The 243,793-nt window shown below is 44.1% G+C and overlaps 2 protein-coding genes across 3 annotated transcripts; one reads left to right on the top strand and one right to left on the bottom strand.

The window, feature by feature from the left end:
- The first annotated feature begins 4,663 nt into the window (after positions 1-4,663).
- C11H4orf19 (chromosome 11 C4orf19 homolog) lies at positions 4,664-87,643 on the top strand. 2 transcript variants are annotated; one of them, XM_044224765.1, is made up of 4 exons: positions 4,664-4,708; positions 68,647-68,696; positions 84,175-84,228; positions 85,245-87,643. In XM_044224765.1, the coding sequence occupies exons 3-4, from the start codon at positions 84,197-84,199 to the stop codon at positions 86,158-86,160; spliced, it is 948 nt and encodes a 315-aa protein (XP_044080700.1). In that variant the 5' UTR covers positions 4,664-4,708; positions 68,647-68,696; positions 84,175-84,196; the 3' UTR covers positions 86,161-87,643. The 2 variants fall into 2 exon arrangements, with proteins under 2 accessions (XP_044080700.1, XP_044080699.1); XM_044224764.1 differs by lacking the exon at positions 4,664-4,708 and adding an exon at positions 60,341-60,406.
- Positions 87,644-99,649: 12,006 nt separating this feature from the next.
- RELL1 (RELT like 1) lies at positions 99,650-159,299 on the bottom strand. The gene is made up of 7 exons (XM_044224763.1): positions 159,101-159,299; positions 127,953-128,177; positions 126,014-126,085; positions 119,330-119,387; positions 116,606-116,842; positions 113,866-114,004; positions 99,650-101,714 (listed from the first exon to the last, which is right to left on the bottom strand). The coding sequence occupies exons 1-6, from the start codon at positions 159,186-159,188 to the stop codon at positions 113,869-113,871; spliced, it is 816 nt and encodes a 271-aa protein (XP_044080698.1). The 5' UTR covers positions 159,189-159,299; the 3' UTR covers positions 99,650-101,714; positions 113,866-113,868.
- Between the last annotated feature and the right edge of the window lie 84,494 nt (positions 159,300-243,793).

Raw genomic sequence — 243,793 nt, 5'->3', positions numbered from 1 at the left:
CAACTCAGGGCTCCATATGAACCCAATTTAACTTTAAAAATACTTTGGCTTCATTTATGTGGTAAAAGAAATAAAATCAGGGATGACTTTGCCCTCAGAGAACGTATGGTGTGTGTGCATGGGCACCCAAGCTGTTTAAACAATGAGATTCAGAGTCAAGAGAAATAAGCCAGCTGGATCATCAGAAAAGAGTAGTAGTAAGGGACAAGATAATGAGCTTAGGGGAGCCAAGGGAAAGACTAATTTGAAAAGAATCGTTATCTATTTATTAGTGTCTCAAAGGATCTTCTATCACTTATGTAAGACAGGTATTAATCTCATTATACAGAGAAATTCCCCGCCCGAGGCCCCACAGTGAAGAGCTGATGAAGACAGCATTCAAATCCATGTCCTCGTGTCTCCAGAAGCAGCCCTCCACCATTTTTTCCTTAGAAAGCCAAGACCTTTGTACTCAAAAGTGGTGTCCATGGACCGGCAACATGGCGGTCCACCTGGGAGCTGGTTAGAAATGCAGTCTAAAAAAAAAGGAAAGGAAGTGAGATGTTTCTGGATTGCCAAGGTCTGAACTGCATTTCCACACTTGAAGGCTGGGATGTTACTTCTGCCTTCTTTAGCCCTGAAAAGGAAGATCCTTTCTGATGGAATGGTAGTTTTGATTTTCTGTTTGCTTTCAGGCAGCTTCTCCCACTCCTTTGAGTCGTAGCAGTTTTTCAGTTTGGCTCAGAAGTTTGGCTAAGAAGTTCAAACAAAGTTCCAAATCTCTATCCCTTGTCCTTCCCTGTATATAGTGAAAGAATTGTTTTTGGCAGGCAGTGAGTTACAATGGAACAGCTCTCCCTATAGTTCTTCAGTTTATTAGATCTTCCCCGTGACATCTGTAGAGATAGGATTATTGTGCCCCTTTCATAAGTTAAGGACAGTGAGAGGTCGGGATGTCACTCAGCTAAGACTTGAACTCCGGTCTACTGTCTCCAAGCCGACTCTTCTGACTAACCCACAAAGCACTCTGCAGGTTTTCTGTTTGGTTTTTGGAGGAAATTATCAAACTGATCAATTTTTGCTCTGGGGTTCCCTTCCTTCCTTCCTCATAGATACTGTGCCAAACTTAGAGGCTCGAAAGTTTAAATTGGGGATTTTAAAGTAATTATTTCATGGAAACTTAAAAATGCCTCATAAAAACATTTTCGCTCTCATCTCTTTTCCTTATCGAGTTGAATCCCTGTGTTGATTCCAGTGGCAACAAATCACACTTTATACTTCAAAGGATGTAATTTTGCAACCTTTTCCTTTGATTTTTTCAGTGATAAAAAGATCTTTCTTTTCTCCAAGTAAAATTTTAAGCCTATTTTCTTAAGCAACTAAGCTAAGGCTCCGAAAATGTTTGTAGATTACAGAATCATTACCTGGAAAGGAGCTTCAGTGATCCAGACACCTGGTGGCTCAGTGGGTTAAGCCACTGCCTTCGGCTCAGGTCATGATCTCAGAGTCCTGGGATCGAGGCCCACATCGGGCTCTCTGCTCAGCAGGGAGCCTGCTTCCTCCTCTCTCTCTGCCTGCCTCTCTGCCTGCTTGTGATCTCGCTTTGTCAAATAAATAAGTAAAATCTTTAAAAAAAAAAAAAAAGACTACCAAAGCCTGGGGAGAGAAAGTTGTTCTTTCTAGGATACCCAGCAAGTCAGAGGCAAAACAAAGGCAGGACCCCTAGGCTCCACTCCCTCCCCCCACTCCCCAAGCCCTGTACTCTTTGACTGAAAGACTTCAAAGCAATTCTTTCCCGTTGTGTTTCCCAGCCTCTGCTGGGCACCCTGGGGAAGCTGGGAGAGCTCGAGTTTTAAGGTCAGGGTCACTATGACCCACCTGGGTTTGAATCCTGGTTTGCTGCCTGTCTAGCATGTCCCCAGATACATTTACTGCTGCCGTCATCTCTAAAAAGAATCATAAAACAGAGTTAATTGGCTAGACAGTCAAGATTTAGTTTACAAAGTCCAATTTATCTGCATTCTCTTTTGAACTTGACGGGACAGGCTTTATGATCCTCACCGGGATTTGGTTTTGGTGAGGGAGGCCAAATGTCCTGGAAATGGACACAGTAACAGTTTCAGTGCAGCAGTGCAACCCAGGCAGGGGTCCAGCCTCAGAAGACCACTGAGGGAGGCCTGACCCTCCCGCCCCAGGTTAGTTCAGCCTCCATTACTGATGGGCGGCCTTCTCTTGTCAAAGCTAAAGGCCAGCATTTCCTGTGCTGAAGTGCAGGGCTGAGATGTGGTTCCAGGGAGGTGAGCCTGAAAACAAAGGGAAGGGTAGAGCGGTCACAGCCCTCTGGTGTGGAGCAAGCTAGAGGGTTGTCTTCCAATAATACCCTGCCTGAATTCAAAGATTTAATGGAGCAAAAGGAATGTGACTTCCATGTAATCCAAAAAAAAAAAAAAAAAAAGCTGAGGTATCTTTAGAGAAAGTAAAATTACTGAAATTGCACCCTTGATGGGCAGTTACCCTGTAAGAGTTCATTAGACGAATAAAAAGCAGAACAAGCAAACAAGCAGGGGGGGAAAAAAAAAACCACTGAAGAATTTGCCACCCTAGCACTTTGTGGGGCCCCTAATGGCAGGTGTGACTGGGTGAGGCACACGTCCGCGCATGCCTTAAGTCAGAAGCCATCAGAATCATCCGCTCAAACACAGATGACAGCGTCCTATGCATGTTTGGTCCCATTAAATGTCTTTACTCACTTCTGTTTGTAAGTGCTGACCGTCTAATTCATGTGAGCCTTTTAAAAAGACGCTGGGAGCAAGGTTGTATTTTCTTCTATCACTAAACCATTTGGCCCGCTGCCCTTCCTGAGTGATCCTGGAGGAGTGAAGGCTGGGACCCACGCTCCCAGAAAGCCCCAAATGACGGCTGGACCGTCATCAGCCTTGAATCCCAGTTCTGCCATTTGATGTGGGACCCCAGAAATTTCACTTAATCTCCGGGCTTTTAGTGTCCTTATCCGTAAAACTGGGAAGCTACCTGAGTGTTTCTCCTCGCATGCGTCCGCCCTTTGTAGACGTGTAATAATAACTCCGAGTCTTAGCCTGTGGCCTCCAGTTTTCTCAGATGTAAAATGTGAGGTTTGAACCAGAGTAGCATCATGGGGTATGGAAGGGAAGGAAAGGACGGGGCTGGGGGAGGCCATCAGGTGACCCTCACCACCCCCCCCACACACACAGCTGACTCCAGCTTTACCATCGATAAAAACCACATGGAGTGTGCAACCACCCTGGAAAACAGCATGGAGGTTCCTCAAAATGTTGAAAATAGAACTGCTCTATGACCCAACAATTGCACTACTGGGTATTTACCCTAAAGATACAAACGTAGTGATCTGAAGGGGCACATGCACCCAAATGTTTATAGCAGCAATGTCTGCAATAGCCAAACCATGGAAAGAACCTAGATGTCCATCAACAGATGAATGGATGAAGAAGATGTGGTATATATACACAATGGAATACTATGCAGCTATCAAAAGAAACGAAATTTTGCCATTTGCGATGATGTGGATGGAACTAGAGCATATCATGCTTAGTGAAATAAGTCAAGCGGAGAAAGACAAGTATCATATGATCTCCCTGATATGAGGAAGTGGAGATACAACATGGGGGGTTAAGGAGGTAGGAGAAGAATAAATGAAACAAGTTAGGATTGGGAGGGAGACAAACCATCTTAATCTCACAAAACAAACTGAGGGTTGCTGGGGGGAGGGGGGCTGGGGGGAGGGGGGTCGGGAGAGGGGGGTGGGGTTATGGACATTGGGGAGGGTATGTGCTTTGGTGAGTGTTGTGAAGTGTGTAAACCTGGCGATTCACAGAACTGTACCCCTGGGGATAAAAATATATGTTTATAAAAAAAATTAAAAATTTAAAAAAAAAACACACACGGAGTGACAGCAGACTTCACATTTTAGATACACAGGATTTGCCCTGGATTTCTAACCAGATATATAACTTTCCTTATTATAAAGTGACCAGTGAAATGTCTGTCTAGGTTCTGTTTTAAATGCTCGGTCTACCTCAAGCATAGAAAGAAACCGGGAGGGCGGGGGCGGGGGGGGTTGGAGTCACAATTCCATGTTTATATTAGTGGGAAATAGGGAGGCTGCCAAGGACTTCATTAGAGGAGACAAGTGTGGAGTTTTTTGAAAAACCAGAACTTCGTTACATGCTGAAATGATCATTCTGTAAGTGCCAAGACTAAAGGAAACTATAAAATCGGGAGAGGAGGCATGAAGAGGATGACTTTTTTTTCCTGGTCCTTGTTTCCGTGAAGGATTTTCAGAATAACCAACTCAGCATTTATAGTATTTAAAAGAGACAGCCTTTGGCTCACCTTTGATATTTTATAAATTCTGCATCCTTTACTTTGTGAGTTTGATTGGATTAGTTTAAGAACTTTATTGTAAAGTGTTTTCACTATAGTGGGCATATTCTAGTTAGTGAACTTAGTGCCAATAAAAAGCTTTTCTCCCCCCTCTACTAATGCTGTGTGGACTAAGATCTAAAGGTTCTATTGAGCAAATGTCTGCGGAGGCCAGGCCAGCTGGCAGGGATACAAAGGTGAACAGAACAGACCCGGACACAGTCTCATAGTTATCAGCGTGATCACCACAGACGTGTCCCTCTACCTTTCTGTGTGGACGGCGGGGAGCGAGGTCCCGGGCGCTGCCAGGGTATGGAATGGGAGCTGGGGCCTGGGCTGAGAGGGAGGAAGGGCTTCCCTGAGGAACCATGTCCCCGTGAGACGAAAGGGTGGGATCGCAGGAGGCCTGGGAGTCCCCCGCGGCAGGGGAGGGAACAGCGCAGTCACACGGCCAGAGGGGACAGTGTTCGTAGAAGTGTTCTGAGCAGGAGGAGTACCAGGAGAGGTAGGCAGGAGGCGGAGGGCCTTGTTGGCCACGAGCTATATGTAATCTGACCTCTACCAATGTAATCCTTCCTATTCACTTAGGGGTTTTTGGTGGATGTCGAAACCTCCACTATCTAGAGTTGAGCGAGGGTAAAGGTCGTCTTCCTACCACCTCCCACGTGGCCCACAAGCAAATCTCCAGCCTAGGGTATAGATTAAAAACACACTCATGCATCCCAGAGCCTATGCCAATGGATCGCAAAGCAAATTATAGACCGGACAGGCATTATAAGTCAGTGGCCTTAAGAACAGTGAGAAGCTATTGAAGGCTTTTAATGTATAAGTCATAAGATTTGCTTCTCTGGAGACAGAGCTGGGGAGAGAGAAGACCCGCAAAGGGGCTGTGCTTGGAGGACCTGTTGTTGGACCTCCAGTTGAATAAAGTGGAGGTCTTTGGATGGAGAGAAGGACACAGCTGGCTTCTTGAGACATTGAGTGACAGCACCGGGACCTGGTGACAGACGGGAATGGGAAGAGGCAGGCAATGTCAAGACTGAATTTTAGGACATGGGTATACAAGAAATTTTATAGTGTTAGAATCAGTGTTTATAATCAAAAAGAAAAAAAAAAGAACAATTTCTATGTTTCAATAGGTGTCGGCTAAAGAAAGTACAGCTCACAGACGCAGTGCAACACCCTGTACTAATAAACATAATGAGATGTATGTGATGACATGGTGGAATGATGCCCAGGATATAATTTTAAATTCATAAGAATTTGTTGAAGAAACATATACTTGGTGTTCCATTTTAATACAGATAGTAATGATTATAATTAGCACTTAGCAAGAGTAATGATTGTAAGTAGCACTTATAATTAAAATATCTGGAAGAAAAAAATTCCAAACAGTTAACAGTATTTATCTGTGAAGCAAAGATTACTAGGGATATTGGCAGTCTACATCTGACATTTCTGTACTCTGGGTTTTTTGCAACAGAGAAATCAGACCTTGTAGAAAATGAACAAACTACCCTAGTTCTATTATGAAAACTCTTGCTCATTCTACCCCAGAGTGATTACTCCCTCTTCTGAACACACAGGCCACATTCATTCCAGAGTGTGAGTCCCAAAAAGGGCCTTAGCCATCCTTTGATTCACTATCTCCATTTCATCTCCGGGGCTGCTGAAGCCCAAAAAGGTTAATGGCTCGGCCAAAGTCACATGACCCTGAATTAATAACAGAGCCAAGACTGGAATCCAGGAATATGCTTACTCTCACTCTAAAACTCTTCTTACTACAACAAGCTAAGTCTTCTCTAGCACACACTGTATCTATGAATAACTTGGCTTTTATTGGACTGTCCAGTAAATAAATCTTTGTCTGTCACTGAATGATGTGCTCAGACTCTGTCCGTGTCTGGCATTGTGCTCTCGGTACTCTGTAAAACTCTCATTAAAGCAACGGGTAGGGGCGCCTGGGTGGTTCACTGGGTTAAAGCCTCTGCCTTCAGCTAGGGTCATGATCCCAGGGTCCTGGGATAGAGCCCCACATTGGGCTCTCAGCTCAGCAGGGAGCCTGCTTCCCCCGCCCCTCTCTCTGCCTGCCTCTCTGCCTACTTGAGATCTGTCTGTCAAATAAAATAAATAAATAAATAGATAAATAAATAAATAAATAAATAAAGCGACGAGTAGACTGTAGACTTCAGATCCAAGAGGCAGGACTAAAATTTGAGGAGGACAAATACACCCACAATCCCCCTACCTACACTCCCTCCCTCATTCTCTCTCTCAGGCACACACAGAGTAGAGACAAGTTGGTGCACTGAGCCACATGGCCTCCTTCGTTATACTGGGAAAATAGACTTTGGATTTGGGGAGGTTCAGCAAGTACCCTTCTCCCCTGGCACAAGACCCCCATATTTTGGACCTTCCAAAGGCAAAGGCATCCCTATTCAAGGATTCCTTTAATTAGTTGACCATTTCAGTGACTTCCCATAGCTGTCTTCTGAGCTCTCCCTCCCCTGGAAAGTGGGTTTTAGGGACTCTGACCTTAGAGAAACTCAGCTGATCCTGGCCTGACTGTGGGTTCAGAGCAGTGGTTCAGATTGTCCACTGTGCGTGGTAGTGGCCCAGTGAACTAGATGATTCTGGATCAGGATTCATTGACTGAAGCGGGGGATAGGGAACAACATTGTCCTTAGACCAGAAGTTAGCTAGGGACAACTGGGGAGCTGCATTAAGCAGCCAGTGGAGGACTGTGTTTGGCTTTTCCACCTTTGGTGTCTGATTCTTTGCTCCTTCTCCCCTGAAGCGAATCAGAATTCTTTTGTCTATAATGAACTACACCCCACATCTGGTGTTCATCACCTAAATGGGCCACTGTCTCTCGGAAACTATGCTGCTCCCATTTAAAAAATTTGGTAAGCTTGTTTCCAGTGTTTTATTAATTTATTTCAACTCAGCATTTTCCATATCTTAAACATTTCCACTTTTTAATTACCATCTGTTTGATTATTTTTTAGACTCTATGCACTCGCCCCACCATCCCCCGACACGCTATGCGTGCACACACACACACACACACCTATATAAAACTTAGTTTTAAGTTCTTCCACATCAGTTGTTTTTCCTCCTGTTGCAAATCCAGAAAAGGATGCTGTATCTTTAAGTTTGGAGATATTTTATAATTGTCTTTGAAGTTTCAGTTTTCATTTGTTTGCTTTGGGTGGGACGTGGAAAAATATTTGCGTACTGTATGGTACTAGCCTTCAGAATGCACATGTTCATGAATTTCCTTCTCTGAGAAAGGTGGCAGAGAACCCATTGGTGTTGCTTTCCCTTTTTAAGTGTTTGCAAGTCTATGAATTTCTGTACTAAAAATTGGTAAGTTCATTAAGTATCAAGGTTGGGCCTAAGAAGAGGTTTCTAAGACATTTCTAAAGTGTGAAACTTCAGAAATGAAACATTGGGTTTTCTAGAAAGTTCTATATTATCCCCAAAGCTACCTTAGTTATATGATCAGTATTTTCACTATAGTTATTAATAAGAAGGCAATGATGAACTCTAATAATTTATTCAGAATAACATTTTTAGAAATTTTTGTTTATTTTTAAATAAGTTTTTTTTTAATGTTTAGGTAAGATCTTTAAATCATTTTGAGTTTGTTTTCTTAAAACAAGTTTGTTTGTTTTCTTAAGGGAATTAAAATTCCAATAGTGCAAAAATTCTTAGTGACTCATCAAATATGCATCAAGCATTTCCCAGATGCCAGACCAACAGAGAAAGTGGAGGTCAGCCTGCCTGGGAACCCCACCACTGTGCATTTTTCACAGATATTAACTTAAACAGGCAAAGTTCTTGAATCCCATGCTCCCATACCATACACTTGGAACATAAATCCGTTCATAATTTTTTTTTTTTTTTTAAATAGGCTCCATGCCCAGCACAGAGCCCAGTGCAGGGCTTGAACTCATGACTCTGAGATCAAGACCTGAGCTGAGTTCCAGCATTGGATGCTTAACCTCCTAAGCCACCAAGGCGTCCCTCATTTGGCATATTTATTGAGCACTAACTGCATGCTAGGCATTGAGCTATGTGCTGACCAGGATACAGAAGAGAACAAATAGAGTCCCTATCCTCAGGTGGCTTGTAATATCTACTGAGAAAGAAGAACATGACACAGTCACAGAAATAAAACTAGAATTTCAGCCTGTGGTGCAACAAAGGAAGGATAAAAGGGGTGTCTAAGAGTCTTTGTGGGATCTGATTTAGACAGGCGGGGAGAGAGGTCAGGGAAGGCTTTTCAGCGAAAGTGACAGGCTGAAACAGGAAGAAAGAGGACAGCTTAGCCAGGGAGAGAGCTGGAGAAGAAGATTGGTTATATATATATATATATATATATATATTTTTAAAGCAGGGAGCATGATTCTGGAAGCCAAGAAACCCAGTTTCTAGTTTAAGAGATGCTAACAACTATCCTTGAGCACATCTTAATGTCTGGTTGCATTTTCCTGAACCCAGAGACTAACATTGAACAGAAACCTCTAGGATTTCTCCTTCGATCTCTGATGAGTATGGACTGCTCCCTTACCCGAAGCTCTGTTGGCTCCAGTTGGGCCATTCCTGGAGCCGTCCCCATCCCGGCCCAGAATCCGTCTGTCCCCAGAAACTGTGCGTGGCGCGCCTGGCTGCCTGGCTGACCACGGGGCCAGGCCCAGGCTCCCTGCCCCGCCCCCACCACACCCTATCTACGTTGCTATCAATTCTTTCCTCATTCCCTCCACGCTCAGAGGATCAAGTGTTCCTTTTCCTGTTCAAGGTCAACCTGTTCACAGGGACTCCTTCGCTTTTAGCCTCGGTCCTCTGGGGCATTGCTTCACCAAGTAGTCATGCTGTTTCTGTCCCAAATCTGATTCAGGTTCTTAGCATACCCTTCTTTCCTCCAAAAAAGGAGTCCATGCGCTCCTCAGTGAGCACACTGAAACCTTTTTTTTTTTTTTTTTTAATTAAAATAAAACGCAGAATAAACATCTCTTCCTTGGAGCCTCATTATCTCCCTTTTGGCCACTTGCACCACCGCTGCACAGATATGATGAACTAAATAAAACCCAAAGTATTTAAAATTTTAGAGAAGTTTGTGAAAGAGCCTTTATTCACTATTTTGAATATGTACCGTATTCACAGTGTGTAGGGTAATTTGTTATTGAACATGTTAAAAGTCTTATGATTCCACTTTAAAAATGTGTCATTAGCTGATTGATTTAGACTTGGGTTCCTCCTCTAAGCTGAAACTTTTCAGATAGTTCCCCCCCCCAGATTAAGTAACTAATTTTAAAAGATTTTATTTATTTATCTGACAGAGATCGCAAGTAGGCAGAGAGGCAGGCAGAGAGAGAGTGGGGGAAGCAGGCTCCCTGCAGAGCAAAGAGTCCAACACGGGGCTTGATCCCAGGACCCTGGGATCATGACCTGAGCCGCTCAGGTGGCTTTAACCCACTGAGCCACCCAGGCGCCCCTAAGATTAATTTTTATTTAGAGAGAATGTGAGCAGGGGGAGAGGTAGAGGGAGAAGGAGAGAATCTCGAGCAGACTCCCCACTGTGTGCGGAGACCGGAGTGGGGCTCAGTCTCATGACCCCAAGATCATGACCCCGCCAAAATCGAGAGTTGGGCACTTAACCGACTAAGCCACCCAGGTGCTTCAGTTTTGCTTTGTTTTATACTGGATCGAAATGTTAATGACAGCTAAAGATTCACCTTATTTATGAGTTTATTAATTTTATAAAATGACTGAAGTATTACAGAAGAGTTTGTTTATTGGTCACTGAGATACTTTTTAATTTTTTATTTTTTTTAAAAAAGATTTTATTTATTTTTTTGACAGATAGAGATCACAAGTAGGCAGAGAGGTAAGCAGAGAGAGAGGCGGAAACAGGCTGCCTGCTGAGCAGAGAGCCCTATGTGGGGTTTGATCCCAGGACCTTGGGATCATGACCAAGTCGAAGGCAGAGGCTTTAACCCACTGAGCCTCCCAGGCACCCCTGAGACACTTTTTTTAAAAAATCAAATATATTACATTTTTAAATAAAATGTTTAACTGTCCTTTCCTTTAATTAACCAAGTTAGAAAACCACTCTCAGAAGGATTGGCAGAGTTTAGAGAATCGCCCGTAGGCTATAAGATTTGCAGTTACCTCTACTCAAGAGAAAGCTACATTTTTAATGTTATTTTAATAAATACCAAGCAAAAAACCCCCAGATAGCCACCCCTCATGTTATCTGGGGCCCTGGGAGATAGCCCCGCATTTCGCTGGCCACTTCCTTATTCCCCAGTATGGGTGTGCCCCTTGGCTCCTCCCTCACTCCCAGTGCTTTGTGGGGGGAGGGTTGGAGGCATGGGGAGAAGTGAGGGGGGTGAGTTCATCTCAGGGTGGGCTCATCTCAGGGTGTGTCCCACCACTCATGGCTCGGATGCTGCGACCTCAGTGCCCTATCTCCGGCCCCACACTCTGCACACAGCTACAGATCCCTTGAGGACAACTGCCTGCTAGATCCCCAGACCCCTTTAAACTTAACCCATCTGAAACTGCAATCACCAATGCGCCCTCGCCAACCCCACTGATGTGCTCTCCCTCCCATTACCCTCAGTGGATGACGTCACCTAGTTTTCCTTCCCAGTGAGCTCAGGGACTCTGGGTCAGGGCACACTACCTGACAAGAGCAGGCATTCAGACAGAAAGGCCAGATAAGATACAGGTGACACGATACATGTCTTACAATGAATGGGAAGGGCGAGGCCCCATATCGTGCTGATAGTAGTTCAGATCTCCTGGTCAGGCCTGTGGGAATAGCTAACATTTACAGAGCACCGCCTACATGCCAGGCACCCCAAAATGCTGTGTATATGTCATCTAACTTAAAGGGATGGCTCAGAGAGGTTAAGCAAGTTGTTCAAGGTGACAGAGTTGGGACTAGGTCAAATTCTATGAGCCTGACCCGCAGAGCCCAGCCTCTTGGCCCACAGACTCCTTCCTCTGTGTCAGGTCCTTCCCCTCCCAGCAGGTGCTTCCACACCAGGTCAGATGGCCCTGACACACCAGTATACCGTGCCTTTACTGGTATGCCTGTGAAGGCCATATGATGCTTAGAAATTCAGACATGCACTTACAATCATCTAGCCAAAACGTTCTTTCATTTCCCTATAAAAAACTCACTTTACCATTTTAGATCAAAATGCCAAAGCTTAATGATTTCAAAGATCAATACAGTCACTTCCTGAAGATACAGCAAATACAGAGATACAGCAAATACAGAAGATACAGGACATGTTCTCCCTGCTTTCCTGTTCAACCTTCTGTGCATTTAGGAAAAATCCTGCTTGATCTTTCCATCCACTGCCTGACCAAGAAAGATGCGTTTCCCTCAGTGTGGACACCAAACGTTGGATTTAGAGGAAATGCAGCTGCAAGAGCACGTTTTAAGAAATAAAAATTGAGGAATCATCCTTCCAATACTTCCGCCTTCCTTCCTTTCTGCAGCCGTAGAAACAAGGCTCTTTTTTCCTCCCCGCTGAGCGCTTCAGCCCTAGCACAAACTTCCTAAGGGGGGTAAAACTGGAACTGCTGTCTCCACCCCACCCCCTCACCCCTTGGGAGAGTAAAGCCTCCAAATTCAGGCTGCCAAGATTGAGACAGTGAGGATCCTTTGTTCAAAGTACACATATCCCCAAAATTATGAGCATTGGAGTCTGCAGTGCTCATTCCTGAATTCACTCGGTCCCCCCCCCCTGCCAAACTAGCCTGCTCCTCTTGTTAAGATTCTTGACGTTGGGGAACTTTCATCTAGTTCTCTTCAGGAAACTGTGTATGAAAATATGCCACCTTTAGCAGTGTTTACAAAGTCGTTACTTAGAAGACCAGTTCCCTTCTATTTGAGTCACATAGGCAAACTTGAAAACTGAAAGAAGTGTAGATAAAGATAGAATCACATGCACAGTGCCACAGAATAGGTTTCTAGAGAAGGGATTTTAGTGAGCAGGAACTCTCCTCCAATAATGTTAAACTAGAGCCTGAGGAACTTTGATTTCTAGAAGTGCTCCTGATGGTGGCCAAAACTCAAAATAATTTTAATTGTAGCAAAATAACTTCTCCTCAACTATGGAAAGTAAAAGAAAGGAACTGTTTTATGTGAGGTGGAAAAGAACCACAACCCCAAAATAAGGTAGCCTGCTGCGTGCAGATAATCAGTAATTCAGGAAGAACTGGCCTCATTCTCTCAAGTGCACAGACTAAAAGGTGAACCCCTTTAGCACCTATTTTGATGCTAGTTAGGACCATAACCCTAGGACGATTAATGTCCTCATTCTCCAGACAGGGTGATGAAGACACTAGGTTATCCAGACTGATGTGAGACTCCTTAATCCCAGGTCTTCTTTAAATATCTCTGAGGCAGAAATCTGTTCCTTAATCTCTCAATAGATAACATGTTGCCCATTTCTAGAATCCAAAAGCCATGACCCTTCAGCATCTTACTCTTCATTACTAGATGCTGGAAATTCGTGAAGTTCACTTCATTATCCCATTCAATCTTCATATGTTGATCTACACACCAAGTAGCCATCACGGCAGGATAACAGGGTGTGAAAAGCAGAAGCTTTTAGACACACCCAGGGTCAAGTCCCAGCTTTTGAACTTCTCAGCACCCCGGAGCTTCCTTCTCTTTGTAAAATAGGGGGAAATAATTGGGCCAACACTTATGGTATTACTGTTGGCCTAGAAGCTGGGAATCAAATCAGAGCATACACGTGAAGAAATTGTGTTTGTTAATTTGTATGACATCTTTTATTTTTTTTTAAATATTTTATTTATTTATTTGGCTGAGAGAGATCACAAGTAGGCAGAGAGGCAGGCAGGGGGAGGGGGGAAGCAGGGTCCCTGTTGAGCAGAGAGCCGGATTCGGGGCTTGATCCCAGGACCCTGAGATCATGACCTGAGTCGAAGACAGAGGCCCATCCCACTGAGTCACCCAGGTGCCCAATATGTATGACTTCTGTAATCAGAAAACAATCTTAAAAACATATGTTAATAATAATGAAGTGTACCACTTTATAGTAGCCACTCGTGAGAATGGCTGCCATCAAAAAGATGTGCATGACAAGTGTTTGCAAAGAGGTAGAGAAATTGGAACCTTCCTACACTGCTGAAGGAAGTGAAATTATGTATACACTTTGGAAAACATTTTGCCAGTTCCTTAAAAGGTTAAATATCGGGGTGCCTTGATGTCAGTTGAGCATCTGACTCTTGGTTTTGGCCCAGGTCATGATCTCAGGGTCGTGAGTTTGAGTCCCACTGGATTCTCTCTCTCTCCTTCTCCTTCTGCCCCTGTCCACCAGGTTGTTTGTGTACACACTCTCTAAAAAAAAAATTTTTTTTTTTACGATTTCATCCATTTATCTGACAGAGATCACAAGTAGGCAGAGAGGCAGGCAGAGAGAGAGGAGGAAGCAGGCTCCCTGCTGAGCAGAGAGCCCGATGCGGGGCTCCATCCCAGACCCTGGGATCATGACCTGAGCCGAAGGCAGAGGCTTTAACCCACTGAGCCACCCAGGCGCCCCTAAAAAAAATTTTTTTAATAAAAAAATAAATAGGGTGCCTGGGTGGCTCAATTGGTTAAGCCTCTGCCTTCTGCTCAGGTCATGATCCCAGGGTGCTGGGATTGAGCCCCACACCAGGTTCCCTACTCAGCGGGGAGCCTGCTTCTCCTTCTCCCTCTACCTGCTGTTTCCCCTGCTTGTGTGCTCTCTCTCTGTGTCAAATTAATAAATAAAATATTTAGTGAATAAATAAATAAGTACATTTTCAAAAAAAAAGTTAGACATGGAATTAAATGTATTACTCAAACATCCCATTCCTAAACATATGCCCAAGAAAAATGAAAACATGTGTCCACACAAAAACTTGAACATGAATGCTCATAGCAGCATTATTCATAATATCCCAAAAGTAGAAACTGCCCAAATGTCCGTTGACTGACGCATGGACAAATAAAACGAGATACAGCCGTCCAGCAGAACATAGGAATGAAGAACTGATAGGTACTACAGGTGGATGAGTCTGGAAAATACCATGCGGAAGTGAAAGAAGCCAGACAGAAAGGCCACATTGTACAACTCCATCTGTGTGAAAGGTCCGGAATAAACAAACACAGAGACCGAAAGTGGACTGGTGATTGCCTACGGCTGTGGAAAATGGGGTATTGGCAGCTCATGCCTAAAGGGGAAGAATTTCTTTGGGGGCTGATGACAATGTTCTGAAATTGATGGTGGCCTTGGTCACACAAATCTATGAGTACACGAAGCACGGTGAAGTGTACACATTTAAGTAGGTGAAGGGTAAGGTATGTGAATTACGTCTCAGACTGTTAAAATGTAATACGGTGACAGACTTGTAAGTAATTTCAGTAACCTTGGAGGCTTCGAAGTTCTTGGAGTGGTGGTCAGTAGGCATCTGTTAATTACCTCGTCAGAGATGGGTCCGCCAGTCCGTGGGTTTTGACTTGCCGGTAGCTTTTGAGAATCTTCTTTGCTTGCAGCAGCATTCTAAACATGAGAAGCTTCAACCCTGGTCTTTGGTTTTTTTGGGTTTTTTTTTTTTAATTTTTGTTTGTTTTTAAAGATTTATTGAGAAAGAGAAAGTGGGGGAGAGAGAAAATCTCAAGCAGACTCCATGCTAAGCATGGAGCACAACGCAGAGCTCAGTCTTACGACCTAGAGATCATGACCTGAGCCAAAACCAAGAGTCAGACATTCAAACGACTGAGCCATCCAGCTGCCCCTCTGGTCTCTGTTTAATAAATAGTTTTATTGTTTAATCTTCTGATTGTAAAATCAATACATACAATTTGGGGGGAAAACTCAGAAAATAATGGGTTGTAAGCATAAGTTAAAGAAAACAAGTAACCTTGTGACTCTGAGAGTACTATTCCTTCCTGGTTCCTTTCCAGGTTGGAAAATCTGATCTTGAACTTAGGTTTTCGAGATGCACGTTCTCACTCCATGTCCATATGCAAACTGCATTTTGACAGAACCTTCTTGAAAATGATCACTTGAACCTGAAGACCTCTTCCTTCTGAAGGTGAATTTCCAGTCCTGTACATTACACAGTGCCCTGATGCAGTAATTTAAAAACACTGTAGTAATTTAAAAATTATAGTATCTCTAGTAATTTAAAAACACTTTTAAATCTGTAGTAATTTAAAAACACTTTTCTGACTTTGCACAGCCATTAGAGAGCTCCCCTATTTCACACTTTACACAATATTTTTCTTCCTGTCTTATTAACCTGTGTACCAGGTTGTGATCTCCTTCAAGATTTACCGGTTCTGATTTCTCGAAGCCCTAGAAGCAGACCTCTAGAAATAATGGGCTCTAAGGAAATGCTGCCCAGATCTCCAGGCCTCTGAGACACTGAGAGTCACACTGTCCACAAAACGGGCTCTTAGTGTAGGGCTGACCTAATGCGACAGGTGAATATAGTAGCCCATTCTTTGTGAGGGCGCGGGGGGGGGGGAGCATTATTTGGCTTAAGTCCACCAAACTAAGGTTAGCCCTATAAGGAAACAATATAACTTTCCCAAGCTTTGAATTGTCATTTCAGTCAACACCTAAAATAATTGTAAATATTGTTCAGATAAGGAATCGGTCCTCTTATACTTCTGTTTGTTCACACAAGAAATACTTATTTGTAATTTGCCTTATAAAATACTATCCCGAGTTGGTCCTTTAGTACCAGGAAATAAACTGATGGTAAGGTGTGCTACTTTCTGTAGGGAACCCATTTCCACGAAGAAACATAACTGGAAACAACCTTCTCGTAACTCCGCCAGCACTTTCTGCATCTCGCTCCGTCAAGGCTCGGCCATTATTTTCATTGCTGATTATTCTTTCATGTGAGAGTGGTTTATTTTCTCATATGGTGGTAAATTTTTACTTAAAGTATGTCCCATAAATGTCTTTTTATCTCCCACAGCATGTTAATGGGAGGTCAAGCCCTAAATATTTCTTGATGAATTATTTGCCAGGAGGCATGGCTTGCGTTCCCGCAGTGTGGGCGCTGGTGAGCAAATTTCTTGGTCCTTCCTGTCTTTCTAAAGGAGCAATCAAAATCACCCTGTCTATGGGAAAGCAGGAAAGAGCAGCTTTTTTGAAGCAAAGTTAAAACATTAGGCAGGTTGCTTAATAGGGAGGTAACTGTTCATTATCCCAGTCTTTTTTTTTTTTTTTCAAAGATTTTACTTATTTATTTGACAGACAGAGATCACAAGTAGGCAGAGAGGCAGGCAGAGAGAGAGGAGGAGGCAGGCTCCCTGCTGGGCAGAGAGCCCGATTTGGGGCTCGATCCCAGGATCCTGGGATCACGACCCGAGCCAAAGGTACAGGCTTAACCCACTGAGCCACCCAGGCACCCCTCATTGTCCCCGTCTTTCACAGTTTCTACAGATAGAAACACTTCATACATTTAAAAACAAAAAGCTACCACCCAGGGACGCGGTCTTCACCTTTGGGGCGCCTGGGTGGTTCAGTGGGTTAAGCCTCTGCCTTCGGCTCAAGTCATGATCTCAGGGTCCTGGGATCGAGCCCCACATCTGGCTCTCTCCTTAGGGGGAGCCTGCTTGCCACCCCCCTCTCTCTACCTGCCTCTCTGCCTATTTGTGATCTCTCTCTCTGTCAAATAAATAAATAAAAATCTCTAAAAATTTGTTTTAAAAATAAATAAATAAATAATAAAAACAAAAAGCCACACTCCCATGAGCATCTGCCCATTTTCCATATTGTGAGGCTTCCCTGTTGGCTATGCCTGTGGGATGTGAGAAGCTTCATCATTGAGGTCTGGTAAACCGAAAAACCTTTTGGCCTGTTTTCTTTTCCACCAGGAGTAGTTATAACTTGCTCCTCCTGTTGGACTCTGGGTCCCACTTCGAAGGCTGGTTAGGCTGAGGTGTGCGTCTGGTCCCTCTCTGGCACCAGCATCACTGGGATGGATAGTTCTGTTCATAGCTGATCTACATCAGTTGGGAAGTGTCTGTGTAAGACCTTGCCCATTTTTTTTAAATTGAGTTCTTCATCTTATTGAATGCAGGAGTTCTGGATACAAATGTTTGGTTTAATTAGATGATATGTGCATGTTCTAAATACAGATCTTCTGTTATTAAAAAAAAAAAAAAGTTACACACCCATATGTATCTCCAGAACTTATTCAATATCCTATTCTCTGTATATTCAACTTCTCAAATGGGGCATTTATTTCAAAGAATGCTAAATTTCAGCAAATAAATGCATATTTCTTTTTTCTTTTTTTAAGATTCTGTTAGAGAGAGAGAGCATATTCATAAGCAAGGTAGAGGGGAAGAAAGAGAGGGGGAGAGAGACTGTCAAGCTGACTCCACGCCCAGCTGGGGCCCGTCTGTCGTGGGGGCCTGATCCCACAACCCTGAGATCATGACCTGAGCCAGAATCAAGAGTTGGACCCTTAACCAACTGAGCCACCCAGGGACCCCAACTGCATGTTTCTAAGGACCCCAAACTTTTCTCTCTAACCCTGCTCACTTTTTTCTTCATAAAAGTTCTTCATGTTGTGTCTCAGATGTTTTCTTCCCAGACCTTCAATAATTTAACTAGCTGTTTCACATAAGATGTTCTACAAACTCAGAGTCTATAGTCTAGAGGAGGGAGATTGAGCTATTAACCAGATAATCAGTAAATGTAAACTTTCAGTAGTAGTAAGTGCAGTGTGAATCAGTAGTGGAGGGATTTGACCCAATAAGGAAGGGACGTGAAAAAAGCTTCTTGAGGAAGGTAAAGGGTATTAACCAGGAAGAAAGTACTGCAGGAGCAAAAGCCCTTTGGTGGGCAGGAACAAAATGATAATGTGGGTCTAAAATAAGACCTGTGACGATGGGACCCAGGGCAGGAGATGGTTCAAGATAAGCTTGAAAATAGGTGTAGGAATTTTGTCTTCTTGTCTTAGGATCAGTGGGAAGCCACCAAAATGACTTTAAAACCATCAGGGTCAGGGAGCTGGCATGACCCAACCTGTGATTGGCAAAGACTGTCCTGGTGGAATTTCTGCAGGGCAGGTTGGAGAGTACCCTCCGGTGAGGGCACACCCGTCAGGAAGGTTTTGCAGCGCACTAAGCAAGAAATGTGGGAAGTTTGGCCTGGGTCTCAGTGGCAGAAAGACGTGAATGAATTCAAGAAGTATTTCAAAGATAGTCATCAGGAATTGGTGTTGGAGTAGAAGTGTGAGAGAAAGACAGGTGTCAGAGATGACACACAAATGGTAAGAACCATGCTCCCGTGTGAATCAGCCCATTAAAGTCTCTGAGAAGTCCTGTAGCAAACCAAGCTGGCTAACTAAGCCAGCAGGTCCCCAATTCATCTGGGCCTGGCATCTCCCACTCTTTTTCTGCTGACAGTTACTGAACTTCCTGGGAACTCTGAGTTAGCCTCTGTGGGTTTTTTACTTTGAACAGTTCCAAGTATTTTTTGCATTGTTTTTGTTTTGTTTTGTTGTTGCTGTTTTGTTTTTTGAAACCCCTGCATTAGACAGCTTGGGCTGCCCTAACAAAACACCACACACCAGGTAGCTTCAGCAACAGAGGTTGATTTTCCCACAGTTCTGGAGGCCGGAAATCTGAGAGGAAGGTGATGGCAGCTCTGCTTCTCGCGAGGCCTCTCTTCTGGGCTTGCGGTCGGGTATGCTCGTGACCTCTGCACGTGCTCGTCCCTTCCACCTGCTGCGTGCCCTCATCTCTTCTAATAACGACACCAGTCAGACTAGACTGGGGACCACCCAAAGCAGCTCATTTTGCCCTATGACCTCTTTTTTTTTTTTAAGATTTTATTTATTTATTTGAGAGAGAAAGTGAGAGAGCATGAGAGTGGAGGTCAGAGGGAGAAGCAGACTCCCCATGGAGCTGGGAGCCTGACTTGGAATTTGATCCCAGGACTCCGGGATCATGACCTGAGCCGAAGTCAGTCGCTTAACCAACTGAGCCACCCAAGCGCCCCTGCCCTATTACCTCTTTAATGGGGAGCCACCTGAGCCCTGACCAGCCCCAGAGGCATAGCGTTCTCTCCTAAAGGTTGCACCACCCTTGGGACTCCAGAGCCCAAACCATATCCAGAGTCCTATGGTCCTGTGTCCCGAAGAGTCCTGCAAGGTTTCCATCATCTGCAGTCTCCCAGTACTCACACTGGCAGGATTGTTGTTACTCTGGCCTGGTAGTAATTCTGTTTAAAAAAAAAAAAAAAAAAGGTAAGAAAAAGGCAATATTCAGTACTCTGCTGATTGGCCCCGTTCCCGGATCCCGAAGACATAGATACTAGTGGAGGTTTCTGGATTTTTCTTCTAACTGGGTGAGACCAGCATTTCACCTCGAGGGCACAGAGTACCCAAGAGAGGTGAACAGCCATCTGCTGGGCCGCACTGTGCCTGCAACCCGGAGTGCAGCGTCTGTGAGGGCAGGCCTCCTGTTCGGTGGGTGCGGGGTGGGGACAAGAGGTTTGTGAGATGCCCCCTCTCTGCCCAGAAAGCAGGTCATTCAGCTTTTCTGTTTCCTCGGAGAGAATGGCTGAGATGACAATGCCAATAGATGATTCTATCTTTTAAAAAACAAAAAACAGCCAGGACACTCTGTCCCGATAAAAATAAGGCAGCCCCCTCTTTCCTCCCATCACACTGGTATGGCACAGTCGTATTGGATCAGCCACTCAGAAGATCCAGCCAAGAGGTGAATATTTTATTATCTTGTATACTATGTTATATTCCATATTCTCCACCAAAGTCATTCGGCTTTTCTATGTACCTAGTTTCATCATCTTTTAAATGTCATCACATCATCTTTATTGGAATTAAGTCCCAGATGAATCACAAACCAATGAAAACTGCCTGCTTATTTGCTGACTATAGACAATTTGTGTTAGGGAATGGGCCAGAATTCCTTTTCCCGCTCAGTCCTCTGAAGTCTCAGAGTCTGTCTGCTGCTTTCTGGAACCTGATATTACTGACTTTTTGTCTAAAATGTATCCCTCGTGTTATTCCAACAAGACAGGCAGAAGGCACTTGGCTTACACGTCAGTCAAGAATAGAGTACTTGACAAGAATAGATGGTTTGGCCTGGCTTTACAAAAAACCACCATTCTCTCCTTGATGACGGCACTAGAGGATCTTTGGGGGGAAAAATGAGGGGCGTCTGGGTGGCTCAGTCAGTTAAGTGTCTTCCTTTGGCGCAGGTCATGATCCCAGAGGACTCAAATTGAGACCCACATTGTGTTCCCTGCTAAGCGGAGAGTCTGCTTCTCCCTTTCTCTCTCCCTTTGCTTCTCCCCCTGCTCGTGCTCCCTCTCTCTGATAAATAAATAAAATCTTTAAAAAAAAAAAAGAACAGATTTCCCTGAAGTTGTTTGCTATGGGGCTGCTCTAGCTAGTCAGTTCTGGTACATTCCCCTTATACGTAGCCAGTACTAATGGGCACCGCTTCACGGATCAGGTCTGACTATGGCCTATAGCCATAGCTCAGAATAAAATTCACAGAGAGACTGATGTGTCTTTCTTCAAGACTGGCTTCCTGCTTTGTTCCTAGTAGCTATTTACCTAATTCATAGATTCTTGCTAGTCCTATCCCAACTGTGCCAGCGCTACTAAAATCTCCCTAGTTCCAATCCCGCTGCGATCACATTAGTGCCTTGGCATTTTGTCCGTCTCCGTTGAAGTTCAAAGGCTCTGACTCCTGGTTTGAAGTGGAGATACTGTATCCCTGCTCTCTTCTCCCATGTGTGCATGCATGGCTCTGCAGGTGCCGGCAGTTGTGGGTCGGGGCAGCCTGGTAGTTACATTGTTTATTTACTAGTTTCACACAAACCAAAGCCATCCCAGGCAGCCTGTAGGGAAAGAGATTCCAAAAAGCTTCAGGGAAACCACTTATTTATTGACGCTCAGAGACAATGAATCGCTTAGACCCAACGAGGAAAAAGCCAGCCTTTCAAACACCCGACCTTTGTCAAAGGTTTATTGAGAAGGGAAAGCCACAGAAGGGCTGGAGGTGCCAAATCCAGGCAGCCTTTGTTCCCCACCGCTCTGCCAGGTGACAGGATCCTGCGGCACTGGAAACATTGGAAACGAGCTTCAGAGAAAAGAGAAAAGGAATCAGGTTTATTTCTTTGTAGAAATTGGATTCAAGTTCCTGGGGTTTTTTTATGACTTACGGAGTGTATCTTCTTTCTAAAATATATTTTCCTTCTCCCACTTCAGCTCACTGCACCCAGACACACACACGCACACACACATGCAGTGCCATAGCTTCACAACACATTTGAATAATACATTCTCCTAAAAATACCTACCATCACAGATGTTCTCTTCCTGTTGGACATCTGCTTCTTGTAGTCCGTGGCTGTCTGGAACTTCTGAGATGTGACTCAGCCCAGAGCTTTTTGTTAGATGATCAAAAAAGCCACTAATTTCTCTGTGTGACAAGAACATGTAAAGTAATTAGCGCAGTGCCTGGGACGAGCTCCTGTGATCAAGAAATCCTGGCTGTGGTGGACACGCTGGTTGTCCCTGGATGGAGCAGATGCGTGTGGCATTTTAGGACCCATTTGTTAACATAGGACAAGAACCCGATGAAATGCTTTGCTGGTGCTGAAGTAGCCTTCTTTGCTCAAGGATGAACGAAGTACTTCAAAACGCAAAAAGAGATTCACCTCCACACGTTCTGGTTTTTCCATACGAAATGTTTTCAAGCTGCAGGGAAGTTGGAAGAATGGCACATGAACCACACTCACCATCTAGAATCTGCAGTTAACATTTTACATCTTAATCACCTATCCAACCAGCGCGCTATCCATCAACCCATTTTTTTAACTGCATTGTTTGAACTTTTTCAGAGTAGTATAGACATCAGTTCATTTCAAACATTTCAGCATGTATCTCATTAACCATGAGTTCAGTTTTTCTTTATGGTTCTCCTCCCCACCCCCCTTCCCGACCTCTTCCTCTAGTATCATTTGCATACAGCGAAATACACAAGTCTGAGTGTGACATTTGTGAGTTTGGGCAGCTGCATGCAACCGTGTACCACAGATCCCCATCAGGAGATACGGAGAACGTTAATGTCGCCCCAGGAATCAATCAATCAATCCTTGCCCCCTCAATCAATCCTTGCCCCCACCTGCATCAAGTCAGATACTATTCTGATATTTTTTTTTTTTATCGCCAGAGATTAGTTTTTTCAGAACTGCGCATAAATGAATCCTACAATCCATACGTCCTCTTTTGTGTAAGGCTGCTTTTACTCAGCATGTTTTCGAGTTTCATTCATGGCGTTGCATATTCTTTTTTATTGCTCAGTAGTACTTCATTTATAGTATTTCAGTGTGTTATACTGTTGATGGACATTGGAATCATTTCCAGGCTGGGGCTGTTATGAATGAAGCAGTTGTCAACACTCTGGGACAGTCTTTACATGGATATATATGTTTTCCTTTCTCTTGGGTAAATACCTAGGAGTCAAATTGCTGAATCATAAGGTTGCTCCATAGCCTTCATATCCATGCCTCCTGGGCTCAGATTTTCTCAGAATAGCAACTACCAATACATTCAAGTCCAGAATATTCTTTTCCACATACAGAGCAGAACAAGGGGCAACAACAGTTGTTTTTAGACTCAAAGTATTCGCATTATCCTTTTGCTTGAAGACGGTATCTATCCCAACCATTGTGTTAAGACATGTTGGTAGAGGGGACACTGGTGGGAGAAACAGTTCTTTGGATCGTAGGTAAATCTCATTTTTAAGTAGCCTCTACTGCACAAATAATGTTGATGGTAGACTCTCCATCATTCGGATATTATTCATCATGTATGTCAAGCAGAGAAAAGCAAACTGAGAACCTCAGGGAATTCTGCTGGTCCCGCAGCATTGCCCAACGACATGTTTCTTTAGTCAGATCTCTCTGTCATCTTCTGTTGCATCCATTTTAAATCTCCCTGATCAGATCTCAGAGCTGGTCACCTTCCCTCCTTCCCTCTTAGCACTACTTCATGTTATCGGAGCTTAGCCACGGTCCCTTTTGCCCCCACCCCCAAGTGACAACACCTCTGATTGTCATGTAGTCAGAATGGATGCTGCTAGCATATAGAGGGATAGGGCTGTTGAACATTCTACAATGCAAAAGACTGTTCCCTGCCCGGAAGAATTAGCCATCCTAAAAAGTCAATAGTGCTGAAGTTTAGAAACCCTGCTTTGCAGGGAAAATAGAAGACATTAAAACAGGCTTCTTAACATGTTTTCTGCCATGGGCTGTTTTAGCAGTCTGTTGAAGCCTATGGACCCCTTCTCAGAATAATTTTTGTAAGTGCATAAAATAAAATACAGAAGATTGCGACAGAAATAGAGTTACCGAGTTTAAAAACTTGTCATATACTAATATGTGCTTCTTTATAAAGGCATTAAAGAACAAGATGTAGCAATAAGTCTAATAACTACGATAGTTATGAGGATAAACAGTATTTTGAAATCTACAGCAGCTTTGAATGTAATATGCAAACATCTGTGATTTCTATTAGAGACAAAGTCACGGGAACTACTGATGATGCTGTAGTTTGATGACTACCTTCAGAACTGAAGAAAAGGCCAAATTTCAGTTAGTGGTTAGTGAAGAGGAGATGTGACTTTTTCTCATTTAAGTTCACAGATGCCCTGAATTCTATCCATGAACCCCCTGGGGCACTGCATGCCCCAGCTTAAAAACACCTGCATTTGAGGAGATGACCATCACCAAAGAAATGAATTTATTGCATCTACACCCCTGATTTTCCTTCCCTCTTCAAACAAGAATAGATATCCCTTGCTGCCAGAGTTGACTTGCAGAAAACAGAAATTCCATTAGCGGTTTCAAGTGAAATGAACTCAATACAGGGAACGGGATGCTTACTACAATATCCTTGGAAGGGCTGGACCAGCAAGCCCAGGAACACTAACAACGCCACCGCAGAACCATCTCTTCCAGGACTCCGCTTCCTTTTACACAGTCAAAAAGGAGGGGGATGGGGAAGGAACGGTGGAACGCTTGGCCCCAGGAACACTACCTTAGTGGGTATTAGCCACTGAGCTGTCCCACCATCCCTGACAGATCCACCTCGCCAAAAACAAAACAAAACAAAACAAAAAACAATGCCTGACATTCTGCCTTCTGAGAGCAGCAAAGCACTTGCACGCTGGAACAGGACTGAAGAAGAGCCCAGCGTGTCCACGGAGGACATGCCGGCAGAAAAAGCAGAAGTGGCCTTGGTGTAACCTCCGCCTCACTTCCTTCCACTTTCCCATCTGGTGGAGGATTGTCTGAGTTTAAGTCTGTATGGTCCCTTCCTGCGAGAGAGTCTGGGAGATGTTCCTTCTCTCCGTCTAACCTCCGCAGAACTGGAAGGCACAGAAGATGAAGACACTGAGCAACTAAAGGTCCCTCTTCTTCTGCCCCCATCCCCCACCTATGCTCCTTAATACTTTGCTCTTCCCTCCCGTCTGCTGATGGACCTTCATTATGCTCTGTCTTCAGCTCCTTTCTTTCAACAGACTCCTACCAGTATGTCCAAATAACTTGGAAGCTCTCCCAGCGTAAGCAGTCCTCCCCTTAAACCTACTTCCTTCTTCCTGTGTCTCACCTTCCACGCATGGCCCACTTCCTTCTGAGGGTTGTGTTGTTTTTTTTCTTTTTTTCTTTTTTAATATATTTTTAAAGATTTTATTTATTTAAGAGAGAGAGGGCGAGAGCATGAGCAGGTTGGGGGAGGGGCAGAGGGAGAGGGAGAAGCAGACTCCCCTTAAGCAGGAAGGATGCAAGGCTCCATCCCAGGACTTGGGGATCAGGACCCAAACCAGAGACAGATGCCCAATGGACTGAGCCACCCAGGCTCCCCGGAGGGTTGTTTTGCTTAGTGTTTCCTCTTCCTCCCTTCTTACTACTGGTGAATGGACAACCATCTACCTTCCAGATGCACTACTGCAAAAAAAACTGCCTTCTCCAAGTTACCACTTACATTCACAGGTACACTTTGCTTTACTGGCCTTCTCTTTACTGTGTTTTTAGCAACTGAAGGTTTGTGGCAACCCTGTGTCAAGCGAGTCTATTGGGCACCATTTTTCTGACAGCATTTTCTTACTCCGTGTCTCCGTGTCATATTTTGGCAATTCTCACAATTTTTCAAACTTTTTATTATCATTGTATTTATTATGGTACTCTATGATCAGTGATTATTACTTGCTGAAAGCTCAAGTAATGGTTAGTATTGTTTTTCTTTCTTTCTTTCTTTCTTTTTTAAGATTTATTTATTTATTTGACAGAGAGAGAGATCACAGGTAGGCAGAAAAGCAGGCAGAGAGAGAGAGGGGGAAGCAGGCTCCCCGCTGAGCAGAGACCCCCCCCCCCGATGTGGGCCTCGATCCCAGGACCCTGAGATCATGACCTGAGCTGAAAGCAGAGGCTCAACCCACTGAGCCACCCAGGTGCCCTCTATTTATTTATTTATTTATTTTTAAGAGAGTGAGTACTCATACATGAGAATGAGCAGCAGGTAGGGACAGAGAAAGAATCAGGCAGGCTCCAAGCCCAGCACAGAGCCCAATGCGGGGCTCCATCCCACAACCTCATGATCATGACCTGAGCCAAAATCAAGAGTTGGATGCTAAACTGACTGAGCGACCCAGGTGCCCCAGTGGTTAGCATTTTTTAGCAATAAAGCATTCCTTAGTCAAAGTATTTTTTTTTTAGACATAATGCTATTGCACACTTAATAGGCTACATATAGAGTAAGCATAACTTTTATATGCACTGGGAAACCAGAAATTCATTTGACTTGCTTTATTGCAAAATTCACTTTACTGAGGTATTCTGGAAGCAAACCTGCAGTATGTCTGAGATTTGGCTATACAGCCCTTTCCTTACTTGACCCTTGAATATCATTTAACAACACTGGCAAATCCTTACTCCCTAAGACACTTTACCTTCTCCATTTCTACACTTAATTCTCATTAATTATTTTTAAACCAATGATCTCATATATTTATTATTGAGCCAACTTACTAATACAGAGGCATAGAAACAAAGAGAAAAAAAGCCATTTTCCCAGTTAAGACTTATCCAACTGCCCAGATAGAGGTAATGTTTTCAGCTTGATATGGGAAGATAGATGCTGGTGACCTTGATACAGCATAAATACTATGCAGTTCCTATAAACCCAGTTGGGTTCTTCTCAACATCTCCTCTTGGAGTCATACTAGATTTTCTTAGCAGGTTTCATCTGAACACATTGCAGAATGGGATTGTTCTGTTTTTGTTTCTGGGTCAGAAACCTCTAGATCCTGAAAGCCTTATGAGAAGACATGGCAAGGAATGGAGTCAGCCCTCTTTTTTCGCCCCCTACTCTTCTGACTGCAGTTGTGAATCTTTTTGTGATTCTTTTGGGTTTTTGCTTAGTTTTTAGGTTGGTTGGTTGATTGGTTGGTTGGTTTTTACATTAAGCAGTGTTCTTCAGGAATCAGTTTTTTCTTTACATACTTATTGCCTCTATTTTCTTGTTCAGTCTCATGGCCCTATTTATTAGCTATGTTGTTGATAACTATAAATCTTAATATCAAGTCCACAGCTCTTTCCTAAACTTTTGGCCAATGTATGCAACTGCCAACTGAACACCTACCTTTGAATGTTTATCAGTCACTTTAGATAAGGAATGTAACAAAGTGAAATCTTCTACTCACCCCCAAGCCTGCATCTCCTTATTCCTATCACCCAGAGATAGAGTGACCACAATTCTTGTTTATGTAAGATGCTTCCCATTGACACTTGTCCTTTCCTGATTAATGTAAGTGCTGCCTTTATCCTCAAAAGTCACCCAGTTAATGCTGCACTTGAAAGCTCTCATTAGAACTTCATTTGGGCACCAATTTATGCAAATAACTTTTTTTAAAGATTTTATTTATTTGTCAGAGACAGAAAGAGAGTACAAGTAGGCAGAGTGGCAGGCAGTGGGGGAGGGAGAAGCAGGCTCAACACTGAACAGAAAGCCCGACATGGGGCTCAATCTCAGGACTCCAGGATTATGACATGACCCAAAGGCAGACGCTTAATAACTGAGCCACCCAGGCACCCCGCAAATAACTCCTTTTAAAGAGGAAGATAAAAAGAGAATATTTTCTCCCTTGAGGATTTTTAAAACACATCTTACACTTTGCAACATGCTGGAAAAAATTAAAAACAAAGCAAAAATTAAAAGCAGTCTGAAGTTGAAAATACAGGAAACAAATAGGAGGCATTAAGAAAATGGTGAAATAAGATAACAAAAGAGAGAGTCAGCATATACCATAAATGTAAATGGCCTAATCTTCTTTATTAAAAGGCAGAGACTTTTAGGTTAAGTCAGAAAGGAGTAATGTCAGTTGCTGTTCACCCAGAATGTGACGAAGAAAATCAGTAATGAAAGGAAAGGCAAGATAAGGCAAATTAATGCAAAAAAAAAGAAATTAGGGACTGCATGTTAATATCAGAAGACATGCATTCAAGGAGAAAAAATATATAAAATAAGTATTCTTCCAATTTTTAATCAAGGGTATAATGTCAAACAAAAAATAAAATTATGATTTTGTATATGTCAAATAATCCTTTCAAATACAAGCAAAAAAAAGTAATAAATAAGAAATTGAAAAAGGACATGTGGAGGGAGAACTTAACACAGCTCTCCCAGTATTCCAAGATATTGCCTGAATCTGTGTGACAGACAGGTATTTTAAAAATAATGCTTATTAATTCTTTCCAAAATGTGTTTTAGAAGAATATTCTCATCCAGCATCATTTGATACATGCTCTCTTTATGTAGAGACTGCCAATAAGGATATTTCATGGTTAAAAAGAAAGTTTGCACAAAAATTATGAGTTCATCCTATCTACCCCATGGGACTTTTGTTTTCATTTGGGTATATTCTTCTTCATTATTTACATATGTGTTTATATTCACATTTATGACTTGTGAAAATGAAATTGAAATTACATTGTGTGTGTATATATGTATGTGTACATATATATATATATCTATAGATAGATAGATATATCTGGTTTTTTCACCTAGTACTACTTTTCTTTTTTCCAATTTATGAATATACCATTATTTATTTAAAGATACTTCTGTTTTTGAGCACCAAAATTGTTCAAAATGTCCTATAGTATTAAAAATAAAAACTAAGTGGAACACCTTTTTCAGAGACCTTTGTTCAGAAACTCTTTGAGTCTCTGATTATGTTTTTTGGTTAGACTCTAATAATTGGAGTTTTGAAGCAGAAGTTATTGATGTTTTAAAGGTTCTTTAACACTGGCTGTTATATATTTCAAAAAAGCAAAAATGTCAATTTATTAGGCAAAAGAGTTATTTACATTCATTTATTTACATCCATTTATATCTGTATTTGAATAATTTTTTATATTATTGACTATTCTGTTAGTCTTTTATTAATTATGTCCTTTGTTATTTTTTATTGGTATCTTTAATAAATATCCAATTAAATATCCTTTTACAGTTAATGATAGTAATCCTTTATCATCTGTGTCAAAATATTGTTTCCTTTGGTCTCGCATTTTTGCTAGCGGTGTCTTTTAAGGCAGATAATGTTTACTTCTTATGTAATCCATTAATCTCTTACTTTGTGTTTTTTTCCAGACCTTTAGTAACTGAAAAGGTCCTCTGTGTTCCTAAATTAGATAAATAATCACTTGTATTTTCCTCTCCTTAATTTTTGTCCTCATATAATGTAATTCAGGATCTAACTTCTTCCTAATAGCCTATTGTCCCAGTACCTTTTATAAAGCAATAATAAAAGTTCACAGGATTTTATATGTAGAGAAGCCTAAAGATTCCACCAAACAGACAAACAAAAAAAAACCTGTTATAACAGATAAATTAATTCACTAAAGTTATAGGATATAAAATCAATGTATAAAAATCAGTCGTCTTTCTATATGCTAATAACAAACTATCCAAAAAGGTAATTAAGAAAACAATTCCACTTATAGCAGCAACAAAATAATAAAATACTGATGAATAAACTTAACCAAGGAAGTGAAAGACTTGTACACTGAAAACTACAAAATATTGATGAAAGAAATTAAAGAAGATATAAGTAAATGGAAAGTTATACCATGTTCATAGGTCAGAATAATTACTATTGTTGAAATGTTCTTAATTCCAAGAGTGATTACAGATTCAATGCAGTCCCTCTCAAAATCCCAGTAGCATTTATTTTTTTTTTTACAGAATGAAAGAAAAACAATTCTACAATTTATATGGAACCACAAAAGTTCCAGAAGTGATCAAGAGTGATCTTGAAAAAGGGAAACAGTGCTATAGGCATCACAATTCCTAAAATCAAAATATATCGCAGACACCTGGGTGGCTCAGTCAGTTAAGTGTCTGCTTTTGGCTCAGGTCATGATCCCAGAGTGCTGGTAATCGGGGAGTCTGTTTCTCCCTTTCCCTCTGCTCCTCCCCACCTGCTTGTGCTTGCTCTCTCTCTCTCTCCCTCTCACTTTCACGCTCTCAAATAAAGAAAATCTTGTGTATATATATAAGATTTTATATCACAAAGCTATAGTAATTAAGCCAGTGTGGTACTAGCATAAAAATAGACATACAGTACAATGGAACAGAAAATCCCATAAATAAACTCATGCATATAGGGTATCTTAGTCCATTAGGGCTACTATAACAGAGTACCATAGACTGGGTGGTTTATAAAGAATAGAAATCTTTTTTCCCATGGTTCTGGAGGCCAGAAATTCCAAGATGAAGGCATCAGGAGTTCAGTGTCTAGCGAAGGCTGCTTCCTGATTTATAAATCTTTTCTGGGTATGAGTTCACATGGTGTGAGCGGCAAGGGAGCTTTCTGGAATCTACTTTATAAAGGTACTAATCCCATTCGTTAGGGCTCTTCACTCATGATGTAATCACCTCCCAAAGGTCCCAGTTCCAGATACCATCATCACATTGGGGATTAAATTTCAACATGTGAATTTTAGGGGGACACAGACATTCAGTCCATAGCATGTGGTCAACTTATCTTTGACAAGGGTGCTAAGAATACACAGTGGTGGGGTGCCTGGGTGGCTCAGTCAGTCAAGTGTCTGCCATTGGCATAAGTCATGATCCCAGGGTCCTGAGATGGAGCCCTGCATTGGGCCCCCTGCTCACTGGGAACCTGCTTCTCCCTCTCCCTCTGCCACTCCCCCTGCTTGTGCTCTCTCTCTAATAAATAAATAAAATCTTAAAAAAAAAATGCACAATGGTGAAGGGATAGTCTCTCCAGCAAATGGTGTTGGCAAAACTGGATATCCATATAGAAAAGAATGAAACTGGACCCTTATCTTATACCATACACAAAAGTTAACTCCAGTTGAAATACAGATACAAACATAAGACCTGAAACTGAAGAAGTCCAAGAAGAAAACACTGGTCTTAGCAATAATTTTTGGATATGACACCAAAAACCCAAGCAACAAAAGCAAAAATAGACAGATGGGACTACAGCAAACAAAAAAGGAAACAATCAACTGAGTGGAAAGTCAACATACAGACTGGAAAAAAAAATATTTGCAAACCATATATCTGATCAGGAGTTAATATCCAAAATGTATAAGGAATTCCTAGAACTCACAGCAAATTAATTAATTGATTGATTGATTGATTGATTTGATTTTTAAAAATGGCAGAGGACTGGGGCACCTGGGTGGCTCAGCCATTAAGCGTCTACCTTCAGCTCAGGTCATGATCCCAGGGTTCTGGGCTCGAGCCCCACATCAGGAAGCCTGCTTCTCCCTCTCTCCCATCCCCCTGGTGTGTCCCCTCTCTTGTCTCTATCAAATAAATAAAAATCTTTTATAAATAAATAAAGGCAAAGGACTTGAATGGCCATTTCTTCAGAAAATATATACAAATGGCCACAGGTATATGGAAAGATGTTTAACATTACTGTTCATCAGGGAAATGCAAATCAAAACCACAATAAGATGTCCTTTCACACTGATTAGATTGTTTTGAAAAAAGCAAAATATAACTAGTGTTCGTGAGGTTATAGAGAAACTGGCATCGTGTCCACTTGGTGGGAATGTAAAATGGAGAAATCACTATGGAAAACGGTACGGAGATTCCTCAAAAGCTTAAAAATAAAACTGCTGTATGATCCAGCAATTCCACTTCTGGGTAAACAACCCAACAGAATTGAAATCAGGGTCTCAGAGAGGTATCTGCACCCCATGTTCTTTGTAGTATTTTTCACAGTAACCAAGCTGTGGAAATAACCTAAATGTTCTTTGATGAATGAATGGATTAAAAAAAAAAAAAAAAACCCTAGATGTACATACAATTGAATCCTATTCTGCCTCAGAAGGAAGTCCTGCCATATTAAGAAGGAGCCTGGAGAACATTATGCTAAGTGAAATAAGCCAGTCACAGGATAAATATGGTGTGATTGCCCTGACACATGGTATCTAATTCATAGACTCAGAGTCCAACTCATAGAAACAAAGTGGAATGGTGGCTGTGAAGGGCTGGGGGTAGAGGAAATTCAGGAGTTGTTGTTCAATTGGTATAAACTTTTAGTTTTACAAGATAAATAAATTTTAGAGATCTGCTATTGTTAACAATTCTATGCTATTCTCTTAAAAATGTGCTAGGAGGGTAGATCTCATATTAAGTGTTCTTGCCATAGTAAGCAAATAAATAAAATTCATGGATTCGAAATTCTGTATTTTTTATACACTAAATTCTTATATATTCCATGATCTCATTTTGGGGGAGGGGAGAAATGTTTGGTTCATATTATTTTTATGTCTGATTTTTGCTATAGCTCTTTGGGAGTTTTGAGGCAAAAATAGCTCACCATTTAAGAGTATCACTTCCCTAGGATAACAGTCTTCTTCATTAGTTTTCTTAATGTACATCATATTCACCATGCAACGATATGGTAATGTTCCATTTAATATAGTGGTTTAGCTTATACAAGTTTCAGTGTAAACAAAATGAATGAGAAAAATAGGCTGCAATCTCTGATGAAAGAATTGTGAGTAACCGTGAGGGACGGTTATGTAATTTTTTACTATGAGAGGCACACCAAGGTATTTTTCCATGTTTAATTCAACAAATTGGTTGGACATCTTTTTTGTGTGTGAAATATTATTGAAGACCGGGAATAATAAAAAAGAATGAAAGGGTGTCCCTAACGCAGAGATTGGCACTAGCACAAGTTTGTCCATGAATCCAGAGTGCCACGTACATCTGGGAACAAAAGGAAAGCTTTATCGTCAGACCCCAAAGGTTAGTGCAAATGAGTAAACTGAGATTTTACCAAACAGGATTATTATAGTCAGTGAACAATATGTTCCTTGACTTTTTGAGATTGACTTTACCAAGTTTGTCGTGGGATATTCTCTCCTCTCGGGTCCTCTTTTATTCTAAAGACCAGGTTACGTATCTTAAAAAAAGAGGGAGAGCGGATGCCATGAATCCAAGGCGCTTGTGAATCCATTATGTTGTCTCAGTCTCTTTTAAGAGAAAGTATATTGGGGTGCCTGGGTGGCTCAGTGGGTTAAAGCCTCTGCCTTTGGCTCAGGTCATGATGGGATGGAGCTCTGCATCGGGCTTTCTGCTCAGCAGGGAGCCTGCTTCCCGCCCCCCACCCTGCTCTGCCTGCCACTCTGCCTACTTGTGATCTCTGTCTCTCTCTCTCTCTCTGTCAAATAAATAAAATATTTTAAAAAGAGAGGAAGTATATTGAGGCACTGTTTAAACGCTCTGCATGCAGGTGTTAACATAAAATTATCCTAACAACCATATGGAATAGTATTACTATTCGCAATTTATGGATGAAGGACCCAAGGCATAGAGAGATTCGCTGATGAATCTGCCAAGGCTAGGAAGTAATAGAAGCTTCGAACCGGGCAGTCTTCATTTTTCCCTTTAAGTCAGAGCTCTCTACTCACCCTCCCCATACTAATGTTGGTATTGTTTCGAGTCCTAGCCGTGATCTTCCTTGGCATGTGCTAGAGAGAACATGAGTGACTTGGCTATGCTACCAAGATCAGCATGGATTTTAGTACAAATCTCTTCCTGAATTTGTAGGGCTTTCCTCTCTTGTTCCCCCACCAAGTTCTCGAGCTGAGTTTAACCCACAAGGATGGATAAATATTAACTTTCAGGTCAGCACCAGCATGCGTCACAGGCCAGAGTCTAAGTGTCAGGGATCTTTAGTCTCTTTCTGTGTCTCCTGTGCAGAGAGAGAAATGCAGCCTCACATGTTTCTTGACAAACGGGTAGATGGTTGTGCCACTTTATTCTCCATTTGGTACGATCAGATCATATCTATGTAGATATATGGATAATGCATACTAATTTTTTTAAAGATTTTTATTTGTTTGACAGAGATCACAAGTAGGCAGAAAGGCAGGCAGAGAGGAGGAAGCAGGCTCCCTGCTGAGCAGAGAGCCCCATGCGGGACTCGATCCCAGGACCCTGGGATCATGACCTGAGCTGAAGGCAGAGCCACCCAGCTGCCCCAGTGCATACTAATTTTTAATGATCAGAATAATCAGAGGAATTCCACTGTTGGTCATCAGGTCTCTGTGTGTTTGTTTTCACAAGTACAGAAACATGTTCAAAGAAAAAAGGCACACGTAGAGGTGAAGGGATCTCAGAAATTTCGTAAAGCAAGCTTTTCAGTTGATAAAAAAAAGGAAAATGAACTGCCAAAATATTATTTACCAAAATCATGTAGCTGTTATTTTTGAAAAATCACTCACGTGTTCACTCTCTATATACTTTAAATTATTTTTTTTCATTTTTCATCAAAGCTATACAGTAGGGTACAGTAAGAGGACCTGCTAGTTCTATAGGTTTATCGAGAAAAAGAACAGGTCTCAGTTCTCCTGTTCCTCAGTTCCTCTTCCCCAAAGAAACCACTTTCAACTCTTTGCCTGGTATTATGTCCACATACCTTAATGGCAAGCAAGTTTTACTACCTCCTGATTTTTTTTAGTCTGGGGCACTGTACTTGACATTCCCTTATGGAAGATGACGTCTTAGCTCTTTATTCTTACTATCCACACCATGAACAATCAGTTTCCAGCCTCACAATATAGTTATATATTGGTTTTGATTAGAAAAATATTCAAGGTTTTGGGTGCCTGGGTGGCTCAGTCAGTTGAGTGTCGGACTCCTAGTTTCAGCTGGGGTCTTGATCTCAGGGTCGTGAATTCAAGCCCTGCACTGGACTCCATGCTGGGCATGGAGTCTGATTTTAAAAAGGGAGAGAGGAAGGAAGGGAGGAGGGAGGGAGGAAGGAAAGAAGAAAGATGGAGAGAGAAAGAAAGAAACAAAAGAAAAATATTCAAGGTTTACATTGACGATGCAGATGATCTTTGAACAACACGAGTTTGAATTATGCATGTCTACTTGTATGCAAGGTTTTTTTGACAGATACAGTACACTACTGTAAATGTATTTTCTCTTCCCATTCATTTTCTTAGTAACATTTTCTTTTCTCTAGCCTGCTTTATTGTAAGAATATAGTGTACAATGTATGTGTTAAAAAACTAAGTTTTAATCAGTAAGACTTTCAGTCAACAGTAGGCTATTAGTAATTAAATTTTGGGCGAGTCAGAAGTTATACATGGATTTTTCGACTGCACAGGGGGCCAATGCCCCTAATCACCGTATTGTTCAAAGGTCAGCTGTATATGCCATTCAGAAATGGGGCATATGCTAAACTCTATTTTTTTTCTCCCACTACTTACCCCAAGAGTTAATAATGTTCTTTTTACTTGTTTATTTTTGTATGTTTGTTTCTCTTGAGTGTATGTTTTTTATATACTTAACTATCCATCCAATACTAAAATATTAACTGGTTGTCCAAATAGTCTCTCAGGATGTTCCATGGTTCTATCAGTTTTATATCAGGTGTTGTATCAATTCAACTAGGTTTTCATTTATGTGTTTAGGTTTTTAATTTCTGAGAGGTTCTTTTGTTTTGTTTTCTGAATGCCCCTTTTTTATAGCATCATTTTCTTGCTTCATGGTACAATGTGTTTTCTTATATCTATAAGGTTTTTTCCCAGGATTGATTTCTTTATTTGAGAGAGAGCGAGGTGCAAGCGGGGGAAAGGGTAGAGAGGGAGAGAGAGAATCCTAAGCAGAATCCCGGCTGAGCACGGAGCCTGACACAGGACTCCATCCCAGGACCTGAGATCATGACCTGAGCTGCAATCAGGAGTTGGGGACATCCAACTGGCTGGGCCCCCCAGGGGCCCCTGCATAAGGTTTTTAATAATAATTTTTGAAATTTTCTTTTTCCTCCATAGTTCCTGATCCCTCTAGCTTGTTTCTGGTTTCCCCCAGCTGTTTGATAATCATTGGTGTCCTGCTCACATGTAAGAGCAGAAAACTAAAAATTGAAGTTCTGAACATGAAGGGGACGAGGCGGAGGAGGGAGGGTTCACTGATGGTGGCTGCTAACAATCTGGCTGAGCCAGTTGTTGGGAAACTTCTAGTATCAGCATCTTTAGGGCTTTCCTCATGGATCCATTATATCCTCTAAGAAAAGTCCTCCAAGCTCTTGCCTGGAGGGTAAGAGTCTGTCTGCCAGTGTTTGGGAGATGAGGGTGGAAAATAGACTAGAAGAATCCAGCTGTACCTGGTATCCCACCCTTAGTATTACCAGGAACATCCCCCAATTCAGAGACCTTCTGGTTTTGCCCCCACCACACGACGAGCTTCCAGGCTCCTGTGACACAGAGTAGGTGTTGTCAACAGGGGACAGCTGGGGAAGGAAGGGATATCAAGTGCTTCTTAAACATAGTTCAGCCACGACTAGTGTGCTGGCCTCGGCCTCCCTCTGCCTGAGGCACCTGCTGCCACCAAGCACTGAGCCTTTTGAAGACCATGCAGTATAAACTGGGAGGGCACAGCTGGCCCGCTTCCAGTTTCTGGTCCAGCTTTCTCAGGTCCACTGAGTGACTGGTCACTATCCCCCTGCTCTCCGGCTTGCAAACTGCTGTTCCTCTCACCTCTCCAGGTTGTATTAGTAAAAAGAGATACCTGTATGTAAGCATACATATATAATTATTTTAGGGTTTTGTTTTTTTTTTTTTTTTAGAGATTTTATTCGTTTATTTGACACAGAGAGCAAAAGAGTGCAAGCAGGAGGAAGGGCAGAGGGAGAGGGAGAAGCAGGCTCCCCTGCTGAGCCGGGAGCCTGACTCTGGACTCAGTCCCAGGACCCTGGGGTCACGACCTGAGCTAAAGGCAGACGGTTAACCAACAGAGTCACCCAGGTGCCCTCAAATTATTTTAGTTTTAATAAGATTCAGGAGTAGACCCAAATTGTCCTTACTTGATGTTCTACCAATACATATTTAACTAAAGATCGTAGGAGTGCCTGGGTAGCTGAGTCAGTTGAGCTTCTGACTCTTGATTTCGGCTCAGACCATGATCTCGGGGTGGTGAGATCAAGCCCCACGTCTGGCTCCACACTTGGCACGGAGTCTGCTCAGGATTCTCTCTCCCTCTCCATCCCTTTCTCTCTCAAATAAATAAATCTTTAAAATAAACACACAAATAAATAAAATAAAATAAATACACCAATAAATACAGTATTTACCAACGTATTAACCACACAGAGGTCCAAGAACATGTAATTATCTGCTCTAATTAGTGATGAATTACAGGACTCCAGATTAAAAAAAAAATTTTAATTGTTTATCAGGAAAATAAAAACTAATTTACCTGTGACCATAAATTTTTCTTCTCTCTCACTTCTTAACATATGAGTTGAACAATCGTTCTAGGCTTTATCAACAAATCCTTTCTTGTGTGTCTGTTTGGCCCATGGCACTGTAGCAGGTTCTATGGAGCCCAAAAGCCTCTCTCTTTCCCCTGCCACCCTCCTGAGAGAGATGGATCGTGACTCGGGCGATTACGGTGTGAGACTGTGTTTCATTTATAAAATGGCTTGGGAATTTTTACAGGTGAGAGGAGCTATTTCTATACCTCCAGATAGTGTCAAGGAAGTGAATACTGGCATCTCTTAGCTGCCAGAGTCCCTTTATAATTTTTCCTGTTCCCTCAGTGGGGTACAACCAGCATTTTGAACAAGGGAATTCGCCGTTGTGATGGACAAGCCCATCCCCTCACACATTTCCAGATGTCCTTTCCCTGTTCCCAGTGTCCCCTGTGGATCCAGAAAATCACCGGTTTCTGATACAGTTCTTTGAAAGGAATCTCGAGTTTTACAGCCAAGATCACAAGGACCTGAGAGGTTAAGTAAGCACCTCGTGTTCAGCACAAGGCAGCCCCTGACGTGAAAAGTCTGACTCCAAAGCTGGCTCCACCTGTCTGACCCGTTGCTGGGGAAGTTCACGGAGGTTGTATTAGTCAGCTTGGCCTCCAGAACAAAATATCAGAGACTGGGTGGCTTAAACAGTAGAAATTTGGGGATGCCTGGGTGGCTCAGTTGGTTGAGCGTCTGCCTTTGGCTCGGGTCATGATTCCGGGTTCCTGAGGTCGAGTCCCATGTCAGGCTCCCTGCTCAGTGGGGAGTCTGCTTCTCCCTCTGCCTGCCGCTCCCCCTGCTTGTGTACTCTCTCTCTGTGACAAATACATAAATAATTTTTTTTTTTAAATAGAAATTTGTGTTCTCACAGTTTTGGAGCCTAGAAAGTCCAAGGAAATGGGTCCTGGTGAGGTTCAGTTTCCAGTGAAAGCCTTATTCCTCCTGGCTTGTAGATAGCCATACTGTTTCTCTGTCCTCCTGTGGCCGTAATGCTTGTGCACTGAGAAGAGAGCAAGGGTTCTGTGGTGTCTCTTCTCGTCAGGGCACTAATCCTGTCAGACGGGAACCCTACCACTGAGACATCTTTTAACCTTAATTTCTTCTTTAGAAGCTCCTTCTCCAAGTAGAGCCAGACTTGGGCGGGGAACAGTTAGGGCTTCAACATGTGAATTAAGAGGGGACACAAACATTAAGTCCCTAACAGAATTCCAGGACTGAGAACACATAAGACCAGTGGCTGGAGTCCAGTCCTGTCATTTGTATTTATCCTTTAATTATTCGTTCAAAGAAAGTTTTTGAGTATAGACTCTGGGCCCTCGTGATAAGATCTCTGATTACATGAGCACATGGTACTGCAGAAATCAGAGGAAGAATGATCCAAATCCTTGTTCCTCTTGAGTGAGTCTGTGGGCTAGTAGTATTGGTATCACTTGAGAGCTTGTTGAAAAGAGAATTTGAGGGGCACCTGGGTGGCTCAGCAAGTTAAGCCTCTGCCTTCAGCTCAGGTCATGATCTCAGGGTCCTGGGATTGAGCCCCACATCGGGCTCTCTGCTCGGCAGGGAGCCTGCTTTCTCCTCTCTTTCTGCCTCTTTCTCTGCCTACTTGTTATCTCTCTCTCTGTCAAATAAATCAATAACATCTTTTAAAAAAAAAGAGAGAGAGAGAGAGAGAATGAATTTGGGGCCAACCCTAAACCTTTAGAATCAGAACTTGCATATTAACAAGGTGCCTGAGAGAGAGATTCTTGAACACATTCCAGTTTGGGAAGCAGTGATCTGAATCAGTGTTTTCCAGCATTTGGATCGTGTAGTCTATCAGTAAAAAGTTTGGCACATGTGTACATTTGTATAATACACATAAACTGCTAATATTTTTTAAATAATATTACACACTGATTAGACATTTTTAAAAGATGTGATAAATAATAGGAGTTGTGTTTTTCTCCCAACCCCCAGTGTTTTACCATAGTACCTTCCAGAGGTAGGAGTCCCCTGTCTGGACACCCACAGGCCTGAATCATACCAGGAGCTCACGTGGGACAATCCCGTGTGAGTCCCACTGGACAGACACACATTAAGACTGGCATGACACAATGTAGCAGAATGAACAATTCACAAGGTGTCGTAGATTTAAAATCCTTTCCTCACATTCTTAGCAAATATTGGTTGACAAATATAACAGATCATTATATTTTGGCTTTCTAGAAATTAATATCCGATTTTAAGGAACCGTGATAGCCATTGTTCGTTGCAGGAAATGGGTACTTATTTGCCTACAAATTGATAAGTTGGCAAAGACTTTTAATAGGCTAATGTAAAAAAAAATGTCCAGAGCTTCCAGTTCTAAGGATTCTAATCTATTAAAAATTATAAAGTGCTTATGTCTATGTTCTGATATGGAAAATATTCATGATATAATTTTTGGTAGATAAAAAGACTAGAGGTGACTATAGTCCACGATGATTGTCTTTGAATGGTATGTATTACACTTTTGCTTCCTCTGGATTTTCTAATTCTTTTGCGGTGACTGTGTCTTATTTGTGTAATAAAACAATTGCTATCAATGACTTCACCAGCACACTTTTACCCTTGAGTGCCTAGCAGGCGCAAAGAACAGTCCATTCTTTGCAGAGTTCTTAGAGTTTACCAGTCTCCACATAAGACTGTCTTAGTCTTTGGGGGCTGCTGTAAGAGAACACTATACACTGGGTAGCTCATAAAGAACACACATTATTTCTCAGAGTTCTAGAGGTTGAGAAGTCTAAGATCCGGGAGATTTGGTGTCTGGTGCAGGTCTGCTCCCTGGTTCACGGACAACCATCTTTTCCCTGTGACCCCACCTGGCAGAAGGGGGAAGGGAGCCTTCCAGGACCTGCCTAACAAAGGTGCTAATCCTATTCATGAGGTCCCTGAGGTCCCATCTCCAAATACCATCACACTGGGGTTTAGGTTTCAACATACGAATTTATAGGGGTGGGGAGGGAGGGCACAAACCTTCCAAAACATTCTGCATATAGTAGAGACCAAAAAGAGGGTTCTGTGCTCTCTGTTTCCCTCTACCAGTAAACGGAAATCCCATACCCGTGTATTATATGCATGTACAGGTCCCATTCCCATCTTAGTTGGGGCTGCTACAACGAATTACCACAGACCGGGTGGCTTAAACAACAAGCATTTCTTTTTCATTGCTCTAGAGGATGAAAGTGCAAGGTAGGATCCCAGCTTGGTCAGATTCCTGGGGAGGGTCCTCTCCTGGGTTCTGTGCTCACATGGCCTTTCTTTGCTTCCTGCCCTAGAAAGGACAGGAGAGTGATCTCGGCCTCTTCCTTTCATGAGGGCACTAATCCTTTCCTGCAGCTTCTTGCTCAGGGCTTGACCTAGACCTAGACCTAGACCTAATCACCTCCAAAGGACCCACCTCCAGATACCAAGGCAGCCAGGGTCAGGGCTTCAACTTGTGAACCTGGGACACAAACATTTCGCCTGCAGCACTTCCCTCACAACTCAGTTAGCATTTACATTTCAGAAAGAGAAAGCAGCAAAAAGAGTAACCTGTGAAGCAACAAGTAGTTCCTTCTTTAAAACACTTCGCCTGCACTGGATTCTCTCCATCAGGAGGCCTTTGGAGATCAGGAAGCGCATTCTTAATGTTTTGGTTATCAATTGCTGCTAGTAAGTTCTCCCCAAAGTAGTGGTTTCAAGGACAGCCACACAGTCTGTGACCATCTCTGTGGGTGAGGAGTTGGGAGTGGCTCCCGGGGGGCCTTACTGGCTCAGGAGAGCCGCCACCTTGCAGCGGACCCTCAGCTGTGGCTTCAGTCACTGAGGCATGACTGGGCTCAGAGCACACACTCACTGCCAAGGTGGCTCAAGTTGGTGCATCTCCAAAGGGCCTCCCACCACTGGTGTCCTCACAGTGGAGCAGCTGGCTTCCCTCAGAGTGAGCAACCCAAGAGAGCAACCCGAGAGAGCATCCCAGAAGCCATCCTGCCCTTCCTAACCTAGCCTTGACTTTACCCACCCTCTGCCATTGCTGCCATATTCCTTGAGTCACACAGACCAGCCCTGGCTCAGTGTAGGGAGGGGACCACGTTGGGGAAGGGGATGCTGATTATGGACAGGGAGGCAAGGACTGCTGGGGGCCAGCAGGGAGGCTGGCTGCCACACCTGAGAACGTCCTGCTGTAGATTCTCACCTTTGACTGCTTAGCAAAGAGAGGGCTTTTTCAGGAAATGAAGGTTAACTAAGTACCCTCTTCCTAAGTGTATGAAGGCAGGTGACTGAGGTCATGTTGAGAGAGAGGCCAAAGCAGCAGTCGCTCTTGGAACGTCCAAGAAGTATGAAGGAACAGAATTTGGTTCCAGAAGGGTAAAGAGGGATGCTCAGTACTAGAAAAGAGAAGGTAGAGAGCCCAGAGAACTCCAGCCTCTCTGAGGATTCAAAAGCATCCAGATTTAAGATGGGGTAATTGTCAGTGCCAAGTCCACAATTCCAAATTTGTTCTGTCCAAAGACACTAAAATTGGACAGTACAAAGAGGTTATTCATGTCAGTTCTGCAAACATTTGTGTACTTCTTCTACGACAGGAAAATGGGCAGTAATGGGACAGCAATGGGACAGTAACACAGAGGAGGGAAACTAACAATGCGTAGCTAACTGGGGTATATACACAGTTATTTTTAATTTCTATGGCGGTAAGTATTGTCATTCTCGTTTAACGGAAGTAAAACAGAACCCAGAGGACCTATGGTCAGCCACATAACCAGTGAGCAGGAGCCAAAATTGCACTTCACTTTAAAATTGTTCTTCCAGCATCTAAAAATCAAGCTAAATTAGATGAAAGATAGGTTACAGCAGCCACAGGAAAGCTGAAGGTGGGTGAGAATTAGCCACTTTTCAACATCATCCCTGCTGAGATGGACTAAAAACAAGTCTCAGACCAAATTCCCCACACAGGTATTTTTGAACCACATTTACTAGCAAGTGGGCACAAAACAGTAGATGAGTCCATTTTGGAGACTTGGAATCCCAGTCCTCTAACTTGTAGGTTCTCCCCCCACCACCCTACAGGAAAAAAATCCTTGCATCAGACCCGACAGTATTCTGTTACCCTTGGAGTCAACATCAGGCACCAGAAATCAGTAATCCAGTGGTGGCTCCAGGACCTGGAATCTGGCTTCGGGCAACACGCCCAAGGGTGTTACAGACTGCCAGCTTCACTAGACTCCTACTCTCTGTTCCAACACACGCGGCCTGGAAAGGCCTCGGGCAAACCTTAAACCCCACAGGCAGTGTCTCTCACATTTAATTTCCTGATAAATAAGCCGTGAATTTCACCAATGAAAACTCACCCACTCAAGCCATTCACTAATTCATACCTTAATCAGTAGATAGCTCGCATGGCCTGTGGGATGGTCTTCCTGATTAGATACGACTTGATCACCCTTGGAGTGTAAAATTTTTACTACCCCTAGGGTTTAATAAACTGAGCATTTATATCGTACTGTTGGTAGGTAAGCTATAGACATCAAAGCAAAAGAGACCTGTAAATTCTTAGCCAGAGAGTAGCTGCAGACAGAGCTGAGTTGAGGACTGAGCCCTACTATCCCATGGGTATCTGGGACCATATTGGCTGTACAGTTGCCCTCACACAGCCTCATATGTTGAGTTTGGCCTTTTATTTCACATTATGAAATTCTTGGGAAAAGTGGGTCATACATAGGCTTTTTTATTTTTCCACAAAGGCTATCAACGGTGCTAGATATATATAGGTACATGTCCGTGTAGAATAAATATTTTTAATGGCTAAAATCGACAGCAATATCTTATAAAATATTCGGGCCTGAGGATTCTGTATTTGCCTTGAAATTCTAAAGTGCCCCAATGGACTAAAAAACCTAATGACATTTAAAATACTGCCTGGCTCACTTGAACTCATTCTGTGTAATTTAGGATTGCAATGAGTAATAGAAATGTTTGTACATTTTGTATGGTTTTCATTCGAGGTCAGTTCGCAGCCTGGGTTCCAAGCTATATTAAGCTTCATCAGGCGATAAGCATAACATATGAATTGTAATATCTAAATATAAATGATACTATTTGGTTTCACTTCAGAATTTTTTTGACTGAGTTTGTCCTTCTCCACCACACTGAATCAGGTCGATCATTGACCCTGGGGAGACTGAAGTTAGGACTCGGTTTGCCTTTATTCCAGGTACTGCTTGAATGCTAAGTTAAAAGGCACTGTAATATTTGACCCCAAAGAGCGTTGTTGACTGAAGGGATTTCTTGTTTTCACTCCTGTCCCCAGCAAGGGGCGGCATCCACATCCTTCTATTTATTTTATTTTTTTTTTTTTTCCCAATTTATTTATTTTCAGAAAAACAGTATTCATTATTTTTTCACCACACCCAGTGCTCCATGCAAGCTGTGCCCTCTATAATACCCACCACCTGGTACCCCAACCTCCCACCCCCCCGCCACTTCAAACCCCTCAGACTGTTTTTCAGAGTCCATAGTCTCTCATGGTTCACCTCCCCTTCCAATTTACCCAAATTCCCTACTACTCTCTAACGCCCCTTGTCCTCCATGCTATTGGTTATGCTCCACAAATGAGTGAAACCATATGATAATTGACTCTCTCTGCTTGACTGATTTCACTCAGCATAATCTCTTCCAGTCCCGTCCATGTTGCTACAAAAGTTGGATATTCGTCCTTTCTGATGGAGGCATAATACTCCATAGTGTATATGGACCACATCTTCCTTATCCATTCATCCGTTGAAGGGCATCTTGGTTCTTTCCATAGTTTGGCGACTGTGGCCATTGCTGCTATAAACATTGGGGTACAGATGGCCCTTCTTTTCACGACATCTGTATCTTTGGGGTAAATACCCAGGAGTGCAATTGCAGGGTCGTAGGGAAGCTCTATTTTTAATTTCTTGAGGAATCTCCACACTGTTCTCCAAAGAGGCTGCACCAACTTGCATTCCCACCAACAGTGTAAGAGGGTTCCCCTTTCTCCACATCCTCTCCAACACATGTTGTTTCCTGTTTTGTTAATTTTGGCCATTCTAACTGGTGTAAGGTGATATCTCAATGTGGTTTTAATTTGAATCTCCCTGAGGGCTAATGATGATGAGCATTTTTTCATGTGTCTGATAGCCATTTGTATTTCTTGATTGGAGAAGTGTCTGTTCATATCTTCTGCCCATTTTTTGATGTGTTTGTCTGTTTCGTGTGGGTTGAGTTTGAGGAGTTCATTATAGATCCTGGATATCAACCTTTTGTCTGTACTGTCATTTGCAAATATCTTCTCCCATTCCGTGGGTTGCCTCTTTGTTTTTTTGACTGTTTCCTTTGCTGTGCAGAAGCTTTTGATTTTGATGAAGTCCCAGAAGTCTATTTTCGCTTTTGTTTCCTTTGCCTTTGGAGACGTATCTTGAAAGAAGTTGCTGTGGCTGATATCGAAGAGATTACTGCCTATGTTCTCCTCTAAGATTCTGATAGATTCCTGTCTCACGTTGAGGTCTTTTATCCATTTTGAGTTGATCTTTGTGTACGGTGTAAGAGAATGGTCGAGTTTCATTCTTCTACATATAGCTGTCCAGTTTTCCCAGCACCATTTATTGAAGAGACTGTCTTTTTTCCACTGTATATTTTTTCCTGTTTTGTCGAAGATTAATTGACCATAGAGTTGAGGGTCCATATCAGGGCTCTCTACTCTGTTCCACTGGTCTATGTGTCTGTTTTTATGCCAGTACCATGCTGTCTTGGTGATCACAGCTTTGTAATAAAGCTTGAAATCAGGTAAGGTGATGCCGCCAGCTTTATTTTTGTTTTTCAACGTTTCCTTAGCGATTCGGGGTCTCTTCTGATTCCATACAAATTTTTGGATTATTTGCTCCAGCTCTTTGAAGAATGCCAGTGGAATTTTGATCGGAATGGCATTAAAAGTATAGATTGCTCTAGGCAGTATAGACATTTTAACGATGTTTATTCTTCCGATCCAAGAGCATGGAATGGTCTTCCATCTTTTTGTGTCTTCTTCAATTTCTTTCATGAGTGTTCTATAGTTCCTCAAGTATAGATCCTTTACCTCTTTAGTTAGGTTTATTCCCAGGTATCTTATGGTTCTTGGTGCTATAGTAAATGGAATCGATTCTCTAATTTCCCTTTCTGTATTTTCATTGTTAGTGTATAAGAAAGCCACTGATTTCTGCACATTGACTTTGTATCCTGCCACGCTGCTGAATTGCTGTATGAGTTCTAGTAGTTTGGGGGTGGAGTCTTTTGGGTTTTCCATATAAAGAATCATGTCATCTGCGAAGAGAGAGAGTTTGACTTCTTCATTACCAATTTGGATACCTTTTATTTCTCTCTGTTGTCTGATTGCTGTTGCTAGGACTTCTAATACTATGTTGAACAAGAGTGGTGAAAGTGGGCATCCTTGTCTTGTTCCTGATCTCAACGGGAAGGCTGCAAGCTTTTTCCCATTGAGGATGATATTTGCTGTGGGTCTTTCATAGATAGATTTGATGAGGTTCAGGAATGTTCCCTCTATCCCTATACTTTGAAGCGTTTTAATCAGGAACGGATGTTGGATTTTGTCAAATGCTTTTTCTGCATCAATTGAGAGGACCATGTGGTTCTTCTCTCTTCTCCTATTAATTTGTTGTATCACATTGATTGATTTACGAATGTTGAACCATCCTTGTAGCCCAGGGATGAATCCCACCTGATCATGGTGGATAATCTTTTTAATGTGTTGTTGGATCCTGTTGGCTAGGATCTTGTTGAGAATCTTAGCATCCATATTCATCAGTGATATTGGTCTGAAATTCTCCTTTTTGGTATGGTCCTTGCCTGGTTTGGGGATCAGGGTAATGCTGGCTTCATAGAAAGAGTCTGGAAGTTTTCCTTCTGCTTCAATTTTTTGAAACAGCTTCAGGAGAATAGGTGTTATTTCTTCTTGGAAGGTTTGGTAGAATTCCCCAGGGAATCCGTCAGGTCCTGGGCTCTTGTTTTTTGGGAGATTTTTGATCACTGCTTCAATCTCGTTATTAGATATCGGTCTATTCAGGTTGTTGATTTCTTCCTGGTTCAATTTTGGTAGTTTATATTTTTCCAGGAATGCATCCATTTCATCAAGGTTGCTAAGCTTATTGGCATATAACTGTTCATAGTAACTTCTGATGATTGTTTCTACTTCCTTGGTGTTAGTTGTGATCTCTCCCCTTTCATTCATAATTTTATGAATTTGGGATTTCTCTCTTTTCTTTTGGATTAGTGTAGCCAGTGGCTTATCGATCTTATTGATTCTTTCAAAAAACCAGCTTCTAGTTTCATTGATACGTTCTACTGTATCTCTGGTTTCTCCCTCATTGATCTCAGCTCTAATCTTGATGATTTCCCTTCTTATGTGTGGAGTTGGTTTGATTTGTTGTTGATCCTCCAGTTCTTTAAGGTGTAGAGACAGCTGGTGTGTTCTGGATTTTTCAATTTTTTTGAGCAAGGCTTGGATGGCTATATATTTTCCCCTTAGGACCGCCTTTGCTGTATCCCATAGGTTTTGGACCGAAGTGTCTTCATTCTCATTGGTTTCCATGAATTGTTTCAGTTCTTCTTTGATCTCCTGGTTGATCCAAGCATTCTTAAGCAAGGTGGTCTTTAGCTTCCAGGTGTTTGAGTTCCTTCGGAACTTTTCCTTGTGATTGAGCTCCAGTTTCAAAGCATTGTGATCTGAGAATATGCAGGGAATAATCTCAGTCTTTTGGTATCGGCTGAGTCCTGATTTGTGACCCAGTATGTGGTCTATTCTGGAGAAGGTTCCGTGTGCACTTGAGAAGAATGAGTATTCTGCTGTTTTAGGGTGGAATGTTCTGTATATATCTATGAGGTCCATCTGGTCCAATGTGTCGTTCAATGCTCTTGTTTCTTTATTGATTTTCTGCTTCGATGATCTGTCTAATTCTGAAAGAGGCGTGTTAAGATCACCTACGATTAGTGTATTCATATCAATATGACTCTTTATCTTGATTAACAGTTTTCTTAAGTAATTGGCTGCTCCCATATTGGGAGCATAGATATTTACAATTGTTAGATCATCTTGGTGGATAGTCCCTTTAAGGATTATGTAGTGTCCTTCTGTATCTCTGACTACAGTCTTTAGTTTGAAGTCTAATTTATCTGATATGAGAATCGCTACCCCAGCCTTCTTTTGAGTCCCATTGGCATGAAAGATGCTTCTCCACCCCTTCACTTTCAGTCTGCGTGTATCTTTAGGTTCAAAATGGGTCTCTTGTAGACAGCATATGGATGGGTCCTGTCGTTTTATCCAATCTGCAACCCTGTGCCGTTTTATGGGTGCATTTAGGCCATTCACATTGAGAGTGATTATTGATAGATACGTTTTTATTGACATCGAGTTACCTTTGAAGTCTTTCTTTCTGTAGACTGTCTCTATATTTCTGTTCAATGCTATTCTTGGGATTTTTCCTCTTTTATAGAACCCCCCTTAATATTTCCTGCAGTATCGGCTTGGTGGTTGCATAGTCTTTTAAGTCTTGCCGGTCTTGGAAACTCTTTATCTCTCCATCCATTTTGAATGTCAGTCTTGCTGGATAAAGTATTCTTGGCTGCATGTTCTTCTCATTTAGTGCCCTGAATATATCTTGCCAGCCTCTTCTGGCTTGCCAGGTCTCTGTGGACAGGTCTGACGTTATTCTGATGGGCTTCCCTCTGTAAGTAAGGAGCCTCTTTGCCCTGGCAGCTTTCAAGAGATTATACCTACAATTATAATTTCTCAATTTGACTATCAGGTGTCGTGATGTTTTTTTGGAGTGTATAATCTTGGGTGGAGACCGTTCAGCCTCTAGTACATGAACGCTGGTTTCATTCGCGAGATTTGGAAAGTTTTCATGAAGGACTTGTTCCACGACATCTTCTAGACTTCTTTCTTTCTCCTCCCCTTCAGGAATTCCAATAATTCTGACGTTGGAACGCTTCATGGCATCACTTATTTCCCTAATTCTGCTTTCGTGGGATCTAAGCTGTTTGTTCCAGGCTTCCTCCTGATCCTTTCTCTCTATCTGTTTGTCTTCCAGATCACTAATTCTATCTTCTATCTCAGTTACCCTAGCTTTGAGAGAGTTTAGATTGGATTGGAACTCATTGAGAGCATTGTGGACCTCCTCCCTGGTAGCTTTAAGCTCCGCCCTAACATTGTGAACATCCTGTCTGGTCGCTTTCAGTTCGGCTCTAATCAATTCTGTTTGGTCATCCATGGCTTTCTCCAACCTAGCTATTGCCTGGATAATTGTTAGCCTGAATTCTCTTTCCGACATATTGTCTATGTTGATAGCCGTTAGCTCTGTTGCGGAAGGTCCATCCTCTGTATTTTTCTTCTGTTGGGCATTCCTCCTCCTAGTCATTTTGGTGGGAGAAGACTGAACAGATGTAGCTGGATGTATCAACTCTGGTGCAGTCAAGGTGCACCCTGGAACACTTCCTGATCTCCGTCTCAGAAGCCTCAGTCTGGGTGCAGAAGCTGAATAAATTCCCCCTTGGATGCTGGCAGTGCAGGTTCCAAGTTAAAGACCCTGGGGGCGCAGGATCTTTTGCTCGTCCCCAAAGCCAAGGCAGTGGCGGCTGTCTGGGAGCTCCTGACCGCCAGAGAGGTTCCAAGCAGCGATCGCACACTGAGATTTTGCCGCTGGCCGGGGCTGGGAGTGCCCGGCTTGCGCGCACCTCTTTTCAGAGGCGGCTGTGGGTCGGGCGCGCGTCTGGGGCACTGAGAACGGGGCGCTGGTCCGTAAGCAGCAGGCTGGGCTTTTGCGCGCCTCTGTCCGGGGAAGAGTTTCGCGGGCGCGAGGCTTAGACTTTGAAACAATGGCCCGGGTCTAGAAGCGCCCCAGGGCCTTAGAAACCCAGGAGAGCTGGAGCGACGTGCACGCGCATCTCAAGCTTTGTGGTAGGGCTAGCGCGCGTTCTGCAGACCGGCTCCCATCCCCTCACAGGAGCCGGAACCCTGCGCTCTGGGGCACGCTGGCGGCTTAGGGACCAGGAGCCGGTTTCTCCGCCGCACTCTCTCTGCCTCCGCGCCGGGGAGGCCGTCTGGGACCGGGGACTCAAGCCCCTGTCCCTAGCCGCCCCGATTCCCACAGTTTGCCCCCGCGATCCTTTGCTCTTTTGGAGTGCTTTCAACCAGTCTCCGAGTTAATGCTGGTCCCCAGACGCAGGGCACTCTCGCTCGTATCGGGGTATTACTTTCCCACCGGTCGCCTCTGGTGGCTCCCTCCCCCTTTTGTTTATCTTCCGATCTCAGTCCGCTGTTCCCATTCCGCTTTACCTGCTCACTGGCGTCTTCTGCCCCTGTAGAGATCCAGACGTGTATAATTCTGATCTCAGGCTGATTTCATGGGTGATCAGAGTTCTTTGGTAGGTAATCAGCTCACTTTGGGGTACCAGCTGAAAAGACGCCTCTTCCTAGTACCCCGCCATCTTGTCCCCCCACATCCTTCTATTTAATATGTAATCACCACACCTGGCCTCAGTTAGTGCTGAGTGTTTGGTTTTGTTACACAATAGCCCTGAGCCCAGCAGCCAACCTGAAGTCACACCCTGGCCGAGAGGGCTCAGGACTGGATTTTCTGTTTGGTTTTTAACCATTGCACAAGTGTGACAAGTCCTAAGGGCCTGATGGGATTTTAGCCTTGCCATTAAACTTGTGGGGTGCCTCTGCGCAAAGAAAGGAGAAGAATCAGCAGGACAGCCCTCTATAGGTCTGATGAGGTCAGAAGTCCCACGAGGTAAGAAAATGCTTCAGGGAAAAAAAAAAAAAAACCGTGTCTTGCAAGTGCTTAGAGAGGGGAAGAAGCCCATATTGCTTCACTGAAGCGTTCTCCTACGCAGGAAAGCAGCCCATTACTTTGGGGAAGGAAGAATTTGAAATTGAATTAGAAATACTGATCCCATAAATGTACTTTGCATTCCTTCCAAAGTCACATAAAACCATACAGCAGTACGTATTCAAATTTAAAAATACCGTAGTTGAAGGAACTGTTCTCATGAACAGTTTTAGCCCGAGTGTACATTACGTAAACTCCATCAGGAGAGAAAACTTCCTACTTGGTTCCAGTTGAAGTTTGCACATAGAAATACACACACGTATACATACTCATTTTAGTGTTATTAATTTCAAAAATTCAGTGTAGGTAATCTGGTTCAGTGCTCATGGCTTGAGATTCTAATACTAACATATTTGATTTATCATATTGTGAAAAATTTTTTCCATTTAGAATGTTTTCTCTGCAGGAACCTAGCTTGAGTTTTTAACGAAATAGGACGATTTAACAGCTCAAGTGGAAATCTGAGTTTGAGTAAAGTAACCTAACAATATGTTACCTGAAGTCCTTATACCTTAAAATGTTTCTAGGCTAAATTCTCTGATTTCCCCAGAAACCCATTATCAAACTGTCTTCAGTAACATGCCACATAAATATATTTATTATAAATCTAGAAACTTGGGGCACCTCGGTGGCTCAGTGGGTTAAGCCTCTGCCTTCAGCTCAGGTCATGATCTCAGAGTCCTGGGATTGAGCCCGGCATCGGCATCGGGCTCTCTGCTCAGCAGGGATCCTGCTCCCCCCACACACCCCCCGCCTCTGCCTGCCTCTCTGCCTACTTGTGATCTCTGCCAAATAAATAAATAAATAAAATATTTTTAAAAAGTAAATAAATAAATCTAGAAACTTTAGAGTAATCTTTTTAATTTAATTCTTTTTTAATATTTCTAGCTTTGAGACTCGTATGTGTCACTTCCTATGTATTTCCTTCCCAACCATATGATCATATATTACTAATACCATAAATATCGTATACCGAAGGCAATGCTGACTCCAGGTGACTCTCTGATACCTGCAGCGCTCAAAACATTTCATTTTTGCTGACGTCACCTGTGACTTGTCAATTAGTCCTACGTGTCCCTGAAATCCAGAATAAAGAATCGGGTTTATAACTGTACATAAGTAACAGGACAAGTGAGATTTTAGAATCTCTGACTTCCTTGAGATTTGATCTGGTTAATAACTATCACAAGTGGGACTGTTCTTTTTATTCTTGGAAGACAATACTGTCTTCAAGAGGAAAAAAAAAAAAAAAAATGGAGCCAATTCAACCTGCTTACCCAACCATGTAGAAGACAGGAGGAAGCTGACCTCTTCATAGGTGTTTTGTCTGTGCCCTGCCCCCCAAAGCCTGCCTCCTCCCCGCCATTGACCTTAAGTTGATTTTGAAAGGAGGGAAGAGAACAGTGTGCTATATCCAACAGCTGCCATAGGCGTTTCCCACCCACGGTGCCCAGATGTGCTACAAGCACTTCATGCACTAAATCCTTTAGTTCATTGAATACAACCAACCTGTAAAGTAGGTATTATCACACCCAAATCCATATATTTAAAAAGTAATGTAAGCCTTTTTATATACTGTATTGTTTCCCTTTGCTTTTTGAAGGTCTGCTTCAAGGGGAGAAATAAAGAGGTAAAGAAAGGAACTAAAGAGGCGGGATTCTCGGAAGTCACCATATATGTTCTAGGGCACCATATTTTTCAAAGTTATCAAAAACTCTTTAAAAGAGTTTATCTTTTATCTAAACAGGAGGGTCCCAAACAGCTGCTACCTGTGTTGATGTCACAGGAGAAAAATGAGTCTTCCTAACTTCTATACTCAAATAAAATGTGGAACTTTGCTGAGTTTGTAGGTATTACATGGTAATAACACAAAAAAATACTGAAGACATTTTTCATCCAGTATTCAAAAACTATGTGATTCAGAAAAGAATTTGCTCGTGCCATTGACAAACAAGTGGCATTCCCACACATGTGTTCCTTGTTTCATTTTTGTCTAAGTTGTCAATTTAAATAATTCAATCAACTAACATTCATATTAGAGCTATACTTGTCAGTCATAACCATAAGTTAAATACTGATAGAAGAGTCTGGCAGGGGGCACCTGGGTGGCTCAGTCATTAATAAGCATCTGCCTTCAGCTCAGGTCATGATCCCAGGGTCCTGGGATGGAGTTCCGCATAGGGCTCCCTGCTCAGCAGGGAGGCTGCTTCTCCCTCTCCCTCTGCCCCTGCTCTCTCTCTCTCTCTCTTTCTTTCTCATGCACTCTAATTAGTAAATAAAATCTTAAAAAAGAAAAAATCTGTCAAAGCTCCGTTAAAGCATTCTGTGATAGCCAATGGCCTACATAGAATTTATAACAGGAAGTATTGTTTTATTATTATTTACAAACTGTGTTGCACACATCCTTTTTTTTTTTTTTTTTAATGATAAACACGTTTTCCTATAGAACCAGTTGTTAAATACTTGCCTGTGGGGCATCACTGGTCTGCAAACTTGGCACCTGTCAGAACCGCAGAGCAAAATTCAGGCCTTCCCCCGGAACACTGACACCCTTTTGGGCATAACTGAAATAGTTACACAGCTTTTTATACTGCTGTTAAAAAAGAGAAGCTAACAAACATGCTGACTCCTTCTGGTATTGAATGTTCTGCATCTATCTATGAGCCAAAGAGAAGATTATCAGGAATTCTTTAAACTACCCCCCACCAGGTCACAGATAAGTGTCTCCTGAAGTGTCATGTATTTTGTTGCTGAGTGTACATACCTGTTTTTGGCTAATGAAGATTGTAGATCCATTTCCAGCTATCTCTGGCTTATGCAGTAGGATTTTCACCCCCTGAGACAGTAAGTCAATAGACATTGCATGTTGGTGTATCACACTATGGAAACATTAAGGATGGCAAAAATGAGAATTGAAGCCAGTCTCACATTTACATAGTTGAGTGAATTCAAGGTAGGGTAAGAGCTTCTCAGTGTCTGGTTTTGTTTTACTTCTACCTTGTACCACTCTCTAGAAATACTCTAGAAATCTGTGGATTGTCACGCACATTTTTATATTCTCAGTTACTTAAATCTACTTTAATTGGTTTTGGACCGTTTCCACAAAGTGGGATTCTGTATTACATTCCACACTATAGAAGGTGGTCCTGTCCTGTCAATTTCAGCTAATTTATAAGCAGATATTCTTTGGTCAAACCATATTTTCTTTGAGCAAACTGTAATATCCAAAATTTTGAGAATTATCATCCTTTTCACCTTACTATTATGAACATCTAATGTTTGTTAATGAAAAAAAATGAAGGAAGGTAGGTAGGTAGAAAGGAGAAAAAGAAGGAAGGAAACTTAAAAAAACAAAAACAACAACTAGGGACCCTTCCAATGTTTTGTGGAAAATTTTTTACATAGGATTAAGAATGCTGAAATAGAAGGGATAAAAATAACTGGTCAATATAAATATGGCTTACATTTGAAGAGTCATCTTAATAGAGGCAGATCCTGTCTGCAGAGTTCTTGGTTCCCTTAGAATAGCAGGTGGAATGCAGAGTAATGGTGGGAAATACTTACAGTGCACATTTTCCTGGTGATTATTAGGCAGGATTTTTTTTTCTGGTTTTATTAAGAATACATCAGGTTCTTTATTTTCTTGAGATGTCTGTTTTACCTAATTCATCAGAAATGATGCTGAAAAAAAACCCTGGCAAAGTTTTGTCTTTTAGGATTTTGTTGGTTGAAGCAATATGGTTGTTTGTTGGTTTGTTGGTTGGTTTTGGTGACATTGGAGGAATCAAGATGAAATAAGGAGTACATATAGAAATAACAATCTTTTTGCCTTTTTGTTTTTTAACTTTTGAAACTCACTACTCCAAGAAACATAAATTTATTGCTTGTAGTCTAGACAGGTAGATACAACTAGATAGTATAATAGATAATAGATACCTATATATATACATAGATACATAATTAATAGATAATACTTGTCCTAGAGGATGAATGAACCCTGCTAGTGATAGGATTCATGAAGAATTTAAGTCACAAGAGCCCATGTCCAGGAAGATTCTGTTCTAGTGTGGCCACAGTTGGGGCCTTGACCAGAGCCAGATGTCTTCCTAACCTTGAAGCCCGTCTCTGGGCTCTACTTTCTTTGATCTGACCATGCTATCCTGAATCTAATAGGATGAGGCCAGACTTTTAGGGTCAGTCATTTAACAAATATTTCTTGAGTACCTCCTACCTTACGGAATTTGCATTCTAGCATAGAATGGCCAAGAAGCTGGTGAAAATCTGTTCCTTTATTCACCTAAAAGCAGTCGAATGCCTGTCGTATGTCAGACACTCTTCCACATACTGAGGATTCAGTTATGAAAAATTCAGTCTTGTGTGAGAGGTGCAGACCCTGCAGTGAGTTGAAAACCAGAACATCTAATCTGGCCTGGAGGGATCCAGGATGCTTTCCTTTTTGGAAGAGGCCGAGATGGAGTGAGAAGTCACAGATAATATAAGGAGGGCTTTCCAGGAAAGAGAGAGCTCAGAAGCAGTCTTAGTAAAACACCCACAGTGGATGGGACACCTGCGTGGCTCGGTCGGGTAAGCTTCTGTCTTTGGCTCCAGTTATGGTCCTGGGGTCCTGAGATTGAGTCCCACATTGTGACCCGGTGGGGGGGGGGGTACTCTGCCCAGCAGGGAGCCTGCCACTCTCCCTGCTTGTGTGCTTCTTCTCTCTCTCCCTCTCTGACAAATAAATAAAAATCTTAACAAACAAAAAACAACTCCCACAGTATAAAAGTATGAGATATTTTTTAATAATTTTGAGGATTTCTTCTCATTGACCTGGGTAACATCATTGTTTGGGGGATTTCTACAGATCAAGTGGGAAGCTGCAGTGATGCTGAGAGCAGAACAGGGAAAAATAGGAAGTGGAAAAGAGGTAGGAAATGGATTTCAGTGAACCTTTTCCCTTCCCTCGGGCTCTCTTAAGTAGCCTCTCACCTCTGTCCACCTCTGTTTGTTTTCTCATCTTCTTTCAGGTCTGCCACAGCTAAGAGGTATTTAGTCAGAAGATCAGTAAATCACTTTGTTTTGATCCCACATGTACCATGAGCTGAAAATCACTCTTTTAGGACATGTGCTTTTCCTCACAATAGCCCTGGGAAATAGGAAAGAGGCATCATCATCATCTTCTTCACGGCTTTATGGGTGAGGAAACTGGTTTCTTCTCCATGAGTAACTTTGCCGAGTCCACAGTTAAACATGGCAGTGCCAAGACTGGAGCCACATATCCTGGGACTCTGGTCCCCAAGCAGTAGAGTGTGGCAGCTTCAGGGTCAGTCAGAGCTTGAGTCCTGGTGCTGTCACTTGCTGGCCAGATAGTATAAGGAAAGTTCCTTAACCTCTTTAAATTTGCTTTTTCCATTATTATTAAATGGGCTTTAAAATAGTACTACCTCCTAGGATTGTTATAAGGGTAAAATGAGATAATGTAGATAAAGTGCTTGACACATAGTCAGGATTCAATAAACATGTATTATTATTCTATTAAAATTACTAGGCACTAAATCAGATTCTGACCACATGGCTATGGGACAGACTTGGAGTGAGCAGCTGGCACAATGCATTGATGTGGTTCCATTTGGAGTTGGGGACAAAGGGTCCAAAAGTCCCCACAGAGCAGATCACGATGAGACTTTGACCTTGGAGATAGAATTTCACTCACCTTGAAATGGTGAGCCCCGCCAAAAAGATGCAGTTGTATTAGTTTATTGCTGTGTAACAAACTGCCCCAAAATCAGCACCTTAAAACAAAAAACATTTCTTATTTCACAGTCTCTGTGGGTCAGGAATCCAAGCACCACTTAACGGGGCATCTCTGGCTCAAGGTCTGTCATGAGGCTGTAGGCAAGCTGTGGGACAGGGCTGTGGTCATCTCTGGGTCAGACTGGAGCTGGAGAATCTGTAGCCAAGCTTGCTCAGGTGCCTGTTGGCAAGACTCCAAAGATCCAATTCCAAGTTCATTCCCTGGTTGTGGGAGTCCTTTGGTTCCACCTCACAGACTTTGTTTATCCTGTAGGGCTGGAGTCTTTTTCTATAGGGGGCTAGATAATAAATATGGTTAGGCTTTGCAGGTCAAATAACGTCTGTTGCAGATATCAGCACTCTGCTATGTAGCTCAAAGCAGCCCTAGACAACTCGTAAATGAATGGGCATAGCTGTCTTCCAATAAAATTTTATTTGCCAACAAAAGGTGGCCTTACCCTGCTCCAGATCTCTACAGGGACAGCAGCATGGTTTAGCAAAACTAATACTGGTGGTCGCTTAAGTTCTCGGGACTTCAGCTCCCAATCTATAATACATGTGGGTTAGATGAATATTTTCTCAGGGACTTCTCACCCCACAAATGCTGTGATTTTATCTTTAATCTTTATTCATAGCCATTCATTTGTTTTCTCTCTTTGTCTCTGCTAAAACTAGTAGCTTAACCAGAGTGTCAAAATCCTTCACAAATCTCACTCTAGAATGGAAGACATTTAAGGCAAGACTGCAGTGACGTGTTCAAGTTCCTCCCATTAAAGCAGGTGGTCTCAGGGACTCATGGTGTGACAGGCCAGCTTTGGGGCAGAGAGTAATGGACTCTGGTCAGCAGGGTTCTGGCCCGCCTACATGCGAAAGAAAAGGCCCAGAAGCTGGAGGACCAGTAGCATCATAATAACTACTGGTAATTGATTGCTTACCTGTGCCATTTAAAGCGTGTCATCCATAAGATATCAGCTCTTGAGGCTCTTAAAATACAGATACTTAAGGAATTATACATAGTGGAGTCTCTACAAGACGTGAGAGGTGACCCCCACCCCCGAGAATTTCCCTTAAAGTAACTGCTTAGAAAGCTGTCTCTTAAGATTTACTTTTGCATTATACTTCATGGTGAACATACAGCCTGGTTTTTCCAGAACTGTAGGATAAGGGCAGGGTCTCTCAGACGTTGAAAGACACCTGGATTCCTTTTTTGTTGTTTTGGAGGCTCCCAATATATTAAAGTAGTAAAATAATGACAAAACAGGATTAGAAGAATTAATATTTTAAATGCTTACATGTACAAATGTGCGATTTTGCACACATGCATCGAGGTGATAGAATTTTCCTATTCCTAAGATAAAGTATTAGTTCATAAGGAACTACAGATGATCCATTATGGAAAAATGAGACTCAAGTTCGAAGCGGTGTGGTGAGTATTGTCTTCTTTCAACCCTGTGCATGTAGTTCCGGGCATGTACTTGGAGATACTAGTCAAGCGTCTACATCCAAGGCCCTTCATGAATGGGAAGCCCAAATAAATGGGCCTCCTGTATCCCATATTCCCCGCCCGCGCCCCGAGTACGAGGCTTGGTTCATACATGCCGTCATGCGAAAGACTCCATGGCGTCAGTGAGAAAAGCTTAAACTGAATCCTTGCCTCACGACGTGCTGGTTGTGAAACCTGACGTGAGTTAGTTGAGTTTGCTAGTCATAAAATGGAGCTCGTAATACCTAGTTCGCAGAGCTGCTGGGAAGAAACCGAGGTAGTGGGCGTACCACATCAGACACGTAATGGACGCTCGAGCGTCGCATGGCAGCAGTACCTCAGCGTGCGCATGCGCAGGGACGTGCCTTCATGCGTCAGATGCGTCCAGAGCCCCAAGTTTGGGGGTTGAAAATCCGCGGATTTCAAACGCTGCCTGTCAGAGCCCAGGGAGGAGGGTTGTGGCAACACCTTCCCGTGAGCTCCGGTTCCTTGAGGAACCGACAGCACTAGGCTGAGGTGACTTGGCCCCGGGGCTCTGCTTCCAACATCCTCCGCTGCTCCCCTCACCTGCCTTTCGTAAGTGAACGTGTGTGAGACGGTTTGCGCATCTGAGACAAATCCCACAAATGCCACAAATGTGAGAAAATTGAGACGGAATAGGACTTTACAAATAGCAAACACAATCTCCAGAGGGCCAACCTAGAGATTTGCAGGCCCACTGTGAGCCACACCTGCCCGCCTCCTCTGGGAAGAGCTCGTGTGCGGAGAAAGAAGAGATGAATTTAGTGGGAGTGAGACTCCCGGGGTCTGTTGTGTGCAGCGTCTTTAACTGTGGGGAAAAGGAGGATTTCCGCCCTTTTCCTGGACTTCTGAATCTGAATTAGTAGTAGTGATGCCTTGTGGAGCCAGCATTTCCGGGCTCATGATGGAGACACAGTTTCCTGGCTGCCCTCTGAGGGAGGGCTGGGTCCTGTGGGCTCATCTTTGCTTCGCATCAGAAGAAAATTTTAAACAGGAAAGGCAAGGAAAATCAAAATCATCTCACACATTATAATTATGTCACGTTTATAGTCAGCGCTGTAGACTTTAAACTTGGAAGGTTTGGAAGGAGGGTGACTTTACCAAAAATGGAAAGTTCCAGAAATGTTAAGTTTGGAAAAAGAATGGTAAATGAACTGGCTGAGGATCACCCTCGGAATGATTTGCACCATTTAAAACAATCATTATGGACCTTATGGGGTGTCATGGGAAAGGCTAGAAACAAAATGTTCAGTGAAAAAAAGCAGGGCGTGAAGTTATTTACATATTGTGTAAAAATCAGTATGTAGATGGACATGAACTAAAATCCTGGGGGAGAAAATGAACACATAACACAGGGTTAGGTTGCTATGATTATTGCTGATAGTTTTTTGCACTCTATTACCAAATTTTGTGTGCTTCTATGTCTGTGTATCGTCATATCTCTCTTTATATATGCACATTGTATGAATATGTATACATCTGAAAGTACATATCATTTTTTAATGAAAAACTTCTTTAAGCATTTGGAAAAGATTGGAGATATTTGTGAGCAGAACAGATGCAAAAGGAAAAAAAAAGTTTTTATACTTAAAAATAGTACTTAGAATTTGTACCCAGCACTAAGCTTTACAATCCATCAAATAGATGAGTTAATTTTACACTCTATACTGTAGATGATTGTGCTTTACTGAGGTAACTTGGATCTTTCTTTTTTTCTGTAGCGATTTTGATATAAATCATGTTTTTGGTATGGGCTGGGGTTTTTTTTGCTTTTTTGTTTTGGGTTTTTTTTGTTTTTGTTTTCTTTTTCCTTTTTTGTGTGTGTGTTTTTTGTTTTTCGGGGGCTTGGGGGGTTTTGTTTTTGATTTAAATATTCCTCTTTGATCACTGCTTCACACAATGAAAAGATATTTCCTTGTGCGGAGTCCTGGTTAACTTCTCATAACCTCAGACAACAAAGGGCCCCTGTGTGAGGACGCAGAAATTCCTCTGGAACACAGGGAAGGACCCCAGCTGAATAGCATCCAAGGAAGATGTTGCAAAGCTTGCAAAGCCTGTTCGAAGAAAGGAGCCCAGCTGGAGATCTTTTCTTTCTATTCAGATATTGGCCCTGCGTGGGGGTGGGGGTGGGGAAAACCCTTAAAAGAAAACCCCAAAACAGGCCTGAATGCACTTACAAATTACCAGGAAAAGTTAATTCTGGCAACCGGTGTTGGTGCCAACTCAGGCTTATCAGATTTAGAATTTAACTCCACTTGGAAAGAAACTTTGTCTTTCTCCTCATGGAAGTTAAAGAAGATAACAGGGGTGGACTGCCCGCTGGGTTGTATAAACTCTGAGCAAAGACCGGGTCTGCAGCTGAGGCTGAGAGATGGGCTGGGCTCAGCTCACCTCAGCTGCCTCTACTTGCCACCTCTGCTCTGGGCCCACCAGGGAGTCCAACACACTGCCCCCCACCCCATGACTATGAACGGCTGGTCTCATCACGTGGGGCCCTTAGCACAGCATTCATTCCCACCCCCACGGAACTGCAGCCCATCCCTGGTGGCTTTATGTCCCACCAGGCTGCCTTTCCAACACCCGCCAAGCCTTCCCCTCCAGCCACTTCCTCACATCTTTCCACTTCTCCTAGAGCTTGGGAGGATTTATAGAAGGACAAACAGTTAAGTGCCACTGGGTCTGGTATGTCCTGGGCTTTCGATAAATGTCAGTGCCCTTCTCCCTTCCTCTCTTTGCCCTGCTTCGAACAGAAAATCTCCTTCCTGTTATAGGTGCTTCTATTCCTGGTCAATGATGGATCCTTTAACAAAAGCCAGAAACCAGGGTAGTGATGCAGTGAAATGTGGAGAACGAGACCTCTCCTCCAATGTCTTCAGCAGCCTGCTTATTGCCGGATGGAGATTAAGAACAGTGAGAAGACTGGCGGCTGCCATCTTTGTGCTTCTACCACCTGCTTATCCAGACCCACGCTTTCCCTATGCTCCTCCCATCTAAAAAAGAACAAAGGCCCAGAGAGTTTGAAAGATTTGCTCAAGGCCACAGAGCTAACAAGTAGTGGTGCCAGAATTCAAACTGGAAGTTTCTGTGTTCTCCAGAACTTTCCCCTTCTTCAACTACACAAAAGTGTGTTCCCAAAGACTCACAGAGTGTGGTCATCAGCAGCATTTGTTCCCAAAATCTGTGCGTGATCAGGCAGGATCAGGAGATGTAAGAAATACACTTTACTGGCTCCCTGAGTGGCTCCAGTTGAAAACTCAACCTCTAACAGAGTAAAAATTCCTTTGCATGTTCAGATAACTTAGCTGGTTAAATATCAAGCTCTGGAAAGCTTTATTTACTAATAGACCCATGGACTGTGATCCCTTCAGGGGTTTAATGTACTTGAAAACGCCGTCAAAATCACCATTTAGAACCTCTAGATCAGCACCATCCATGAGGAACACGTTTTCTGTCTACACTGCCCAGTATGTTAGCTTTTGAGCACTTGAACTGGTGTAACTGAGGAGTTGAAATTTTAGTGTATTTAATTTTAAGTGATTAAATTAGCCACATGTGGCCAATAGTTCCCATATTTGTACACACTGCTCTAGAATATTCTGAAGGTTTGATTGCTGGTCCCCACATTTTCATAATACTTTATGCTCTAGCATATCACTGGATCGTAATCACTTACGTTTTGCCCACCTCACTAGGTTAGAAGCTTTATGTCTTACTCAGTCGGCTATGATCATCTACTAGCACATGGCCTGGCCCACAGTACTAGATGTTGAATAATTAATATAGGCTAAGTAAATGGACATGACTCGACTTTCTCAAAAGCATCGTTGTTAACCGCTTGCTACCAGCTTACCCTGTCTTGAGATTCTGCTCTTGGGACTAGATTGAGTCCCACATCTTCAACTGAAGCCCAGACGGCTCACTTGTGAGCACATTTTTCTTTCTTCTAAGGAAAACTCTCTTTTGGGGGGGAAATTCGCCTGTTTCTCTAACTGAATGCTTCTGGTACCATATCTTGGCTTTCTTTTCTGTTTTAGACATTATCTCCCATTATGGAAGTTGATTCAGCTTCGGTCCCCTGCCCCATTCCACCTAAGAAATATTTCCAGGCCCCGCTGGGTACCTCCTCCAGCTTTAGTTTGGTGAATACCTATTAGAATTCTGTAAACGCTGTAGATGCCATCCCAGGGAGAGAATTGTAATTCCCTTCCCACATAGCTTTTCCTCTGGGGTCACAAATGGCTCACGTTTTCATTTGTTCAGTATTCTGCCTACTTCACTGATTCAACCCTGGATTCTTTTCTTACTGTATGTATCTGTCTTCTTGGGTTCCTTAAGGGATTCTATCGATTTCCTCTCTTAAAAGAAAACTGCCCGGAGCCTTCTTGCCTTGTCCAGTCTGAACGAGCTGTCCTTGAGGCTATGTCCACTGCTGGTATTCTGGGACCTCAGCCACTGTCGTCCTGAGGGACACTTTTGTCCCTTTCCTGTGTTTAATGTCCCGTTTCCTATATCCCTTCCCTTCCTGTCTTGGTTTACTCCTTCGTTTGTTTGTCATTTTCCAGTAGCTTCATTCCCAGAAGGGGAAGGAGTATGAATGGTAAATTTTTTGAGACCTTTCATATCTGAAAATGTCTTTATCCTACCCTCTCACTTAATTGTCATTTGTCCTGTTTTAGAATGGTGTGTGTGTGTGTGTTTTTAAGGAATCTAAAACCATTCTCTAAAACCATTTTGATCCCCAACTCTTTGCATATGATCTGTTTTTCTCTTTCTAGAAGTCTGTATAGGATCCTAGTTCTAAAATACCACAACGGTGTGTCATGGTGATTAGTCTGTTTTTATTGATTGTGTTGGGCACTTGGTGATTGCTTTCATCTAGAAACTCATGTCCTTCAGTTATGTGACTTTTTCTCAAATTACTTTGTTGATGAATTCCTCCCCTCCTTTTATTTGTTCTTTCTTTTTGGAGCTCTTATTACTTGGATATTGGACTTCCTAGACTGGTCCTCTAATTTTCTTTCATCTTTTCTATTTGATTTTCTATGTCTTTATCTGTTTTGCTACTTTATATGAGATTTCCTTATCTTTTTCTTCCAGACTCTCTATTGAAATATTCATCTTTGTTATCTTTTTTTAAGATTTATTTATTCATTTGAGAGAGAGAAAGAGAGGGTATAGGGAGGAGTGGGAGAGGAAGAGGGAGAGAGTCTCAGGCAGACTCTGCTGAGTGCAAAACCCCATGTCACGGGGCTCAGTCTCACCACCCTGACATCATGACCTGAACCAAAATCAGGAGTTGGACGCTTACCCGACTGAACGACCCAGGTGCCCCTGTTGTTTTAATTTTCAATTCATTTTCTCCTCCTTACTTCTTGTCTTAAGTCGTTTTTGTTGGTTCATTGGTTGCTTGGGTACTTTCAGTCTGTCTTTCCTATTCACGACTTTCCTCAGATGTCTGGAGCACAGCTGGAGGGTGAGCACCAGCATTCCCAGAACCAAGAAGGGGAGCAGGCCGAGGCTCTCGGTGCTACTGCATGTGCATACATTGACTTAACTTTCAGGTTTGGATTCAGCACCCCTGCCTGCTGCTGTGTGTTCTCTGCAATGTTCCTAGTCCAGAAACCCTGCGTCACCCTTTCTGGACACTAAACTTAACATTGTTTGGGGTGCCTGAGTGGCTCAGGTAAGTGGCTGCTTTTGGCTCAGGTCATGATGCTGGGGTCCTGGGATCAAGTCCTGAATCAGGCTCCCTGCTCAGCAAGTAGCCTGCTTTTCTCTCCCTCTGCCCGCTGCTCGCCCTGCTTGTTCGTTCTCTCTCTCTCTCTCTCTCTCTCTGTCAAATAAATAAAATCTTTTTTAAAAACTTTTTAATAAAAATAAATAAATAAATAGACTTTCATCCTTTGGGTGAGATAGAGAGTGGCAACCCCCCCAAAAGCTGGGCGGGCAGAAAGAGATTTAGGAACCTAACTGCTTCTTACTCACCTTCCAAATCATCCTGATTCTCGCCCTCCCCTCTGTCCCTACTGTCTAAAGCCTTGAAGGAGTCTGCTAAATTGGGCTGGTTCTTGGCTTTCCACACTGCTGACTTGCTGGGTCAGTTACATCACATCCACGGGCTTTCTGTTTTTATCGACTGTTGCTCTCTCTGGGAGCATATGTGTGCCTTTTCTTGTTTTGTCATGGAAGGTAGCCAGCTGCACTGGTTCGCCTGCACCTTTTTCTTACTCTCTCCCCACCCCTCATTCCGACTCAGTTGGCTAAATGCTGAACTCAGGCTCTCTCAAATACTACACATGGGCTTCTCCTTCCACCTACCCTACTTGTGGAAACACCATTCTTCCCATTTGTTGGCCTCCAAGAATAGGAATAATTTCAATAATTCCATCTTTTGTCCCACAGATCCCTTCTGTCATGGAGATATGGCTTTTTATTTTTCATAAAACTCAGCACATATTTGTGGAAGTCCTACTTTGTATTTCTTTTTGAAGAAACAAAGATAGTGAGATGTGATCACTGGACTCAGGGAACTTCCAGTGAGTGGCAGGGAGAAAAACAGAAACTGGCTGGTGGATGATGATGATAATGATGATGGTTATGATGATGGTGATGATGGTGGTGATGGTGGTGATAATGACAATGGTGGTGGTGATGATGGTGATGGTGATGATGATTGTGATGATAATGATGGTGGTGATGATGATGATGGTGATGATTGTGATGATAATGATGGTGGTGATGATGATGATGGTGATAATTGTGATGATAATGATGGTGGTGATGATGATGATGATGGTGATGATTGTGATGATAATGATGGTGGTGATGATGATGATGGTGATGATTGTGGTGATGGTGATGATGATGGTGGTGATAAGGACAATGGTGGTGATGATAGTGATGATGATGGTGGTGGTGATGATGGTGATGGTGATGATTGTGATGATAATGATGGTGGTGATGGTGATGATTGTGATGGTGATGATGATGATGGTGATGATTGTGATGATAATGATGGTGGTGATGGTGATGATGATGATGGTGATGATTGTGGTGATGGTGATGATGATGATAGTGATGATGGTGGTGATGTTGGTGATAATGATGGTGATGATGATGATGCTGACAGTGACAGTGAATGAAAAATAATAGCTAACATTACAGTTATAGTTTGTGTAACACTGTGCTCAGTACTCTGCTGTGTTCTTCCACTTAACCCTAACTACTCTCTGAAAAAATTACTATCATAATTGTTATTTTATGCATTAGAAAACTGTTAGTGAGGCAACGTAACTTTACCAAGACACTGTATATAATAAGTGTATATATAAACCAAATTGCTAAGAGAAATCAGGGCCGATAGAAATCAATGCTTAACTCAAAAACAAACCAAGGAAAGCTTGAAAAAATAGTTTTCCAAATTTGCTCTTTGATTTGGATTTCTCTTTGATATCACCACACATCAGGCTCTTTTTATCTCATCACTTAATTCAAAGGATCAACTCTTAGTAAGTCGGTCTGGACATAACTCTTGTAATTTTCCCCTTTTGCTGCTAGCTGGTGGTGCTTTCTGATACCTTGTTGCCATCCTGCCATTTGCTGTTCCATCACCAATCATGTCACATTTGGTCTTCTTTGCCTACTTTCAAGGGCCCCAATAACTTCACCACATATGCCATTTCCATCCCAAACCCACAAAATGGGCCTTTCCATTGTCCTTTGTATAAGTCATATTCTTTTCTATCCTTTTGCTTTTACTAAAACTGTCCTTTCTCATTTCTACCACCTCTTATGCCCCTATTTTTCCATAAAGCCTTTCCTGGCATCTCAACTACACTGGGTTTGCTTCTTCTGAACTCCCATGATACCTAGAACTGATTGGCTTTACTAATCCTTGGGTCCTCACACATGTACAGCCCAATGTAATGTCAATGCTCTCTTGCCCAACAAATAAATTAGTCATATACCTAAGGCATCAACAAATCAGGTGTACCTAAATATTTTCTTTTGAAAGAATTTTTTTAAAAAGTCATTCTAGGGGGAAAAGTAGAGTTTCTTTGAAGTGTCTTGTTTATGGTTATTGTTTTTGCTTTGATACATGGTCTTTATATAGTGCTTAGAGGTGAGAAAACTCTTACTTCATCTCTGGATATTCTTAGTCTTCATCTTAGAAGTTTCTTGGGTAAATGGACCATGTCTTATACTCATAAAATATTCATATAATTGACTCCAAGACACACACTCATTTAACATAGGATATGATTGGTAAAGTGTATGCATAATATATTCCTGAGATAACAAACAATAATTAAAATGCTGTATTTCATTGAATATTAGATGTCATAGATTATAACAGGTACTATTATCTTATATACCATAAAAATAGAAAATAATGCCACCAATTTAGCCATGATGTGCCAGTGATTGTAAGATGGCATTTCTGTTTCAGAAGTGTTAAAAGGCAGGGGCTCCAGGGTTGCTCAGTGTGTAAAACAGCCACACTGATGTTTGCTCAAGTCATGATCTCAGGGTCCTGGGATGGAGCCCCAGGTTGAGGTCCCTGCTTAAGGGGGAGTCTGCTTCTCCCTCCCCCTCTACCCCTTCCCTTGCTCTCACTCTCTTTCAAATAAGTAAATCAATATTTTTAAAAGGAAGTGTTAAAAGGCAAATGAATGTATGTATGTCTTAGATTTGATTAAATATGTACACTGTTTTATAATACATTGGTATTAAGCATCTTAAAATTTTCAGTGATACTTATAACTCAGTGATGAAGCCATGACCCCTTCCTACTAAAAGTTTAGTCTAATGGAGGGCACATTACATAAGTGAATCACTATAACCAAAGACAAAAAGTGATCAGAGCCATCCAAGAATTTAAAGACTCTATAGAGATGAAAAGAATGGAGTACTTACCTTTAATTGAATTAAAAAAAAAAAAAAAAAAAAACCTGTATGGAGGAGGTAGTATGTGCAATGAGGTTTGAAGGATCAGAATTTTGCACAAGATTAATGGGCATAGAGACATACTAACTGAGAGAAATAATGTGCACAAAGTCATAGAAATAGGAAAATATAAGCAATCTTTAAAAAAGAGCAAAAAATCCAGATGGATTAGAAATAGGAGTAGCTGGAGAAGTTGCAGAGATGATCTAGCAGTGCCAGTGGTGCCACATTGTAGAAGGGCCTGGATGCTGAGCTGAGGACATGAAAGACTTGGTAGGTAATGCAGAACTACTTAAGGCTTCTGAACCATGGGATGCCTTGTTGAGAGCTATTGTTTACATGACTGGCTCCACCTCATTCTGTGGATCCAAGAATAAATGCTCTGTCTTCAAGGTCCATTCCCCACTCTTAGTAGGTTCTCATCTATAACTCCAAACTGCCACATCCAGTTGGTTTCCCACAATGCACTTGGCACATGGCAAGTCTACCAACCGCATGGCAAGGTCCAAGTTCTTTAAACACCAAGCAAACCAGAATACTCCCTGTTTTGCATGTAGAACTATCATTTTATAGGGCACACAACACTCCCATTCACTGCAGTTTCCTGGTGCCTGGCACACAGTAGGAATTCAGTTATTTGTTCACTAAATAATATTCCATTTTTTTCCTGTGTCCTCTTTGTCATGTTCCCTCTACCTGAAAGGCCTTCCTTCCACATCTCACCATCATTATGTTTCCATCTACCACGGTGTCTCTCAAATTTGAGTGAATGCCTGCTTCAGGTACTGCTGGCCCCAGTTACACAAACCCCCAGCCCTTTTGTCTCTGTGCCTCTGATGGCATTATTTGTACCCTGCATAATATTTTAGTGATTTGTAAACTCTTCTTGTCTCCTTGGCCTCTACAACAAGATGGCTAGCTCCCCAAGGGCTTGCCTTTCTCATGTCATCCTTACCAAGTAATATTTGAGTTGAATTATGAACACTGTCATAAAAACTAAGAATAATAGAATCATGGGGCGCCTGGTGGCTCAGTCGGTTAAGCATCTGCCTTAGGCTCAGGTCATGATCCCACGGTCCTGGGTTCAAGCCCTGCATTGGGCCTCCCTGCTCAGTGGGGAATCTGCTGCTTCCTCTGCCCCTCCTCCTGTTCATGTTCTCCCTCTCTCAAAAAAAAAAAAAATAAATAAAGTCTTAAAAAAAAAAAAAGAATAGAATCATGTGACATTTGGGCAGTGTATTCAATTTTTTTTTTTTAAAGATTTTATTTTATTTATTTGACAGAGAGAGATCACAAGTAGGCAGAGAGGCAGGCAGAGAGAGAGGAGGAAGCAGGCTTCCCGCCGAGCAGAGAGCCCGACGCGGGACTCGATCCCAGGACCCCGAGATCATGACCTGAGCCGAAGGCAGTGGCTTAACCCACTGAGCCACCCAGGCGCCCATTCAACAATAAGCAACAACACTTAGTGAAAACACATTACTGACAAGAAAATGAAAATGAGTGACCAAAAGGATATAACCTTTCCTATACTGCATGCCAAATCTGAGGCAGAAGTCATGATCTCAAGAAGTTATTTACTTGGGAATGGGCCAAGAGCATTTCATGAAAAAGTTGTGTCTGTATATAAGTGAGTTATTCTAATAATCACCGAGAAGTTGGTAAAAATCCGAACATTAGCTTTACTTTCTCAAGTCCTATGTATCATTAGTTTCACTAAGCAAAGCTATTTTCTAAATTATGTATTTTATTAAAATGTTTTACGTGTATTCATTGAAACTTTGACTGATATGTCTCTAGGAAGCAAATTCTTTGAATTATTTTTCTGTTTAGTTGAAGCTTCACCCAGCAGAGGTGTGTTGTCATGTGATGTTTATTAAATAATGATTATAATTTTCGGTTATTGAACAGTCCCAGCGTGTCCAGCACGTGGTAGACTGCTTCCACATCGTGCCCTTTAACTTGCACGACATTATTTTATAGAGAAAAACACTGACATTTGGGTGGATTGTTCATTGATTGCTGATTGACAGCAGTTAGGCTGTAGACCCAGGCCACATGTCTTCCTGGGCCAGGAACGCCATTCCCCCACATCGCTGCCTAGCACCCCCTCGAGATGTGCTGTCTGCTCTCACTTCCAAGATATAACTTGGCCGTGAACAGGAGACAACTTGCAGGCTCAATTTGCAACTTTTTTCTTGTTGCAGGAAGAGAAGTTAAACTTTGAGAGAAACCTAATAGACAATCTCCACAACAGGTAAGCTATTTTCTTAATGCTTTGGGAAGAAGGTTCTGTTCTTTCTGTTTTCCATTAAATTTTCTATTACTTGGTCTTTCATGACAGTTGTTTTTTTGTTTTGTTTTGTTTTGTCTTTTAATTCAGAAACGTTAAAGCCAGCAAATTGAGTAATCCCTTAAATCCATTTCTTTCTGGCTTCATTCAGATTTGAGTAGAATTTCGTTATTTCCTTTTTTACTTGTGTTGTTTCAGGATACAATTCTAGAACATGTGAAATGAGCATGACCCAACTAAGTCTTCCCACTGAAAGATTTTACTATGAGGAACTGAAACAAGATGGTGGAACATCGCCTTGTTTGAGTTTAGTAGAAACATGCCCATCAGACAACTCAAATGTTTTGCCACTCGGCCATGCTTGCGAGTCGCTGTAAAAGCACAGTGAATATTTCTTTGTGGATTGCAGATAAATTTTAGCAAGTTAGATGAATTCAAACAAATAAGGAATCGACAAATAATGGGGATCAAAAAAAATAATGGGGATCAATTAGACCCATAAAGCAAGTAGATTAACACCAGGTACCTAGGAAGCTCTATGTAAGTTTGATATTTGTTATCATCATCATGATTATAATCTGTTATTAAATATCCTGAGGGCATTGGGCACCTTTGAAAAGTTTTATAAGTAAGGAGAGTGATATGATTAGGATTTGTGTCCTAACAAGATCATGTGACTTCTGTATGTCCAGTGTGTCCGGTGGATGCAGGTGAGGAGAGGATAATGTTATGGGCGGGGCAATGGCAGCACACATGGAGAGAAGAGGGTGTCTAAGAGAGACAGTGTAAGAGGCTGCATTCCTGCCTTCAGGTTTCATTCCCCCCTGGAATGTGGTCCCAAACTCCGCCAGCACCATTATCTGCTCTGCTCACCTTTGCCCATAAACCTTTCTTAATCTTCCCAGGATTACTCAGGTGCTCCTTAATGCAATAGTGGGTGACGCGTTTCAGTTGTGTTAACACTAGACTATTCATCTGCTTATGTTTTTTTTTTAAGATTTTATTTATTTTATTCAACACAGAAAGGGCATAAGCAAGGAGAGCAGCAGGCAGAGGGAGAGGGAGAAGCAGACTCCCCACTGAGTAGGGAGCCCATTGTGGGGCTCGAACCCAGGACCCTGGGATCATGACCTGAGCCAAAGGCAGATACTTAACCTACTGAGCCACCCAGGTGCCCCATGCTTATTTGTTCTTATAACATATTTCCCTTGCTAGACTGTAAATTCTTTCCAGATTCCTGAAATTGAATTCAGCACTTGGCACATAAAAGGTGCTCATAAAATATATGTTGCATGATGGGTGGTGAGCCCTTTAACCAACAGCAAAGATCTGTTCTGTCTCTTTGTGTGCTAATAACTGGCAGGGTGTACTGCTCCCAGTTTGGTGCTGAGGGATAACTGAGGCCTTAGAACCATGTTCAGTCTCTTCAAGCACACAAACTGTGTTTACTGTACTTCCAAGACACCTTGGGGATTCAGTTTTGCGTATGGAGGAGTCATCTAAAGTATGGGACCATCTGTTTTTTCTTCTCCTCTGACCAGTTTGTGCTTCCAGCCTTGAGTCCGGAGTACATGTGTAAAATGAGGTGACTGAATGGGATGTTCTGTAAGATTCAGGCAGTCTTTAAGATACCAGGACTTAGAACTAGGTGATTCCAAGCATCAGTTCTGAACTAGGCTTGCTTCTAAAGCTGTCATTATCAGTAGCAATACAAGGCTCACTGTATGGTATAAACTTGGGTCCACATCGCCTCCTCTAAGGCTTCCTCATCATTGCCAGAACTTAGCTTTTTCTAAACACTTCATGTTTCTTCCAGACCTCTCCCCACTCCCAGATAAAGCTGTTTCCCAAGTAGGAAGCATACCATTTGTCGAAGATGTGCCCCGATTCCCACACGGCTTCAGGGCGGATACGCTCAGAACATCGCTCATTTCTATTCACAGTACCTAAACACAGCTAGCAGCCCGTGTTTCCAGAATCTTCTCACAGACGACCATGAACATGAGAGCAGTCAACATTTAAGAACTTCCTACTTACTAGACCCACTCTACCAGACCCATCACCGTGTTTAAATAATGTGGTTTTTTTTTTTTTTTAAGGATTTTATTTATTTGAGAGAGAGAATGTGAGAGAGAGAGTATGAGCAGGGAGAGGGGCAGAAGGAGAGGGACAAGCAGACTCACTGCTGAGCAGGGAGCCCGATGTGGGGCTTGATCCCAGGACCCCGGGATCATGACCTGAGCTGAAGGCAGACAGTTAACCAACTGAGCCACCCGGGTCCCCATAAATCACTTGATTTTTTTTTTTTAAGATTTTATTTATTCGACAGAGACACAGTCAGAGAGGGAACACAAGCAGGGAGAGTAGAAGAGGGAGAAGCAGGCTTCCTACTGAGCAGGGAGTCCAATGGGGGCTTGAACCCAGGACCCTGGGATCATGACCTGAGCTGAAGGCAGACAGCTTAACAACTGAGCCACGCAGATGCCCCTAAATCACGCAGTCTTAAAATAGGAACCCTGCGAGATTACCTACTGTGTTCCCCATCTGATTGGCTGGCAAACTGAGAAGTTAAATGGCTCACTGGAGGTGACCCAGCTTTGAACAGGCCAATCCAGATTCTGACTCCAGAGCCCATTCCCATAATTACAGTGCTAGACTGTCTTCTGCATACTGAATTTCCAAGTTCTTCCTCTTCTTCTCCTAGACCCCCTCTATGATTTTATACACGTTCTTTGTCTTATCCCTAATGTGGCCAGAAAATGAAAGCAATCATATGCTAATGCCAATATCTCTTATGTTTCTAAGCAGATCCCCTACTAAAGATGGGTGATCCTGGGCTTCCTATTCAGCTTGAACCGAAGTCAGTAGATGAGCCCAGCACACTGAGATGAGCTGTTTTGCCCTTTGATACTGTTGCCATGATGGTCCAGAGTATGCCAGAAGGGGTGTCCCCTGATCACACGTGAGAAAGACAGAACTCCTGTTAAGTGAAACACATCATCTTCATTTCAGATTTTTAAAATCTTCTCAAAGAAACTATAAGGCTATTATGTGAAGATGCTCCAAAATGCACTTGTTCAAATTCTTGGCCCTTTAGTAAAAGTCATTCAGAAGGTCATGGTTCCCGCCCCCATCCCTACCCCCACCATCATCAGCTGAGTCTAAATTTTGGTGCTGCAGTGATTATCCCTGACCGGCACACTTGGTCTGGTTCTCAGTGGCATGGTCTATTAGCTCATCAGCCAACGAGATTCTACCCAAGGAACAGAATTTGGGGGAAACATCTAAGTCCACATCACCAAGGAAAATCTGTTATTTTCAATGAGATTATGTAGATATTAGTTGAGTCCATATATGGTCCCAGTCACTTTCTCCGCAGAGCTGTCTGTGATAATCTGCATTGACTTCCTCAGCATACACTGCAAAAGCACTTTGATAGGCCCAGGGGGATATCTAGATTACTGCTGCTAAGAGTTTTAGATATTTGTCTTAAGCTGCTGACTTGGAGCCTCACCGAAGCATTTAGGGGCATATTACAAATCAGCTTCCTGACACTCTATTGATGATGGCCAATGGGTCGATACGGCCCAGTGCCTATACTAATAACAGAGAACAACTTCCTTATTTTAGCAGCCATAAAGAACGTCTGTAAGTTTATTATTAACCACCGTCACCTACACCGATCAATGATGTTGAGTATTTTCATAGATAGTATTTTCATAGATTACTAAAAATAGCATGAAGGTTCTTCTTCCCCGATCCCTTTTCCAGTGGCAGTTTTAGAATACCCATATATGGATATAGGAGGGGTTTAAGGGCTTGGAAGGGAAGATAGCAGACTTGTAAGGAAGTCACATTGTACAGAAGACAGACTGATTTGTGCTAAGAAATGGAAGAGAACTTGATGGAGATGATGGAGGGGCTGACGTCCCTTCCCCAGCCGTCACTGACATCCCCCACGAGCCGCCCTGTGTCAGGCGTGCAGCAAGCAACCATATCTACATTCAAGATTACCAGGTTTTGCAGAATCCAATACTGTTGCCGTTAATTCTCCAGTGGCTGAGCTAGAAAGCCTTTGAGCAGGATACTGTTTGTATGAGGCTAGGTCCGGTCAGAAACAGGAACCTCTCCTTTCAAACAAAGGGAAGTTAGAGCCAGTTGGCAGAGCTGGGAAACCAGCTGGTGAGGCAAACACAGAGATGGTTAAGGTGGGAAGACAGGAGCACCGTAGGGGGAAGCGCAGACCTGAGTGCTGGGCCAGTGGCCGGAGCCGTGGAAGGCTGTGAAGGAGATTCGGTCCGTGCCAGGATGGACTGGATACCGTCCACGCAGCGAGAGAGACAAAGGGAGAAATACCCTGCCTTCTCCCATCTTCCACCTCTGCTCTTCCAACAGCACCTTCCATCGGTGGGACCCACCCAGACCCAGAGGGCCAGGGCTCCTAAGCATTGCCCTGCCCTGGGATGTGGAGCCAGCAGGAGGAGGCAGGTGCGGATCTCACAGCAGACAGGCCATGGATCAGCCAGCCCCCTGTCATAGATTTGTGCCAGTTATGTCCCAGTTACTAAACATGAGGTCGTTCAAGTGAATCCCATATTTTGAGACACTTGGTTATTTTAGCTTTTCCCTGTTACAACTCCCATAGAGAAGGATAATAGACTGAATATAATTTATAAAGTGTTTCAAGGCAAATTCTGAAAAACAGAGTTTTTAGAAACTTAAGTTTGGAGAACTGCCCCAGTTGGGGATGGGATTGGGAACAACAATGACAGGTACGAGTTTCTGACGAAAATTAAGAGGCCTAGACTGCCTTGGCATCCTTACTGCAGTAAAGCACCGGTTCTCGAAGTGTGGTCCCCAGAAAGCGTGAGCATCACCTGGGTGCTTGTTAGAAATACAGATTCTCGGGCCCCACCCAGATGCAGGTGTAGCCCGGTCCCTCTGTGGGATCCACCAGGTTCCCCACGCACACCCCGGCCTTGATCCAGTAAGGGGTCACATCACATCTGCTTCAAACAGAAGTCTACTCTTAGGAATGTGCACTCCAGAGAACAGAGCAGAGCTACTCAGACTTTTCCCCTAAAACAGTTCCCACCATGGGTTCAGGAGGGTGGGGACCTGGTGAGGTATCAAGAGGGCCGACCCAGGCTACTCACAGACTGGAAATTCCTGTATGCCTTCTGTCTAATTCCAGTATTGCATGCCAACTTTGCCTGTCAAACACACAATATCCTGGATTTATGTTTAATTTGAAATAATGAGCTGCGTCCCCCCAAACATTCAAATTGTCCCATGTGTGATTTTGTGGCTTGTCTTCACTTCCTAGTTCATGGCCACGTACCCTCATCCGAAAGATGGGTCTCCAAAACCAGCTCACACATGGGCTAGCCCGCAGGGTCTGGGGGGGCACAGGGATGGCCGCAGGGAGAGGCAACCACATGGACCGCCCAGCAGCACCACATCTGGGGGGAAGGAATTGTAACTCTATACGCCACAAGCTCCTTCCTCCCCGGCCACTCCCACAGAATTATTCTCCAGACGTACAGGTGGGAGGGAGCTACCCAGACTCTCCGATCTGGGGATCTGATGTGCAGTCTTTGGGTCAACAGTGGTCTCTATAGAATTGCGGGAGCCCTTTGACCCCACCACGATGCGGCCAGATTACTGAATAAACCTCGGGTCGGGCCAGGGCTGCAGGAGGCCCTGCCATAAGGTGGTGCCATAGCCACCGAGACTTAGAGGTGACGTTCCACTATCTGAAATATTTACCGCATCACTTACTCCCTAACTTTGCCCCAGAGCAAAGCACCTACACTATTTATGTCCTACACCTTGTCTCCCAGAGGCCTTTCCCACACACAGTCCCCAGCCAATGTAGATTAACCAACTGCTCTGTACTGCCATCTGGTGGTCACAGAGGCAAGCACACCTATAAAATTCGGTCCCAGCCCAAATTAATAGGATCTAGTTCCCTTTTGCAAAAGCTACTGGATTCCCAAACCGCAGCTTGTTATATAATCCAGTGGACTCAGAAATCAACAGAACCTACCAAGACAGATGCCAGGAAACGTTAACAATAATGAGAATTAGAACAACAGCATTAGTAGCTACACTGTACCACTTTCTATCTTACATCCCTTGACTTATGTATAAAACAGTGGTTCGCGCCTTAGAGGATTGTTGAAAAGTTAAAATGAATGAGTACATGGAAGTTCCTAAAACAGGGGCGCCTGGGTGGCTCAAGTCAGTTGGTTGTCGTCCTTCAGCTCAGGTCATGATCCCAGGGTCCTGGAATCAAGTCCCACATCGGACTCCCTGCTCAGCTGGGTATCTGCTTCTCCCTTTCCCTCTGCCCCTCTCCCTGCTCCTGCATGTGCACACTGTCTCTCTCTCTCTCTGAAATAAATAAATAAAATATTTTTTTAAAAAAGAAAGCAAGTTCCTAAAACAGTATTTGATGCATAGTAAACACTGAAACGTTAACCACCTGTCTAAATACTCACAAGTACTAACAGTATGCCAGACACTAGAGTAGATGCCTTACAAATTTCTAGCTCATTTAATTTTCAAAACTGTCCTGGCAAGCTGGAACAGTTTCCATTCCCATGTTGCAGATTCGTCAGCTAAAGCTTGAAGAAGCTAAGAAATTTGCCTCGAGGTCACCAAGCTAGTAAGTGGTGGTGGGAGAATGGAGATTGGCAAGTCGGCACCTAGATTGCTCCTTTAAACACCAGGCTGAAATGCCGGTATGCTGTGATGAATCTTCCCCAACGTTTATCTAAATCCCATTCCACCCCACACAGATACCCCGCTGCCACCACCACCATACCCACATATTCAAGACTAGAAGTTCTCTCAGGGAACACCTGGGCGCCATTGTTTCCCCAGAACCTGGTCCACTGCCCGGTACACACTAGGGATTCGTTGGAGAGCCGTGGAATCAGCAGAGACACCGTGTAATGACTGTGATCATTCATGAAACGTCTGTCTTAAGGACAGCAGACCAGTGACCACCTCAGGAAAGAAAGCATGGTGTCACTTGTCTTCACTTCCTAGTTCATGGCCACGTACCCTCATCCAAAAGATGGGTCTCCAAAACCAGCTCACACATGGGCTAGCCCGCAGGGTCTGGGGAGGCACAGAATAGAAAGAATAGAATAAAATAGAAAGAAGGGCCATAATAGAGTAGAATAGAAATAGAATAGAAAAGAATAGAATTTGAATAGTAAGAAGAGCCATAGACCTGTTTTTTTGTTTGTTTTTTAAGATTTTATTTATTTATTTAACAGAGAGAGAGACTGAGAGATCATAAGTAGGCAGAGAGGCAGGCAGAGGGGGAACCAGGCTCCCCATTTGAGCAGTGAGCCCGATGTGGGGCTTGATCCCAGGACCCCGAGATCATGACCTGAGCTGAAGGTAGATGCTTAACCCACTGAGCCATGCAGGAGCCCCATAGAACTGTTTTTAAGATCCATCAGAGAGATGTGGTTTGCCAGTCTATGGACCACAAGGAGAGGAAAAATGGAGTGACATTCTCCCCGTTGGAAAAGTCTTACTGTTCCACATTTAACACAGACACCCAGGATCCTGAGGCTCCAGAAGGAGTAAAGTCATGGGACCAGGACCTGGCTTGATGCCCAGAGCTCATGCAATGAAGCACCGCAGGAACAGTGTAGACACCCTCCTCAGGTAAACACACCGGCAAGAACAGCCATAGGAAAGGCCAAGGAGGCAGCCCTCTAAATCATACGATCTGAGTGGGCCCAGCGCAGCCTCTCATCAAGATACAGCTGTTTCAACCTGACATTTCATCCTCGGAGACTGACTGATTTCTTGGCTCCTGAGAACTTAACCTCCAGCCCGGGAGCCCATGCCTCCTCCCCTCCTGCATTCTCCAGTGGAGACTGGGGACCCAGCAGCTCCCCTCCTCCAGCCTCACAGGGTGGTCCCTGAGATCGGAGTCCTCACCTCAACAGCTTTGCAGTTACACGTCCTCTCCCTCGGGACTCCCTGGACAGAGACTGAGGAGACCCCTGCCAAAAAGCCGCACACATGAGGGAATGAGCCAGAAAACCGGGGGTCTGAGGAAGCACAAGGAGGGGAAGCTTTTTGTATTTGGTCAGGACCCTGAGCTGGTGGTGTCCTACTGGTGCCCGCCTTACCTAGGGATTCAAGGGGGCAACTGTGCGTAAGCCAAGTTGAGGAGGGGGTCATGAGGGAAGTCCCCTTTGTTCACTGAGTCACCTTTTAGGTTATCAGATTTGGAGGAGAGCTTTGAGGTCATGGACTCCTTTTGCAGATAAAGAAACTAAGGAGTTGAGAGACCACAAAGTTTGTTTTTGTGGTCGAGGGACCACAAAGTTTCCCACGTCTGTGCACCTGGTGCGGGAGCTGTTGCTAACATGTAACTTTGCCTGGCTGGTTCCCACCGGATGCCATATGACACTTTTAGTCTGATAATTAGGACTGTCATTTCGACTGTTGTTCTTCCCAAAATATTTCACAAAACAGAAGTGTTGTTGATTGTTAATAACTCTTTTGCAGGGGGTGGGGGAATTCTGTGGTCAAATAATTTGGGGAGATACTGAAGTCAACAAGGTAGAATAGTTCTTATTCAAAACCACGAATGTGTTCACCTTTAATTTTTTTTTTTTAAGATTTTATTTATTTGAGAAGGAGAATGAGCAGGGAGAAGGAAATGCGGGGAGCCTTACACAGGGCTCCATCCCAGGACCCTGGAATCTCGACCTGAGCAGAAGGCAGACGCTTAACCGACTGAGTCACCCAGGCCCCCTTCATCTTTAAACTTAATCTCTACTGTTCCCAAACCTATCGACCAGGGACCCCTTTCTGAGGGGAAAAACCTACAAAGACATTTCTGCACATCAATACCCCATCGAACCCAGTTCTGGACAATGCTAACATATATCGTAGTACATCAACTATAGAAGATTTTATTTATTTTTATTTATTTGAGACAGAGAGGGAGGGGGAGGGAGAGGAAGAGAGAATCTCAAGCAGACTCTCCACTGATGGCAGAGCCCAGCTCAAGGTTTGATCTCACGACCCTGAGATCATGACCTGTGCTGAAACCAAGAGCCAGGCCATTAACGGGCTGAGCCGCCCTGGCGCCCCCGTACATCAACTATTGAGGATGTGTAAAACAGACTCTTTGATGGTGCTGGTAATAAAAGGTCCTTGTATAGTTTTTCAGGTTCTCCAAAATCAGCCAAGCTCAGCCTCTTCAGGAGAAAAGGAAACACACCAAGAGTTTTCCAAGGCTATCCAAAAAGGAGGAAATGGATTGAGTAGTCTTAGAATGTAGCTTCTTGTCCCTTTTCTGTTGTGAATTCAGCAGTCAGGGAAGTTGGGCAGGCCATCTCATATTTAGCCTAGAAAGCACCTGCCGAATATTATCCTTCATTCCTCTTGAGCCCAGGAGCTCAGTACCCAGAAACGACTCACTAAATATTTGTCAACTTCACCTGCTGCCCAGGTTAAATGAAATCCCAACTGTTTTGTAAACACTGGTGAGTTGGTTTTTTCAAAAACGGAGCTGGAAATTTGTTTAATTTCGTGTCTCTCTCCCAAGCATTCCAACTTCAATCAGCTCAGACCACTTCCCCGAAGCTGCCTCTACCGCTCGCTCCTGGACTGGAACCCTTGGAGCAGAACGTCCTTGACCCTGAGAATGACCCAAGGGAGGTTTTTCAGCTTCCCCAGCCAAAAGGGAGGAACTGAGTCCCACCCATCTCTCTCAGCTCCTGCGCTCGGGTTTTTGTTTTGGGCCACTGGGTAGTGTGACCTCAGGTAGAAAATCGACTCATCCTTCATTCACACCTATCCCTCAGCAGGCATTTCTTCATTTGAATAGCAAGTGCAAAGGGCCTGTGGGTGCTGGATCCTGCTGGGAGTTAGGCGTTGCCTGTGAGGAGCTTGGGATGGGAAGGGGAGGCAGACAGCAGAGGATGCCAAAGCACTCGTCCCCTCGAAGATAGCCACGAAGGACAGGAACCATCCCTTGACCTCCAGCGTTCAGGTGCCTGGTACTGGTTACTGAGGGAAGGTCTTCAGGATATACTCAGAATAACTAAATCCAGAAAAAATTGGTGGGCTTTTGGGGAGCTCCCTTTCAAAACCTTTCCCCTGGGCTTCCTTTTAGGGAATATCTTAATATCAGTGATTTCCCTGTCAGTGGTTGGTCCAAGTCTAGGGATACACAGAATGAGAGTGGACATTAGATTGGTGCTTTTTTTTTTTTTTAATTTCCCATTTTTTTTTCTTTGAACTTTTCATTCTGACAGTACGTCAGGTTTACTGAAAAGCTGTCAGAAAAGTTCAGAGAACCTTCCTATACCCTCGACTCACAGTCCCCAAAAGTTAACATTTACCACATCAGCTTGGTCCTCTCTCTTTCTCTACACATGCACACACGCACCCAATTTTGTTTCTAAATCATTTGAAAATTTACAGACCCCATGCCCTTTCCTCCTTAATCCTCGCCTGTGTGTTTCCTAAGAACAAGGACGTTCTCTTATACACCCCAGTGCTCTGGTCAAAATCAGGAAATTAACACTGACTTAATACTGTTACCTAATCTATAGGCCTTTTTCAGATTTCAGCAACTGTGTCAAAAATGACCTTTTAGCAAAAAGTGTGTGCATTTCATTTGGGCCATCGTATCTCCTTTGTCTTCTTTAATCCGGAGTGGCTCCTCGGTCTTTGCCTTTTCTACTATTCAGAGTACAGGCCAGCTGTTGTGCAGAATATCCCTCCATTTGGGCTTGACAGATGTCGCTTCACTCCTCCACCCAGTTTACGTTATTTTGGCAGGAAAACCAGAGACGTGGTACTGAGTTCCCAGCGCGTCCCATCGGGGGCACCTGGAGCTGGTTGGTCTCGTTGATCGCTGGCAGTGTTCCCCTTGGTTATCGGTCGCGGGTGCTGCATGCGTGGTTTCTCCACGGCCCACATACTGTTTGAGCCTGAAGCATGTGCCGGGGGGATGCTGAGACTGGCCATTCTGTTCCCCTCAAACTCTTGACCACTAGTCTCTGCACTCATTGGTTCTTGCTGGAGTCATGTACTGTTAGGATGGTGATTGTTCTGGTCCCATTATCCCTCATGTGTGTGTCAGCTGGCTTTCTACTTATAAGGCACAAGTTTCCCTTTTCAAAATTTCTATCAGAGAGATTCACAAGTCCTCGTTTTATGCAATGGGTTGTAATCCTTTGTATCCGTAGTATTTATTCTGATGCTCAGGTGTTCCTGATTTGGCCGGTAGAACCTTTACGAGCTGGTTCCTCTTTCCTTTGCCTCTGTCACTCCTTAGGGCCGTCCCTATTCACAGGCAGCCCTGGCAGCTGGGCTGAGCCTTTTTCTGTGTCTCTTGAGTCAGATGAAGACTCAGTGTCTCTGCCCAGTGGCAGAAGACTGACTCTCCGTGGTCTTCCCACCTCCCCCCACCCTCACCACGTTCCCCCTCATGGAACAGGATTTTCCAGCAAGGACACTTGACTAGTAACTGACAGAGCATTAGTGAGTCCATCCTCAAACACAGAACTGTTTAACTTCAACACAAAACGCAGGGCAGAGTCAACCCCCAACACAGGACTCCGCGGGCGGGCGCCTGCGGCGGGCGGACATACCATCCTAATGGTATTTGCTTTTCCCCTGTGTAAACCAGGTGATGGTTGCAAAGGATTTGCCCTTTGCTTCTCTGTTGCTTTTTAATACTCCAAAGAGAAAGCAGATTTCGATTCTGCTAAGTAATAAAAAGCACCTGACAACTTAGCCCTTGCCTCCAAGCTAGCTGTTGTCAAAGTTGAGGGGGGAGGAGAAAGCGGGTAGACGGCCCATTTTGAACTCAGTCTTATTTCGAAAGAGCATGTATTCTGCCTCACCTCTCCTGCCCACCCCCCCATTTTCACATGTCACACCAGGCAAAGAATATTCCCTTTTCGCTCCTGGAAATAGAAGAGCTCCTCAAAGCAAAATGTGGATGTGGACGGGACATATGAAAAAAGAAATATATTGGATTTGTTATTAGGAATCTTCATATAAGGAAGGAAATCCTAGATACGGGCAGGCAGGGTTTGGGTGTAAATACATTATTCCCCACCCTTTCCATCCGCCGTCACACAGCCTGGGACGCAGTCGCCTCAGTGAGGGAAGGAATGCCGCTGGGGAGGGAAATCCCCGGGTGTGTGAGCGAAGGCCAAGCCCTGACCAGGAAGAGGCTGTGTCTGCTGGCCAGAGAGGCTCGGAGCATGGCCCTCCGGTAGGAGACCAGGTCCGGAGGAAACCCACGCAGTGTGCCCCAAAGGCCGGTGGTAGGGGAGAAGCCAAGCTAGAAACTTGTTCTGGAAAGGGGAAACACCATCAAAACATCCTTCACATTCCATGGCTTTGAAGAAAAAAAAATAGAGATTCTGTAGTTTTCTTGGAGGAGGAGGAGGAGAGCCTAAAAGCCACAGATGACTTGTAAATCCTACAAGGAAGAGGGATGTGGTGGCCCCCCAGTTGGCGTCTTCAATCTCAGCAGTGATTGCATTTCCGTGCGTGTGGCTCACAGGCCCAGGCCCCTGCAGCAGGGGGAGGTGGCTGCCAGGCTTCTCCAGGTCGACCTTGGTCAGCCTCTGGCACCTGCAAACACAAGGTGTGGCTCAAGGCCTGCCCCTCCCTCACCTTCTCCCTTCTTTCTTCTCTCTCCCTTCCAGAAAACTTCCCTCCTACACCTCTTGAGCTCCCCATCCGAAAATTGACCTCCCAGATATTTTTACAGCGATTAATATTTCATGATGGCTGGGTTATGGACATTGGGGAGGGTGTGTGTTATGGTGAGTGCTGTGAATTGTGTAAAACTGATGATTCACAAACCTGTATCCCTGAAACAAGTAATACATTATATGTTAATTTTTAAAAAGTAAAAAAATAAAAAATAAAAAATGCTGAATTATCCGTTAAAAACTTTTATGAGATTGTAATCAATTAAAAATTTTCTTAACAAAGGAAAAAAAAAATCTCACAATGGCTTCAAAGACATTATGATGACCCAGTCAATCCTCTCTCAAAAATTTCAAAACCTGGTTTTTTTCTTTTTCTTTTTTTTTTTTTTCCACCACCTATCATCCTAACTGTGTTTCTAAAGAGAGTCCAAGATAAATAAAAGTATTGCAAGCGGGAAGAGGAGCAGGGTTTTGGAGCAGGGTGGGGGAGGGGTGAGAAGGAGGGAAGCGGGGCTGATGGAGGCGAGGAGGCGCATGTGGAATTTGTTATCTGTCCTGTGTGTCCAGCTGATATGTGAATGATTAGCAGAAAATAGGCACAAGTGGGAGCCGAGGCTGGGAACAAAATTCCGCGCTCTGGAAATGGGGTCATTGAATTGAGAGCGCTTTGAAGAAGGAAGTGCTTGTCCGCACCCACTACTGGCGGAGCTCGCTGCCATCTCTCCCTCTGAGGAACTTTGTGGCACTTGGGACTTACATCTTTCAGTTGGTGCCACAGTTGACAGAAATAAACCGTTTGACCCTTATCCAGAAAACAAGTATTACTTGGTGTTGCGAATGCGTTTGTTCATGTGTGTGTTGTAACAGCTAGATTTTATCTTTCCTTAGTGCAAGGCTTCCATCCTTTTTTTTTTTTTAAGATTTTATTTATTTATTTGACAGACAGAGATCACAAGTAGGCAGAGAGACAGGCAGAGAGAGGGGGGAAGGGAAGCAGGCTCCCTGCTGAGCAGAAAGCCCATGCAGGGCTCCATCCCAGCACCCTGGGATCATGTCCTGAGCCGAAGGCAGAGGATTAACCCACTGAGCCACCCAGGCGCCCCCATCCTTTTTTTTTTTTTTTTTAACGTGCTGTGTCCAAATAGGTCTGAATAATAAATATGTGCTTCTTGTGAAAATTAACTCATACACTCTCCAGCAATGCTATATGGTAAACATATCATCATTCCCATTTACAGATGGGATAGCTGAGGCCCAATATCATACAGCCAGTCGGAAGCAGAGCTGGGTTCTGAACCATACACTCCAAGTAAATCTCCCCATCTCCAATCTATAATCCCATCGGCAAAGACTTTTTTTTTTTTTAATCATAAGCAGTAACATTCACAAGTTCCAGAGATTAGGATAGGCTAACTTTGGGGGGCCGCTTTTTCAGCCCTCTGTGGGAAGTTGTTTGTGGATTATGTAGGTCCTGTAACCTACCCGTCTATAACCTCTTAAAGAACACCAGTCATGGGACGCCCGGCAGGCTTACTAAAGAGCATGCAGCTCTTGATCTCGGGGTCGTGAGTCCGAGCCCCACATTGGGTGTAAAGATTACTAACAACAACAATAACAACAAACTTAAAAAAAAAAAAAAAGAAAGAAAAGAAAAGAAAAGAAAACAAGAGAGCACAGGTCATTTACCATGTGGGTAAAGTCTTGTGAAGCGGTTGTGAGGGCATCCTGGGAATCCAGCCATGACTAAAAGAAGACAGAAGAAGGGGCTGGGAGGCAGCAACATAGCCACCAGTGAACCACTTGTCCCTCGTCCTAGGGTGTGTATCTTACAGGGAGGGAGGGACCGGGGCTGTAGATTCTGTTATTGGCCTTCTTAAAGGCTGTAGGTTTTAGAAATGGAAGTGACTTAGAGGTTCTTCCACATCAGTGTTTCGGCTCTTCAGAGGCACGATCAGAACAACAGAATCCGTTCTACGTGGAGGGAAGATGTGAGTCAGAGGCAAGCATCGGGGAACATGACACTCAGAAAGGGGCAGGTGGGAGATAAAAGTGGCCCAGAGCTGAACCCACCTGCTGCCTGAAGGCCCCCAGGGGCCCGTCCTTGAGCTGTAACAGCCTGGAGCCCTTGGACTGGAGCCAGGGATGGCCCAGTCATGGGAAAGGCAGCACAGGTGCACTCCAGTCTGGGTGAAGCTTGGAATGATGACCGCAGCTGTGACCTCCTTGGGTGTCTGCTGTGGAACACGGCAGTCAGCCACTTTACCCAGATGTCCTTAAACGCTGGAGTAGCTAATCCCTCGATAAGGAATCCTCTCTTCTCTCTTTCACCTCCCGATGTGGACACATTCCCGCATCCCCAGCACAAGGCAGTGAGGGAGGAAATGGTACAGACCCTTTTCAACCCCGCCGTTCTCCCCCTAGCATTCTTCAGCCTGTGTTGCCTCCTTTGCCAATGGGAGACGACACAGGTAAGTCCCAAGGATGGTGAAAGGTCCTGGCACAGAGACCGGTATCCGTAGGTGTTTGAGAGCTCTGAATCCGCGGTTGGGATAAAGGAAGGGGTTCCTAGGAACCCTGGCCTCCCTGACTCGCACGTTATCCTTTTGCCAAAAACTGTGACTCAATGAACTTGGAGTATCTGGGGAAGAGAAAGCAAACGTAATTCCTATTCACCTGTCATTCACTGTTCTTTCCCTTTTAACTTTCTTTTCCAGATGGTAACACAAAATAATCCAGATGGGGTGCAGGTGCTGTAAAATGATACAAAGGTAAAGTTGAAAACATAACCTGTCAGTGGAGGAATCTGGGATTACCACGGGGGCCCTCTGAAGACCAGACATGGGTTTAGTGCGTTTATCCCGCTTTGGGGCATGACCAGCATCGCCAAGAAATTATGAGTTTGGAACTACTTTGATACCATTTAAGGGGACATGTGGCCCCGATTTTTAAACTTATTTTGCTCACCGCTCAGAGCACTTGGGGAACGACATCATCCTCTGTGAGCAAACTTGGTTTAGGTTGAATTTCCAATTCCCCAGAGAGCTTCAGTTCCAAGAGAAGCTTGGGTTTCCAGAAATGGTGCCTGAATGAAATGACATCGCTGAACATAAATCACACCCATCACATATGTTCAGATTCCATTTCAGAATAACTTGGATCCCATGAGAATTCTACACAAACGAGAGGGAAAACATTAATTAACTTGCTTCCTTCACAAATAACACTTTTTATCATTCTAGTTCTATATCTGTAGCTAAATGGTTGTCTCCCTTTATTCATACGTATGTGTGTGTATAAATTCTGTTCTACTGTAGTCACAATATGCTGGTAGGCTTTATCCAAAAAACACTATAATAAATATTTATTATAAGTGTCATTCATTCAGTCCAGACTTCATATTTATTATTTTAATGACTGCACAGTATTCCATTAAGGGGATATGCTTAACCCTTTATTCCCCTGTTATCACACATCTGTTTTATTTCCCTGTTTGGTTGTTTTAAACTCTATGAATCGCTTTGTACTTTGTTGCATGCTCTCTTGGATCTCTTCTTAGGATCTCTTCTGGGGGCAGGGGGTACACGTTAAACCAACTCTATCTAATTGGTTTAGACACACATACAGGCTTAATGGAATAATCCCAGAAATTAACAGGAAGAGCAAAAGAAGAGTCTGCAAAAAAAGTATTAATGATGGAAGTTAGTCATTCATAAAGGTAGTAATGAAAAAAGTGAATTAGTGTTTAGCCTGACCCTCATTCTTGTCTCTCCCCCCCCAACCCCAGCTATCTCTTTGATCCGGTTCAAGTGCCCTCCCCTGGCTATGTCAACGAGGTGAACAGCTGCAAGGTGGATGAAGGTGACACTGGTAAACTGAAAGGCAAGCAGAGCAGCCAAGTCATCGTGCACAAAAATGAGCTGCAGATCGAGGGCCTGAAGAGGACGGCCAGCAGAGGCCGAGCCTGCAGCGGGCAGGAGCCCCACTGGCCTCCTCCAGGACAGCCCCCTCAGGGGGATACGGCAGGGGGACACTATGCCAGCAAGGCCGGTAGTGCCATCAATGGCATCAGCCCTGCCCTCTCCCCGCTGCAGCCCACTGGGGATCATGGGCCCCACCAGGGTGACAGGGGCTTACTGCCTGCAAACAGCGTCGCCCCAACTCACCCCTTCCCAGAAAGAGGGGGCCCGGGACAACAGGACAGTGCGTTGCTGGCCTCGCAAGAGACACCGGCCGTCCGAAATGGGGACTCCAGAGCTGCTTCCAGGGCGGAGGGTCCTACCTTGGAAGTACTAGACCATGACCTCCAGATCCCGGACCCAGATTACCCTCCCCTTTGGGGCTCTGTTGTAGACAAAGCTGATCGGGAAGAAAAGGACTGTCTTTCCAAGAGCCAGACTGAGGAGGACCCTCTGGCGGGAACCCACCCCAGGGCGGGGGAGCACGGTTTGAACATGCCCTTCCCCTTGAAGAGAAGTTGGGATTCCTTGAATGAGGCCTTGACGACAGACGGCCTAAGCGTCTGCTTTAAAGAGGAGGCTGTTGCTCAGGCCAATTCGAGAACTGAGCGGGAGGATTCACGTGGCTCCCCCCGCGAGCCGGGCGGGGACACGGAGGATGAGGATGCGGCCGTGGCCGAAGCCCTTGCGGCCTTAGAAGCAGCAACCGCTGGAGAAGACGTGGACATGGACGAAGCAGATTAGGGCCCTGAGCAGGTGGCGCAGTGCGCACGTCGGGCGCGCGTGCTCTGTTGACAGACTGGCGCCCCCCACCACCACCACCACCCCGGCGGCCTTATGGGTTATTTGCTCAGCTTCCATTCCGATGATCGCCCGGGGGCCTGCGCCCTGGCGCTTGTTGTTCAGAATGGACCGCACCGCGGTGCCGACGGGCCGTCACTCAGGGCTCTGGAATAAAAATCAGAGTGCGCGGTGCAGGACTGCCCGCCCGCATGCAGGAATTAAACGGCCTGCTCGTCCACCCACGGATCGATGTTCTTCAGAATGCTCTGAAATCCCAGCGCTTAATCCCTTCCCTCCTCCCCACCCACCAAGGGCGCAGAATCACAGACCATTCTGTCTGTAAATTCTTCGTCTTGCTTTTGCGAGCCAGACATTGTACCCAACCTGGAAAAGGTAGCTCCCCCCACTGAAAGTGCCTAGTGTGTCCCCAGAGCATGGCTTGCCTTCAGGGACAGTCACCCAGGGAACTAATCACTAACCACTTGTTTGACATCGAGTTGAGCTCAGCAGCCCTCAGGATGGAGAAGAAGCCACCAGTAAGCAAATGGTTAGTCATTAGCTGTGATATTAAGACACCTTGACCTTAACTTTTTTACGTTATTACTTTTTAATCTCCTCTGGGACTCGGGGAAGCCGGCCAAAAGAATTCTGCAAACCGCTTGTGTTGTATTTGAGTTTTAAGTTCGTGAGGTTGGGAAGAGCCAAGAGATAGACGTTTTATGCCACTTAATGTCTGATTCTGATTAAAATATAACAACATATGCATCTGTCTGTTGTAACTCAAAGGTAGTTCTGATTTCCCCAGACCGAGTGTCAGTGAATCTTGATGTTTCTTTCCATTTGGAGAGCCACCCTGCCGAGCGGCAAGTGAGGATTACAAGTCCGTTTGCTGAGGATGGCTGCGGCTGTCTGTCCCTACCATTGAGACTCAGGATACCACATGCTCTGATCTTCCTGAGGGATGAACCACAGCCCTCTCTGGGTGCCAGTCTTCGAATTTATAAAAACAAGAACTGTCTTTCCGACATGGCTCAGTGGAGAATTTAGAGGATGGTCCAGTCTCTCTAGAAAGATTCGAACACGGAAGATGCCAGCATATGGCATTTCATAACACAGGCTCTGAAATGTGGCTGACCTCGGTTTGCTTTCCAGCTTTGCCACACGACCTTAGGCAAATAGCTTATCCCTTCTATTTGCCCATCCATGACGTGAGAATAATAGTATATATTTGTAAGGATTAAATGAGATTGTACAAGTATTTATCACGGTGCCTGGCCCATGGTAGGCACTCAATAAAAAGCTGAATCTTACCAGTGAGAAACAAATCCTTGAAAAATGGTTTTATGTCCTCACACCTGAAAACTCTAATACTGTCAACTGTCTATAATGTCATCACTGCGCTTTGGTGATCCTTTAAATAAAAACTTGATTTCTGAGCTTCCCAGCATCTTTAAGGATGGCGGATGCTTACTGATGCGTACCAGACGTACATTACCCTGGGTTGGTTTGGTGGCATACCATCTCTACATACAGGGTCACACCGAGTGCTTAAAACATAAGCTGTTGTCATCGTGAATTGCATCATAGGTGGATTTGCTGTTGTACCAAGTACATTGAGTGCTTCCTGTTTGAGAGTGATCCCTTCAACAGTTTCCCAAAGTGTATCTGTTGGGATTCGGTTCAGCTGCATGTGATAAGTGGCTTATATAAAAATAGAGATGTATTTACCTCTTCATGTAAACAAAGTTCATAGTTAGCAGTCCAGGGTGCTAGAGTTCCATCCTATCAGCGACCTGTGCTCCCATAATCTTGGCTTCCTTCTCAAGGTTACTGTATCTTCCAATCCTTGGGTTTTCTTTCCATGCAGGAAAAAGAAGGAAGGGAATCACCCTCCCTTCCATTTATACCTCCTTGGTCAACATCTAGTCACGTGGTCACATTGAGACACAGGAAAGGCTAAGAAAACTTACTTTTCTGTCTGGCTGGATTCTCCAATTAAATTCGGGATTCGCTTACCGAGAAGAGGGAGACTAGACATTGAACACTGAGGCGGTCAGCTTGCCATGTCTGTCACATCAGGTCCTCAGAATGCAAGAGCCCTGGAGAGAGCCAGTTTGCAAGAGGTATTCACAGTTGGCATATCAGAAGGGCATTGAATTTTCGGTCTAGAGGAAGGAGGACTGGACCGCGACAGGCATCCTGACTTCCCGCTGCTGTTTCAACAACAAGAGGATGAAAGAAGAAAATTCAGACGGAAGAGGGGTAGGGTGAGGAATGAGTGCAGACAGTCTCTTTGGCTTGCGTAGAAACACACTTCTGCGCTTGGCACGTGTACATAATTTCCCATTTTGAGACTGCCATGATATTTCACCGTGTTAACGGTTCACCTAAGTTTTAAAGATTCTTTTTGTGCGAATAACGGCTTCAGAAACGTTAGCAGATGACCAAGATTTTCGAGTGGTGTTTTTTTTTTTTTTTAAAGCTATCATGGTGCCTTTTGTCTACTCCCATATCCAGGCTATACCAAAGGATGTCCGAGGATAGAATCTTCAGGTCGAAAAGAAATTCCAGATTTTACCTTTATCCACTAGGTTGTCTAGCAACTGACTAAGCATCCCACTCTGTGTTCCTTCTAGAGCCTGGTGCCACCCCATATCAGAAAAGTGGTTGATTGGCAATAGTGAACTTTTCAAATATTCTGGACAACTTGAAAGCATGGACGCACTCTGAACAGAAGGCACAGGCTCTGATTAGGAGGGGACATCCTGATCTTTCGTGATCTAAGCAAATTGTGTCATGTGGCTATTTGCCACGTTAAATCTTAATTTTGATACAAGATTATTTCTATATTGTGTGCGTGTGTGCACGTGCATGTGTGTCTACATTTTTTACTGGGGAAAGTTGAACTATCATATAAATAAGAAAGTAAATGTTTTTCTCTGGTTTCCAGGGCAGATAGTAGCAAACTGGGGTAACGGTCAAACCAGATCTTTAGAGGAATGAGGAGAATCTGAGGCCGCTTAGCACACGCCCATTTTGCCCATGCTTAGTAACTGCTGGCCAGTCACTGACTCCCCGTCTTGGCTTCACTCTGCCTCTGAACCAAAGAGTCAGACTGTTTCTTCCGAAGTCTTCCATCAGCATCTCCAAGCAAGAGGCCCTCGGAAGAATGAAGGAGGCACGAAAGCAAGCATCTGAGCTTCATTCTGAGGTCACAGGAATGAGGTCTTCAGTCTTGGACATGAACTTTTATGATGAAAATGTGGAGCTCTTTGCTCGCTCTCTCTCTCTCTCTTAAACTCCAGAGTAAACCTCAGTTATTCTGAAACCTTCTATTTTGGAATGGGTGATAATTAAACAGAGACAAGCTGACATTTGTTTCTCCTGGTAAACGCTTTCCCTGTTCATGTATGGGAAAAACAAGTTGCACATTGATTGAACTAAATTGGTGAGTTCTTCCGATGCAGGAGGTTAGAGTAGACCACTATAATACGTCTGACCTTCAAGGCTCCCTCGGCCACTTGAAGAAACAACCCTTTAGACACCCCTGTTAAATCTGCTGACTACAGATGATTCTTTCTTTCTTTAAAGATTTTATTTATTTATTTGACAGAGACAGTTAGGGCAGGAACATAAGCAGGGGGAGTGGGGGAGGGAAAGCAGGCTTCCTCCCCGCCCTAGGATGGAGCCCGATATGGGACTCCATCCCAGGACTCTGAGATCAGGACCTGAGCAGAAGGCAGACGCTTGACTGACTGGACCATTCAGGCACCCTTGAACTCAACCTTTAAAATCCTGAGGGAGAAAGAAAGAGAGGATGTGTGTTTGTGTAATGGAACTGCGATGTCCACTGGGGGTTGGCTCTTCACTTAGCGCCTGCAGCTACGACTCCTGGGCTCCGGGTCTCAGGGGATACGACTTCTGGGCTCTGGGTCTCAGGGGTTACCGACATGTGGCACGTGCCAAGCACTTAACGCGTGCACCTCTGTAATTCGAAGAAACAGTGGAAGCAGTCTGTGCCTCTTGCTCACTGTGTGACCTTGAGTTTGCATTTCTTAACATTCTTGACCCTCACTTTCCCCACCTGTAAAATGAAGATCCTTCCCACCTCCCACACCAAAAGCAGACATTTCTCCAATTTCAGGATGCTTGTTTCCAAACAGATTTCTGGGCCTCATCTCCCAGAGATTCGGGTTCTGTAGGTCTTGGGTGGGGACCTGGCATCTACTTGGTTGATGTGGGTAATTCTCCAGTTACCAATAAGAAAACCGTGTGCTCTTAGGCCTAATATAAGCGCACTTTAAATTGTACATGCTGTCTTCTTGCACTATGTCGTATACCTGACAAACCAATATTAAGATGGGTTAGGCCAATATCGAAGTTTTAATATTTTCTTCCCAGACCCCTTGGTTCTGTGAAAGCTACTTTGAAAAACCAGTGACTTAGAAGCTAAAATGAACTATCTATAAAAGCACTTTGTAAATAGACAAAACCGGAGTAATGTTTTTGACAACATACACGCGAACCATATACACTTAAAATGCACACTTAGCTGTACGCAAGCAAACATGAAAATGTACACCCCAATATCACTCATTCTCATCCTTTGAGCCTGGTTTTTAGGAAACTTCTGTATTTTCTGCTTTTAAGCATTTTGGAGTAGTTAATATAAAACCGGAGTAAAATATAACCTAGAGACCAGAAGGTAAACAAAGAAGTTTATGTATCTTCCTAATCAAAACTATATTTTCCCAATCAATCTGAGCAAGACAGTTCGGCGACAAGCTGATGGGAATATTTGTGTGGTCAGGATCTCGCTAGTTTGAAAACAAAACCATGAGATTTTCTCTTGATATCAGTCACCAACTTAAAAAAAAAATAACAAAAATAATTTCATTTCCAGATCCTACTTGTCATTTTCCAGAATAGTCCTAAAGCTACAGAGAATGGTGCATGTAAACTTTGGTACTCATATAAAGAAGGACAATTTCACAGGTCAAAAAGAGGGTTAATGGTCTCTTCGCATTAACAAATGTGCTTTCCTGACCTTAAATATCAATGCTTAGAAAGGAATCAGAAGTTTTAAATTATCCATTTACAAAGCCGTAAGATCATAGGCTCTCAGATTTTCATGACATCGGCCATTAGCCAGGAGACAAGCCAAGGACTGTTACGGTATTTAAAATTCTACAGAGGAAAAAATTCCTAACCAGAAGAACTTATCAGCAAAGACACAATTTCATAATAATTTGCCAAATAATACAATTATTAATATGGAAATCTTATTCGGTGATAATTTATGGGAGCCATCAAGTTATGGGTTTGGGCTTCTTAAAGGTGCAAATAGAGCTTAACTTTTTTCAAAACAACCATTTGTTAGGTGTTTCATAGTCTAAATTGTTCACGTGCATTATCTAAGTGCCACCATGACCAGGTGAGCTGCAGGTTATCCCCATTTCACAGACGGGGAAATGGTGGCCCAAAAAGCTATATAATTCATCCATGGTCACACAGATGGAACAAACTGGTCCTTGTTAAGGACTACATAATACAGTCTCCCCGGGGAGACAGCCACATTGCCATCAAACAAAAAAAAAAATGACCAAATCAAATGTGAAATTTCTAAGAAAAGAAAGCCTTTGGTCTCCATTATTTCAAGGAACACATCAATCACAGCAATAAAGTGAATCTGAGATCTGAAAGGGGAGGGAACTTTAAGACAAAATGCTGGAGAGAAAGACAATGCAATTTTGGAACAGTAAAATTATATGTATTGTCAGTTGCAAAAGAAAGGTTATTTTCTGGTTCTGAGGATGATTTTAATAAACCGTTGAAAAATTAGTCAAGGCCTTTATAAAGTCGCTAAGACTGTCTCTTACCAATGACACTTGTGTTTTTAAATGATCATAGGACCATGAATTTCTTTTTCTTTTTTTTTTAAGATTTTATGTATTTACTTGACAGAGGCCGCGAGACAGGGAACACAGGCAGGGGTGTGGAGGAGGAGAAGCAGAAGATGTGGGGCTCCATCCCAGGATCCTGGGATCCTGACCTGAGCCAAAAGCAGCCGCTTAATGACTGAGCCACCCAGGCGCCCCTGAATTTCTTATCCTACAAAGTCTGAGGTGGACCCGGGCCGTACATGATGCTTATCACGGGAATAGCCAGTACAATGATGTTGAGATTCCTTTCCTCAGTTTGGCTTCAGGACAGTGGAAGTGGTGGCTGTACCTCCCTCAGGGCCCTCATGAGATGTCCGTGAGAAAAAGTGCTTCACACATAACCCGCACTGGATGAATACTAAATGTTAAATCTGATTTTACTACCCAGTGAATGTCATCTCCCACTGGACCACCTCATCTTTATGCGTAAAACTCAGCACTTCAATTACTATGACCACTAATGAATCATGTTTTGTTTTTAAGATTTTATTTATTTAAGGAATCTTCAACGTGGAACTTGAACTTACAGGCCTCACATCAAGAGCTGTAAGCTCAACCGACTGCCTGAGCCAGCCAGCTGCCCCAACCACTTCTAATAATTTTTTTTTATTTTATTTATTTCTTTGACAGACAGAGATCACAAGTAGGCAGAGAGGCAGGCAGAGAGAGAGAGAGAAGAGGAAGCAGGCTCCCTGCTGAGCAGAGAGCCCGATGCGGGACTCGATCCCAGAACCCCAGGATCATGACCCGAGCCGAAGGCAGAGGCCCCCCCACTTCTAATAATTTTAAACCAGTTCCAAGCTGAGTAAATCCTTGTACCTCGGTAACAATCATCTCAAAAATGCAGCCGGGGGCACTTCATATTTAGTATATTTTTTATTCATATGATTGTTCTTTATTTTTATTATTTCTCTCATTATTAGGACATAGTAATTTATGCTTAGCTACACATTTAAGTCACACTGTGTTTGAGGTGAATAGTTATAGTGTTAAAACTGACCTATTTCTATCTTTCATTGCCTTGAGTAAGTTTTTATAAAATAAAAATGCATTTAAGACAAGACAGAAACCTTGGGAGGTTTGGAAGTTTCGGTATGTTCTGTCAGAGGATTGGTTTGGTTTGGTTTTTGTTTGATTTGGTCAACATTAAGATATTCATCCGTCATAAGCAAAACCCGTAAATTTTGTGATTTGGATATAGTGGTAGGATTCCAAGGACATTTTTAAAAAGATTTACTTATTTATTTATTTATTTGAGAGACAGAGAGAGTGCAAGGGCGAGGAGCAGAGGGAGAGAGAGAGACAGAAATCCAAGGAGACTCCACACTGAGCGTGGGACCCACTGGGGGCTCGATCACACAACCTGTGAGATGGCGACCTGAGCCAGAAATCAAGAGCTGGACCCTTAACCGGCTGCGTCATCCAGGCACCCCAGTTCTAAGAACATTACCTATAATTTATAGGTAATATATGTTATATACTATAATATTACCTAAAAGAACATAACCTATACTTTCTCAGCTAGATTCACTTGCAGATAAGAAGAAATCAAGTTATTTTTTTAAGATTTTTTTTTCAAATTATTTATTTATTCATTTTGAGAGAGAGAGAGCACCCACACGCGTGCACCTGCCCACATTCAAGCGGGAGGAGGGGCAGAGACAGGGAGAGGGGGAGGGGGAGAAGCAGACCCCCGCTGAGGGTGGAGCCCGATGTAGGGCTGACCCCACCACCCTGAGACCATGATCGGAGCCCAGACCAAGAGCCGGATGCTTAAACCACTGAGCCACCCCCGTCCTGGAAATCAAGTTCTTTTTTAAACTCACTGGGATGACTCTACTACATTCCTGTCTTATCAGGAGAGTGGTAAGATTAAATGACTACCTGAATAAACACAGGGAGAACAATTATCTCGTCCTTGTCCTTATCTTGTCTTGTCTGTGGCCGTTCAGTGTCAGGGCTGAGCGATTGGTTTTTAACTTCAAGCATCTAACCTGGGTGCCAAGAGACCTTCGGGGCTGGTGCATATTACAACTCCCCCTTTCTACCCAGTCCGCCTACCCTACCCCTGCCCCCACCCCGAGTTCGTCTTCAAATGGTAAGCGAAGTGAATATGACATCAAGAACGGACTCTCAAACGGCTACTTTCCTCATTCTACCACTTACTTCCCTAACAGGGTCTGAACTTGGCCTGTCTGAGGCCTCCCTGGCCGTACCCAGCCCTGGGCTAAGGGCACGACACCCCCATGCTCACACAACCCTCGCAAGCCCCGTCAAAGCCACGGTCCCTTCACTCTAGAGTGAGAAGATTGAGGTCCCAAGAACATAAGGTCACAGACCCCGGAGGCACCCAAAGCCCCAATTTGTGCTCTTCTGGGCAGTTATCCTAAAGCAATAAAGGGAAAGGGTGTCCCAGGGCATTCCAGAAGAAACGCAGCGAGGGCCGGCCAGGCTACCCTACCCATGTGACTCTGTCACTCCTCTTACTCCTATTTTTCTGTAAGTGCATTAGTCACGGGGTTTTGTTGTCATTGTTGTTGCGATAGAAACTCAACCCAGACGTGGTAAGACAAAAGAGGAACGTCCTTGGAATGTTCATAAAACTCAGAAGGGCAGCCGGTCCTCAGGGACGACGGAAACTGGGGCTTGGAAGCAAGGAGGACGGCCTGTCTCCCCGCTGGGTCCGTGAACATGGCACAGCCGGGAAGTTTCTTCTTTCCTCGGAGCAGTCTCCACACAGCGGCGAGCATGGCCTCCACGGGACCCTGAGCCTCTAGCTGTAGCCCCTTTCTCCAGCGCCAGCGGGCACACATCCCAAAGGGGCTGCCTTTGGCCAGGTCACAGAGAGTTGTCCCTTGGCCACTTTGGTCCCGCCCAGCTGCAGTCCGGGGATCCAGGCACAGGGCTCGGCACTAGGAGGGAGGTGAAGAATTCTCCAAAGGTGGAGGCGTCATTCCCAGAAGGGAGAGGTGCTGGGCTGACAGGGCCCTCAGCTGCCCCTGCACAGGCCACCTCTTCACCCTCAGATTTTTTTCCTCCCCCTGTGCTCTGCCTCCTCAAAACCTGGACCCTTTCCTATCCTGTGGCCCTTTGGGAGGCGTTGAACTCTAACTGTGGGTCACCTTCAGAGCCAAACACGTATGGGCTTAGCCCCACTCGTGGACAACACTGTGTACCGGGCCACTTAGCAGGCCACGCTGAGCAGCTGTGGTGGGACAGGGGCACACAGACCCTTTGCCAGGTCACCACGTGTGGCCGCCTACAATGGCAGCACCCTCAGTCCGGGGAGACGGGCAGACGATGGCAGGCACCATGACCTTGCATGCTTTTGTACCCCTTTAACTGCCCTGTGAGGAGTCATTTTATAGATGAGGATGTTGTGGCTCAGAACGGTTAGGTAATTTTCCCCATATCGCACAGCAGTGAGTGGCAGAGCCGAGATTCAAACTCAAGAGAGAAAAGCCTGGGCTACTTTCCCAGAACCACACTGCTTCAAGTCACACCACTCCCATGACAGGCCTCGGGGCGTGGGGTTTCCTCCAGCCTGGCCCTCAGTCACTCCCACCAGCCCACAAGCTAGCACCTGCAGGGACACAAGCTCCCAGGTACGAAACCAGTTTCTGATGAAAAAGAAAATAAAGACAAATTGGCAGAATCAGGAAATGGGTGAGGAAAACCCAAACTTGCATTTTTTATTCCCATAAAAGAGCTCATGATAGTCTTTCATTCTTAAAGGTAGACTTTTGTTTATTTATTCATTCAGCAAATAATCACAAATGCCTTCTCTGTGCCGGGCCTTGCAAAAAGACCAGCAAATGACCTTAGAAGCCACGCTCCCTGTCGTTCTCCCATTTGGCCAGCAGAGGGGGCGAGTGCCAGCTCTGGGCAAGGCTGAAAACCAAGTTGGTCTGAGGACATTCCCTGTTCCCTGTGTTCCCAGCTGGGCTGCCCCAAAATGCCCCAGACAAAGAAGTCCCAGGTGTCCTTCCAGGTCTTTGGAGTGAAAATTATGCCCCCCACCCCACCCCGGGAAGATCTAAGACCAGTCCGGAAGAACGGATCTGAGAAGATGAGGAAACTGCAAAGGAAACTCTGGGTGGAAACACCCTATTCCACAAAGAGCCAGGGGAGCGAGAAACAGGCAAGGACCTCAGGTGCACAACAGTCCCCTTTGACCACAGCCAAGCCCTCAGTGACCAGGACTGAATCGTGGGACCCCGGCTCCTAGCCTCTACCATTCTGCTGTCCTCAATGGGAGAGAAGGAAGGGTTTCCTCACCTTTTTTGCTATACCAGGTGAGGGCGGACAATGCCCCAGATAGCAGGACTGATTTGAGAAGGAAGGGCAGGCGCATACAGGACCATGGACAGTCGGCAAATTCCCTCGGGACCATTCGGGACCAGGAGAGAGCTGAGCTAAATGTTCAAGCTGACGCTGCAAGGTCGGTGCTGTGTCTCCGCGTAGAACAGAATGGCCGCGGTACGACCTGCCCACAGCTCACTGCTCCCCTAAAGGCTGACAGAGACACGAAAGCCACGTGGCTCAGTCCCACCCACTCCGCAGTGCACTTATGCTAGATGAGCAAGAGGCTGACCAATGAGGGGCAGCTGGGTGGTTCCATCAGTTAAGCCTCCGACTCTTGATTTCCACCTGGATCATGATCTCACGGTTGTGGATTGGAGCCCTGCGTCAGGCTCCACGCTCGGCACAGAGTCTGCTTCAGATTCTCTCTCCTTCTGCCCCTCCCCACACCATGCTCTCTCTCTCAAAACAAATAAAATAAAATAATAAAAAAATAAAAAGTGGCTGACCAATTAAAAACAAACCCATCACCCCAAGTGACTATAAAATAAGGAATTTGGGGGGAATTTCTAACATCCTCCTAGGGCATACATTCTGGATTTCTTGGTTCTCACAAACTGAAATTATAGTCAGCTTTTCCACTTCCTTAACATGAGCCATCCTTGATCATCTTATTTTTCAAGGCAACAACAAAATCCCATTGAAACTCAAAATCCAAACCCAAGGAGTTGCGTACAAATTTTGAAAGTTCTAACCGGGACATAAAGGAGAGATGGCATCAGACAATGACAAATGACTCTGTGTTAAAACTGAATCACATCACTCACTGAGGGGTGGGGAGCAAAGGAGCTGACCCAAATCCCGAGCATGTAGGGTGTTCGCCAGCTACCGGAGGGTTAAAAAACTAAATGAACTGTACACACACACACAGAGCTCTCGCTGGTACACTTGTTTCCCCCAGGGCTCTGTAGTCAAATGTACTTTATATTGTCAGTTAAGACTGAACGATGTAAAAATATTTTAGACAATAAGAACCAGGTTTTCTCCCTGTAGGAGAAAAGTTATAAATGAGGAAGACAGAAGTTTGGGATGAGCTCTCTGGAGCTAGAACTCATCAGAGAACCAGTCCCAGCTCGGGCCTGTTCTAAAGACAGAGAAAGGAACCGACGTGTGTGTGTGTGTGTGTGTGTGTGTGTGTGTGTGTGTGTGTATGCACAAAAGCCAAAAGCCTAGGAGCAGTACACCCTTGCTCCCATTCCTTCTGTCCTGAGCTTTATTCCTAAACCCAATTCTACAGTAAAAAGGAATCATGGTTCCTCGGTTAGTGGCCAGTTCTAGGGCAGAGGTGAGGAAAATACAAGATGGCGGGATGAGCCTGGAGAATCTTGAGTACCACGAAGTGAGGATGAGTCAAATGGGGAAAAGAAAAGGAAGGGATGAAGAGAGGAAAGGAGGGAGGGAGGAAGGAAGGAAAGGAGGGAGAGGGGAGGAGGGAGGAAGGAAAGTAGGAAGGAAAGGAGGGGAGGGAGGGAAAGAAGTAGGGGGGAGGGAGGAGGGAGGAAGGAAAGCAGGAAGAAAGGAATGAGGGAGGGACAGAAGGAAAGAGGGGACAGAGGGAGAATAAAGGTCATGGAGCCCTATCAAAAGAACACGGACACCAACATGAAAGAGCCCCCCCCCCCAACAAGTCATAGCTGTTACAGGCAAGACCCACCAGTGGATGGCGTCACGGGTTCAACTGTGTTGCCTAAAAAGAAGTGTTGAAGTCCCGACTTCTGGTTCCTGTGAACGGGGTCTTATTTGAAACTGGGGTGTGTGCAAATGTAATGAAGTGACAGTGAAGCATACGGGATCCAGGCAGGCCCTAAATCCAATGACCAGCGCCCTCAGGGGAAGGGGAGACAAAGGCACGCACACAGGAAAGACGGACGTGGAAAGACAGAGACAGAGGAGGGAGTGAAGCAGCCACAAAGCAGGGGCCGCCAAGGGTGGCCAGCAGCTTGGAGCGAGGCAAGGAACACATTCTCCCTTGGGGACTTCAGAAGCAATCAGCCCCTCAGACACCTGTGGCACAGCCTTCTGGCCCCCTAAACGTGAAAGAATACATTCCTGTGGTTTGAGGCCACCCAGTGGGTGGTAATTTGTTACACAAGCCCTAAGAAATGAACACAGATGCTAAAATTAATAGGCAAAAGCTTAAGCGGAAACAGGAGACTTGCCTAATCTCAAAGGATCTCCTCTCCAAGGTTCACTGCAAAGGGAAAGACCAAAGTGAAAGCTGGTGGCCACGGCCGTGACCAACAGGCAAGACTAACATCACCCGTGAGAGGTATGGACATGACGTTCCCCTGCTAGGAGGCAATGGGAAGGGCACATGGCCTCTGCGGATCTGGTCCGTAACACAAATCCCCCAACGAGTCAGAAGGAGCTGGCAGACTGAAGTTGAAGGGCATTCTACAAAATTACAGAAGGCTGCACTGTCAATCATGGGATCATGCGCCCCGAGAAGAAGAGGCGGGACCATCACAGCTCAGAGGACAGACAACTAACTGTGACGTGTGATCCTAGGACATGATCGGGATAACTGGCAGGTTCCGAACACAGCGCTGGCTTCATTGGTAGTTGGGTACCGGGGCTTCACGTCTTCGTTTTGATCATTGGTCTGCAGTGACGGGAGACGTTAACACGAAGGGAGCTGGGGTGAAGGGCACACAAAAACTCTTTGTACTGAACCTGCAACTCTTCTGCACATTCAGAGTGATCTCCGAATTCTAAACATAATTATCAGGGGGTGGGGAATGGTGTTACTCGTGGTGTGAGGGGAGCGGAAGCGGGAATTGACATCCGGTGGGAAGAGTCAGCCAAATCCTCCCTGGTGCATTCAGACCTAAGAAACCAGGCACGGGGGGCACTTGGGTGGCTCAGTGGGTTAAGCCTCTGCCTTCGGCTCAGGTCATGATCTCAGGGTTCCGGGATCGAGCCCCACATCGGGCTCTCTGCTCAGCAGGGAGCCTGCTTCTCTCTCTCTCTCTCTCTCTCTCTCTCTGCCTGCCTCTCTGTCTACTTGTGGTCTCTCTGTCAAATAAATAAAATCTTTAAAAAAAAAAAAAAGGCACGGGAATATGAGGCCCAAGAGGAATCGTGACCCCACAATCCCATTTTCAGTGGACAAGACATCGACAGGGTGAATCGCTCAACAACAGCACTTTTAACGCATTTAACATTTTTATTTTTAACTCTGCTTTGGTAGTACAAAAGTCGTAAAAGTACAAACCAGACAGTTAAAAATACATCTGACACTCAAAATGGTGAAAAATTTTCCTTTACAAATTTTTACATCAAGGCGGCAGCCAGCTCACTCAGGACACCAGAAGTCGGCCCATCTGTAGTGTTTTGTAGAGTAAGTTTGTTGTGGACCCCCAGTCCTTCCACAGAAGGAAGAAAACCCAAGCCCTGTAAACATCAGTTGCTTTGGGAACACTTAAGAATCCTTATGAGTAAAAAGCTTATGTGTTAAAACAGTGAATGCTTAACTTTTGGCATGTTTGAAAGCCAGCCAGACGAAACCTGCTCAAGTATTAGAAAATATTTAAAACGTACTCTCGGTATAAACAAAATTTTAAATATTTTTGAGTATTCTCTTGCCTGTTGTATTGCTATAAAAAAGTGCTCTGGCCTGAATAAAATTAAAAAATAATTAAAGCTGAAGAATATCTTACATTTTTGTCCCTCAACATTCGAGGACATTGTATTTTCAAGCCCAAAGTGATGCTTTTAAAAACAAAAAACTAAAACTATTGGTCTAGACAGCACGTATAGTATTTACACTAATACACACCCCCAAAATGCTTCTATTGCTCCTTTCTGGACTTCAGTGGAATTTCTCTCCATACCGTCCTCTGCGTGGATGTATGAGCACACACACACACACACACACACACACAGAGCTCTTATCACTTGTCAGAAAAAATTCATGTGAAACGGAACCTACCATCCATTTCAAAGGCTGGAAATTTGTAGTTTGATGCCAGAAACAGAATGGAATGATTAAATTGACAGTAACTACTTGAAATGCTATTTTTATGGAAATCCTCTTTGGCAGTGAAATGAGAAAGATGCTCTTTCTCTCCAAGGTAACATTAGTGCCCCAAGGCACCACACCAACACTGACAGGATGGGGGGGGTGGGGCTGGAGACCCTCCTGTAACTGGACCCTCCCAGTCCCGGGGCCCACAAGGGTCAGAGCTGTACCACTATCTCTGCCTCTGGTTCTTGTGCGGGCGCGGGGGGGGGGGGTGTTCATACACAGCATAGCTAAACAAGTAAGTACATAAAAGTGGGGCTTTCCAGGCTTCCAAGGGAACCATAACCATCCAGGATCTTTTCAATAAGGAGCCTCGGTTACAAGACATGAAGCAGGACGTACCCTCTGAAACAGCCGAGGAAGGTACGGGCCCATTTTACATCAGAAGTTGGGTGTGTCTATTCTGTCAAAACAGGCATTTTGTTGTTTTATGTTGTTTTTAGTCATTTTAAAGTACTGTCCCCCTTTATTCAACGGACTAAGTAAGAATCGCTTAGCGCAAGTTACAAAAAAAATGAGATACTCTCAGTGTCTTCTTAGTGACAGAACAGTGGCACAGTGGCGGCGAGCTCATGTTGATGTCTTGGTCCACGGCTCCAAAGTCTGGCATCTGGTTCCATCTGACGCCCTGACCTCTCGGGGGCCAATTTCTCGGGGCTAAACCACACTCTCTGCAAGGACTTTTTACCACTGAAGTTTCATCTTTATCTTCTGTAACAGTTAAACTGCAACTAGTTGCATAATGAGACCTCTGGGTTGGGAGAACAGAGGTGTCCGCGTGCGCGTGCACGTGCACACACACTCACACACCAACACCCCCAGCCTCCGCTCGGATTGCACACCAAGAGTTCCCTGCGAAGACTGATCCCGCTGGAAAAATTACCAGTGGTGCGACGGCCAGAGATGGGGGACTGGGAGGTCTGTCTGGTGGTTGGAGAAAACTGAAAAATGGGCTCTTTTCTTCACTGGAAAGGTACTAAATTTTCCATCAGACTTTTTAACCCAAAACGTGTTTCCAAGCAAACTGAATTCTGTACCGAACATAGCGCAAATATTCCCTTTTAGCTTTTATCCCCACGTCTGCAGACTCCGCAATAGAAACTGTATAAAAATTTTTAAAAATTCCGCAGGCAACTTCTTATCTTGGAAGTCTTCGGTGTCTTCGAACTCTTCCGATCAAGTCACCCCTGCAAGAGAAAACACAAAGGTAAAGCTTTCCAGAAGGTAAGCATCACATCATATGTTAACCTGTGCGGATATTTAAAAACCCAGAGGACCTGTACCCCTTCCTTGCCCCATCTCACCACACCCCCTTGTGTTCCTTCCCCATCACACCTTTCTTCTAGAATTCAGTCTAAAGAAATGCAAGTACCACAATTTCAAAAGGACCCCATTACCAAGGTTTTATAAATCAAGAAAGAAGAGAATTTGAGAGCCACAATGGACTAAAGGTATCAGTCCATTTCCGCAGGAGTTTCTAAAGGGACCCGCTCTCTGAGCCTGCTCCCCTGAGTCACGTGTCCCTCCGTCCCGGGAACGTGTTCTTTAACTCCCCGGCCACCTTCTGCCAAGTAAGGAGCAGGAGGCTGAGTGTGCTCAGGCACAGTTAAGTTCTGTGTGTCAGAATCTTCCCCAAGCCACACTGGCCGGCTATCTCCGGGTCTCCACGGCGTGCACGAGCTCGGCTGGGATCTCGGGGGCAACGAGGAGCGCAGTGACTCGAGATGCCCGATCTCAGGTGTCCGCGGTAACTCAAGGACGGTGCCGTGTGTTCCAGTTCGAACAGCCGGCCCTGTCACCGTCTACACTGTCATCACAAATGAAGCCCCTGGTAAACTTGGAAAACAGCTTTTTACTTTTTATTTTCCAAAGCTGTTTTTGATTGGTGGTGGTGGTGTTTTTTTGTTTGTTTGTTTTTGTTTTTGTTTTTTAACAAATGAGTCATCTAAGAGACAGACCGCTGTGTACCCATTTACGGTCCTGTTTAGAAGCCGGGGATCACTGAGGACAGGACTCACACCACGCGGGCCGCCCTGCGCCAGGTTAAGGAACGAAGCACTTTCCCGTCTGCCAACAAATGCTCAACAAAACTGCACCCCACTGTGTTCCTTCCCCACCAAACTGGCTTGAAGCCAGTTTGCCAGAATAGGAAAAGCAACAAGTCAGCGAGATATCTTGATTGATGTATTACTTTGTAGTTATTTTACAGCTCCTTCTTCAAGATCTAGAATGTAACAGTATCCGTACTATCCTTTTCTGTCATTCCATCGTTCAGCATGTTCAAGATAGGAGAGAGAGAGAGGAAGAGAAAGAAAAAGAGAGGAAGAGAGAGAGGAAGAGAGAGAGATTACCCAAACTAAAAGGTTTGGGTAAAGGATTCTTATCTGCTTCACTGAAAAGGGAATAAAACACTGCTCCCTAAAATAGCAGGCGTGGAGTTTTTAATTAGGAGTGGAGACACTGATTCTCAGCCCTGCCCTGCTCCAGCCTAGCACGGCCGCAGCTCAGACTTGTACCGTAGCGCGGGCCACAAGCAAGTCTCGGAACAGTTTCATGTGAGAGTGGATGAGTATGAAAGATGCCAGCGGGGGCAAAAGGGAGAAAAGCCAGAGGCGGAGAAACAGAAAAATGGTTCTGAAAGACAAAACAGTGAAAAGAAGAGGAGTGAATTTTCAAAGCCAAACTTCAAACTAGGCCATTATCTGCAAAATAGGTGTTCAACTATTTTTGTACCTCCTCCTTTTATCATCTGCTCCCTTAGACCTAGATTTTTTGGCATCAAGGAAAACAGGAAGGTCAAGGGCGAGGAATGTCAGGCCTAGAATGTCATGTTCCGTCCCAGCCGGAGTTTTTGATCCAACGGAGAAGACCTTCCCCTTTAGAGTTCTTTGCACAGATTTAACCGACTTTAAAGAACGGGCAAGACAGAGGGCTGGGTTAAGGAAGGATCTGGAGCCAGAGGCCTGGATTCTAATCCAGACCCCGTGACTAGCTGTTGAACCTGGGCCCGCCCCAGAGCATTTCCTCAAAGGGGTGCTGGTTTTACAAAAGGGGATCTACAGACAGTGCTTGACCCGGGGCCAGCAGTCAGGAGGCTCCCAAAGTCGTTACCATCATCCAACGGCCCTAAACCATCACGTAGGCTTCAACAGCTGCCTCCTGCGGCTGATTTAAAACTGCACTGTGCACAGTTTGAGGAAGTGAAAAATACAAATACAGCTTCACGTCCTCACCCTTAACACCAGACACTAAACAGAAAACAGAAAGTTAACTTTTCTAAAAATCCTATTAAAGCCACCCAGCACCAATGTGCAGTTCTGGGCTCTCCCTCTTCAAAAACACCTGCTTATCAGAAGGCAGCACTTTACCAGCAGAGTAGCTATCCATTTCCAGGTAAATACCTCTTTTATCAGAATGACAACCTAGGGGGAAGACACCACAGACTCCACAGCTTGTGAATTTCCAGCCGTGACCTTACGGCTGGAGCTGCGTTCACAGGTGGAATTCCACACTGTTCAGTTTCTCCTCGGTGCATCCAACAGCTGTGACTATAGCCCTAATGATAAACACATACTTGTAAATGCTGTTTCTTTAACCCACCACCTTAATATTAAAAGATGCCTTCTTTAAGATCTTAGAGCAATCAGAAACCATGTGTGGGCTGGTATGAATGCCAGGGAGGGCCGGCAGCCGTGGGCGGACGGGGAAAACACCCTCCACCCACCCCTCATTCTCAGTTCCCCTCACCATGGGATCCACCATGGGATCCACCGACTTGTATTGAACAAGTCGGACCCCCGCCCTGGAACACCTCCCCCCCACCTCCCCGGCGGGAGGGAAATTTGGTGACTACAGTCTTACACGTAAAACAAGACTGAGGGAGAGCAATTAAAAACCTCAGAAAACATTTATCTGGAAAGAAGGAAGAGGTCGCTCTAATTAGAAAGATAAAGCCGTAATGCCATGATTAAATTAGGGTTCCATCAATCAGAGAAAGACAACTATCATATGACCTCCCTAATATGGGGAAGCGGAGATGCAACATGGGGGACTTGGGGGACAGGAAAAGAATAAATGAAACAAGATGGGATCGGGAGGGAGACAAACCGTAAGTGACTCTTAATCTCACAAAACAAACTGAGGGTTGCAGGGTAGTGGGGTAGTAGGCAGAGGGTGGTTGGGTTATGGACATAGGGGAGGGTATGGGCTATGATGAGTGCTGTGAAGTGTGTAAACCTGGTGATTCACAGACCTGCACCCCTGGGGCTAATAATACATTATATGTTAATAAAAATTTTTAAAAATAAATAAATAGGGACACCTGGGTGGCTCAGTGGGTTAAGCCTCTGCCTTCAGCTCAGGTCATGATCTCAGGGTCCTGGGATCGAGCCCCACATCGGGCTCTCTTCTCGGCAGGGAGCCTGCTTCCTCTCTCTCTCTGCCTGCCTCTCTGCCTACTTGGGATCTCTCTCTCTGTCAAATAAAAAAATAAATCTTTAAAATAAGTAAATAATTAGAGTTCCACAGAAGCCACAATAGAGTATATCAGTGATGAGGACATGTATGTGACTTGTTAAAAAGGATTCTCTAGGAAAAAACTCCCTGGTCCCTTTAAAAACTAGAAACATGTTTTTTAAAAAAAGAGAAGCCTGAGCAGATTAGCAGACACTGAACACTAAGACCTCCAAGGACAGGGTGTCAAGGAAGGAAAACACTCTCTGGTTAACAACAACAGTAGCTGACATTTACAGAGTGTTCCCACATGCCAGGCACCGCCACGCTTCACACTCCAGACTCGGGAACGCAATCTTTCCAATGACTCCGGGAGTCAAGGACGAGTCCCATTTTCCTACAAAGAAACTGAGGCTTCCAGGTTCAGTCACTTGCCCGAGGCCATACACTTAGTCATCGCGAAGCAGTAAGTCCGCAGTCCGACCCACTCATCCCCAAATTGTACTGGCGCGCCTGTCACCACAGAGACGTCCCCAGCATCACGGAGCATCCCCCACCTGTGCGGTGGCAACAGCAGAAGAGAAATGCAGAAATAGAAACCCTGGCAGGGCCACTCCCTAGGGAAGTGGTCCTTGTGACTACACAGGAGCAGAGAAATGATGCTGAAAACTCATCTCCTCCAAGGGACTCAGGTCCTAAGATGCAAAGTGAACCTAGAATGACATGGCATGACACGGAATAGATCCAAGGCTACAGAGTCACACAGCTAGATTAAGAATGTTCTAGAACACATTTAAAGGAACTAGAGTGGGAAAGTTGCTCGTAGGAACAAGAGTTAAGATCAGGACAGTAATAGTCCTACTCAAAGGCCTAGGCAACCAGTATGTGATCTTTCATGAGTGATCTGTGATCCTTTGAGACTTGAGCTTCTTTTTTCCTTTTTTTTTAAAGATTTTATTTATTTATTTGACAGAGATCACAAGCAGGCAGAGAGGCAGGCAGAGAGAGAGATGCAGGGCTCGATCCCAAAACCCTGGGATCATGACCTGAGCTGAAGGCAGAGGCTTTAACGCACTGAGCCACCCAGGTGCCCCGAGACTCAAACTTCTTAATTAGAGGGTTATCTTCTACCAGGCTCTAACTGAATGCTCTATGGTCACGTGCGCACAGGTTCTAGCTGCTGAAAACATGAGTGGCATCTTTGCAGACACAGATTAATGGAAAGATACCAGAAGGTAGCTGGTGCTCACAATCCTTCAAATCTTGCACTGGTCTAAAACGAGTGTTAAATTTTATAAATTGATGTTAATGCCTTCCTATTACAACAAAGACTCCATGTTTATTAAAAAGCTAATCTAGGCTAATGGATAGACTCATGCTAATCTAGCTAATCAGTGAAGTCTCTTTAATTCAATGTTTCTCAGGATGATGGGTAGCACCTTCTTTAGAAGCAACCCAAATGTTATTAAAAATTCCAATTCTCTGGACTGCACCATGACCTACTAAATCCGAACTGATAGGATTGGAGCCCAGGACGCTGCTTTCTTACAAGATGCCTTTATGCATCTATAAGGGTTTAACGCACGAGATAAAACTCAGTACTATTTGTCAACTGATAACAACTGCAAGAATTAAATTCACCTTCAAAGGGCAAAACGAAACACCATGAAGTCGGCAGAGGTCAAAAACTACACAAAAGAAATGGAAGAGGAAACAGACATGACAGAAACATTGAAAGACTCAAATATTAATAAAAGCCTCAGCAACTCCATTGGAACAGCACAATTTTGTAGTTCAGCAATATGAGACTGAAATATTAATTTAAAAAATCTTAACGTAACCTGAACTACAAAATCTCTGAATTACAGAATTCTTTCCTAACTTCCTTCATAACAGTTTGGAACTAGAGTTCACATCCTCTGCAGGAGTTTATTTTAAAGCCCGGAGGAGTGAGCTACCATCACACCTGTTAAGGACTCTCTGAGGGCCAGCTATACACAAATGGTCACCGGAAGGCTTGACAGAAGGTGAGAAGACATAGCCTACAATCTCAAAGAGCTTGGAGCTTACAGAGGAAAGTTTTAGCGATCAACTTCAATCCAGAAGGAAATGAGATGTGTCGCGTATCCTTTCTTCAGCAAAACAGGGATACGTTACAACTTGCTTTCTCATCTAATGATACAGAGTAGATACTCTGCATCTGTGTACCAAAGTAGCATCCCTCCTCGGGTGTGTGACAGCGCCCTCCTCCCTCCACCCTCTTCGACACTGAGCACAAACCAGGGAGACCATGTGGACCAGCTGGCCTGGGAGGTCTTGGCTTACAGAGTTTACTAAATGAATAAATATGAATAACTATTTACAGTGTCCCTTCTACTCTTAGGAGAGCCTCATTTTGAACGGAGTTACATCATCATGCTAGTGTTAACGTTCATCTTTGCCAACAGAGAAGCAAGAAGTGATCTCTTTATTTTAGTTTCTATTTATGTGATTATTAGTAAGTTTGGGCACTTTCCATGTTTCTGGACCACTGCTTCTTTCATGCATTGTAAGGGTTCTTCACCAGATTCCAGTGTTTGGCGGGGGGGGCGGATGGGGCACAGTTTCTCCTACACCACCAAGTAATGCTCGGATAACCAATCGGTGTCCTACAATTCAACTCAACTCTAATTGTATCCACCTAAAGACAACATCAGATCCCACAAGCAGACTGCCCTCTACTTCAGAGGCTGATCACAAGCCCAGATTGTTACCTGTATTTCTGACCGACTGGCTGTAAGCCAGAGGTTCCCCCACCCCACTCTGTGGCTTCCAGATTGGCTCACAGGGTTCAGAAAGCCAATAGATTGCCAGTTTGTCGTGAAGGACATTAAAGGATATAAATCAACAACCAGATGAAGAGATACACAGGGCAAGGTCCCGGACAAAAGAGCTTCTGTAGAGTTTGGGTCCTGGACACGCACGGGGTCCAGCGGGATGGCATGAGGGAAGTGTTCTGGTTCACAAACCTGGAAGTCCTCTCCTTCTGAGTTTTTATGGCAATTTCATTACACAAGCACTGTGCATTAAATCACTGGCCAGTCACTGATGGCTGAACCCAATCTCCAACCCTTCTCCCCTCTCGGGAGGTGGAGGAAGAGTTCCAACCCTCTAAACCCATGGCTGGCTCCCTGGCAAACCACCCCATCTTCGAATTATCTAGGGGCTTTCCAAAGGTCACTTCATTAACATAAAACAAAAGACCTTTATGGTTCTCATCCCTTAAGAAATTCCAGTAGTTTTATTAGCTCTGTACAAGAAATGGGGACAGGGGAGCCTGGGTGGCTCAGAGGTGGGCTCAGCGGGAGCGACCTTCCACGTGAGAACACAGGCGCCAACCCAAGCAGCGCTCTTCCTCTACAGGAAATCAAGGCAGGTGCCCTGCCTCTGCCTATTCAAAGCAGTTTCTTCTGATCGGTTTCTCTGCCATTGCTCTATAAGAAAAGTGCAGCAGATACTGGGGTTTCCATCAACCCAAGATAACCTGCTTTCTAAAAAATGTGTATTTTGCCCTGAAAAAAAAAAAAAATACAAGCTATGGAGAAAAGTATTAGCCACCGGGCAATGCCGTAAGTTCCTCACCAACCTCTCCTTCCCTGGAGAGTGAACAAAGAACCACAATGCAAAGCCATGCAAATGATGCAGCCCAACTGCAGGGGAGCCCCCCCTACCAGGGACCCTCCACTATCCCTGATCATGGAGGTCAAAACGGAGGAGGAGGAAAGGAAGGCGCCAAAGGTCAGGGAAGCTGACCTTGTGACAGGTCATGATACTCAGGAGCAGGGAACATGACCCACAAAAGAGTCTTGGCAGAAAGAGGACTTTGATCCTAGGACGGAGCGCCAGCAGAGCAATTTAGTGCAGAAAACCCAGTCCACACTCCTTAACTTCACGGGCCTCCAATCTGCGCAGCACAAAGAACGCAAGCCGGCCAACTTTCCAGCGGATTTTTCACTCTTCCACCTCCAGTAGGAGGCGATATAGGTATGGATGGGGAGGTCCTCTCAGCACAGGCCAGAGAATGGCCCGAATGGCTAAGGGACCCACCAGATATGGATTGTTAACATGTCGAGAGAATCCAAAGCTCTAATATTCTTAAGAAATGAAAAGGGACTCACAGAACCTTAAGCTGATGTTTGAGGAATGGGCTAATATGTGACTAGGACCACGGAGAATGGGATGAAAATTCTTGGTAATAGTGCATAGTTAGTAAATACTAAGTCTGTACCAAGGACAGATTTAAGAACGATGTATCTGTGTTACCTCTCTAAAGTCCAACGACAGCCCTATTGTAAAGATGAAGGCCCTCGGGTGTGGAGGGGTCGGGTGATTTGCCTCAAACCACTGGTCGTGAGTGACTCAGTTACAAGGAAACCTAAACAGTTTAAAACTCCGTTTTAATCACTATAATAAATTACTAAAATAAGAATTAACAGAATCAGGACACCTGGGTGGCTCAGCTGGTTAAGCATCTGCCTTCGGCTCGGGTCATGATCCCAGGCTCCCAGGATTGAGTCCTGCATCAGGCTCCTTGCTCAGCAGGGAGCCTGCTTCTTCCTCAGCCCGCTGCTCCCCCTGCTTGCGTTTTCTCTCTCTCTCTCTCTCTGACAACTAAGTAAATAACATCTTTAAGAAAAAAAAAAAAAAGAATTAACAGAATCACTTAAGGAATAAAACAGTATAAGACAAAAAGCCATGTCTAATATTATTAATTTTTGTTTTGATGTAAATAATACTGTTATGTACATTTCCCAAATCAATGTTTCAATGAGATCCTACCAAAAGATGCAAAAAAGAGCACATACTTCAGAAATGTGTGATATCAAATGCTTACCACAGCTTCATTTTGAAAAAGTGAAAGACCAATGATCATGAAGACGAGGCAGTAGCATTTGGAGGCTGAAAGCAATTTGATTTATTTAACTTCAAAGAACAAAAGCTTATTCTTCTAAGAAATCAAAACACATTTTCTGTGAGAAAAAAAAAGAGAGAGAGAGAGACCATTTTAACTGCACTGCCAAAATAAATCAGGCAGGGAGCAAGTTAGATCTAACTACAAAAAAGAAGATGGGCCAAAAAAACGGGGGGGGGGGATAAGGGGAAGACGAAAAGCCAAACAAAAGATTTTGTTTTTTAAAAAGAGAAGAAAAGAGAAAGACAAACCCTAAGACTAGTTTCCAGTATCAATCTCTAATTTGAAAAAAGAAAAAAAAGAAGCCAAACCCATGAGTAGATATGATTTTGCATGTCACTATTTAGATCAAGTCTACACTAAAAATCCAAACATAAAAGCATTTTTCGGCAAAAATAAATAACTCTAAGAACTACCATAGACTACATGAAAGATACATAACCCTCTTGTCTTACTCGCTATAGTCTAGGGCACATCTTCCAATTCAGTCCAGAACCAGAGACGTGGGGCCCAGACGAAAGAATGTCACGATTTCGCCAGTTGGAAAATGGAGTCCTGTTAAACACCCCAAACACACTGTTTGGTGGGGCGGGGGTTGGGGGGGAGGGTGTTAAGATGTCTAACAGGAAAAATTTTGATGAATAAGTTTTCTAAACGCCCATGAATATTTCTTTCCCTTCTTTTTCAGAGTCTGTACTCTGTTGGGGTCATCAGACATGGCCACTCCGCAGGTCTCAAGCCCAGCAGGCTCTGACCACGGGATCTTCTTTCCCCAGACCCAGGTGAGCGGTCAAGTCTGTGACTCCAGAAGCCAGGCTGTCTGGGATGGGCTCTGAACTCTCCCCTTCCTCTTGCCTTTTGTCACTCTGAACACCCACGTTGCTTAAACTCCCTGTGCTTACCACCTCCGTTTGCAAAATGGGGTACGCACTAGTCCCTACCCACTGCTGTTAAATCACTACGTGGAATGCGACTTTTGAAGCATGCCAAGTATACAATAAACCCTCAAGACACAGCAGGCATTATAATTCAATTAATCTATAGCCTAGGAGCATTCACGATAGCATTCTCTCCACTTCTGGGTTTGTTTGAAAATTTCCGGGGCGCCTGGGTGGCTCAGTGGGTTAAGCCGCTGCCTTCGGCTCAGGTCATGATCTCAGGGTTCTGGGATCGAGTCCCGCATCGGGCTCTCTGCTCAACAGGGAGCCTGCTTCCTCCTCTCTCTCTCTGCCTGCCTCTCTGCCTACTTGTGATCTCTCTCTGTCAAATAAATGAGTAAAATCTTTAAAAAAAATTTTTTTCCATTAAAAAATGTTCATTTTTAATTTCAAAATTAATTACCATCAAAGGCTCAGAAAACACATCCCCTTCTAAGGTCATTCACGAGCTCGCTGTGGATTTTGGAGGGCACAGCACAATGCAGTTACCCTCTACTGAGAGCCAACTACATGCCACACACGCTGTTGGCACTTGCCTTCCATCAGTGAGCTTAATATCCTTATGTCATATTCAAGGACACTGGGTGGAAGTGGGCTTAACCGGGTAAAGGGCAATTTCGAAGTGGTGAAGCTAGCACGTGAGACCACGTCTTCTAGTCAAACGCAACGTTCTTACAAAATCCTAGTGGATGACTGTGTGCTTTGCGGAGAATATCAAATTGTAAATCCGACGTAGTCAGGATTTCAGATGATTGAATCCAGTTCTTAGAGTCAGATACGGAAGAATTTGGACCAAGAAACCCAGCTGAGCAATCCTACTTCTTTTAACCTTCTCAAATCTCAAGTGCTTCTCCCTCTGCACAGTAGAGGGCCAAACCTGGAGGGCCGAGCCTGACAGAGGATCGCCCTGCACGTCCTGCCTAAGGGACAGCACTGTCTTCCTACATGTGGTCTGCTCCAACGACCGACACAAGGCTGGGCTGCTGACTTGGAGGCAGACTGTCATCGCAGCCCATAGCTTTCCCTGCCGCTGAGCAGGCTGGGCCTTCTTCACCATACACCTGGGAAGCCAGGTGCTTCTCTTCTCAGGATCAAGGGCCTCATGACTTTAACCAGATTGCTCCTCTTACTTACCAAAGTCACTCCAGATTCTAATCCGGAATCCCTAATGTAGCATCTACTCTGTTCCATAAAACCTTCTGCGGTGATGGAAATGTCCTGGATCTGCGCTGTCCAATATGGTGGGCCCTAGCCAACTCTGGCTACTGAACATGTGAAAAGGGCCTAGAACACCTGCAGAACTAAATTGTTAATGTTAATTAACTTAGACTTAAGGAGCCATGGGTGACCAAGCTTGTATTAGACTACAAGCTTCTGGATCACTGGTGGAAATGCCCCCCACTCATGGGTCTAGGGCTGCCTCGTCGTGAGCCTCCTCGGATGAAGAAGAGTACAGCTGGTCTATAGTCAGAGACCCTGGGCTCAAATCAGCTCCTCTTTCCAGCTAAGGGACCTTAACATGTAACTTACCCTTTCCCTTCATTTGTGCTCTCATCTGTAGAACTGGGTAACAGTGTCCATCCCATTGAGAGGCGCTGATAAAGGCAACATGCGAGATTTGTACAGTACAACGCCCAGAAGACTAGAACACTGAGTTGACATCAGTTGCTTTTATTATTACCTTCATCCTCCTCTTCCTTTTCCTAAATCTCTCTCAGCTCCCTTCCCAGGGCACCAGTAACTGGTTAAGAAATCAGAGATAGACTTTTCTGCTCTGTTTCTCTTCTTTAAAGAAAGCCTCTAGTTGGCTCCTCGATGCAGGGGAAGGAGCCCGATCTTCCCAGACGCAAGACTGCAGGAACTAACACTGGAAGCTTAGAACCCCATGCCTTGCAGAATTCAGGAGCATAAGTCTTCCAGAACATCCTCAACCCCTCTGAGCCTGGGAGGATCATCAGAGACGCTTCCTTGAAAGCCATTCCCCTCGGACTCCACCGCCCTGGCCACCCCTCACTTGACTCCCCAGTCTAGCTTCAGCCTTGCCTCTTTCGGGCACCTTCGAGACTCAGCTGGTGCCACCTCCCCACACCCCATCCTTCCCCCCTTTTGCAACTGTGACCTCTTCTGCCTTCCTGTTCAGGCTCTGACTGTGCCCCTGGAGCTTTCAGAGCCTAATCCCTCCCAAAGCCTCACCCTCACCCTCTTACACATAATAAGAAACATGAAAGGGGTGAACGTTCCTCAAGCCAGAACAGAAAGAAAAGAGCAAGATGAAAGCTAAGCCAATATCAAATTATCACAAGCCTTTTATCTTTTGCAAGCACTATCTTCCAGAATGAAAACTGCCCCACCGAGAAGCATTCGCTTTTGCTTCTTAAATCGCTTCAAAATATTTGGTTGAAGAGTAACAGTCCTAGGAGAGCGAGTTTAGAACCCGTGACACATCAAAGAAAACTGGTTTCCAACTGAATTAAACGAAAAAGCCTTGGTTTGCATGCTCCAGTCTTTTTCAAATCACAGGTTTCCCAGAAATGACAAGATTATATTTCATTTGGCCTGCATGGTTTTGTAAAGCATATTTCTTAAGCTGCCAACATTTAAAAACCTGTGGTGATTCCACATTTCCGAAGTCTGGATATCCACCTTATTTTGCATAAGATCCACCAATGCTTCAGAGCCTTCTGCCTTGTAGTAATGCTAGCCCGATGCACACGCTGGGGTTTCTAGTTTGCCACAATCCCCACCATGCCACCTTGCGTCTTAAGCAAGCCTCTTTCCTCATCACCATGCCGGCCAGGCCCCTGGAGGTACCCAAGTTTGTGACCTCTTTACCAAAAGCCCTGGACAGACGAGGAATCACCTTCAATCGCCCACAGCCCCACCAGCTCTCGCTTCCCTGCCCAGTCATTCCCACACGCCCACCCACCAAGGAAGCTCTCAGCACCTTCTCCCCACCGCGCCCGTCCCACCCCCCGTGTCACCCAAACTGAGACTCACCTGCTACTCCATGTCACTTTGGTCTCTCTTCACAGGGGTCACAGGCACCTCCCCATTGACGCTGTCGGTCCCGCTAACGGACATCAAGCTTCTCCGCTCCTTCTGATTTGACTTGTGTTCCACTTTCGTCACTCTAAACCTGAGGGGGTGAAGAGCAGGTGTGGTGGGTTTTGCTTTCCCAGGAAACAAGACTCAAGAGTGAGTCAGAAGTCTAGAGGGTCCCAAACAAATCCAGCCAAAAGGTGGGACGTCAATGAAAAACTCCGCATTCGATAAGGGGGAGGGGGGCATTCCTACCCACAAATGCCCCTGTCTCCTGCCAAACCTTCCAGGTGACTTTCCCTCAACACATCACACACTCTGCTGGATACTTTCTAGAGCATGAAAAATGCATTAGAAAGCACGAGGACTCAAATTTTAAACAGCCTCAGGGTTGTGGTTCCCAACAAGGAGATGGGTTGACCATCGGTTGTTTTAACCACAGAGGGCGGGCTAAAGGCACAACTAGCTTGTAGTTAGACTGATGCTACCAGAAGGTTCACTTGAGAGCTGCCTTAGTCAAGGGCACGCTCAGACAGTCTTATCTCTGCAGACACACGGCCAGAGGGGCCCCAATTGTGTCCTTTATCAGCATCAGTTGGCGGTAGGGCTTCTCTATGCGTTCGGCTTTCGACTATTTTTTTAAGAAAATGGGGGCTAATTTTCATTAAGGATTTAGGAAAAAGTTCAGGAAGTTAAGGAAGGGATTTTCATGAAGAATTCAAAGAGAAATTAAGGAAATTGACTCAGTTTGACTGAAGTCTTTCATAATAGCTTCTCTCAAGTTCTGGTCTAAAATTCTCTTAAAACGATCTAAAGGAAAATACATTCTTCTTCGTCGTCTAAATGAGCTCACCAACCACAAGGAGGAGGGAGCCTCTGAGGAAGTAAAAGAAGGATCAGGGAAACCGGCCATAAGCAAACGCTCAAGAAAGAGAACTAACTGCATCTGGGCATTGACAAGAGCCACGCTGAATCTCAGCTGAAAATTTCAGCAGACTTTTTTTTCTAAAGCAAACAAAACACGCTTTGTCTAAACAAGCCCCAGGTTCTCATTACATGCCGCACTCACAAATTCCCATGACTCTGCCTCTTAATAAAACAGTGTGGTCATGAGTTGCAGGCTTCTGCTCTAAGTGGGAAACAGCCCTGCACTCTCCCCCTTGTTGCTTGTGCAATAGAGGCTAACACTCAATCAGATCAAAATCATAATAGTAACAGTAGCCAACAGCAGAGGGCACAGTGAGTGCCAGAAACAGGCCTAAGACCTTCCCGTGAGTCCACTGATTTAATCTTCCCAGCAACCCAGTGAGGGGAGTGTTACGTCCTCCTCGTGTCAGAAAGGGGGAAACTGAGGCACAGAACTATGCGAGCAAGTTCGGAAGCAGTCGTGCCAGCATGCAAACGAGGGAGATGCGATGAGTCCAGACCCCTCACTCCAGAGCATGTCTGTAGAGAAAGAAGAGCCAATCTGCTCCCCGCACCCCAGCTCCAGCACACGCGCTTGTAACCACAACTCCCGCTGCCTTCCCAAACGCCGCCTTTGCCAGCTGGTTCCTGCCTGGGACTCAGGATGGCTGCAGCGGACCCTGCGGAAGACCCCCCTGCACCAACGTTCTCCACGCCGTCCAATGGCTTCCCCCCTGGAAGTGTGAGCGCTCCACACCACAGAGAGACCCCAAGGCCATGGCAGCCGAGGACTGGGGACAGGTGCACAGGACAGAGGTAACATGACTGAAGAGAAAGCAGTTGCAGGAATCCATGTAGGCAAGTGAGGTCCAGACAGCAGCCTGGGCATGAAGATGAAATATGCCCCTTCCAGGCCTCTCCCATCAAACCTCGCAGGAACAGTCTTCCTTTTCCTTCTCCTTCTGCCGGCAGATGTGGCAGAGCCACAAGCTGGAGAGCACCTGGGCAGCTACTCCAAGAGCCGCCCGCTGGTGTGTCAGTCCGCACAAGCGCAACACAAACTTCTGTGTGAGGTTTGGGCTTTATCGGTTAGAACCCGTGCACCGGCGAGCATCGTGGGTCAACCTGACTGGACGAACAGACCCCCAGAGAGCAGGGACCACGTTATTTTGGGGTGTCTCTGTGAGCCGTTTCCAAGACAGCTTCATCAGCTCTTAGTCCAAAGACTGAGAAAAGACTGCCCTGGCCAAGCGGGGTGGCTGTCATCAAGTCCCTTAAGACACCGAGCAGACAAGAAGGCCCAGGACAGAAGAATTTGGTTTTCTCTTTATTACCTGCCCTCGAACGTCGGTCTCCTGGTTCTCGGGGCTTCAGAATGGGGCTGATGACACCGGCGGCATTCCTGGGTGTCCAGCTCGCAGACAGCCGTTGGTGGGGGCCTCTGGCCTCCATAATCACGCAAGCCAACTTCTATAATAAATCTCCTCGTATACATATCTATATACATCTATTAGCTCTGTTTCCCGGAGAACCCTAATACCGCAAGTTATTAATTTCTTTTTACCTTCACTAATACACTTGACATATGTTCTAGCATAGCCACCTCTCAGGGTTCTTCTGCTGCTGGAAAAATGTAGAACTCAGAGCAGAAGACATGGAGAAAGTCCAGAGCTATAACCGGAACCAAGCTTAGGACATCATACTCTATATTTAACAGGGACACACAAATCCACACAGCCCCACATGTCACAGAAACAGTCACACAAACCCAAAGACTCCGCAGGGATCTTACCTGCCAACGGAGAGGACCGTGACTTCTCCTTGACGCCTCGCGTGGCCCTGTTTGGCCTTGTTGGTGGGTCTTATGAAGTGCCACCGTTTGTGCCTACACCGCTGACACACATCCCTCTCGACAGCCCCGCCCACCGTGTGCAGATGGTGGCCACAGATGTGCTTCCCCGGGGTGCCTCCTGGTGACAAGGGCCCGGGGCTCACAGGCGGGCTCCCAGGAGTGCTGGGAGTCACTGGGCTAAGGTGGAGAGAAAGGAAAAGGTAGAATTGGTTACTTTAAAAAAGGACTAGTTGAGGCAAGCTCTCCCCTGCGAGGCAAGGAGCGGCTTTAAATCACAGCCCAGCACCTGCCAGGGTCTCTAAACAAACAGATCCCACAAACATATGTGCCTTGAAGAAGAGAAAACATGTAAATTCCACGTGAACGATCAAACAACTTAAACTAGGAGATCTGATCCAGGCGGACTACTGCATCAAAGGAAGAAAGCTTTTAAGTCAATATCTCAAAAGGGACACTCCAGAGATGTTGATGGTGTTGATAACAGTAACAGAAACAGCTAACATTCGTATTCTGAGCATTTCATACATGTTAATTCTGCTCATGTTTTCAAAACCCATGAGGTTGGTATTACGAATTTCCTCATTTTAAAAATGAAAAGTTAACGTAACTTGCCTAAGGTCACGCAGCTAGTAAGTGATGGATCTGAGATCCAAATCGGGAAAGCCTAATTCTAGAAACCATGATCTTAACCACCATGCCACAGTGCCTCAGAAAACAAGAGAGACTGCATTCTTTGACAGCCTGGAAAAAAATCCAGCCAGACCATCCAAAATATAAAAAGCAGACATATATAGGTCAGATGTTGGACATCTTCGAAAGGCATACCAACACTCCGGTCCACTAGAAAAGGAGGCTTTAAAACAGGACAGGGCTGGCCTGACCAGGAATCAGCCCTCTGACGTGGTACAGGTGGGTGGAGAGGTGGGGCGGCATGTCCCCACGGAGCCCGAGCCCTGAGCCCTGAGCCCGGGCCAACAGCCCCGGAGGCACACGCAAGTCTCATGACAGCATCAAGCAGCCTTTCTGCTCCCGGAAACTGGCCCACTTGCACTTTTAAAAAGCAGTGTGCATGGTAGAGGAGACCGTCTCAAACATCAGAGATAGCCAGAAGTTTTCCAGTGTTCTTCAGGGAAGCTCTTTAGATCGCTAAAATAAAAACACACAGCAGCAGCTTCCTGAGACCAAAAAAATGTGAAATTAACACCACACTGTGGAAAGCTGAAGTCATAAGTTTAACAACATCCATTCGACAAACATTTCTCAAGTCCCTAAAACCCAATGACAGGCACTGTCCATCGCCCCAAAATAACGGAGGCCAACAGGCCCAGAGATGAGATGGTCCAAACGCTAGGGAGGCATCTGTGATCAGGGCTGGAATTGTGAGAGAAATCGCAGCTCACACATCCCTCTGAACCACACTGCCAGAGCTTCCTAGCCTGACCCACCTGCATTCGGAGGGACCTCGACAAAGGGCACACCTAACACGCTGGTGTGACACACTATAGATTATCTATGATGTGCCTGGTGTACCACCTGCAGAGTAAACAGGGAAAGGTCCAAACTCCCCGCCCTGTCCCTTGGAACAACTTGCCTTCCTGGCCCATCTTGCTACTATCCGCCGTGTTCTCTGGCGGCCCCAGGCCGAACTCCCTGCCCCACGCTTTTACACTCTGGTGTTTGTGCCCTGGGCTTTCTCCACCTCCAAGCAGTCTCTGCCTATCACGTGTCTGGCTCAGACGGCACTTTGGTGAACCTTCACGGACTTCCCTCTGGCCCCACAGAGCCCTGGGAGCACCTAGTGTTTGCTGTTCCTGAAGCATGGCCATGCCCCCCAGCATCAGGCCGTGCTCCCCATCATCAGGCCGTGCTCCCCATCATCAGGCCGTGCTCCCCATCATCATAAGGCTTCATGCCCAAGGCTCCTTTTCCCTCCAGCCTAAGCCCTCCCGACTCCAAGATCTGTGAAAGCCCAGCTCTAGCACTGTGCCCAGCACTGAGTAGGCATTCAATAAATGCTCCTTGCTGAAGAAATTAAAAAAAAAAAAACAAAAAAACTCTCCAGAAATACAGTTCCCTGTAATTCATTAGGAGGGACTATAATCTCAACAGCCCACCCAGCCTGATTTTCACTTCATCATCACAATTCATGGAGATCTTTCAATGCCTCAAGCCCCTTGTATTCCTTAAAATAACCCAAGAAACTGAGTACAAAGGTTCTCTCCACGTGCAAATGATGGAACTTGAGTCCCGGGTTGTGAGTTAATGGCCCACACAGAGCGGCCAATACATGGCAGAGGGGAGACTCCACCAAGGTTCCCAACTCCAAGTCCAACTCCAAATTCTTTATTGTTTCTCCAACCACAATCCTCAGCCAGGGCTGAATTCACCCCAGGGGACCACTGACTATGCGCAGGGACATTCTGGGTCGTCACACAGAGTGGGGAAAGAGGACACCAGCATTTAGTGAGCAGGGCCCAGGAATGCTGATAAACATCCCACAGTGTTCAGGACAGTTGCCCACAGCTAAGAATTATCTGGCCCAAATGTCAACCAGGCCAAAGCTGGGAAACCTGCTCTAGCAGGTAATCGTAAAAAAAAAAAAAAAAAAGAAAGAAAGAAAGAAAAATGTGCCACTAAATGGGGGAGGGGGAGAGATGCACTCACCTTTCAGGGTCTCCCAGGCTGTTATCTGCTACCATTGCCTTTAAAACATCAACGTTTGCTAAGGGGGGCAAAAAAAAAAAAAAAAAAGAAAGCGAAGGATTAAAATGGAATGAATCACATGAGCAATCACAGACTTATCACATCAGAAAAGCTGTTGGAGGGAAAATAAAGAGTAGAAAAGCTGTTGGGGAAAGATCTGAGGTCCTACAGTTCACAGGGCCCTAGGGTCCCGCAGAAAGGAAGTTTTTCCCAAGGGAAGCCCTAGAAATGGCACCATCTGTGGATAACTTTCACCATACAGGAATTCGGTACGAGCGACAGAGAATCTACAGATAGGAAAGTGGATCTACCATAGGCCGAGCTTCCTACACATCATTCCAACAGACAGAGAAAACTACTCTTCTTCCCCCTCCGAAACGAAAGGGAAATTTACATGGTACTATGCCCCTGTACTCAGCTCACTTGGTTAAACGAATAGCGAGACATAGGTCTTAAGAGACCTGTATTCTAAGACCTTGCATGAACCCGGCTGATTAGCCTTAACGTCTGAATACCCACGTATCATCAAGTCTACCCCACACAGAATCAGGGATGTGAGAAGGTTAATTTTCCAGGTGGGTCATTGGCTCAGCTCATCTGCAGGACCATACAAGACCTTAGCTCCGGCCAGATACCTTACATTTCCAAGAGTTGGTCACACATAGAGGTTACCTAACACGAACTGAATTAAATTAGACTTCCAATGTTAATTTTTTAAAAATCCAATATTTTAGGTTGGGGATAGGCTGTCAACCAAAGCAAACTGAATCCAAGCTTCTTGGGTCCCCACCCCACGCTCCGACCCCACAGACACACATGTTCTTTCTGCCTCGGACAGACTGGTCAGACTCTCAAGGATGAAAGACTGAGTGAGGGTTCCAGCTCCTCTTGGATAGTTAATTGGCAAAGCCAAGTGCTATTACTGACTCCTAACCTTTTCATTGATTTTTTTTTAAGTGCTGTTCTCATGAGGAACCACAAATTCTCCAGAGACGGAAGAATAAAAAATCACTATTTGCCATGGGAGCCAACAGCAACATTTCACATTTAATGGCTCAAATGACATCCTTGGAGGAGGAAAATTAACCCTAGTTTCAACGCTACTGCTTTCAGGAATTAACAGTTACAGGTTGACAGAGTGTCTCTCAACTTTTTAAAAATTAAACTTAAGGGTTTTTTAAATTATTTATTTATTTATTTATTTATTTATTAGAGAGCGAGCGAGCACAAGATAGGGGGAGGGGCAGCGAGAGAGGGAGAAGCAGACTCCCTGCTGAGCAGGGAGCCCAATGCGGGACTCCATCCCAGGACCCGGAGATCATGACCTGAGCTGAAGCCAGATGCTTAACTGACTGAGCCCAGGTGCCCCCCAATTTAAGTTCTTTAATTTAAATAATTATTGCCCCGCCCAGGAGCCTTTTGCAACATCTTTTTTCTAATCACCCTCTTATGAAATTATAATACCGCAGATAGAGATCTGTTTGTGTACTATATGCATATGAAATAATAAGAGTTTCTTTGTCCCCATGATCCATTTCCCCCCCTTCACAACCCTTGCAAGGGCATAGGTTTTTGTTTTGTTTTGTTTTGTTTGTTTGTTTGTTTGTTTTATTTTCAGAAAAACAGTATTCATTATTTTTTCACCACACCCAGTGCTCCATGCAAGCCGTGCCCTCTATAATACCCACCACCTGGGGGCATAGGTTTTTTAAAAAGAAATATTAATATAGCATACCATCTTTTCTAAAAGAAATAGTCTCTTGGCCCTACATGACTCCCTGTGACAATGTCCAAGCACAATCTCTAACCCAAGTTCTGACCTAAATAAGACTCCTGTGATTACTGAAAAAGTTTTGAAATGAATTGGCAGAATCTTCTCCCATACAGCAAAGGCATGCTACCCTCTCCAAGACAAATGGAACTACGATCTAGCCATGCCTGTCTTTTTCCCTTTTAATTAATAATAAGGATTCAGAAAATTAATTTTTGTGTAGGCAAAAGGTTTAGAGAAGACACAATAATTTGCCAGCTGACACGTATTCTCTGCCATCATTTACTAAACTTCAAGACTACAGACATTAAAAAGGGAAAACAAAAAAAGGTATGAAAATAAAGACAGTGCCAAGAGCACTCGTAAGAATGAGCTGTTTAAAAACGAAAGTTAAATAGTTGCCAGAGAAAACTAATCACCTATAAAACGATGACCTCCCTTAGAAAGATGGGATCAGAAAATGATCAAGGAAGATTATTAAAATATATTAAAATCATTCCTAAAACTGCTTTTTTAAATAGACTCGTGTTGTTTCTTCTATATTCCTGAACCTCACCCTGCCTCTTAGAAAAATTTAAAAATGGCCCTTGTTTGCTATGAGTGAATTCTTTAAGTGTAGGCTCAAGTTTCTATGCAAACATCACTCATACCCTCCCTGTCCAAGGAGGTTTGGTATGTGGAGTCATGTGGTTTCCTGGGTTAAGAAAACTTTCTAACGTAACCCCACCATTTGGACTTAGACACATGCTTTAATTTGGTTGTAAAATTACTATGAAAGTACAGTCATCTGATTAAGTTCTATTGAATATTATCTCCTCCCTGATTATTACTCACAATTACAATAAACAACTGTTTCCCGGCACTTGTCAACATTTTGTCCATTGGACTTCCCATCCTGGGTTTCCAGAGAATGGGAGCAGTCAGTTACAGGGCAAGGACAACCTGTCGAGAACAGGAGAAATTTTCTAGAGGGTAATTATTTCATAAAATGCTTCCTCTCTGCTGTCCTAAATTTCTGCCTTATCCTAGGTATAAAGCAGCAGTCAAATCAGGCAAGAAGAATGCCCTGTTTTTCTCTCCCACCACTCTTCTCTTCAAACATACCCTTGAGGGGTACTTGGGTGGTACAGTCCGTTAAGCATGTGACTTTTAATTTCAGTGCAGGTCATGATCTCCGGGTCCGAGGATGGAGCCCCAAATCGGGCTTCCGACTCGCAGGGAATCTGTTTGTCTCCCTCACTCTCTGCCCCTCCCCCTGCTTGCATACTCTCTTTCTCTCTCTCAAATACATTTAAAAATGAAATTATTTAAAAAAAAAAAGATTCCTTTGCAATCAAGGCAAATCTCCAGTCAAGAACTACAGCCACCCCCAAAATCAGAGTGCTGCTGTGTGCCAACCACTGGCTGAAAGCTTTTTACAGACCTCATCATGTTTGACTCTCCTGACCTCTCTAAGAGTAGACAGAGTCATCATGCCCATTTTACAGATGTAGAGACTGAGGCCCTAAAGAGCATAACTGATCAGCCAGCCAGCATGAGAGACCTGGACACAAGCCCTGGTCCGTCTGTCTCTCGGGTGGATCAATTTGACTCTGATGTTCTCCCTCTTACTCCTTCAATGTCCAAGTCTCTACCCAAATGGCTAATAGTTCAATGCTCCAAGAACGTCAGCATGATCATGATAGCAAGCTTAGGAGACCTCCTCGGTAATGATCATTTGTAACAGAACCCTTGACATAAAATAAATTGAGCCCCAAGGTAAGAATTTCACAAAAGATTCCCTCTGCCTGGCGTGACTAACCAGGGGCACTTGGACAGTAACCACAATAGCCTTCATTGTCATCGGAGGACACCGTTTAGGGCCTGGCAGAAGGGCTGGGCTATGGACTTGCAGGTAATTTCCAAAAGCCCACAGAACTCAAGAAAACCCCAATGACCACCCACACACTTTTCAATTCAATCTACTTAAAAAGATAAATTAAGGGTAACACTGTTGCTAATCCGAGCCTTGAGATTAGCAAGAAAATAATCAGTATGCGGGTCAACTGAAAAATTTATCCCTCAAGAGATTTATATAAACTAACCCGATTTGCAATATTTGAGACATGATATATTTAAGCCATAAACAATGTCACCATGAGTACGGATGAAATATTACCCCATCAGCCAAATTAAAAATGCAAAGCAGAAGACTATTCATAAATCACGATTGCAGTTGTTTTTAAATATGTAAATATAGGCAAAGAAAACCTAAATAAACATAGCAAATGGTAATGGCTGGGTTGTATTTCATTTTCTTTTTTTTTTTTTTTTCAATTTTTAAAAGAAAAGTTATGCTAGGGTGTGCTTACAATTTAAAAAAAATGGAAAATCAACACCAACAAGGAGATCTAAATGGATACTAAGTTCGGAGACTGTTAATGACACAGACAAAGGATTTAAAAAGGCATTTGTTCTATAGAGGATTGAAGCCTCAAAGCAAACTAGAAAGCTAGGTTATAAACTGGGAAGAGACCCAAGTATGGGTCTAATTCCCCAGCTGTGGTTTCGGCACCAGCCATGTCTGGAAAAGGGTTCCAATGAGGTCAGATGTCTCTCGGGGGCCAAGGAGATCCAAGGGCCACAGATAGGATTGGAGCCACTCCCCCAAGCTCACAGGTGGCTGGACAAATCACAGGTAGACTAGTGAAAGCATGAACGGGGGAGGGGGAGAGAAAACTGGGGAGCAGAGGAGGGAGAAGGAAAACAGTGCCTTCGGTGTTACTCCAGTGGACCTACCAATCAAGGCAGAGGAAACAAAGAGGCCACTTCCTGAGAAAGGACTGCATTAAAATAGAAAAGGGCAGGGGCACCTGGGTGGCACCATTGGGTAAGTGGCTGCCCTTGGCTCAGGTCATGATCCCAGGACCCTGGGATGGAGCCCTCATCTGGCTCCTTATGCAGTGGGGCGCCTGCTTTCTCCCTGCCTGCCATTCCCTCTGCCTGTGCTCTCTCTCCCTCTCTGGCAAGTAAATTTTTAAAAATCTTTTTTTTTAGTGTTCCAAGATTCACTGTTTATGCACCACACCCAGTGCCTCATGCAATACGTGCCCTCCACAATACCCACCACCAATCTTAAAAAAAAGAGAAGGACAGGGGCGCCTGGATGGCTCAGTTGGTTAAGCATCTGACTCCTGATCTCAGCTCAGGTCTTGATCTCAGGGTTAGGAATTCAGGCCCTCCATGGAGCTCCACAATGGGCATGGAGCCTACTTTAAAAAAATAATGATAATAAATAAATAAAATAAAATAGGAAAAGACAGACCTATTTGCCCATGTGTGTGGGAGGTGAGGAAATTCTATACTAGTATGTAATTGGGACATACTAGTATGTATGGGACTAGTATGTAATATGGGACAGCATACTAGTCCCAGACAGTCAAACGCTTCTCCTCTGCCTCCCTGAAGAGAAGGGGTCTGCTGCAGGCACCTCCCTGCCATACTCCGGCGGTACGAGCTCTGGGCCTCTGTTTCCTCATCTGCAAAATGGGAGCTCAAAGGACCTACCTACCTCCAGAAGGTGGTTCTGAGAATTAGTGAGTTAATGCTTAAGGAGTTTTATCAACTATCCCAGCAGCAGGCGTTATCACTTTAAAAGTTAGAAGTTTCCCATCCCTCCTTCCTGATAAAAGGAAAGAGGAAGTGATAGCAAGTAGCTAAGCACAGCCTTTCGAGTCAGATGCGCAAGCTCAAATCTCAGCTCTGCCCCTGCCAGCGTGTGGTGCTGGCAAGTCAGTTAAGCACCGTGGGTCTCTTGCTTTCTCAAAGGCAAAATGGGAAGGAAGTATCTGAACCATGAGGTGGTTAGTCCCTAGAAAGCCCTGAGAACAGGCCTGGCACACAGCAAACAGTGCATACTGGGAAGCTGTACGTCAGAACTCCAACCCCGGGGCGCCTGGGTGTCTCAGTCGGTTAAGCGTCTGCCTTTGGCTCAGGTCATGATCTCAAGGTCCTGGGATCGAACCCCGCATTGAGCTCTCAGCTCAGCAGAGAATCTGCTTCTCCCTCTGCCCCCTTCCCCCAACTCATGCACTCTCTCTCGCTAATAAATAAATAAAATCCTGGAAGAAAAAAGAAGAACTTGAACCCCTGCAAAGTTTTCAAGGTTTACTTATTTCTGATGCAATGGTCAGTAACCCACCTCAGCCCCACGCTCACTAACTTGGCAGCTGCTCCAGCTCTTAGAGGTTCTGGGCCCTGAGGCTATTGGGGATGCAGGCAAGGAGCCCCACACACTCCAGTAGCTACTGAGGGCCTCGCCCTGTGCCCCTCTGTAATGGTATCCTCCTCAGCTAACAGCCAGTATTTATCTGATCAAGATTCAGTTCATCCTCCCTTTTAGAAGGCAAGAGTTCAGAGTACATTCCAGAGGGAAAAATGCTTCCGTTCACAAAGTTATACCTTTTAAAAGTCTGAACACTTCAGAAAAGATCAGAGAACAGGCAAATCTATTATACTAAGCCTTTGAATGGAGGATGTCACAATAGTGCAATGAGGTAAATATTACTTATTACTTTCCTTTTACAGAGGAGGAAATGGAGACCCCATGAGGTAAAATGACTTTCCCCAAATCAAGGTGAGGCCAGGATTAGAAGGTGAGCCTCCTGGGCTGGCTTTCTGCAAACACCCACACCCACTGACTCTTTGAAAACACACTAGGTGACATTCTTATGGTGGAATAATCTGGAAGCTGACGTATTCGTGAGCTTAGGTGAAAAGAACTGCCGATGACCAGAAAGATCAACCGGGGAGTTCACACAAATTCTGACTCTTCAAGGCAGGTTTTTAATAAAACACAAATACTGAATTGTTCTGGAACAGTAAAACATCCATACCTTCATTTTTCATGATATAGTGGACAATCTGCCCAACGGTGTCACTGTTTTCATTCACACTGTCGTTCAACTCTGAAAGAGAAGGGGGAGAGGAAAGAGGGTTACGATCGGTCACCTCGGTCGAGGCGAGGAGTCCTCACTCAACAGTCTCTAGAATGCTCCGCCGTGGCCTAAGGGGGAGGCTTTCTTCCTTCAGCCCCAAGCCGCCTGACACTCGGCCCAGAGTGACTCCTCCGGCGCAAAGACATGACAAGCACCAGAATGATCTATCAACCTCTTCTCCGGTCCAAACACCCACTCACTTCCATGCGTGTGTATCAGTCCTTACTACTCTAGTTCTCACTCATCATTTCCTTAAACCCTTAGGGGACATGGGAAGAAAACAGTTAATCAAAAGAAAAAATTCTCCTTGGATTTTCTTTCAATGGCAGACATACTATATCAAGGTAGAGCACAAATTTCCTTCTCACACTGGGTCATGATTCATCCATGTTAAGAAGACTCTCCTCTCATTGAAATACACTTCCAAATGACCTACATTTTGGCTGTGGTTGTTTGCCCACAAACTCCATTTACCTTGGGAAACTGTATTAGGTGACAGTCTTTGAAGGAAAATCAAACCTTCACCCTGAAACCGTGTAATTTCAGGGAGGAAGGAAAAGGGAGGGATCCTAGTCCACGGAGAACGAATCAAGGCGTGCAACATCCCACTCGTGTCCCTGGAAAAGTGTCTTCTCCATCCTCAGTTGGCTTCCTCTTCCACGAAAATGAGCATTTGGCTCAACAGTGCAAATACTGACTGCTGAGCCGGCCTGGGGAGGGCGGGGGGAGCTTGCTTTCTGTTGACAAACACTCGGCTTTGGTTTGCTCATAAGCTACCCATGACTCATCCACCAACCGGGCTCTCTCTCTGCCTCAAAGGTCAGTGGGGGTGGGAAAAACCAACAGGCCAGCAGGCTGGCAAGGGAGGAAGCAGCTCTCCCCACTCCACCCGCTGGCTCTCTTGAAAGGTGACGACTCCAAATGTCCCCTTCTGCACACACTGCCTTCTGAGGAGCTGAAAGGGATAAGGAAGGTGAGCTACTACTTCCTGAAGTCCAAGTCAGGAAACATCCCTAAAGCATTGTTGAAAAGAACATCAAAGGAAGAAAACAGGATTTTATTTCTTGGATTTTTCCAAACCCTACCTAACAACTCCATGTTAAGAGGAAAAGATAAGACACCCTCAAATTAATACTAAGATACCATTTCTTACCATACTTTAACTGCACTGTTGACACAACTGTTTACTTAATAATTATAAATTCCAATCACACAGGTTTCAGAGAGAACTCCCCCCAGCAAAAGCAATACCACAAAACCGATGAGAGCTATTTAAATTCGCCATCGTTCTTTTCAGAAGCTCTCTCGGTAATAATAGTAAAGATTCATAGTTACTGAGTGGCCACGTGTGCCAAACATCAAATGCATCTTCTCTCTAAATTCCACAATAATCCTACAAGATGGACATTACAGTCCTCATTTAATTTAAATTAAATTAAAATTTTAATTAAATTGGCATTCAACTACCTAAGATTAAATTGCAGTTAAACTACACACAGCAGAAGTTCAAAGCATATGGAACTTGCCCAAAGCCACAAGGAATGTGCTGGTAGGTGTTTCATAAGTGAAGGCCAGGTTTCAAGCCCCACGTGTGGTTAGTATGAAATCCATACAGACACACCACCCTACCACCTACTATGAAGACAAGTCATTTGGGGACACCTGGCTGATTCAGTCAGTAGAGCATGTGACTCTTGATCTCCGGGCTGTGAGTTCGAGCCCCACATTGGGTGTAGCGATTATGTAAAATAAAATCTTTAAAAAGAAAAAAAAAAGAAAGAAAGAAAGGAAATCCCCCCCCCATCGACATCGCCATAAAAAGGACACAGCTATTTACCTATCTTTTCAACCTTTTCCTCCTCCACCTCTTGCTCGGCTTCTGTGGTGCAACGATAGCCCTTCTTCTTAAGCAGGTGGCAGATGAGGACGCCGAACAGACCCATGATGAAGAACACGGGGACGAGCGCATAGGCGATATACTCTGGGTGTCCGCTGCCCGTGTTGTTGGTGGGCGCTGGGGTCGTCTGTGCTCTGGAGTGCAACGTGCGGCTGCCCCCATTGTCTACAGAGAGGAACACACACGGTGGCATCAGACGTCCGCTACGCAGCAAGGACAACCTGAGGACCCCGGGGAACATTCACATGGAATCGGAGTCGGCTCCCAAACCACGGGCCACGCAGAGACTGGAGGGTCAGGCAGTATGGAACACGGGCTGAGGGCTAGGTGTGGCTACAAATCCGAGTTCCCATCCTGTCCCTGCTGGTCACAAACTACGTCCCACTCTGCGTCGTTTCTTTGAAACCTCTCAAGCCAGCCTCTACTTCCTCACCTGCAGCAGGAGCCACACAGTGTTTTAAGTATGTCTGGGAGCAGTGACAAGCACAAAAGAAACACAGAGTCGTTTGGTAGCATTATAGCAGAGCACTGAGTGGTTAAAAGCATGGACCCAGGAGCCTTGGGTTCAAGTCCTGACCTTCCCCCCCTCCCCACCTAGCAGCTGTGCAATAACTTAGCACCTCCATGACTCAGTTTCTTGTGAAATGCACACACTCATTAGAACCTGCCCACCCTTCCAGGGTATCATGAAGATGAGATAAATACATGTAAAATAGTCACAACCATTTTTACAACATAATGAACACTCAACTACGCAGCAGGAACATTCTAGGCACTGGTGACATATCACAGAGTAAGACAGACAAAGGTGCTTGTCCTCGTGGAGCTTACGTTTTAGAAGGACTTAGTAAACGGACAGATCTAGAATATGGAAAAGAGAGGAAAATCCAGGATGATATCAAGATTTTGGCCCAGGGGTCAAACATAAAAATGGAAGGCTGTGCATGTTTTTGTTCATGCACTTACCCAAATAAAAATTCATCATCCGCCCACCATGTGAAAAGCACAAGGCTGGGAACCAGACAGAGTGATAAACAGCCCAACCTGGCCAAGAGCATCTTAGAACATGTAGGGAAGCATCAGAAACAGTCCCCACACAAAACACACAGGCAGATCATCACCGATTGAGAGAAACGCTGTCCAAGGCAATACGTGGGGCAACGGGAGAAAAAAGAACAGTGAGGACCTATTTTATGACTTCAAAAATCAAGCAGCTAGGAAGGGGGCATCTTTTGAAGAAAAGGAGCAATTTGCTTGTGGACATGTCAAAGCATCCCAGGGGCTTATTACCAGATCCACGCCTGCCGGGGTACCACGCACAGGCTCCCGAGAGTCCCTGCTCAAGCAGCAGAGAGCTAGGTGCAGGCATTAGGAGATATAGTCAACAAAGACAACAGAGGACGAGCCAGGAAGGCAGAAAAGCAGCGAAGCACCAGCTCACAAAACGAGAAGAGAATTATCAGCTGAAGGAGGAAGCCAGGTAGGAGGAGGAGTAAAGAAACATGTGAGATTTCCTTGAAATGAAGTGGCCTTCCTTGGAATACTCAGATTCGAAAGTGATGAAATGAAGTTCTTTCTCTTCATCAGAGATTAATAGTGGTGAAGAAACCCAGAAACTGGAGAACTAGATACATTTAATTATAAGCTCTCTCAGAGTATTTTCATAAAAAAGGATCTGTGCGGCAGTGATTGTAAGGGGACAAATAGCAGATGTGAAATAACCGCATTTCATCACTGCGGCCAATAGTATCAAACAGAAGCCCAATTTGCAAACCAGAGGCCACACAGCAAACAGCTATGGATCTTTCCCGTGGAAATCCCCATGACCTTTGAACAGGAAAGGAAACTGCTGGTTTCTTAGGTCTGTACAAGGTTGCATTCATTATTTTATCAGACAATCTCTAGAACTGGGGATAACGTATATTTTCTTCTGATTTGTCTTCCAGGAATCAATATATTAAATGAATGAACAAATAAATGGAAGTATACACACACACACACACACACACACACACACTTCCCTAAGCATATGAAAATATATCACCTAACTTAGGATTTACGGCCAGTCATTTAGTAAAAACCAGAAATAATTCTTTAACTCCTTTTACAATTCTAAGTCTCATTTACTAACTCCGTTTTAATTCCGCATATTCCATGCAACAGGGATCAGTGAAGCAAACAGCCTCTAAGACTGAGAGTTTTACTCAGAATCACAGTCTGTTTCAATCTGGAGGTGATAACTAATTCTCTTTGGGGGGCACCAGGAACAGGGAGGAAAGCAGAGGGCTTGGAATTGGAGCCAACATCCCCTCCTGAATCAGGTGGTTGAGAATGTGTCTTCATTATTGTGACATGTGGCAAACCCTTGCAAATACTACATATTTAGAGTTTGTGATTTACAAACAGGTATCAGTCACTTAATCTCATAATTACTGTACCATGAAAAAGCTGATGAAGATATGACTCTCAATTAGGGAAACATGAATTACAGAGAGATGCCATATAGCACCAAGGTTACAAGATCAGATGTCTGGCGTGAATAACAACTTGGCCACCTACTAGACACGTCAAGTTATTGAACGGGCAAGTTATTGAAGAGTTCTGTCCTCCGTTTCCTCGTTATGAAATAAAATCAACATGATTGTACCTTTCTATGATGATTTTAAAACTTGGCCCCAAATTCTTTTATCCAGCTCCAATGGAAATCTGTATCTCCTTCCCTTGAATACATCTTCTGTCTTCTGCCGGACCAACAGAATAGGTTGGAGTGATGCTCTGTCAGTTTCCAAGCCCCATGCCCTAAGAAACTGACAGCTTCCACTTCCTGTCTCTTGGGGCAGTTGTTTTTGGAACGCAGTCACCATGCAGTGAGGCAGCCCAAGCTTCCCCAAGGAAAGAAACAAGTAACAGTCATCAACTCAACAACTATGTAAATGAGCCATCCTAGAAGCAGGCGTAGTCCTAGCTAATGCAGCCTGGAGCAAACATGAGCTGTTTCCAAGGAACCCTGACCAAGCTGGGAGATTCCTAAGCAAAATGAGTGACTATTGCTGTTTCAAGCCACTAACCTTTGAGGTCATTTGTTATACACCAGTAGTAACTAGAAGATAACCTCATGGAGTCATTGTGAGGATTAAGCATACTAATTCATAAAGCACTTAGAAGAATGTTTAGGAAGAGACAAGCAATGTAAAAGTGTTTAGTCACCATCATGCTAGAACTGGACTATCAGGTAGGGTAGCCACCAGCCACAAGGAGCTATTCACATTTAAGTCAACTAAAATGAGATGAAATTAAGAACTCAGTTTCCCAGTTGCATTAATCACATTTCAAGCATTCAGTAGTCACATGCGGCTAACTGCTCCAATACTGGACAAGTCAGAAAAAGAACATTTTCATCAATCCCAAAAGTTCTAGTGGAGAGCCCTGTTATAGACTACAAAGAACCACACTGTAAGACCGTTGACTGGAGAATCTACCATGACCTACCATAGCAATTCAATAAAAATAACTTTGAAATCACAAAAGAACTATTCACAAATAATGCCTTAAAACATCTGTCAACCCAGGTAAACTTCATTTTTCTTTAATTTACACTAACAACCTGTTTAGAGACACTGGCCATCTCTCTCCTTCACCTCCAGCTGCATCATATCTGAATTATAAGCAAATTATTTGAGTCCAAATTCATAGCAAAGTTGTTGCTGCATTAATTATGAGTTTAAAAAAATGGCAAAAACCTGAATGTCTGACAGTGGGATAGTAAGAAAATATCTAAGTCAATCACTGTCTATCCATTTGACAGAATAATATTCATCATTTAAGATTATTTATCGAGATTTTGTGAAGACATGAGAAAACACTCAAGACACAATGTTGAATTTAAAAAGCTTAATTCAGGGTGCCCGGGTGGCTCAGTCAGTTAAGCATCCAGCTCTTGGTTTCAGCTCACGTCATGATTTCAGGGTCCTGAAATCGAGTCCCACATTGGGCTCCATGCTCAGCACAATCTGCTCAGGATTCTTTCCCTCTTCCTCTCTCTGCCCCTTCCCCCATTCTCTCTCCCTAAAAATGAATAAATAGGGGCACGTGGGTGGTTCAATGGGTTAAGCATCTGCCTTCAGCTCAAGTCATGATCCCAGGGTCCTGGGATTAAACCCCTGCACCAGGCTCCCTGCTCAGTGGGGAGCCTGCTTCTCCCTCTCTCTCTGTTGCTCCCCCTACTTAAGCACTCATTCTCTCTCTCTCTCTCTCTCTCCCTGTCAAATAAATAGTCTTTAAAATAAAATAAATGAAATGAAATGTTTTAAAAAAGAAAGAAAGAGAAAAGCTTGATTAAACATCTTACATACTGTATGGTCCAACTACTTTAAAAAAATGCATGAAGGCATAAAATGTACAAAGCAGTGACCAAAATATTATGTGATTCCAGGTAACCAAATAAGAAGATAATTTTAAATTTTATTTTTATACTTAACTGTAATTTTCCAAAATTCATGTGTTTTGTACCAAGGTGGTAGAAAGATATAAAGCAGAGATTGTCAGCCATTTGGGAATCACAGACCCCTTTGGAAACCTATGTTGCTATGAAGGTTCCTATTCCAAAATGTTGCCTCCAAGTTCTACAGACTCTGAACCCCAAGTTTATATAAGGGCAAGTAACTTGATAAGGATGATGTTCAAGTTTCTGCTTAACTAAGATGGTGGACATGCCATTCATGGAGATGGGAAGTAACTAAAAAAAAAAGAAGTTTGCTTGGTGTTGAATTTTACCTGCCTCTCAATTCATACACTGAAGTACCCAAGTACCTCAATTCATACACTGAAGTACCCCAAGTACCTTCTAATTTGGCAATTAAAAGACAAGGTCTTTACAAAGGTAATCAAATGAAAATGAGGTCATCCGAGTGGACTGAAATCCCACGGAGTGGACCTCTGTCCTTATAAAAGAGGAAATTTGGAGGCAGACAGGAGCAAAGGGAAAACACCATGGGAAGATAAAGTTAGATATGGGATGATGTTTCCAAAGGCCAGAGAATGCCAAAGACTGCCAGCAAGCAACCAGCAACTAGGAGAGAGGCATGAAATCGATTCTTCACAGCCCTCAGAAGGAAGCAACCCTGCCGATCTTGATCTTGGAATCCTAGCCTCCAGACTGTGAGATAAACTTCTCTTGTTTAAGCCACCCAGTTTGTGGTACTTTGTCAAGCCCTAGCAACCTAATATACTTGGCATGGAAAGGACAACATCACGAGTTCAGTTTTGAACACGTGGAGATAGAGGTAAGCGGTGAGGTTGGGGGTGGGGGGTTACAAAGAGAAAAACAGATAGAAATATCCATTGAGTGACTGGATCTACTCCATGAAGAAGCTGAGGAAGAGAAGCCAGGGCTCTCCTCTAGAACACAGAGGCCAGGGTTTCCAAAAGGAATGAGCAAGATATCTAGGTCACATGCTGCAAGAGAGCAATTAAAATAGGAAGGAAATGGAAAATGGCACAGCCACTATGTAAAACAATATGGCAGTTCCTCACAAAGTTAAAAACAGAACTATCCTATGACCCAGCAGCCCCATTTAGCCTGTTTATTCAAAAGGACCGAAATCAGGATCTTAAAGCCGTATCTGCCGCCCATGTTCACCGTAGTATTTTTTACAACAGCCAAGATATGGAAACAACCTAAATGTTCACTGATGGCTGAACAGATAAAATACGGTCTATATATACAATTGAATCCCATTCAACCTTAAAAAAGGAAATCCTGCCATAGGCAACAATATAAATGAACCCAGAAGACATTACAGTATGTGAGAAAAGCCAGTCACAGAAGGACAAATACTGCATGATTCCACTTTATGAGCCATCTAAAATAGTCAAACTTATAGAAACAGAGTCGAATGGTGGTTGCCAGGAGTGAGGGGAAGGGAAAATCGGTGGCTGCCATTCAGCGGCGGAATGTTTCATCGTGCTTTATGACATGGCGTCCGCTGTGAACAGATAACGTGACGGTATCCTGCACTTAAAAATTTACTTAGAGGGTTGATCTCATGTTAAATGTTCTTAACACAATTTAAAAAAAGAAACAAGAAACAAACAACCTAAGAAGACTTTAGAAAAAGAATCGAGAAGTACTCAGACAAATCAGGCAACAAGGAAGAACTCATGGGAAACCATCATTAGTTTCTAATTTAGGAAGCCACTGGAATTTTCTTTTAACTTTCTCCTTGTTGTACTTTACTCTCTGTTTTTCTGTACTTTCTTGAAGTAAACTTAAAAATCCCAAAATAAATAAATACATACATACAATGAAAAATTAAATTAAATTAAGTAGGAAGGAAAACGATCCACGGGAGATCTTCATGGCCTTGGAGAGCACAGTTTTTCAGTTGGCCAGGAAGGTAAGACTAGATTCCCTGGGCTGAAGAATAGAGACCTGGCTCAGTTTACTCTTTCTGGAAGCCTTGTAGGAGCCAAAAAAAAAAGGATGAGAGGAAGAAATTTCTCTTTGGAGTTTTGTTAAGTGCCTGAAACCAATGTGTTTACAGACAGAGCAAAAGGGAGAGAATGAGAGAGAATAAGGAGTGATGGCCTTGAGAAGATTTCCATATGAAGAGGATAGATTAAACACTGAAATAGAAAAAAAAAAAAAAAAAAGGAAACAAAACAAAAACGCCCACTTGTTCTAAAGCAGTGGGTCTGTGAATCAGAGCCCTCACTAGTAGGCTGAAGGAAGTTGAAGGGACAAGGTTCATGGTATCCTCCACTTTCTCTCACAATAAATAAGAAGAGATGACATGTGTTGAGACCAGGGCACAGCAGGAAAGAACAGCCCATGGAGAGAGGGAGGCCTGGCGGGGAGACTGAGGGGACAGGAGAGGGAAGGGAAAGGGTGGTACGTGGTCATTCAGGGCACAGCCCAGAAACGCACCCCAATTCTCCAGCTGGGGTAACCCATGTGAAGAAGTCCATACAAGCTGGAGAGCCCAGCACAGTAAGGGACCAGCCATCAGATCAGAATGGAAAGCAGACAGAGCCATGGTAAGGAAGGGAATGATTTTGGGCGAGATGGTGTTCCAGAAGAGACGGCAGTGTGGCTCAGAGGAGTTCCTGTCTTTATTACCACTGACAACAATAACCAGTACATCTACGGAGCACCTGTGAGCCAGCACTGAGCTCAGCACTCAGTCTTCACAATAAACCTAGGACGTCGTTAGAGGACTAGCCTCACATTACAGATGGGGAAAGAAGACACAGGAAGGCACAGCAGCCTTCCCAAGGTCACACAGCTCCCCTGTGCCAGTGCCTGGATTCTAAGCAGACAGCTTGGCTCCTGCCCACTTTTCTGCTATTTCCTCTTACCTTCTGGAAGCCTTGGTCTCTGCACATGTAGACCTGATCCAAGTACAAACACCTGCGTAAGGTATAATTCAATTCGTTTTCTTTCAACAATATTTCACCATGTAGCGACTTTTCTGTTAAAGTGCGAAATGCTGGCTCGCTCTCATTTCACAACTCAGATTCAAGGCTCCCCAAACTTCAAAACCACAGGGTTCCAAGAAGCATGGCAGGAAGTAGGATAGGTTTTACAAACGCCCAACACCAGACTCCAAGGCCCCTTACGGGATGAACAACTACAAAACTGCTCTTGGGCGTCCATCGCTGACCTCCCTCCCCACTCCAACACCACGGCTCACCCGACAGAGGCCACAACCCCAGGTCCACTCAGCCTATTTAAAAATAAGCCCAGGGCTTCATCTCGAGTTTGGCCTGTACACAGCAAGAGCCAGCAAAGCAGGAAGTTCTTGGCTCTCACTGATAAATGGGATTCCCTTCCACAATACTACAACTAAAAAGTGTTCCACAAAAGCCAGCATTTATCAAACTCCTTTGGGTTTTTCCTAGACCTGGTCAGGTGTGGTGAGCTCACTGCATCGTGAAGACCCTCTCAACTGTATTGTGTTCTGCCAAGATCTCATTAAGAAGGTCACAAAAGAAGACGTGGTATTTAAAAAAAAAAAAAAAAAAGCTTGTAGACGGCAAGAAACTGAGGAAGAGTTCTGAGGAATGGCTCCACGCCCACCCCCAAAATCAAAATCAATTTTTTTAGCTTGTTTCCAAATAATACTTGTATTTCCAGCTGACTTCAGTGGTCACAGGAGCCGAGAGGGAATAGCCTAGAAATGGCATTCCTCAAATCCAGTGGGCATAGCTTGAGGTTGCTAGACAATGGGGGAAGACAGAGCTAATAACTAGAGACTACAGATAAGAAGGTCCTTGTGACCTCTCCCAAGCAGCATTGTTCCAACCAAGGAACACTTTGATTGTTCTGACAGCTAGCCTACCCCGTTTATCGGGAAAGGGTATGCATTCTCAGAATCTAGGGTTTCTGAGCAGGGTGACCCAGCCACTCTGTGATGGAAAAGGCACTTGGCTAGTGTGCAGAGAACCCACACCAAGCTTGGTTGGAAAATTGCTTTGAATCACACACACACACACACACACACACACACGTCCTATTTTGTTTTTAGCGCAAACTCAAATCACAGTGCCCCAAAGCAATCTATTTTTGGTCTCGTTCACTAAGATCAATAGACAGACATTTCCCTAAAAAGGTTTTTCTTCATTCAGTTTTGCCGCTGGCCACCTCTGCGATTTGAACCCGTCGCCGTACCTCAGCGGACCTCAGTTTGCTCAGCTGAAAAATGTCAGGCCAGAGCCAGTGGCTTCCCATGGCTCCCAACATCCCCAGCCTTCTCCAGCCGCACCCACGAAGTGTGACTGGTGATCACAACACAAGCCCACCCACCCTCTTGGGTCCACCAGGCAACATCCAAAAAGCTTTGATAATTCACTTCACAGCAAAACCAGATCTGACAAACTCATCAAGAGGAAAAACCTGTTCCAATCTGACGTGATGAGCCCACGTACGACCTCCGTTCCGCTCAGTTTGCTGCATCAACATTAATGTATTTCCTCACACCGCTGAAGGGGGAAATCACATCAGCAGAGTTCCAGCCCTGGGCCCCGGGGGGCTTGAGATGGTCACAACACTAGGAGGCGGGTACCATCCCTTTAGAGAAGGGGAATCGAAGGTTGGGGCGATATGTCACTTGCCCAAAGGCACAGAGTACAAACTGGTAAGATCCCGCACAGGCAGGAGCAGCCCACAAGCGGCCTCCCAGGACCCCTGGAGCAGGACGGATCTCCTAGCTTCTGCAAAACAACCTCCTCAACGAAGTTATTTGTTTTAAATGCAGTTTAAGTCAATTACATACACTAACATAAGGGGCAGAGGCAAAACAAATACGGCAAAATGCAATCATCCCCAAACGACTTCTATTTTCGGCTACGGAGAGGACCCAAGTCATAGAGCTTTTAAGACCATCCCTGACAATTCCAGTCCCTGAGACACGGCATTCATGCAGATGAATTTTAAAAAAGCTTAAAATGTATGGGGAGGACGAACGAGCTTATGGGGGAGAACCGGGAAGACAACGAAGTCAGTATATTTAAGTGCTAAACCTTGTCGTGAGACTTCAGGCAGCTGCCAACTAACTAACAGACAACTCCCAGATAAACAGCTGCTACAGCCGTCCCCTCCCGCCTCCGAAACTGTGACCCGGTGGGAGGGGACATCCAGATAGGATCCAGCTGCCCAGCATCTACGCACCATGACACAAAATCCCTCCCACGGCATAACAGTCACTCCATTGCCATTATTTTGTCCATGTGCCCCATAATAGTGGAGGCCAGAGCTCATTCTGGACAGCAAAGACCACCCACCCGGGGAGGAGACAGACGCCTAGATGGCTTCCCCCAGCAACACACACCTCTGTGAGTAATGTTCAGCCAGGAATCCCCAATTTACGGAACACTTCGGCTAAGAGGTCCCTTGAAAAAATGCGGCGGTCCCTGAGCTTTCTGCTAATACCCATGTGGGATCAGCTATGCCCTAGAGATGCCAAAATGAGGGCTCAGGGCAGTGGGAGCACCCCCGGATCTGGAGACAGGCCCAAAGAGTGGGAGAGGGAGACAGGGAGGGACCAGCAGCCGAAGTTTTCAAAATACTGGCGGGGGCCAAGAAGTTCTCTTCCCTTCCCCAGTACTTGGCTATCTGTTAGCTTTTGTTAGAAACTGAAATAACCAAATGCAATATGGTAACCCTGACTGGAGCCTAGCTCAAGGCTTTAACTGATCATAAAAACTGCAAAGCAGCCATAAAGTATATTTTGAGGACAACTGAGGAAACTGGGTTGAGGCGGTATCAGGGACATTGCTGTTTATTTTTTTTGGTATAATGATGGTATTGTGGTTATGCAGAAGGAAGTCCTTAATCCCACAAGAGGCACGACAGAGGTATTTAGGAAGAAATGTAACCACGTCTGCAACCTGAATTCAAACAGTCCAGCAAGGAAGTAGGTAGACAGATGGACAGCCAAGCAGACAGGGTGAGCAAGTGGATATGGCAAAACACGAAATCTAAGTGGTCAGGGTACACGGCCCCACTTTATGATTCCTTATTAGAGAGGGCACGGATTGCATGGAGCACTGGGTGTGGTGCAAAAACAATGAATACTGTTACGCTGAAAAAATAAAAAAAAAACAAGTTCACCAAGACCTGTTTTATCGTTTTTTAAACAGGCTTTGTAGGAGCCTAATTTTATTTTTAATGGGAAAATGCATTGAAATTCCCAACCCAATCACTCAAAAAGGAATGCTCAGGGCACAACCCAGTCTTCAGCTTCAGTTTCTTTGTATACATACCAGAGGTGTGGGAAGGGAAGTAATTAGTGCGATCCAGGAAGAAAAGGGACTTTACATTAGGTTTCAAAAGAAAAACTGAATTTGACTGGATAAAAAGGGAACAAACATTCTTGACAAGTAGGAGATTGAGGAGCTAAACGGAATCACTCCTGAACCCCAGGTAGCTACCAGAACAAAGGATTGAAACTAGGGGAAGGTCAGTATAAAGAAACAAAGATACTTAAAAATAATGACAGATACTGTAAAGGTTTCAATTGAAACCAGAAGGGGAAAACTAATTTTGCAGTTAGAGACAGTCCCTAGCGTTCTCCACAGTTGGATTGGATTCCCCATTTGAAAGTTATTTCTAAAGGCTACAGAACTCCCTGACCAAACACAATTTCCCAAGGGTGTCAGAAGATTGCACACAGACAACAGCCACAACCCCACAGCTGCTCCTTGAGAGAGGATTAACTTTAGGATCCCACTGGTTAGAGCAGCCAAGGACCTCAACTTCTGGATGATTCCTGAACCTTCCGGAGTCCTTCAAACAATAGTCTGCATTCAGTAGACAAAAGAAAGCTCAACCAACCTGGCCTCCCTCTCCCTTCCAAGGTCAACTTGCCAGTATCTGCCTCGGGATGCAGGCCAGGAGGCCACCCACCACAGCTGCAAGGCAGGGAAGGCCGAAGGGCCCCCAGTGGACCCCGAGCTGCAGGGTACATCCTGGGGTCCTCAGAGAGGGGTGTAAGCCAGGACGATGCTCATGGTTCAGGGTTCTGCAGTTCAGACCCCCGCTGAATCCCCCTCCTCCTCTTTTTCCATCTCCCCATTGCCCTGCCTCTCCTCTATCTTTCACCACTCAGCATCGCCAGTGTGGGGATTTTTAAAAATCTGACAGTCTTTGGCTACTGAGATCACTGTCTGTCTTCAGGCGAGGGGCTGGATGTCTGGAGGAGAGGCGTGAGAGACACACTTATTTTCCCCTTCTGCATCTTTCAAATTGCAAATTACATCCAAACGAGAAAGTAATGGAATCTTTTTTTTTTTTTTTTTAGATTTATTTATTTATTTATTTATTTGACAGACAGAGATCACAAGCAAGCAGAGAGAGAGAGAGGAGGAAGCAGGCTCCCCCGCTGAGCAGAGAGCCCGATGCGGGGCTCGATCCCAGGACCCTGGGATCATGACCTGAACTGAAGGCAGAGGCTCTAACCCACTGAGCCACCCAGGTGCCCCGTAATGGAATCTTTTTTAAAAAGTCATTTGTTTGAAGTGACCTTGAAGCAACAAAACTTCAGAAATCCTATCTTCACTTCAGATTCTCTGAGACGGGTAGGATGTTATGAAGAATGAGTTGCTACACCAAAGCGATCGTAACGGCAGCATTTACTGAGTGTTTGCGGTGGAACAGGCACCATTCTGGATGCTTCTGGACAATGTCATTTCATTTCCACAACATCTGCAAGGGAGGTGCTCTCGCTACCCCCCAGGCCCCTCACTCCTAGCCTCCGTCTCTCACAGGGCCTGGAAGAGTGGAGGTGGCCTTCGCTTTTATCTAGTGACACACACCTCACAGCAAACAGTAGGTTCAACCATCAGCAGCTGATCACAGAGTCAGCCTGGAGCCCAGGCCCATACCCACCCACTGTAATGCCCTTAAACCCTAAAAAAGGCCACCTCTCTCCCAATGACCCTATTATGAGCAATAATGTTAAAATCTGCATGCACCTTTTTTTAGTGTAAAAATCTTCTTCATGAAAAATGATTAAAACCAGTGCTAGAGCAAGATGAAATCTCTAATAAACTCATTTTTTTCAAGATTTATTTATTTATTTGACAGAGATCACAAGTAGGCAGAGAGGCAGGCAGAGAGAGAGGAAGGGAAGCAGGTTCCCCGCTGAGCAGAGAGCCCGATGTGGGGCTCGATCCTAAGACCCTGAGATCATGACCTGAGCCGAAGGCAGAGGCTTAACCCACTGAGCCACCCAGGCGCCCCTCTAACAAATTCATTTTTTTAAAAAAGATCTCAGCAGCATTAAATTATCCACTTTTAATTTTTCATTGCGAAAGCAACAGATCGTCCTAAAGTATAACGTTATTTTACCCCTCAGTAAGTACGAAGGCGAAAGGAACGCTTTTTTTCCTATCTATTGGAAAGCATCTTGTTCACAGAGGTATGTTCTCACATTATTATTAAGTATTGTACTTTGAAGCAATTCAACAGTTGACACAAATATTATATGTACTAACCGTATTAGTTACATGGCATCTACAAGTCTTCCAGAAATAGAAGGAAGGGAAGGGACAGAAAGCAAGGGACAGGCAGAGGAAAATCTTCAATCACACATATAAGCTAGAGACATCATATAAGATATAGAAGTTCCTACCCAAAATGACACTTGAAGCTTTTATATTCATCATTTTATGGAAACCTCTAACCCCAAGAAGGTAGCCAAGAAGGTAGATGAGATCCTCATTTTGCCAGTAAGTCAGTGGCCTAAGATGATATCACTGGGTAGAGGCAGAGAAAGGAGCCAGACAGAAGAACCACGACTCACACGTGTGGGCACCTTCCCCACCCCCTTCAGTGTAACACACATCACTGGGGCATTCAACTGTGGTCAAAGCTGGGAATCCCAAATGTGACACAGAACTCACAGGAAGGGACACCTGGGTGGCTCAGTCACTTAAGCAGCTGCCTTCCACTCAGGTCATGATCTGGGGGTCCTAGGATCGAGCCCCGCATCGGGCTCCCTGCCCAGTGGGGAATCTGCTTCTCCCTCTCCCTCTGCCCCTCCCCCGTTCATGCTGTCTCTCTCTGTCTCTCAAATAAATACAACCTTAAAAACAAACAAACAAAAAAGAACTCACAGAAAAACCCTGGTGTAAGTCAAACGCCCTTGTTTCCCCAAGCAGAGGGGAAGGTGTCCTGTTTTTGCCCCTGTTCATCCTTCTCACAGTTCTGGAGCGCAGTGCTGAGCACCTTACCCCTTTGCTACACAGAACCTGTGAAACTGGGAAAGCAGACTCCATCCCCTCCCAGAAGGGCTGCTGGGTCCCTGAGTGTCCGCTTTCCCCGTAATTTGATCGGCCGTTTGGTCAAGATGCTATTTGTAGGACAGAATGTCTGCTGTACTTACACATCCCTTTGCCAAATACTGACAGTTTTTAAAAAACAGAAGTAGATTATTTTTGGACCTGGACAACTGATACAGTCCATAGCTTTATACACTTGTTGGGTAAGTCCTTTCTGAACGACGTTAATCTACCAGCAAGCCCCTGTGCTCATCGAAATCAACAGAAGGTCACCGTTAGCAAAGATTCAAAGGAAGGCCACAAAGAACTGCACATTCCTAAACCCAGCTTGGGGAACTGGCCCTCAACTAGACTTTCATGGGAGTCCATGACATTCCAAATTGCTAGATCCATAAAGGGACGATAAGTCAGGAGAGGCGTTCACATACTCTTACCAAAGCCACTGCCCACATTTCACAGATCTGTTCGTGTGCATTCCAAGAGCCCAAGCAGGGACAGGGCTAGAAATGATTTAAACTAGGGGAGAAAGCTAACGGCAAGCGTCAGGACCAAGCCACTCAAGGAGAAGAGGACAGCTGGCCTGTTTCCAGCAGAGACTGCAAGAGCGAGGGTAAGGGAAGGGGGTCCCTCAGGAGCCACGGACTCCTCCAGAGCTTCCCAGGGAGGGAGCTGGCCCAGAGGACTAGGCCTCCGGGACCTAGGTCCCTGGTTTCTGGTACAGCCCGCCCCTGCCAGGGTCGGAGTTCAGCCAAGCAGTTTCCACCACGCCGAAGACAACACAAGCTAACCACGTGGGAAAACAACGGGGTGTTGCCGAGCTGGCTGGAGCTAAGCAAGAGCTTCAAGAAGGAAGATGGGCGGAGGGAGAGAGGCAGACAGACTGATTGTCCTGTGGAGCGCTAGGGTTCACCAGGGAAGGTCATGCACGCTAGTCCCAACTGCTAATAGCTGCGGACGTTTACTGAGTGCTTATCCTGTGCCCGGCGTCTTTACTCCCGTTATCTTTTTTTTTTTTAATTGTCATAATTCTGAGATAGGCGTTATTACCAAATGCATCTTAGAAATGGGGACATGAAAGAACAAAATATTGAGGTCAAGGTCACTCATCTGGGGAATGGCCAGGATCCAAACTGAGGTCTATGGCAAAGTTGCTCCCTAGAAAGAAAGAAGCAAAAGCAGGAACCAGCTTGTTCTCTGCTGCACAGGGTTCATTCAACTTGCTTCTTAGCTCTGTGACCCCCAGGTAAGTCAATCCATGTCCCTGCGCCTCAGCTTCCTCATCCCTAAAATGCAGATAATAAGAGAATCGTTTCTGAGCATTATATGAGATGAACGTGGGTTTCCCCACCTGCCTAGCACAGAGTAAGTGCCCAATAAATGGTAGGTTGGTTTTTTTTTTTTTTTTAAGATTTTATTTATTTACTTGACAGACAGAGACCACAAGTAGGCAAAGAGACAGGCAGAGAGAGAGAGGAGGAAGCAGGCTCCCCGCGGAGCAGAGAGACCGATGTGGGGCTTGATCCCAGGACCCTGACATCTTGACCTGAGCCGAAGGCAGAGGCTTTAACCCACTGAGCCACCCAGGTGCCCCTAAATGGTAGTTTTTAACTGCTGCTACAATCGTTCCCAGGGCTAGTAAGTGTATAAAGGCTGCTAGCCTCACATAGCTTACAGCTCAGCTGGGGAAACGAAACCAACACGTAGGAAAAGGCATGAACCCCAGGAGGCACACTGGAGGAGGCTGAGTTGGATATGGGGGGCTGAATCACTGCAAAAGCCCGCCACAGGTGGGGAGCACCTGCCACCACGGCGATCCCAGGGCAGCACCGCGAGGCCGCGGCCACTGCTCCCGCAACCCCCACTCGGGCCCCGAGCTTCCCTTCCTTCCAGGAACAGGAAAAGGAGCATGATTAAACAGAATGCTACAAAAGTCCTCAACACAGGATTTTCCCATTAGTCACACTTAAGCAGGCAGGGTTCCTGCAAGACAGGCACGTGGCCGGCCTCCTGGGAACGCAGAAGCGGGAAGCCAAGATGAGTAAATTTGGAGCACCAAGGTCGAGTCCCCGTTGAAGTCCACGGATGTAAAGTGGCGGGGCAGGGGCAGCTTGGAGACAAAATAAGGTCACTTTGCAAAAAGGCAAAGAAGGGAAAGAATAAACAGAAGCAATTAGGAAAACCCTAGACACAGAAAACCCGGGTTTAAGGGGAAAATACAATGTGAAGGTAACTAGCACAAAACTCAAACAAGAACTCTGAAAACCAGCCCCACGGGTTAGACCCAGAGAAAACTATTAATAACGGTCACGTATTTGTGCATACTTTGTAGAAATACCATTCCTAGTAGGTGACAGGGATGAACTCATTTAACTCTGGCAATCACCCTATGAAGCAGGTACTATTTGTTTCCACTCCATTTTGCAAATATGAAAAGTAGAGCACAGAGAGGTCAAGTAACTTGCATCGGGTCACACAGTTGGCAAGTAGCTCTCATAAGATTTTAAATGAAGCAGCCAGGCTCCGGAACACCAGACTCTAGCCTCTACTGCCTCTGACATGCGAGTTAACAGTTCTGAAGCTGAAATTTCCTCGAAATGGGATTATCCATAGCTCAACTCTAGTGGAGTTACAGTCTTAAGGAGGAAATCTATGGGTAATTATTACCTCATCTAATTCAGCAGTAAATGTAGAATGACAGAATGGTTTTTCCTAGTGAGTCAATGATTGGGAAAATTCATTTAAGTTTTTTATTTTCTTTAAGTCAACCTACCTATATTTTTGGTATCAAGTACTAAATTGAAAGAAAATCCCTGCTGTCATTTTTAAAAAGCAAAATCAAAAATGCATCCTGATACACATTTAACAGTTACGATTGTTGATTACCCGGAAATCCTAAACTTCCCTTCCACTTTTAAAACAATAGAAACAATCCCTGTGAAGAGATCGAATCTGCCATATCCCTTTGTCTAAAATTATATCAATTGTAAATGAAAAACATTAGCGAAAAAATAAACACATAGCAGGATCTTGAGCTAACAAGATCCCAGTTTTACTGAGGAAAAAGATAGCAAAACGTTTACACTAGTTATCTCTGTGTGGTAAGATTATGTTATCTTAATTTCTTTTTAGTGTTTTGTATCTTTTGGTGGTGGAACATGGGAAGCACCTTTTTCTTTTTCTGCTTCTTGCATTTTCTAACATGTCTTGATGACAATCACTATAGTTTGTTGTGTGTGTGTTTTTTTTTAAGATTTTATTTATTTATTTGACAGGCAGAGATCACAAGTAAGCGGAGAGGCAGGCAGAGAGAGAGGAGGAAGCAGGCTCCCCACTGAGCAAAGAGCCTGATTCGGGGCTCTATCCCAGGACCCTGGGATCATGACCCAAGCCAAAGGCAGGGGCTTTAACCCACTGAGCCATCCAGACACCCCTGTTGTGTTTTTTTTTTTTTTTGAAGCTGTAGATAGATGTCAATAAGAAACACTCCTTACTATGAAACTATTGTCACTGTAGGTCAAAAATGGTCAAATATTGGTGATTTCATATGGTTCAACCTAAGAGTAATATTAATGCCATAGAGGTAAACCGTAATTCTGGAAAACCCTTAGTAAGGAAATTACTTGTAAGTGCAATCCCTAATATTTACATACTAGATATTTCCACTGACTGGAGGCAGAAACAATGCTATGAAATCTTGGAGTTACACCACAAGACAGAAGGGTCAAAGAAAACCACACAGTGGTATGACTTCTACTTTATTACACTATAAAACATAAGGTAAATACGTAAACAGAAAGGCACTGGCCTGATAATTTCCTTTCTTTCCCCCTATATTTCTTTAAATGCCTTTTGAGTCCTTATCTAAATGGTAAACCCCCATAATTTCAAAGAGAGTCCTCCAGGAGTAATGTTTTAATATCATGAGTTGGTTTTTCCAAACAGGAAAGACTTGACTATTTCACTTTCCAACAATCAATTCTCCATCACCAGCTGGGTGTCCTACAATTCAATTCAATTCTGATTCCAACCACTGGAGCTAGTGCCAACCCCAGAGGTTTAAGGGCTCCAACCCACAAAATGGCCCCACTTCAGCCACCAGTGGCAAATGGTGTCCCCAAGCTAACCAATGACAAATTCGGAGATTTTCATGATCTTCCTCAGGTTGAGCCATTTGCTAGAATAACTCACAGAACTCAGGAAAATTCTAACACCTAGGATTACAGTTTGATTATAAAGGATATGTAACTCAGGAAGGGCCAAATGAAAGAGATACACAGGGCAAAGTGTGGGGGACGGGTTGCGGGGGGGAGGAGGAAGGTGTAAAAAAGGGCTCATTATGAATAACAAAAGACACTCCTAGCTCTCAAAAGATCCCAAGGGTTTTAGGAGGTCTGCGCCTGGGAACCAGGGACAAATACACGTAAATTTTATTATTCCATATGGACTCAAAGTCTAGAGTCTTTGCTCATTTATGTATCAAGATACAGCACTGAACAAAATGGAAAGATCAACTATTTTATCATAGGGTTGAAACGAAAGAATGTTCTTTCTCTTTGTTTTCCCCCTTCCCACTCCCACGTAGGAACAGGTCACAGCCACTGACCGTGAAACTACCATTTCCATAATCTGGAGGTGCCTGATATATATGAGTATATACTATATATACAGTATATAATGTATACTAGCACTTCCAAGCAGATTATTTTCCTCTCCCCAAATCAACTTGGTCACGTTATTGTAAAAAAACAAAAACAAAAACAAAAACAAAACAAAACAAAAACAAAATAAAACAAAAAAACAAAAAACCAACCAAGGGACAGAAGAAAACGGACTTGCCAGAAATGACAAGGAAATGAAACCCTTAGCCAAGCAGGGCTTTAGAAATCTTCCCAGTGCTGATCTGCAGTTTTACTTAAAGACACTGCTCTATACATTGATGGCCAACACTGTCCTCCTGACCTGAAGCTTCGGAAGAGAGAACAATGAGAGCCTGACCAACAATAGGGGGAAAGAAACAGAAATGCTCAACAGTCTTCTGAAAATAAATGCATAACTATTCAGAAGTCAAGCTGATTTGCACAATGTCAGAGGATTTACTGTAACAAAAACAAATACACAATTAGCTAACTTTCACCCTTAATGAACATTTCCTGGCCCTCACACCATCAAGACTGAACACCGCCCTTACTTCATGATTCCAGTTTCCCAGCACTCCTTAAGCTTTGAAAAATTATGTCACGAGTATTGTATTAAACTTCTACACTATGTGTCCTATTTCTATCACTTTCTATCACAAAGGACCATATTATTCATTTAAATGCCAAACAATTCTGAGATGCATAAAGAACAGATGTTCCCCTCACCATCGCCCCTCTGCCCCCTGCCCACCCCTCCCCCCATCTCTCTGTCTCCCAGTGTCTCCAAAGAGGAAACTTAGAAACAAGGAGAAGAAACAGCAATATCAGCTGACGTGCTGAGGTACTGGGGCCATGTCTCAAACTCAGGACTTAACCGAGCTCAGCCTCTGGGGATCCGCCATCACATCCCGGGGCTAGGCGGGGGCCCCACTTCGGGTGCCCCATCCTCCACTCCACCCTGCCTTCGTTCCCCACTGCCTGCACAATACAGGGCATAGTTTCTGAGCTCCACAGCCTCACCTCAGTCTCCCCTCTTTTCACTGTGCAACCGTCCGTTCATACAGGTCTGCACTAACTTCTCCTGTCCTGCCTCTGCACCTTCGCACAGGCTGTTCCTTGTGCGACCTGTGCCGCCCCTCCACTCCCTTTAGCGTCCACTTACAATGCCAGGCTTTCGGCATGCTCAAGTCCCTTCCACCTCTCTTATCAGAAGGCAAGTCCCTCTTCTGCGGTCCCACGCAGAGCTCTGTAGTTCTTGGATTGTACCAAACTCATTCTCCATTCTTCTACAATGATTTGTATTCAGAGCTTATCTTTCCCTTCTGAATCACAAGTTTGCAGAGCACAGAAACCAAGCTTGTTTTTTCTTTTTTTCTTTCTTTCTTTCTTTCTTTTTTTTTTAAGATTTTATTTATTTATTTGACAGAGATCACAAGGAGGCAGAGAGGCAGGCAGAGAGAGGGTGAGGGAAGCAGGCTCCCTGCTGAGCAGAGAACCCCATGCAGGGCTCGATCCCAGGACCCTGGGATCATGATCTGAGCTGAAGGCAGAGGCTTTAACCCACTGAGCCACCCAGGCGCCCCACTTTTTTTTTTAATATACCTACACAATACCTAATAATATCTCAAACAAGGTCCTTTGTTTTTTAAGGAATTGCATGCTGCTTGTAGGGAATATCTACCTGTTTCACCTACAGAGACAAGACACTAACTTGGCAATCGTGCACATGAAATAGATTTTACCCTGGGAACCCAGCTTCTCGGCTCTATCACCTGGCTTCCAGCAACCTTTAATTCATCTTATTTCTAGCCTTGCTTGTTTCGTGTTTTGCCTTTAATTGAGGAGGAGGAGGCTGGAAAGAACTGAGGAAGCTGCAAAGGAATTAAGGCTGTACACGCATATAGCACAAACATGTGAAGAAAAACGAAGGAATGCCTGCTCATTAGCCATCTGCCAGTTCACCAATGCCAGGAAATTCCGGACTGCTGTTTTTATAACGTAGATAATTCACACGATTGTGTTGGAGACTTCCAGCTATGAAGAGCTTTAGACCATTTGAGAACGAGCGTTCCCGAGTTTAATCGTGAGACAGAAAGCCCAGTGAATTCTTCAAGCTTCCACCCCTTTCAGGAATCTCACAGAACCACGTTATGTCTGTATATATGCACGGGGGAGGAAGGCATGTTGCTGATATTGAAAAGGATTTTTTGTTTGTTTGTTTTTTTAACTCTACAGATCACATGGTATTTTATGTATAGGTTCTTTATAAATCTTCAACCACTCAGCTAGACTTATCTGGCCTGTTAAGAAGGTAACAGCTTGGGAAGCCTGGGTGGTTCCGTCAGTTAAGCATCTGCGTTCAGCTCAGGTCATGATCCCAGCGTCCTGGGATCGACTCCCAAGTCGAGCTCCTTGTTCAGTGGGGAGTCTGCTCCTCTCTCTCCCTCTGACTGGTAGTCTGCCTGCTTGTGCTCTCTCTCTCTCTCTCTCTCAATCTCTGTGTCAAATAAATGAATAATATCTTTAAAAAAAATCTTTAACAAAAGAAGGTAATGGTTTAACTGTCTAATTTGTGTCTTTTTAGGAAACTGAGGTCCATTTTTCCTTAACAGCCCCCTCATGCCAAAACTTTTAAAAATTCATTTGTAAACCTAATGCTATGTAAATCAAATTATTCCATTCAAAGATTTACTGTAAAAGCAAAAGGATGATTCCTAAAGGATTCCTTGGAAAACGGCCCATTTTCCACTAAAAAGCAAAATCTACACTCAATTTCTGATGCCTCTGTTTCCTCTTTAAGTAGATGGACCTATGGTGGGAAAAAAAAAAAAGGACAAACAAAAATTAAATACAACTCTTCCTTCTAGCTGTGGTGCGGCGCACATAGTCCATACACTTTCACATGGTAATAATAATAGAGAACATTTGAGAACAAGGAACATCCATTTAGCTGCGGTTTCCCCTCCTCAGTGACGTGAGTGAGACATTTCACTTCTCTTGAGCTTGGTGATTCCTGGGTAAATCTGTTTCCTCATCTCTGCGAGACAGAGGCAACAGCCACCTGCTCAGATAGCTTTGCAAGAATCTGACGAAACCGTGTCTTTGTGACACATGACGAGTGTGTCTTCTACGTTCTGCTGCCTCAAGGAGCACAGGTCAGACCAACACAGTGAGAACTGCCCAGCATTTAATGTTTCATAAGACAGAATGGATGCAATGTTTAATAAGACAGAATGGATGCAACAGGCCTTCACGGACTCCATGTGTCCATTCCCAGGAGCTAGAATCACAGGGAATGCGAAGGAAGGCTTCTTGGGAGGGCTACCCTTGCTCTCAGCTTGGAGGATTGGAGGGAAGAACAGGATGTGGACCGCGCACCAAGAGGAGAGAGGTTTCCCGGTTAAGAGGAACACATCCCCCTAATTCTTCCCCGTCCCCCGTCCCCCACTCCCTGCTCAGGTATGATACCCAGGCAGCATCACCCGGGAGATGGGTGAGGACAGCAAATCCTCCAGTCCCCTCCCACCTCCACTGACTCACCCTCTGGGGCCCAGGGACCCATCTGTGTCATGAGCAGACAGACCCCTCACCTCCTCTCTTCCACTGCCCCCTCCGTTCTCTCCACCTCGCTAATGCCAACGTTTCTACCAGTATCAGCTTGAATGTCACTTCCTCCCCAAGGTCTTGCTCACACCTGTACTGGCCTCTCACCCCACCCCCAGCTCCAGGTTAGGGACTTGGGCCACGTTCCATGCATACTAAAGACACGTGACCATTACCGCCTGCTCTACCGTTTTCCGGAGATGCTGCTCGCTCCCGCGAAGGCCCGGCCTGAGTCTGTGTTGTTCACACAGCTTCATCCCCCACGCCTCGTGCACGGTAAGGCCCTCTACTAACATCTGCTGAATTAATAAATATATCACCAGTGAAACAAAGGTATAAAAGAAAGACAGAAAGTATTATGGCACATGATAGACTCACATTAATAGATGCCTTTGGTGTATGGGTCTCAGAAACACAGTTGAATTTAGTTCACCTTTGAAAAGAGTTTCATGAATGGATTTGGGTTTGGAAAACTTTTGCTTTGAAATTTTTCACCGACACTTCCAAACATACCAATGTCCTACCGCACTGACCCGAGGAAGCAGTACTTTCTTCCTTCTATTGTCATTCTTTTTTTTCTCAATGACCAGATTTTTCCACCTCAGGCTTTGGGAACAATATGGCCCATAGAAGCTGGCAGACAAAACAGCCTCTTATTAATTCAAGAAGGGACCGAGAGAGGAAACTCTAGCTAACATTCGTGGGTGAATATTGGAAAGCCTAATCCTTCACCTTATTGTAAACAAAGAGCTGAGACAGACACCTGGATTCCTATTCTGGCTTGCTTCCTTCCAGTATTTAAGCATCTGCTCTGCTCTAGGTCCTGGACTTGGATCTTAGCCGCGGACAGTGCCCAAGACACATGCACAGGCCCTCCCCTCACCAAACCTAATGGCCTGTTCCTCTATCTACAGGCTAATGCTGTTGCTGACTCCCACGGGCCACTGAACTCCTCGGGGCTCTGTTTCCCCATCTGCAAAGAGAGGCATAATTACAAGATGACGACCAAAATCCCCTCTGCTCTAACGAGGGTTTTATGGCTAAAAACACCACAGTTGCTCTGTAAGTCAGTTAGCCAAAGTCATGCATCTCAAGTCCTGCTCAGCCAGATCCAGAGAGCTGAGAAACCGGCAGCAGCACCAAGGGCACAAATGTAGCCCAAGAAGACTTGTCAGAAGCAGCAGAAGTGGGGCCACTTCAGTGGGGAGCCAGCTTTATGGCAATGGGAAGAGTCCTAGATTGAGTAAAGGAGCTCCCTTAAGTCTTGGCTAGGCCCACAGGGTCCTCAATTCTAAATAAGCTTTGAGGAGATGGTCAAGGTCCCTTCTAGCCCTAATGGTACAGAATTCTATCTCCTCATTCCAATACGTGTTTTTCCCAACATCACCAAGCAATAATTTTATGTTGAGGCTATTTACCTGGATAGATCATCAGTGCCGCAGGTTAAGGACTCAGTCCTACAAGACGGCCTCTCCCCCACCTCGGATGCCAGGTCCATGTCCAGGCCATCGCCTTGTGCCTCTGACCCACAAGGTTGTAAATCAGAGGTTCCCACAACAACCCCCTACTTGGGTGCAACTAATTTGCTTAAAGCAGCTCACAACACTGAGAGAAACATTTGCCTTACTGGATCACCGGTTTATGAGAAAAGATCTAACTCTGGAACATATGTGGAGAGACATATGTGGTAAGGTGTGGGGAAAGGATGGGGAAGGCCCAGGCTTTCCAGATGGGATACTTTCCAACTCCTCCAGGCGTTCCCCAACACAGAAGCTCCTCAAGACTTGTTGTTCAAAAGCTTTTTTAAAGCACTTAATCAGACACTCTCTGTGCTAACTCTCCCGCTCCCAGAGGTGAGTGGGGGAGGCCGCAAGTTCCAGTCCTCTAATCACAGGGCCTTTCAGAGGACCAGGCCTATCCTGTGGCTACCTAGGGTACCACCCTGAGTCCAGAACATTCGCTCCCCGGGGGCTCCTCATGAATGACAAAAGACTCCCCTACCACTTGGAGACTTCTCAGGGTTTGAGAAGCTTTGGGTTTTGAGGAGCTTTGTGCCAGGAACGGAGGGCAAAGACTAAAATCTATTTCTTATTAAACCACATTCATCACAAGATTCTACTTCAAGACGACATTCAGTAGTAAGCGATGAGAACAGGAGCAATGATGAGTCCAACCCTGAATAATCAGAGTATGTCAGGAGGATGATCACATCAAATGCCAGTCAAAATTTCGTGCCTATACTTTCAGATCAACTGGCTCGAGATACCCAGATAACTGATGAAACTTCCAGAACTCTTCCAGAACAAAGTGTCAGATTCTACCCGGATAAAGGCAATGGTTTCTTTTCCTTTTGCCTTTCTCTCCTTCTTTGCCTAATTTTGGTAGCTAATGGCTCACCCCACATATCCCCTGCATCCCAAGGGACCTCCCTGCCAAGCCCACGGGTCTCTAGAATTCCTCCCTGCTCTGGTGTTGCCCAATATGGCTTCCTCAGCCCGCACCCCAGCTGTTACACAATGAGCTTAAGCCGAGCTGAAGCCAGAAGAGATATGGGATGCCTCCGGCAATCGCAGAGGACCTGAAAGGAAAATGCTGGAGCGGTTAGGAACTTTGTCTCACCAGTCATGGTGGTGGGTTCCTATCTGGCTCAGGACAAAAGAAACATAATATACTTTCTTGGCACTTACTGTGTGCCAAACACTGTACCATGAACTCTCCTGTTTCCGCTCATGTAATTGTCACCACAACTCCATGAGGCAACTCCACCATATTTTCTCCCTAATACAGATGAGGAAAGTGACTCAAATAATTTTTTCCCTTGGTAACATGGCATTGTATTTAGCAGTCAAAATGCACATACACAGGAGCGTGCAAACAGAATGACGGGAGAGGAGAGTCGTAAAGCTGCAGCTGTTCAGAACACTGGGACGAGCAGGGGGACGGGGTGGCTCAGTGGGTTAAGCACCTGCTTTCCGCTGGGGTCATGATCTGAGGTCTGGCTCCCAGCTCAGTGGGGAGCCTGCTTCTCCCTCTCTTCCCAGCTTGCGCTCTCCCTTCCTATCTCTCCCTATCTCTGTCTCCCTCAAATAAATACAATCTTTAAAAAAAAAAAAAAAAAAAAAAGAATACTGGGATGAGCAAGGACAAGAAGGTGGGGGCCTTGAGGGATGGTGGCGAAGCCGGAATAGAAAACCAGCTGCCCTGAGTTCCAAAGAATTTGGCAAAAGGCAGAAACTCAGTTTGCCTGGGTTATCTGCCACCCTCTATCCATCCCTCCCTCCCCAAAAAGTCCTTGGGCAGATTCTGGGTTTTTTCCTCCCTTACAAAGACAGCCATGTCAGTAACTGGCAGAAGAGAGCAGAAGGGAAACGTAGCCTGCTTCTCCATAAAGTTGTCATTATCGTGGGCATCTATCCCCAGAGCCACCGAGAAGACACAAAACCTCAGCTTTGCCCAGGTTTCTGTATTTTAGCAGATTCCACACTCGGATACCAAAATAGTGCTTCTTTTCATGAGGTAGCACTCATTTGAGGAGTTACTTTTCTCCATAGGATATTTTACTATTTTAAGCAGTTGTACATTTGGCTGCCCACAGACAAGAACAAATGAGTCATAGAAGAGGAAATGCAGGACCAAAATCCTTTACCTGGAAGCCTGGAGGTCAGATGTGCCTCGAAATTCAGACTTTCGTGATTCTAGAAAGGTAATGCAATGCATTCAGCACACATTATGTAACACTCCGAAATCAAATGTGCTGAGATAACTGTGGCAAAATTTAGCAATATTCAAACTAAGTGAAATAAATACATACTATAGAATCTCATACCAGTTCAGGTTAGGTTTTATCACCAATGGGGTATGCAAAAAAGTCTCAAAAACTTCAGGGCTTCAGAGCTTTTCAGACTTCAGAATCATCCAAAAAGGATTAGAGGCATGTGCACATGGCTCAAATACTAGAAAACATAGTCAACCTCCCAGCAATCAAAGACAGACAGACAGAAACAATCAAGGTACCATGATGTGCCTTACAAATTAGCAAATGGGTTTTTCTGAGAAAATACCAACAGTGTGAAAACTGAGTCCTTCAACCACTGCTGTGACAAGTAAACTAGGACAACCTTCAGACCACCAATAAAGCTGTCATCAATGGCCTCTAAAACATGAACACCTTTGACCCCAACATTGCCTTTCCAAGAACTCATTTTCCATGGATGTCATCAATATCTAGACGAAGCTTTACACATAGACATTCACTGAAACAATTCCTTTGAGGGGCACCTGGGTGGCTCAGTCACTTAAGTGTCTGCCTTCAGCTCAGGTCGTGATCTCAGGATCCTGGGATGGAGCCCCACGTGACGCAGGCTCCCTGCTCAGCGGGAAGTGTGCTTCTGCCTCTGCCCCTCCCCACTCATGCTCTTTCACCCTCTCTCTCAAATAAATAAATATATATTTTTTTAATTTCAAAAAAAAAAAAAACTAATTCATTTGAAAATTCAAATTCAATTAAAAATAATTAGCAACAAGTGAAATCTAAAACAGAATCACAATGAGGCAAAAATCAGTGAATCCATATAATAAAATATTATGCAGCCATTTTTTGAGTAGGTAGGGAATTGGAGAGACATCATGTATAATATTAAATGAGAAACACAGGATGGGGCACCTGGGTGGCTCAGGGGGTTAAGCATCTGCCTTCGGCTCAGGTCATGATCCCAGGTCCTAGGACGGAGCCCCATGTTGTAGGGCTCCCTGCTCAGCAGGAGTCTGCTTCTCTTTCTACCTCTGCTGTTCTTCCTGCTTGTGCTCCCTCTCTCAAATAAATGAATAAAAACGTTTTTAAAAAATTTTATTTATTTATTTGACAGAGATCGCAAGTAGGCAGAGAGGCAGGCAGAGAGAGAGGAGGAAGCAGGCTCCCCACTGAGCAGAGAGTCCGATGAGGGGCTTGATCCCAGGACCCTAAGATCATGACCTGAGCTGAAGGCAGAGGCTTTAACCTTAGCCACCGAGGCGCCCCAATCTTAAAAATAAAGAAAGAGAGGAAAGAAAGAAAGAAGGAAGGATGGAAGGAAAGGAGGGAGGGAGGGAGGAGGGGAGAAGGGGAGTGAGGAAGGGAGGGAGTAAGGAAGAAAGGAAAACACTGGATAAAATTATATTTGCATTATGATCCTATCCAAGCCAAAAATAAAAAAAAAACGAGAGAGAGAGAGAGAGAACTAAAAGGAGTCACGATCAAAGGGTGACTGTCTCTCCTCTTTAAATATTTAAATCTTGGGGAGAATTTTCCAAAACGGCCAAGAGTAGTGTATTTTAACCGAAGGGAAATAGAAAAAGAAGGCCTGTCTGCATAACTCCCAGTCAATGGCAACAAATGCATGAATCTGAGGTGTCACTCTGGGCTTTTATAAATGCACAATGAACCCATCTTTGCAAACCCACCGCCACCTCCAGAATGACAACCTTATAGGACGTGTGGTCTACATTTATTGGACAATTCAGCTGACATTTTAAGTCCAGCCTACTGGACACCATGGGGAAGAAATCCAGAAAGAAACAGAACAAAGGATAAGAGATATGCCACTTTGCCATTTGCAAAGACCTTTCAGAGACAGCAGCTCATTTGATGCTCACTGGCAGTCGGTAAGGCGGACAACGACAGGAGCTGGCACACACCCATTTTACAGCTGGGAAAATAGAGTCATAGATAGTCACACTCCCCGACGTGGCAGGGGCTCTCCCTGACTTCCAGGCCAGGGCTGTCTTAGAACGTGAGGCTCTTTCCACTATATCGTGCCATTAGCCTATTTGTTGGTGCTTCTTTATAAGTATCTTCATAGAAAGAGACATTTCTCACTAGCAAGAAAACCAAAATGACTTACTAATAATAAAAATAGGCTTCAGAAGTGAACAGACCTGACTCAAGGTCAAAATCCAACTTGAACGTTTGAGTGACTCTTTCAAGTTAACTTCTTGGATACCCGATTTTCTCATTTATAAATACAGGAATAAAACCACATGGCTGACAGGGTGCTGAAGAATTAAATGATCTGAGCACTTAGACCAGAGCCTGCCCCAAGATGGGTATAACAAACACAGTAGTCCTTCCTCCAGAAAGAGTGAAATGTCTACAATGAACCAATTCCAGATTCTAATTTTAGTCCTTGTTGGCAGACTCCTTATTCTACCTGCTATCAGGAGCCCACCAAATCTTTACCAGTTACTGTAGGGCCCTAAAATAATTAGAAACCACTCAACATAGTAGTTTCAACCAATGACAGTTTAAATCATTTTTTGTCAGTTTTAAATAATTTCTCTTTTGTCTTAACATGTAAGTAAACTTCAGCATCAGAGCCAAATTCTTTAAAAAGTAACAATGAAATTTTTGTTTCTATTGCCTGAGGCTTTGGCCTATCTCCTTTGAATGCAACTACTGAAACTCCCAAATCATGTTTGATTAATTTCTTTTAGGAGGGCAAAAGTGGGAGCAGAGAATGACAGGCACTTCTCAAAGTTTTCATTTCCTCTTTAAATTAGATTTGGGTATGGACGCCTAAGCTCAAAACATTCCAACCACTGGCTACGTTTATTATGTGACCACACAGCTTGGGTGCTACCTGGCCAAAGGAGAACCCAGAATTTAATAAAGCTTATCGTTAGCATCAGACGAGGAGTCAGGAGGCTGGATGAAAGCCCACAATGCTCTAGGAGAGTGCCCTTCTCTCTTCACCAGCCCCAGAACCTTTTCCACCCACTCCTTTCCAGAAGGCCATGCCCATTGTCTAGTAAGAGAAATTAATAAGCCCAAGGATTGAGTAACCAGAGACCTTAAGGGCATAAATAAGCCAAGATGTGGAAAACCATCCCTTCTGGTGCCTGTGGCATACAGTTTCGAATACTGCTTCTGAGAGACAGAAGTTTAATGAGATTCTTCTCGTAAGCAGGAAGAGAAAGAGACATTGTCACTACCCACTGTGAAGTTATCTGTCCTTTTTCTCTGCTTCCCAGCTTCTGCTAACCACATGCTTACAATTTTAGGATGTCCGACGGTCCCTATCTTAAAATCTCAACAAGACTGCTGAGGTTGATTTCCGTTCTATTTTCTCTCTGGGGAGAAGTGGGGTACGGTAGAGAGAATGAACTTTGGAATTAGGCAGGCTAGGTTATCGAAGATACGTATAAAGATACACACACACACCTCCTACTGGTTCTGCTTCTCTGACTGAAGGACTGATACATGGGCTGTGTGACTGGGCCAATTATTTGACTGCTGTGGGCCTCAGTTGCCTCCCGGTAAGTAAGAACATCACAGGGCTCTGAGAAGTAAGTGTACGGAAAGCATATGAATCGCCCGACTCAGCCGAGTACTCAACACTGCTGCCTATCTCCTTCTCCCTGCTTTCCTAAAATATTCCCTATAAACATTAATACCGTCAGAGATTCCAAGAGGACCAGATGTTAGCTGGTCAGAACATCTTTTCTTCATACAAGCCTCAAGTCCCACGGGCACCTTTGTACTCTGTACTCTTTTTAGATACTTAGTTCTTCTTCAGTGGTAAACTTTCATCAAAAAACACTGCTCTGCAATTCAGTGGGAACTTTTTTCGTCACACTCCAGACTTGAGGGCAGAACATCGCTCAGAGATCCACCGAAACACAAACCTACCCGAGGAATGGCCATCCCTCGCTGATAGCTGATTACCTGCATCCAATGCTGATTTTATTTTTTCCTAACAATTTTACTCCCAGGTTAAGCTATTCAAATTCTGGGGCAACTAAGTACTGTCTACAACCCCGAGTCCAATTTGAACCTGAAGACGCACCTACTTGTCTCAGCAATGACACACCGGGGGGGAGTGGGGTGCAAAATCTCCCAACCAGTAATACATGTCACTAGCTTCCATTTCCCCAGGAGGGATGACTGAAGGAAATACGGGTCTGCTAATAAAGGCTCAAGAGACATATTCTCCATCCTGTTGCCTTCCTAACATGTCCTGTTTTCTATGAAAAAGTGAAGACCAAAGTGATAAGCCAATTTTAAAAATGTAAGCGATTGGAATCTTCTCGGGAGTATGTGTTTTTATGGAGAAGATAGTCACGTTTGGAACGCTTCCAGATGCTTATTATTTGGATGTGAAGACTTGGAAGAGCTTGCTGACGTAACATTCCAAGCTGTGGTAACCCCAATTGGCCAAGAAGGTATGCGTTTATTATTATTTTTTAACTAGTGCTGTCAAGTGGCAATTAAGAGGGAAACCGGTGGCAAGGAATCCCTGGGGTCTACAGCCACAAAAACAAGAGTGTAAGACTGGACTTCTATAAAAGTTACACCTCCTCTCAGATTTCAATTAAAACTCCTGCTCCGAAGTCGTCATTGAAGACAACACTTTATGGTCTCTGCTGGTGGCTTCCTGCTCTGACCACAGAAGGTTCCTTTGTGGTGACAGGAATTGACTCAAAGAAAAAAAAAAAAAAATGTAAGTTTACAAACGCGCCTTCCCTTTTTCCAAGCCTGATTTATCCAGGATATGTGGGGAAGACATCGGAAAGCCCCCAACCTGTTACAAGAATTCATCAACCACTGAAATTAATGAAAACTTGGAAAGGAAAGAAACGGAACTCCCCAAGGTCTTAAAATATAAAACAAAGGAGGGGGGAGCTACGACAGAGCACCCGGTCGCTGGTGTCGATCTTCCGCTCGCGGGGCCTTTGAGGACAAGCGCGGCAAGGGGTCCGCGGGGCTCCAAAGTGCTCAGCCGGGCGGGAAGCGAAACCGGAGGAAGCCAAGCCAGGCCCGGTCCCTACACCCCGGACAGCTCGGAGGGGCGGGCTAGGAGTAACAGGTCCTCAGAGGAGCGGGAGAGAAGGGAAGGCGGGTCCCGGGCAAGCGGGAAGGGAGGGACGGGAGCGGTCGCCCCGCGCCGCACCCGGCCCGGGCCACTCTCCAACAGCCAGATGTTCAGCGTCGGGATCCCGCGGCTGTGCCAGAGCGAGGGCAGTACAGGGCCCAGCGGGGCTGCCGTCCGGACCCCCGTCTCCTCCCCAGCGCCCAGGCCCCGATGGGACACTCACCCGGGGCCACTAGCGGCGAACTCACAGTGCATCCCACGAAGACGGCGGTGGCCAGGACCGCGGACCCCGAGATTTCTCCTGGGGCCATCGCCGCGTTCCTTCGCCCTCTACCCCCGGGGCACCGCGTCCCGGGATCCTGCAGGCAGTGCAGCCGCAGAGCCGGCTACCGACAGAGTAGCACGGCTCGGCCCCCGCGCGCTGTGAACCCCGCCCCGTAAAGGACTCTCCTCTCCGGCCCCACCCACCTGGCTGGCCCCGCCTCTCCCCGCCAAACCCAGGGCTCCGCCTGTCCGCGGCCGAGCTTCCCCTGTGGCCCCGCCCTCGTCCCCGCCCATCGCAGCCTGGCCCCGCCTCGCCCCGCGGCGCCCGCTTCCTTTCTAAATTCCACCGCAGCCTGGGCCGCTCGGATTAGGCCTAGACTCCGCCCATCCTGTCCCGCCCACCGAGGTCCGACCACGCCTCCCTCCGGCCTCCCCGGTCCCGCCCACTTCTGCCTGGTCCCGCCTCTTCTCGCCGCGCCCGCTTCGTTTCCGAGTCGGGTTTCAGCGCAGACGCGGGGATTGCGCGGGAGCCAGGGGAGGGGCAGGGACTTGGCGGTTTCTCTGCGGTTCGCTGAGAGCTGGCGGGCGGAACAGGAGGAAGAGGGAGAGCGGGACAGGAAACTCTAGACGGCCTGACTTGACCACCATCGGAGTGGGCACGATCTTAATTCTTTGTTGGCATTTCTCTTCAACTGGCGTTCCCTTCCGTGTCTGGTCCAGAGAGGGGCGCCCCGCTGTCCGCGAAGTTTCACTGTTTGAAAATTGAGAGGAAAAGGCAAATCACTTAAATTTCTTCCTATCTCCGCTTTGCTCTAAGCTGCTCCCTTTGGGGAATAAATCTATGCATACCTGCAGAACAAATGGCTTTCTTTTTAAAATCGTGTGCCCACGCTGCAATGTGCAAATACTTTAACAAAATAACTCTTTAAGTACCTCGTCACTTACCATCTTCTTACAGTCTCAGGCCAGCTCTGTGAGGTGAGTAGTGTCCCCATTCCACCGGCCTTTGAGTAGGCCCACGGGACACTGTCATAAAATGGAAATTAACTCGTCTTCATGGTGTTTGCTCACGGCTGTGCCCTCAGCGCCCTGCTCCATGACAGCACACACACAGAGTCAGAAGTGGCTTTGAAGTTGAATCATCACGTGCACTGATTAGACAAGAGCCTTTCTGAGTAGTTCCCTCTTCACTGCACTGGAGAGACCCCTGAAGCCAGCTGGTTAAGTCCTTCAGTAACACTCAAGATGACAGGCATGGCCAGGAGGGTGAGGTCCCGGGCTCTTTCACAGAATGGGACTCTTGCATGGTTTGACTGTCACCTTCCAATTTTCTTTTGAAAAGTCCTCAAACATGGACTCTAAACAAACACTTGCACTGATGTGGGAATCCCCAGGACAGAAGCTTGGGTCACTACAGAGAGCTGGGGCTGAGGGATGGGAGCCCCTACCCTTGAAGGCTAAGGCCAGGCGCTGTGTGTCCTGGGCACAGTTGTGGACACATCCTGCATTCTGGCAGGTGAAGCAGTTTTATCCCACCCTAAAACAGAATGGCTGCAGAGGAAAAAGGTCCATATGGGTTTCTAACTTAAAAAGGGAGAGAGTCCTAGGTCTAGAAATTAAACTGTAAACTAACTATAAACTATAAGTTGTAGCCAGAACCAGCTATGATAATATGCAGAGCCTAGTGTCAAATGAAAATGCAGGGCCCTTGGTTCAAAAATTATTAAAAATTTCGAGATGGCAAGAGCAGGACATTGAAGGGATTGTGGAGCCCTGCTAAGCATGGAGCCCTGGGTCCAGGCCAAATACCCATAACGCCAGTCAAATTTTAGCACTTAGAATGCAGCAAAATGGGGCGCCTGCGTGGCTCAGTGGGTTAAAGCCTCTGCCTTCGGCTCAGGGTCCTGGGATGGAGCTCTGCATGGGCTCTCTGCTCAGTGGGGAGCCTGCTTCCTCCTCTCTCTGCCTGCCTCTCTGCCTACTTGTGATCTGTCAAATAAATAATAAATCTTAAAAAAAAAAAAGAATGCAGCAAAATGCTTGAACCAGGATATCTATGCAAAATGTAAAATATTGTTTGAAAAATGAATAATGTTTCACAGATTGAACTTACTAGTAAAAAGACAGGATCCTTTTTTTTTTTTTTTTTTTAATCTCTACACCCAATGTGGGGCTGAAACCCACAACCTCAAAATCAAGAGTTGCACACTCCACCAGCACCCCAAGACAGGACCATTTTAAACAACACATTTGAATTGGATGTCTCCTCATTGCTCTCCAGAAATAAAAATATAACCCTGTAATTAAAGCTGGATGAAATCTCAGTAATCACCTCTCAAGCCCCTTACTTTAGAGATGAGAGACAGTTAAGTGACTTGCCAGATACCTCATACATAGTATGAACCAGGGTTGGAATCCAAGGCTCTGAAATTTCTCAGACTTTTTTATAACACCTAACTGCTTGACATGGTCTCTATAGATACCTTCCCATCACAGAACCCCATATATGCACATTTGCACATTCCAGTTGCAGGGAGAGAGGGAGGGGTGAAGGGAGGGAGGAAAGAAGGAAAGCAAATCAAGCGTCAGTTATTCTCCAGGTATTTTCCAGTATAGATTTGCTTGCACAATTTTAAAAAGCCATTGTTTGGGACGCCTGAGTGGCTCAGCAGGTTAAGCCTCTGCCTTCAGCTCGGGTCATGATCTCAGGGTCCTGGGATCGATCCTGGCATTGGGCTCTCTGCTTGGCAGGGAGCCTGCTTCCCCCTCTCTCTCTGCCTGCTGCTCTGCCTACTTGTGATCTCTGTCTGTCAAATAGATAAATAAAATCTTTAAAAAAAATTAAAAAAAAATAAAAAGCCGTGGTTTGTTTGAGTTTAAATGTGAAGACTTCAATGTGGTAGCAGTTCTCTTTCACATTAGCAAGCAGATGTCACATTTCTTCTGAGGAAATAAAAATCAACACCATGGACTAAGTGATCTTCCTTTTTTTTTTTTTCTGAAATAAAATTAAAAGATTAAAAGATAGAAATAGCTATTAACGCTAGCTCTCGTTTATTCATCCCTTAGATTTAGCCCCATCCCGCGGGAAGCACTTTTCCTGTGTTCCTATATCAAATCCTCACAACCTGATATTTTCGGAGGTATTGTTACTGCCCTTCCCTTCAAAGCTGAGAAGACCAGGTTGTGAGGAATTAAGGAATTTACCCAAGTCACACAGCTGCTCCATGCTGTTGCTGGGACTCAAATCCAAGATCAGCTCGCTACAGGCCTGCACTTGAACTTGTACTGCTCTGCCTCCAAAATGCAAAATACTAGCCAATCAGCTTTCCTTTTCCAATATGAAGTCTTATTCTGTCTTTGCATGCTCAACCTAGTCTTTTTGAACTCTGGATCAACAATTACATGTATTTTTATTTCAGGAGAATGTTTATGGGGATAGATTATAAATAAGAGGTTGGAGGAATCCAATGTACAAATTTAGGCAATGCGCTGTCCTTTCTGTTTTTTGTCAGTTTACATTTTGTTTTGTTTTGTTTTGTTTCCAGTGTCTCTGTAAGAATTCAGTTAATCATTCCCCTTAGTAGAAACCTTTCCTGTTTTCCTCGGTGCCCCTAAGGTGGTGATTTTCATCACCGTCATTTAAATGCGTAAGACTCGGTTGGCTGGTATTTATTTTAATTAGGGTTGAAGAAACTTCCACAGAAAGTCTCTGTGGAATTTCTTCTTTCTGTGATTTAGAGGTAGTCATGTTTCCTTTTGAGAGGTTATATCTAGGAGAAAGGCTGATAATTTTTTAAACATATCTATTTGTTTGCAGTTGGGAAAATGATATTTTATAAAGTCTTATTATTTTACAAAATCTTATTATTCTGATCTGAAAGCAAGTATATACCATGTTCCTAGTACTGGGCTGAGGGTAGGAGGTTGGAGAGGAAAGTCACTGAACATTTAGTAAAAGCTCCTAACCTTGCTTCAAGAAACTCTTCAGCCCACCTAGAAAGAAGGAAACAAATAGTAGAATGGAAGTAGAATGGAAATGGTCAAAGCCCCAGGCGTGGGGGGTCTGGGGGAGATGTCCTGCCAGTGACTTGCTCTGTGACTTTCAGCAGCTTCTCTTTGGTCAGTCTTCTTACCCATAAATTTCAGGTGAGTAATAGAATAGTTTCTGAAAATTGCCATCCAACCCTACAATTCTGCACCATAAAAAGAAATCAGCTGATAGGGTGAAAGGTGCCAGAGTCAGGCTAGAATGAAGGGCTTCTCAAAATTATCAAAATATTGGGGTGCCTGGGTGGCTCAGTGGGTTAAAGCCTCTGCCTTCAGCTCTGGTCAGGAGTCCTGGATTGAGCCCCCCCTCTCTGCTCAGCAGGGAGCCTGCTTCCCCCTCTCTTTCTGCCTGCCTCTCTGCCTACTTGTGATTTGTGTCTGTCAAATAAATAAAATCTTTTAAAAAAATTTATCAAAATATTATGGACCAGATAATTCTGTGTTGGGTGTCTGTTTTGCACACTCTAGGGTGTAGAGCAACATTCTCTGCTACTACAAACTAAATGCCAGCAGCACTCTTTCCACCACCCCCTACCCCCCCACCCCGTCCCCAAAATTATGACAACCAAAAGTATCTCCAGATTTACCAAATGTTCTCTGGGGGACAAAATCACCCGGGTTCACAACCACTGGACTAGAAGATTTCCAAGAAGACCAAAAGGATTCCAAATGGAGGCTCCAAGCAAGTCCCCATGGAGAAGGTACAAGAAGGTCCCAAGACTTCATGGAGACGTGAGGGAAGTGTGTGAGCAAATGCACAGTGAGAGAATTTGCATGGTGTCGGCTGCACAGTAAAGAGTATGCATGAGGGAAAGAGGCAGAGCATGGGTTGGCAATAACCGTGGGTCACAGCTGAGCCTAATAGTCAAGAAGAGGAGAACTGAATAAATAAAATCTTTAAAAAAAAAAAAAAAAAGAGGAGAACTGAGAACTTCAAATGCCCAGGAATCGTCATAAATTATAATAAATTATTCTATCACCAAAATAAAATTTTTTTTAGGGGCGGTGAGAAGAATTTCCATTGTTCAATGAGATCGTCTTCATCTTAAATTAGGAGCTGCAAATACAGAAGTCCTAATTTTGCCCTTGGGCTGGGTGGATGTCGGAGGAATCTGACCGTTAGGCTAGCAAGGGTGTCCATAATCTATACTTCCGTTCTGGACCACCACGTTGTGTCTTGTATTGTGGGCACACGTTCTTCTGAACATGGTGTGTAAGTGACTCGGGTCCTTCGCTGGTACAGCCTCCACACCAGGTGGATAGACATGGACATGGTGACTCTCTGTAAACAGCAGAGAGAATTACAGTGACGAACCTCGTGGTTTGGGCCCAGCAAAACCCACAACACACGTTTCTGAGGACACATTCTACAGGGTACAGGGTACTTAGGCAAGCTTCCTTTTGACTGCAATCAGCAGACACTGGAACACTAGCTCCATAAATAGTAAATGTATTATAAGGGTGAACACTTTCGTGGAGTCAGGCCCCCAGTCCTCAAGCACATTAGAACCGGGAGCAGTAAGTAATAAATGTAGGAGGGGAGGCTCCTTCTCCAGCTCCAGGGCAGCAGTGTTCTCCTCACTTCTACCTCTTCGCAAGCGTATGCTTCCTCTGTCTCTTTCTATCTCTGTCTTCTAGCTCTCTCTGGTTTTTATCTCTGTCTCTGTCTATCTGCCTGTCTCTCTCTGACTCTCTCTGCCATCTGCTGCTTATTACTTATGTATTTTGGCCGGGGCCTCCCATAGCGTCCTCAACCCCAAGCCCTGCTCAGCATGACCTCCACAGCTTGGCCAAGGATCAATTTCCCATGTCTCAGGAGAACACGGGGCTGCCCTGCTAGGTGCGGCTATTCCTCCTAGATAGGGACATTGGGCATGGTCCTCACACTAGCTGATACGTTCTATGCAGAAGTGAAAAGAGGCAAGATTTTCCTGAAGATGAATGTGATCATCAGTGTCAAATGCACAGAATAGCCCAGTAAAATAAGGACTGGAAAGTTACCCAGCTAATCAGGCACCATGGAGGTTACTGAGGGCCCTGTGAAAGGACACAGAGAGACATGGCAGAGGGGAGGCCAGAGTGCAGTGGGCAAAGAAGTAAAAATAGTCCTAGAGGTTTTTTTTTCCCCCCCCAGAAGCTTGGCTGGGAGAGAAAAGAGAAGGAGGGGGAGTGGAGCCTTCGGAGTCAGGAGAAGGCTTTTGTGAAATGGAGTTGATTTTATGGGACAACCAGAAAAAAGACAGGAAGATGTGAAGCGGGGGGTGGATAGCTAATGCAATAAGGTCCAGAGAGGACCCCTGATGAGATCAATTGCACAGGAGCTGTTGGCCTTGAAAAAAAGGCAGACACCTTGTGCCCTGAAATTGAAGGGAAATGGGGGGGAAAAAAGTATAGATCTGCATATACTTGTGGGTAGGAAATAGAAAATTGAGGAGGTTCACATGAATGGAGGCAAAGCCATGCTCTGACAATGGAAGGGAAGGGAATGATGTGAGGGTTTGAGGACACCATGGTCAGAGCCATCAGTACAGGCGTCTGGGTTGTGTACTGCACAAGGGCAACGTTTATTAACTTATTCCAGCAAATGAAGGCAAGAGAGTCTGGCTTCCTGGTCAAGTCTTGGAAAAGCCGAGGAGAGCTTCCTCCTATAAACTCACACTGCCCACAGTGTGCACACACACGGAAGTACACATGTACACTCCCCAGTGCTCACACACATTTATACACTCATGTGTGACTGAGTCCCATGTCAATCATGCTCTGAGCATTCCTTGAGGATTTTTCCTCTCGCCCACAGAAGCCTGACTCATGCCAACCAGGAATCAACGCTGCTTTCCTATCCCTGGGGAGGAGGGGTAGCTGCTGCCACTGTGAAGAACCAAAGTAGGGAGTATGGGGGCCTGGGGCAGAGGGGTGTGGTCGGGTTTGAAGGGCTTGGGCCCAGGTATGCTGCCCCCTGCGACCCTGGAAATGCCACATCCTCCTCTCCTGAGGACAGAACTCGCCAGACTGTGTAACATCAAAACAAACTAACTGGGAGGAGCAGTTCTTTTTTCAAATTCTTGGAGATTCTGAGAGCAATGAAGGTTTGCATGGTTGCTGGAGGGACCAGTGGACTGGTGCGTGTGATGCTGCATATCGCTGAGGGTACACACAGCTGGAGCTGGAGCCCAGGAATTTTTCATGGGCCAATCTGCTCGATTCAATGATGCTCTGTAGCTGTGCCTGGCAGCCCAGGGGTAGGAATTAAAAAGGCGACTTAGGAGATGGATCCAGGTTCAGGGTTTTGCCAGGAAAGAGCCTGACATCTGAGAGGCTTTTCAAGTCATTTAGCAGTTTTGAAGGATAATGGGTTCAGGCAACAAGCTGGTTGCCTGAACCCATTATCAGTGTAGGCTGGTTGGACAAAGAGAACCTGAGGGGTCCAGTGGAGCATCAGGTGCATGAATCAGGGCGGTGGGATGGAGGGAATGGGAAGAACCACAGGATGGGAGGGCCCTTTCATGACATGGAGGTACTGCCAATTTCTCTGGAACTCTGAGAATCCCATATGGGCCATTCTGTTGCCAAGATCCAGGTCAGTAACACAGACGCTCCTTTTTCCTTCCTTTCGGCCCAGCCAAAAAGTTGATCTGCTTGGCTAGGAGGCTAAGAACTCTGTCCTTCTATCCCTCTATGGGGGATGGTCTTCTCAGTCCCTCCTGGGCTCAATGTGGACCTCCAGGCCCCATACAGCTCCCCTCTCCCATCATGCCCAGGAAATTACCATGTGCACTTTGATGTTAAAGGTTTTCCTGAACCAGCTATAGAGAATCAGAGAGAAAATAGGAAAAAGAGGAATAGGAGGACATTACAAAGATTACAGAATGTTGCATAGGGGTTGCATAGCTTAACCAGATATAGTTATACGGGTTATATGAGTTAACTCTGTGGTTATTTCTAACCATGTGAAATAACTACAAGTTATTTCTCCTTAGAAATATAATGCAAGTCACGCATGTATCTTTAAATTTTCTAGCAGCCATATTTAAAAAAAAAAAAATAGTAAGAACTGGGACATGTGATTGGCTCAGTCAGTTGGGCAACATACTCCTGATTTCTGCTCAGGTCATGTCCTCAGGGTCCTGAAATTGAGCCCAGAGTCAGACTGTATGCCCAGCAGGTCATGCACTTGGGGATGATTCTCTCCCTCCTTTTGCCCACCACCCCCGCCTGCCCGCCGCTCATATAGGCACACACACACGTGCTACCTCTCAAATAAATAAATAAATCTTTAATTTAAAAAAAAAAAAAAAAAAGAGGGGCACCTGGGTGGCTCAGTGGGTTAAAGCCTCTGCCTTTGGCTCAGGTCATGATCCCAGGGTCCTGGGATCGAGCCCCACATCAGGCTCTCTGCTAAGCAGGGAGCCTGCTTCCCTCTCTCTCTGCCTGCTTGTGATCTCTGTCTGTCAAATAAATAAATAAAATAAAATAGAGAATAAGAACAGGTAAAATTAATTCTAATAGTGCATTTCATTGAACCGAATGTATCCAAAATGTTACTATTTCAACATATAATCAAAATTTTGAAATTGCGAATGAGATGTTTAATGTTCTTTTTATTGTGCTCTACCTTCAAAATTTGGTGGATAGTTTCCATTTATAGCACACCTCAGTTTGGATCAACCACAATTCAAGTGTCCCATGGTCACATGAGACTATTAGACCATATAGAACCGAGCTAGAGTCCCTACGTGACTGAAAAGCCTCTTACACTCCTGCCCTCTGCGCTTACTCCGAAGGGTCATGTTATTAAGATTCTGTCCTTCTGAGCCTCCAGGAGCCCTGGGGACACGTGCCTCCGTAAGTATTTCCATACTGTGAAGAAACAGCAGTACAGTACGAGTTCATGTGTGGTAGGGACAAAATAAAGCTTTAAGATTCTGCCTGGGCGTCAGTCAGCATTCAGGCATAGCTCTTTCACCAGAAACACGCTTGGCCAAAAGGGAGCTGAGTGCAATGAACATCCCTCCCCGCCCCCATCCAGCCACCCACCCCCGCCCCACATCCCACGGTGAGACCTAATGAAGAACTTTGAATACAGACCTTCTAATCCACCTTTTCTGCTGTAATCACACACCAAGATGGAGGACTAGGGTAAGCCAGTTTCATCTGCTTCAAAGCAATCACAAGAGCTTTATTGCTGGAGGAACTTCCTGTTTGACTTTGGAGAGGCAAGCTATGTCAACAATCTCTAGTCCCTAAAGGCACGATTCTAAGGGTGCTCCTATTCCTTCTGTCTCCCTGGTGGTTCTGAGTCATGCCGTTGCCTCTGAAACAGAGTCTGGGTCTAGCCTGGGCCGCCCTCCCGCTCACCATCCCACAGCCTGAGTGCTCTCTCCAAAAGCCTGATTATAGCCGACGCTCCTCTCTCAGCTCGACGCCCCTCCGGGAGCCAGCCCTTTGCTGCCCATGGGGTCACATTAAAGCCTTTAGCCTGATGTAACCTAATGGTTTACCTCTGGGTAATTCCCTTCCATGCAGGCAGGATCCAGCTGCTCCTCTCTGTGGTCCAGGCTCACTCACTTCTCACATACTCAGGTTGAAGAAGGTTGGTCGCTTGGCCTCTCTGACTCCGTCCCCACTGCCCGCTGCTTGTTCATGGTCAGCGGGCTCCTAACTGTTCTCTGAGTACAATACTAGGACGGCCACTCTGACCTGTAGAAATGGCTGCAATTCTCTTCCTTGCCCCCTCCCCAAACACGTGTGCTGCCTACCGTTTCCCTCTTTCCACACACAACACACGAATACAAAGGTGCTGCATGTAACAGACTTTTCCTGAAAGTTTGGCCGATATCATCGTGGGTCCAGCACAGACAGAACAGGAAAGGAGGCAGTTCTTATAATTCTCGCAGCCATCATGGCCGTGGAAGATTCCTTACTGGAAGTACACCACGTTCCTTGGGTCTCTACTCACCTCTTTGCTTTCAGGATTAGAGCAAAGAGCCCTGACCTCTACTCTTCTAGAATCCCAAAGCCTTCCAGATGCTCCAGTGCCAGCTGGCTTCCCCACAAAAAGATCCTCAAAATTCTCATTACTTGATGATGCAGAGGATTAGCTGACCTTATTCCAGATTGCAAGGGCTCTCAATGGAATCCTTGGGCCCCCAAGGGTTCTGTAAATGGAAATAATCAGTTTGTGGATTTGGGTGGGGAAAAATAGTACATCTGTATTAACCTTGCAATTATTCTTTCAATTCATCTTAAATTATTCATCCAAGAGCACCTGGCTGGCTCAGTTGGTTAAGCAACTGCCTTTGGCTCAGGTCATGATCCCAGAGTCCCGGGATCGAGTCCCACACCAGGCTCCCAGCTCCACGGGGAGTCTGCTTCTCCCTCTGACCTTCTCCACTCTCATGCCCTCTCTCTCTGGCAAATAAATAAATAAAATATATTTTTTTAAATTCATCCAAAAAGTACTCATTATTTTCAATAATCTTGAAGTGACATTTAGCATTGCCTCTGATTATGAGTGGCGGCAACAAGCCACAGTACTTCCAACACTGGCATCAATAGAAATCACAGGCATCTTCCTATTTATTATACTTGGGCAAATATCTCAAAATGTGGCTTATACCCATTATTATTTTGAAATCACTTTGAGGTTTAACATTTCCAATATTTAAAATAAGATCTTATTATTTAAAATGTGAAGTGGCACGTATCACTCAACCATAATTTTTAAAAAATTTTTTCCATAATATTTCAATGTAACTGGTTTCTTTGTAGTGCTACGTAATTCTTTTCATATATTTGAAAACATGATTTGGAAAAGAGATTCCACAAGCTACGCCATCCTTTCAAAGGGATCAGACACAAAAGCACACACCCAAAAGGTATAGAACCCCTGTTCTAAGGGCTGCCTTTGCATCACCGCCCTCCCCGTCAATCCCCGTGGAATTTTCTTACGTAAAATGTGTCTTCCCTGCTGCTGCTTCTCTAGAAACTGCTGCAGATATAACCAAGGTTTGGGGGATGTACATTTATTTAGCTGGCTAGATGAATACACATTTCTATATATTTATTATGTGGGGATACTTCTGTGCTCACCCATGGATGAAAGTTAGAGCCAGCCTCGTGATTTTCCTGGTGCTTTTAAGGTAATAAAAGCTGCTCTGGACACTAACGAGAAGTCCAGTCCTCTGTAGTCCTCTATAATGATTAAAAACTCTTCTCTCTCCTATGCTTATACCCCTGTAGGCAGGATGCTTGCCCTGGGAAGGTTGTGTCGTCCGTTTACGAAAGCAGTGACAGACTGTCCACGGGCGTGCCTTAATCCTTAATTGTCCCTTGCCTGCTGGAGCATTGCCCTGAAGGTTTTCACCTGAGTGGATCTCTGGAAGTTGGCCTCAGCAAAAGAGAGCTACCTCCTTCCCAGGGGCATCCTTTGTTCAGGGACTGGTTAATGGGAATGGGGGAGCATCCTCCTTCCAAAAGGGACAAATGCAGAAGAGCCACCCATTCTAGAATTCTGCTGTGAGAAAGGTTGGAGCCTCTGTAGCAACTGCATCCCAATTCAGCGCATTCCTCTGCCAGATCCTGATATCTCTCTCTCTCTCTCTCTCTCTCTCACACACACACACACACACACACATACACCACTGTGGATACAAATCCCCACCTGAGTCTGTACGCTGGGGACCCAATCTTGGCCCCCCCTTCCCCACAAGGTCCTTCTACTAGTCATTCCCCCTCCTGCAGACCACTTTCTTAGCTTTGCAGACTTGGGCTGTGAAGGAGACGAGAAAGAGCACGGGAGTTCTAGTTGTGTATTCTTATCAGAGCTAAATACGAATGGAAGGTGGTTAAAGCAGACTTTTCTCTCCTGTGAATTTTCATTGGTTCTTTGGAAACATCTCCTCCCGTACTGCCTCCCACCTCTGGGAACCTACCTGCCCCAATTCTCATCAAAGAGAACATCTACTCTGATTATCTCTTCACTTATTCCTCAGGCTCCAGGCTTCTTTTCCCTGAGGGCTACTGGCCCCCCGCAGACCACCCTTGTAGACAGGACCTATGACCCCTTCCCAGCTCTGCCCCTCAGGGACACAGTCGTTGCTTTGAGAAACTATGGAAATCACAGCCATTCCTTCCCCAAGTGAAGCCATTTCTTTGCTCTGCTCTCAAAGTAGCTGAGTCTCTCCTGACCACTTAGACTTTGCAAGAAGAAGACAGGCACCAGAAAGAGGACACACATTAAGCTGAGTGGCGTTGCCCGAGAGCCCCCTTGCCTTGAAGTAAAGAAAGAAGAACCCCTTCCCTTTCCTACATGATGGTGATGACAGCTTAAAGCCCCAGCATACCAGCCACTTTCTTAAATTCTTCTCTTCTTCTCTTCAATTATTCCCAACCTTTTTACACCTCCCATATGGGTGAGGAACTCAGTCATGTCACTGGTTTCGACGACCTCATTGACAAATAGGCAACCCACACCTCCCTTTGGAATGTGGTATTTGGTATATCTTGATGCCTAATTGAAACAACGACCTGTACCTGCTGTAGTTGATCTTTCTTTTACTCTCTTTCTTTCTCTCTCTCTCCACAGTGTTGACCTCTATTGCCTTAATCTCTCATTATTCCTTTACCTAAAGTCTATGTTCCAGCCAAATAGGTCTACTTTCAAATTCACCAAAGGCCCCATAAATATTCCTACCTGCCCTTTCTTCAACATCTGTCACCTTCCAATGTCCTCCACATGTAGGAGAACATGTATCATTTCATGTCCTGATTCCTCTGGAAATGGTACTCTTAACGTCATTGGTTGCCATTCTGTCCCCAGACTGAGCAACTGTACTCTGCTACTTTCTGATCTGTGGGATGCCTCCCCCTCTTTCCAACAGACTGCAAACAGTGAGGATACCAACAGTGTTTTATTGAGTAGAGAAGTAGACTTTTTTAAATGATACCAGCACATTCTCCACCTGGATGTTGAAGGAATAAATTCTTTGAAATACATGTTCTCTATTAAGGGGCATGGAAGGGGTAACCGGAGTCTGCTCCATTGACCCAGGATAAGGGTGTGACTGGACTTTTGTGTCCTGAACAAAGGTGCCCTCTAACCCCCATGGTATGCAGGACTCATAATTAAAAAGTGGTAGAAAATTACAGAGGGAGCCTCTTTGGGAGAAAGGGATCCCAATATTTCTCAAACTTTAATACGAATATATAAAACACCCAGGGATCTTGTTAAAATGCAGACCCTGATTTAGTAGCTCTGGGATGGTGCCTGGGCTTTTGCATCTCTAAAAATCTCAGAGATTGGCAATGTGGCCATAAGCAACATTTTGAGTAACAAGTATCTACACTTGAAGCTACAATTTGAAGTTCAACATTGCGAGAACCTATTTTGTGGGTTAGGACAGTGCCCACTAAGGTTCTTTGGCAAGTGTATTAGATACCTATTGCTCTATAACAAAAGTATCACAAACCTAGTGCCTTAAAACAATACACATGAATTATCTCATGGTTTCTGTGGGTCTGCAATCCAGGTATGGCTGGATCTGTTTCAGGACCTTTCATGAGGCTGTAATCGAAGTATTGGCCAAGGATGGGGACTCATCTGAAGGGCTGACTGGAGAATGACCCACTTTCAAAACATTTTCACAATATTTATTCTTTTAATCCATGCACATGGAATGTTTTTCCATTTCTTTGTGTCTTCCTCAAGTTCTTTCACGTGTTCTTAGAGGACAGATTCTTTACCTCCTTGGTTAGGTTTATTCTTAGGTATCTTATGGTTTTTGGTGCAATTGTAAATGGGATTGATTCCTTCAGTTCTCTTTCTAATGGAGATATTTGAAACACACACATACCTGACAAAGGGTTAACATTTGGGTTCATCATCATCATAATGTCTTCTGGATGAATAAAAAAAATGAAAGCTTGGTATAAAATTGACAAAAAACATGAAGAAGCATTTCAGAAGAGGAAACACAAATGACCAACAAACTTTTGAAAGATATTTAACTTCAATACTAATCAAGGAAATAAAAATTCAAGGAAATAAAAATTCAGAGAATGGAGTGTACCCACTGCCCCCACGTTCTCATGCCTCCTTGTGTACGCACTCTTTGGTAATGATCTCCCTCAAGTCCTGGACTTGACCGTGTCCGATCTGACAATAACAAACTTACTGCAAACAGCATGTTCAAGCTCTTGTATATTTCTGCTCTTTCTCTTACTCCTCTGTCTGAGCTATGAGAACAAACCTGGACTGTCCTACCCAGTGATGAGACAGACCTGTGGAACAGAGTTAAATCACGAGCCCATCCTAGAGCGTCCAACCCACTGGTCACTTGCCAGCTGTCTGCAGGCCATGAGCAAGCCCGGCGAGATCAGCAGAGCTAGCCCAGATCAGCAGAACCATCCTGCCTAACCTTGACAAGTGAGAAACAATAGTTGGGTGTTGTTTCAAGACACTCAGTTTTCTGGAAGTCAGTATGCACCGATGACCAGCTAATACTGGTACTGTTTTACACCCATGATACTGGCCAAATTAAGAAGTCTGACAATGCCAAGAGTTAGTGAGAATGGAAAGCAAAGGGAACTCCTAACACACTAGTGGTACAAGCTGATAAAACCCCTTTGGAAAATAATGAACCATTGTCTTATAAATATGCAAGCACCTCATGGCCCAGCCATTTCATTCTTGAGTGTAGGGATCCATACCTTTTTTTTTTTTTTTTAAGATTTTATTTATTTATTTATTTGACACAGAGAGAGAGTGAGAGAGGGAACACAGCAAGGGGAGTGACAGAGGGAGAAGCAGGCTTCTCTCCCAGCAGGAAGCCTGATGCAGGGCTCAATCCCAGGACCCTGGGATAATGACCTGAGCCAAAGGCAGACGCTTAACTGACTTGAGCCATCCAGGTGCCCCAAGATATCTGTACATTATAAAAATGCATTCTCCAGAGATCTGCATAAGAATGTTCACAGCAATATTGTTTGTAATAACAAAAAATGCAAACAATCCAAGTATCTAACATCATAAAGGAGAAATAATTTGTATTTAAATAAAATGGAGCAGTAAAGGGGAAGAAATGAAAACAAAATGTATCCATATGGATTAATCTCACAGACATAATATTGAGTGGAAAAAAAAACACATAGCAGAAGATTATAAGCAATAGAATACTATTTATATAAAATTCAAATAGATACAAAACTAAATATATTGTTTAGAGATACCCACAAATGTAGTAAAATTGTAACACAAATTATCACAAAATCCAGTAAGGCAGGTTCACTGGGAGAAGATAGACTTCAACAAGTTTGATAGATACTTTATTTCTTAAAATAGATACACATGTATTTGTTTTATTTTTTTTTTCTTTTAGAGAAAGAGTGTGTGTACACACAGGCGAGTAGGGGTGGGGTGAGGGGCAGAGGGAGAGAGAATCTCAAGCAGGTTCCACACCCAGCATGGAGCCCAATACGGGACTTGATCTCAGGACCCTGAGATCATGACCTGAGCTGAAATCAGGAGTCAGACACTTAACTGGCTGAGTGACCCAGGAGCCCCCATTTTATTATTCTTTATATCTTATCTGCTATATATCCATCCAAAAGAATCTATTATCTGTATCTTTCTGGGAGCCACTCTTTTGAAACATTGTAAAAAGTAAAGAGGCAGGCGCCTGGGTGGCTCAGTAAGTTACAACCTCTGCCTTCGGCTCAGGTCATGATCCTGGTCATGGTCCTGGGATCGAGCCCTGCATCAGGGTCTCTGCTCAGCGGGGAGACTGCTTCCCCACCCCCCACTGCCTGCCTCTCTGCCTACTTGTGATCTCTGTCTGTTAAATTTATTTATTTATAAATAAATAAATAAATAAAAATAAAAAGTAAAGAAGTAGAGAGAATTGGAAGCATGCCTCTATTACTGTGTCTCCATCATTATTGTCGGAGGTACAAAGCAGAGCCCAGGGGATCTCACCAACACTGTCCTTCTTTGATGTCCTCATCAGGGAAGGATGAGAGGTATATGCTTTATTTCCTGCTGGGTACCCCCCCACCCAAAATTAACAGTTTCCAAAATATTTCACTTTGTTATTGTAAGCCCACGTCCTTTCATGGTGACCTCAGATGACATTTTTTCCAAGTGTGCGGGTTGCGTGCTGCTTCCTACACCAACAACTGATGTGGAAAAGCACATGATTACTGACTACCTGGAATGAATGAATATGAAGAGACAACATTCCCCAAACACAGGAGAGCTACAATTCTCTCAAGTGTCCAAGTTACTCCCTAATGTAGGAGAGGACTTTTCAGAGGCTAGGGTTGCTTTTAACTTGCAATCAGTCGGCTGATATCTCCCCCAAGCCTTGAAATGTGCTGGATGGTGAGGGTACAAAAATATATAAGCCCATACCCAAGAGAATTGAAAACATATATCAGCACAAAAACATATACAAGAATGTTCATAGAACCATTATTCTAAGAGCTAAAAAATGGAAAGGACCCAGATCCCACCAACTGGAGAACGGATCAACAAAATGTGATATACGCATAAAACAGAATTTTTTTCAATCATAAAAAGAAAGGAAACACCGATGCATGCTATGACAGGGATGAAAACGGAAAACATATTGTATAATTCCATTTATTTGGAATTTTTTTCCATTTATTTGGAATTATTTGCCAAGAGGCAAGTCAATAAGGAGAGAAAGTAGTTTAGTGGCTCCTCAGGGCCAGGAAAACCAGAGGGGAGATGGGACTGACTACCAATGGGCATGGGGTTTCTTTCATAGGTGATGGAAAATGTTCTGGAATTAGATAACGGTGGTGGTTGCACAACTTTGTGGGCATACTAAAAACTACTGAGATTTTCACCTTAAAAGAGGTATTTTCTGGTACGTGAATTATGACTAAAAGAAAAATCTAACCCATTTTATCAGGCAGGATAGTGGTTACTGGTGCTGAAGGGGACGAGGACCTGGAAGCAAGCATGAGAGGACTTTGGGGTACCAATCTGTTTCTCCATCTGAGTAGGGGTTACACGGCCCAGTTCACTTTGAGTTAGAATTGTGCACCTAAGCGTACATTTGGGGGGTATATATTGTTAAGGGTTGAATTGTGTTCCTCAAAAAGATCTGTTCAACTCCTGCCATCTCTGAATGTGACCTTATTTGGAATTCGAGTTGTAGCAGGTGTAATTGGTTAAGAGGAGGTCACACAAGAGCAGAGTGAGACCTTCATGCTTATGACCTGTGTCCTAGTGGGGAAGGGGGGAGAGGGACAGTTGCAGGAGGAATACAGCCCTGTGAAGATGGAGGCAGAGGGCCGACTCACACTGCTACAAACCAGGGCAAGTCTGGGATTACCAGAACCTGGAGGAGGCAAGAAAGTCTCCCTTGAGATCACACTTCGTGCTTCCAGAACAATGACAGATTACATTTCTCTTGTTTTAAGCCACCAAGTCCGTGGCACTTTGCTACAGCAGCCTTAACAAATGAAAATATCTATTATGAATAAAGTTTTTAGAATTAAAAAAAAATCAGGTAAAGCTCATGTACTCATCAAATAGAATTTACTGCAGAAGGAGCAAAGAGTCAGTCCTTGCTCTGGCTGTTGAGATCAGTGCAGGCTTCCCCAACAGGGACATGTTTGAGCCAAATTTTGAAGGATTGGTAGGAAATCCTACCAGGTGGGAAAGGAAGAACTGTCACCACACCACCATGCTCCCCGCCCCTGCAGAGCTAACATATTACAACATCATAAAATTGTTAATATAATAATGAGGGAGACAGGTACAAAACAAGCCAATGAACAAATAATGATGATACATTGTGTTCCTCGTCATGCAGAGCTTCTGGACGGACAGCATTCTCACGAGCTGGCCTTCCGGAGCTGTGTCCTAGGAGGGCCCTCTGAGCCCGGAGTCTGGAGGTCATCGGTGAAGTGGACAGCACACACAGAGGAGCAGAATCACCGTGTTCTCACCCCGGTGGTGCTGTCTGGCTTGGGCAAGACTTCTCTGAACCTCACTTACTGCATGGGAGAAAGGAGATGGCCGGAAGACGGTCTATGTAAAATCCATTCTCATTCTCATTTGGTGAAATATTTGTTAGACAAAGAGCAGCACAATTTGGTGAACTACATACAGCAGCATCCCCTGGACAGAAGCAGGATGGTGAGAATCACTAGAGCTCCACAGTATTCCTCGGGGATTTTTCTGAAGGCGGTTCCTTGGAGCTGCTATATCTGTAACAAGAGAGTGAGCGGGGCGCCTGGGTGGCTCAGTGGGTTAAGCCTCTGCCTTCAGCTCAGGTCATGATCTCAGGGTCCTGGGATCCTGCTTCCCCCCACCCCCCGCCTGCCTCTCTGCCTACTTGTGATCTCTCTGTCAAATAAATAAAATCTTAAAAAAAATAAACAAAGAGAGTGAGCTGCAGTCTGTAGCGCTGTTTTCTCGGATTGGAGAGAGCACCCTAATTCACTCCCATGAGAGTGTTCAGCTCTAAGAGGTAGCCCTGTGCTTGCATTTCCATCCTCGGTGGCCGTAGTTGTTTTCGTCGCAGACCTGCTCTCACTGGAAATACTGCCACTGCTCGTGTATCTCGGGCTGGGGAATTAGAGATGGACATCAGTGCCAGTCTAGAGCAGGAAATGAGATGGCAGCTCTTCCATAATGAAAAGAACATCAGACTTGAAGTCAGGGGTCTGGGTTCAAATCCCACTTCCCCCAGCTCTTTGCTATGGAACCCAGAGTAAGCTCATTCTATTGTCTCTGAGCCTCACTTCCCTGATCCTCAATGGAGATGAACACCCGATGGTCTAATGGTTGTGGAGATTTAATTCACTAATGTACTCATCAAATATTTAGGAAGCACCATATATATATATATATATATATATATATATATATACAGAGATATATATAGATATTAAATAAAGATTAGTTGTCCATCAGACACTGCAGGTATAAAAATGAAGAGGACAACACAATCCATGGTACCCAACCTCAAGAAGTTTCCAGTATTGAGGAGAAGACAGGTGTTGATGAACAAGTAAGGAATGCAGTGAATGCAATGACTGGTACTAATTTCCAACTCTATAGGGAGTTGGAAGATGAGAAGTCGTCTTGATAAAGAAAAAAGTGGCAGGAGGTAAAAAAGAATATTTGAAATGGGAGAAAGTAAGAGGATGCTGATGGCCGATCTTGGCTCAATCAACAATGAAGGAGTGGAATCAAGTGGGACTTAGGTAAGATCATAGCTGAAGCCTGGATAAAATGTTTTTCCTTTATTCACTAAGAATCTTTAAAGTTACTACTAGAAATATATTCTTTAAAATGCAGATTGTTAGCTGATTGCTAATAAACAAGACTCCCATCATACTGCTGCAAAATTTAATGTAGATGTCCATAAGAAGAGAATAGTTAATGGTTTACAGTCATTAAAATCATGTTTTTGGAGACCATTTAATGACATGAGAAAATGCTAATGATATTAGTTGAAAAAAAAAACAACGATACAATATGATAGCAAAAGGTACTCAACATGGTAATTTCTCAGTGATTACCCTATAACTTTCATTTCTCTGTATTTTTTCAGTAAGCATAAGCTATTTCATTGCTAGAGAAAAATTACTTTTGAAAAAGTACAAATATTTTAAGTTGACAAATAGTTGAATAAAATTCAAGGCACCAAGCAAATCACTGTTACTCCTTTTCTGTTTCAAAAGGTAATTGAAAGGTTGGTGGCATTAAAAGCATTTTGATAGCAATCTCCAGGTCTAGAAACTGTCTTCAGACTGGCTTCATTCTTGTTATGCATCAGGAACCTAATAAGTGTGACTTAGAAGATAGATTTGTGGGCTGGCAGTGTTGAGGGGGGTGATGCTGAAGCAAAGACTAGCACCCCAGGCCCAACCACAGAAGGACTTAAGAAAGGAAAGTTCTAAGGAAACTGGTTCAAACACAGAGACATAAAAAAGCCACAGCAGGCAAAACAAGTGACTTCAAAATTTTACATTTCTTCAATTGAGGAAGACACAAAGAAATGGAAAAATGTTCCATGCTTATGGATTGGAAGAACAAATATTGTGAAAATATCTATGCTACCTGAAGCAATCTACACATTTAATGCCATCCCTATCAAAATCCCATCCATTTTTTTCAAAGAATGTAACAAATAATCCTAAAATTTATATAGAACCAGAAAAGACCTTGAATAGCCAGAGGAATATTGAAAAAGAAAGCCAAAGCTGGTGGCATCACAATTCCGGACTTCAAGCTCTATTACAAAGCTGTCATCATCAAGACAGTATGGTACTGGCACAAAAACAGACATATCGATCAATGGAATGGAATAGAGAGCCCAGAAATGGACCCTCAACTTTATGGTCAACTAATCTTCGACAAAGCAGGAAAGAATGGCCAATGGAAAAAAGACAGCCTTTTCAACAAATTGTGTTGGGAGAATTGGACAGCCACATGCAGAAAAATGAAATTGGACCATTTCCTTACACCACACATGAAAATAAACTCAAAATGGATGAAGAACCTCAATGTGAGAAAGAAATCCATCAAAATCCTTGAGGAGAACACAGGCAGCAACCTCTTTGACCTCAGCCACAGCAACTTCTTCCTAGGAACGTCGCCAAAGGCAAGGGAAGCAAGAGCAAAAATGAACTATTGGGACCTCATCAAGATCAAAACTTTTGCTCAGCAAAGGAAACAGTTAACAAAACCAAAAGACAACTGACAGAATGGGAGAAGATATTTGCAAACAACATATCAGATAAAGGGCTAGTATCCAAAATCTATAAAGAGTTTAACAAACTCAACACCCAAAGAACAAATAATCCAATCAAGAAATGGGAAGAGGACATGACCAGATATTTCTGCAAAGTAGACATCCAGATGGCCAACAGACACATGAAAAAGTGCTCCACATCACTGGGCGTCAGGGAAAAACAAATCAAAACCACAATGAGATTCCACCTCACACCAATCAGAATGACTAAAATTAACAAGTCAGGAAATGACAGATGCTGGTGAGGATGTGGAGAAAGGGGAACCCTCCTACACTGTTGGTGGGAATGCAAGCTGGTGCAGCCACTCTGGAAAACAGCATGGAGGTTCCTCAAAAAGTTGAAAATAGAGCTACCCTATGACCCAACAACTGCACTACTAGGTATTTACCCTAAAGATATAAACGTAGTGATCCAAAGGGGCATGTGCACCTGAATGTTTATAGCAGCAATGTCCACTATAGCCAAACTATGGAAAGAACCTAGCTGCCCATTACCAGATGAATGGATAAAGAAGAAGGGGTATATATATATATACAATGGAATACTATGCAGCCATCAAAAGAAATGAAATCTTGCCGTTTGTGACTACGTGGACGGAACTAGAGGGTATTATGCTTAGCGAAATAAGTCAATCAGAGAAAGACAACTATCATATGATCTCCCTGATATGAGGAAGTGGAGATGCAATGTGGGGGGTTAGGGAGGTAGAAAAAGAATATATGAAACAAGATGGGATCGGGAGGGAGACAAACCATAATAGACTCTTAATCTCACAAAACAAATTGAGGGTGGCTGGGGGAAGGGGGGTAGGGAGAGGGTGGTGAGGTTATGGACATTGGGGAGGGTATGTGCTATGGTGAGTGTTGTGAAGTGTGTAAACCTGACGATTCACAGACCTGTACTTTTGGGGCTAATAATACATTATATGTTTATAAAAAATATTAAATAAAAATTTTAAAAATTTACATTTCTTCAAGTAAAAATAATCAAGTCATTTAAAAAATCATTTTCTTCACTTCATTTTGATGATTTTAAAATTGGCTATCTTAACTTTTCACAGGTTTTTAAAATTTTTTTTTAAGATCTTATTTATTTGACAGACCGAGATCACAAGTAGGCAGAGAGGCAGGCAGAGAGAGAGGGTAAAGCAGGCCTCCTGCTGAGCAGAGAACCTGATGCAGAGAGTCCAATCCCAGGACCCTGAGACTTTGACCTGAGCCAAAAGCAGAGGCTTAACCCACTGAGCCATCCATGTGCCCCACAAGTAGTAATTTTGACATAATCAGCTTTCTCAAGCCCTGCTCAATACTCAGGCAGATCCTTACCTAGCCTTTTGCAGAAGGAATCAGTCTGAATTATAGCAACTTCACAAATGAATCTTAATCTCACGTACTTTATATTTGAGGTGTATTTGTAAAATACACGTACATATATAATGATTTACATGAAGACAAGTAAACTATGTACATGTATAAGTATTTAATGTGAGCTATTATAATAAACCAATTTTGCCCAATCTTTCCTTTTCAATGACTATCACATACTTGGGCCTTTTGTTGTTATCTAGTAAATGGGAAAAAGTAGTCAACTGAGAACATTATTAAGGGACTGGTTTAAAAGATGAATCCTTAGTGAAAATAAGAATACTTGTTGGCAGGACTGAACATGAATCAATGAATCACATTCCATGTGGCTGAGACCAGTAGCATTGGCTTTTGAGCTGGGGAATAGGAAAAAGCCTAATTCTAGGCTAGGGGACACTTCTTGAGGGTAAGCAGGGGAAAGATGAGGAGAGAGTGAATTAAACAATGTGAGAAGGTGCTAAAAGCAAATCCCATCCAACATTTTGCAATGTTGCCCCAAATCATGATGGATGCAGTCCTCTACCTTAGGTCTAAAAATCATCTTGCCTCGGAACAGCTGCGTGGAGTGTGCTGTAGACCGAAGGACCCTTGCTGTCAATTGAGAACTTGCCAAGTTCATGGGATGATCAAATAAGTTGAAGTTTTCATTTTAATCCCCCCCAAAGGAGACGTTTGTTCCATTTAACAGTATTTTTGCCTCTAAAACAACACTGCAACATTTCTCCCTTAATTTAGCTGCCAAGTGCTTAAGAAAGGTTGAGCAATTGATTTGTCCAAGGGACATTTCAATATGCTATGCTTCTTCATGCCATGACCAGAAGGCTTATCACTGTGGACACTCCTCAGCTCCAAGAGAGGGAATTAAAAAAAAAAAAAAAAACCTGAAAATAATAGACTAAAAAAGCAAAACAAAAATTGCACTAAGTTTACAGATCAGTTTTTAATATAAAGTTTCAATCAGCAAAAGGCAGGTATTAGAAATATTGGAACCTATCTTTCCATTATGCTTCCAACTCAGAAATTCTGATAAGGTTCATTAGAGAAAAAAAAGCATCATTCATCTGCTCTTCCCTTCCCTGGACCTTGGCGTCATGATCCTGACTTCGGTTGTCATTTAAATTTGCATGTCTTATCGCAGAACTGCTGAGTTGGTTCAATCACAGAGGAAGTTTCTGATACTACTCAACACATCTACTGCGTGCATGATGAGGACATGACACTGTGTTCAATTCTAGAACTATAATGATGGATATAACCAGCTTCAGCATTTGTAACCTTCTCTGGTTTTTCTAAGAAATTGGATGATAAGGGGGACGCTCGGGGAACCATTCTACTTCTAATGCCCTGAGGAAGAGAGAATGGGGAAGGAGGAGTCCTCAGCACCACACTTCTGTTGTTCAAAGCTTATAGATCTTAATTCATCCTTACATACCCAGACAGTATTTCCAAAGTAGGAACCACGGAGCTGGATTCAATAGGCTTACAGTATTGCCTCTCTCCACGAACCCTGCAAGAGCCATCGTATAGGGGCTGAGTGACACAGTTGGGTTCGTTTCTTGATGGTGTGTGACAAGTCACCACAAATTCAGCCATATAGGGACGCCTGGGTGGCGCAGTTGGTTGGACGACTGCCTTCGGCTCAGGGCGTGATCCTGGAGTCCCGGGATCGAGTCCCACATCAGGCTCCCAGCTCCATGGGGAGTCTGCTTCGCTCTCTGACCTTCTCCTCGCTCATGCTCTCTCTCACTGTCTCTCTCAAAAAAAAAAAAAAAAATTCAGCCATATACAACACAAATTTATCATCTTCGTTTTTGTAGGACGGAAGTCAGAAATGGGTCTCACTGCGATACAATCAAAGCGTGAACAGGGCTCTGTTTCTTTCTGGAGGCTGTAGGAGAGAATCTGAATTCTTGCCCTTTTTGGCTTATAGAGACCTTCCACATTCTTTGCACTACTAGTTACTACCCCCAGAGATGCAAATATGGTGATCTAAAGGGGAACCTGCACCCTAATGTTCATAGCAGCAATGTCCACAATAGCCAAACTATGGAAAGAGCCAAGATGTCCATCAACAGATGAATGGATAAAGAAGATGTGGTATACACACACACACACACACACACACACACACACACAGAAATACTACTCAGCCATCAGAAAGGATGACTACCATTTGCAATGATGTGGGTGGAACTGGAGGGGATTATGCTAAGTGAAATAAATCAATCAGAGAAAGACAATTATCATACGGTTTCACTCATACATGGAATATAAGAAACAGCACAGAGGATCACAGAAGGGAGGGTAAACTGAATGGGTAGTCATCAGAGAGGGTAAAAGCTATCGGAAACTCAACCATAGGAAACAAACTGAGGGCTGCTGGAAGGGAGGTGGGGGGGATGGGGTAACTGGGTGATGGGCATTAAGGAGGGCACACAATGTGATGAGCACTGGGTGTTAGATGCACCTGATGAATTATAGAATTCTTCTTCTGAAGCTATTACTGAGAGTGGCATGTTAAGATCCCCTACTATTAATGTATTCATATCAATATGACTCCTTATTTTGATTAACAGTTGACTTATGTAGTTGGCTCCTATATTGGGGGCATAAATAATTACAATTGTTAGATCTTCTTGGTGAATGGACCCTTTAGGAATGATGTAGTTCTTCTTTATCTCTGACTACAGTCTTTAGTTTAAAATCTAATTTATCTGATATGAGAATCGCTACCCCAGCTTTCTTTTGAGGCCCACTAGCGCAAAAGATGCTTCTCCACCCCTTCACTTTCATTCTGGATGTATCCTTAGGTTCAAAATGGGTCTTTTGAAGACAGCATATGGACGGGTCCTGTTGTTTTATCCAAACCGCAACCCTGTGGTGTTTTATGGGAGTGTTTAGGCCATTCACGTTGAGAGTGATTATCGAGAGGTACATTTTTATTGACATCATGTTGCCTGTGAAGTCCTTGTTTCTATAGATTGTCTCCATAAATTTTTGTTCTATGACACTCTTGGGTTCTTTCTTCTTTTCTAGAACCCCCTTTAATATTTCTTGTAGTGCCAGCTTTGTGGTCACATACTCTTTTAAATCTTGCCAGTCGTGGAAGTTATCTCTCCATCCATTTTGAATGTCAGCCTTGCTGGATAAAGTATTCTTGGCCGCATGTTCTTCTCATTTAGTGCCCTGAATATGTCTTGCCAGTCCTTCCTGGCTTTCCAGGTTTCTGTGGACTGGTCTGACATTATTGTGATGGATCTTCCTCTGTACATAAGGAATCACTTCCCCCTAGCTGCTCTCAAGAGCTCTTGTCTAAAATTATGATGCATCAGTTTCACAATCAGGTGCCTCAAGGTCTTTCTAGATTCTATGATCTTGAGGGGAGACCTTTCTGCCTCTAGGACACAAACACTGGTTCCATTCCCCAGATTGGGAAAATTTTCATGGAGCATTTTTTCAACTATTGATGGACTATATGTTGGCTAATTGAATTTGAATTAAAAAAAAACTAATATCTCTGAATTTCTATCCTTCCTTTTACTTACTTTCTTTACTAACATCAATTCATGATTTTTTTCTTATTTTTGGTATATGTGTATGCTTTTTTATAACTTATTTATGACATCTTTCCCTATTCTAAATCATTAGGAAAATTTCTTATATTCTCTTCCAATATTTTACAAGTTTTGTTTTTCACATTTAATATACAAGGAATTGATTTTTTTTTCCTCCCCTTTTGCCCACTGATCTGACTTGCTACCATGGGCATATATCAAGTTTCCATCTTTGTTTTATCTTTATTTCTATTCTGTTCTACTGATCTGTTTATCAACCCCTGTGCCAGCACTATACTCTTTTATTATTGTTTTATAATAAGTCTTAATATCTATTATAGAATGCTCCCTCACTTTGTTGTTCTCCAGAAGTATCTTGACTACTCTTAGTGATATGGGTTTTCATTTAAGTTTTTGGATCAGATTGTCAAGGTCCACGAAAAGCCTACTGGAATTTGGATTAAAATTGGAGTTTCCTATAGCTCAAACTGGAAGAAACTGAAATCTTTACCATATTCTGCCCTCCTTGCCATTAACATGATATAGCTCTACATTTATTTAGGCATTACTTTGTTTTTCAGTAAATGTTAATAATTTTCTTTCTAAAGGTTTTGCCCAACTTTGTTAAGTCTATTTATATAGTCACCTTAATTTTCTTTCTGTGGTTATTGCAAATCCCTTTTTTAAAGTACATTTTTCACTGTTGCTAGTATACAGAGATACAATCGATTTTTATATTGTTCCTTAGAGTTTTTTGTGCTTTTTGTGCCTATATGTGCAGATAGCTGTATTATCTGCAAATGACTATAGTTGTTGTTTTCTTTTTTCCCTCTCCAATCCTCAGAGCTATTTAATATTTCTCTTATTGCTCTGGCCACAACCTTTAGCACACTACTGACCTAACTCTCAGTGGTGATAGTGGCATCTCTATTTTGCTCCTGATTTTAAAGGAAAATGATTCTCACATATCACTCCCACAACTTTCTTTTCTTCATTTTATCACCACTCCAGTGGGAGGTTCGGAACCCTAAGAAATTCATTTGCAGCAGCTTGACCACAAAATACATCTTCCTATTTAACAGCTTGCTGCTTTTCTAGTGTCTTCACAATTGCAAAGCACAGTTATTTTCTAATTAATCTTCATTAATTGTTTTCTAGGTTTATTACATATGACTCTCAACTCACTGAGTTAGATGCTCTTTTTTCCTTTGTCTTGACTGATCAATTATCTAACATATCAAGGTCCAATTGTCTGCACAACTCTTGTTTTTGCAAACAATAAATTTGCTTCATGTTCTTACACTTCCATTTGCCTAACTGGCTGTACACAATAGTATGAAATCAGTGTTTTTCCAACATCTAAATTTTTAACTAAGGAGTTCATCAAAGAGAAGAGGTCATGAATATTTATTAATTGCCTTCTATACGTGCTTTACATATTTTAAATGTAATCTATGTCCTATGTGTCATTATCTAAATTATTGTCATGTGGCGGTCAGAGAGTAAATCCAATAATTTGATTATGTTGTCACTTTAAGTAAAGTGAGAAGTTAAGGGAAAACTTACTTGCTTTGTCACACTCCGTAACTAATTCGAGACTGAATTGTTCAGTACAGGACGATTAGCCTGTAAAGCACCATTGTACGTTCCACCTCTTACCTGTTATTAACAGGAAACCTGTTAAAGGATTTTTTAGGAAAGAACTAGCGCAAGCCTGAGCCCCCTCCTCTCCTCTCTGAGTCACTTAAATTACCTAATGGTTCATGTGAGAAAAGGATCAGCTGTGAAAGTTGGCGGGCTTCCAAATGCTTGGTAGCAGTTGAGATAAAAATAGGAGTGTTGCGTGCCTGGGTGGCTCAGCGGGTTAAGCCTCTGCCTTTGACTTAGGTCATGATCTCGGGGTCCTGGGATCTAGCACCACATTGGGCTCTCTGCTCAACAGGGAGCCTGCTTCCCCTCTGTCTCTCTGCCTACTTGTGATCTCTCTCTCTCTCTCTCTCTCTCTGCCAAATAAATAAATAAAAATATTTTTAAAAAATAAATTTAAAAAATAAAAAATAGAAGCGTTTGTGTATGATGACATTATTGGGATCGCGAAGTTTTCCTAAGATGTGTTCCAGTTAGGGCGTGGCTCTGCTCTCCCCTCTGCCTGCTGTCTTTAAGTTTTATCGTCACTGCCCTTAGAGTTAACATCTATCCATTAGCTCATTTCATCCTCACAACAGTCTGGTAAAGCACATAGAAATGGTGGTTTACATACTCATCTTACATCTTACGGACCTATTCATCGTGAGGCTTAAGTTTGTGTAGTTATTGATATTCAGTCCTAAAAACTAATCACACTTTCAGGGTCATTTCAACTAGGATCTTGCAGTTCCCTTTTCCTTCCTTTATTTTTCTACCTGGACACCAAACCAAACCAAACAACAGCAGCAGGAAAAATACAACACAAAACCCTTGAGTTTGTACTGAATTTCAGTTAGATGTACGTAAGGAGCTGCCTTCTCCTTTCTGACTTCTCAAAAGATCATCTAGGAACTTGAGAGAATGGTTTTCCATGGACTATTTGTTCCGGAAGTGTGGAAGGAAAACAGGCTTCCAGAGGAAGAATCAGCTCTCAGATGGTCCCCCGGATATTGGGCCTGATCGGAACAGGTGCATCGGGAATAAGGGCTCATTCTAAGTGTCAAGGTGCCAAGAGGGTCAGAGCGAAAGACAAAAATGTGAACTTGGGAGTCAGATCTTGAGCAAGTGGTTAACTCCTCTATGCTTCAATTTCCTCTTCTATAAAAAATGAGGTCCCTAATATCATGAGCACCTACCTCAGATGATAGTAATGAGGATAAAGTACAAGAATGTAACTTTATTTATTTTTAAAGATTTTACTTATTTATTTAGCAGAGAGACACAAAGAGAGAGAACACAGGCAAGGGGAGTGGGAGATGGAGATGCAGGCTTTCTGCTGAGCAGGGAGCCCAGTGTGGGGCTCGATCCCAGGACCCTGTGATCATGACCTGAGCGAAAGATAGATGTTTAACGACTGAGCCACCCAAGGCCCCCAAGGCTATAACTTTAAAGTAGGCAATGCTTGGGGTGTCTGGGTGGCTCAGTAGGTTAAATTAGGCAATGCTTTCTTAGATAGCACATACAAGGAATTGGCCACAAAAGAAAAGGTTGATAATTGAACTTCATTAAAATCAATAACTTATTTTTTTAATTTTTTAAATTTTGATTCCAGTTAGCAAGCATAGAGTGTTGGATTAGTTTTGGAGGTGCAATACAGTGGTTCAACAATTCTACACATTACTCAGTGCACATCATGGGAAGTGTACTCTTTAATTTCCAGCACCTATTTCACCCATCCCCCATCCATCTCCCTCGGGTAACCACCAATTTCTTTATAGTTGAGTCTGTTCCTTGGTTTGTCCTTTTCTTTCTCTCTTTTTTCTTTGCTCATTTGTTTTGCTTCTTAAACTCCACCTGTAAGTAAAACCATATGGAATTGGTCTTTCTCTGATGGATTTATTTCGCTTAGCATTATACTTTCTTCCTCCATCCATGTGGTTGCAAATGGCAAGATTTCATTCTTTTTTATGACTGAATAATATTCCTTTGTTTATCTATACTACAGGAAGATAGCTTCTTATCCATTCATCAGTCAGTGGACACTTGGGCTGCTTCCCTAATTTGCTATTGTAAATAATGCTGCTATTAAAACAGAGGTGCAGGTATCCTTTTAAATTTGTGTTTTGCAATGGAATACTATGCAGCCATCAAAAGAAACGAAATCTTGCCATTTGCGACAACATGGATGGAACTAGAGCGTATCATGCTTAGCAAAATAAGTCAAGCGGAGAAAGACAACTATCATATGATCTCCCTGATATGAGGAAGTGGTGATGCAACATGGGGGCTTAAGTGGGTAGGAGAAGAATCCATGAAACAAGATGGGATAGGGAGGGAGACAAACCATAAGTGACTCTTAATCTCACGAAACAAACTGTGGGTTGCTGGGGGGAGGGGGGTTGGGAGAAGGGGGGTAGGGTTATGGACATTGGGGAGGGTATGTGCTTTTGGGTAAATTGGAAGGGGAGATGAACCATGAGAGACTATGGACTCTGAAAAACAATCTGAGGGGTTTGAAGTGGCGGGTGGGTGGGAGGTTGGGGTACCAGGTGGTGGGTATTATAGAGGGCACAGCTTGCATGGAGCACTGGGTGTGGTGAAAAAATAATGAATACTGTTTTTCTGAAAATAAATAAATTGGGAAAAAAAATAAATTTGTGTTTTGTATTTTAGGAATAAATACCCAGTAATGTGATGCTAAATCACAGGCTGGTTCTATTTTTAACTTTCTGAGAAAATTCAATACTGCTTTCCACAGGGGCTGCACCAGTTTGCATTGCTACCAACAGTGCAAGTTTTTCTCCACAACCTCGCCAACGCCTGTTTCTTGTCTTGTTGATGTTAACCATTCTGACAAGTGTAAGGTGGTATCCTATTGTGGTTTTGGTTTGCATTTCCCTGATAATGAGTCATGTTGATCATCTTTTCATATGTCGGTTGGCCATCTTCTTTGGAGAAAGATCTGTTCATGTCTTTCCATTTTTCAACTGGATTATTCAGTTTTGGGGTGTTGAGTTGGATTCGTTCTTTATATATTTTGGATACTAATCCTTTATTGGATAAGCCATTTGCAAATATCTTTTCCCATTCAGTATGTTGCCTTCTAGTTTTGTTGATCACTTCCTTCCCTGTGCAGAAGTTTTTTTCTTTTGATGGGTCCCAATAGTTTACATTTGCTTTTATCTCCCTTGCCTCGATAGACATAGCTAGAAAAATGTTGTTACAGCCAATGTCAGAGAAATTAGTCTGTGCTCTCTTCTAAAATTCTTATGATTTCAGGTATCATATTCAGATCTTTAATGTATTTTGAATTTATTTTTGTGTACAATGTAAGAAAATCAAGAACTTTTATTAACTATAAGATACCATTAGCAAAGTGAAAGGGAAAGTGTGGCAGATTGTATTTTCCAGAAATGTCTGTGATAATATTTTCCAGCTGATATGCTCCCTCAGAACCTTGCCATGATCCCATCAAGGTCTGTGTCCCAGGTTTATGTCCCTCCCCTGAATCTGGGTGGACCATTGTGGCTATTTTGACTAATGCAATATGGCAGAAGCAATACCATGGGACATCCAAGACTAGGTCATAAAAAATGTATATATATATATACATATATATGGTATCCCCCCTCTCTTGGGACATTCACCCTTGGAACTCAACTATCATACTCTGAGGAAAGTCCTTACATATGGAGAAGCCCATTTGTATACAAACCAAGGCATCCATCCCTCAGCCCAGCTGACACTCCACATCAACTCACCAGCTTTGTGAATGATCCATCTTGGGAGCAAATGTTCCATTTATGGAAGTTCAAGAACAGGCAAAACTACACTATGGTGATAGAGATCAGAATCATGCCTTTCATGAGGAGGTAAAGGTATTGTCTGGGAAATGGGAATGAGGGAGTCTGAGTGTTGGAAATATGTTATATCATGATCTGGGTGGTGCTTATGCAAGTGCATACATATATAAAAATTAATTGGGACTTATACTGTACAATAAAAACTTATGCACCCTACTGCATGTTATACCTCCATAAACATTGTTCAAGGCATATAAACCACATAGCACGGTATCTGGTATACAGCAAATGTTCAGTAAGTGATAATATGAACACAGCTGCTTCTTATAGTAGTCAATTAATATTAAAAAGTACCAAAAGACCCATAGCCCTAGTGCTTTCCAGTGGGGTACAGTGTATTCCCAGAGAATCTGAGTTCTCTAAGTTATTGAAAGTGACTGAAAGAAGGGGGAGTATGGAAGAATCAATCTGATCATTTTGTCTTCTCGGGTCTGGGTTTGATAAAGCTCCCAGGCAAATCTGTCTTATTCCCAAGTGAACTATTAGCAGTACAGGTCCCAGGAAGAGTAAACACAAGATAGAGCTCTGTTTTAACAACCCTAGGACTGGGGCTGAGGTGATAAAATGGCCACAATAAAGGCAATGTCTGTTAATAAAATGCTTTCTCCAGGGTTACCTTTCCTCAGAAAACAAATGAAACTACACGAGCTGGTGCATTTCCCAAGGAATGTGACCAATGAACTGCCCAGATAATCTACAAATGAAAATGACTGGAGGAAGTCTCAAACACTGCTGAACTGGTTTGATAAGAGTCCTTTGTCAGAGTTCAGAAGGAAGCTATAATCACCAAAGCAGCCATCCACAACAGAGAAGAACTCATGGCCACTGGGACCAGAGGAAATTTACCAGTTTCTCAAGTGAGGGTAGATAATGGTAGTCAATATGTTGCCATCCACCAATTTCTGTAGGAAATGCTTATCATTTAACTTGTGTTTGGTCTTCCCAGTGAACCATCATCTCTGATGTCCTCAACATGATGATCAACAGCTATGCTTGACTATAGACTGAATTCTCCCTAGCAAACCCTAGTTCCTCAATTTTTCAAGACAAGAGCAGTTTATTTAAAAATTATAATATTGAAGTCAACTGGAAAGATGAATTCAAAATATTCATGGTAATAACTTCAATCCCTCCAAATAGTCTTTGTTCATTCTTAGAACCTCTATTTGCTAATTTCCTATATTCAAACCACCACTGAGTCCCACACTCTTCTCTCCATTTTCAACCTCATAGATTGGCTTCCTTCATGTCTCACTTGGATTACTCCAGTGGTCTGAGACGACTGGTTACATCCTTACATCTTAGTCCTCACCTACCTCTCCTCTACACTACACCGGAGTGATCTTTGAAAACACAAATCTGATCACTTTACCACTTTTCCCCTCTGTCATACCACTTCAGTAGCTTTCTGTTGCCTTGAAGGTAAATACCAAATCCTTAGCCTGTCTATAAGACCTTGCATGGATTTGGCCCCAGCTCATCTCTTCAGCCAAGACCTTCCAGCCATCAAATTCATTCAGGTGACACCTTGATTGCTCTTTTTGTAGGAACTTTGAACATGCAATTGCCAGTAGTTGGGAAATTCTTGACCTCTCTCTTCTAGTCAAACTTCATTATTTCTTCAGATTTCATCTCAATCATTACTTCTCAGTAAAGCCTTCCCCGACCTCCTAGCACTTAACCACAATTTAGAGTTTTCCACTTATTTCTATGATGATTTGATTAATGACCAACCCAAAAGAGTAGAGAGAAAGCACCTTGAGGACAGAGATGATGTAGTTTTTTGCCCATCACTGTATGGCAATGGCTGGCTTAGTGACTGGCACATGAAAATGTTCAGTAAATACTTGTCGAATGAATAAATGCATGAATTACTGAATGACATTTCAAGGTAGTACAGTCAAGACAAATGACAACATTTGGCCTTCTCGGATGCTATGTTGGAGGTAAATCTGTCTCCAGGAATTGAGGAAGATATATGACTCATGACCCAAGAAGCAGTGACTACATCCATACTCTGAAGACTTACCTGAAACTTATGATGAAGCAGTCCATCCAGTAAAGGAGTGCCCTGTGAGAAAGGGGACTACAGTAGGATTCAAATGTGTCACAGTAAGAATATCCTCTAATGATATCTGGTGCTGCTCTTCATCATGGTGAAAGAGGCTCCTCCTGAAAGGACATAAGAGCAGCTTCCATTTTCTTAACCTGACATCAGACTCTGTTTGTTGTAATGGTCATGGAATCAGAATGTTTAGTATACATACCCAATGGCAATTCCTAGTGTTTGAAATAGAAGAAAACAAACTAAGGGAAAATGGAAGCCACCAATGTGCTTTGGAAGAGATAACATCTGGGAAGAAAAGGGTGAAAGGTTGAGATGTGAACCTGGAGAAGACCAAGCTAACCACATAAAGGAAGAATATTCTTCCACAACTCTAGCACAGTAAAGTCCAAGAGAAGTGGGCAGTGCTGGTTATAATGGTCAAGATTACTTGAACAGATTAAGATTAAATTTAGAACACATTGGGTACTCTTCAACCAAAGTTAACTTTTGCCACAAGTTTCTACTTAATCCTGAGGTAGGATTCTTCTGTGTTGAACATACTTCTGAAACCATGGTGTGGCTTGGTCATAAGATTACTTGAATGACCTCTTACAGTCATAATGTCTCTAGCTTCCAAGACAAACTGTCTTTGCCCTGTCTCCCTTTCAACACTAAAATCTTGAGCACCATTTTATTTCACCAGGAAATAAGCTTTATATCTTGGGGAATACCTCATATTAAAGGTTCTAGTCCAGCTCAGAGATATTTTCTACAGGCTGCATCCATATTTGAGATGCTCAAAACTCTTTGGAGTCAACAGTTTTCAGTTACAATCTAAGAAACTATAGTCATAAGAGTCCCTCAGTGTGTGGAATGTGGAGGCAAAGAACAGATGGTTCCAGTATGATATGGAATTCATCCAATCACCCATTCAATGCTGGAATGCAAAAGAGGACATCTGGGTCAGTTAATGAAAAGGGAATATGCAAATTGTTGTGTTTGGCCCACCTTGTGACCATGCATAATTAGGATCGTTATTCAGCAGGGAGATGCTTACAGCTGGCCTGATTAGTTGTGCCACGTGTGTTAGTTTTGTCCATGGATTTGCGAAAGTTGCTCCAGGGTAGGTAGGCTCAGTATGTCACAGTGCCTGCCTGGTGCCAACACTCTCTTCTCCAATTTTTCATTCTAAGAATGCCCATTCTTAAAATGCAGTATTCAGAATATTACCTAGGGGACCTTTGATACTTCTGGTTGTGTAGTAGGTCCAGGTTCCAACGTCTATGACTACATAAAAATAGTAGGATAGGATTACCCATGTACCCTACATCAATCCCACCCCTTTCTAGTATCAATTATTGGTGAGAGGCCCCAGGGAACAAGGTCACATTGATAGAATCCAATCAATAATGAAGGGGACATGCTAAGCCACTGAATGTACTCTACTTAAATCAGAAACCCACACAGGCTTCAAAATTGTACTTGGCAAATCTCCTCAGTGACTATTTGTGGGCACTTTTCAGTGTTATTGATAAGCATTTTTTTAGGTATCCAAAAACACGCAAAATTAAATGCCTACCAAAAACTATATATAGTATGATATTACATGTTTCATCTTCTAGAAATTCAGCAACTCACTTGAAGTTTCACAAAATAAGAAAAATAACTTTAAATAATGTATTATTGGAGATCTGTTCAGAATCAGATGGATCTGTGTTTGAATATTATCTTCTCATGTTAAAGACAATGTGAAAATTATTCTAAGTTTTTTACTCTAGTTTTACATGATAAATTCTAATATAAGCTATTTAAACTCAGTAAAAGAAAGATTTCCTGGGGACTTGGAGAGTAACAATAAATATAATTACCATCAAGTGAAATATACTGTAGTTAAAAATTCAAGTCAATTATTCTTAGTTTCCCAGCTATGTCATAGATGGAAATCAAACTTGTATCTATTTTTTAAATGCAAAGATCATAGGAAACTTCTAAAATTTTAATGCAGTATATCTCTGTTAGAGACACTGATTTATTAATATATTCCAACCTAGAGACGAGGGAGATCTTTGATTGCACTGCTCTAACCACAAATAAATTAGCGAGTTTTCCAAAAAATGAATGTCATCGTTTAGTAGCAGCCAGAAAAATATTTTTGAGCTATTCTTTCCACTCGCATTTTAGTTCCAACTATTTCCCTGTGAAAGGTCACATGTGGTCGTGCAAATGTGTCAGTATTGGTGGACTGGCTGTCTCTGAGTCATCACTCTACAGTGATGTGCACATTCTGGACACCGTGTCTAGACATCTGCTTATTCAGGGAGAACACGGGGCTTCTCGGGACTCGTGCCAACTCTTGCATTCTCTGCTTAGCCCTGGATGAATCATTGCTGATCCCAGAGCCACATTTTTCAGTCTTTCAAATAGGATAAAAATCTGCCAGCCTTTCCATCTTCTGTTCTCTGTAGCTCTTGGTGCGAAGCAAAAATACCATCTCCAAGGATTCTTACGAGGTCTAAATTGATGATGTTGACACTCCGGAAGAAAGATGCTGCGTCGATAGATGTGAGGCACTTACTATGATGTAATTGAAGATCCTTATTAAAGTACTGCAAATAAGGCAGAATGTTTCAGTGCCTAAATAAAGCTTGTTTTTTTCTGCCTAGCATCGCTCTTCTGATTGCAAAACTAATACCTGTTGGGTTTGGAAAAGACAAAAAAAAAAAAGGAAGATAATAAAAAACCTTGCTGATAATACCTCCACACAAAAATGATTGAAAATATAACAGAAATTTAAAATTGATTGCCCCTTCTCCCCCAAGAGTAATGCTCAAAATAATATACTGTTTAATATCAAACAAACATCTTTGTTGAATTAAATGCATTAATATAAATTCTCGAAGAGTTTTTCTTTCCTGGCTCTCTGAGAAATGTACCGCATTTCTGGGAAGAATATGCTATAGTTAGAGGGCTTTATATATATAATCACTTATATATATATATAATATAATATATGGATAAGCATGTAATACACACATATATAATATTTATAATACACATAGAATATATAGCATATAAAATATACACATATCACACACAAAGTATATATGTGTACACATATACAGACAGACATGTGCATGTACAGATACACATATGCATTACCTATATAACAATACATGTCAACACATATATGTACCTACCCGTGCACATATCTATAAACTGAAGTCTACTAGCTTTACCTTAGATCTACCTAGATTCCTTGGCTTGACATCTGGATCCCATCCTTCTATCATTTTCTCCTATTACCCCTTTAGTCAAGTTGAAACTTTTTTCCTAGCTCATCATGCATTTTCTGATTGTGGACATCGTTCTTTCCACCTACAAGGCACTCTGTATCTCTCCTGCTTGAGTCTCTCAGACCACATGGTTACGGTGGTTAAGAGGATGAGTTTTGGTACCAGATAGTTTGGATCAAATTCTGAACCTGCTTCTGGCTGTGGGATGTAAGCAAGGCATTTAACTTCCATTTGACTTTATTTCCTCATCTAGAAAATAAAGACAACAGTAGTTTTCTCGTAATTTTGTTATGGTGATTAAGTACATTGAAATACGAAGCTGATGTCTATGCCTGACTCACAGAATGTACTCAGAAAAAGCTTTATAGTATTATCCTGTTTTACTAATTTTATCAACTGTAAGTATAGACTCATTTTTCACATTGAAACCATTCCAATCCAGAATGCTTCCTAAAACCAGTGGTGTCTTAAAATTGTTCGGAGTTGTGTGAGAACCTTCTCTATTTTAAGATCTTATTTGTTTATTTGAGACACAAAGAGAGAGCACTACCAGGGGAGGGGCAGAGGGACAAGCACACTCCTGTGAAGCAGGGAGCCCAGCGCACAGGGGGCTCCGTGGAGTGGAGGGGGTGCTCCTAGGACTCTGAAATCATGACCTGAGCAGAAGTCAGACACTTAGCTGACTGAGCCACCAGGTCGCCCTCTAAACCTTCTACTGACACTTTCAGATGGCAATGCCAGCAAGGAAGAGTTCTCATTTCCCTGCTACACGGATACCTGCCACGTGAGAGCCGTGGATTCTAGACACGCCCGCGGGCTCTGCCACTTCCTGTGTCCTTGGGCAAGCTCTCTAACCTTTCTGAGTCTCTCTCAGCCCATCTGTGAATTGACAGTTTGTGCCATCATGACTTCTGTAATGAATGTAAACACATAAAAAAAGACCATAATAATAACCGCAAACACTTTTTGAGGACTTACTAAGTACCAGACAGGTAAGAAGTGTGTTCTAAGTGCTTTACATGGCTACATTTGTTTAATCCTTCCCCAGACCCCCTGACAGGGTGCTCTTATTATCCCTACTTTCCAGGCCAGGAAACAGAGGCACAGAGAGGTCAAGTTACTCTCCCAGGGTCACAGGGCTGCCAGCTGGACTTCCTAATCCACATTCTTCGTCTCCATGTCTCTATGCTGGAATCCCCTCTTTGTCTGAGCCAGCAGCTTCAAGTCAAACCAGTCTCACAGATGCTGTGTGACCCCTCGAGAGAGACAGCATCCCGAGGGGTGCCTCTGTCTGATTCCCGGAGGTACCGCCCGCTGACTTCACCGCTCACACTAAGTAAATGTTCAACAAAGCGTCAAACGCAGGAAATACTCATTGGCCAGGACCCTCTAGGGGGATCTTCCGGGAGTTTCCACGAATCCCAATAAGGACCAGTGACTGCGAGCCTGTGGAGCGGGCAGCCCCTGAAGTCTTTATCCATTAAAAGAAAACAAAAAAACTCTAAAAAAAGAAAGAGCCTTTCTTGCTCCAAGCAATGGAAATGTCCTCTGTTAAGAAATGTTAAAACATCTCCTTTTGTGGTAAGCTTGTTTGCCTTTCCACCCAAGGGCCCATCAGGTCTCCAGGAGGCAGGACTGGCAAAGCGGGTGTGGGCCTGGGAGGGGGGTGGGTCTACAGAGGCTAAACTGGAAAACCAGCCTCAGTGAATAGTCCCCAGCTGAACCCTGGCACAGGGTTCCGTTTCCCTGGAAGCCTACTGGGTGTTTTTTCCATCATTCGACTTGCTGGGTACCCCTTCAAGCCGCGTTGGACAAAACAGCACAGAAGGGACCCCAGTAGGTAAGAGCAGAGTGCGATTGAAGGCAATATTTTCCTTTTCTGTGGGGGCATCGATCGGTGACACAGAAACCCCCAGTCCTGCCCGGGATTCTTCCCAGTAACTCACTGAGTTCTGGACCAGTGAGCCCAGGGTTACACGGGCTGGGGGGCCAGCCCGGCCCGGGAGGCGGGGCTGAAGGCAGAGGCCACAGGTTTGGCTGGCAGGCCTGGACCTCAAGTGGCAGAAGCATCCCACACAGTGCTTTTTAAATCCCAAGTCCCCAATCTTGAGTTCATCTATAATTATCTCTATAAAACATTTCTTAACTTCTGTCATGATCCTAAGCAGAAAAGAAGTCATCAAGCTTCAGTGAGAGATGTTGAATATATTTTAATTAGGTGAAAAAAACAAATACTATAACTTACCCTCCCTCCAACTTACTAATTAAAGTATATGTTCTATAAAGCCGGAAGCCCTGTCTTATTCTTCGTTGTCTTCTTAGCACTTAGCACATAGTAGGTATTCAATAAAATGTTTTTAAATCAATGTGGAATGAAATGACTGTAAGAAGAAGTGGGTTCGGGGTGCCTGGGTGGCTCAGTGGGTTAAAACCTCTGCCTTCAGCTCAGGTCATGATCTCAGAGTCCTGGGATTGAGCCCCACATCGGGCTCTCTGCTCTGCGGGGAGCCTGCTTTTTCCTTTCTCTCTGCCTGCCTCTCTGCCTGCTTGTGATCTCTGTCTGTCAAATAAATAAATAAAATCTTAAAAAAAAAAAAAAAGAAGAAGAAGTAGGTTCACCTCTGGTTTGGGGCATGAACATATTCCCATAGCTGCGGTCCACAGTAGAAGAAACATCACTCTAGTTGAAAAAGTTGTTTCCCACAAAGGTATAGGTTAAGAATTCTGATACCACTACCCATGTATACCAAAATGGAGAAATTCAGTAAGCGCTGGTTTCTTGGTGTTAGAGTGGAAGTTTACAGATAAGCAAGGGGAGGAGACCAGAATTACCCAAGCGATAATAGATTAGGGCTAGAGACCTCAGGAGAATGGATGTTTAGCCAAATATATGGATGGTTAATATAGAAATATTTATGGATGTGTGTATGGACAGGATAAGGTACACATCTATCTTCCTTGTTTTGTCAGCTGAGAAGGCCTAGAAACAATGACCCCCAGAAGCAACAAGCACATCTAGAAGCCAGAACTTGGCTTCTAATACCATTTTCCAATAAATAAACCATGGTTCCTTGGAAAAATTGCTGATTCTAGGGTGGGCAGAAAATAGATAAGATGAGCCTGGAGAACATTAATAGTCCCAGAAAGTAAGAAAATGCTAACACACACACACACACACACACACACAATTAAGGGATATGTCAAGTGGACAGAGGAGTCAACAGAAAGAGCGACCTAAGGTCAAAGCTGGAACAATCTGGGAAACAAAATCAATAAAGTAATATTGCATTATAAGCCAAAAAATAAAAGGAATATCTGTAAGTTCATATTGATGTAAATAAATGATTGAATAAATAGAAAAATGAGGAAAAAAAACAAGTCTCCTGTGCAGAATTCAAAATAATTTATATAAATAGTCTGCCCTCGAGGAGGTGGAGCCTAACTCCCCATTCCTTAAGTGTGGGCAGTACACAGTGACTTTGTCTCAGAAAATAACTTTACAGTGGGGAGACCTGACAAACGGGTAATCAAGGTCAACTTCAACAACAGTAAGCCACTTTGGTCCTATGTTCCTTCGTAATGCTATGATGAGAATATCACGTTACCTTCGTAGTTTTCCTTTCAAAAACTCGTAATCCCAATCTAATCATGGAAAACATTAGACAAATCCCAACAGAGGGACATTTTACAAAACGCTTGACCAGTACACGTCTACACTCTCAAGGTCACCAGAAACAAGGCAAGTCTGAGAAACTGTCACAGCCGAGAGGAGCCTAAGGAGATATGACAGCTAAATGTAATGTGGCATCCCGGATAGGATGGGATCCTGGAAGAGGAAAAAAAAATTATTTTTTTTGTTAAGGATATCAGGCGAATAACCAAGGAAGAAAGTCTAAATAAATCATGGACTTTAGTTAATAATAATAATATACCGATGTCAGTTCATTCATTATGACAAAGACCCTGTACTAATGTAAGATATTAGTAACTGGGAAACTGGGTGTGGGGTAGGTTGGTATATGCCAACATTCTGTATTGTTTTTACATCATGTCTGTAAATCTAAAACTGATCTAAAATAGAAAGGTTACTTGGGGGGAAAGATCTAACTATAATATCAATTTTCTAGATGTTATGGGGAGTCTAGGAAGGTTACATCACACTTGGCAGCAAAACTCAACCACGCTTCTCCACACTCTGTTCCCGCTCCAGATTGTTCCTTCTGTGTACTCCCAGCTGGATCTCTTCTCTATTTTCACTGCTCCCAATCCTCTACTTCCACTCCAATGTAACGGCATCGAAAAATCCCCAAACATGTCAGGTTTTGTCCTCAGCCTGCACGGTCCACTGAGCAGAACAAATCCCCATCTTTAGCAAACAGCCTTCAGACCTTTCTCATCAGGCATGCCCTTTGATGGATCCGCTCTCCTACCATATTTGATTTAGGGAGATGTTCTAAAAAGGTTCCGTTCTGACTCAGTGTGTGGTTTCCAGAGGAATTCCAAAACAACTGCTAACATAAAAAAATGTATGTGGAGGAAGCTCCTAGACGTAACCTCAGAGAGACGATGTCCCAAAGCCCACAGGAGTGGAGCAGATTTTAGGAAGCTCAGTTATACCTGTCATACAAATCACAAATAAAAAGAGAAGGCTCCAAGTGCAAGTGCTTCACCAGCTGAGAAGCAAAATTGATGAGTGACAAGAGAATACATAAAAACAAAGCTGAGGGGAAAAGTTACCAGTGAATTCTAGGACCCCTACCACCAAGTTATCTCCTGATGACAGGTGCCGCTTATACAGGGCTGGGGTCGTCATCAGATGCAGTGATGGCTTGTCCAGACTCGCCCACTCAGTCTTCTGATTCTTCTGGGTAAACAACAATAAGTCGCCTGCAAACGAGCCAGGCAAAGCCAGGAGTGCCAAGGTGACCAGAAGGCAGCAGTGTCACCTGCCTGTGACCTCGTCCACTTTCCCATTATTCTCTACCCACGCTGAGTACAGTAGGCAGAGAGGGAAAGACCTAAATCTTAGAAGGTATTGAGTCTTCTAATAAACCACAACAGGAATGCCCTTAAAGAGTTGACTAGCTATTAGTGTAAACCAGTGATGACCGCCCAAAAGAAGAAAAATAGGAGCATAATTGACATTCTTCTTAAAAGAACCATTACGTGTAAATGTATGTGAGTATGTATATGCAAAATCATAGCACCCTGCTTTTAAAGTCTTCAGTGTATTCAAGATATTTTTGTTTTGGGGTGCCTGGGTGGCTTCCTCAGCTGAGTGGCTTTGGCTTTGGCTCAGGTCATGATCTTGGGGTCCTGGGATCAAGCCGCTTCTCCCTCCCCCCTCCCACTGCCCCTTCCCCTACTCATGCTCTCTCTCTCACAAATAAAATCTTTTTTTTTTAAGATATTTTTGTTTTAAGAAACAAATGAGTGATTTTACTTGGTGCTAACCTGTCTATTCTGCTTGGTGCTAACCTGTTTATTCTATAGTAAAGGTTGAGCCACCTGTATTCACATAATTCTCTGCTTTTGCACACAGACCTCTCTGGCTTCCCTGTATTTCCTGGCCTCCCATTATTGTGGCCTCAGAAGAAAACAGACAGTGTGAACTGAAGGCAGAGAAGGGGTCAGAGCAGTAGCTAAGAAGGCTTGCAGATCAGGAAGTCCTAGAACAAGAGTGGGGCTTGCCAGTGGCCAAGGTGGCCACAAGAGGAGCAGAAATTACCCTGGGAGGAAGAAGCTCTATGACAGGAGAAGGCAGGAGAGGGGTAGAACAACCTTATTCAAGAATCACTATGAGCCAAGGATAATTAGGGACCCAGACCCAACATCTTTAAATCCTAAATTCACACATTGCCCATCCCCAGAAATCCTGATAGTTTATTCTATTACTTCTACTATTCATGGAGTAAATGGCAGACTCTGGGAGATTTTCTAGTATTCATGCATCTTTTTTCTTCAAAGACTTCATCAGCGATCTTAACGGAAGGACTATCAAGAATTTGGGGCCATGATTTAAAGCTGCTACAGTTAGATAGGAAGAGCTCTGAGTTGCCACTAAGAAGTTCGACTATCCTAAGGTTGCCATGCTCCAAGGAAGCCCAAGCCACATGGGAATGCCATAGGTGAGCCCTTCAGTCAACAGTCCTAGCTGGGCCCATTCTTCAGCCGTCCCAACCCAGGCATCAGATGCATGGGTTAAGAAGCCATCTTGGAAGTCAATCCTCCAAACCCAGCTCCATCAACTCTTCCAGTCACTCTGGCTAAGACCTTAAATATCATGATAGCGGAGAGAAGACGTCATTGTGGCATATGTCATCTGTTGTGCCCTTTTTGAACTCCTGGTCTAGAGATTCTGTAAGCATGATAAAAAGGTGGTTGTTTTAAGTGACAAGATGTGTGTGGTTACTCAGGAATGGGTAGCTGGTACTAAACCTTTAGGTACTAAACCTTCATTCCATATACTGACTTTCCACATGGAATCGCTCACCCTCACAATGCTATCAGATGGGTGCTCGTACACAGATGATGAAAAGGAGGCTTAGAGGAGCGAAGAACTTATCACATATCACATCTCTGAACATGAAGAGAGCTCAGTGAAATCCCATGCTCGTTCAAATAGGAAGCCGAAGCTCTGTCCCACTCCAGGGACCATGGGGACTCCTTCTGACTGGAAGGGTGACGGAGGTAGAGAAAGGTGGAGAAAGGTGGTGGTCCAAGCCCAGAACCTTGCTAACCCTGGAGCAGAGATATCTATAAGAACAAAGCAGCAACACACTGAACCTGAGTTACAGTTTGTCTGACACTGTTTCAAACTATGTACATGTTCAACCAGAGCTCTACTAAGATAAATAACAAGAGGGTATTAGCTCAAATAGCTTCTGAGCAGTCTTGTAAAGTTTCACTTAAGCAAGATGCATAAATTCTAGAAAGCAAGGTCCAGTTAACAAGCCCAGAGCGAAGGGCGATCGGAGGTCTGAGGAGAGCAGAGAAGGTGTGAGTGGTCATCTAGAGTAATGAAGGGCAGTGTGGTGTTCAAGGGCTGACGTTAGTCTGTTGCCGTCCATGTGAAATGAAACCAATCATGTGGTTATGTATGTTTTGCCCATTCCTATCTGACTACACCTAAAATGTACACATAAAAAGGGGTCTTATTGAAGAAAAACAAGATACGAGTTGGATACAAAGAAGATATGATAAGGCTTTCAAGAAAAAAAAATGATCAGTTCTAAGGGAGAGAGGATTTGTTCTGCGAATGAGCCACATTAATCAGAAAGAACTGGAAGCAATAGTTGAGATATTCATAGTTTGGATATTTTATTAAAAACCCAGTAAGAAGAATTTCCTTTGGATTAAATGAGAAGTTTTAATTATTCATATCACCTACTAATAGGGTATTTCAAATTAAAATTTAAGGCGTATGAACCCAATTTAAATAATTCAAACTACTTTCATTAATCCTTGACCCACCTTTGATGGATTTTTTTTTCAAAATAATATATTCATGAATCTAACCTTAGAGTGTAAAAGCACTTCACATATATCATTCGATGAGCAAAATAACCCTACTATGAAGGTAGCTAAATCAGAATGTATCCTAATTTTAGAGAAATAAAAATAGAAGCCTTTAGCAGCCAAGTTATCAAACGTCATTGGGCTAATTTTTTTTAAAGATTTTATTTATTTGAGACATAGAGAGAGATCATGAGCAGGGGGAAGGGATAGAGGGAGAAGCAGATGCCCCGCTGAGGGGGAGCCAGATGTGAGATTCGATCCCAGAACCTTGAGATCATGACCTGTGTGAAGGCAGACACTTAACTGACTGAGCCACCCAGGCAGTCACTGGGCTCTTTGTCATAAATCTGGGATGTCAATCCTGCTTAAAACATTAGCCTATCTCTTATTGATATAGGTACGGTCAGGGAAATAAAGAGGACACTTACATGCCACCAACTCAGAAGCTCTGGGTCTGGCATCCTGTGAACTATCGTCTACTAGCAGTTGCCCACCAGCACCACTGGATTTTCTCGGCTCCGCCAGCTCTTGGGGAGCTTCAACATCCAGGCAATAGCTGGATCACTGTGGCCAGAGGCCCAGGCCCAGTGAAACACACCTCAAGCCCCAGGATCCCATTTGGGCCTGAGATTTCTGGTTGCTGGCCTCATTATGTGTTCATTCTTCCCTCTTCTTTACTAATGGACACACTGATTTGTATCATGGCTTCCTGGAGAGTAACCAATATATTTCTGCAGCTTTAGCCAATGATATATACATAGAGAGGGATGACAAGTTTTAGGAAGTCTCCTTAAAAGACAGCTGGTTCTCCTTTTGCCCCTTCTGATCTCTATCTCCCTGCCTGGAAAAATGCTATGACTTCCAGTGCTATAGTTGCCATCTTGGACCATGAGGTTGAGGGTCCCATATCCTATGGATGATAGAATGAGGAACTAAAAAGTCACCTAGCAGATCCGTAGTGATTTTATGAAGCTACCATCCTGGCCCTAGCCCTGGATCACTTATCTCTCTATACCTTGCTTTCAAGAGAGAAAAATAAACACCTACATACCTACATCATGTTAGCCATTGCTTTTTTTTTTCTTCTTCTTAACACATAGAACTCAACTGAATCCTAACAGATAGGGCAACTTCTAAGAGAAACCTAGGGTTACAGTCACAGAAAATGTGGGAAGTAAGAGGAGAAGACTCCCATTGTACCATTGTTGTATCCTCCATCTCATCATCTCACTGGTTTCTCACTTCTTCACAGCCCGTAAACACCATTTCAACAAAATATTGCAGGCCCATTTTGGAGATCTAAAATTAATAAGAAATTAGTTATTGATTTTTTTTTTCTATCTTCCCTGCTAAATCCTAAGTTGGTATTCTCAAAGCCAGGTCTATGGACCACCTGCATCAGAATCTCCTGAGGAGTTTGTTAAATCCACAGAAACCTGTACCCAAGACCAGATCTTTCACACCAGTATGTCTCTGGGGCACAGGAATCTGCATGTTTAACATGCCTTCCACCTGATTCTTAAGCCCGTTCAAGTTGAGGACCATTCCTACTACCTCCCTGAGTGCCACTCATTTGTCTGCCTTTAAAAATTTGTTTTCACATATGTCTTCCCCAGTGCTTTGTCCTTAATGGACTGTAAATGTGCATATGAATGAAGAAATCCTGTATTTGCATTTGTGAATTTTCATTTGTAAATTTTAGTCATTTATACTATCTTGTTCAATTCTTATGTTACTTCTAGGTCACAGGGCGGAAGAGAAGGCAGGATTATTCTTTGTTTCAGAGAACAAAATAGATATAAAATGGTAAATGATCCTTCTATTTTTTTAAAGATTTTATTTATTTATTTATTTGAGAGAGAGAGAGAGCATGAGAGGGGAGAAGGTCAGAGGGAGAAGCAGACTCCCTGCAGAGCTAGAAGCCCAATGTGGGACTTGATCCCAGGACTCCGGGATCATAACCTGAGCTGAAGGCAGTGGCTTAACCAACTGAATCACCAGGTGCCCCTATTTTTTTTTTTTAATATATTTTAGAGCTCGTAAAGAGCTAGTATTTAAGCCAAGCTCTTCTCACTAGGAGGTCAAGATCTTTTCCTCCATCCACACCTTGTGATCCTGGGTGCTCTATTCTATGCATTCATCTGATGATCTGAAAATGCTTTACTCTGAGTATCTCATTCATCTTCACAAAATAAGTACGAACTTAATGTACACTCATCATCAGCCACCAAGACAACATAACAATCAATTCATTTCTCTTAAGGAGAGAGAAGTATATTGAATATACAGCAAGGGAGCTGCAGGCAAGAGACAAAGAAGAAAAAGACTCTGCCACAAGGGTTGTGAGGGGTATAGTTATCAGGGGAGTGAGGAGGTATGGGAACATATGGAATTTTCCTTTCTTGGTACCTGTGCCTGGTTGTAAGCAGACCATTGGTTTGGTAGGGTCTATGGCTGTCTCCAGGTAGATTGCTTAGTAAACCTATTTGCTTTAGGCTTGGTGGCCCGAGATCCTCAGTTGTCTGGGAAGTATTAGGGTCAGACCACAAAGGACTAAAAAGAGAGAGGAAAGGGAGGACAGGATCCCTTCAAAGGGTAATCCTCAACCTTTTGGGGCAAGGTGGTCTGGCTGGTTCCCCCACCCCAGGACTTCGGATCCTCACTGAGGAGTAACTTCAGTGGGAGGTCATCCGTTCCCCAAGGAGTACTACTATGGTCGGTCCACCAAGGGCAAGTTCTGGGAAATTTCTGGAGAATCTGGGGAGAGTCCTCGCCTGGCATGGCACCACATGTGGGGCAGCCAGATCAGGGGGAGGCCAGCAGTGAGGGCAGTGAAAGAACTCACCCAAGGCAGAACAAAGGAGGTATCAGAAGACAAACAGTTCCTTTTCTTTGCCACTGATCACCAGTGTCACGCTGAGGGCAAGTCCCGTCATTGATACTGCAGAAGGAGATGATCTAGAAGCTCACGGGGTATGAGTCAACCTCTCAGTTCAGGTTAATGAAAATTCACTGAACTCCTACTAAGTGTCAGGTGTTGTATTCGATCCTGGGGACACAAACACAAAACAATGCAATGACAAATATAATTCTTACCTTTAGGGTGGAAAATTCTGGGTATGTTTGAGAGCAGAGGCCTAGTGCAGGCAGAACGCCAAGGTTCTGACGAACAAGTCAGAGTCCTCAAAATGGAAGAATTTCGAGCCGAGCTTCTGCAGGATTTTGCAGGGTTGGCAGTGCTGATGTCCGGGTGTTACCCTGGCGACGGACTACAATACATTCTTCTGCTTTTCAGCTGGGCCTTCACAATAGCGATCATTATAAATGTGCCTCCGATGTCTAAGCCTTGAATGTATACGTCTAACTCCAGGGGCAGATGTTCAGAATTGAGCTCTGAAAACTTATTCGACAGAAGCATTTCTGAGAGGCGAGTCCCCATCCGCCGGAGAACCCACACAGGAAGTCACAGACAGATGGCACGAACAGAAGCTCTAGGGAGCTCATAATGAGATTCCATATGGCATATGGTGTGGGGCTCATAAAAGCGCCTCTGATGTCCGGAAATGAATTAACCGGCAGTCACAGGGGCATTAAATCTTCTTCTGTGAACTTCGTGGCAGTGCAGGACTCCATTTCAAATCAACACACGATGCCACAAAGATCAGAGTGCCGAGGGAGGGAGAGCAAACCCAAAGTTGAACCAAAATGAGAGGCAAATCCAGCCAGCGGGCCCAGAACCACAATGATTTCGTGGTCCAGCAGCACCTGCCCTGCTGTTTGGAGGCCTATCGATGTTTTACGTGACCAGAGTTGGAATTTGAACGTGGGAGCAATATTCTAACTTAGGGGTGAGGTTACCACAGCCTGCGGGCAAAACAGGACAGCCTCTGCCCATTTTGGTACAACCTACAAGCTGATAAGAGGTTTTGCCTTTCTAAAGGCTTCAGGGAAAATCCAAGGAAGAATAATGTTTCATGACACATAAAAATTATATGACATTCAGAACCTCTAGTCGACTGGCAAGGCTTCCAATAGTTTAATTGGACCACAGCCTGGCTCGTGTACGTACTGACAAGGCTGCTGTGGGCTCCCTCAACAGAACTCAGGAGTTGGGACAGAGTCAGTCCAGCCTGCAAAGCCTAAAATATTTATTATCTACCCTTATGGAGAAAGTTTATGTACCTCTGTTCTAGCTCAACATCAACACTTTAAAAATGAGAAACTAATGTATATATCTAATATATACATTATTTTATATATATGTATATATATATTATATGTAACTATGATTATATAACTCTCTCACACACACACACACACACTCACACAAATGGCCATAAAAAGAATGGGATCTTGCATTTGCAACGACACGAGTGGAGAGCATGATGCTGAATGAAGTTAAGTCGGCCAGAGTAAGACAAATACCACAATTCCACTTCTATGTGGAACCTAAAACAAAATGAGACAAAGGGACAAATACACAACAGCAGCAAAAGCAGAAACAGACTCACCGATACAGAGAACAATCCGGTGGTTGCCAGAGAGGAGGAGTTGGGGGATGGGCAAAACAGGTGAAGGGGGTAAGAGGTACGAACTTCCGGGTTACGATATCAGTAAGTCACAGGGATGGCCAAGTACAGCACAGGGAATACAGGGGGGAATCATGAGAGACTGAGCGCTGCCATGTGAGGGTTTTACCTCAAAATCACTTCTTCAGCCCTCGGATTAGGTACTGAGAGCGAGGATCCATTGTCTTCCCTTGGTTAGGGTTCCAGAGCCCACAGTGCTGCCTTACACTTGTCTACTTGTCCTCTTTTGGTACAAACTCTGTCAGGCAGGGGCAGGTCTGCCATGTTTCCTTCTGTTTCCACCCTGCTATCCTGATGCTCCTATATATTTGTCGAGTTAAATGATCTCCTTCAAAAATCCCCTTTATGACTGCCAATGGGATCTTCCTAACTGAAAGGGGGGGGGAGCCCCCTCCCCAGCCAGGCTTACAGACTAAACCCATAGGTATCTCTACGTGGCTCTAACTCTGCTTTTCCATGTCATGGGGCCCCTACATTCTCAGAAAATAGACCACAACTACAAAACGTATTCTTCTCTAGTGGGACCACACTCACATCCCAGAAAAGCCCAGGATAGAGCCCCCTAAGAAACTGACACCTCGTTCTCTACCTGGCTAAGAGCCGCCCCACCTCCTGACGAATCTTCCCCCATGGGTACAGCTGCAACCTCTCTTACACCCTGAGAACCCCTTAAAAGGCCCAGCTTAACAGAAAGTCAGGGGCGATGTCCGTCTCGATGTCTGGTCCCCCTGCAGCCTCAGAGAGTAAATAACCTCTGCCTGGTGTGTCTCTACTCTTGGCGTGATTCTTTGCTACCTATGTCATGGGGTCACCCTGATGTAACATTAAAAATGGGTTTCTCAGCATAATGTAAGTTTCCACATTAATAAATGTAGTCTGACAGGGTACAAACTTAGAAAGGCATAAAAAGGGATATGGTGAAAAGTGAATTTCCTCTCAGTCAATCCCCCTCCCACCTAAGGTCTCCTCCCCAAGACAAATAGTGCTGGTGGCTTCTTGGGTCTCCTTCCAGAAAAATTCTATGCAGGAATAAACATACACACACTTTTCTATTTTAGGCTGCAGCCTTGTTGGCATACAGCATCCTAGGAGTTTCAGGTGTACAATCTGGTTTTTCAACATTTGTATACATTGTGAAATGCCCGCCAAGATGAGTGTAGCCACCATCTGTCCCCATCCAACACCATCACAATATGACTGACTATATTCCCTAGGCTGTACCTTATATCCCCATGACTTACTTATTTTATACCTGAAAGTCTCTACCTTTTCATCTCCTTCTGCTATTCTGCCTGTGCCCTCCACCACACCTACATTCTCTATTCAACCCAGTGTTGGCATACAGTGTATACTGTGCCGTATACCTTGTCTACTCAATTCTAGGACATTCTGAAGCTTGTTTCATACCAAAGCACAAGGTGCCTACCTAAGAAAACTTAAGGAATTTCTTTTGTAAAAAGATAACTTATCAACATATATGATAAAATAATGTCTATGTTTCCAGACTATTTTATAGACCAGCAGTATACGGATTGGGATAAAAATCTTCACATGTCTTTTAAAATTCCCTCAACAGCTCCCTCTTTCTCTCTTGGTCAGTGCTCCTCCTGTGCCCGGTAGTCCCTCCACTTTGGGACGCGGATGAAACACCATAGAACAAGGCATAGGTCCCAGCGACCCGGGTGCCAGCAAGGGTCAGGACCTAACTGGGAAGTAAGAAACTCCCCCAATTGGAAACAAGGGACAGGAGGAGCCAAGCCGTGGACTTCTCCTCTACCTTTCCTTCACAGACCACTCTGAGACGGCTCCTGCTTGTAAGCCCCCTGCAGGACGAAACACCGTGTCTCTTCCAATCATTGATGTGGTCGGCATGCTAACACAACGCATGTCCATGAACCTTCTCTGGGCTTACTTCCCACCAGCCTCCCCCTTGCCATCCCAGGCTTGTACCACCCTACATTGTTATCTTGGCTTTCTAGAGAATCTGATCTAGGACACTCTAGATTTGTCTCCTTCTTTTTTAGTAGTTGCATGGTTTTTCATTTATGTGTATACAAGATGTATTTAACAAGTCCTCTATCGGAGGGCATTTAGGTCCCCTCCGACCTTGGGCAGGCACGAATACTTCAAGTATTAATTACTTTGGACCTCGATGCTTTCATATCATCTGTTATTTGGTGACGTCCCATGGAGGCAAAATTGTTTTTCTTCTAAAAACAATGCAACTTAAACACTCTTAGAAAGATCTGGGGGTGCCTGGGTGGCTCAGTCCATTAAACATCTGCCGCCTTTGGCTCAGGTCATGATCTCAGGGTCCTGGGATCGAGCCCCATGTTTCAAATAAATAAATAAAATCATTAAAAAAAAGAAGAAGAAGAAAGAAAGGAAGGAAGATAGGTAGGTAGGTAGATAGGTAGGTCTGGCTCTTGCTTTCCCCCAGAGACTTGTTTTCTGCCACTCTTATCTTTAAATTTCATGAGCCATCAAAGCTGAACTACTTGGAATTTCCAGAGCTCTCCTCAACCTCCCTGGCTTTCACAGACTGTCCTCCCCACCTGACAAATTCCTGTTTGTCCTCAAGCCAACATCCTGTGTCACAATTATATCCTCTGTGATCTTTCTCCAACCCCCTTCCAGGTAGGGATTTCTTTTCCCATAATCCACCTCTGCTCTGATTGTATGACCACGGTAGCAGTTACCATGTTGAATTTGGTGGCATTTCTGTTTCTCCACTGGCCTGTAAGTTCGCTGAGGACAGGAATCCCATTTTTCAACTTTGTTGGGTAAATACTGAACAACGGTTACGCAAAGGCTACGTTGTACTTGCCTCCAGGGACATCAAACAGCCAGCCAGCTTGCATGGATTTGGTGCCCTTTTTTATGAACAGCTAAAGCTTTTATTCATATACCAAATATTTTGTCCTGTGAATCTGTCCAACTAAAGAAAAAAAAAAAAAAGTAGCATGTATTCTTAAGAAAAGCATGGGTCGGTGGGGACAGACCTGAGACAGCTTTGCAGCTTACCGATTTATCTTGCCCAAGTCATTCCAAGTTTCTGATCTTCAGTTTCCTCTCTGGTCAAGTGACTATAATAATCCTTACCTCATGGGGTTGCTTGTCGTGATTAACATATCATAACACAGGGATGTACATTGTCTTTCCTGTACCTGGAATAGGAAGAATGATCAGACAGGGTTCTTTCTCTTACCCATGCCCTCTCTCCACTGCTCTCTCATTAACGTACCGTCCAGGTATACATCATGTGTTCTCTTTTCATCCTGAAAGAGTTTCGAGATCTCAAACAACATTTTATGTAAAATTCACTCTATGTCAAGCAGTAGCTTCTGTACTTTACATATGTTGACTTAGTTACTGAATTTGCTTGGAGCTACACCCTCAGGATGTTACCCTTTGATGGTCTCAATGAACTCTCAAAGTACTGAGGTGATAAACAATTTTTTATATATTATCTGGGGTTCCGGTGTTGACATACAGGACTAGAGAATTCCCATGAGCAGTGGTGCCTTACCCGAAATAGAGAATAAATGCATATTTATGGGCATCTGAAAAGTGGCAACTACCAGAAAATGATTTTGGAAAAGGTTGATATTATTATTATTATTTTTTAAAGGTTTATTTACTTATTTGAGAAAGAGAGAGAGAATATGCATGGATTGGAGGGGAGGGGCCAGCGAGAGAGAGAAAATCTCAGGCAGGCTCCCTTGCTAAGTGTGGAGCCCGACACAGGGTTTGATCTCACCACCCTGAGATCATGACCTGAGTCAAAGTCAAGAGTTGACCGCTCCACCCACTGAGCCACCAAGCCGCCTCTTGATATTGTTGTTTTTAAAAAAACACTAAAATGGGTACTAGTCATTGGCAGTTATGGATTGGTAGTTATGGGTTGGACTTTGTGTTGATTTTTAACTCTTTGGGACAAGGTGGGAGAGAGAATGAGAAGTCCCAAAATCTGACTGATTCTTAGCACTTGTGTTCTGTGGCCCTTCCCATTGCCAATGACAGCAGTATCTCAAATAGCATCTGACGGTCAATAGCGGAAAGCAATTCCCAGGCAAGGCCTTTGACCTAGAATGTGGAAGTTTCCTCCAGCATAGAGGAAAAATGCATTTCTGATGTGGTTTCAGCAGCCTTCGCCAGAGCTGCCGAAATAGGCATAGGTACAGCTCTTATCTTGCAAAACCAAGAAGTCTGTGGTTTCCTAATTCCTGTTTCTTCCTCTTCTTCCTCCAGTTGTTTCATTGCCTGCTTGTTGCCAACAGTTTCTCGGCTACCCAATAGCCCTAGCCCTACTTCTTCTCTGCTAACCAAACTTCAACCGGTGGAAATCCACTCATCACAAGGAGGGAGGGAGGCATCTATTCTGGTCACCATCATGTGTGGTCTAAATCATCATGTTGTCCCATTCCCCTTTGGTAGTGTTGGGTTAGAGGTAGGCAGATGGGGCTGTTCTGGCCAAAGAGATGTAGGGAGATGTTGGCTTGGGTGGTGTGGTCCCTGTTTCACACAAAATGACAGGACCTCAGAAGAATATAGTCTCTGCGCACTACTCCCACCTTCATTCCCCCTTGGAAAGCTGATGTGAAGCCACACTACCTGAAGCTGAGGCAGCCATCTTGTGACCATGAGGTCACCAGACCAAGAATGAGAAGCCAATAGCTGGGAATAATGTCCTTCTTTGGAGAGAGTTGGGGGAGGGAGGGGTAATCCTTGATGACATCATGGAGCTTCAGAACAAACCCCAGAATCACTTCGAGATTTCTCATTAAATAAAATTCAATGCCCTTGGAGTTCAGCTGCTGTTAACCAGTTTTGCTGCTCATTTTAACCTAAAACACTTCCAAATAATACTTTGCCTCTCCCATAGCACTTTCTATGTTGTTATTTATAAAAGATGGAAGATCAGGAACATGTAGGATGGTGAGATTTTACGATTGTTTTTTACTTTCTTTTCTCTATTTTCCCTGTTACACGAGTAAGAGAAAGCTGCTACGACTTTATAAACAATCTTCAGAACTCATAATCAGCCTCTTTAATTCTCACCCCTGTCACAAGTTCTAGTTCTTCATACTTGTTCAAAACACTGTTTTCCAAAATAGAGCCAAAGCTGTGAGGAAAGTCTGACATCCCAGCACCTCTCAGTAAACGTGCTCCGCTGTCATTCTGCAGACTGTCCTCCCCTCTGCGTGAGCTCGGCGGGCTCTTGCTCCTTTCAGACCTTGACTAGCATTGCATTAGCATCTTGGCAACTTCAGCCCCATCTCCACAACCCCTGTTTGACTCCAGAGTGCGGCAACCACTAATGATGGTTATCTGTGTCTCTCCCCTCAAGTTCTTAAGGAAAATTCTAATGAGGTGCTGTCGAGCTCTTTTATTGCCCTCCCCCCAGGGGCCACGTCTGGTTATAAGCAGGATCCTGTGATACAAACACCGGTGCCTAAGCCTGGCCCCCAGACAGAGCCACAGGGAAGGAGTCTGTTAGTAGGACAAATAATGAAACAGGACCTGCAATAGGTCTCATTTAGTTGGTCACGTTCATCTAACTTGAGCAAGACTCCTGTGTATTTATAGGACATCAGTCGACAGGAACCTACAATTATGCTTTGTATCCTGATCAAAGGGAACAGTATTAAGGGTGTGGTAGATGAAATAATGAGCTCCCCAAAATGCCCAGCTCCTGTGAATATGTTACATGACATGACAAAGGGAAATTAAGGTTATTAATCAGCTATTTTACAACAATGAGATTATGTTGGATCATCTGGCTGGTTTTGGGGTTTTTTTTTTAAGATTTTTATTTATTTATTTGCGCGAGAGAGCCTGCGAGTGAGCAGAAGCAGGGTGGGGGGCAGAGGGAGACACAGACCCCCACTGAGCAGGGAGCCAGATACTGGGCTCTCTACCAGGACCCTGGCATCATGACTTGAGCCGAAGACAGATGTTCAACTGACTGAGCCACCCAGGCATGGTTCTTAAATATGGGAGAGAGAGGTAGAGGAGTCTGAATTATGTCATGTGAGAAAGATTACTGGCCTGACTGTGAGGATGGAAAGGAGACATGCATGCAGAATGCAGGTGTCTTCTAGAAACTGGAAACCAAAAGCAAACAGATCCTTCCCTAGAGCCTTCAGAAAGGAATTCGGCCTTCCAACACCTCAGCTATAGCCCACTGAGAGCCAGGTTGGATTTCTGGCCAACAGAACAGTAAAATAGTAAAGTTGTGTTGCTTTAAGCCACGACGTTTGTGGTAATTCGGTAGAGCAGCGATAGGAAATAAATCCAAGGGGCAGAACGGGTATTAACTTTTATGTGCTAGCATAGCTCTTCTCATTAGATCCAGAAAACAAAACCGGACAACAAAACCACAGATAGCATTTTTCTGCCTCTTCTCCTCAAAAACAATGTAAGTTAAGAAATTAACACAGGTATCAAGCAGCGGGGCCGTTAGTTTCCTGAGCTGGCGTTCTTTCAAGCAACCACAGCTGCCACTTCCGGTGCAGTCATTCCCAAACTCAGCTGTGCTTAGGACTTCCCTGGCGTCTTTCAGATACGCTGATGCCCGGCTCCCGTGCTCAGACGTTCCCATTTCACTGATGCAGTGTGCAACCTGGCCATCAGGAGTTTTAAAATCTCCCGCAGGGGATTCTAACGTGCAGCCCAAGTTTGGCAACCAGGATTCTGGAGAGAGGTATATAGCATCTCGATGTTAAATGGTGACAATTCAATCACTTTAGAAGAAACTCCTTTTTCAGTGGTTCCCACCTGGGTTGCCCAATAGAATCACCCTTAAAGCCTTTAGGGTATATTTATGCTTGATCTCACCCTCATAGACACAGATCCAATGGGTCTGGAGTAGGACCAGGATAGTTTAAATCTCCCACAATGATTTGGAGGTATAACCAGGATTGAATCCCCCTGTCTTGGGAGAACTCAATGGGGTCCTTGCCGGTGGGAAGCCTATCTTGTGAGTCACTCTGAAAACACTGGGTGCTGGTGGAAAGGAAAGAAGGTTTTCATAGCAAAGCTGATTCCTCCACGACCCAGTGGGGATGTTTCAGGGTAAATGTTTGCAGCTGTCCCCGACAGGAAATGTTTACACATATTTGCAGAACTTCTCTATCAGTATTGAGCAAGATGCTGTTTTTGAAGAACAGCCAAATGAACCCTGGTAACCTAGGATTCATAAGAAACACAAAAGCGCTCATTGAAGGTGCTTAAAAATAGTGCTCGGAAGCCATCAGGAGTTGCTCCCAAGCCTGCTGGGTGGACAAGGCTGTTGTGTTTAAGGACTGAGCCAGTCCGTCAAGATGGCCGCAGACAAGGCTACGTGCAGGAGACTAAGTGATCTCCCCGCTGCTTTCTATTGGCAACAGGGGGGAAACAGCATTTCAGTGGGAAGTTCTAGCAGTTGGCACTGTAACACATCGAGTGTCAGTCACGGTAAGATACCCTGACATTGTGTGACGCCTGATAAAATACAGCGTGACGTACTCAGGGTCACCTGGGTGGTATTTCTTACCAGAAATGTGTAAGCTGAATCTCGTCAAACTTCTGGACCTACTTGTCTATCAGCTGTCAGGAAATAACCTGAACGAAAGAACAAGGTGAACGACGCCATGAGGAAAATTCAGAGCATAGAACATTCTGAAGACAACTGGCCCTGTCTCTTCCAAAGGGCAATGCTAATGAATGGATGAATGAATAAATAAATAAAACATGGGATTCTTTTCAGCATAAAAAAGAATAAAGAAATGTAACCGCCAGATCCAATGTCTTCATGAGAACCTAGAGGGGTGGAGGAAAAAGTTCTCTTTACAGATGGGAAAACTGACTAAGAGAAAGGTTTCTTGGAGAGTGATTTTAGGGTCAGGATCCAAACTCACGCTTCCGAGAGAGCAATGGACCATCGAAAAAGCTTTGCTCGAAATGCTTTTCAAATGATGCCAGCATTACCCAAAGCATCTTTGAACAGCATTTAAAAGAATTATTATCAGAACCAGTTTGTTTCAGAAAATAAACTTCACTGTGCATCATCATGCTTCCCGTTTGGTCTGAAGAGCATTCCCGCACTTGCTTAACGACTGTATTTACAACTTGTGACCTTCAATGACAGTGAGCAGTCCTCAGAAATCAAATCCACCCTTAAGGGGGACAAAGGTGGGGGTGCCTGGGTGGCTCAGTGGGTTAAAGCCTCTGCCTTCAGCTCAGGTCATGATCTCAGGGTCCTGGGATCCAGCCCCGCATCAGGCTCTCTGCTTGGCAGGGAGCCTGCTTCCTCCTCTCTCTCTGCCTGCCTCTCTGCCTACTTGTGATCTCTGTCTGTCAAATACACAAAAATTTTTTTTTAAAAAGGCCGGGGTGGGGTGGGGGACAAAGGTATGTAGCCTTGGAAGAAAATGTAAACCGGGCTCTGAAGGTATGACGAAAGGCAAAATCCCAAGCTTATATGGGCAAGGTAGACTTTTGAAGAGGAATTTCAATACATACAGCAGCATGCTGTTTTCAAAAGAAAAAAAATCAATTACACTACTGTGGGAAACAAAGGCAAAAGAAGAATTACTAAATTTTCCTACTGCTTACAGTCCATTGACAAGTCCTTGAAACAGGCAGAGTGACATTCCTCCAGCAACTCAGCATTCCTTGATGTTAATGCTTGCTGAGGGCAAAAGGCAATCTTAGCCCGACCCTTCAGGATCCTGTAAGTCTACTTGAACATATATAAATTCCTTTGAAACCTCCTTTATCTCTACCCCTCCAAGATACATGTTGGCGATCATTCCCAAGCATATGGCCCACTGATATACATCTGAAGGATCTCATGACTCAGGTTTTATTAGACGGTTATAAATGATCTTTCCCATAGCTAGCTCCCTCCAGGTCCTGGAAACCTTGTTTCCAAAATTCCTTAGAGACTTATGCTATCCCTAACCCCCTACTAACCTGAAAGTATAAAATAGGCCACTCCTCATGATCCCAGTGCAGTCCTTTCTGCCCACGGGTCTTATCTCCATGCTTTATAATAAAACCTCCTGTTTGCACCAAAGTCGTCTCCCGAATTCTTTCCTGGCCATTGGCTTTGAGCCCTAATGTCTTTCCTAGATCAACATCACATCATGTTCACACATTATTATGTTTTCTTTTAAGGGTATATCGAACAGAAGTAAGGCACTTGCATTAGGGGACGAGGTGAGTCTAGCTAGTGTCCTGAAGGTGAACCATCTCCTCGGACAAGTCTGAGGAAGGCTATTTTTACTCCAGAATCTGAAGGATATGACTGGAAAAGAAGTGATCCTTCAACGTGGCCTGCACTTGGATGATCACTTCCAGGAGTGCAGCAAAACTAACATACTCTGAGAAAAAGTTGCAAGAATGGCTCCCACCATGGGGCGCCTGGGTGGCTCAGTGGGTTAAGCCTCTGCCTTCTGCTCAGGTCATGATCTCAGGGTCCTGGGATCAAGCCCCACACCAGGCTCTCTGTTCAGCGGAGACCCTGCTTCCCCCACCGCCCCCGCCTGCCTCTCTGCCTACTTGTGATCTCTTTCTAAAGTAAATAAAATCTTTAAAAAAAAAAAAGAAAAAAAAGAATGGCTTCCATCTCTCACACTCCTAGAGAGCAAATCCTGAAGAGGATATTTTCTAGCATAGAAAGATTAGGAATAGAGATATTTATCCAAGTGTTGTGGAAATCAGTCTTGGCCTGACAGAAGCATCAACTTCTTTCCCAGGCAACTGTAAAATGTGGAAAAGCTGTATTCAAGAATGTGGGAACAGCTAACTACTCGTTAATCTGGTTATGGAAAGATAGACTTGCCTGAAGCCATCTCGGGCAACTGCTAGTTGCCTACCCCATAATTATTCCCTTTATTCCTAGGGCAATATTGTGATTCATAATTAATATATGTATTTGGCCTTCATCCACAGTTCCCGGCTCACGCCTCCCAAAGCTCTTTGAATCTCCTGAGTGTAAGAGCAATGGGAACATCTTTTGTCATATTCAATCTCTTGTCCCCAGGTCCTAAAAAGCTTCAGATCCATTAAGGTGAGATGCAGGGGTCTTGTTATTCATAACAAGCCTCTTTCCACCACAACTGAGTTTACTGTTAATGACGACTTTGGAAAGGCATCAAAGGTTGGGGACCAATGGCCACCAAAACCAACCAAGAATTAGGGGTTGGAAATTTCAGTCCCACCTCCTGATTTCCAGGGAGGAGAGGGGCGGGAAATTAATTGCCAATGGCCAATGATTGAATCAATTGTGCCTACTAGGTAATGAAGCAGCCATAAAACCCCAAGGGATGGTGTTTGAAGACTTTCCAGGTTGGTGACCCTGTAGACACTCGGGGAGAGTAGCGCAACTGGAGAAGACACGGAAGCTCCACGCCCTTTCCCACACATCTCGCCCTACGCATCTATCTCTTTCATCTGGCTATTCCTGAGCTACATCCTTTTCTAATAAACCGGTCATCTAGTAAGTAAAGGTTTCTCTGAGCTATGTGAGCCACTCTCGCAAATTAATATAATGCAAGGAGGGGTTGTTGGAACCTCTAATCTACAGCCAGTTGCTTAGCAGCACAGGTGACACCCTGGGCTTGGGCTTGAGACTGAATTCTGAAGGGGCGGGGGTTGGGAGGGTGTTGATCCTCTGGTAGGACTGAGCCCTTCCCCTGTGGAGTCTGACGCTGTCTTCCAGGAGACCGTGTCTGAATTGAGTCGAATTACAGGACATCCAGCGTGTGTCTGAGAATTGCTTGATGGTGTGGAGGGAAAAAGCCCTCCTACGCATGTTGAAATTGGGTCCCAGGACACGTTTACTTCACAGGCAGAACCCTAATTTTCTGTATTGCTGGGTATTCACATGTTAACATTGGGCACTCCCCAGCCTCAGGGACATCGGTAATGATTAATCTAAGATGACTATTATCATTTGGATTCCTTCTAGAGTCAGGAACAGGGATTTGGGGAAGTGATCCCAGAAACATAGTTTAAGAGATTAAAGAAAATGGCGTAGAGTGTCAAGGTCAAAGCTTTTATCGTAGTAGGTGTTGATCTGTCATAGCTATCATCATTGTGACCTGAACTCTGTCCTGGCTGACCACAGCAGCATCCGAAGCCCGGTAGGATCTGAGTGATGTGTGTGCTGGAATCGGTGATTCCCTGACAGGGGGCTCATTCTCAACATGCACTAGAATCCGCTGTGCTCGGGGCCAACTAGCACCTTTGAAACCCATAGCAACAGTGTTGATTCGTGGCAACAATGAACAGTGCGCCAAGGAAGGAAGAAGTAACAGCAGGACTGGACTTGCTCTGCGGGGATGGGGCAACCACCTCCTGGGAGGGCAGTGGGAAGCACGGAGATGCTGTTCTGTGTGAGTAGTTTCCCTGTGCTTAAGGGAAATTTTATTTTATTTTATTTTTTGCTTCATGGAAATTTTAAGACATAACTCCAACTCTGGTAAAAGGTGGGAGAAAATGAGAGAGGATTTTGGTTTAGCACTAAAAATCACGCTACACTGAGGAATTGCACCCCCAAACCTTTTCTCCCTTTCTTGCATGTAATGAAGCTTGGGCTCTGGCACCGGACTGGACACTACATTTCCCAGCATCCCTTGCAGCTCAGTATGGCTGTGGGATCAGGTTATCACTAACATGGGATGAGTGCACTACACCCACCTCTCTCGTTTATAGGGAATTGCTGTCTTGGACTATTTCTTTTCCCCTTCCTGGAAGTTGAATCTTCTCTTGACTGATCTTCGACCGTACGGAAGAGGGCTGCTTTTATTCTGAATGTTAACTCAGAAAATCATGTCCCTTCCTAAAATAAAACCCCGAAGATCAGCATGTGAAAGGGTAGTCAGTATCTAAAAAAGCTACCGATCACACACACACACACCCCCACACACGCATGCACGCACGCACGCACACACACTCAGTTAAGGCAATATTTACATTTATGCATTTCCTTTCTCTAGGCAGGCTGAGAGCGAGTTGGTGGATGTAGTCGTGATAAGCACACACAGCCTCCACAGCGTGATCCGTCTGCCTCTTCCTCCTCCCCTACTCACTCCCAGGCACTCTGCCATTGACCTCCACTACCAACTTTCCTCTCTGTTGTCTACAGGAGATCGGAACCTCCTCCAAACTGCGTGCTACCATCCGCGAAACCCAGTTTAGTGTTGTCGCAGGAGAGGCAAGAGATAGCTGCCCCATATTCAGGGACAGCAGGGAGGCAGGGCTCTTGTGCAAAGGGGGATCACTAGGGGGTTGGGATTAGGGGATTATCACCTCAGACACCAGCGCCTTCCCTGGCGCTCTCCCTGATGCAGACAACTGGTTTATTCTGCTTGTTTTCGTGGATAAACATGCTTCGTGTTTTAAACTCCTCTCAAAAACAACATATGTAATAACAAATTCCTATAAACATTTTTATGACATCTCTTAATTTCAACATGTTTACCGTTTATCACAGGGAGGTATAAACACACCATCGAAACAGGTTCCCTTTTGCGGAAAGGGAGAGTGAGACGTCCTCTAAGGACGAGGACAAGCCACGCACATCACCGGGGCAGAGTGCGGCATGGGGAGGCAACGAGATTCTGAGTGATCCTATGGCTGGGCTGTCCTGCTAGCCTGCATTGACTCGGGAGAGCAAAGGCTTTTTTCCTTCTTAAGCCACCGCATTTCTTCATTTCTTTGTTATAGCTGCTTACCCTTTATCCCGGCAAATACACCGACTGAGACAGAGAGGGTAGACGGTTCCTGAGGGGCGCCTGGGTGGCTCAGTTGGTTAAGCGTCTGCCTTTTTCCTCAGGTCCTGATCCCAGGGTCCTGGGATGGAGTCTCAAGTTGGGCTCCATGCTCTGCCGAGAGACTGCTTCTCCCTCTGTCCCTACCCCCAGCTCCTATGCTCATTCTCTCTCTCAAATAAATAAAACCTTAAAAAAAGAAAACACTTGCTGAATAAATTAATGAATGCATGAGTAAAATGCAAGTGAGTCCAGATCTCCTCATCCTTCTAGAATTACGAAGAATCCCGTACTGTTCCATTTCATCTGTTTCTGGAAGAGCGTGTCCCCAAAGACAGCTCCAAACTGACAAGGGACACGCTGAGTCACACTGGGCCTGAAGGGGAGTGTCAGCTGCAGAGTGGGGAGCGGGGCCAGCCTCTGCCTCCCACGGCTGCTGGTGCACCCCCGAGAAACCAGGGCAGGAACTCCGGCCTCCAGGTGCTCTGGGGGAATGAGCACAGCAGCATGGCCAGCCTTCCCAGCACAAGTACTCGTGTGTCAGAGATTTCGGAGTGAAAAAATAAAGAACAGATGGCAAAATAAAGACTCTTTACAAATGTGAATTCTCTGCTTTGTCTGTATGCACATCACACTTTTTGCGTGTGCCATTGGCATTTACGCCTCCTCTGGGTAATGAGATCGCTTTGCCAGCTCCCTTTACAGCTAATAACAATGAACAATCCTGGTTATTGACGTCCTACTCACTGCCACCTTCTACCGCAGGAACATTCGTGGTCGACTCTACTACGAAGAAAAGAACATCATTTCAAGAGCTACCAAATCACTCCTTGGGGTAAAAATAGTCTTTCCTTGACTGTGGCCCCTTTGACCAAACCACTGCCAGATAAGCATTGGAATGGTGGATTTCTTGAAAGAGTATATGGGTTGTTAAGAGGAAGGGGGAAAGAAGGTGGCCCAGCCACCAGGAGGATACATTGGCTGTGTGATGAACCAATGAGAACAGGCTGTAGGTTCTACAGGCATAGAACCCAATGACGTCTCATTATGATCTTGGGCTCAGGGACCATGGGAATGAGCCCCATTTCCTATTCATAACAAAGTGGCTGGTTAATGGCTCCCTTGACTAGAGAGGGCACAGGGCCCATTATAGGAAAAATAGTCTGAGGGCAGATGGTCAACTTACCTGTTCCAAAAGTGACTGGTGGCAATTCTAAATTGTAAACGCCCATCTTCTTTAAACCGCTCCACAGCTGGGTTTCTTTTTTTTTCAACAGCTCAGCTCTTAACAAATACACCAAGCTCGAGAGGTTAAGTCCCTAATCATACGGGGTTGAAGCATGTGTGCACGCAAGCTTAGCTTTCGGATGAATTCGCTGGTGTCATCAGAGGTCAGGGAGGGTGAGGTATATCAGAGACGGTAGTTCTAGAACGGCAGAGGAAAAGGAGGGTAAAAAGACACCTGGGGCCTTGGATCGGAAGGAGAGAATAGGGGACTCCATTTCTCCCAGCTGGCTTTGCAGCTCTAGTAAATGCTAACTCACAGTCAGTCATAGGGTGCTTACTTAGGAACTTTCTTTTTTTGAAGATTTTATTTGAGAGAGAGAGAGAAGGGGTGTGTGTGTGTGTGTGTGTGAGAGAGAGTGGGGGCAGGGACAGAGGAAGAGGGAGAAGCCGACTCCCCATTGAGTTGGGAGCCTGATGCAGGACCCTAGGACCCCAAGATCATAACCAGAACTGAAGCCAGACGCTCCATGGACTGGGCCATCCAGGCACCCCTGATGAGGAACTGCTTTTAACTTTTATGTGTATTAAATCATTGCATCCTCATGAGAACCTTTTTTTTTTAAAAGATTTTATTTATTTATTTGACAGACAGATCACAAGTGGGCAGAGAGGCAGGCAGAGAGAGAGAGGGGGAAGCAGGTTCCCTGCTGAGCAGAGAGCCCGATGTGGGACTCGATCCCAGGACTCTGGGATCATGACCTGAGCTGAAGGCAGAGGCTGTAACCCACTGAGCCACCCAGGTGCTCCTCATGAGAACCTTTGAAATAGGTATAGTTCTTCTCCCTGATTTACAGACAATGAGCCCAAGTCAAAGAGAGGTGAAGTCAGTTGTCTAAGGTCACAAGGCAGTAAGTAGTGGAGTGATAGTCCGATCCCAGGAACTAGGCTCATTCTGCTATAGTGCCTAGGTCCAGGGGACAGGTGGGGATCAAAACGCTACCACTTGTTCCACCTTGGCTTGGGACTATGTCTGTGCAAAGAAAAGGGTACCTTTTTCTAACTGGCTCGAAGAGACTTCTGCTCACTGGGGAAGGTCAGGCAGCCTGTGCGCTCCCTCTCATTACTCTGGGCTAGCTCTCAGGGTGGCCCGCGGGTGTGCGTGGCCTCTGCTGGGAGGCTTGCTAGTACAGCTCCAAGCTCCTCCCACCCCTACTAATTATGGCTTTTGTGCTCTGCAGCCGCTCCCCCCCCCCACCCCACCTGACCAGCCCAGCAGAGATGATCTACAATGAGCTGGAGCGCAGCGCCCAGGGCTGGCCGCCCGCCAGCACCTCCAAATCGTGAGGGAGGAACGTCCCGCGGCCCGCCACACTGTGTCCTGCCCGAGAGGCACCATTCTTTGGGGGTGGCTGAATTAACCGAATTAAGGGCCATGCACAAAGTTAAAATCTCCACCACAGAAGGCTTTTAGTGTTGCTTTATAAGGGAAGGGGAAAAAAAAAAACAACAACTAAACGTTTTGACTATTCTACTTTCGAAAATAAGTAGCAAGAAATTAACACCTTGATCTAGGGGTGCCTGGGTGGTTCAGTCATTAAGTGGCTGCCTTCGACTCAGGTCGTGATCCACGGGTCCAGGGATCCAGCCAAGCATCAGGCTCCCTGCTCAGCGGGAAGTCTGTTTCTCCCTCTCCCATTTACCCTGCTTAATTTCCCTCTCTCAGTCTCTTTCTGCTAAATAAAATCTTAAAAAAAAAACAAAAAAAAACACACCTTAATCTAGCAACGATCAGATGTACACCAAGGTTCTATTGCAGAAGACAGATGTGGAGTCAGAAGACTCCAGCCAGGGTCACAGTTTGGCCACCTTCTAGGACACAGAGTTAGCCAATTACCTCAGTTCTCTGGATCCCACAGTGCCCATCTCTGACAACATAAGAAATATATATTTGGTTTCTTCCCCCTTGTTCCTGACACAGAGCTCCTAAACCCCTTGAAAAGTGCTGGGTGACAAGAGCATATTTTGTTGTAATGAGGTGACCCTTGTGGGGGAGTCCTGAATAGCTTCAGGGTAATCGCCAGAAAGACCAGAGTAGGATTAGAAGCCTGGAACTTACAGCCCCCCTTCTCTTCTCCAGGCTGGGGAGAGAAATCGGAGATCGAATGAATAATCAGGTCTGCCTATGGGATGAAGCCTGCACAAAAACCCCTCAGCTACAGAATGGGGAGGGCATTTGAGCTGACGAACACATTCGTATGCTGAAAGGGCAACACACGCCAGTCCCACCAGGACCAGCTCCTGCGCTCGAGGCCCTCAGTACCCCCTCATCTGGCTGTTCATCTGTATCCTTGGTCACATCTTTTATACTTAAACAATAAACACTAAGCATTTCCCTGAGTTCCGGTGCTGTTATAGCAAATTATCAAACCCGAGGAGGGGATCGTGGGAACCCCTACTTTGCAGCCTAGCAGGACGGAAGCGTGGGGATCCTGGAGACCCATACATTAAGGTTGGCGTCTGTGAAACTGGGTTCTCGACTTGCGGGGTGTGCCCCAGCTCTGAGTAGTTAGCGTCAGAATTTATAAGACGCCCGGTTGATACCAGGGAGTTGGACAATTGCTTGGGGTGGGGGAAATCCCATATCCTGACCGTCAGGAGTCTGGCCAGCGGACTAAGAAACAGATTTATTTTCACCATCAAAAGGAAATAAATAAGTCTGTCTCACAAGGTCACGGTGAGGACATGAGACAGTAGATGAAAAGGGACTATGGAGAGAAGCAAAGAAGGTGGGCTGAGCTCAAAAACCCAAAATAGCCTTGATTTGAATCCAGTATCCAAAAAGTGATTTCATGTTATGTTTTGCAACCCACTCCCTTCTGCGAACATGACACCTGTTCCAATACACAAGACATTTCAGGTTCAGAAAGGTTAAATGATTGGACCCTGTTCAGGAAGTTGGAGAGTGATTGAGCCAAAATTCAAAACTCAAGTCTGCCTAACACCAGGTCTCATGCTGCTTCTGGGCACAGAGAGGAAGGAGAGGCAGAGGGGAGAGAGGGGACAAGGACAGACACACTGCAGTGAGAATGGGAATTGAGAGCCACAGGAAGGAGGCAGTTAGCTCACCTCAGCTGTTGGGGGACACGGGACTGGGCTCCTGCCTCGATCTGTCCTGTCTCCGCTCACCTGCATTGCGTTTCAAACTCTCCCGTCATTAACTCACTATCTGAAGTGAACTTTCTCAATTTTCAAGTTTTGGTATGTTAAGGATCTTAAGATGAGTGACAGGAATTGTCCAGGTGGACCCAGTGTCATCACGAGTGTCCTTGGAGGAGGGAGGCAGCCGCGTCGAGGTCAGTCCAGGGGCAAGCACAGAAGCCAGGGCTGGAGGAGAGAGAAGACACTCGGCGGCCATCTTTGAAGATGGACTCCAGGAATGGAGTCAGACTCTAGCAGCAAACAAAGGCAAGGAAGCATTTTGCGCTCAAATTTCCAGAAGAAGCCAGCCCAGGGGTTGCATTCCAGACTTCTAACCTCCACAAATGCCAAAATTTGTGCTGTTCATGATTTGTCACAACAACTGCAACAGGAAACTGAAATGGTACCTCATCCCCTCCCCTTGCACATTTTTGCCTCTTCGGTTTGGTGCTGTTAGGCCTTCGTTGGAATTACAGAATTATAATAGCTATTTGCACAGTGCTTCAAGATTTGTGAAGAGAATGTAGCAAAGCCTGAGCTGTGTCCTGGGACAGGCATTCTGCAAACACTCTCCATGCGCTGACTACTGGGTCCCACGGATATCCTCCTGCTTATCCGAGGCACGGGAGTCCAAACTCAAACCACATGTGTCTAGCCTCATAACCCGTGCTCTCGATTAGAACCCTCAACTGCCTCTTCACTTTATACATTCAGTTATCTCCTTCATTCCTCATGCAAAGCCTTTAAAGGGGGTATTTTAAAAAATCATCCTTCATTTAGAGATGAGGAAGTCGAGGCTCAGAGAGTCAAAGTGATTTTACCAAAGCCATTCGTGCAAGAAGAATCAAAGCCAGCCCTCAAACAGGTGAAATGCTTCCTTGTCTCTGACCCATTCATGAGAAAGAATTGCTCCTGCCTTGAACCCCACGGGACTTTGTAAATACCTCTGTCGCCAGAATGCATTCCAATTCTGTACGTGTGTAATGGGAGCCTTTAGAACGCCAAACCCTTGTCGTTCAGTCTTTCTATGACATCATAATTAAAGAGGCAGAGGCAGCCAAAGACATGCAAAAAGGAAATCTTTATTCTTTATCTCTCAAAAATGAAGGGATAAGGGTCTCGTTCAAAGTCTCCAGGTACATGTATATCCCCGTCCTCCAATCCCCCCCAATTCCCTTACCCCACAGCCCCATTCCCATCCACCCTCCTGACACGGTCCTCTCCTGGCCCCAGGAGCCATTTTTTTTTTCTCTCACCACCCCTCCTCTCTCACTCAGTGCCCTGTTGGGTCTACTTGGCCTCTCCTCTATGCCTGTCATTGCCTATCACCTAGTTGTTGTTTTTTCATTGAAGTATAGTGGACACACAATGTTGTATTAATTTCTATGGTACCACGTGGTGATGTGACAATTCTCAGCATTACTCAGCGCTCACCACGATCAGGACAGTCAGCCCCATCACCCTACAGCGTTATTACAGTGTTGTGGACTATGTTCCCAATGCTGTGTCATCATCCCTGTGACTTACTTTATAACTGGAAGTTGGTACCCCTAATTCCTCTTCACCTATTTTCAATTCTATATCCTCATCTTTAGCCTCACCCCCAAGAGTGTCTCACATCCGTAGAAGCCCACGAGCGAGCAGCCCGAGAAGGCGGTCTCTGTCTAGAGCAGGGGTGGGGGATGGGCAAGGGACAACCTAGAAACACTTGGACTCAATAATCTCTTACCCTGTCCCACTAGTTACAACAGCAAGCCATGTTGAGAAGAACACTTTTGTTCCAGATGCTGGTCTGGTCAGCTTCTTGGTGTTATTTCTCACATTTACAACACCCCTGAGCAGTATTTCATTTGAAGAAACCAACTGTGAGATTATGTGGTGTACCCAGCATTCCACAGGACACCCCACGAAGCCCTCTTCTTCTCCTATCCCTCATCCAACATTACCTCCCGCTGGGTCTTCTCAGTAGACTAGGGGCTCCTCAAGGTCCCAGGTACCGTGTCTTACTCATCATTTTATTCCCAGAGCCTACCACAGAGTCACACACAGGAAAGGTATTTAACAAATGTGATGTTCTCACCACACCTTCAGCACAATCTGAAGAAGTCATCCTGACACCACCCCCACCCCCGCAAGAGCAACCATTTTCCTTGCCCTCCATGACTGAAGCCACAACATTCACACCTATCTGTATTGTTAGAAACCCCCTCAGGCATTGGGTTGGGTGGACTTGTGCATACATCTCATCCAGGAGTAAAGGAGCCCAGGAAAGTTGCTCATCTGGTAAGTGACCTTGTCCAGTACTTTTTCTATTATGTGACACGGTTTCTCCTTGCTGAAGGGTAGTTTCAAATTCAAAGCAGGAATTTGGCCTTGGCATTCATCAAGTGGTTTTCTAGGTGCCAACCTGGACCTATTCCCAGCAAGCATATGGCAAACAGGTTATCTTTTTTACGTAATTTTCCAGGAAGTTTTATGCTCTATCACTGAACTCGGAACAGGTTGAACCCAAAATTCTCCTTCAATTCTGGGAAAGCCATTTGACCTCCTACAAGTTTTATTTATCATCAAAAAAAAAAGGAAAGCTCACTGAACTGAGAACAAAGGAGATCTGAGTTCTAGTCCTGACTTTGATATCTGATCTTGGGCAATTTCCCAAATATCTGACAGGAACTTTCATTCAAGTGCTCCTTGATGGTCTTTAAAAACTATGCAGCAATCTAGGATGCTTCTACCCCAACTTTCCTTTTCTCTTTTTCCTTTACTCAGGGTCTGCTGGCTCGCCTAGCCTTGCCTGGATCCCTCTTCATTTTGTTTTGGGTGTTTCCCTTACTAGAATCCTTGCACATTTCATTGCAGGTGGGATCTGTTTCTTGGAGATAACACAGGGCCCCAACCTACCTTTCCAAACACATTGCTTCATTATTCAGATCAGTTTCATTCGAGTCCTTCTTCCAAGACCCAGAACTTATTTTCATCCAACCAGGATTTACAGACTGTCAGTCTTGTACCAGGCACTGTGCTGGGTGCTGGTGGCAACAGTGATGAGTAAGCCGGACATGGTCTCTTGGACCCTACATTCTGGGGCAATGTTCTTCCACCTTAACTCTCCTTATTGGAGTCCCACTCTGCCTTCAAGAGGCCCATCTGAGCTCTTCCCCACACTACTTAAACCATCCTACCCCAGAGTCCTCTGGGGTCTGCAGAACCTCCCTTCTCCTCATTGCTTATATTACTTATACTGCCTTATGTTACCTTTTGCATTTATATATTATCTATGCAACTTGATTATTAAATGTTTGAGGATAGGAACGATCTTTCATATGTTTACATGCTAAAGCACAATTGGTGTGCAATAAAAATGATATTTAGGGGTGCCTGAGTGGCTCAGTGGGTTAAAGCCTCTGCCTTCAGCTCAGGTCATGATCCCAGGGTCCTGGGATCGAGCCCCACATCAGACACTCTGCTTGGCAGGAAGCCTGCTTCCTCCTCTCTCTCTCTCTCTGTCTGCCTCTCTGCCTACTTGTAATCACTGTCTGTCAAATAAATAAATAAAATCTTTTTAAAAAATGATATTTAGCATTTATTGAAGCCCTACTATTTTCCAGTCAAGGAGATTTTCAAAGCTGTGGGAAGGGGTGAGTGTATTAAGCACATCTTTGATTTTCTGTATCCTGATGCTTTGATATCTGGGGCTCTCTGACCTAGAGTGACTGCTCTTCCCAGGGTTTGTCAGTTGCTAGAGAAAATAAACAACTCACCCGCTGGTGTGCTCTTCAAATACAAACCGAATGATAAAGAATCCACACCCCAACCACCTCACCCTCCAAACCACTATCCATCCACCCTAGTGCTCACAATGTCAGGTACCAGACAACCATGGACAGCTCTTACTTATACACAGCCTGCTGAAATTACTCAAACTACCTAATAATTAAGACAGTTTGCTTCTCTTCACCCATTCATTCCTACAGTAACAAGGATAAAGACTCTTGCCCATGTTTCCCCTCTCCTTCTGCCTCCTGATCGAGACCCCAGCGCTACCCTGTGTGGCCCCAGTCCCTCTCCCCTTGAGAACAGTAACAGATTATCTTTTCAATGACCATCAGCTCCTGATCTACTGGCTTTCCTGTACCTCAACTTTCTACTAATAGACTATATATATATATATATATATTTTTTTTTTTTTTTAGATTTTATTTATTTATTTGGCAGACAGAGATCACAAGTAGGCAGAGAGGCAGGCAGAGAGAGAGGAGGAAGCAGACTCAATCCTAGGACCCTGAGATCATGACCTGAGCCAAAGACAGAGGTTTTAATCCACTGAGCCACCAGGCACCCCTAGACTATATTTTAACACAGTAAGGGAGTTATCATATATTTTTTTGGAGTGGGGAGCTTTAGGGGAAAAATTAAATAAGATCCTTTATATCTGGTAAAAATATCCAGTTTTTCTAGAACTTTCAATAAAGTCATCTGACTCCATTTTCTTGGTGGGTGGAAATATCCAGAATCTGCAGTGATTTTCCACCAGAGTCAACAGGGGAATAAATACATGAGGGGGGAAGGAGAGACATGTTTGTCTAAATGGGGTTGTATTTGCTAGGACAGGACTAGGATCTTGTCACAAAGGAGAGCAGCAGGAGCTGAGAGAGGATGGAAATTTGTTGCTTGCCCATGGAGCCACTAGTGTGAGGAGGGTATTTGAGGTTGTTAGATGCTCTGCTCCAGTCATTCAGGGTCTTGGGGACTCAGTCTCATCCACATGGTCAAGGCTGGGCAGACCCATAGAAGAGACACATCCAGCGTCTTAGCCCGTAAATCCCAGAGTGGCCCACGTGGTGTCCACGCACATTCCACAGGCCAGAACTTAGTCACATGACCACACCTACCTGCGGACAGCCTGGAAATAGAGAGTGGCTGAGCCGCCCCTGCCCAGCCGCCCCTTAATGGCCACGGGAGGAGAGGAGTGGCCGGGCGGGGGAGAGGCTGACTTGGCTACAGCACCAGAGACTGGAAACGCTTGAGAAATCCAGCTTTGCTGGCATCTTGGGAGGTATTATTATTTTCATAGGACAGTTGGGCACACTTGAACTCCGAAGTGGTAAATAATTAATTAGTCCGAGGCCACAGCCTAGATGAAAGTAGAACTGGAATGTGAAGCCAGCACTGTGGGATTTTAAAGCTTCTTTTCAGCTTTTTTTCTCCCCACCCCGCTTTACAGAGGCATCATTAAATAAAACTGTAAGATGTTAAAACCACAACGGGATGTGGAAGGACTCCCTCCCTCAAGGTGATTAACACATCACCCCACCTTATTTTTATTTTTTTTTTTTTTTTGGTGAAAACATTTAACTTCTCAGCAAATTTCAGTTACACACTACAGTCTTACCAACTACAGTCCCTGTATTTTACCTTCAATCCTTGTGCCTTATTCATTTGACAACTGAAAGCTTGAACCCTTTGACCAACTTTTCCCTAGTTCCCCCAGCCCCAACCAAACACCTTTCTATTCTGTTTCTGAGATTATTTTAACCTACCTTTCTTTCTTTCCTCTTTCTTTCTTTCTTGGGATTCCACATGTCAGCGACACCTTGAGGTATTTGTCTCTCTGTGTCTGGACTAGTTCACTCAGCATAATGCCTTTCAGGTGCATCCATGTTGTCCCAAGTTACAGGATTTCCTTCTTTTTCTTAAACATTTAGCATACTTGGCATCTCTTTCTCTTCTTACTCACATTCTTCAGTTAATATTTCTTGACTCCATTAGCCTAAAGTTAAGTTTTTGTCTTATTCTCCCTTTTTTTCTTAAGCCTGTAAGTTACAAAATGTGTCTGTATTGATTTTTTTTTTCCAGCTCGCGTATGTCTTATTTGGTTTCGCTGCTGTTCATTATTCTTGCATTGGGTCATCCTTCTTTCATTACCTAAATTATAATTCCAGTGTTGATGTTCTATTCACTATATCATTTTTTGTTGCTTTTTCTTACCTTATCTTTTTTCTAATAATTTATTCCTGAGGGAATAAGCTAACTCAGACCACAGATAGTCCTACCTTGAGTGAAATGAATCAATAAAGCCCATGAAATGTTACCTTAAGTTTTCAAAATGTTTGAATATTAAATATCAAGCTGTTTTATTAAAGAAATTAGAATTAATATTGATTCTTTTAGTTCAATGCACAAAACAAAATGTCCTATACTAGGGTCATTAAAATCACATAGTGGGTTCCCGGAAACAGCTAAATTCTAAGCAATGACATCATTGTTCCCTAGAAAGAAATTTAAGAAGGTCAACTTACAAGTGTAGGGACCAACTTGACAAGCAGCAAAAACTTGATTTCTTGGTTTTCATTAGGTAGCCTCTCAGTATACTCGGGCTTTAGTCTGGGGCAATGATTATATAAATCAATCAGATTAATAAAGGGAAAACCAGTTGGATTTCTAACTTACTGATGTCAAGAGAATATTTCAGCTAGCAAGAAAAAATTTATTTTCCTTTTACAAGCAGATCTACACAGACATTGTCCTAAAACTTCAATAGCTTATACCATCAAAAAAAAAAAAAAGTTGAATACTATTTCATTCCCCCAATATAATAAATATTCTCTTGTGTGTTCTGGTAGTCATAGGATATGGATTATATTTTTATGTTTAAAAAACACAAAGAGGTCGTGGGGAGCCTGGGTGGCTCAGGCAGTTAAGCATCTGCTTTGGGTTCAGGTCATGATCCCAGTATTCTGGGATCGAGCCCCATTATCAGGTGCTCTGTTCAGTGGGGAGTCTGCTTCTCCCTCTGCCCCTCTCCCCTACTTATGCTGGTGCTCTCTGTCACTCTCTCTGAAATAAATTAATAAAATCTTTTAGAAATAAAATAAGATAAAATAATAAAGGCAAGTAACAAAAGTAACACCACCAGATTAATGATACTCCTCTAAGTATCATGTGGAGAAGCTCTGGGGCTACAGGGAGGATGAAATCCATCAGGGGACATTAACTGTTGCGACAATCGTGCTTGGTACAACGAGTTCACTTTCACTCATGAAAATGTGGTGTTCCTGGCCAGACAGCCCTACTATGTGACTGTCTTCCAGGCAATCACTCAGGACCCAGGCCCCTTCATCCTTGTGTCTTTGCCATCCCCCGGGGCGGGAGAGTCCTCTGATTCCTAACTTCCTAGATGGCACGACACCAAGAGAGTGGAGGATTGTACAGGAGGGTAGTTACCGGACCACATCCAAGGGGAAGCCTGGATAGTGTAGCCTGGTTCTGCAACCAAAGGGAAAGGAAGCAGTCCGTGGCTCCCTTGGCTTCCGTGACAGTCACTACCACTATAACCTAAATAAATAGCAACTCGTTTTCAAAGTGTTCCCACCTACACCTACTTTCATGGGAGAACAACCCTGGAAATACAAGCTCTATCAGACTAGGGTCAACAAGCTTGCGTCCATGAGTAGTGGTGTCTGGGAGGAGGAAAACATTCAGCAGAGGTAAACAGAGGCGTCCAAGGACAGCTTCTGAGAGCTTAGCTTCCTTTTTTGAGGATACCTATGATGGACAAAATTTTAAGATCATCGCCAAGACTGCCACTCCATAAGCTACCACTCTTGTGATTAGGTCATTTTCTGTGGCATAGGAAAAGGGACTTTACAGCTGTGATTAAGGTCCCTAATCAGTTGATGTTGAGTTATTCAAATGGGAGAGGTCTTGAGTGGGCCTGACCTAACCAGGTGAAGCCATGGAAAAATAAGTTGAGATCAGAAACCAAAGTCAGAGGGATTCAAAGCAGCAAGCTCTCCCATTGGCCTCAAAGAAGTAAACTGCCATGTTTTTTTAAGAACTCAGAGCCCAATATAAATGTAGATAATGCCTCTACCATTTACAAACAAAACGTAGCTTTCCAATTAACTATTTCATGCAGAGGGATAAACCAACAAGGAATTTTATACTCTACAGGTCACTGCATATATATTATCTCTGTTTGGGCCTGTGTCCCCGTGGGGACCCACTGTCCCCTGTAGCTTTCTCTAATGGTTTTAAGACCAACATTGCTATCTAGCAAAAAAAAAAATTCCACAACTAGACTTTCGCGGTTTGCCACTAGCGATACCATTCCTTCCATAAAAGTATTCCCAAGCATGCAGAAGCCACTTAACAGCAAATCTTTGGAAAGACTAAAACTGCAAAATCTTTTGCATTCACAAATCTGATAATGTCACTTGCATGGTTAAAATTACCGGTAATTGGGGCACCTGGGTGGCTCAGTGGGTTAAAGCCTCTGCCTTTGGCTCGGGTCATGATCCCATGAGCCCCACATCAGGCTCTCTGCTCAGCAGGGAGCCTACTTTCCCCCATCCCTTCCTGCCTCTCTGCCTACTTGTGATCTCTGTCTGTCAAATAAATAAATTAAATATTTTTAAAAATAAATAAATAAAATAAAATAAAATTACCGGTGACATACCATTGTCTACACCATGAAATCCAGTCAGTGCTTTGAATAACCTTGCCACTGTCTACCTGGCTAGCTTCCTCTCTGGTCCCTCTCTGTGTCCAGTCTTTCCAGCTTTCTTGTTCTGAATACAAATGCTTAAGCCTCAGCTGTGCACCTCCACCATTTGGGCCTTTCTCCTTCATCTTTGGGCTAACGTCTATTTACCCTTGAGGTGTTATTTCAACTACCACCTCCTGTTGATTTTGGTATATGCCTCAGTATACAAGGATCATTTCCTCTCCAAACACCGTTTCTGATATTGAGTGGTGAGAGCTTAAGTCGCAACTCTGGGTACAGGGAGATAAACACACACAAACACACATACACACACACACTCCCCTAATCAGTTTCTGATGTTGGATAGCAAGAATTCCGAAAGTGAAGGCTACTTGACTCTAATTTTGTTTCGTAACAACTTCTGCGCCTATGCGGAATGCGTGATGCCGTCTATAGGATTAATGGTGCAGGGTGTATGGCGAAACTGCCTGGGTGGAAATCCCAGCTCTGTGGCTTATCTTCCTTACCTCCACAGCTATATGACAGGGATCATAATAATGCCAGTATCATTATGTTTTGTTTGCTACAAAAAGGATATATGGAATATGGTGTGCGTGCGTGTGTGTGTGTGTGTGTGTGTGTGCCCTTTACTCTTCAATTTGACTGTATGCTCCCTGGGGCGACAACCATGCTTTCTGTTTGTGTATTTCTTGAATGGCTAGCAGAGTGCCAACTATATGGTGAGCACTTATTAAATATTAACCCCTCCCCGTTTCTCCCAAGAATACACACCATACCAGCACCTCTGTCTACTCCCATGATGCTGAGCACCGTGCTTGGCCCAGTGCTAAACATGTGTTGATTGGCTGGTTGAACTGTGGTTCATTGCTGCCGGCCATCACATCCTACAGAAGTGCCTCAGCCTACAGTGGGCATTCAGTGACCCATATGAAAGGGTTCCAACCATCCTGGTCGCCATCTTGTTTGCAATTCAGGAGAGAAGTGATAATGGGCTCTGACAAGACAGGAAAGATCAGTCTCCTAAGAACAACTTAAAATCACCCACTCTTCTCAAAGGCCTAAAAATGGAACCATAGTGAAATACAATGCTTATGAAGAAAATTGTGACTGACCTCCATTTGAAAGAAACTGTGTCTTACATTTAAATATATGTGAAGAGCCATGAGCCCAAATGAATACAGTGATTTCAGAATGTTCTAAGCAATCACTGCTGCCAAAGAAGAGAGAGCTGACCCCAAAAGACCCTCCGTTCTACCCTTTTCTCAAAGTATCTCCCATGAAAGCTTCATAGTGAATGAAAGCCTTTCAGCAAGCTGGTTAGGGGATTCAGGTATGCGAAAAGGTTTATTTCAAGCCAGAGCAGAATGTGTGGTTGTTCTTCATGACCTTCATGTGTAACCTCCAAAAATGTGCTACCTACACCATCTCCTGGGTCCCCAAGAACTTCTTTGTCCCTCGTGGCCTTCCCTCGGTCCTGCCAATGGAGAAGCCAGCTCCTGCTCCAAGAAGAATTTTGCATGATGCAAACGTGGTGAGATCACGTAGGGAGGGAAGATTATTTGTCGGGCTGAACTAAAACAAATCAAAACAAAAACCTGCACGAACGCTCAGGCATTTTGACGCTCCTATAAACGCAACAGCTTTACAGGGCTCTTTGATGTGTCGGCCATCCCTCACATACCCAAATTACCCGTTTGCTTTTATTTTCCTTTGAAAGAGAAAAACAGTAACTTCAATCCCTCTGCCACTTCGCATCTAGATCTTAAGGTGATGAGCTTTTGCCCCTCCCCACAATTTTATGATGGCTCAGGAGGAGAATGAGCATGAAAGGGGAGACAAAGGCCAATAAGGATATAAAAATAAGTGACCTGCTTCCTACCGTGTCCCCTCTCTCAGTGGCATCTGCAAATTGCCTTTGTAGGTCATTTTATGGCTGCTTCAAAGCTGTCTAATCTGAGCCACAGGTAAAAAGCTGAAAAGGCCTGGGCTGGAAACCACAGCAATTTCCTGGGAAGAGAGTGCCCCTGGGTGGTCCACTGAGCTTCATTGTTTCCTACTAGACATGTAGAGCTCTCTACCTCCAATAAAATTGAGCGCCACAAAGGTCTTTTCAGGAGGATGCTTTGTGAGTATTTCTTTATTCCTTTTCAATATTGCCTGCCACTTTTGAGCATATGGGCCAAGATTTTGCAAGCACAGAGAAAGAACATTCTGGCTCTCCACCCTCGAGGTCCTGGGGAAAAAAAAATCTGAGAAACACAAAACATGTTTGCATAAAGCTGAACAGCACGGAGTAGCTAAACTGGTTGAGTCTGCACATACTTTGTAAAGGGCCGTGCTACTAATTTGACTTAAATTCTCAGCATGATAAATCTAAACCAAATTCTTTTGCACCAAGTACGCTCTCAACAATCAATTAAGCATGGGAAAATTGAGAATTCTTTCCTCTGTGACCACAGCAATACTGCGTGGTTAGCAAAAACTAGGAACGCACACAAAGAAATCACAAAGCTGATCATCTCCAAGCCACGGAACAAAGGGGGTCAGGGTGTTGTCTAGCATTGCAGGCTACTCTGTTAGAGAGTTGACTTGTTTGTCACTACCTACGGCTGGATTGATTTATCTCTGGGTCTGTCACCCTGTTGGAAATAACCCCATGGGAAGGCATTTGCCTGTACCTGTCTTGAAGTAAGAGATAGATCTGTGGGGCTTGGCTCTGGGTGAGGGTGGGGTTAGCTTCTAGAATCATCCTGGCAGCTTTTGTGATAGGCTCTAACTTCAGGCTGCCAAAAAAGCCAAGGGGGGGGGGAATTGTTGGTGAACTTTGATCATTTGATTATTTTAAAATAACATTTTTTTGATTAGGAAAGTACTACAGCTTCATCTTGGAAAAATTGGAAAATACAGATGAAAACAGAGTAAGAGCTTTTTTAATAATCCCATTATCAAAAATCATGCTGCCAACTTTCTCATATACAGGATATCCATTTAAATCTTCTTTTTTAATGTCGATATGCTGACTAGCAAGTGATTCAAGCTTTACCTCTAAAGTCAGCTTTAAAAGGGGGGAAACTTGCAAATTATCCCCAAGCTGCCCTCAAATCACTCATAAATTAAGAATGTACTCGGTTTTATGTTTCCAAGCCTGGAAAATGCTTCTTAGGCATACTGAAGTCAGAGAATGGCTCAGCTAGACTAAAGAAAGAAAGAAAAGCAGTATCTTAAAATAACCTGGGGCAGGGGTAGGTGGAGAATTCTAAAGTTGGCCTGCTTACTGGAAGTTTCTACTCTGTTACATTTTAATATTAAGCAACTATAACCTTGATACATTTTAATAGATTGGCTATTGTGTAGATTAAACATGATCATGGAGACACACCTTCCTGGAGATTAAATTCTAAACTTAGTGCCCAAGATGAACGTATAATGCAAAGCTTCCATGTCTCTTGCTCTGTATTTGAGAAAACTCAGTCTATGCATCCTGATTTGGAGCCCACTTCTCCCATTTAGCAAGATATTTTAAGCATTTTCCCAAGATAAATATTCTACAACACATTTCCTATTTATAGATATTGTTCAAGGCTTGTTTTATGATAATTATACTTCTGTTGCTTGTTACGGAGAGGTGTGACCTATCTATCTGAGCTTTGCAGATAACTGGCACCAGAAATGATTGGTGTGGGCTTTCTTGGTATCTGGGAACCTCAAGGAGCTCTCTGCCTCTCTGATAGGGGGCTAGAGAGCTGAGGGGGAAGGACCTCTGTGTTTAAAGATGGAGCTCTGAGCAGTAAACGAGGGGACATCTCCACCCCAGCTTTAGGATGAATGTTTCCGTTACCAATTTCTCACCACCATGTAACAGCCCATCTTCTCACCATTTATTTATTATGCTATTTCTCCCTGAAAGCAATATTTTAGTTTTTATAGGTATTGAGTAATAGCTAGATAAACAACAAGCTACAAAAACATGAACTAGAAAGAGAAAAACTGAAGGTGGAGAAACAAGGCAAGTGATGGAAAGTTCCAGAATGGCATGCAAGACATTAGATTTGACCTTAAAGAAGAGACTGTGTGAGCGCGGTAAATGTGAAGACCGGAGAGAAAAATAATTAGTAGGAATTGGTGATTCACTAGGGGCTAATATAACTCAGACATCAGTCATGAGATCTAATTGTTGCGATTGCCCCGCCCCTCAAATCCACAACCTGTGAGCTCTCACCAAGATTTCTGCTTCTTCTGGAAGGCTGCATTCTCCTGATCTTCCTTGCTTTGTGACCTCTGATTCTCTCATGACTGCTTTTGTTCACACCGGATCAATTCCCAGGATGAAACTCATCGCCTTCTTTCACACAGCGAGTTCAGCAGAGGAGGCAAATGGTGGAGCTTGGCTGGCCCAGCACCACGCCTGCCCCTTTGCCTGCCTCTGTTAAAGAGGATATAAATTATTTCCTTTTGCCCCTTGAGCTCAGGGAGACCATGTGTAAGTAGTAAGAGTTTCCACGAAAGATTTCACTTTTTTAAAAGAAGAATGTGGCCAGGGGCGCCTGGGTGGCTCAGTGAGTTGGAGCCTCTGCCTTCAGTGAGGGTCATGATCTCATGGGTCCTGGGATCGAGCCCCACATCAGGCTTTCTGCCTGGCGGGGAGCCTGCTTTCCCCTGGCTCTCTGCCTACTTGTGATCTCTGTCTGTCAGATAAATAAATAAAATCTTAAGAAGAAGAACATGGCCATCATTGGTAGCTTTTTCCCTCTTTCTGCCTTAAATACCAACTCAATTTGTGAGCCCACAGCAGCTCACTGAGACCACACCTGGTAAGCAGGAGCAAAAAGCCAACAGGATAAGGATGATAACTTGGAAATAGAGAAAGCGTGTGGATCCCCGCTGTTCTCACCGAGCAACTGAATCCACGCCAAGAATTACGTATCTCTGATTTTAAATGAACTCCCATTTATTTAAGCCACCAGGAGTCTGGTTTCGTACTACCTGCAGGCTCATAGATCCCTCACAAGAGAGGAGATTTTTACTTTGGGGAACTAGGGAGGGTGAAAATTGTACAACCTTTTCCCAGCTTGCTTATCCCTCCTTCTTTCTATTTCTCCCTTCCCCTGTCCCTTTTATTTCACTCTCTCCTCCAAAAGGCAAAGCAGAATCATCCCTTTGCTTCACAGAAAGCATTGGTAAACATGATCACGCTTTTCACTTAAAATGCAACAAACACCTCTTCCTTCATTCCACGTATCCATCAAATGTTTTGTTTTTCCAACAACATCAGCTCTCCCTAAACGGAACTCTGATGCCAAATATTCAGATTAAAATATCCTCCACTTTCATACATAAAATATAATGCATTTCCTAAAAGGCTACCAATGCTTACATCCCCTAGAGATCGAGAAGAGAACATTGCCAGTATCGATGAGGTAATTCTGCCTAGTAGCGAGAATCGAACTCCGTGTTGAGCCCGTCTGTCCGGAGAGCACCGCCCATCAAAAGCTGAACAATTTGGTTTGTTCTCTCTACACAGGGAAGGTCATTTCCGTGGAGCTTAGTCACCTGGCGTGTTCCCCATATCTTGCATAGTCGCTTTATTTTATCTATTTATTATTTTCTTAAGTAATCTCTACGCCCCATATGGGGCTGGAGCTCATGACCCCAAGATCAAGCGTCATACGCTCTGCTGAGTCAGCCAGGCGCTCTTTGCTCATCCGCTTGGAGAGAAAGGTGTAAATGCTGGGGAGAGGCCATCTGCCTCAACCAGCTTCTCCTTAGCCCCTGCCCTGAGGTTGGTAAGTCATGAAATACTCATCAGATAAAAGCGTGAGTGTCTCGGGGAGCCTGGGTGGCTCAGTGGGTTAAAGCCTCTGCTTTCAGCTCAGGTCGTGATCCCGGGGTCCTGGGATCAAGCCCCGCATCGGGCTCTCTGCTCAGCGGAGAGCCTGCTTCCCCCTCTCTCTCTGTCTGCCTCTCTGCCTACTTGTGATCTCTCTCTGTCAAGTGGATAAATAAAATCTTTAAAAAAAAAAAAAAAGCGTGAATGTCTGTCCCAGACTAGGCCCAGAAGGTTCCTGCACTCAGCCAGCAGAGGTCAGCTGCCAAGAGTATCCAAACCTTGGTTTGGAGAGCTCAAGATAGCCGGAGGCTTTTTTCAGAAATAATATTGTGTGTTTTCTACCAGAAAGAGTCAAGACTTCTAGGAATAAATGAGAGCATAATACCTTGAATAAATGTTTTTAACTGTCTTTTTTGTTTTCTTTTCTCACTGTGCTAACCCCATACTCTACCAACCACATGTTTAATACTTTGTTAAACCTATGTAGGACTTCAAAAAAAAATTTTTATCTAAATTAGTGGTTCTCAGGAGGAGTGATTTTTGCCCTCCAGATGTCATTTGTCAAGGTCTGCAGACATTTTTGGTTGTCACACTGCGGGGTGGGGAGGAATGCTATTGACATCCAATAGGTAAAGAACAGAGATGTTGCTAGACAGCTAGAACAGCACAGGACAGCCCTGAACATCAGGGAATTATCCTGCCCCAAATCTCAATAGCACTGATGTTGAGAAACCCCAGTCAAATGCAAGGACTAGTAAAACTTAAAAGCGAGAAAGAGTTTAAGTCCTAGATGTATTGATGTATTTTTAATTTATTTCTTTTATTATTTGTTGTCAGTGCCTCTGGTTATACCTATTGTATCCTAATGTAATAAATACATTTTTATAATCCAGTGGCAATAACCGGATATTTAGAATCGCTTGCCAATATTGATTTTCTTGCCCTACCTTCTTTTGTATTATGTTTCTGCTTTTTAGTGTTGAAGCAAAACTATTCCTTAGCATCCTTGCTAAAGTGGAATCATTTATCCGGCTTTTTCCCCTTCATCACGCCCTGAGCATTTCACCTAGGGAAGTCTATAGACAAGCCAACTGGTGCGTATAATTGCTTGGTCTGCAACAGAGGGTCCACCATTGTGCTACCACAGGTGAAGTTGTTTCCATGGGGCTAAGTAGTTACCAATTCCATGCTTGCTGGAGAAATCAAGTTGGTGTGGGCTTGGTGGGGGTGGGGGGTGTCTGTAACAATTCTCCAGGAATCTTCCCTCCCATCATTTCCTCCCCTGAACCTTGTTATTTCAAATTCTACCAATCTCATCTCCTTCTCCTTTCTAGAAGCTTCCCTGAATTATCGTCAATCAGCTCTCTTCCTTCAGAATTCTAAATGTGTATACTCTCTTCCACTCAAATCGCATTTAAATGTTCCTTGCGATGGCTGCCATATTTAGGTCTGTAGAGTTATTCAACATTTGGTTTCTCTCCAACTGCAAAAGCTTTTTGGAGAGATGGACCATGTCTCACCTTTTATTAAATCCCTGAAATACCAGACTATTCTAGAGCCTGATTAAAAAACAATCCAATAAAGGGTGAATTCATGAATAAAATATAGATCACAGATGTGTATGCTTACCACAACATGGATATCCTATTTTATATCCTCAGACTCCTAATTTGGCCATAATGAGGCAAAAGAAAAGCATCTTGTCTCCCTGAGAACATTTTTCCTACAATAAAAGCCATAGGTAGGAGTACCTGGGTAGCCCAGTAAGTTGAGCATCCAACTTCGGCTCATTGGTGTCCTGGCAAGGAGCCTTAAGTCTGCTTCTCCCTCTCCCTCTGCCCCTCCCCTCACTCGTGCATGCTTTTCTCTCTCTCAAATAAATTAATAAAATCTTAAAAAAAAAAAAAGTCATAGGTAAACTTGGCCAAAGTTCACGTGACTAAGTCATGACCAAAAAGAAACTTGGTCCGTGACCTTCAATGAAATGCTCGAAGTAGAAAATGCAAATGAGCTTAATGATTAGTGACCCTCGTTAAAAAGTAATGCTTTAAAAAAATCTATTTATCTGAATTTTAAGCCCGCACATACCTGGAGGTAATAGGTGATTCCCTTCTGACCAAATTTCTGTTTCTAATGTTTCTTTAAACAGTCTTCATTCAAAGCAAACAGAACAACTTCATCAATCAAAAAAGCGACAGGAACATATTTTCCATATACCTATTGTCTAATTTCCTTTTAGATGAATCCTTGGTCATCAGACAAAGGGTTTGCTCCAAAACAGCTCGATTTAAAATACTTCCTTCCTCTAAGTTCCATAATAAAACTATGTCTACTATTCATAAGTTCTGAGGGTTTATAACTTCCTTAAAAAGTTTTTCTTTTGCCAGAAAATACATATCCTATTATTATGCACTATTTGTGTTTAAACTATTTGCTGAACCCAAAGTGGAAAAAACAAACCAAGACATCATATGAAACAGTACTCCACTAAGGAAAGAAGTACGACAGAGTCTAGAGTACATCCCTGCTACGAGCCATGGGAACCCCCCCATCAGGCTCCCACTCAGCGGGGAGCCTGCTTCTCCCTCTCCCTCTGCCCCCTCCTAATGCCCCCTGCTCCTACTCTCCCTCTCTCTCAAATAAATAAATAAAATAAAATATTTTTTTAAATGGCAATTTTACTATAGCGAAAGAGCTAGCGAGGATAAAAGGTCAAGGAAATGTAGGATGAGGAGTTCCAGCCACTTGGGGATTGGCGAAAGCCCTTGACCTGGTGAAGGGCTTCAGAATCAGCACCACAGCCTTGCAAGGCTGACCTATGCCAGAGGACGCGGTGACCACAGGCAAGGAGTGACCTCAAGGGAGGAGAGCAAGTGCCAGCGCATGAGGAAGGATGGCTCTTAAGGACAGGGGTGCCATGCGCTCATGAAGAACTGACCGGCCCTTTTAGCTCGACCCTTCATTTCCAGGAGGGAGTTTCATTGTCCCCAGGGCAAATTAAGAATATGAAAGCCTGATGTGTTTTTCCTCACATTTAAATGCAAGCATCTTTGGGGCACCTGGGTGGCTCAGTCCACTGAGCATCTGACTCTTGATTTCAGCTGGGGTCACAACCTCAGGGTTGTGAGATCAAGCCCCATGTGGGGTTCCATGCTGGGTGTGGTGCCTGCTTGGGATTCTCTCTCTCCCTCTCCCTCTGCCCCTCCCCTCCCCCTTGCATGCTCTCTCTCTCTCTCTCTCAAAATAAATAAATAAATAAATGCAAGCATTTTTGTTCTCCATATTACTGTGTTCAACTAACATCTGTTAAAGTGTCCTTTGCTGAGCACTAAGGGTTTAAAGGCAATAAGATTTCTCATAAGAAGCTCACAGTCTTATGGGGCCAGGGACTGAATCTTCTTTGCACCTGGAGATCCACACTCTACCCTGCCCAGCGCCCCTGCGGGCTGACTTTTATGGACCTTTTTACGACTAGGCTTCTTTGCTCCCTGGCTCAGATAGGCTTAGTCAACGGGAGGTACAGTAGGAAAAGGGTGGGGGAGACAAGAGTAAAGTTTTGTTTTGCTTTTTTATTGGCCCTGGCTCCATGGGCCATGCCGTGGCTTGATAGGGGCTGCACTCCCTTCCAGTCGCAGCTAGAGAAGGGCCGCCTTCTCCCGGAGCCCCAGATGGCATCAGATTCCAGTAAGCTTCCCATCCCATTAGCTCTGGCAGGCCCAGGGCCCACAGTGGCTTCCCCCTGAGGCAGAGTGGGAGTGTCTCATTACCCCCTGGGGCTCTCCTTGACATGGAAACATCCTGCCTAAACTGTCTTTCATCCATTTCCTGTAGGCGGATAGAGCAGGCAAGCTGAACAACAAGAAAATGTCACAGTGTCCAGTGTGTGGTGAGGGTTCAAAGGAAGGAGTCATCAGTCCAGACCAGGAGATCAGGTGAGGCTGTGGTTTATAAAATCCTCTTCCTATATACCTTTTCAATGACCCATTGATGTTTTCTAGGAAGACAGTATCAGCCACATTATTTTCCAGCCACTGCAGTGGAAAAATGTAATGACAACACCAGGAAAAAGTTCACTGGTCATGTGATTGATTACATAATGAAATTCCATTTAGCTAAAGAGGGTATTTAATCACATCGGTGTGTCCGAAGGTTATGTAAGTTGACCTAGGAGTTACACACCTAGGGCAAGGGAAATTACTTTTAAAATCGATTCCATTTTCTAGTAGGCTAATAACAAAAAAGGCTAACAGTTCTTCTCACTAATTACTCTACTAATTCATATAATGCAGTATAATACAGCAATTACACATGGAATGGCATGTGTAGACATTACCCATAGTGATTCCTTACCGCATTGGGACAGGACTGTTATTAGGCCCATTTCAAAGCAGGCGAAACTGAGCACTAGTGACTCACTCCAAGTCAGACAGCCTGT

This window comes from Neovison vison, chromosome 11, assembly GCF_020171115.1.
Source record: "Neovison vison isolate M4711 chromosome 11, ASM_NN_V1, whole genome shotgun sequence".
Lineage (NCBI taxonomy): Eukaryota > Metazoa > Chordata > Mammalia > Carnivora > Mustelidae > Neogale > Neogale vison.
This window is presented reverse-complemented; position numbering and strand designations above follow the sequence as displayed.

Bases quoted from the DNA above. Each gene is read 5' to 3' on its own strand.
- C11H4orf19 (XM_044224765.1), top strand. From the start codon at position 84,197: ATGGGGTGCAGGTGCTGTAAAATGATACAAAG. The intron at 84,229-85,244 runs GTAAAGTTGAAA...CCCCAACCCCAG, and splicing joins TGCTGTAAAATGATACAAAG to CTATCTCTTTGATCCGGTTC.
- RELL1 (XM_044224763.1), bottom strand. From the start codon at position 159,188: ATGGCCCCAGGAGAAATCTCGGGGTCCGCGGTCCTGGCCACCGCCGTC. The intron at 128,178-159,100 runs GTGAGTGTCCCA...TCCTCTCTGTAG, and splicing joins TTCGCCGCTAGTGGCCCCGG to ACAATGGGGGCAGCCGCACG. The intron at 126,086-127,952 runs GTAAATAGCTGT...CTTCTCTTTCAG, and splicing joins GGAAAAGGTTGAAAAGATAG to AGTTGAACGACAGTGTGAAT.